This window comes from Zonotrichia leucophrys, chromosome 4A, assembly GCF_028769735.1.
Source record: "Zonotrichia leucophrys gambelii isolate GWCS_2022_RI chromosome 4A, RI_Zleu_2.0, whole genome shotgun sequence".
NCBI classification, from domain to species: domain Eukaryota; kingdom Metazoa; phylum Chordata; class Aves; order Passeriformes; family Passerellidae; genus Zonotrichia; species Zonotrichia leucophrys.
Window position 1 is genome coordinate 4,822,289 of NC_088174.1, and position 278,186 is coordinate 5,100,474.

Genomic DNA, 278,186 nt, shown 5'->3' on the forward strand with positions numbered 1-278,186 from the left:
GATGAATGAGCCTTTCAAATGTTAATAACCTAATAAATGAATATAGGAAAAAATCAAGTTTTTGGGTTTGTTTGTGTGGGTTTTTTTTTCTTAATCTTAAGACAGTTTTCAACTTATTAATATCAAGACAGAAAATCTGTCAGAGGCATTTTTTAAGAAGAGATCTAAGAACACTTAAATTAGTTCAAGGTATGTTAATATATTCCTGTTCACAGCAGAGTATCATTGAGAATGAAGGCTTGTTGTGCTCATCATTTTCCAGAACTACATGTGGATTTTATGAAAAAAAAAGATTCAATATGATGTACCTGCCTTGGGAGGTAGGAATGGCTTAGAATTTGAACAGAACCTTGAAAAATGTGTTCTTAAAACCTGTCCTCTGGTGCCCTTCCCACCTGCCAATCTTAGCTGTAGAGAGAAGAGAATCCTTTAAAAATATTTCATTTCTCAGACTGTGAAGCGTCCTGTGTATATAATAAAAAAATTCCTTAAGGGCTGAACTGCACTTCCAGATTGTGTCTCTGCTGATGAAGCTGGGATGTTTTTTAAAGCATGACAGCAGTTCACTGCATAAAGTAGCAATTTCTCCTTGTAGCCTTTTCATTGGGGTGTTTGATATCTCTCCTGAAAGCCAGAATTAAAGAACACTGACTGGTGGAGATAGGCAGTGCTTTTTCTGCACCTTGAGTTCCTTTTACTCTGGGAACAGCCCAAGAATTCCTCTAGACTTTGTCTTGTTCATTTGTATTTAGGTGTACACTACTAGAGCTAGAGAAATTCTGATTTTATGCACCTTAGGTAGTGCTGTATTCACACAGCAAATGCATTCAGCTGGATGTGACACCACTGCTGATCCTGGAGAGGAGCCTCAGGGTGCCTAACCTGAACTGGAGTAAAAGGTTCACATAAATTGCTCTTCTCCTTATTGAATCCAGAATAATTATATGGCAAATCCTCTCTCTGGCCAGTGACACATCCTTTAAAGGCAGCTGAATGTTTGTCTTGAACACCACTCTGCTTTCCTGGGACCTGGCTAGTTTCTGAAAATGAAATTCTCCAGAATTTCTTACTCCCTTTCATTATGAAAACCAGAGATGACTACAGGGAATGGGGTTCTAAAAAGCTCTTACAGTATCATCTACAGCTGTATCAACAAAAACTCACAATGTACAAATCACATGAGCTGCAGTGGAATCTATTTATCACTCTTGGCTGTTCTGCTTCCCCTCAGCTAGCACCCTTCATAATGAGCTGCTGAGATTTCCATGGTGATTTGCATCCTGACTGTCTATAAGCAGTGAGGTCACATCTTCCTCTTAGCTTTATCTTTTAACTGGATATATTATTGTTTCCTGTAAATGCAAAACCACACAGGTGTGTGTCTGGAGGGCCAGTTCAGAACTGAAGGACAGATGTAGGGCAGTGCTTGGCTTTTGTCATCACTACTGGACATGGAAGGTTTTCAAATGTGTTCTTTTTAATGCAGTTTAGGATGGAAAAGCTCATTTCCTAGCTGGTGTCTGAAGAGGTAAGAATTTGTGGACCACCTGACATATTGAGAGGCAGAGATGGAAAGTTGTTCTGCAGCTGCCTGACAGTTCATTTTCAGGCATGGAGAGTCAACTCACTGTGTGAACGGTGCATGGGAACCCACTTGGTGTGAAACTACTCTCTGAGCATCCCCTTGGTGACATAGAGGAGCACAGAACACCTTGAGCATTCATTAGGGCTAAGACCAACCCTTTATAATTTTTTTTTTTTTTGCAAGCCTGTTGTTGGAAAGTCTCAAGAAGCATCACTATGTTTAGATTGGCAAATTCATCTTCTGGCTTTTCTTCATGCTGGCCTGCTGAGTAAATGTTGCTGACAGGAGCAGGGTGAGTGCCTTTACTGCAGACAAACGTGGGATGACATCCCACAGCAGCTCCTTGGCTCTTGCTCTGCCCCAGAGACAGCAAGTGGGTCTGACACCAGCTGAGCTCATGCTTGGCAAGTGGGTCCACACCTAAACTGGGGGATATTTACTTTTGTGGAGTTAAAACTCCCAAAATCAGAACTGCAGAGGGTTTGCCCACAGTTATTTTCAAGCTGATGCTTGCAGGGAGGGTTGAAATTGTGGTGTGACTTACTGTGCATGACAAACAGCATTGCTTTATAGCCACAATGAGCTTTGTGGGAATCCAAGCAACCTGGGGGTCTTTGGGAGATGAGATTTGGAATGGCTTTAGTGCAAAATTATTCTGATTGCTTAGTGTTTCTAAAACAAACTAACTATTAATCACTAGTAAGCAGTGTTTTCACCTGCTCAGAAAGACCACTGGCTTACAGGAAGACTGAAAGCATTTGTCCATTTCTTGCACACCTCTGGGTGTGGGAGGTTTGGTGGTTCTGTGTTTCTGTGTTTTGGTGGTTCTGTGTTTCTGGCTGAGGATGCTGCAGTTCCCTGGTTCTCTGGTGCTTTGACCTTCTCTCAGCCCCTCCCTGAGCTCTCAGACCTCCCAGTGCCATTTCTCCTTGGTGGGCTCTTCAGCAGCACTTTCCACCCTGTGTCCTCAGCTGGAGGCTCGTGGTGCTCATTGCAGCCCTCTTGGGAGGGTGGCTGTGCTGCTCCTGGAGAGGCAGGGATGCAGTGAGGTGGGGAAAAGCCTGTCAGGGAAAACCTTCTCTTCATTTCAGACACACCTGTTTAAGAGGAGAATATCTCAGAACCAATAAGCAGTGCACAGCTTAGGTGCCCAGGCTGCCGTTCTTACCATCACTGAGAATGGACAAATTTAATGTTTTTGCTCTAGGTCTGCTTTGGAACTTGGTTTTTCATTTCTCAGCTCAGACACCTTCCCAAGAGAGAATCACCTTCCCAAGTCCTGTTATTATCTCAGCCCCTTGAATCAAGTCAGACTCAAAGCTATCCCCCTTGAAGCAGAGAAGGGCACAAATGCCAGTTTTGCTCCTTTGCTTTCTGTCAGTGTATGGGATTGATGTCACTTCTCAGTGGCATTAATTACCAGAGAGTAAGGAACACAGGCAACTGTGCTCCAACTGTGATAGACAAGACCTTTCAAAAGTGAATTCAGCAATTCTTAATTCTTTCATACCTAAGAAGAGATTTGCCATGCTGGAAGTCCCTTGGCATTTTTAGCCAGCAGGTATATTAATGAATGACAGGAATACATATACTTACTGGAATTCTTCTAGGGTTTTTAAAATTAATTTTTCAAAGTCCAACCACCACTGCATCATGAATATGATTGTGTTGGAGCCCAGTTTTGTACAGATTTGTAGTTTCCAGGTTGCTGTGTCCTAAAGTTGTAAGGAGTGCTCTATACAGCCCTCCCTGCAGCACTCATGTAAGACTTATGCCTGGATCTCCTGCCAATAAAAGCACCTCAGCAAGCTCTCTTGGCAGCTGCAGGGCTGTCCTTCCTCCATCACTCCTCACAAAGGCAAAGGCAGTACTTATCCCCTTGGCAATAGCCGGAGTTAAGTAATGAGGTGATAAAAGTGTGGCAGGAACTCGACTCCAGAGGCACGGCCAGGTCAGGAGGGTTAATTGTGGACACTAATGCTTCAGGACAGGACAGCACATAACACCTCCTAAGCAGTTTTTAAAATATGTACAGAAAGTTCTGTTGGCAAAATACTTTTCTGAAAGTTCTGGTAGCTCTGGAGGAAGATGACCCAGATGTGCAGCTCAGGACTCCTGTGGCTTTCGCTCCTGGCTCATGTCCTGGCTTCCAGCTGCTGCTTGGGCTGGCTGCAGGTTTTTGGGAGGTCTTGTTTCCTGCAAACCCTCTGCAGAGGTCTTGAATATTGTAGGAAGTGTTCTGCAGTGCTGGACAAGAGCTGATGTTTGTGCATTGCCCACAGTTTGACCCAAGCATGAGGATCATGTTGCTGGGGCTGCTGGGCTCTCTGCCTTCCCTTTGGAAGCTGTGAGTGGCACAGCTTAGCTGGTATCAGCATTGTCACCTGCTGAAAGGGCCTGGATTCAGATTGTTACTAATACACTTGGGTTCAATCCTGTGTCTAGATGACACTGCCAGGGTCTGAAATCTGCTCCCAAGCTGGACACATTCTGCCTCTGTCGCAACAAATCTCCCTTCTGCTCATCTCCAGTTCTTCTTTCACTGCACTGTGGCTCTTAAGATTTATTTGTGCTGCCTTTTTTGTTCTAAGTGTGGGTATTTTAGAACAGAGCAAGTAGTCATTAAGTAGAAATGTCTTTTTTTATATTAGCACTTTCCTGTCCAGAATCTTGCAGAGCACCTGGCTGCAAGGGGAGCAGGGTCAGGGGGTTTGGGTGGCACCTGCCCAGCTGCAAGTGGGCAACCTTGACTCTCCTCCATCACCCCAAACAAGTTCACTGTTCACAGCATTCCTGGCATCACCTCAGGAGGAAAGTAGGATTGAAAATTTGGGAAGATCAGCGTTCAAGATAATACACGTTCCTCTGCAAAGGTGAAAATTTATGTGAAACACAAATATAAACAAACCTGGAAATTGATTACCGTAGAAATAACTGAAAGGAAAATAGCAAGTTGGTTCATTTGCTCGTTAGGCTTTGTCAGATCATTTTCAGTAAGAAAGTTGAGGAGGATCTCCAAGAAGCTTTAGGAAGATATTTCAAATTTTGGCAACTTTCTAGAAAGTTAGAAGATCAGGACTGTTATTTGAACTGCATTTACAGTGATATATTTGTGATATGGAAAATCTTTCAGTCTTATACATGTGTCTGGAATCCCACTATCAATGTTCAAGATGAAAAATCCTTGAAATTCATATGTGTCAGAAAGATTAGATTTTTAGTTCTGACTGCTTCCTCACATCATTCTTTCTGTCAATATTTGTCTCTACATTAGGTGCTGTAGCTCCTGTTGCCTTCAAATGTGAAGGATTATCAGATTGGATGCCCAGTGATTCTGTGCTGCACTACAAAAGTTCATGTACAAAATCTTTACACACCATAATTCTGATTAGGAAAGTTACATATCCTTGTTATCTAATCCTTCAAACTAAATAGCTTCAGCTAAAACCTCTTCTTTAATACCAGGCAACAGGATGGTCTGAGCATAAATGAAATTAGAAAGTCGCCTACTGCACCAGTGTAAATTTCCCTACTATTCATCATGGATCAAGTGCTCAGAAATATCATCCCTGAGAATGAATGAGCTGAAGTCACTGAGCCAAATTCATTCTGGGTACAGTGGCACATTAGGCTCTTCTCATTCCTAATGTAGCTGTGAATTTGGCCCAAACCAAAATCCCTATAAATCAGGAGGAACAGAAAGGACAGATGCTGTATCCTGAGAGATGCACTCCTCTGGAAACTGTAGCTCCCTCTCTTGCCTTTTCATCCCAAGGAAGCAGATGGTTCCTCACTCACCCAGCTCTGATGAAAGCACAACGGGTAAAAATAAAAGCAGAGGGCTGGATTCCTTCCTTGGCTGAGCTGTGTGGTGCCACGAACCCTGCTGGGAAGGCAGAAAATGGAAATGAGAGTGAAGCACAACCCAGAGATCTACAGGAGAATTTGTGTAACTCTTGCTGCTGGAAGAGTGAGGGAATGTGCATGTGCCCAAAAAGAGATGAATGCACCCCACTCTCACATCTGCTGGCCCTGGGAGATTGCTGGCCACGATGAACAATCCTCAGGAAACTGTGATGCTCCCAGTGCTGTTCTTACTCCTCCTCATGAGTAAGCAGGAAGCTCACTAGCTCAGATTTTAATTAACATTGGATTTAATTACCTTTTTTGGCTCTTTGAATTAAAAATATGCTGGTATCTGTGTACATCCAGTTTGTAGAACAATAGGGAGGAAAAGTCTGCTTAGTCAAAAACCAAGCAGCAAAGAAGATCTTCCTCATGTCCTTAATTTCTGAAAAGAAAGATGAAAAGCATGTGGTAACTGATAGTTCAATGCCAACCCATGCTGAATTGACCCATTTAATTTTTGGAAATAATTGGAAATAAAGATCTATGGAAGCTTTCCCAAATGCTTTTTGTGAGGAAATAATTTTCTTCTTAACTTGGGCTTTTTTTGCTGCACATCAGTGAGAGGGGAAGTAAACATAAACATCATCATAATAGTAGTAACAGTAATAATAATAATTGTGCTACAGTGATTCAAGTAAACTTCTGCTCAGTACATTTGTGTTTTCCTGTTCTTCTCCAAAGCCAAACTAATGGATTTGTTCAGATCAAAGGGGGCCACATTATTCATGTCCTCCTATGTCACATCCTGTGTGTAATCAGCTGTGACAACTCAAGGTAAAGCATCCATTAGGACAAGGCAGGAGCAGAGATATGTTGATGAAAGAGGGAACATACATCCAGCTTTGGGCATGGCTGTTTGGTATCTGGGGATGACAGGAAGGTTATTTTGAAACTTCAGAGCTGAAATTGGAGATCATGTGCTGTAATTTAGATTGTCTTTCAAAACCTTCTGTTTGTAAGTATGCTAATTGCCACAGCCTAGCACTCAGACACTCATAGATGTGTGACTCAAAGCCTTTTAGTTATGCTATCTGCCATTAGTCCTGCTCTGAGTGCTCTTGGTCACATGCAGGTGATGGCAGTGGGATGGGGCTCAGAGCTGATGAGGGGATGTGATTTGAGCCTGTGCTTCATGCTTCTGTTGATCCAAAAAGGACCCAATTTGTTCTGAGCTGCTGCTGACAATGTGTGATATAGTGCCTTGCTTCCATCCTGTTATTAGTTGGTAGCAGTGAGCAAAATGTTAAATCAATAGGGTTATTGCTTCCAGCAGGATAAAGGTTTTTGTATGGCTTTTGTGAGTTGTTAATATATGGAACCTTGCATTTGGAGTGAAGCATGGAGCCTTTGTTTGGAAGATTAGGGATCAAGACAAAACCCATCAATCAGTGGGAATGAGGGGTTTCTAGGAAGAGAAGCTAAATTCTGGCTGAGACCTGGAGGAGCAAGAGCAGGGTAAGGAGTGGGGAGCAAGTCCTCAAATGATGTGGAAGCACAAGGGCTCTGCATCTGCAGAGATGGTTCAGTGCTCCCTGGGAACAGCACCCCGCTCTTCACTGTCCACCCTCTTGGGAACTGATTCCCCTTTCAGAGGCAGCTGGGGGTCCTTTAGGGCAGGAAAGCCAGGACTCCTGCTCCTCCCCAAGCTCCCTGAAGCTCTGTTGGTGCTTGCAGTGTTTGCTGTCACAGCTGGGTACAGCACCCTGCCACCAGCAGGTGCCAGAGGAATGTGAGAATGGAGAAATACTCCTGGTTTTCACATCCTCTCAGGTGAGTGCAAAAGGCTTTCAGCAGGTCAGCACTTGAGCAGGGTCACCTGTAATTATGTTCTTTCAGACAGAAGTTTTGCTAGCCTAAGAACCTCCAGGGGGAGTTTCCAGGGGTGCCTGATAGTACTTAAATATTCCTTGTGACAAGGAAGACAGAGTTTAGGTGCTGGGTGAAGCAAAGGAAAGGTAGTGAAGCATCAGAATTTACTGCCCCGGGAAATTTAGAGCCTTCACTGGTGAAGGTCAACTTCAACACCTCTGGAAAGGCAAAGGATTACTGGGGAAGGGAGCAGCCCTTGACCCTCCGAGCTGTGCCTTCCAGCCAGAATATTTTGTGCTCTCTGCATCAAGCAAGGCCATTTTAGCACCTCCTCTTCCCAGTTGTCTTCTCTCCCAGTGCAGCAGCTCACTGTTTTCATTCTTCCTAGTAAGGTAAATATTTTATGCTTCTGGCTGTTTCCTCTGAATTATTTTCTTGTTTCTGGTTCTTTCCTGAGCAGAGCAGAATGAAAGGATTTCTCTACACACCTGGTTTCTCTGTACATCTTGAAAAGCTTGTCTGGGTTTTTTTAAGCAGTATTGTAACACCACTTTGTGATGATCTTGTACATTGTGATCTTGTGGTCTACACATGCACAGTGTAAAGTACAAATTGCAGAAATAGTAAGCTGTGTACAAAAAGAATCTGATTCAGCTTTTGTATTTGTGGTTTTTTTTTTTTTTTTTTTTTTTTTTTTTAATGCAGCAGATGTTTTCTATGCAGGATTAAGTCTAGATAGCAAAGCAATTATACTGTATATGTCAAATTTCCTCCTGGGTGTATTTATAGAGGTATTTCTGAAGCAGAATGTCTCCAGTCAGATTATTTAAAACAAATGAAACATCTTCATGGAGAACTAGCAGTAGGATTTGTAGACTCATGTGTGCAAGAAAATACACACAGGGTGTTCTGAGAATGGTTCATGTCTCATTTAGCTGTATTAGCTTTGATGGAATATCCTCTTGTTTGGCAGTAGTCAGATAAGCAAGAAATTAAATAAAACTGCACTGTATGAAATATTCCAGTACTGATATTGAGGGTTTTATTAGATTCATAGTGAATTTAAAGATCAGTAGAAAACCTCAGGTACTTGCCAATCAAATAAACTTGTGAGAGTGGCACTGCTCTGCTTTTCTCCTTGGAAAATGATGGGGACAAGCAGAGGCAGGTGAGACCTAAATTCATATTGCGATTCAGAGTTTGGTGCCTGGGGAGAGAAGGTATAAAATTGCTTTCTTCAGCTGTTGGCTGGAGGAAGACAGATACAGAAGAGCAGTGAAAGATGTGCCCCCAAATTTTCAGGAGACTTGGTATTTGAGAGTACTGTGAATACATTGATTGGTAGACTTTAATACCAGATTCAGTAATTTTTACTATATGGTACTGGGGTTTTTTCCCCCTTTTTCTTTCTCTACTGAGTTCCAGAAGCTGTCTGTGTCACTAGTTAGGCACATGCATATTGTCCAAGACACTTTTTTACATGTCGCTGCTTGGTATTCATTTTTCTGTACATTTTTCTTTGGATGTCTTGCTGTGCAGCACAGTGTCTACCTCCCAAATGCTTTTTGGCTGCTTCCATGTTGTTTTTTTTTTTTTTTCCTGTTCCATCTTTCTTTTAGAATTGTGAACTTCTGATACGTGCTCAGCATTCCAAAAGTAGTTCCACTAGCGTGATGTAGGAGCTGAATGTGCTCATGGGCTTCCTTTAAAGTTGTCTTTTTTTCCTTGAGGAAGGAACTGGAGGCAGCCCATGAGTTTGGAGCTGTGGGGGCTCTGCCAGGCTCCTGCCTGGTGTGCAGACCCAGCCTCCAGCTGTCTGTCTTGGAGAGAGGCAATGTGCAGTGACAGCAGATCTGCCTGGTGGGCGGTGCTAATGATTTCAGTGCAGTCTCAGATTTGCTCATGATTTGGAAAGAAAGTAAGATGGCAAAGAGAAAACTTCCAGCATTGGTGATGGAAGTTATTGCAGGAAATTCTCTGGTAGTTGAGGTGCCCTCAAGATTCTGCTATGGCTTTAGCAAAGGTTTGTGCTTCTTTCAAATATTAAAAAGGAAAAGAATAGCTTCAACATACTACAAGCTGCTTGGTTGTTATTGCAAAAGAAAAGCACATTTTCCCCAAAAGCCATTGTAATTTTCAATTAATTGCATGTGGTACTGTCTGAGTAATAAAGTTATTTAATATTGACTGATTCCCCACTCTCCCGCTGCTCTCAGTATATCTATGAAGGGTTTCCCAGAGGAACTTTTGACAGGCTTTAAACAATCAACCATGACAGCGTGGAGGAAAAAGTATTGTTTAGCTTGCTAATCTCCTAGCTCTTGTGTTTTCAAGGCGATTTTAGTGCTTTTATCAGTGTGTCCTAGTTCCTGTTTCCCTTTTATGATCATTGTGCTAGCTTTGGATGTTGACAGGCTGTGGTACCTCAAGGCTGGATGGTTTGACTTAAAAGCCCTGAGACATCTTTTTCCCCAGACACAACTCCTGCAGAGAGGTCCCTGCCAGTTTCCCAGGGCCATCCATATGTATGTATGTTTTTGGTTTTTTCCATTATTTTGGTTGGTTGATATTTTTCATGTTCTCATTCTCCTCCTACCAAGAAGAATCTGCCCACATTTCCTTGGAGGTTTGTCTGCCTTCTGTGGGAGGATTTGAATATTAGTTCTTCATCTTTTCTGTGTCCCTCTATTTTTGTTGCTCTCTCCTTTTGCTGATTTATGGCATATATAGAAGCCAAAATGCAGTAAAGGACATAAGTCATATAAAAAGAATGCACAAAGTTAATCAAGTTATTTTTACCTGTCCCCTAATATCTTGATATAAATGCAGGTATTGCATTGGGTGATTGAAAGTGGAAGTATCTGTCTCATCTTTGCAAAAGGTTGCCACATCTTAGCGGAAATAATTATCTTCTGCACAGCTGGGGTGATAATTATGGTGTTACAATGAGTGCAGTTTTCTTGAAGTTATTGTGCTTAGCAACAGACCTGTTTTCTCTGTTTTCCTAGATTCAGCTGATTCACATTGATCTATTTTTGGCACAGGGATTAACTTTGGGTGGGGAAAAAAATCCAACTTGAGATGTTCTACAAATCATGCAGTCAAACTTCCGTGTGTGTGGGAAAGCTGCAAGGTCAGAACAGCTAGAGTGTAAGGGTTTGTTCTCACCCTGGGAAAAACAACTTTCTGGGCATGATGTCTGCCCTGCCAGACTGCTGCTTGAGTCAAAAAAGCAGCCATGAAAAGATGTAATTCCAGCACTGCTTGTATGCAGGATGAATGCCTTATTTTCAGTGCCTTCAATTCTTTCTGTCTGCCTTTAACAGATAAAAGCCAAAGACAAACAAATGGCACTTTTCTGTTCTTTGTTAGTTATGGCAAAATACAGGAACTTTTTCTGTAGTAAACTTTTGAAGTAGAATGTATTTCACAGTTATTTGCTAGCAAAATGTGCTGTCATCTTTACAATAGCAAGCCTTAGAAGAAGGAGCAAGCCTAGGGAAAAAAGAACTTCTGAAATATGAACTGAGAGGGTATTAAATAAATCACTGTATGAATGACTGAACAGTCATGTGCTGTTCATGGTCAGCTGATGTCTGTTCCATCCATGCTTTTATGAAATGCCTTTTACTTTCTGCTTCATTTGACAGTAGATGTCTGTAGATGGGATTAGGTAATTGACTGGATGCTGTGTAAACCCAGCAGTTTAAAGCAAGTGCTGTAGAAGGTCTCCAAAGCCTATTCTACCATTTCCATTAGCCTCTGTAAAGTGTTCCGATAAGATCAAGATGCATAAGATATTATATGTTAAATTATGCAGCCAGCTGGCCGACTGTGCTGCTGGAGCCTGGGGAATGACAAAAGCTATTGTTAGGGCCAGCCAGAGGTGCTCCTTCCAAAAACCTCTTTTCTCTTGTTGCTTTTTGAACTTTGCATATTAAAAGTTTTTCTATTCAGTCTCTCCCCAAAGACTGGAATGTATTTTTTTTTCCACAGGATGATTTCATTGATGGCACAAAACCAATTTGAAATAAAAGAAGCAAAGGACTGCATTTCCAGGGAATTTTTTCTTTTCTTGGGATTTATGCTTTTGTGGCATCAAACAAGCTGAGTTTTGAAACTCAGTCAGAAGACAATATTAAGTGGGGCACTATTTGATAGAATCTTGAAGGAAAAGAAAAGAGGGCTTATTTGAAATCCGGATGTTTTAGTAATTTAAGAATAATTGAGAATCTGTAATGAAAACACCCCTTATCACAGCAGCTCCAAGTGGGTATTTAAAAAGAAACTGGCAGTGGAGGAAGAGTACATTAACATGAATGCAGCAAGAAGCAAGGAAATGAGGTGCACAGTGAGGGCACCCTAACACAGATTTGTTCCAAGCTTTATTTTGTCCACTGCAAACTGAATCCTGACTGCCCTGACATACAAAGTAGACTGACCAGCTACAGCTCTTGTTTGGTGCAAGGGTTCTTTGCAGACACAGCCCAAGTCTGTAGATTATTTTTGACATTGCCTCTGGAGAGGAAAGCTTTATTGTCTGGAAGCCATAGTTCCCTTTCTACTTCAATACTGTGTACAGTATCCCACTTGAATGAACCAGTCTAGGAAAAATAAGATTCATTTAGTAAAGAATGAGTTTCTAAAGCAGACTGAGCAGAGGGAATATTCAAGAATGTGATGTAGAAAAGGAAGAGGTAAAATTCTTTGAATGAATCTTTGAATGAAGTCTGGTCTCTGTGCTAGACCCAGCTCCCTTTGAAACTCTACTGGGTTTATGTTTTCTGCTCTGCAGGAAGCAATGAAGTCCATTGCTCTGCGTCCTACAGCTTCAGACTGGTGCTTCTTTTCCTTGAGGAGTGGTGCTGTTGTTGGATGCAAATTCCTTTGTGTCCTGCCTAACTGTGTAACCTTGCAGCACAGCTTTTCCTTTGTTTACTGGCACCTGGAAAACAATTATCTGTGCCTACGAGGCCCATGCTTCCCTGCCTCCCATGGCTGACTGCTTTTAAAAAGGGACTGCTGTACCCATCAACAGGTGCTAGCAGCATCTGCTATCAACGTGGCATCACCCCAGCAGCTCTGCCAAGGACCTGGCACTCATTTCGTGACACACCTTGTTGTCATGATATTTTCTGAAAAATCCTTTTGCTAGGATTTTTCTCCTGAGAAGCTGAGAGGCCTCAGAAATGAAATGTAAACAATGATTATCTGCTGCTGTGGAATGCAACAGGTGCATCTGTGATTGGTCTCATGTGGTTGTTTCTAATTAACGGCCAATCACAGTCCAGCTGTCTCGGACTCTTTGGTCAGTCACAGGATTTTATTGTCATTCTTTTCTATTCCTTTCAAGCCTTCCGATGAAATCCTTTGTTCTATTCTTTTAGTATAGTTTTAATAATCATTTTCTTTTAATATAATATATATAATAAAATAATAAATCAGCCTTCTGAAACATGGAGTCAAGGTTCTCATCTCTTCCCTCATCCTGGGACCCCTGTGAACACCAGCACAGACCCTCCCCATGTGCAGGCAGAGCCACTCCCCATCTCCTGCCCTGGTGGCACTGGCACATGGTGTGGGCCCAAAGCCCCCCAGGCAGATAGATGGGCTCAGGCTGCTCCACGTGTGTGCAGCAGGGATGTGTATTTGTGCATTTATAAAACAGGGGCAGGGTTCCCACACAGGAGAGATAGAGCAGCTCTCAGGCATGGACTCGCCTTTTGGGTCCCCATGGGTGGAGTGTGCTCTGATCTGTGTTTCCCTGACTCTTTTTGCTGTTATTCAGTGCTGTGACTGTGGTCTATATCAGCTCTTTTTCTTATCTCTGCAGAAGGCCTAATCTTCAAAATGTTTTCTCTATGTTGTTAGTTTTCTTTGAAAATGAAAGTATTGAAAGTCTGATTGCTAGTATATGTACAGAGGAGCCTGCTTCCTATGGGTAATGCCCTACACTGAGGATGTGTGATGGCTTTTGTTGTGTTTCTGCCATGTCTTTGTTGCTGTGCTGTCTCCCTGTGGCTGTGTAATTGTAAAAGGCAATCTGCTTTAGGTCCTCTTTTTCACAAATCCAAGTAACTCGTGCCCATCATTCTCCCTTTGTCTGCAGCTTTCTCAGCACATTCTGTGTTCCTAGAACCTGGGAATGGCTGCTAGCCAGGAGTGTTTGAGCTCAGAGCTGGCCAGGCTGGGTTTGCAGAGGGTTCTGGGAATGCCCTGTCTCCTGTAAAGGGCCATTCCAGCCCCACCTGAAGTGCCACAGCTGTGGCTGTGTTTGTCATTCTGTGCAGAAAAAGTGCAATGATCCTCCTGATGAGAAAGCCCACGGACTTGAGCTACAAATCACTTGAATGACAGAGTCCTGAGTCTATTGGAGGGCTGTGCAAACCTTAAACTTCACGTGACCCCCTCAAACCTCCCCAGCGTTTTCTGACTTCAGGGAAGCCAAAAAAGAATTTGCCCCAGACAGCTCAGTCTGGCCCATGGGACCAGCTATTTGAATGGCAGCAAAGCTTCTCATTAAACTGGTGAACAGAACACTGGGAAATGTCCTCTCAATGATTTATATTTTGGTTGCTCACATTGTTCAGAAGGGAAGTTGTCCCATTGGATAGCACAGTAATCCCTCATGGATTTCTGCAGGGAAGTGCATGTCTTCCTTTAAGGATTGCTCCCTCTCTAAAACTTTCCTATTTCTGTCTATTGTCAAAATATTGTTTGCTGATTGCCAATTTCTTTTGTTAAATTTAGTGGCGAGCCAATCACAAAAAATTAGGTGGGATGCAGTAGGATCATTATGTTTGATTGTCTTCCTTTGGAATTAATATTCCAGAAATCCTGTTTTAGTGGTTGTACTGCTTACTGACTGAGCAGAAGCTTTTAATGAGATGACACTGCTCCAGTTGGGACCAGCAGGGCTTGGAAGGTGTGAGTTGTTAGGCAGTATTTGCAGGGGGTGGCCTGAACACTTTTATTGTCCAAGAAATTTTGCATCAGTCATTTAGGTTTCTGCATCGACCTACAAAATTTTTCTTGTATTAAATACCCATCTCAGTTCTGGTAGCATGATAAATCCAGAGGACTCTAATGGACTTTTAAAATATATGTGATGTACAGCAAAGTGTTGCCTTCCCCCTCATTTATTTGTAAAATCTTTTGCATTCTTAGTAAATGTACCCTTGAGAGGTTAGCTAAAGCCCATATTTTTCCTGTGGGAGATGGTGAAAGGAATTAAATAGAAGCATTAGTCTGAATTGTAAAAAATAACCAGTTGATCAAACTGAACAGAAGTGGCCATACTTAATCCTGAATAATTCCCCAGTGCTAGTACAAGCATTCCATGTGCTAGGTGGAGCTAGCATGACATTTTTAAGGCAGCAATAGAGAAACCCAGTCCTGCTATAAAAGGACAATGTGTTTATATATTTTAGATCATTCACTACTAAAATTAATGATAGGTTTCACCCTTCTGCCAAAGCTTCTTTGTAATTTTCTTTTTAGCCCTGGTTCAGATCAACCTTTGCAGTGTTCCTGGGTTAATGTGCTCAGGCTGAGCAATCACAGCTCCCTAGTGAGTGTCCTGCCAAGGGGTTACAATGCAGGGAGCTCAAAGACCTTGGCACAGAGTCAAAACCACCTGTGCCTTCCATTTTAACCTGTGAAAACAATTACCAATTTTGTGCGAAGAATTACAAGCTGCAAAAGTTTAAATAAAATAATAGTGAATTTATCCCAAAGTAAAAAAGTAAAATTTTAGAGATTTTAAAATAAGAGTTCAAAAAACAAAATAGAAAAATCTAAGCATATCCTGTCTTTCTCCTTCTTCTTCTTGTCCTCCGTCTTCTGCTGTAATAGTAGCACTTCTATATTAAAGTAGAAACAACCTGTCTAACATAAGTGATAAGTATTAAAAAATTATTGTCAATAAAATACACATAGTTTTTAGTATAAAAAAATAACACCTTCCTGAGGGCAGTCAGTGTATCTCAGCCTGACCTACTAGACAGACCTCTGCAAGTCCAAAAAAAAAAAGTATTAAATAAGAGAAAATAAACAACCTTAAAAACCAAAGCTAAAAGAACCTCAACTTCTTCCTCAAGTGTGGGGCTAGAAAAAAAAACTTTTTAATACCTTGAAAGCCATTTCAGCAACAATTCAAAACCCAAAAAGAGGGAGCACAAGGGCCTCACAACATGCCATGGGTGCAGAAGGGGATGGTGTCATCTCCCTGTGCTCCAGCAATATCCTTTGGGGCACAGGAGCTCTTGGAGTTCCTGGGGAAACTGAAACGGAGCTGTCCCCAGGTGTCCAGGCTAGGACAAGGCTGAGGTGGAGCTTGCTGAGCCATTTCAGAACAAGGTTTTGACAGCTGCTCTATGAGAAACCCCCTCTTCAGCCCAGCATGAGCAGCTCTCCCTCTCTGCTGTGTTGTCAGCTGTGATATCTCACTCCTCTCTCACTTTCTCAGCTGGGGTTTGTGGACCTTGCAGGTTTAAATAACTGACTCTTTAGTGCTCTGACTCCATCAGGTGCTGCCCAAAGCATGGATCAGCTCATGCTGCAGCTGAGAGACAGAGGGACACCCCAGCATGCAGGTTCCTGGTGCAGTTCTGTGTGAAGGGAGGGCTCACTGCTCCCACAGTCTGCTCACTGCTTTTTGGTGCTGAAATTGGTTCCCTTTTCACGAGGTTGTCAGTGCTAACATGCTATAACCTGCACATGGAGATGCCTTTTAACTGGTGTTTGGGACAGCAAGGCAAAGGAAAGGTGGGGATTGTCCTCTGGCTGCAAATCAGAGATATGGTCTCCAGAAGTGGAACAGGAAGTTGGAGGTGTGAATCTGCTGGTCCCAGCATGGGCTTGACAGGCTTGTTCTGTGTTGCTTCCCATGAACTTCTGAAGAGAAAAAATATTTATCAAATTCTGGCAAAGGTCTGGGGTAGCATCCTTTTAGAATTTTTCCAAAACTATATGAAAGTAAAACAGATGTAAATAGAAAATTGAACTTGGCCATGAAATCATGTGAAATTTTTGATGAAAGGAAAAATTTCATCACAAAGAAAATCCCCAGAAGGAAGATGAGGCGGGGAGGGTGCCAGAAGGTGTCCAATGGCTTCCATGTGTCCCCCTGTGCCCCTGGGTGCTGGGGTGCTCCCCTGGCTCTCTGGGGCCCAAGCCTGTGCAGCTGTGGTCTCAAGCTGAGGGAACATGAGCTCCTCATTTGGCATTAACTAGTACAGTGTTTCTCCAAGACCTCTCCTCACATATTTCCCTGGTATTTGTGTAGCCGAGTTGAACACAGAGCTTGTTCATCACATTTGCCTGGACAGATCTTCCTGGTTTTGGAGCCTTTGTTGGTGCATGCAGGAGATGATGGGGACTAAGCTGCACTGGCATTTTTCAAAGCACCTCCCAAATATGAATGGGATCTTGGGGTCATTTTGAAGAATGGGTTATGAACTTGGTTAGCCCAAAATAACTCATCAGCCAGCACCAGAGGAGAGGGAGAGCCCATGTTTCCCAGTTTCCAGTTGCAGTAGCATTGGTTCCCTGTTTGCTCAGCAGAGAGACAAGGACCCTGGCACAGGAAAGTCAAGAGATCTAAAAGTAGCATGTTCTTCCTACGGCTTATCAGCTGTTCACAGCACATATGGGCAGAAAGGAAGCTTAAATAATTCAGTCTCACTCCTTTTTATCCCAGCTCAATTTAACCTAGTTGTCCTACAGTAAAGCTATTACCAGTGCGCACCTTCCTAAAATACTTCTAAGCTTCATTTTGCCTGCATCAAGAAACAGAGGATCTACTTCCTGTAGTTTGGGCTCAGTGTCCATGTTTAATCATTCTTGCTGCATTTGAACCTCAGGAGAGTTTGTCTTTCAATACCCAGGCGGTCACTTTGCTACAGCCTGTTTTCTCTTTGGCACCTTTTGGGGTTTTAATTCCTAGCTGCTACCTTTCTTTCATTATTGAATCAGAAAGGAGCACCACCAGCCAGAGCCATGGCCCCCCATCTCTGAATGATGATTTGTCTTTGAGAGCTTCATTCTGAATACATTGATTTGTACTTGTAGATACCAGAGCTGATTTTGGCTCTAGGGTTTGGCCCAGATGTCTCTGACTACAAAGGATATTCAGTAAGTATAAGATTATTGTCTGATGAACTATTCCTCTGGTCCTATTTTAATGTTTAATTTCTCAAATCCATTTGAAAATTTCAGAGAAATAAAGGCTGACTTCTCAAAAGTAGTTCAAGTAGAAACTCTTGATAAAGGTAAACCAGCTAGCTTGTAAAAGGCAGCTGGGGGGACCTTATAATCCCCAGGCTGTCCAAACATGCTCTTTTGACTCTTTGCCAACACATTCATTGAGTTCTGCAAACCTTACTCACAGTGCAAATACTTCCATTTCTAAATCACAGGTACAAGGAGGTCTGTGGGATTCTAATATCTAAGTACAATGTAATAATTTCAAGCACAACATAAATACTGATTCAAAACAAACCTCACAAAAAAACCCAATATGATGCTGATATCTTCAAGATTCATAATCAGGAATATCTGCTTCTAAATAGGCCAAGTCAAAAGAGTGGTTTTTTGTCTTGCAAATAGGGTGTTTGAAAGGATATTTGGGTCTCTGATGTCCCCAGCTTTTCCCTGCAGTGAACTCCCACTCTAGTCATCGTGCATCTCCTTGGGTAAACACTGCACACTGTACCTGTGATGTGTCCCAGTGAGGTGCTGCAGCCTGGCAGTGTGGCTTGCTTGGATGCTGATGCCTTTTTTGAACTTCTGAAGTTTTTCCAATATAAATAAACCTCGGGACTGATGGCTCACCAGGCTAACGTTCAAAACTGTAAATGCTTTGGTTGCTCCTTTTGTTAGTTTGGCTGGAGGCAATTTCTGAGCAAGCTGGGTATTAAAACTCAGTGCTGTTGCTTCTCAGGCTCCATGCGCTGATATCTGCTATTGCACCTCTCTTCTGGCTGGAGCCTCCTCACTCTCAATCCAGTGGTTCTGAACTCCAGACATCCATGGGGTCATGGTAGGTGCTCAGTAGCTGGTTGTTGGTGGGGAAAAACTGCAGAGTGGTGGGTGATACAAAAATGTTGGGAGCTGCTGTGTTGGGCAGCCTGGAGACCAAGTTCAGAGAAGCCTGGGGTGGAAGGTTTGGCATCTGCCAGAGACTGTAGCAAATTTATTTGTAGCCAAGAGTTTGTAGGGAGTACAGAATCAGGCATTACCTGTAGGCACACAGTTTGTGGTGATTGGGATGGCACTGTAGCAGAACCTGTGAGCAGCAGGTGAGCAGCATTTACACAATGAGCCATGGAGTGCTGACCAATCACCAAAGGGAGCAGAGGGCACACAGGTGCAATGCATCAACATGAGGGTATAAAAGATTGGGCTGAAGAAGAAGAAGGGCAGTTGCATGCAGCCTTCTGAGGGGAGATTATGGTACTCTGTGTGGGCAGATGCCTGAAGCCTTCTGACGTGGTAAGGTGTTATTTTGTATGGGGATACTTAAAGCTTTTTGAAATTGCATTTTGATACTCTGTATTGTAGCCATCTCAACTGTGGCATGTGCTGTGGCACTTACCCTTTACAGATTTTGGACATGTGTATGAAATTTCCTTCTTAGAGAAGCTTTCGCCACTTTCCAAATTTTTAACTTGTTCAAAATTTTCAGTTTATGGTCTGTAGAGGAGCTGTTCGCTGTACTGAGTATGGTTCCTACTGTGTGTAAGAAAAGTGTTTGCAAGGCCCAGGAGGGATTATCTCCCTGCCTGTTGTTTACCCAGGGTGTTCTGGCTTCTTCCAGTGCTGCTCTTGCCATTGCTCCCTGCAGGAGTCCAGGTGCTTGCCTTAGGGGTTGGCCAGTGCAGAGCTTCAGTGCGTGAAGTGCGCAAGGGAATCTCCATCCACCTCCATCGCTCTCCAGAAGGCTGAAATAATTGTGCTGACATTGCTTTTCACACTGTACAGAACAGAGCCCTTTCCTCCCACTTGTAAGAGTTTTTACATGTGACTTGCAGGATGAGCTGACAATAGACATATGAATTGTTTACATGATGTATGAATTGTTTACTTACCTGCCACAAACCAACCATGATCTTTTTGCAGCTTGGTAACAGCAGCGCACAAGCCATTTATTGGAAGATGAATTAGTCTTCAGGCACTATATGAGTGCAGTAAAAGAATAATTATAAAGAGATGTCAGATGTTGAGTGTCAGCAGTAGAGCATGAGAATTTTCTAACATGAAGGCTGAGGTCAGTATTCTGGGATTTCTGAGCAGAGATAGCCACAATATTTACAGGACCCCTGCAAGTGGGTACAGTTTCATCCTGCCAGGCCTCCATCTCTTTTTCGTCTGCTTGGTTTTATTTTTTTTTTCCAAAGTAGCCATTTAAACTCGTGCTGTTATTTTTATAAGTCCCAGTAGGGTCAGCCTGCTGGAAGCTCTTGACTGTGCCTGCTGTCTCTTGGGTTGTTGCTTGCTTTGTGTGCATGGACACGTCCACCACCTGGGAGCTCTGAGTTTCAGAAGGTTTTAGAGTTGTTGTTCCTCAGGTATCACATTGCAATACACTTGGAAACATGTTTCTGAAAGTTGGGAATAGTTATAGTCAGGTTTCTGACTTCCAAAGTTCTTTTTATTTATTTTTTTCTTTTTTTAAACCCCCCACTCTAATGATGTCTGTGTTTCTTACAGTTTACGTTTATTTGTTATGCATTTAAAGTCTTTGAGAAAGGTTGATTTGCAGTGCAGTCTAATTAGAATACATACGTTTGGTGGAATATGCAGTTTAATACAATTGTGGTGTGGATTTTGGGTCTTGCAGTTTTTTGCAGACATCTTGAATAATTCGTCTTTCTGTGGTGTGACACTTCCCAATATGATGGCTTCCTTACGTGCAAGTATTTTTTAGAATGAAGTCTCATATTACAATAAATAAATAAAAAAAACTACCCATGATAGCATGTGCATAATTTTTAGTGGCAGACCTGGTATCTGCCACTAAAAGGTATGACCCTGCTGACCTGAGTTTCTCACACCAAAGCACTCTGTTGTACAAGATGGAATAACTCAAATGACCATTTGATCTTATGAATTTAATAGGCAGTCATTTCCCCTGAATTTAAACTTGGTTGGCCCATCAGGTCTTGTAGTTTTAAGAAGTAATAGTGCCTGTACACAGAATATTTCAATTGAGTGTGCTGCAGAGGGCTGCCTTCTTTCAGGACAGATCCTTGTACTGATGTGCTGGTAGTCACTGTGCTGTGTTTGCATGCTAATCAATGAGCTCAGGAAGCATTAAACTCGAGAAATCCTCAGCTATCTTCTGGAGAACAAATTTGATCTTTGATACTCAGGGGAGAAACTTCGGGAGCATAAAGCCTTAAGTGTCTCTGCCTAGCATTTTGATTGCTACTTAGACGTGTTTTGTAGGTCTGGTGTTAAAAGCCTTTCTTTAAGATATGCAATGCTTAATAAAGAGAATTTTGAATTAACTCACTGTAGTATTTTTGCACAAAGCTGCATGGCCTGGAAGCAGTGAAACATGCATTGCCCTTGTTTCATCAGGGGATAATGTTTTAATAGCCCCTCTGTACTAGCACTACAGGAAAGAATTTGCTTTGCTGTGATGTGTTCTTGCATTAGTGATGAGTATTTGCTGGTTTTGTGTTAAGGGTATCTTCCCTTTCAGACTATTTTTCAGGAATGAAGTTACAGGATGCTTAACTTTTCATCATAGTAATTTATTTTGGCTTTGTGTGTTCAGGCTAAAATATCCCCACTGCTAACAGTGATGGAGGCAGGTATTGATCAGGTTAATTTTGGAGTCTCCATGGCCTTGGAGAATCAAAGGTGCTAACAGGTTGCTGTGTGACGCAGAGGCTTAACAAGGTTCAGGGCCTCACACCAGTTTGTCCTGCTCAGAAAAGCATCTTATCTATGGCAACAACTGCTACTGAGAAAAAACTGGGGATTTTTAATAGGGTAAATCTCCCTGTTAAATCTCTCTCTGTTGTGCAGATTTCTGAGTTTCAAATGCCAGCTGTTAGGGAGGCAAAAGCTTGATGTGGGCTGGACTTATTGGCATTGTTATTGTTGTATCTGTGCTGTGACATGGTGAAGGACAAACCAGAGTATCCCAAGGCACTCAGGAGAGGAGATGAGGAGAAGCAAAGAGACAATATGTGGCATTCAGCCAGTGTCCAGCCTGCTGGCCCCAGCCCTCGGTCCGTGGCCCCAGATGCTACAGCCAGTCTAAGACCTGCAGAACTCACCACAGCTTTGGGCTGTGTGACTCATTGGATTTCAGTGCCTCAGCTTCTGGCTGTGCAGAAGGGATATCCTTGCTGTGTAAACCAAGGTGCAACATGGCACCTGCTGCTGGGGCCAGTGGGAACAGTGCCACTAACCTGACTCTCCTGCTGAGACCAGAGAGGGACACCATGCTCCTGGGGGGTACCAGACCCTCCTCGCCTGCTGGAGACAGTGGCTGGTGCTGTATGGGATTTGGGGGGCAGTGTCCAGTGTGCCCCACGTCTGGCTGGGATCCCGATGGGGGTGCCAGTGACAGGGGTGAGCATTCAGGCTGGGATGCTCGTGGAGGTGCCAGTGCCAGGGGTGAGCAGTCGGGCTGAGTGTCAGGGGCTTGCTTGGATGCCCAGCACAGCAGTGAAGGTGTGTCAGGCCGCACTCCCAGTCCCTGATGGAGGTATTCCTGCTAGCTGCCCCTTCACTTTCTGACTCCTGGGCTGCTCTCCCTCCCCAGCCCCGGACAGGGCTCCTGCCTGGGTTTCTTGGCCACCTGCAGAAGGGTGAGAGCCGGGAGCGAAGCTGCGGGCGCTCGCATCCTCAACAGGCACATGCGAGCAATGTGCCTTTAAGACTAGCAGGAGAGCAATAGTATCTCCCTCCCTCCTGTTAATTGTAGCATGTTTTCAGCCATGCTTCCCAGTCACATTCGCAGGCTGTGAGCGGGAGCAGCGCTGCCGCTCTCCAGCCGGTGCCAGCGGGCAGCGCCGTGCCCGGAGCCGGGCGGGTGATGGGGCAGCGCCCGGGGCCGCAGAGCGCCGAGCCACGAGCAGCAGCCTGACCCTGCTGGGCTCGCACATCCCTCCTGCTCCTCTCGTGTCCTGCACCTGCCCGGCCGTGGCCTCCAGCCGCAGGGTCGCACACCCCTGAGCACCCACCCTGCGGGGCTCCTGCGGGAGCTCCGAGCGGTGCTCGGCTGGAGCTGGGGATCTGCAGCGGGTGATGCAGTGTGGTGCCTGCCTGGGGATGCTGGGGGCTGCTCTGGGAATGCCTGGCTCCCCGAGCGCAAAGTGACTGCAACTAACACGAGCTTGGGACTACTTCTGGGAAGATGCCCTGCGTGCCTCCGGTCATTCCTCTCCGGCCTCAGCGCAGAATATTTGGAGTAGCTAGCCTTCTTCTGTCGAGGGGGGACAAAGGCAGAGGCCTCCAGAGGGTTAAGAGCATCTGCTTTTACGCCAAGTGTTTGAGCAGGAAATAATCTGCAGAGATACATGTGCAGCAATTCAACTGCTGCTGCTCTGCCAGGCTGCCGCCGCTGCAGTTGGGGCTGGGAGAGGAGCCGTGCTGCTCACAGAAGATGCTTTCTTGGTGTGTCCGGAGCTCCAGGCATGGCAGCAGAGCCCCGGCTGTCTGAGCTGGGGTAAATGTCTCCAGCCAAGAGGAATTATGTTGGCTTGCTTTCTCTGTCGGCTCACGGAGGTAGGTGCTGCTGCCTGTGCAATATGCCGTGATCTGTTCTAGGGGATACAGTGTTCTCCTTGGTCTGGGGTATACAATTTTTAAAAATTGTCCATGGGAACAGGGCTTAATTTGTAATCTATAATGCCAGACAGAAAATACGTGTGTGATTTCTTTGTGTGCAGCAGGGAGGAGAGGGCACAGTATGCCTGAGTGATACCTTTTCTGACTGGCAATAAAGTTGTTGCACTTAATTGGAACAAACTACCCTGTGTCTCAGTAAAATACACCTGGGAGCTTTTACTTCTTCCTGCTATATGACCTTTCCATGAGGTTGGCTGCAGTATGCTGGGTTATGCTCTGGTTCAGAAAGTGGGACACAGTGCACTCTACAGGTCCCTTCATTCTGCTCCTGTGGACGTGGGGAGGACAGAGGGCACCCACGCAGGGAGGGAAAATGCTGCTGATAGGGAGCTGGTGTTTTTTTGAGGAGTGAAATTACACTAAGAGGAAGAAAAAGGGTGATGATCTTCCCTGAGGAAGAGGGAATGTTGAGGTCCTTAAGGGTTGATCTTGATGTTCGGAAGTAGAGAAGGAAATTTGTTTTAGAAGCAGCTGTGTATGAGTCTGGGATTTGTATTTTGCTTTCCCAGCCCTGTGGAGAGGAGTTTTGTTCAACTCTAACTACTTTACCACCCTGAACCTTTGCTTGAGGATTTTTGTACCAGTACCTGGGAGAAAAAAATCAGTCAGTGCCATCAAATTTACTTAGGCTTGTTTTGAAAGTTGCCTTCTTGAGAAATCCCTAACAAAATCAGCAGCAGCTAATACTGTTACCTTCTCACCATCAGGGCATGCTCTTTCTGGTTTGTCTTGAGACCTCCAGTGGGAGTTTTATTCTGTAAAGATTCAGCTGAAGGAAATTTTCCAGTTTTCTGGAAAAGCAGAGTGTTGGGTATTGGATACCTCTGATTTTGTTGGCCTGGTTGACCCACATATGTAGGTTTGCTTGTTGGCTCCTGAGTGCAGACCTGAGCAGAAAAGGAAGGGGCTGCCTGGATTACACACCTGCATCACATGGAGAGTGGTTTGTGTTTGCTCCTGGCCTTGCAGAGCTATTGATACAGCACAGCCAACGGTGCCATTGCTGTGGAACAGTTTCAGAAGTGTTTCTGTGGCACCCTGGCAGAACAAATGTGTCATTTATGATTGCACTCATCAGGAGAAAGAGCAGCACTGTCATCTGCACTGTGAATCTCTTTAGTCACTTTTCTTTTCTTTGCTCAGGTAGCAACACATTCCTAACTGGAACGTGTGGCTACCTGAGCATTTTTGTCAGAGCGTTTGTAATTGCCTCCTCAGTTTCCCCAGGGCTGCTGTGCTGTTTGACTCAGCACTGACATATCTCATAGTGGAGTCTGGAGTAGAATCCCCCTGCCTTTTTTTCTTCCTTTTTTTTTTTTTTTTTCTCCTGTAATTTGGGCCCAAATGCAGTCAAGAACACATTTCCTTCTCTTTTTGCTAGAACAGGACACTTGTGTGTCCCCCTCTGGGATCCTGTTGAGAAAACCTCTCTGCTCTGCAAGCCCTCTGTGATGGAGGAGTAGAAGTGGGTCTGGTGGATTTGTTGTTGTGCATGAATGGAGATTCATGCAGGGATGGAGGCTGTGATGATACCTGGGAAGCAGCTGCTCTCTCTGTCCCGAGAAAGAGGATCCGTTCTTACCCACACACCAGGTGATATCCAGTGCTCCGTAGCAACTCTTATTTCTCCCACAAAGAGGAGGAAAATCTCCTGGCTTCACTTGGAGTGGTGAAAACACAAATGTACGAACATTCAGTGGAGTCTCACCAGTGTGGAATTGGTATAAGGTCATCTGAATGACTTCTGTCTAAAACAGTGCTTATAAAAGGTGGTGGGCATTAAGTAACACCATTGTCTGTGCAGGAAACATTAGAAAAGAATATGTATTAGTCATCCCATTTACTGCTGTTTGCACACAGACAGAATGGTGATTAGAACTGCCTGAATCAAAGCAAAATGGTTCTTAAACAAGATTTCAAAATTGGATTGGGCACTTGCTGGCCAGCAATTATTTCGGTCATCATTGTGCCTCTATTCCAGCAAGTGTCTTTTGTAAAAGGTCCTTCTACAAGAACAGCAAAATGTTGGGGCATATTTCCATTTGTGTTCTGAAGAAGTGGATGGGAATATCTTCCTTACTACCTTACTTGTATCTGCTTAGGAAATCAAACCAGTGGTATTTGAACCACTGATTATTTCTGATCAGCCTTTCTGGTCAGCACTAAAGTTCTGCATTAAACTCTAACTATGTGGAAGTTGAGAGTTATTTGTTAGGGTTAATAATGGTAACTTAAAAGATTATAATTTATTAAATGGGAACTGGACAGTGTTTTGTGTCACACATGCTGTTCTGATCACCTTCCCCTGACAGTGACATTCTGCCCACCCTGGAGACTGAGGGCAGGGACTCCCTCTGTGCCCCTCTGCAACAAGGGGCTAAATTTGATGTTCTTATGGGCCCAGTGCTGACCTGGCAGCAGAGATGCTGGGATCTCTGCAGGTTTGCCCTTTGGGAGGCAATGCCTGCCCTTATCCATGAGGTGCTGTGGCTGCCCGGCCATGCTGGAATAGCTGGTGAGTCATGAGCTGCTCATCAGTCACAGGTGGCCAGGAGATGGGTAACAGACAGGCCAAAGAAATAACTGTTTGCCAGGGAGTGATTCCCTGGTTTCTGCAGGGATTTAAACAAGGGCCTGTCTTTAGGTACCTGCACTATTTCAGCAACCATTGCATTTTTATGGTTTGTGTGCTGCTTGTAAACCAGCTACAGGTGAGTAAAGCCTGTGGTCCAGAAACTGTTGAGTTGGAGATAAAACTGTTCCTTTCTGAGGGTGCCTGGAGTGTCTTTAAGAGACTGCATTTGAAATCTATCTGGCTTTGTACCACTTATAAAATGCATTCACGGTAGGTGGTGGCATCAGTCTCCTCTTAGTGAATGCAGATATTTATATTATGCAAAAGGTTTTCTCACTTTGCTAGATTCAGATGATGACTGGAGATCATTCTTGTTAGATAAAAAACTGAGTCTGACTTTAGAGGTGAATTCAAAGAGCAATTTCTATTTAATATATATAGCAACAAATAGGAACAAAGCTGCTTAAGGAGTACTTTAATGATGAATCATTATATTGCTCTCACCAGTCTGAAAGGCAATAAAAGTAAAAATGGAGTGCTAGGATGTAGTTGCTTAGAAAATGTACAGAAAGGGATCTCTATTGTTGAGTGGGTTTTACAACACATCAAAGAAATGTTTTGAGGTCCAAAATTATCAAGTGTCTTTCCACTTCAAAGATGAGGCAGCTGCTATCTATTGTTTATTGTTCCAGAAGGTCATTTTCTTTAGTTGTGACTAACCAAATTTAATAATTTATTGCTTTTTAAAAAATCCTGATTCCCCCACCCCCAGATCAGGACAGATGCTGTCATAATGCTCCTTCAATGCTGTAATTTTTATTACCAATCCTAATTAAATGCTGTAACTTCTGAAAATCAGATTAATTTGAACCATCAGCCCAGTGTAAATGCTGCTATCATCAGAGATCATAAAATGTTCAAGGCACCATAATTCTACTACATAGCTGTAGTGGCAAGTGTCCAAGGATCTGGCTACCTTTGTTCAGCTGACATGGGCTGAGATGTGAGCACTCCTGAGCAGTGCAGCATGAATAGGAATGATACATTCCTCAGCTGGTGAATTGCACATTCTAGCCATAAGTCAACAAACATTAGAGAAATGGCATCACCCCCCCATCACTGTGATGCTCCTCCTGTGCTATAAATATTGTATGAATTCTGCACAATCAATAAAGGGGAAAATAGAGGTGGGAGGTGGCTGCACAGCAAAGCTGCACTTTAGTGGTGAGCCAGGACATGATACAGAGCAGCCCCACTGCCAGCCAAGGTTTTTCCATCCTTGGGCCACAGTCCATGAATTCAAGTTGCACAGTGACTACTTCAGCTAATTTGCTCTACAGCCAGGACACGCTCTGATCACCACTTTGGTCTTCTGGACAGCAGGACACGTTCTGGTTCCTTTATGACCAATTGGTTCCTTTATTACTAATTTCTGTATTTTGTTTTTTTTTTTCCTCCACCAATATTAGGTAAGAAGTAATATATTTTGATTCCAGCTCAAGCAGTGGCAAAGTTGTTCTCTTTACTCTGTCCCAGCTTTATTTGTTAGGTGTGACAGTGTGGAAGATCTCCGTGGTCACTACAGATATAATTACCTGGCTCTGACAGAGACAAGAGCATTAATCTGACACTGCAAGCATTGGCGTTGGAGCTTTGTGTTTAGATTTTCTCTGCAGCAGAGAAAAAAGCCCTATGAGGGAACCACTACCCTGTCTACAGCAAGATGAGATGAATTGCAGGCTGGAAATGCCCAGTCCTTTCCAGTCCCATGGATGGAGCCTGCATGGCTGGCTCAGGGCTGGGTGAGATGAACCCCCCACAACAGCAGCTGCTCTCAGGCCACATTCAGCAAACCACCAGCCCTACCTGGGGTGCTCCAGGCTCCTTTGGTGGAGGATCTGGCCCTGCAGGTTGAGCTCTGCCTTGCTGAGTTGAGTGTGTTTGTCAGTGCCTGTGATGGAGTGGGGCTGTGGAGTGTGTGCTGCTCTTTGCTCCTGAGCATCCCAAGAGCTGGTGTTGTTCTGTTTCTGCTCACTGGAACCCAATACTGCCGCTTGATTCCATATCTTTGATTGGCACTGCTGGTCATGCTTCCTGTTCAATAGCAGTTTTAGCTACCAGACTTGTATGTTCCAGGCTTTATGGTGAAACCAAAGAGGCAAATCTGTGTCAGTTACAGACTGACAATTCATGTTTGTGTCAGTGGGTGTTGTGGATCTTCTGCTCCTGCCCACTTCCCAAGACCTTGACTGTGTGCAGGCAGTTACTGCTGCAGAGAGAAGACCAGCAGAGTGGGATTTGTGCCATAAAGAATTTTATGTTTGAGATTTACCCAGCAGGCTTGTTTCAGCTGAAATGTGGAATTCTGAGTGTGCTTTCATGCCAAGAATTGCAGCATTTGACCACAATTTTTCTTTTTGTGACATTCAGGAAGCTCTGGGCAGACACATGATTTTAGAACAGCTATTGCTTACAAAGGGACACATAATAAAATGCAGAAGCATATTAATTATCTGGACTTTAATATATATAGTGGTTTTCACACAGTTATTGTGGACATTATTTGGAAGACTGTAATATTAATGTTTCTGATGGGGGCTATCTTTGTGCTTCTATTGAACCTCTTACAGTTATGGATTAAATTTAATACATGCTCCCTTTGAAAAAGCCTGATTTTTTTTTTTTAATATATTTTATGGTACCCAGTGCTATGTACTCAGCTTACAACAATGAAATAGCTGAATGCTGGAATAAATGTACCAAACAGCTCTCTTGTCTTGATAACTTAACTGCTTTTAAATGTTAATCATCTCATTCTCTGTTTTCTAAACCTGTGTGCAAATAGAAAACCTAATGTAAGTAAGTAGGTCTGAGCACTGTAGTGTGAATATGGCAAATATTCTGTGGCATTCCTCAGTTCTGCAATTATTGCACAATCCTTGGGATCATCCTGGTGACACAGGCTGTAGGACATTTCACCCAGCAACTTCTCCTTGCCTTTCAGAAGAATATTCAGGCTTATTTAAAGAGTACAGATAACTGATTCTCAAAGGTATCCTCAGGGTGGTTGTGTTGGTGAGTAATTATTTCTGGAGATTTATAAAATAATAAATCCAATCTGTTTATTTTCTTGTTCCATAAGTTGAATCATCTTCATCCTTTGTTTGCTTAATTAAGGAGCCTGCTGGTAATGCAAATCATTTCCCATGATGTGGACAAATCATTCCTCAGCCTTCTTTTTGCTGAAGAGATCATTTAATTAAAACCCTTTCCATGCAATCTGTTTTCAGGCACTTAAATTCTGTGCATTTCTCTGTGTTTTTCAGCATCTTTTTGAGCTGTGGGCATTAGAGGTGGCTTCTCTGGGACAGCAGAATCCCAGATTTTACTAATATTCTCACTAGCACCATACACAGAAACATGACATTTCTAACCTTTCCTCTCTTCAAACATCCAAAAGTGTCAGTAGATCCTGTAGCTCCAGTTTGGCCCTGGGACCTTGTGTTCCATTTTTCTGCTCTGACTGCCATGTATATTTTCAATTCTCCAAATTTCAATGTAACAGTTCCCCCTTCTGTAAGTGGGGTAGATTCTTCCCCACTGCATTCTTTGATCCTAGACAAGTAGACTTGTGGTTTTCTCTGTTACAGTGTCTGATCTCTGATAAGGCTGGGCACAAGGAGAGGACTGAGTTGTTTGACTGTGCTTGTCTAAGTTTGGCAATATTTATCACTTAAAACCAGTTCTGAGTTGCGTTGGGCTGTCAGAGTTGTCTCTGTAGGCCCAGTTAAAAGCACTTCCATTCACTGATGGTGCCTCATTAAAATTACATCTTGTCAATTATCAGTGATCTTTAAAATGTGCTGTAGTAATTTCAGGTAATGATATTCTTACAGTCAGTGTGTGATGTGTCACTGAGCTGTTTGCAAAAAACAAGTTTGCAGTGCTGGCACAGCTGCTAGTCCCTCCACCCCATCCCCCTTTATTAAATAGATGAACAAGTGTCAGGATTATTCCAAAGGCTGCTGGAGGCTCCCATCACATGCAGGCTCAGGAGGCCCTGCAGTCACAATGATTTCTGCTGCTTTCAGGTTCAGCTTCCTGCTGGCCACTGGGTGATGGTTTCCCGGAGAGACTGATCAGGTTGCTGTTGAGGTATTCATAAAATCCATGACAGAGATAAAGCAAATTACAAAATTGGTTTTTGAGCACTCTTGTTTTGCCATACTTTTCATTGGTTCGGAGGCTTCTGCTGGTGTTTAAATACATTTTGTTTGTTTGCTCCTTAGGAGTTCAGTCCTCTAGCAATTGCTCTGTGATGCTGCTTTGGGTCTCATGTCCAGGTGACCACTTACAAACGCTGCACTAATATTTGGGGCCCATCCAAAATGCTCCTGTCCAGCTCCTTGCCTCATCTGTGTCTTTTCCTTGGCCTGATCATCTTTTTCCCTTGTTCTGCCCTTGACGTTCTTCCCTTCTAGCAGGGATACAGAGTAAAATCTTCCTCTTCCAATCACTGGGCTGTTTTCTATTTCCTATCCCCTCAGTGCTCACCCTGGTATTTATTATTTATTTAGCACCCCTTGACCTCATCTCTGAGGCTCTATGATTCCACCTTGATTACTTCCTCTCTTTTTTTGCCACCTTCATTTTTTTCACAGTTTTTTCTTGAGCAGTCCATTTGTTTCCTTGACACTAACAATTACTGACAGCCTGGTATCCTGTCTCCAACAGTGGCAAATAGCAGATGCTTAGAGAATAATGTAAAAAGCAGGGTGAGGATATAATAATCCTAATATATCCTGGCAGCAGTGATCAACGTCACGTCTGCCTGGCTGTTGGGAATGTGTTTAAGCACAGCCCAGTGGGGGCTGTGCCTAACACCATGTGGGTGAGGAAAGGACAATTTTACAAGATGGCAAATTTTCTTGAGTAACTGCCTCCTTCCAAAAGTGCTGGCCTTTCCTCGTGCTGCTGCTTTGCTTAGCTTAGCACAAACAGCCACACTCTTGTTTCTGAGCCAGTGCTGAGGTTTATTCACAGGACTCCTTGTACCTGATGGAGTAGGAGCTTGTGTTCTCTCCCTTCTGCCTCCTTGAGATGGTTGCAGTGTGGCAAGATGAAGGGAAAAGTCCTTGTGTTTGGTTATGAGCCCTCATGTGATTGTGCTGCTTGACAGATTCCTGTGGTGTTCAAGCTGATTGCAATAAAATCTGATAAGTGTGATGCTGAAAATCTGTGAAAATCATGGCCACACAGGGAAGAGAGAGACATAAAGGAGTAGGAGAAGTTATGTGGAATGTTTGTGGGGGTTTTCTCTCTGTATCTTCATGGTTGCTTTGGGGTTCATTCTTTATTTACAGATTTTCTCCAGTATTCCTTCAAATCTGAAACAAGGTCTGAACTGTGTGAAGAAGGTAGAAAAATGCACTTCAATTTTACAAATGCTGGGTTTGAAGTTGCATCTAAAAATACCTCTTAGTATATAGAATATATTATCCAGGATACTGAGCAGCTGAGTGATGCTGCAGGAGTTACAACTTTAGCTCCTAGTCCTTCTGATGCTTCCTCTGTTACTATCACTGCTCCACAACACCACTTAAACTTATGAAGAAGGTAAAGAAGAAGGACCAGCCTCTGCTTTACAACCCCCATCTTGATTTAGATATATTACTATAGTCTAAAACCTTAAACTCCAAGTTTTTTACCATGTGATATTATACAATTCTCTTCAAATTGCATGCCTGAAATCTTAGCTTCCAAAATTGAATGATAGAACTTTCTCCATGGCCTCAGGTCAAATGCAGTGTTCTCTTGGGGGTCAGTGTCTGTCAGCACAGAAAGTCTAAATGCTCAGCAACCAGGGTTCCAGCACTGCAGCATCCAGCACCATAGTTTGATTTATCCTCACCTGATAGAATTAGTTTCCGGATCTTATTTTCTTCACGTATTTTATTTTTTGTTATTACTTTGCTCGTTATCCACAAAATTTGAGTCCTTGGAACTTCTTTAGGATCACATGTGAAGAACCAAAGGGAAGTTGACATGACTGATCATCAGCACCCAGCTCTTTGTTTGACCTCGTCAGTAAGGAAAAGGGTTCTTCTGGCCATTGAGGTGAGGCCACAAGTCCCCACAGCTCTAAGTGCTCCAGTGCTTGGTTTGTGACTGTTGAATAAGACTGGGCACCGTTCTTCCTGTCTGATTTCTCCCCTCTCCTTGCAGAAGCAGAGGAGTCCTCTGGTGTGCCAAGTGATGCCTGCAGTGGCTGCAGAGGATGTTCAGAACAGGGTGAGGCACACAGTGTGCCTTTCCCAGATGGAGCTTTCCAACTTTGTGCAAAGTTGTGCGTGCCAGAGCTCAGGAGTGTGCACATATGCAAATGATCTCGTTAGGAATTCAGGGCAGAAAGGCACAGAGCTCCTTTGCTGCCACAGGGAGCTGTATCCAGAGATTCAGGGTGGAAATATGCCTCCTGATACATGTTTTAGTTCTGTATAAATCATCTGTAAGTGTGGCTCACTCTATTCATTTAGCTGGTGACACTGTTATTTAGGAGTGATACGAAACAGTCACAAAGTAATAAGGACTGCCTGAGAAGAAAATATGTGCTAAAGCTCTTAGGTGTAATGCTAATTTAAATAAAACATGGGCTGTGTTGGGGCTGAAGAATATTTCTTCTAGAAATCCTAATAATATTTAAGCCATGGATGCTTAAAAGTTGGTTGGTGGGTTTTTTTCCCAAAATGAAGATGCCATGATTATTTAAGAATGTTTTAGACTCCTTTTTAGGTTGAGTGGATTCATTTTGTTCTTAAAATAATATTTTATTGGTATCTTAGCAGTAGGGACACCTGTGCTTATCTAATGTATGCAAATGCAGCCCAGCAGCCTTTACCCCTAAACAGGATGGAAAGCACAGAGAAGCACTGCTCATCATACTGCCAAGTCAGACCATGCTTCAAGTTAGGCTGATATCACTTTAATGATTGGTAATGCAGATAGGGTGCAGAGAAAAAGAATGTGAGTCTTTGTAGAAGCTGAATAAAAAGAAACGTTGCAAAAATAAATCTCCAAATTCTACATTAAGCCGAATTATAAATATGCTAAGGGTAATAGACATTTTACCTAGGAGGTGTTTATTGCCCCCACTCTCTCTTTCTCTGGAATTTATTCACTGTGGGGGCAGGCTGTAAAATCCTTTGCTGAATTGATAACCTTGTGCTACTTGCAAACAAAATTTGGTTAAATCGGAGTTATTGCTGCTATCTCACAGTGCAGATGCTTTCTAGTTGTGGTGTAAAAATTAGAACAAACAAGTCTTACTGTCTTGAAGTATCCATTTATAAATATTAAAAGATAGGTCTGCATTTTTTAATGTGAGATTCTTGGAATTTGGGTTGGAGCATGGATATGATAAGAGGATGTTATGCTGACAGTAGAGGAACACTCCTGGTGCAGGAAGCTCCCTGAGCAGCTGCAGTGAGAGCTGCAGGTTGTGCCCTGGGTGGGGAGATGGCCAGAGCCCCAGACAAGGGGCTGGAACCAGCACTGACCCTTCACCTGACAAAGGACACCTCTGCTGCTGGCTGGGGGTGGCCAGGCACCCTGAGACCCTGCTGGTGAGCAGCAGCAAGACCCCAGATTGAATGTCACCTTGGGATGGGTGCTTGGTGTGAGGGCAGAAAAGCAGAGGGATTCCTCTGCTGGGGTCCCTCCTTGGATGCACCAGTTCCAGCTGTTATCATATCCTGCATCACGATTGATTTAAATTATCCCAGGTATTTGGGGCTCTTTTATGGACACCTGGGGTCGAGCCAGTGAGGGAAACCTGTCTGTGTGTGTGGGGTGTGCAGGGAGAGAAGCAGGGACCTGGTGGGTGTCTGGAGGGCTTTTGGTCCCAGCAGGGACAGTCTGGGTTCGTTCCACTGTGACCCCAGCAGTGGCACCTGAAGGGTCAGACAGACCCTGACTCCATCAGGTCATGGGAGTTCTTGGTAAAGTCCTCAGCCTGAGGAACAGCATTTTTTTTTCAAAGTAAGATGAAATGATTTAGTCTGTGGTGAGCCCTGAAAGTAATAGGTGCCATTAACTGGAGATTTAAACTTTGTCCCTGTCTGCTGCTGGCTGCAGATTTTATGATAGTTCTCTTTTTATTTCTCCAATTTGTGTTGTATGGTTTGGGTTGCTTTAGCCTGTCAAAGTAGGCTGGAGACACTTGGACTTCCAAGTAATTTTCTGAAGAGTTGCAATGGATAAGGTAGGGCTTCCCCCTGGCTCCTTCATTGGTGTCAGGGCAAATATTATGTCTGCCTGCAGAACTTGAGTGAAGTCTCCTGTGGGCTGGGAAACAGAAGGTGCGAATACTTTGTTAATGATGCTAATTTGGGAGGAGAGATAGCCAGCAGGGCACGGTTCTCCCTGCTGAAGCAGTAAGCACCGTGTGCTGCAGGAATCTCTTCTGTTGTGGTTTGGGCTGCCTGGGCTCAGGTGTCTCTATCTGTCCTCACAGCTCAGAAATCATGGTTTTAAAAATTCATAGTTTTTTAAAATGTTTATCTGAGTAGGAGAAGATGACTTACAGTGATTGTTTTATTGTTTTGCTATGTAAGCTCTTCAGTAAATGCATATGATCATGGAACCACAGAATTAGTTAGGTCAGAAAAGACCTCCAAGATCATCAAGTCAAATATTTAATGATCACCACCTTGTCAGCTAGACCATGGAACTAAGTGCCAAGTCCAGTCATTTCCTGAACATCTTCAGGGATGGTGGCTCCACCTCCTCCCTGGGCAGCCCCTTCCAACAACCCCTTCTATGAAGGAATTCTTCCTGATGTTCAACCTGAACATGCCCTGATGTATCTTGAGGCCACTTCCTCTTGTCCTGTTGCTGATTGCCTGGGAGAAGAGGCCAACCTTCACCTGCTTGCAACTTCCACAGAGTAGTAGAGAGTGAGAAGGTCACTCTGAGCCTCCTTTGTCCAGGCCAACCCAGCTCCCTCAGCTGCTCCCCATCACAATTGTGTTCCAGACCCTTCCCCAGCTCCATTCCCTTCTCTGGACACGCTCCAGCCCCTCAATGTGTTTCTTGTCATGAGGAGCCCAGAGCTGGACCCAGGATTTGAGGAGTGGCCTCAGCAGTGCCCAGGCAGGGGACAGTCACTGTCCTGGTCCTGCTGCCCCACCATGGCTGGGACAGGCCAGGTGCCCTTGGCCTCTTGCCCACCTGGGCACACCTGGCTCCTGTTGAGCTGCTGGTGAGCAGCACCCCCAGGGCCTTTCCCACCAGGCCCTTTCCAGCCCCTCTGCCCAGCCTGGAGCTGCAGGGCTTGGTGTGACCCAGGGCAGGGCCTGGCTGGGCCTCAGCCCATGGAGCCAGCCTGGCCAGATCCCTGTGCAGAGCCTTCCTGCCCTGCAGCACAGCACTCCCACCAAACTGGGGTCACCTGGCTGAGGTGCCCTCAAAGGCCTCGTTCAGGGCACCCATGGAGTTGTACCCAATGCTAGGCCAAGAGTGACCCAGCTGAAGGATGGGTGTGTGCAGCAGGGACAGAGGCAATTTTGCTCTTGTCCTAGGCAATGAAAAGGTGCCAGGACACAGATAAGCAGACTGAGGGAATTCCTATTTTTGTTCATAAGTGGAATCATACATTTTGGATTTATTTTCTAACCAGATATTTTTAAACCTATCCAAACTTTAGGGTGTTGTTTCTACAGTAAGCTGCTTAACATTGCCACTCTTCCTGAGGGTACAAGGTGTTTAACTCCCTAGGTTTTAATAAATTTCCAAATACAAATCTCTATAGGTATTTTCACATTTTTAAAATATCTCTATTTTTACAAAATATTAGGAAAGCTCATATTTCACTAATCAATACAAATTTCAGCATTGACATCTAACTCATGTAGTGGCTTGCAGAGCGATGTAAAATGACTGCATTAATCTCACAGGGTGTTTACTGCTTCCACAGTACTGACATTTTTTAGGGAAAAAGTGACCTGTGTCTCATGCTCTGCAGCCAAGCTCATTATTCTGGTGGCAGGTCTTGGGGAGTCTCTGCATTTCCTTCAGGTCTGCTGCCTGTTGGATGGTACTTGGGTACAGGCTTTTCTGAATGAAATTTCCTGACCAGGGAGGTCCATCACAAGCATCCTTTGGCTGTAGCAGGGGCACACATAAACTGGCATGATGGAAAACTGAACCTATTTCATGTTTCTGTGTTTCACTTTCCTGAGCTTCCCCTGACAGGGATGAAGCCAAAAGAAATGCAATCACCTGCCTGTAAGAGAAACAAATACTTAAATTTTTGTGGAATGCTTTCCAATGGATCTCTTTTTAAAACTTTACAAGCTTGTGGCTTTAATTCTCTGTCATCTGACTATCAGCTGTGGTTGAAGGAAGAGCTAACTCCAGATCCTAAATGAAGGACGCTCAGTATATCTGTCATAAACAAGCAAAGAAACAACCCCCAATCTCTTCTTAGTCTCTAAGAAGTGTTGCTCTACAGCTGCATCAGTATTTTATTGTATATTCTATGTTCTGGGCTATTCCAACAGATAATTTTGTTCAGGAAATGACTACCAGCCATATCACTGCCCCAAGCAATGATGAATTCACAACCCTTTATAGAGTTTGTAAGTGAGTTTGCCATGTCGTCTGACATTGATGCAGAACACTGCATCTCCCAGAGACGAGGCAAAAGCTCACTGGAAACACTTTGTGAATAATAATTATAGAGCTATATTCACCTCTGATTTCTTTTTGAGATTTCTGTGAGAAAAGTGGATACTGAGATAGAATTTTCTCTTTTGCTCTGTGTCGCTCAGGGACTTTTTTTGCTTCTGGCTGATTGAGGAAAAATGAGAAAATGCTGAAATTGAACACTAGACTTCCTAATAGTATGAAAAGCATCCTAAGGGGCTTGGATATATGTCATAATGGCAGTAGTTTCTTGGGTGATTGTTAGCTAAGAGGTCAAGCTTGAAAATCTTGATATCATTTTCTACGATAGTTCAGTTTTGTCAGGATGACAGATTTTGGAGTGGAGATGAAATATAAGAAATGAGGGGTTTATTTTGTAAAGATGATAGAAACAGGTAGCTCTTTTTGTACAACAGACTCTGTAATCCTTTTCTTGTTTTGCTCAAATGTGGATGCTGACTCTGGAAAAGATGAAGATCCAAGGACAAAATATTGCCTGGAGCAGTCAATGTCATCTTTTATAATAGCTGTGCTGCCCTGCTATATAAAAATGCTTTGCAATGGCAGTGTTGGGGCACGTGTAATTCTGGAAATGCATTCAGCTTTTAGTGTCTTCTAAGGCAAAATTGCCTGTTAACAATTGCTTCACTATCAGGAAAGCTTCTGAGAGTACCCTGTGTTTACAGATTCAGTAATCTGTTTTCTGGAGTTTGGGGCAGTTGCTGCTCAGGGTAGAGTTCTGCGGAGACAGAGGGTTGAATTTGGGATGGTGTGGTTCATTTCTGTGTAATCTCTGAGGCCTGACATAGAATATAACAACTCTAGATTAAACATTTTCCCAAGTTAGTGACTTTTATGTGCATGGTGATTGTAAGCAAACAGGGAAGGATATTAAAAAGAGAAGTTTTATAAGCATATTGCAAATAAAAATGACATAATATTTACATAGCTACATCCTGTTAAATGCCTTTGGAATATCATGTAACAACATCTCTCCAAATACCAATTACTGTTTCACTGTAACTGCAGCGGTTGAGGTGGGCTCTGAGTCTCAAACTGCTGGAAAGTTCCTTATGTCAAGACACTGGGTCTTTCAGAATAAATATTTCACTGCTCAGGTTTACCCTGAGTGATTGTCAACAGCACTGAATAAATGTGTGAAATCCCAGGAGCTGTGTGCAGTATCATACCCAGGAAAGGTCCCTGGCAGCTGTGAGAACCCTGCTGGCAATCAGCAAGGGGTTGCATCCTCAGGAGCCACAGTCTCCCACGCTGTATGTGAGGAGGAGGAAGGAAAGAGAGGTGCTGACCCTCAGTGCAGGAACTTCTCCAGCTTGCTGCTGAATATCTGCCAGAACTGAGTGGAGGAAAGTCTCCTTTGTCTCAAATTTGCTGAAAATGTCCCTCAAAGCAGCTTTAGCCCACACTGCCCCTCATTCAAAAGAAAGATGATAACTTTGTTTTCTGTCTTCTCGTTGCACTCCGGGAAACACACAAATGCTGCCAGAATGTGAGTGGGTATCATTTTCTGAATGTGCAATAGTCTTTTTTTCCTGAGAGGCTTTATTTTATGATTTAATTATTGTATGACAAGGGTTTGTTTGAAAAAGAAGAAGGCAATTTAATTGGATTTTCTATTTTACAGGCAGGATCTAAAGAACTACTGGAAGGTGTTTTTCATAATGTTTACAACTCTCTTTTTATAACACATATTGACACGTATTTCATGGCTAACACAGATGTATGTAGGGAAATAGTACATATTTATAGGCTAAGCCTATAGTTTAAGGCAAATAAGCAGGCCTTGCCTTTAGTAGAATATTTTCCTGCATTTCTGATTTTAAATAGTGTGGATAATGGTGTCTTTGCTATCCAAAGAGTGTATGGTTATGACTCATGGTGTCATAAATACTACGGCTATTACAGTGAGCATCCAAGTGAAATTACACAAAATTATATATTTGCCAGGGTTCTTTTCTCTAACGGCCAAACTTCAAAATAGAAAGCTTTATTATTCATTTTGATGCGTCTGAACTACTGAATGTTCTTGCTGGCCCACTAGACAGTTTAATAGGGCTCCTGAACATCATCAATAATTCATGCATCTCTTAAACAGGGATGTGGTACTTGTTGTTCAACCATAATCTGAGTGTATTAAATTGTGGGCTGCTATAGGATGGTCAGGGACATGATCAGTGCTGGGCCTAGGCCTTACAGGTGTGCAGAGTTCTTTGGATCTTGTGGATTTAAACTCCCTTTGTGGTGCTCCTAAACAGGGAGTTCTCCTCTTTGCCCTCCCCACAAGTGTTGCTTTTCCTGAAAGGGAGGCAGCTTTAGCTGTGGTTAATGTCCTTCAGTGCAGTTTGGATATGTAAATAATGTAAATAATCCCCTGAGTATGACTCTCAGTGCTGGCTGGACCAAAGAGAGGGAAATGAGGTCCAGGTGGAGGGGTGGGGAGGAAGCCCAGGCTGGGGTCCATGAAGGTTCAGGTGGCATTAGCAAAAGGGAAAGTTAAACTGGAATGGATTGTTTCAGTTCAAGACAGAACTGAAAATCCAATGATTATGGTAGGATGTGTTAGTTGGTATTTATGAACAAATCTAATGGGATGTGATTTTTTTTTTTGAAGGATGTCTTTGACTTCAGTGTTTTTTTCTTACATGTCACACACATCACACACACTGTGACATCCCTTGTTGTGCTAAATACCATACCCAGAGAGAAGCTTTTACAATCAAAGAGAATGAGAAGGCCAAGGGTGAGTACAAGCAAGGCTATCCCAGGGGCCTGTCATCTTGCCATGCCTCAGGGAGGTCTGCTGGTAACATGGGCTGGCTTTGATCTCCTTTTGCCACTGCAGAACTGAGACACACACACAACATGCCTGGGATGAGCACCTTGGTAGAGCTGAGAAATCCCCCAGTTCTCTGCGTAGCAATCCAGGCTTTTTCTGTGAGAACCTTCCTTCTGCAGACCTGTCACCCTTGAGCCATGCTCATGTCTCAACAGGAGTTGAGTAAGAAGTTACAAAGAGCTCAGAAATTAAAGGTGTATTGTCTTGTGCAGATATTTCTTAGAAACTGTTGGCAGTGTTATTTTCGAATAAGAATTTGTTGCACAAGGAGGAGTAACTTGTCAGACAAGTGCAAGAAAACAGTACATATAACCATTCAAGTGAAAGTATTACTGTAGGTGGAATGAGTCTAAAGCCAAGACCTTCTTCTTCTTCCCTTTTTGAACTTTTTGTCCTTTATCATGCTTCTAAGAAAAATCTCACACTGACTTGTTGAGTTCTGCATTGCTCTCTGAATAAGGGTCAAAGTGTGCCTCTCTTTGTTTAGGATGCAGAAGACTGTGAAGAACTCCATGGCCATGCAGCTTTCATGAGTGAAGCTACAAAACCCAGGCAAAAATGAGCTGCGCTGGTTTGAAAATAGCTTTTTTGCAGCTGACTTAGGGGCTGGTAATGCAGCACAGGGTTGTGTGATGTCTGTGTTGAGCCGGGGAGCAGGAGGAGGCTGCTCAGCTCTGTCCCAGCCTGACATTGCTTAAAGCTGGGGGAATGCAATTCACTGCGTTCTGGCTCAGTGTGCCTGATGCCTTATACAGAGAGTTTCTAAGAAAAATGGGCTAGAGCTCCCATTTTTCTATCCAGACTGCAATGAGGTTAATCCTAACAACGTGCAGCTCTTCCTGGAAATAGGTTTTGGGTGGTGGAGGTGTTTGAAAAGAAAGATAATTCTTCTTCACTTGCTTTTGGCCATAATGGAAGCATTTAGATCTCAACACTTCTCTTTAACTGCTGCCTTTCAGTGAACCTTTTCCTCTGTCAGGGTGAAGTGTTTGGGTCAAATGAAAATTCTGGCTCTGTGGTGAACTAGCAGATGATGGCAGTGGTGATTATCAGTCATCTTGTACCTCTGCCTTGCAGTGATGGCTGCTGGAAAAGGGCTGGTGGCTCCACACAAGGGTTACTGTGCTTGTTCATCTGGGACACACAGCCTGAGCAAACCCAGTTTCTCAACAGGCTGCCAGCAGGGCATCTGAGATCACAGCTCCTGAGCCACGCTGGAGAGGGGAAGCTGGAACTGTCTGAGCATTTGAACACGTTTTAAGGTGTTTGATTCTGACCTGGGAGGGCTGAGTCTCGCTGATTATGGCTGAGCTCTGAGCACTGCTGCCTCCTTTGCCCATTGCCTGCCTGGAGCTGCTGCTTATGCAGTGTTACAGGTTGTCCTGCTTCTGCCCAAACTGCTCATCACCAATAAAACAGCTCTGAAACGTGACAGGATGAAACCATTTCATAAGGAATTCTTCTATTCCTATTTTCCTCCTCTCATTGCTATGACAAGTGCTGGAGTTCCTCCAGACTGTCAGTGGGCTACAGCCTGGGACCCTCTTTCAAAATCTGTTTTCTGCTTTATTTCTTAGTGTCATGTTTTGTTTCCATGGAAACTCCCCAGCCTAACTCAAGTTATAATGCTGTCAGGTGCATGAACAATGCTGTCATTAAAGAGCATCCTCAGCTCTGGATGTTTGCTCATCATGTGTCCTGCCAGACACTCAGTATGGTGTCAGGAGAGGCCACATGGTCACCAACACTTGATGGGAGCCTGAAGGCTTTGGAAGAGCTGCTGAAGCCAGTTGTTGCACCCCTGGAGAGGAGTTTCCTTTGGCTGGTGTTCCTTAAAGCTGTTGTGCCCACAGCAATTCTGCTCATAGGAAAGGAGGGATATTTTGCCATTTTCAAAAGAACACAGCTTGGGCTGTGTGTAAAATCCTGTCTGCAAAATTCATATTGAAGAGAATAGATTTACAACAGCAGCAAAAGAAGTTAAACAGAAAAGATGTTGTTTCCAGGAAAATCAGGTTAACTAAAAACTGCACCTTGGAGGGAAGGGCTGACTTCTATCACTGAGCATGGAAGTGTGTGAGGCAATTTTTGTTTGCTGTGATGAAGAAGAGTGGCTGATTAGATCAATATTTCTCATTCTGTTTGCACCCTGGAATCTGCTCATGGCAATATCTTCCTTCTTTCAGCCCCAATCCTACTGTTTTCTTTGAAGAACATCAGTGTAAGAAAAAAAGCTTACTTTTGTGGAGGCAAAAGTACCCAAATAACAGTTTTCCCTTTCCCCTGAGAAATTTTACAGATGCAGTTATATTGGGAACCCCATTTTCTAAGTGCCACATTAGCAGGACAAAACACAGTGCACAAGAAAATTTGCAACCCTTTAAGGAAGAGTCATTAGACTGTGAGATAAAATGTGGCTCTGCATCTCTAAAAATAATATATTTGCATCTCTATAAGAACTTCAATTTTGGTAGCCAGGAATAGTCTAGGCATCTTCATTGTAATTATTAAGAATTACTAGCTTGCACAATTACTGCTTTGAGAGAGATGTGAATGTACATGGTATTTTAGAGGACAGGGAGAAGTGAAGAATTTATTGCTATTTAAAAAGCTGAAGTTTACTTGTTTGCTGGCAAACAGTACAGGAATTCAGGAGCTGTCAAGGTGGAGAAGGCTGCAGGGTCATCTCGTTTGGTGTCTCTAATGGATGATAAGATGTTCAGAGGAAGGGGAAAACCTTGTCTCAGCAGAGGGGAGAGAATTTCTCCATCAAGTGAAGAGGGAGGAGAGCAGAGATGCAGAACACTTTTTTTTAATGGCTGTTACTTTACATTTGAAAAACCCTAAAAGAAAATCATCAGTTTGGAAAGAGATCAGTGTCAGGAAGTTCTTTCACATAAATCTGCAGCTACTCTGCTTTAGGAACACAACATTTTGGTCTCAGAAACTCCTTTTTATGTTGTCAGTCACACAGCCGTAGCCTGAGGACTGCCACAGAGCCCCCTGGACTCAAGGAAAGGGACTCATCATTCATTGTGGCTTGTATCATGTTCAAATAGCAGAATTAGGCCCCCATGGCCTGCATTCTGGAAGGTGGGAGCAGCAGGAGTTTCTGCAGTGTGGAGTGGGGTGATCAGACCATGGATTTGCTGATTTTCTGCTTGTATGATGCAAGAACAGTAGTCTTTTCTGGAACTGTTGAAAATGCCCACAACTCTGCATCTCAGAATGGGCTTCACATCCCAAGTAAAAGTGGTTTCCATTTTCTAGTTTGTAAATCTGTATCTGTGCACTGTCCTTCCACAGCAGGATGGAACCTCTCCATTCAGCGCTGCAGATCAGCTCTGCTGGCTTTTTGTTTCTCGTTAGCTTATTGCAATGATTAAAATAGATGAGATAGGATGTACTTTGTGCATGAACACTGCCAGAAACTGGCAGCCCTCCACAGGGCTGTACTAACAGGTGCAGATACTCCTTGTCAGCACAAAGGTGGCAGCTCACCGTTCCTCTCTGCTTCTCGCATGGTTGGGGTGGGAATGCTCCTGCTGGCTCCTGGTGCACACCAGCGTTTTGACCTCCATAAGCACCTCCTGCTGCAGGATGCTGCTGGAATAAGCTCTTAGCATGCCTGTCTTCTGCTCCTCGAAAAGGCCCATTTTTCACAGCACATTTTCTTTTGAAGTCTGATTCAAAGCCCATTGTAATTGGTGTAGTATCCTATGCATTCTAATGCAGCCAAATCAATGGTCATGCATTTAGGAACGAAGAAAATTGCTTGCATCTGCAGGGTGGGAGGATTCAGTCTTAGAGTGCCATGATGTTTGAAAGGGTCTGGGATGTCAGGCTGAAACCCAGGCACGTGTGAGCTCCAGCTTTGTGAGACTGGATGTGGCCCTTGGCTGTACCTGTGGGGGAGGCATTGCTGCTCACGTGCACCCTGCTGATGGCACCTGCTCAGACATTCGGCCCCTCTCTGATGGCAACACGCTTCAAAAAAGGATTATAGAAATTCGTGAAGGGCTTAGCAAAGTTCTGCAAAAATGACTGGGTGTCTGTAAAACATTCATTTTTAACGAGAGGCTCAGTCTAGTTAAAATAAGGTTAAGAGGATACTTATTGGAACTGTATAAACACTGCAGCAGGAGATTTATGGCTGCAGGAGGCTTTTTAAACTAATAGGCAAAAGTGGAACTATATAAATCAGTGGTTGGAAACTAAAATTAAGCCAGTACATGTTGGAAGAAGTGTAACCCTGAAAAAAATCCTACATAAGGACAGAGTGGGTCTTTATCACTAGAAGTCCTTAGGAATATATCCATTTTGAAGGTCAGCGCATTACTGACTTCCAGGGTAGCTGCAGGAGACTCTGATTAAAGATTTCTGGGTTATACTATGTGTAAGACCTCATTAAATATTTAGACTCTCTACTCTTGGCCTTAAAATCGAAGCGCTTGGCAGTCACTGATGTGAGGGAGCTTTGGAGAAAATCCTTCCAAAGTTTTAGATTGAATATTGGGAAAAAGATCTCTTCACAGAAGGAGCTGTCAAGCACTTGAAAAGGCTGTCTGGGGAAGTGGTAGAGTGTCCCTGGAATCCTTAGATATGGCACCTGGGTGTGTGGTTCCATGGTGGGCTTGGCAGTGCTGGATTTATGTTGGACTTGATGGTTGCAGAGGGCTCATCACACTGTTAGGTGATAATTTCCATAAGGATCCAGACTCTACCAGCCAGGATTGCTCCAGAATCCAATGATTTTTTAAAAATTATTTTTCTTTGCTGTTCTGATTTATTATTTTTGTTAATAATGTTAAACTGATATTTCTTAGCATATATCTTTGCTGGAGAAGTTTTAGATGTAATGTTTTTAACTATGTATAAAATTATCTCACTGATGCTTATGAATGTTTTATCCCAAGTGCAAAATCTGTAGCTAAATATTCTGGGCAAGTAATGAAACTGTCTTTAAAGAAACCCTTTGAAATGTACATATTAAGTAAGTGAAGAAAGGAAGAATCAATGAATTTTTTTTTCATTCACAACTTTCAGCTGCAGGGATCTTAGATGTTGCTCATGGATTTAATAGGCTTAAAGTTACAAAGAAGGTTTCTTTTTCTCAGATTTTACTTTCCTTTAAACAACTGTCATCAGATTTACAAGTCACTGTGTGTGTTGCAAACAGGATTTTAGATTAAGATCAGAGTTTTGAGATTACAACTAATTTGTTTGTTTTTAATACAGCATTTATTAAGGTAAAACTGAATAAGTGCATCAATGCCCTTTGAGAAGCACTCTCCAAGTCAGAGTTCTGTCAATACCATGCTCAGCTAAAGCATCACCCCTGTAAGAGCCTCCTCCCAGCTCCTCACAGACAGATTTCTGCCCAGGACCATGTGGCATCAGTTTGTGTCGTGCATCTTCCTTAATTGCTTGTAAATTACATGCTTTGGAAAGCAGAAAGTGATTTTGATTTTTGAAATACAATACTCACGAGGCAGACTTGCCTTGAGAAGGAGTAGGCTGAATTCTTGCCTTGGAGATTTTTAAATTCACTAAAAAACTTAAGCTTCAGCAGAAGCAAAGGGTGTGGGTCAGTTCAGCAGTGTCACAAAATACAAACTGATGATATTTTAATGCCAAACAGAATTATACTTCAGGAAAATAATAATAACAGTATTCTACCTGCTTGATTTGCTTTAAAATGTTTCATTTGCCTTAACAAAGCCTTGGGAAGACCTGGTGTGGCTGATGCTATTAATATTGAAGACCAGTGCTTTTAACAACAGTAATGGCTCTTGAAGTGCAGCACATGGGTATTATAGGAGTAAGAATAATATAAATTTAACTAAACTGGCTTAATGTGCCCCCTCCTGCTGGGGAAAAAGAGCCTAACAGGCCAGAAATGAGAAGGAATGAAGAGGCAAAGCAGCTCATCAGATAACAAAAGCACAATGTGCAATCAGCCACACCGGTCCTTTCAGAGAAACTGCCCCAGAGGTGCTTCCAGGGAATGAAGCAGATGCAGGAAATAAAAGCAAGTGGGAATAAAGGAGACTGTGTATTTAAAAGAATGTGACAAGCAGAATTGAATGTTAGCAGGTGATGGTGCTGGTGAAGCTGCTCCCCACCCAGGGTAAATCTGAAACAGAGCCGTGGGTTCCGTGGGGTGTCCTGAGCAGCAGAGGGGTCCCTGAGAGCACCCAAACTGGGAATGAACCAGTTTGCAGAACTTTCTGCACTTCTGGTAAAGGTGTTTGGCTATTTCCCTTCCCAGTTTCCATCCCTGAACTTTTTGCTGTGTTTGGGTAAAACCTGCTCTTTCCTTGACCAAGGTTTGTTCCTTGTGTTTGTTTCGTTGTGGTTGTCACTCAAGCTGTTCTTTTCCAAGTATTTGTTGCAGGTGCACTTCAGGGGTTGTGTTGTTTGGGAATTCTTTTGATGCTGAAGAGCTCCTTCTAAAGCTTGTCTGCACTTTATGTGCTAAAATCTTGGGAGCTCTTTTTCTCCTCAGATTTTGGGAGGTAATGGTAGCTTCTGCAAATATCAGCTGCCATTTATCAGGTTGTGTTTGAAATCTGGCTTTTTCAAGATTTCAATAACTTAACATTTGGAGCATTTAAAATACAGAATTTTGGTGGCTTTTTCCTTCACGAAATTCTATCTTTTTCTACTTTGCAAAGCTGGCACAGCCTTCTGGGAAGGTAATGATTGTATACCTACAATTGATAATATGTGATTCCTAGCAAATTTCAGCTCCGCTTCAAACAGAAATCCGTTTGATTTGGGGTGCCTCTGTAGGGCTGTATGGTGCTTAATCTCTAGGGTTACCTGTTTGCAGACACTAATCAAACATTTATGTAGTTTAGTGCTAATGTGTATATTGTTCTTTTGCTGAAATTTTTGTGCACAAAGCACCTGTGTGAAGTGTTTGCCGCAGGAGAGAGCACTGTGAGGGTTTGTGCAGCATCCTTCCTCTGTATGTTCTGTTCTTACTGAGTCCACAGCTTTTATTTGTCCTTCATGTTTTGTTTTTACCAGAGCACAGGGCATTTCTTAGCCTGCAGACTTTGTGCAGCTGCTGTTCTTTGCCTGCTGTTTTGTCCAAGGGACTGGAAGACAAAGTGAATTTCTACTGTTAGAAAATAAGGTCTTCCTGCCCTCAGTCACTGATGTAGTTTGCCTTGTTCCTGGAAGTAGAGAACGCAGCAGTTGGAGTTGTCACTTTGGGGTGAAATTTGCTGTGCTAGTGTGCTTTGACTCCAGGCACTGTGTTTTGCAAATGAGAGAGGAAAAGTTTCTTGATTATGAATGTTAATAATTAAAGATACAGGACACCACTATTTTGAAAGCCTTTTCCTTAGAAGTTTTTCAGGTGACAAATTTGTGTGTGGCATTATTATCATCACACTGGATGCTTGTCATCACTACTGTTGACTTGTGGGTTTCTAATTTTTTGGAAGGGTATGAGAGCCAATGTTCAAATGGCCATTTCCTATAAATAAAAATAAAATACATCTGAAGAGGGCTGTCCTAGGCAGTACAGTCTGGGCCTTAACCTCAAGTCCTTGCAAAGTGAAGAAAAATGTGATTTCCCAAAGCATTACTGTCTTGCTGGCACTCTGTTTTATTCTTATTGAGATTTTCTTTAACTGATAATCTCTCAAATGATTCCTTATATTGATTTGAGCAAATCGCCTGCTGTTGTGGGACTTAATTGCTGGATAATCAATGTGTGATACTGCTGCTTGTTTTTTGTTTTTGTCTTTAAACAACATGAACCCCAGCTCCTGGTGAACAGCTGAATTTCTGGCTATCCCTGCCAGCTTGGCTGGGGCACAGGGGCTGTGGTGGCCACCCTGGACCTGGGCACTGGCCCCTGCTGCTGCTGCACTCACTGGGCCAAGGCTCTGGCCAAAACTTGCCAAGGATGTGGAATAACAGAAATAATTTCCGAGGTTTTGAGTCTATTTATAACTTGGGGGAAAAAAAAAATGCTTTTTAAAGGCAAAAATTGCATGAAATGTGTCCTGTCAAACTCTCACTCATCAATGTCAAATTCTCATGACATTGACAAAATAGCTATTTCTGCATGGAAAATGTGACAAAACTGAGTTTTGAATTTGCTGCTGACTTTTGTGTTTGCTGCTTTCCTTGGAATTAGCTGGTTTCTTTGGGAAGGTGTTAATTTTAAGCTAGCAACTCTAAAAATGGGCGAATCTTCTGCTCAAAGTAGTCTTGATGTTGAGTTTTTATTAAAATTATAGTTTATTTTTTATGAAATACATGTCTGGGGAGCTGGGAGAATGGTGCATGGCAGATTGTGAGGCAGACACTGGAGCACTGCATTTATGGGCTGGCCCGTGGCTCTGGGCTGGGTTCCCTAAAGATGTTCTCACCCCACATTGCAGCAGGAGGGCAAAGCTGCTGCCAAATGCTCTTCTGAGGGGTAAGGCTGTCAGTTTGTCATCATAATGTTGCCAAACATGTGACATGCTTGCACTTAATTGACTTTTTAATTGTTAGGCTTTTTGGACTTGCTATGTACTTAGAAGTCTTATGAAAATTGTCATTAGTCTTGCTCAGTGGTAGGTAAGAATAAGTGTGAAGGACAGTGAAAACCAAGTATATATGAATGTTCTGTGGATGTGGCCTCACTCTTGAGTTTTTATTGACAAAAGAATAAAAAGGTAGCTGATAATCCTGACAGACAGTAAATTACAGGCAGGCATTTGTTTCTGAGCCCAACTGCTTTTGCATTTCTTTTTGTATCCTAAGGGAACATCTCTACGGCAGATAGAAACTGTTTAGGAGTTAATGGTCCCTCTGTAAGATCATTTCCCTTTTAACCAGGCACTGAAAGCTGCCCCTTTAGAATGTGACTTCCTCAGCTTCTGTTTCAGAAGTCACTAAGTTGAAGCATCTGGGTCCAGTTTCTTGGAAAAAAAGAAAAATCTCACAGCCCACACAATTTTCCTCTCCTCTTCCCTCCCAGGTTTCTGGCTAGCATTCCTCCCAGGAGAGGCAGGACCTGCCAGGAAGCTGTTTGGAGGCTTTCCCATGCTCTCCCTGAGGCTGACTTTTATCCTTCCTTTGCAGATGCCTGTCCTGCTTGCTTGTCTCCCAGGCCCTATTCACAAGCCTGATTTATTTGCCTTTATCTTTGGAGTTTTTTCAATGCAGTCACCGCAGCCTGTATTAGTGGTATTCTGGGTTTCTGTTTTGTGGTCTCCATCTCTTGGCAGCAAGCCTCTCCTTTTGGAGGAAAGAGAGCTTCATCAATATTTGTCACGAGGATTGAGCAGGCTGGGAGGTGACAAAGGTGGCCAAACATCCCCATCCCCTCTTCTCCCCAGGAGCTGTGCTGGTGTGGTGCCACAGACATCTTTTATGAAAAATCCTTTCCTTAGGATTTTTCCTCCTGAGAAGCTGAGAGGCCTCAGGAATAAAATGTAAACAATTATTATCTGCTGCTGTGGAATGCAACAGGTGCATCTGGGATTGGCCCATGTTGGATGTTTGTAATTAATGGCAGATCACAGTCAGCTGGCTTGGACAGAGAGCTGAGCCACAAACCTTTGTTATTCATTCTTTCTGATTCTATTCTTAGCTAGCCTTCTGATGAAACCTTTTCTTCTACTCTTTTAGTATAGTTTTAATGTAATATATATCATAAAATAATAAATCAGCCTTGTGAAGTCAGATCCTCATCTCTTCCCCAATCCAAGAACCCTTGTGAACACAGCCTGGTGTGGGCTTTGCAGATTCAGTGGTGTGGGCTGAGGTACAGCTCAGCTGGGGCTGTAGATGTGGCCCTGGACCACCAAAACCCACCAGAGATCACACTCTTAGTAGAGCTGTCATAATTTTAAAATCTGTGACCCTGAACATATTGTCAGGGTGTGGTGAAAGCCAAGGGAAGTTGAGTTTTGGTGCCAGCGTTGCTAAGGTGGCTTCTCTTGTCCTCCAGTCTGTGAGCAGAGTAGGATGAAGTGGGAAGGTGGTGGAGGATCATTGAAAAGACTGCTGCTAGCTTGGCATTAGCTGGTTCCAGAAGGAGATAGATGGAAATGAATTCCTGGAGAGTAGGCTTGATGAGCATCTTGAATTCTCCTGGGCTTGACTGGGAGCGGGTGATATTGAAATACACAACTGAGAGGTTCAAATGCAGGTTTGTCCCTTCCACAGCCTTGCTGTTACTCAGAGATCTGTGGTTTTTGGCTGTCAGTGGGAAGAAGCAAAGCAAGCAGATGATGCTGAATTATACAGGCAGTAATGCATTATCATATTTTTCATTCATGGCGGAGGTGGATGAAATGTCTGTAGAGATATATTTGAAGTTCTCCTTAAATATTTTTAATAAAATCATGATTTGCTGGTTTCAAAGCAATTGGTTCCTCAAGCTGTTTGGTTACTTGTGGAAACCAGGACATTTTCAATGTAAAAGACTGCATGCAAGTTTTGCATCTCCAAGGTTTGTTGTAAATGGCATAAAACCCCAAAGGAATCTTAGTATGGGAATTAAGATACAATCCTTCTTTGTGTGTATTATCCACTACTTAATTTCATTTAGATAAGGAAATGCAATCTGCTGCAGAACACTGAATCCCAGTAGTAATAATTCTGGTACACATCTGTACATCCAGCATCAGCTGCAGACCAACCTATAGATTTTTTTGTTCTGTAATAAAGGCAACTTAAAAAAAAAAGCCAAATCCTGTAATCCTTTGTTCATCTTGAAGTGAAATTCTTCTGTGCTCTGTGTGTCAGAGAGACAGCTGCTCCTCAACACAGTAAAGCTTTGTTTGCTTCTAAGGAAGAAGCACAGAGTAAATATTTGTAGCTGTCAGTGGGGTCCTGTTGTTGGGGTGCAAACATTTGATCCTGGGCCTTCCCTGCTCATTTTGAAACTTTTGGGCTGTGTGGTTCTCATGTGTGTGACTTAAATATTCCCTGAGAAGAATATAAGCTCACCTCTCATTTTTGAGGTCCATGGTATTTATTATCAATGGAATACTTTGTGTTTGTAACTGTTTTAAAGCTATTGTCATCTCCAAGATAACTGTTCTTTTTGTGCTATCACTTTTGATAGCTTTGTCATGTAACGTTGTCCCCTAAATAGGGGTAATACAGCTGCCACAAAAAAGTTATACTGATTTTTGAAATATGCTTCACCCCTCAGTCCCCAGACTAATTTGGTACAACCAGGGCTCCAAAAGAATCTCTGAATGCTGGACATAAACCTGTATAAACCAATCTTTTATAACTGCTCAAGCAATAAAAACCACAGCTAAACCCCATAATAGAAGTAATCTTCATGACAGAGTGGTAAAACTTGCTAGGACTTCTCCCACTGATGACTAAATTTATCTGGTGTGCCAGTGCTGGGCACTGTGTGCTGCCAGGGCTGGGTATGGAGGAGTTGAGCTCTAAGTATGAAGCTTTATCCACTCTGGTATTCACTTATCCATTAAAAATCACATTATAATTAATCTACATTGGAACTGATTTTTAGTTGGAGCTGTGTTTTTAAGAAGGGAAATAATGACATCCAATATGTATCAGTGCAGTTCATCTGTTGCTGTTTCCATTTAAGCCCTAATCTTTTCAGCACAAAAATGTTTATATGCCTAAGAATATGTCCATGCCTCTGGCACCAAAATCCTTTCTTTTCCCATGCTTACAGAAGATAAACATTTATAGATCCTCCTGCAAGATATTTCCATGTTGCAGAATGCTTTGATAATCTCTGTGAAAATGTGTGTTTGGATTCTTTGTGATGACCAGTTTAAAAATGAAATTACACATCTCTTTAGGGAGGAAGCCTTGATAAATTATTTAAGCCTTTTAAAAATTAGTGTGTAATAAATACTGGCATATTCTTGTATGAAGTTCATTCTCTTATCTAAGGTTAAACTATAAAAGGATATAAGCCTTGAACCTGAGTAGAACTGATGCAATCATAATATCCGCTTCAAGTGCTAGCTTAAATTTGTTCAAGATACTGTGCAAAATATATTCATTTCCCGTGGAAGTTGCTCTGAATTGGTGGCAGCAGCATTACAAAAGCTGGCAGACCCATAGGATTAATACTACCAGGGTAAAATGAACATTTAGCGACCAGCCTATAAGGCTAAAAAGGGTCCACTCTCTCTATTTGTATGATTTCTTAGAGTATTGGAGGTGTTCTGTCTTTGAGGGCTGTATTTGAAAATGTCAGCATTAGGAGAATTTGGAGCCTGTTTGGGAGTTGGTTTCAGTGACTGGTGATCAGATTTGTGTGGGAGGGAATGGCACCAGGCTGGAGGTGATGTTTGAATCCACGTGCTTGTCAATGCTCGGGTGCTGAGCCAGGCTCAGGCTGCCCCACAACGATGGAATGAGATGGGTTTGGGCAAAAAATGGAAATGATGGAATGAACACATTGAAAAATGAGGCAGGGTTCTTCCTTCTACAGCATGTGTGGGACACCAGGTCAGTGTCAAATCTACATTTCCAATGTTGGATAACCAATAAATGTGCAGAGCTGCAGGACCAGCTGGGCGTGAGAAAGATGAGCCTGAGGCACTCAGGAGTCAGGGAAAGGAGCACAGCCCTGCCTCCAACCAGCAGTTTCAGACTGAACATCATCCAAACATGGTCAGCTCAGGACTGAGGAGCAAGAGACTGCTGATTCCAGCTCTTTTATGTAGCTCAAAGGTTTCATTCTCAGCATATCATGGTAAATGTTTTCCTTCCTTAAATGTCAGTGGAATAACTGTGTGCCGTTCTTTGTGTACTCTTCTACCAGGATTTGTTTTGTTCAGATAGTCCTTGCACTTTTGCTCCATGATTAAAATCTGTGTGTGGAAAATCGAAAAAACCAGATTCCAATATGCAGGATGTATAAGAAAAATTCTTTCCAATGGTTATGGGACCTGACTGTTATTGGTATCCCCTTTCCACAGTTTATTTTTCTTTGTTCAGATCCTGTGTTAGTGGCCTGCCAGTCTTTGGGGAAAACTTGTTCTCCACTCACAGTAAAAGGAGCTGCCAATGGTTTAGAGCATGAACTTCAGTTTTCCTGCAGCCACAGGCAGGGTCCTGCCTTCCTCACGCTGGGAACACATTTTGCTTTTCCTTTAGTCAGCCACACTGCTGGCTCCTTCTGCTTCATGTGGCTGTTTTGGCACTTATGGCCCATCTGTGATGGATCTGACTGAAATAATGAAAATCCCTGATAAGCTGGGGTTGCAGCATTTTCAATGGTTTTTGCTCCATGACTGGTGGCACCCTAACTATCCGAAAGTGCAGTACAGAATCTGTACGTATTTCAGTCTATTATTTCTCAGTTCATTACTTTCTTATTAAATTCCTTGGTGAGGAGTTTCCTCCTCTTGATATTAATATAAATTAGCACACTAATAAAAGGAAAAACCCCTAGCTTGGAATGTCTACTGTCTATTTTAAATTGTATTTCATTCCTCCTTTCTTTCCCAAGGTTCTCTTTCTCTCCCAACATTGCAATACATTGAAAAATCCAATGAATATAGACAGCTGCATCCAGCACTGCACTGAATCCATACTGATCACAGGAATGCTATTTTTTAGGTGAAAAATAAGAGTAAGCCACCTTCTGTGAGGTCATAAATTCTTGAAATGCTTTATCTTTTCTCTGTTTAAAATGTGTCACTTTCTGTGGTATGCTGAGGAATCTCTTTCCATCTCATTCTGCAGAAAGAGCTTGGGGAATAAAGTTAACCGTTTATCAAATACTGATTTTCAGTTGCTTATGTCTTTCTTTCTAGGCTGCTACAAAAGTGCTTGGCTTTGCTTGTAAGAAATCTACATTTTGGGGAAGTTCTGTCAAGTTAAAGTGATGCTGAGGTGTATAGCTATGCACAGCAAAAAATGTTAGCTGAGGAGCTGATGCCATCTTTGAAGTGGTGCAATAACTATTAAATACCTATTAAGTTTGAGGGGTTTTTTTGATTGCTAATGAGGGATATATTGACATGACCTATAACTTATTAGCATTTTGTTTTGTTGTTGTGTATCTTGTTTACTAGACAAATTATTTTCATTTCAGATTGCTCAGCAGTAACTGTTTCATATTTAATTAAACTGATTTTTTCTTGTCTTTGCTTATTGTTCAACTGGAAAATAGAACAGCTGAAATGTGCTAATCAGAAATTCTTTGAGAGCCGGAAAAGTCTTTATTTTGGCTGAAAACAAGTTTTATAAAATCACTTAGGACTTCCTCAGAGGAAGATAGATAGAAAGTGCTCACTTTCAGTTTGTCCTCTTTACTCCATTTTTGGGGAATAATGTTAGCACCAAAGGAGTTTGTGTTTTTTTGTTTTCCCTTAAACCTTCTGGCATTTCCACTTCCATCTGAACCTCAAAGCTCTGAGGTTAGGGCTCATTGGATATCCTCAATATCTCTTGTTCCTTTATTTGCTGCTAAGTTTCCTTTTGGTGTTTCTGTGCAAAATTAAGGTGCTGACTGTGCAAAATTAAACTTCAGACCCCAGGTAGGAGCAGCCTGAGGTGCTGCCAGTGGATGTGGGAACTCCAGTTTACAAGGAGCAACGTGGGACACAGCAATTCTGCATTTTCTCACTGCAACTTGAGATTATTTACTGAATTATGCTATTGATGCTATGCATAGATGTGGTAGCATCAGTAACTTCATCTTAACAGGTTGTAGCAACCCAGTCTGCCTGTAGCATCTCCGTGTAAAATCCATTTGCTCATCTTCACAGTCACAGTAGCTCTAGAGCAGCCTTGCAGCTCCGTGGAGAAAGAAACAAGGCAATGTGTCAGTGTCTGCACAAGTGGGAGTGTTCCTGTAGTTTATTTGGAGCTGGATCATTAGGAATCAGTTTATCCAGTGGAATAAATAGCCCCAGTGCTTCCTGGAGTATGCCCAAGGCTCCTCTCCACAGGTTATTAAAAATAAAATGAAAGGTGGGAAAATCTATTAATGCAGCATCTTGTTTGTGAAGGCAAAGAAATTCTTTAGAGGGACCTAAATCCTGTATTGATGTGGCAGCCTTGTGGAAGACCTGGTTAAATGCAAATAAAAGGGGCAATTTCCAAGAGAATAAACAAGTATTGAGAGGCTGATGTTATGAGCTTGGGCATGTACTGCTTTGTGTTGATATACATGTATATTACATTGATATACATGTTGATATATTACCATAAAACCTGTTTTCCTCCTTTCTTACCAGCAAAGATCTGATACCATCATGGTTTTTTTATTGGTACCGGGGTGATTTGGCTCTTTGGTGGGCCAGCCAAATCTCTGGTCTCCTCCAGCCTGGCCACACAAACCCAAAACATCCCACCCTTCCTAGTTTAGTGCTAGTTTATGTGAATAATGCACATTTTCTGACACAAAACCCTTGCTTATTCTTTAAATAATATCCCCTACAGACACCTGGTCCAAGTTCTACTGTAGTTCTTGAATACAGTCATGCCTTGAGTGCTGGCAGAAGCATTCCCCTGGCATTGCTTGCGTTTGGTAGGATTGCTCACCTCTGAGTGCTTTATCAAGGGCAATTGCCTTTCCTGAGTTTAGGGAGGTGACTGAGCTGTGCCTGATCCTGAGGTTTCTATTGGAACAAAGGAGTGGTGCAAATGTGTTCCTTTGCACTCTGTGCATGTACAAATGAGAATGCACAGCCAGCATTCCCAGGGGAGGCAAATAATCCAGCTCTGATTCATCATCTGCAACCAGGAGAATTCCCAGTTTGGTTTGTTCTAAGGAAGATACATGAAAATAGCCCAGATATCCCCCCAGGTATGTTGTTACTGCCTCATCACAAGATCATTGCCTGTTTATGGAACTTCTGGAGAAAATATTAACACAAAATAGAAATTTCCGATATGAGCTTCTATGTCCCTGCAAAAATATGTAACTGTAATATATTGTACCACTTGTTACTTCCCCTAGAAAAGAGAAACATGTAGAGTAGATCAGTTCCTGTGCAGTACAGATTTGCTTTCCTTTTCACTGAACCTGTTATTTATTAGCAATTTACCAGTTTTTCATAACAATGAACACATTCTATAGTATGGATAATTTTACTGTCATTGTATTAAGTTTTAATAATACTTTAAAATGAACACTTTTTATGACATATGTAATTTCAATGTCCCATAAAAACAGTCAGGAGAATAGAACCAATTAATAGTGCTTACCAATAATGGATCTTGTCAAAATTAATTTTAAAATAACAATGATCATAGTAATTAGTTACAATGCCTTTCTTGAGTCAACCCCTTTCTGTGCAATTTTCATTTGATAAGAATGATGATTGTTCATCAGAACCTGTCTTGTGATCCTGACTAAACTTCAGCTTTATTTACCCAGATAAACATGAATGCAAGTCCACAAAACCAATGGATAAGCCTTGTAAAATGCAATAGCTGCAATGCTTGTATAACAATTAAACACTCCTATTAACAGAAATATTAGAAAAAGTCAAGTGAACATCATCCTAGGAGCGAAAGGCTGAGATTTACACTTTATTGATCACTGAGCTCAGCTGAGATTTTTATATGGATTCTCAGACTTGCTTGCTTTGCCAAAATCCTGAGTGATGGGAGCAGTCTGTGGAAGCCCAGAGGATCCCTGCTCCTGCTGGGATTGCTGCAGCCACTGTGGTGGGCTGTGCCAGCAGGGTGCAGGGGATGCAGGATGTGCAGGGAATGCAGGATGTGCAGGGTGGCTGCTGCCCCTGGTACCTCCTGGAATTCTGACTCTCAGGGCTCAGCACTGACACGGACATATTTTATGAAAAATCCTTTTGTTAGGATCTTTTCTCCTGAGAAGCTGGGAGGCCTCAGAAACGAAATGTAAACAATGATTATCTGCTGCTGTGGAATGCAACAGGTGCATCTTTGGTCTCATGTGGCTGTTTTTAATTAATGGCCAATCACAGCTGGCTTGGACTCTCTGGTCAGTCACAAGATTTTATTGCCATTTTTTTCTATTCCTTTCAAGCCTTCTGATGAAATCCTTTCTTCTATTATTTTAGTATACTTTTAATATGTAATTTTCTTTTAATATAATATATATCATAAAATAATAAATCATCCTTCTGAAACATGGAGTCAAGATTCTCATCTCTTCCCTTGTTCTGGGACCCCTGTGAGCACCAGCAAACAGCACAGCTCTGCAAGGAGCAGCTGATGTGGTGTAAATCTGCAGTTGCTTTATGTTGCACCCATTTACCATGTGCTTGCTGGTTTATGCTCTGGGCACAGAAGAAATGCAGATTGTGTTGACCCAGGCTGCCAGGCAAGCTCTGAATGTTGTGTCCTCCCCATTGCTGGTCTCTTGTTCATTGTGTGTCATTTGGCAGGGTGTTTTTGAAGGGCTTCCCACTTGAAACAGGGATTTATAAATCAGATTTCTGGATGTCTTCTCTAAGTTCTGTAGCATTTTTTTTTTTTAATTAGTTGCCTCTAATAAGCAAATGCTAGAATCAAACTTTCCCTGAATCATACAATTCACACATGCTCTGTATCAAGGACCCTTCACTTTTTTGAGGGAAGAGTGGTGAATATCCAGCCCACAACAGGGGCAGCTGTGCCCCATGGCACTGGAGGTCTGATTCTGTCATTTAAGGGGGCTTGTTTACATTTCCTCCTCCTGGTTACAGCGCTGGAAACTCAAGGGAAATTCCTCCTTCCCAGGAAATTCCTTTTAGGCCAGTCAATGCTCTGATCTTCCTGCTTGACATAGAAGAAGAAGGTGTTTAAATCTGTACTTCATAGTAGCCAATAAACTCACAGCATTTTGCATGTGGCATGTGTTTTGCTGTAAATAGTAAGGAAAAGCCTCTTGGATTAGGAAATACAGGGTAGTTCTGAGGGGAAGGAGCTTGAGTGCTGCTCCACAGCATCTCACAGGACTGCTGGTCATGTCTCCAGAGTCTGAATAGGAAACTCAGAGGACATCAAGCATGAGTGTGTTATTGAATGTTGGGTGTTTTTCACACAGAGTTACCTGGATTGTGATTTTTGGTGTGCAGCTTTGGAAATGTGATTTGGATGTGTGGAGCAGGTGCTGTTGCACCCAGCATGCAGTGACTGCCCAGGGCTCTGCTCCTCCTGGGCTCTGGGGGCTGCTGTGGGTAAAAGGATGTGATGGGAGGTTGGAGCCAAGCACTGAGCAAGGCTTGCACCTGCTGAGACTTTCATTGCTGCTAATTAGTTGCAATCATTTTTTGCTGTGAATTAAAAAGTACAATTTTGAGTAATAGTAAACAAAATTCTTAGTGTGTTTGAGCCAGTGAGAACAAGCCAACTGTATCACCTTCCAAAAATGCAGATATTTGTCCACATGTCACACTTGAAGACATTTTAAACTGAATGCATTAAGTGTTATAACTTCTGGAGAACTAATCTAACCACATCATCTATTTCATAAGGCTGGTGTTTAAACTTTAAATCACTGTTTTCAGGAGTTGTTTGTTTGGCCTTATAAATTCAAATACATCTGTAACTTGTCATGCAAAATTCAAGTCAGAAAGCAATTCTCTGCATTGAAGTCTCAAAAAAAAGAGGTAAGTAATTTTCCTGTAAGATGTTTACTATGAAGAGAACAGCTTGTTGCTATAGAATCAAAAATAAGTTCTTCAGATTTGATTTTTGAATGTCTTTAGCTGTTGCCCTTAAAAATGTGGAATGAATTATATTTGAGATGGGAATATGAGATGGGCACCTCTCTCAGAAATGAAGAGGTGCTGTATTAATACATATATTAGGTCAATCTCTCGTTGTCTGTCACAGTAATTGATGCCCATCACCTCTCCCTGAATGACACAGTTGTCTCAGTGGGCTGTGTGACACCCAGCAGGAAATGAGTCTTGCAGAGACCTGGCACATCCCGGCTGCAGGTTTGGAGTGAAAAATGAGGCTTTGAGGAAGGCTGGGGGGAATGGAGCTCCTGGCTCAGCCTGGAGGAGCTGGGACCCTCAGTGACCCCCAGATTTGGTGGCAGCAGCAGCAAAGCCCCCCTGGCACTGTGGTGTCACACAGGGCTGGTTCCTCTGGAAGCACCAAAACCTGAGAGCCCAGCACTGGGGAGGCATCACAGCTTTTGTGACATTCCCTGATGGTATTAACCAATCTGTGATTTAAACCCTGATAGCAACGTGCTACTATGAGTACTCTTGTTAAATTCTAGCCTGCTTAATTATATTCTTCTTAGCTACCTTCCCACTGATGTAGCTTTATTCTGCATTTCTTGCCCTGTTTTGTTGTCTTGCATGAGATCTTGTAGCAGATGCTGAGTATTCAACCTCTCTTGAGAAATATCACTTGAATGGCATGTGAGATGAATAGGGATTCTTCTCCTCTAAGGAGATGCTGGACAGAAACATAAGGTTTTGCTGCAAGAAAATTCACGGAAATTTATGACAAAGCAACATTTTACCTCCTCTGATGCTCTGAAAATTCATTGCAGCAGATGGCCTCATGCTCAGTGATTTGTACTGTTAGCTTTGATGCTGTTTACCTCTATAATTACACCATGCTCAGTGACTTCTACTCCTAGCTTTGTTGCTGTTCACATATATAATCTTTAAAACCTAAAGAAAGCAAAAGTCCCCAGCTTTCTGTGCTAAGATGCAGAAGAATGAGAGAAATATACTTATAAATGAGTTATTGATGTGCCTGCTGACCCTAAAAGCATCATCACTTACATCCTCAAAATAAAAATTGCAGTAGGAAAAGAGGTGAATACTCGAAGAAATACTAAAAAAGAGCTAGTGATCAATGAATGCCGCCAGAGCTCTTCAGAAGGTTAATAATTTATCAAAAACATCATAAACAAAATTATTTTCCAAGGAAGACTCTTTTATATTTGCTTCGTAACAAATGAACAAGTGGTTCATGAAACAAATAAGTCTAAAATAGACTAGTTTGTCTAGCTCTGTGTTTTTTGAAAAGGTGTGAATTGTCTGGCATAGGGCTCAGACATAAGGAACCCCTTTAGCCCTGTTTTTAGAAATGCAGGTGCTTTTTCTGTGACGGTGTTCACAGGGGTTTTCAGGTGAGGGAAGAGACGAGAATGTTGACTCCATGTTCAGAAGGCTTGATTTATTATTTTATGATATACATTACATTACATTAAAACTATACTAAAAAGAATAGAAGGAGAAGTTTCATCTCAGAAGGCTAGCTAAGCTAAGAATAGAAAAGTAAGAATGATAATGAAGGCAGCTGTCCCAGACTCTGTCCAAGCCAGCTCTGCTGTGATTGGCCATTAATTATGAAATCCGACATGGGCCAATCACAGATCCACCTGTTGCATTCCACAGCAGCAGATAACCATTGTTTACATTTTGTTCCTGAAGCCTCTCAGCTTCTCAGGAAGGAAAAATCTTAAGGAAAGGATTTTTAATGAAGAGATGTCTGCAACATTTTCCCACTAGCTTTGCTAGGAGAGTGTGGGGTTTATAATATTTGTATGGTTCTGCAATATTTTGTTTTTTCACCAGTTCTCCCCACCAGCATTTAGTTCCTCACAGCAGTGAGCCCCTGGCGCAGTTTTCCTTCTGTGAGAGGTGGGGCAGGTGCCAAGGGCTCTGCTTGGAGCCTTGGCCAGCTCTGATGGCCTCAGGTTGCCCCCCGGTCTGGCACTGATGGGAGGAACCCCGTGCCCAGAGATGATGGGAACAGGCTGGGTCACCACTCTGCTGGGAAAGCCTCAGACAGGAAGGTCCCATGCTGGCTGCACTGCAGTTTTCTTGCACAAGTGTTTATTAGGGGAGAAATGAAATAAAATAGCACTCTCTAGGTGGATCTTGATATTAGGGATTCCTGTTAGTGTTTCCAGCTGTAAGTGTTGCTTTCCTGTAAGTGTAATTATCTCATACTGGTAAAGCTGCAAACAAGGCAAATAACCCAGTGTAATTAAAGCCCTGATGAGATGTGGATTTTTGGCTCTGTTTGCAGGATCATGTCCTTCTTAGACTGAAACTTTGAGACTGATTGTCTGAAATTCAGGAGGGGTTTAGCATTCCTGTGCAAGGTGTCAGGGACACAGTGACCCTTCCAAGGGCAAAGGGAGCTTCCCAGCTGGGCAGCTGCAGCTCTGGGTAAAGCAGCTGTGAGCAGATGTGCTGTGAGAGAGTCCAGAGCAGCCCAGGAAGCTGCTCAGGGGGGCTGGAGCCCCTCTGCTGTGAGGACAGGCTGAGAGAGCTGGGACTGCTCAGCCTGGAGAAGGGAAGGATCCAGGGAGACCTGAGAACCCCTTCCAGTGCCTGGTGGGGTTCTGAGAGAACTGGAGAGGGGATTTTGGCAAGAATATCCAGCGATAGGACAAGGGGGAATGGATTTAAACTGAAAGAGAGCAGGTTTAGATCAGACATAAGGAAAAAATTCCTCACTATGAGGGTGATGAGCATAGGATGAGGCTGACAAAAGAAAATGTGGATGCCCCACCTCTGGAATTGTTCAAAGACAGGTTGGATGGGCTTGAAGCAATCTGGTCTACTAGAAGGCATCCCTGCCCACAGCAGGGAGGTGGGAACAAAATTTTTAAGGTCCCTGCCAACCCAAACCATGCTGTGACTCTGTGGTTCTGAGGGCTTCTACTTTTAGGTATTTATTTATTTTAACAGCAGGCAGGAACTTGAATTATGAAGTAGCAAGCTGGATTTTGAGAGGCATGGGAAGACATTTGCACTTTGGGCCTTTGTGGGTTCTGGACCCACTGAATTTTTCATGTAGCACATCCTCAGCTCAAAGAGTCCAGGATGTCTCTGCAGGGAGCAGGATTTGTTGTTTAAAGGGGTGGATATGAGGCACTGTAAAGAAGTTGGGTTGTCCCATGCTCATTGCATGGTGAGGCTCATTTGGAGGTGAAATCTGTCTGCGCAGGCAGAGGCTGCACTGATGCCCTGCTGCTGCCTCAGGAATTCACAGACTCCTGGAATCCTTAAGGCTGGAAAGGACCTCCATGGTCATCAAGTCCCACTGTTGGTGTAGCACACCCATGTCCACCAGTAAACCATGTCTTCATCCACGTATTTTGGAATATTCCAGAGATGATGATTGCATCCCTTGAGGAGATTGCCTTGAAAATGGAAGTCCTGTATGCACAGAGAATGTAGAACTGACAGGTATTTCTTTCCCTTCCTGTTTGGTTCCTTGTTTTGGCCCTAACTTGTGTGTAGACATGAGCAGGTATTTAATTTCTTTCTCTGTCTGCCTCTGGCCTCCTTCTCTGGCTGGTGTAGGGAGAGTTGGAATGTGCCTTTTCCCTTGAGTTGTGAGTCTAAAGTGACCTCTGTCTCTGGAACCATGGAAGGTAATGGGATGAGCCACCACTTCCACCTCTGGTTGGTGAAACCTGGAGTAAAATGCTGTCTGATCATCACTGCCTTGCAGAAAGACAATGAGATCATGCAGTGCTGACACTCTGGGATGGGATTTTTAAATGGAATGATGACTAGTAACTGTGGGCTATGCAGGTTTCTATTGAATTTATTAAATTTCTTAAGGTATGAATCCTCTAGGCAAGATTATGCATTACCACAGCAAATTATCCAAATGTACAAGAGTTATTGAAGAGTTGAATGCATCTGAGTTTTGAAGTGCCAAATATCCTGGGAACAGACAATTCTGATTGTCCTTTATTGTATTAGAGCCATTTTATGGGTAATATGTCTGAATACATCTGAAAATGTCAAACCTATACATTAGCAAGAGATTTGTCTTGATGGTCCCCACCACTGAACAGTGCACGGCACAAAAACTGGGTCTGGAAGTGTGAAGGGCTGGGAATGAAAATGAGAGCTCATTTGAAGGGACAAAACTTCTCTGCATCCATTATATTGCATATAATATTCTGCTGAAATATAATATCATAACTCTGCTGAAAACTGCTCCAAACCACATCTGTGTGGTGTGGCTGGGGGTGACTGTTGTGATCCCACTGTTTTCTGGGGGATGTTCTAGAAATGTTCCTGTTAGTCTGGCAAAATGTGGTAATGTGGTCAGTTGAAATTCCACTCTGCACTGCCTTTAAATTCCAGCTACACCTCTCATGGGCTCCTGTCTTATTCTGGTGCATCAGAATATCATGGAAAACAAAGCAAATGCTTCTATCTCAGTGCAGATACCTTGACAAGTGAATGTACCAGGTGGTTCCTCTTCATCTCTTATTTAAATAGAAGTGGTCACTCCAAATAGTGGCACAAATGAAAAATAAAAAAATCTAATTAAAGCAAGTGATCATATTTTATTTTGGTGGCTGTTCAGTATTTTGGAATTCTTTGGTGCTGTTTTTGGTTTTGGATTTTTGTCTTTTTGCTGTTTTTTTTTTCCTTGCTTTACTTTAATTTCAGTACAACTATGCCTGAAGGAAAAATTAACCAGCTGGACTGCCAGCAGCTCCCTGCACCAGCAGTGAGATGGCATTGTGAGGGGGAAGCTGCTCCTTGCCTGTGGGTGAGATCTGAGGAGCTTCCTTCTCTGTGGGAGCACCCCACCACAAAAATTACCCTTCTGCAAGGACTGCTGTGTGTGTGCCTGTCTGAATCATGACAGCAGAAATACTGAGCAAACACCTGTGGGAATAGCGCAACTCCTGTGTCTGTGCTGTTGGGGAACAGGCAGCTGGGAGAAAAGCTGAATGGCCTTTCCCAGAGATGCAGGGTGGCTGGAGAGTGAGGCTGTAACCTCAGGTGAGGTCTGTGCCCTGTGCAGGGCAGCTCTGGGCACTCCTGGGGTGTTAAGGAACTTTGCAGCACAGAGCTTCTGTGATATTGTAAATTAACCTGACCTTAGTAATTATGTGAATAGCTCCTCATGAGCCAGAGCCTGCCCCCAAATCATAGAACAGCTTCCCACAGGTGTGGGTGTGCAGAAAGGATAATGGCAAGAAGGAGGCACAGGAAAACATCTCAGCAGAGCTGAGAGAAGGTGTGCTGTGGATTTGTTGTCTCCTCTGTTATGGTGGAGAACTTTTTGGAAGGAGGAGTTATGTCTTAGGCCATCACATAAATGGCACTGCAAATCTTACCCTACTGCACTGTGCTGTAGCATCAAAGGCTTTTATTGAAGTCATTTGCCATATGGGGCCCATATTTTTCCAGCATTCTAATTAGATAAACTAAGAAAATAAGTGTAAATACTTTACTGAGTGAGACTAATACAGATAGGAACAGCTACTTTTGCTGTAAATAAATGGCAGATCAAATCATCAAATTCAGCTGAGCTCGATTTCTTCTGTCTACCAGCACATATTTCCTTTACTTCTCATTTGTATAAGGCAGCCAAATGCTAAAATGTGCACCATACACAATCTAAATATGAAACAGGCACCTAAGAAATTATTTAGAGGGTGGTCAGCAATGAATGGCTTTACAGACTTGCTTTTTAGGGCTTGAGTAATTTGGCATCTTCTGATAACATAACTCTGGTTCCTGGGTACAGAAAAACCCAAGAAGAAGCCAGAAATTCAATTGTGGGTTTCATCTGAGGTTCTGAGGCTTTACTGGTTCCAGTAATAGAAAAATGATACAAATTGCAGAATTTTTGCGTAATTCAAGTCCTTTTTTCAGTGCTGTTAAAATATTTAATTTCCTACATGTAAATTTTGCCTCTGGATAATTTTTGTTTGTTTAAATACTTGTATTAAAAAGGGGGGGGAGCTTCTTGAAATGTATCTCCCATAGAAATAAATGCAGAAATTATGACAAGTAGCTCTGTGAAGGAAGGCTGTGCTGGCAGTGCCCTCAAGCACAGTCACAACTGCAGAGCAACCCTTTTGCAGTGCAAAGGGTGAGCAACTTGCCCAGTGAACTTCCAAGTCACCTCCTGCACAGGTTGCAGAATTCCCTCTTACTCCAAGGTGAGGTGGATGGTGAGGATGAGAATCTGAAAAAGTGATGGCACCTTTTTCTGGGGTCAGAAATGCCTGGCTTGAGGAGCTGTGCCAGGGAGATAAATCTTGCAGGAGAAGGAGCTTGTGATGAGTGAATTATAAATTGGGAACAAGGAGAATCATTGTGGTTTGTGTTTGTGAAGTGCTCAGAGCTGCAGCCCCGGTGTGTGCTGGTGACTTGGGGGGGCTGTGGTAGTAGAGAAACACACTGAGAAACATGATGAATGTGGGAGTTCATGATTATGACTAATTATGGCAATATAACAGCATTTCCTATGACACTTTAAATGTTCTTGGATGAGTGTTTGGTTATGTATTTTAGTTTCTCCTTGGTTAAAGGGAGTCCTTGAATAAGTAGTGATATTTAAAGCATAATTTACAAGAAGGAAAGAAACCACCATCACTCTAGGGACTTTTACCCATTTAGCCCATTTATGATTCAATTGTGCAGCAAAATAAGTGCCCTAAGCTTAAAGATGCTGAAATGTGTGAGGAAGCTTTGCCACTCCAGCTTGTGGAGTGACAATGTGCAGGGCTGTGATCTCTCACCTGCAGGACACCTGGGGCATACACAATTCCTGGGGAGTGGGAGCAACTTTTCCCCTTCTGAGTGAAGCTGTTGTTGGTGTTGTAATCCTTGGTGGTTCTGTTTTTCAGACTAATACTATTCAGTTGTTTATTGTCTTTTGGGGAACAGAAAAGTTATCTTCAGTTAGAAGCCTATTTCTGATCATCAGTCAGGACTGTTGCAGAATTCAGAAAATGGTGGAGTATATAGATGGTTTTTTCCTCTTGTTCCTTTTCAAAGCCTTTCTTTCCTGCTTGTCTCCTTTCATTTAAACAGGCTGATGGCATGGGGGCAACAGCCAGTCTTCTCTGAATGACTGAGGGGCTCTGCTGAGCTCCTCTCATGGAACCTCCCATGGCTCCAGCTGCTACTGTGTCCAAAGCTTCCAGAGAAATACTGCATTTTTTTTCTGAATACTGACAAAATTATTTCATTTTTGCTTTTATCCCTTAATGGAAAAACATGAACTGCCTCAGTGAGACTTCAGTGCTTTTCATTTTAAAAACATTTTTTCAGTATGTTTCCTGTATGGGAATAAACAACAGACAAAAAAGCCATGGAAGTACCTCAGCAATTGCTCATGATGTGCAAATGTATTTGCATGCTCTTTTTTTAACCTTGTTTTTAAGCCTATTCTTAAAACATCTAATTTCCAACAGGAATGAAAGAAAAGTTTAAAAATATTGAAAGAGGAGGTAGAAATGCAGTTGCTTTTCTTTTTTGCCAAGGCAAGATTTCATTTCTCTGAAGACAGAGAGTAGGCGATGGTGAGGACAGCTGTGAATCATTCATCGTGTAGACCTTCAGTAGCTGGAGGAGATGCACATCTCAGCTCATGGCTGATCTTGTGCCCCAAATCTCCACACTCTGGAGCAGCCTGTACCTTGGGAGGATGAACAAGGAGTAGGATCTTGAGGGAGAAAAACAGCAAAAAAAAAGGGCATCTACTTCAGGTTATCTCTGTCTGACCTATGCCACCAAGCTCTCTGAGAGAAAGGTAGAATCTAGCAGATTTATTGTCTTAAAAAATGGAAAAATTAGGCCCAAAAAAAATCCTTTTGGTTTTTTTATTTTTGAAAGAGTAATTATATGAGTAGGCAGAAACCTGGAGTGTCTGCCAGTTTGCACATAGCACAGAGAGTTTGGCATTTGCCAAGAGGTTTTTTTTTTTGGCAGTTTTCTGACACTGGATGATTTGTATCTGAGTCTGATCTCCCTTAGTGTCTGAAATGGCAAAAATGCATCTGACTAATCCATGGCATTGGGATGACCTTCTTGTGCTCCTAAGGACACCAAGGAACTTCTTCTTCCTGGCCTTGAGATCTGCCTGTTCTCCCCGTGCTGGGAGCCTCATTGTTTCACCATATTGTGCAGTTATTTCAGTGCTCACAGGAAGCATCAGAACTGTAAATTCTTCAGCTTGAAAGGTATCTTAGAAAATGCCACAAACCAAAAAGCCAACCAACTCACGAGTGTAATGATGTGGGTTTTTTCCATCAGGACAGAAGAAATCAAAACTCTTCTCAGACTCTGAATCAGACTCTCTGACCCATTTCTTTTGCTGTTTGTGTTCACCCCTACCACTGTAATTATCCCAACAGTATGGGTTTATCCCAGCAGTATGGATTTATCCAAACAGTATGGGTTTATCCCATACTATACTGCTTGTTTCATTTTATTAGGCAGGAGAGGTTAGTATTGGATTAGTGGGGTGGTGATGAAGGGAGGAATGATGAATCTGACTCCATGTTCTCAGAAGGCTAATTAATTATTTTAATACTATATTATATTAAAGAATACAGAAAGGATACTTACACAATGCTAAAAAGATAATAATGAAAACTTGTGACTCTCTCCAGAGCATTGACACAGCTTGGCACTGATTGGCCAGTGAGTCAAAACAATTCACAGAAAACCAATTCAACAATCCCCTGTGGCTAAACAATCTCCAAACACGTCCCACATGGGCACAACACAGGAGAAGCAAATGAGATAAGAGTTGTTTCCCTTTTCTATGAGGCTTCTCAGCTTTCCAGGAGAAAAATCCTGGGTGGAGGGATTTTTCAGAGAATGTGAATGCCACAGGTTAGTCCTGTGCATCTTCCCAGGCAGAGGGATGGGAACTGTGCATCATTTGCTGCTCAGAAAAAGTTTCCTGGGTATGCCCAGGAAATGGAGCATGCTGCATCCCAGGAAATGTCCATGTGCATCCTCCAGCTCATCCTGTGGCCAGTTCTGAGTGTCCACACGCTGCTCTGCCTCTCCCTCTGCTCTCCAAAGGGCCCCTCCATGTGCAGCTGCAGAGGTTTTGTGCTGCCTTCTCACTCACTGGGCTGCCACAACGTTTTGGATGGTGCTGTGCAGATCAGGGCATCCCCATGGATCACCCCAGGCACCAAGGAGTGGGATTTCTGAAATGGGATGGCAGCATCTCTGCCTGGATGGCTCCTGCTCCTGCAGCTGCCTGGGGCACTCCTTGGTGCAAGTTCTCAGCACCTCCAGAGCCCACAATCCCACCTTAAAGCCTGACCACCTTTGTGGGAAACCCACCAAAGGCAGCAACCAGTCAGTGGGGTGGGGCTGGCAGTGATTTTAATCCAGCACAGGGCTCCCATTGCTCACCCTTCACAGCCTGTCTGCAATGGCAGCAAGCTGTCAGCTTTGCTCCTGAGAAATTCCCAGGAAATATTTCCTCTTGGAGGCAGGAGGAGCCATGCAGGCTCGCACGATCTGCAGCATATTTTGGGCAGACAGATAAAAATTCCCAAGGGGCTCATTCATCCAATGTTAACGTTTTTCCTGAGGTTTGACTAACTGAAGTTACTGTGACCATAAAGGAGGAAAACATTGCAGTGCCCGAGAAATGTGACCCTGAACATGTATGAGATTGCTGTGTTTTTGGTTTCTTTTACATCTGAAAAGTCCTTTCTGTGCCAAATATGGGTGCTGCAGTGTTGAGATGAAGCTCAAATCTGGCTTGGTGACAGCTGTAGTTAGCTTTAAAGTTTTAACCATCTGTATTTTAAAAGAAAATTATTGCAGTTGTGTTTCTGTGTATGTGGTCAGAGGCAGATTGTGGTCAGAGGCAGATTATGCTCAGGTGATGATGATTATGTGGTTCCACTATGTCCTGGTTCAGGGCAAATTTGGACACACCCAGGACACACTGATAGGTACAGAGTTACTGTTGCTGTAAATTCAAATATTCCAATGAGAGCAGGGCTGGGCTCTGATTGTTCAAGTGAGTGCATGAAAACAAATAAGTTTTGTGTGCCTGAAGTGGCAGGGAGTGATCTTTAATTAATTGAATGGCTGTCTCTTGTAGGCTGTGTCACCTACTATTGTAATGTGGGATAAAGCACAGCTGCAAAGGTGTGAAAAGCCATAAATCCAAATTTGTACCTGTGCGGTTACAGGCCATAGCAGGTAAGTTATAATATCAGATATCACTGAGTGGAATATCTGCAAGTCTATGAAGGGATTGCAGTCTTCACCAGGCAGCAGTGATATTATATGGAGGAGGATGTGCAGACAGGGAGATAAATATAATGTTAAAAGATACATAGCATGAACCAAACTCATAGCACTGCTTACAATTTGAATTTTTGTGCATAGCTACCATATGGATTAAACAGTCTTTCAAATAAGTGTATGATAGATACTTTATAAATCATGAAAAGGAGTCCATGGTATCATGTACAAACAGAACATTTAAATGTTATTGAGAGAAAGGCTTCTTTGGGTCACAATCTCAGTGGGTTTGCCTTTTTGTCAATGGCAGCCCAGTTTGATGTTGCCCTAGCAAGGAAAGCTGAAATCTGCAATGAAGGCAGCTATATATGGTGATTCTGGAATCAGGATTTTATAGAATTTAGATGAGCCACTTAAAATGAAATACCAGCAGCCACTTTGCTTCCCATCAGGTGAAGCACTGCAGTCTGCTGCACATCACCTTTCCACAGACCTGGGTGGGAGAGGGAGGTGCCAGCTGGGGCAGAAAATCCTGGGAGTGCTGGCTGGCACAAATCAGGGCTGCACTGGGGATACCCCATGGTTTTGTTGGTGTAGGTCATCACAAATTAATCAATTAGTATTTGCTCTTCCCTCCTTCCCCTTTTAAAGTCTGCCCTAATGCACAATTTAAGCAGTTATGGATGACTGGAGTGTGCTCTGTAAAGTGTTTGTGTATCTGAATTACTTCAGCATTCAGGTCTAGTTTCTTTTATCCTGCACAGATCTCCAGTAGTTCCTCCCTGAATGTTGTTGGTAGGTTTTTCTCTCAAGCTGACACTGAAGAGAAAAAGCAGTTCTGGATCTCACTTGTAGCCCAACAGATTCTTGTCTGCTGTAACCACAAATGCAAATCAGATGGTTTGTCAGTAGCTCACTTGCCATTCTTAATGTCATTGTGCAGATGGCTTCAGGAAAAGGGGGTTTGTATACAAGTGGTGCCTACATCTTGATTAATTCTAGATGAGCTCAAACAAAAGCTGCTCACCCTTTGATAATGCCACATCTTTGAGCTCACTCAGCAGCACATGCATGGCTGGGGACCATGTGTGTGCCAGATCTGAGTGCAGCAAGGGGAGGAAATGTTTCCCTTCATGGTGGGAGCATTCCTGTGCCCTGTAGGACTGTGTTCAGTGCTGGGAGACAGTGCTGAATGATGAGGAAGATGGAGAGGATGTGGCACAACTTCTGTGGTGGGGCAGAAATCCCTGGGATACCTCCTCAGGAGGGGAAAAGGGCAAGACAAATCCTGATCCTGACCTTCACTTTGTGTCTCCCAACCACCCATGGGCTGATGTCCCACCCTGGCCTGAGCTCATCCCTGCTCCCTCAGAGCTGATAGATTTGAAGAAGGAAGAGATAAAAACATCCCACAGTTATGTGAAGAAAAAAAATGCCATAAAGAAGTTAGATTATGGCCAAGGCAATATTATACACTGCATCTCTTGCAAACCAGAGGAGGGGCTTGAATGCCAGAAGCAACCTGCAGTTATGTTTGAGACATTTCTGCAAAACCATAAGGAAAATATAAAGAGGTGAACTCAAAACAATGTCAACCATGTCTGTAAAAACAGGCTCAAAAGAGTGAAAACATTCAAAGGAAAACAAAAACAAGTCAAAGTTCTAACCAGTCTGGTATGTAGTGATTGACAAGAGCAGGACAGAAAACCCTACAAACAGTTTTTATTTGGGAATGTGCTTCATGTGTCCTAGCTGTTGCAAAGAAGAATTATTACTGTTGTTTGACAGACTTGCCATCTAGCAAAATACTTCCCAGCATATGAATAATAGCTTAGCAATGTTTGTGAATGAACAAATCAAGGTTGATGTGGTGGTAGTTTTCCAGTGAAAGTAAAAGGAATATTTCTGGAAAACCTATTGAGTTGAAAAAAACATCCTTCTATGTTTTAATCTCTAAAGCAAGCTACCTTAGCAACATGGCTCCCTCTTCCTAAACAGGAAAAATGAAAATAAAAATGTGATGGCTTAAAAGGAGGAGGCAGGTTTGCTCTCAAGCAGAGGATACAAGAGGGAGGGCCGTGGCTTTGTGTGCAGGGACACCTGGCCAGTTCCACTTGTTTCTCTCCCAGGATTTCAGTTTATCTGTTGGGATTGTGCTCATGCTTCTTATAGCACAAGTGCTCAGGTGCTAAATAATTTATGTAATTTGTATTTGTTGTTAGAACTGGAGATGAGAAAAGACCTTTTAGTCTTTCTCCTGCTGCATAAAAGGCAAATCTGTATGTCAGTGTGTTTTTTCCTTTTCTGGTTAGGGAGATGATTTAATCATTTCCACTGAGTGGCTTTTCCAGGAATGGGAAGAGATAAACCCCCATAGCTTGCCTGACATTCATCCTTCTATTCTTCTTTGATTAATTTTCTCCATTTCTTCCATCTCCTATATATTCTAATTTCTTTCTGCAATCCCCTTAAAACATTTAGCATCCCCTCCAAGACTGCTGTGTCCACACGTGTGTGTTCTGCTCTCTTTGCACAGTAATCTCCACAGCCCTGTAATCTCTATGGATGCCTAAACTAAACAACTAATTGTGTTTATCTGCAAACTGCTCTGCTGACTTGGTCCACTGAAAAAGAGCATTAAGAGCAGGTGGTGAGCTGTGATTGCTGTTTCTGATTGGAGAAGAATTATGCATGTCTTTATTTTTATATCTCTTTCCTCTGTCTTCCCACCTGCTGTTGGCTCTGCTTTTAACCCTGGAGCAGGGCCTGCCTTTTTTCCTTTCCCTGCACTCAGACACGGAGTTAATGCTACAGGGAGGCCCTGGTTCCCAGCTGCTGTGCTAATAGCACAATTGACATTGAGGTACCAGGGCAAAACATTTATTGGGAACCAGGGGAAGACATAATTGAATGAATTAATGATGGAGGGAAGGATTAAGATTATGCTCCTATCTTACAGACATGCCAGATATTTTTAAAGCCGTAATTTAACAAGGAGAATGGCGAAAATGCTAAACAACTGAGATATTTGGAGGGCTTGGGGGCTGTCTCAAGCCTGGGCATGCTCATGCCCTACAGGGAAACTCAGTTTATTTTGGCTGGATTTCTAATCTTGGGTGCTCCAATGATGCCTTGCGAAGGCTGACCTAGAACAGAGACTAGAGGGAGTTAAAGAATAAAGTAGGGATTTATTCAAAGGCCTCAATGGATACACCTGGGGCAGCACAAGAGCCCAGCCAGGGCTGCACCCAAGATGAACCAAAATGGTTACAAAATGCATGACTGGTCATGGGGTCTCTCACTTTTATAAGTTCTGCTCCATTTCCATATTGGAGTTAATTGTTCAATTACAGCTTCAGGTTATGAAGTCCTATCCTTCTTGTTTTTCTCGATTCATTCCACTGTTGTTTGTGCTCATGGGCCTGAAATTTGGATCATTTGTCCTTGGTGCCCAGCTGGAGCAGGAATTGTTTTGTCTCTCTGCCCTGTGCACAGAGCTCACCATCCCCTCATATGAAGCCCAGACCCACACACTAAAGCAGCACAGAATCTGAGAAATATAAAAGCCAAACCCTGAGGCATCATCAGGACTTTAGCAGAGAGTGCTCACTGGTTCAGAGATTCCCTGCTGGGTACTGTCAGCCCACAGCAGAGTGCAAGGCCAGTGTTCTCATGCTGCTGAGCTCTGGCTCAGAGGAACGTGCTGCACAGAGCTTTGACCTGGCTGTGTGTGCAGCTCAGGGAACTCACAGTTATCTGTGCACCACCTACAAAGAGCAAGTGGGAATCCTCCAGAGCTGTTCAAAGCCAGGAGTTCCTACTGTGAACACAATAGCTAATTGTTATTACATTTCCTTTCCTATGGAAGTACTGCCTTGTGATCTGGCTCAGCTGGTGGGAGGAAGAGGTCAGGGCTCAATTTCTGTTGGGTTCCTTATGTGCAGAAAGCCCAAAATGTAAAACCTGTGAAGGGCTTTCTAGCATCTAGTGCCTTTAGACCTTGGTAATGCTCATGCCACTTTGCTAAAGAGTCTCACCTTGCTAAATCAACTCCTCTGAGTACGTTACACTGTGTAACTGCTTGGTGTTCTTGCTAAGTCCCTGGTAAGCTATGAGCCACAAAACAAAATGACACTTAAGGGTTGAAATCTGTCTGACTTTCTTTAGGGTTGAATATATGACCTCATGCTACAGTTTTAGCTAGACTTGGGTGACCAAAATTCAGGAAGGCCTGAACAGGCTGCCCTGATGTGCTCTGTGCATCCAAGTGAGCTCATGATGGCTGTCTGACATTGTTATCCTTAAGGTTTGTCTTTGCAAACAATCCCTGCCTCTGTTCACAGTCTGAATGCCAAGGACCTAATTCTGGGTTAGTTTCAAATTTTCTCTCTTGTCTGATTTGGATGTAAGTGGAACAGTTTGGTTTTGGACAATGAAGCCAAAAATACAGGTGACTTGACTTCATTTTCTCTGCATTCTTTTTCTGAAGTACATTTTTATCTCCAGAAAGAGACACATTGCTTTAACAGCAATGCAGAATTTGGAATCATAGAATAGTTTAGGTTGAAAGGGACCTTTAAAGATCCTCCTGTCCAGCTGCCCTGCATGGGCCATCAGTCCTGCTACAGAACAGAACAAGCACAACAGAACAGATAGCAGGCACTTCAGAGCTGTTTCTTTACTCTTTTTTTCACGTGGAAAAGGGGTAGTGAGGAGGATAATACTTTTTTAAAGTACAGAAAAGCATTCCTCTACTGTTTTAAGCTGAGTATTTAAACTATTCAGTGAGCCCTGGGGAGAGGAAGAGCTTTCCGTTTACAACCCCCTGCAGCCACCTTTGAGCTTTTTTCATGAACTCAGGCAGCTGACAAAAATGCTTCAATCCTTTCAAAGGCTGAGCCAGGATCCACTACATTTTGTTGCAGTCTCAGCTGATTTTTGGCTTTCTTTTTTTTCCTTTTTTTTATAAAGACAAATCTATTCTAAATGAACATGCACTGTAGTAATGATGTTCTTTTGATGAGGAAACAATCAGAAAATTGAAGATTAAAGTAATAAAAGAAAGTGTAAAAGTGTCCCTTACACACTTTGGAAATCTAATGAGATTAATTTTACTGGTTTCAGTTTTAAGAGGCAGTCAAAGAATAGCTGCAGCAAGGCTTTGCCATGCATCAGAAGGAGAGGTGGTTATAAATCTGAGCTTCAGATGGGATCTGCATGTGGAAAAGCATTGGCTTGAATGGACCAGATATTTTTTAAATAGCTCTTTGTGCCTTGTACAGCCACGGTGGGTAGTGATGCTGGGGGTTGTGCCACTGCAGTGGGCCAAGAAATGTCAGCTGGAGTCTTTTGGGAACAACCCAGGTAAAGGTGAGCAGGGGCAGAAGGAACTGGCAGATAAAGTGGGCACCGACTGGGAGATGAGATGCAGAACAGCTTCTGCAGAAGGTGGGAGAAATCAAAATTCCTGGAGGTCCCGCTGGACAAAATGACCAAGTAAAAAGTTCCTGAACATGGCAGCTTTTGCTGCTGTGATTTGGTTTGCTTTGGAAGGCCCGGTCTTGCTACTGCATGCAGTTACTGCACAGAGATGGGACTCAGAGAAACGGAGGGTCTCTTGTCTGAGGTGATTGTTTCAGTGGTTTTTCCCCACTTGCTGCCCTTGTTTCCCTCCTGTTTGCAGCCGGAGCGTGCAGAGGAGGATGGGTGGGTGCAGAGGAGGATGGGTGGGTGCAGAGCAGGGGCTCTGTGAGCAGGGACACTGCAGGTGCCCTGGGGGCAGCCTGGGACCATCCCGCAGAGCCCGAGGGGAAGCCAAGGGAATCTGCAGGAGGCGTTCCCCGAATGCAGGAACAGCAGCAGTGGAGGGGTTTGCTGAGTCAGAGGATGATGTGTAACCCCAGTTTGGGACCAAGGGTTGGCATGAGTGCTCTGGGACAGAGGGCTGCACTCCTGGGGCATGGGGGCTGCTCAGATCTCTGCTCAGGCTGAGCCTGGTGCTGCTTGGTCTCAGGGATCTTTGCTTCAAGGGGAGCAGCAAGAACCTTCCTGCAGGGGAGGATGGAGCAGACCTGAGCTAATGGTCTTCTGCAGGGAAATCAGGGGCTTGCAGTCACTGGACAGTCTTGTTCATTGTACAGAATCCTAAATGTTCTTGTCAGGTGGTATCAGTGCTCCATCCTCTTTTAACTCCTGCTTCAGCCTTAACCTCTTGTGTTTGGCACAAAGTTCCAGTGGTTTAGCTGATGTTTTATGTTTTAAATTGCTGTCTCTTCATCCCTGAGTCTGTTCTCTCCTTTCACAGCACAACAAGAAGGACAAGCCTAGACGTTTATGGCTTAGTGTCTGTAGGTTCCTTGCTGCCTTTGTGTTTTTATTGCTATAATTTGTGACATAAAAGTGTCAAAAGTGAGATGAACAGCCTGTGCAGATGGGAACAAGCTGAGCATGAAGCTGGGCTGAGCAGCAGAATGGAAACCCAGCCCTAGAGCTGCCCCAGGAAACCTTCCCAGACCTCTGCACGGTGTGAGCCTGCCCAGCCTCTGGTGTTTGCAATATTTTCTGTCTAGAATTGACATGAGCAGGGAAGATCAGGATTCAAATGCTTGTGGTATCACCTCTGTTTCCAGAAGGATTTTAAAGAAAAGGCCAGTGATGCTGGCTGTCCCATAAGCCTTTTATTAGTGACTCATTTAACACTGGGAATAAACAGGGAATTGAATCAAGCTGGGCCTGTCTTGGACTTTTCCCTTGAATCCTATTTTTATCTGCAGAAATGCAAATCAGAAGTACTTTGCTGAAATTAGGGAGGTACTTTATAATTTATTTGTCAAATTGGTGGGAAGTCTCTGAAACACATGGTTCCAGAAGTATCTGTTGCTGCTAAATATCCCCTCCCTCTGGACACAGAAGGCTATTCAGATGTGCCTGAGGATGAGAGGAGCTGCTGGGAAGGGAACGTCCATCAGTGAGGCAGGCATGAATGGTCTGGGCTTTCCATGAAATGTGAGGGGTGCAAATATTTAGTATCATTAAGAGAACAAAGTTGACATATTAAATAATCAGCTTAGTAAAATCCATTTTGTAAAGGATCTGTTTCTGGAAATTAGGTGTTAGCATTTGGTAAAAAAAGGCTAAATCATAAAACACTGCTGTGAATTAAATTAATAAATTTAATTATGAATGTAAAGCAAGGAGTGTCTGTAAAGTCAGCTACAGGCTTTAAGTCTGCCCTGATTCTGAAATAAATTCTTGATATTCTTAAGTTTTCACTTTTGTCCATGCTCCACTCCATCCTGTGTGCTCACACAAGCAGCAAACTGAATTGGCAAGCTCTTTGAAACCAAAAGTAAGTTTTTTCGCATGGGGGGCTTGGTTGGTTTTAGCTTGCTCCTAAGGCTCAGAATGAATCTCACACACTTGGTGCACAATGCTGAGAGTTTTGAGGATGCTGTTGGCTTTACCCTTTTCTGTACAGGTGTACATCATTGCTCTCAGGTGTTTGGCACTTGCCAGCAGTGTTTGTACCCAGTGCCCTCCCAGCTGTGATTCAGGGGCTTTCTCTGAATCTCTGACAGCTTCTCCTCCAGTAGTGAAACACAGCTTGCTCTGGAAAGCAAATTATTCCATGAAATAATACTTCATAGCAGCCCTCAGTACTAAGCCTTTTATGAGCTGTCAATATTTAGGATTTGTCTCTGTGTAGTGGCTCAGTTTTATCGGTGAGTGAGGCTAGATAAGAGGAGAATTTGTGAGCACAAGGAATGAGTGGGCTGGCTCCTGTGCTCAGAAAGCTCCTCTGTGTCTGTCCCTGCTCCCAGCACATCACCAGGTGAGGGATGAGGTTTTCCCTCTGTCCAAGGAGGTTGGAAAGATGTTTTGAGGTGGGAGTTGGCTGAAAGAGGAGGCAGAGCCCAGGTTAGTGTAGTGCAGAGTGCAGCAATCACCTGCTCAGGTGTAAAGCAGGCTGGGTTAGCTCTCTCCTGTGCCTGGGGAATAATTGCTTTTTGGCCTCCTGACTCATCTGGGACTTTTGTGGTACAAGGTTTGGATTAGGAATGAAGAAAAGAAGACTAAACTGATACATCTCTGTATTTTCTTCTCTGCAACTGCTTTTGTGTCTGTTGCTCTGGTCTTTGGGGTCTTCCCATTGATGTGTGACCCAGCACAGGGATTACTGGGGTGAAGAGATGTGTGTAGGAATTGCACCATCCTGAGTTCTGCTCCATGCAGAAAAACAGTTTCTCTGTATTCATCCCCTGCTACTGCAGGCTGTGGTTTTACAGCCTTATAGTGCTGTGAGGAGCCTGAGTGTCACTGGGCTCATGGGGTGGCACATTGCAGCCAGGGTGTACACAGCAGCATCATTCTGCTTCCTTAAATAAAATAGAACAAGCCTGTGAAACAAATTCCCTGTGAAAGACTGTGCTGTTAATGTAACTACTTGAGGGCTAACACCTCTCCTTCAAAAGATCCATTTCCTTACTGTGGGTTGAGCTTTCTGATCTCTTTAAGGTCAGTCATTGTTTACTGAAGTGTATTTTCACTTCATAAACTTTTATCAGTTGTTCTGTATCATTTCATTCACATGCATTTCTTATGGTTATTGTGCTCAGCTGATGCCCTTGAAGTTATTAATTTGACTCTGTACCTTCCAACATTTTCCTGTTTGCTGAAATGCTGATGATTCCCACAGCCTGTCTTGCCCTCTCCTTGCTGTACACTCAATATTCCTTCTACCTTTTATAATATGTATGCCAGTGGCCTTTTGCCAGGCACTGGTGCTGTTGCCTGGTGAAACAGGAGAATATAATTACAGTTCTTTGAAATAATAATAATAATAACTCTTTTATAGTTCTGAATGTAAAACACGCTTATAGGCAAACATATTAGCACTGTGCCCACTTATTATTGATAGCTATATCAATTTTGGCTGGTTTTCATGTGATGGGGAGAGATTAATTTCCTGTTTAGTTCTGGAGACAGTGGGAGTTACTGGGCTTAAGGGCAAAGCCCAAACAGGATTAAGTCATAGAAGGTGAAAAATTTCCTGAGGCTCTATCAAGGGGAGTAAATGTGGAGGTGGGAGGGGTGGGGAAGAGTGGAAAGATGCATGAAAAGTTTCTCATGGATTGGTGGCATCTGCACATATCCTGCCTCCCTTTTTGGGTTGCCGCTGAGGTGTGGGCTAAAGGAAGGTGGTGCTGTGGCGAAGAGCTTTGGGGCTGCATCTGTAAAACTCAGGGTGGAGAGAAATCCACTTAAAAGTGCAAAGGCATGGCTGTGTGCTGCACCTTGGGGAAGGGCTGTCAGTTTTGAGGTAAAGTATCTGTCAGAAGAAAAGCTGAAGCAAAACTAGAAAACTGTCCAAGGTGTCTGGATGCAGCCCTACAGAAAAAACAAAATAAGTGTGTGCTGTTGTTAACAAACCCTTTTGTGACAGGAAGGGGTTGATTAACAGCACAACATGTAGACAAGGACCAAGGCAGCAGTGCTGCTTCCCATAGTTTGCAGAGGCCTGAAAATGCTTACAGAGGTCTGGAATATGCAATGTGCTTGGCGTAGTGGAGATCTAAAAATCGACTAATTAATTTTCACAGTAATAAGCCCTGCTTTATTAAAAAATGTCTGAAATTTTGTTAATTGTAAAGTTATGTGTTATGGGACGTGCCAGTGCTGCATCAGGGGCACAGTTTCTGCATTGACAGCTTTGACAGGTGACAAGGCTGCTCTCATCTCCTGTCTGAGCAGCTTGTGTTGGAATGGGGAGAGAAGCACTAAGGGAGCTCAGTTACTGAAAAGGAAGTTATCAGAGCTGAGCAGGCTCATTTTTGCTGGGACAGTTTAAAGTCTATTCATATAAACACCTCAGATGCATGGGGATGAATATAATCCCTGGTGGGGACAAGCTGTTGAGGCAGGGCTGGCCCACAGCTGCAGGTGGGAGAGAAGAGCCCTGCACCACCAGAAATCTGGAATATTGGCTGCCCTTCCTGTGTCCACCCTGCTCACAGCAGTCCTGCTGCTGTTGGGATTCCTGCTTATCACACTGGGGACAGTCAGCCCTGGATGCAACTCTGGAGCTCCAACAGGGATTTGAGTCTTTTTCTTGCATTGCGCTTTAAGGCAGAAGCCCCTTGTAAGTCATACACCCTCGTGACATTAATTTCATTGCTTTGTTAATGCTCCTTGAGACTATTCGCTTTAACTTTGCATGATATGTTGTAGCTGGAGTATAACTATCTACATCAGTCTATGTGGTTGCAGGAAAAATTGAGCTGTGGTACCTCTGGGGGAACACAACTCCATGGGGACTCAGAGTAAATATTTCTTGAAGCCCATTGAAATTATTATTTCACTGATTTTATTCTGACTTGTGGAAGGAGCTGGTGCTGCTGCATGCTGGTTCTTCCTTTTGTACAAGCGAACCCACTTTTATTTCTGTGTTGAATGAGAAGACTCTGCTGCATGTGCATGGCTGAGGGTGGATAGAGTAAAACAATTGTAGTTAAACCTGCAGGTGTAAAGCTGGGGCAGGCAATGGGTGCAGCCACTCTTTCCAGAGCTGCCACTGAAACAGATGATGGTTTCCTCCTTGGATTTCAGCTGGATTTTCATGGCTGCCTGCAAGTGTGTCATGTTTGAACTGTGTGGGCAATGACCACAAAACTTCACCATGCAGCTCTGTATGGTGGCTGAATTTGCATGCTTAGGATTGGCTTAACTTTATGTAGGAGTGTTTCAGCAGTGTCCATGGGGTTACTACAGAGCACTGTTTGCTGGGGGAGCCATCTTCAGGGTGAAGTGCAGTGATTGTCTGAGATCTCTGATGTTGTTCTGGAATAGAAAGACTCATGCTTTCCTGATAGTACTGCATAAAGCACAAGGGGAAAGAAATAGAACAGCATGTAGGGAGCTGCAGCAGATAGTGAGAGAATCACATACTTGAGTAATTCATTAGGTGATTCATCCTGTGATAGTTCTTTGGATCTGTTATAAGAATTAGTACTTCTCCTTATGCAGTGGAGGAAGAAATTAATTCAAACTTTCTAGAACAGCATAAGAAGTGACTTTGAAGCCCTGTCAGATGCTCCTGTGATTTAGGAATCCAGTACATGGGGGCAGTTTATCAGTCTGGACCAGCTGAGGGACTGCTTTTGAATGAAATCATCTTGATCAGCACTGAACCTGCTGATGGAAAGCTGTGAGCAAAGCCAAAAATGTGCCTGTCTGTAGTTTCCTCTTTGATACTGGCTTCAGTAAGATGCTCAAAAAACACAAAATACATTGGTCTTGTTTGAATTAAAGCAGTCCAAGAATGCAGGTTGACTTCAGATGGTGACCTCTTTATCTGCTGGCAAAAGATGTTGCATTTCTTTAGCAGAACAGGCAGCAAGGCAGATCAATTGGAGCAGGACTCTCTACTTCTCCTAAAAAAGCCAAAACTCTTTTCTGCATGAGAGAAAATCTTTCCATTTCATGAGCAAAGAAAGGGTGAACCTCTTGGTCAGACTGCTGGATCCCTCCAGCTCATATTGACTCTCTCAGTGGTACAGGCTTGGGCATGCTGTGCTTTCCTCCCTCTAACATCAGAGCTGTACCTTCCTCTTCCATCTGGAGCCATGGTTCTAATTTCTCTCACTTTCAGGAGGTCCCAGAATAATCCTTACCATCATTGCAGATACTGTTCTGACTGCACTTCCTAAACTGTCCCTCTCCACTGAATACATGGGCCTTTACTGCTGAGGCCATCAGTGGCTTAATTTCACAGTTTGGGACTAAAAGGTTTGTAGCTTCTGGAAAACTGCAAAGTGAAGTCATTGAAGTAATTGTGTGCTCAAACAGTCATTTGAAAATATAAGTTGTCCTCAGTCAGTAGCTGTGTGCAACTTCTTGTAATATATTTGCAAACCAACTTTAAATAATGTAGCTTCAGCAGTCTCAGAATTTTGAGTACAATGATCCCCAGTGAGTTTTGGCAGTGGCTTTATAATTTTATAGACTAGTTTTCAGCCTTTTAATTTGGTTGGGTTTTATTTGTGTGGTTTTTTGTTTCATGTTGTTCCTTTGTCTTATTGTTTTCCTTGTTTGTTTGGTTTTTTTGAGAGGCTGTCCATTTTGGTGGTCCACCTTCCACTATTATTCCTAGAGAGCATTATTCCCATCTGCAGCTTCTCTTTCTGCTCTGTGTCTCCTGTCCAAGTGCCTCCATCCCCTGTCCTGCTCCCTGCCCACACCTCTGCCTCCAGCAGGTCTGAGCCAGTCCTCAGAAAAGAGGAATTCCCTGGATCCTCCTGCTTCTTCAGACAAACCCAGGCCTCTGCTTGTCCTGTGTTAGAATTGGTGCTCCTGTAACCTGATTTACTGACAGCTGCCCTGCTCTTCACCTCTCCTGTCTCTGTCATTGTTCCTTGATGCCCTTTCTGCCTCTGTGCTCACCTCTCACGCTAAGTTCCTCCCTCTCTTATGAATCTTGCTCAAGGATGACAGTGAGCTAGGCTCCTCAAATATGAATGCTGTGATTTTCATTTATTTTTTACCAGATTTTCACACCTCATCCTCTTTTACTCTTCACCTTCAGCATTTCTGCTCCTCTGTCCACACCTGGCCCAGGCTCAGATGTGTGTCTGAGGTATCCCAGTCCTCTCTCAGCCTCCTTGCCTGGATCCCAGCATATCCATTGCATTTATTCCCTCCCCCAAAGCTGGGTTTGCTCAGACAGAGCTGAGGTGCTGTCCTGTGATATCTCTCCTTGTGCCTTTGCACTCACGCTTTCCCTGGAGAGGTGCTGTCTCCCTGTTGGATGATGGTTTACAGTGCATTATGTGCACCCTTATGGTTTTATAATGAAGATTTTGAGATATTAAGCACATTAACACTTGAAATGTGTTGTACCTGTTTAGATTTTGACCTCAGGGATATTTTCTGAAGATGTTAGTTGTTTGCATAATAAACTTATGATGATAACAATATTTTACCAAGGAAGGAACAGATCTAATATTCGCTGTCTGAGGTTGTAACTCTGAGTGTGACTTGCATTAGAGTTTTGTGCAATTTGACAAGTTTTATGCTAATTCACTTTGCATATGGGAGAGCTGAAAGCAATTCTTGTCGACCTGAGTGTGCAGGATGTGAGTCATTGCCCAATGGTCAATGCCTGGTGTGGCCAAGAAGAATATTTTCCATGAAATGAGTCTGTGAATCTTTGAAAATTACCTTTTTACATATTCATGAAAATTTGCTTAAATTCATAGCAGCCTTGCACAGAAAGTGAATTGTGTTCTAGGAAGTCCCATATGGTCTGTGCTTTTGTATTTGAACAATTACTGCATCAGAAATGTAAAACCCCAAAACATGTTCTCAGGCCATTGGAAGGAGAGTCATTTACCTGCCATGATGGCCATATAAGAGTGGGGTGTGATCCCCTCCAGGTTTCCTACACCTCTGTTCAGAGCACATCCACACAGAGCCCATCTGCTGTCCTTTCATGGTTTTGGAACCCACCTCTGATGACCCTCCCTAAACCCTGGTCTGGGTGTAAGGAACAGAGTGGGTCAGCCTGGGGGGTGTGGGAGCCCAAAGTGAGCTGTGTGTGATATTTAATGATGAGCCAAGGCTTGGGATGACCCACTCTGTGGTGCTGGAGCTGGTGATTGCCCTGGGAACAGCTCCTAAATCTGTCCCTTCTGCTTGCTCCACACAGTTCTGCTCTGCTGCCAGGCAAAGATCAATTTTAGCACGGCCAGGCCATGGGCAAGAGCCTCCCAAAGCTCTCCTGGCTGTTTGGAGGAGTTGTGGACAGATCTTTGTGGGGACACGGCTGTATGAGCCCTCAGAGAATCTTCTGTTGTGGGGAGATAGAATGTAAGAAAATAAAGATGGTGCAGAAGGCAATCTCACCCCTGAGGAGTTGCAGCTGGGCTAATCCCCCAAGATTAGGAACAGGCCTGCCCTTAACAGGCCACAGCTGTGTCCAATGAGGAGGAGTGCTATAAAAGAGTGGGTGAGCTGGGGGAGGCGAGAGCTGGAGTTTGTTGGCTGTGCTGTGAGGAGTTGCCCATGAGAAATCGCCAAGAAGGTACGGAACTTCTGCAATAAGATGACAACATTCTGTCTCAGGGATGGAGCTGGTCTCCTGATAGACAAGCACCAACATTTTATGGCATTGTGACTATAAAACACATCAGTGCTTGGCTGCAAAATCACTGTGATAGATGGGTGCTGTGTATCCAATTGTGCTTGAATTTAATCTAGGCCTTGTGGGGAAATAAGCATCATCACCCCTAATGAGACGCTAGGCTGGGAAACCAGTTCCTTTGGATGGTTTTAAGGGAGCTAATCCCTTGTGGAATGTCTGTCCCTTTGCGGGGCTGGCAGTGGTTGGCCATGGTGCCCTGGTTTTCAGGGAATACTGGTTTCATAGGAAGCGTGGAGCTGGAGCAGACCTGCAGCAGCATCAGGTTCTAAAGTAGCACTCCTGTTCTCTGGTAAAGAAGTGAATGTTCTGTAATTGCAGATCAGCATGAGATGGTGCACTTTTTGGGGTTTTTTAACATTAAGGAAAAAAGAATCACACGCCTTTGTGTAAAGAGGATTAATCAGTCACTGGATGCAAGCCATGTGTATAAAATGCTAAATATTGTTCTTCTGGAGAGTGTATCAGCTAGAACTGGCCAAGTATTGAAGTGTATGTTTGCCTTTTCTCCCATGGACTAATTCACTAGAGTAATTATGATTAGAAATCTCCTACAGAGATGTACATGGAGGAGGAGAAGAGGGCTTTGGCTAAAAATTAGATTTATGGAAATCTTCTTTCCAGCTGGCTCTATTTCCAGTTCTTCCTTCCACTCAGACTTGCTTCTTCCCTTCCACTACTGATACTGGTAAATTGTTCAGTAAAAGCACTAATGTTCTGTCACAGCACAGACAGAAGGTGACAAAAAGGATGTTTCTACCTCTCCCTGCTTATTTCTGCAGTTAGTTACTGCCTTGGAGGCATGCAGGAAGGGGAACCACCATGGCATTCCCACTGTGCCCACTCAGCACAGGGTGGGTGGTTTGCAGCTCTTGGTGGTTTCTGTTTTCTCCTCTTCAGGCTGGGATGAGTCACGGTCACCTCTTGTATGGCTCTCCCACCCTCCTGAGAAGATCCTTTCTCCCCTTGAATTTTGGTAGTGGTGTCCCTTTCTCTCCTGTCCCTCTCAGCTGTTGGAGATGTCTTCCCAGCAGCCCACCAGGCTGGGATGGAGTCCTTCCATCTGCTTTGAACTGCAGCTCAAAAGATGGAATGACCTTACCACATCCTTTAAAAAAGACACAGGAAAACTTTGAGTAATTTTTAGATTCAAGAACCTTGCCACAGAACGAGGCTGGATGTGACAGTTGCAGCTCTCCAGAGGGTGGAGGGATGAAGAGTTGTTGTGACACTGTGATCTCTGCCAGGGAGAGCTGCTGCTGTTTTCTCCCAGGAGCTGCTCTCCCTGTGTGCCACTCAAAGTGGTGCAGGGGCCATACCTGTGGCACAGGCTGTGCTTATTTATATTTCATGGAATCTCAGGCACCAGTTTTTCATCTGTGCTCAGCTTTTTCACCATTCCTTCTCACACTACTGCTTCCACCACCCTCCCCTTGCCTGCAGCCAAGGCAGAGCAGGGTCTCTGGTCCCCCCCCTTTCCCTGTCCTGATTTCCAATCATGGTGAGGGCTGACTTCTGTACTGCAGCTTTGCTCTGTGTATGTCTGAACAGCTTTGTGCCTCTCACTTGTCTGCCTCCCTCATCATGCAGGCACACAGGAGGCTCTCAGCAGGAAGAATGCTAAAAGACTATTGTTTCAGCTTAAAAAAAAACCCCAACAATTATTTCCTTCCTGCTTTCATCAGACTGCATCTTCTGTGGGATGCTTAAGCTGCTGCCTGGAATGCAGCTGGTGTCTGGCTGCCCTCCCATCCCACAGCAGCCTGTCCTTTTGGCAGGTCAGTTTGCAGCTTCTTACCAAGGTGCTCAGGTGGAAATGCCCTGGGAGGTGATTTTGGGCAGGTAACTGGTACTGGCTGTGAGTTTTGGTCCACTCAAACCAGCTGCAGTCCTGCTGGAAATGGCACCGTGTGAGAGAGGGGTAGGAGCCTGAGGCTGAAAAGCTGACAAGGAAACCCTCTGGTCCAGAGTGCTTTGGGCATGAGGAACTGATAACAACAGGAAATTCAGGAAGGAGAGACTTGCAGTGACATACTCAGCAGCCGAGATAATGCAGCACTGAAATGGCATTTTGAGTTGTGCATTTTATTTTATTGCATGTGTGCATCTTAAATATCTCAGAGTTTAATGTTGAGGGCTGGGGGAGGGAGAGGTTTTGGGTGTCTATGGTGGGTTAGTCATGTTAACTGCCGTTTCTGCTGCTGCTCTAGCATTGGGGGCACACCTTATGAACAGCTCTGGAATATCTCTGTTCTGGGAGAGTCCAGCTCTGCACTTGTGTAAATGGTTTTCTGTTGCAAAACTATCTTTTGTTTGTTTGATTTTTGGTTTTTTTTTTTTTAGTCTGTGTGACTGTTACTTTTTGAGACCATGCACCCTAAATGAGCTAACTCTGTCCCACAGTGAATTCAGAAAGTTCAGGGCTTAATGAGTTGGAATAGTGCTAAGATTAGAAAAGCTTTTTATTGGAGAGGCTTGACATGAATAGTAGTTAAAAGTTTCAGCCCCTTCTCAGGTGAGGAATTTGCAGGAGTATTAAGGTGGCAGCACAGCAGGGGAACAGCAAAATACATAAAAATAAATTGGCATCTTTGCAGGAAGCCCTGGGTAAGAAGTTTTGGTGGTGTGAGGTGCTGCTCCTGCACAGCAGGGAGCAGAAATGGGGCATCCCCTGACCTGCCATGAGGGTTTAGTGATGCCCCTTCCTTGCCCCAGACTCCTGTGCCTGTAGATCCCACAGTGTTAAAAAAACTTTAATCATGCAGCTATTTTGTACCCTGATCAACTTTTCCTTGCTGCTTGGAGAACAGCAGCTGTGGGGGTTACTCACTGAATGAATCATAGCAGAAATTAGTGGTTGTCTTTATGAATTATCCCCTCACCCGCTTACCAGATTTCTGATTGGGGTTTTTGTGTTTGATGGGATTTTTTCTTTATTTTTTAATTGTGTTTAACATTAGATTTTAGCTTAATGTGAATGTCTGGGGAAGTCCTGGTGATTTAGATACTTGTATAAATTGGCCCTCCTCTGTGGAACTTCAGCCTTTTGAGCTATTGCACAGTGTTTAAATGAAATGTGTTTAGGGGTTTTAAATGTATTACAATTTGTTCTGTTGAAAGAAACAAGAGCACTGCAGACCATTTTTCATTGTAACACCTCTAATTTTTTTGCCAAACTGGCTGCATTTCTCTTTTCCTCCCTGGCAGAGCTGCATTTAGACCTGGAGCAGGGGCAGGCACCCTGCTCACCCTCTGAGAAGCATCTCCAGGTGCTTCTGGTGCTTCTTCATCATTGCAGGTGATGAAGGTGTCAAGAATGGACATGCCTGACACTTGGTCTGTGTCACAGACATCTTTTATGGAAAATCCTTTCCTTGGGAATTTTCCTCCTGAGAAGCTGAGAGGCCTCAGGAACAAAATGTAAACAATGATTATCTGCTGCTGTGGAATGCAACAGGTGCATCTGTGATTGGTCTCATGTGGTTGTTTTTAATTAATGGCCAATCACAGTCAGCTGGCTTGGATTCTGTCTGAGACAGAAGCTTTTTTTATCATTCTTTCTTATTCTATTCTTAGCTAGCCTTCTGATGAAATCCTTTCTTTTATTCTTTTATTATAGTTTTAATATCATAAAATAATAAATCAAGCCTTCTAAAACATGGAGTCAGATCCTCGACTGTTCCCTCAATCAAAAACCCCTGTGAACACAGTCACAGGTGTGACCTTTCAAAGGAAGCACTGCTGTAAGAGCAGGTTCATGTGCTCAGAGAACTTCTCAAATCAACCTGTTACCAACCATGTGCCAGCTGAAAACTTTCAGTGCCTTGCTCTTGGCCAGCTGCATCTTCAAAGAGCCACCAGCCTGTAGCTGATGGTTTCCAGACTTGAGGTCTAGTGCTTGAAATAAGTAGATTTAAAAGAAAATCGAACACCAGTCATGAGCTTACATGTGCTGCATGAAAGTTAAAAGCAAAAAAAAAAAAACCCAAAAAAACCAAACCCCAAACCAAAACAACAACCTCCTTTTATTTAATTACAAAGAACTTTGAATTGCTACTGGGTTACTTTTCTTATTTTTCTTGCTTCACGTTCTTTATAAAACGCTTCTTTTTTCATTTATTTAATTTTTAAAGTACTTTTCCAAGTCTTGCCCTTTCCTGAGGGTTGCTGCCCTGCCTGCCTGGATCCCTTAGAGCATCAGTGGCATTTCTGGGTTGAGCTGAGCTGCTGCCCTGCCTGTCCTGCCTCCCTGTGAGGAGCTGACCTGAGCAGACAGCATACACCCCTGGGATTTCCTGCTCACTGCCTGCACTCTCCCTGCTCTTGCTGGCTGTGCTTTTATCTGCTGCTGAAACGCTTTAATTTTCCAACTGATGTGAGATTCAGCAGCAGGAGGAAAGATGCCTCCTGGAGGCAGCTGGAGTGTGTGATGCCAAGCACTGGCCTGGCTGTGCTCAAGGATCAGTTTTGGTTGACCACAATCTCTCTCAGAGCAAAAGGGATTAACAAAAATGAAATTTTTTCCCTTCCAGGATTTGAGCCACATAAATAAACAGTTAATGTAGCTTTTCTGAGAAGTGTGAAGGGATGTATTTGCCTTCCCTTGCAGTTTTTAAATGTGTAGGATGTGGGGCAGCTCTTTTCACTGAACCCTGAAGCAACACAAGTGCTTCAGGAAATGTTAAAACACAGCAGTTGTGGTGAGCTTTATGTTGCAATTATCCACTCAGAGCTTTAAGAAGTGACTGTCAGAAGTGCTTGCCTTTATTGCCAGCTGGAAAGATAAATGTAACCTCTTAAATGTTTCTTTTTGGTTGATGGATTTTATTTTTTTTTTTCATTTGCTTGTTCCATCATTATTTATTTATTTTTAGCAAGAGAAAAATGATGGTGCTAAACAAACTGGTGGTAAAAGAATTAGCTTTTCAGGAAGAACCTCCACTGCTTTGAGCTCATAATCTTGCAGCAGGACACGGGAGTTTTGTAGATTCTGTTGTACATTACACAGTATGAGACAACTGGAAGGAAAAATATCCAACTGGGACTTAAAACAACACAATAACAAAGAGGGCTCCTGCAAACCTCAGTGACAGCAATTCAGATTTCCTTTCCATTCTTATACACAGGCCTGCAAGCTGGAGGAGCAGAACTGTGGTCTGGGACAGTTTCCAGAGTAATTTGCAAGCAAATGAGGGATGCAGCCCTGTCCCCTGGGAGGCTCTGCCTTTGTCCTGCTCCAGGGATGGGCCAGGGATGGCTCTGGGCTGCCTTGGCTGCCAGTGAAGCACAGGGCCCTTGGCAGACCTGCTGTCTTCCTTTGGGAAGATGCTTTCCCCATTTGTCCACATATTGAATACATTCTTATAGACAATGCTGCTATATTAGGGCTTATTTTTAAAAATAATTGAGATAAAACACTGAAAGGGGATTTGTTGTTTCCCAGTGTCCCAGCAGATAGGTGGAGGACAGCACTGCCACAATGTTTTCCTGGTCTTGGAAATTGTCCTGGCACTGCTGTGGGTGCCAGTGTGATGCACAAACCACAGACACTTGAGATAATATTTATCTTTTCACCTCTTGTCCTGGGCTTTAGTTGAACTAAGTACATGTGTGAAATCACTGGAAAGGGATAGCTGTTGAATCTTAATTTTCAGGTTAAATTTCCAGGCTATGAAGGTGAACAGCTAGGATTTTCTGGTTACAACATTTTCTTTCTTTTTTTTTTTTTGAGTGCCTGCAGGCAGAAAGGAAGTGTTCACTGCCCTATAAAATCCTTCTTAAGTGTGAATCAGAGTTATGATTTATTTTTAAATGCACTGATATACAGGTTAAGACAGAAAGGGTCTGCTGCTTTTGTCTTTTATACAATTACTTCTAGACTTTCTACAATTCACAGTGAATTCCAGAGTAACTGCAGATCTTTGAATATGGAATGAAATCCCATTGAGGCTTTAACAGAAAAAATTGTTTGATCACTCAAGTTTCAATAAAACTCAGATATTCTAGAAGTTTACACATTAAAAATAAAAGGCAGCAGAATGGCAGTTTTTAACACAGGATTTTCTACATTTGGTCCCACTTAACTTACTGAATTCACAAGCAGCACAGGACACATCTGCAAATCCTCCCTTCCCATGTGTCAGAGGATGTCCATTCATTTGGGAGTTGGCCCTTCCCTTGGAGGGACCAGATGCAGAGAGGTCTGGATGCCTGGGCAGCCTCTCTTTTTTGGTGAAACCCTTTGTGCATGACCTTGAACAAGAGGCTGAGTCACCTGGTAGCTCATTCCCCATCTGCACAGGGGCGATGATAAAAGCTCTGGCCACCAAACCAGGACAGATTGCAGAAGGATGAAAGCTGTTGCAGGAGGCAGGACATCAGTGTGTTCCATCAGTTTGTGTCTTTGGGAAAATGTTACTGAACACTTTTTCAAACCCAGCTCAACAGAGCTGTTGCCTTGGGTGGAACAAGAAAGGCAGAGAACAGCAAGGGGGAGTGGAGGTGTGAACTGCCTGAGGGGTTCAGCTGAAGGAGCAAGCAGGAGATGCTCTGGCTTCCATCCCAACCCCAGGAGATGCCCTGGCTTCCTCCCCAAAGCTCTGGAGATCTCAAACCTAGGACATGCCCTGTCTTCCTCCCCAAAGCTCTGGTGATCCTAAACCCAGGTGATGCCTTCCCAAAGGAAGCTCTGGAGATCCCAAACTCTGTTGGCTTTGCAGACTCATGGGGAGGTCAGGGCTGTGCCCCAAGTGCTCTTATTCAAACTGTGCCAGGGACCAGGGGCTGTTCCTGCACATCCTGAGCCAATTTGGGTTTTCTTTGACTTCTATTGTACTTTTTACCCATCCTCTGTTTTTGTAATGTAGCACAAGCGTAACCACTCAAAATCCATCCAGACAGATTTTGCAGCAATATTGGTCTTTTCTAGTGAAAAGACTGGAAATCATTATTCTTTTTGACAGCCAAACTTCTCCAGAGAGTGAAAAGGAAGCATTATTCTTAAGTAATGAAGGGATTAAATGAAATTTCTCAAAGCAGTAATATATTCAGCTTCAGATTTGAAATGTTCAAAACATTACTCTGTGACTGCAAAAAATTACTTTGGCCAATGTAAAATGGCAGGGAAATTCTACCCAGGATGGTTTGTTATCTGGGGGAAAGAACATCTCATCTTATGTGGATGGTGCTCTCTCATATTTCTATGTCTTTATTTTTATTTATTTACAAAAGTCAAATGCAATTGCTTTCAGTAACTAGGAGAGAACTGCCTTGTGATCACTCTTTTTTTCTGCAAGTAGCAGAAAAAGCCAACACCAGAGGTTGGAGTTAAAATAGTTCCTTGCACCTCTCTTTAAGGATATCACTCTTTTATACTATTCAAAAGGGAGGCAGAACAAAAACATTGTGGGCAATATTTTATAATAGAACAATGAGCCTGAATAGCTAGATTTAAAATGCCCTGCTTCATAAATATTTCAAAGAACCTGCACACATTTAAACTTTGTTTTTTTTATCATTGCTTTACTTATTATATATCAGCTTTTAAGTTCCACTGTGAGAGAAAACTTCAGAGTGAAGGATGTTGTTATCAGTATGCAGTGGCACTTTTATATACTGATTATAATGAATCCTCTCTACATCGCTTTCCTTCATGACTTTCATTTCTACACCTAAAATTAAATGAATAAATGCACCTTTTGCTCAGCAAATATTTTTCTAAGGTCAGCAATTGATTGCTGAGTGTCAGAGTGCTTCAGGGCTTTTCTGGATGTGACCAGTGGAGAGCCACATCCCTCTGGTTTTAACTGTCTCTGTTCTCAGAGGGGCTGCTTCTGATCAGAGGCACTTGCTGCAATGCATGGTTTTCTGTGTCACAATTTTCCTCATCCTTTCCCATTTGCCTTTTTGCACCAGCATTTGTTTCAATTCAGTGCAGCTACAAACTCTGCTGATGGTCTGAGGCTGCAGTGATCTTGGGAGTTCTTGAGTGGCAACAGCCTCTGGGGTTTGTTTGGATAATGGTGAGCAATGTTTAAAAAAAAACCAAATGGCAAGAGAAGAAGAATATACTGATGTATATTATATAAATATATATTATTTAATATATATTTTATATATATAAAATTATAAATACTGTTAATTATTTTCAAAACACAGTGATCTGCCACTGAGTCTTTTATGCACATCTTCACAGAGGCAATAGAGGAATTGAGTGGCAGGGGAAGACTCTGCTGTAGAGAGCTTTCCCAGGTACTCCAGGGTGTGAATAATCCCTTTTGGGGACAAGCTGGTAATGCATGGTCTAACTTTGTCTGCCTGCACTTGCAATCTAGTTATTTTCTGTTATTTATGATGTTTTGTTAATTGAATTTTCTTATTAGTAATAAATAATAGCCATATGCTGGCTTTCCCAGCTTTATTGTGCAATAAGTATTAATGCAGTGTAGCTGGTCAGTGCTTTCATACCCCTGACATGGAGTGTGAAACTGAGAGAGTTCAACAGTGATACTTCAGCTCCTTGTACAGTATTCCATGTTACAGAAAGATCTCTTTAAAACTAAAGTGGGGTATTTCTGCAGTTTAAAACACACCAGGTATTTCCAGGCATCCGTTTTTGGTTTATTGCTAAGAAACAAACTTAATAAATATAAATGAAGTTGAGCTTCATGCTTTTAGCAGATCCAAAGTGCTCCCTCTCTGACTATAAAGCTGGTGTTGCCATCCCATATACCCTCATTAGATGGACCAGAAAGGCTGCAGAGTCATCTAGCTTTCAGATTATGACATATCATGCTTCCCTTTGGCAGGCTGGAAATGATAGCAAGATTTGTTATTTACAGTTTGTTGGTTTTTTTCTTGGGGCAGAGCGGTCCACTTGCCACCAGAACAACCATGGGCAGTCAGTGTACACTGATTTACCTTACTTTTTCCCCCTCTGTATAATATTTTAATACTAGGATTGTTGGGCTGGTGTGTGATATTTTTTAATCTATTTTTAATTCTCCTGGCCTGTTTTCTGAGTGGAAAGGGCAGTCTGTCAGGCTGGCATGGAGCATGCCCACATCACCAGGTCCTGCACTAAAGCATCCCATCTCTGAGAAGTGGGGGAGCAGGGTTATCACCTCAATCCACCTCAGCTGTGCTGCTTTCTCACAGCCACTATAAATACTGCTTTGATTGGCACGGTAGAGGATTGTATTTTTGGTACTGCAGGTACACACAGGGCTGCAGTTTAACATAATCACGTGCTGCTGTTTCCAAGTGAGATCCTCACCTTGACATTTCAGTGCCTGCAGCCTGGTGGGTGCTGGGCAGGTGACACTGGCACAATATCCCCACCTGCCTGGGCATGGGGGAAACTGAGGGTGGGTGGGCTCCAGGGGGCTGTGAGCATCAGAGGGGATGAAAACCTGGTGGGATATGGAGTGGATGAGAACCTGGCTGGGTGTGAGGTGGGTGAAGTCCTGGCTGTATGTTTTGGTGTGAGGTGGATGAAAACCTGTCTGTTTTCAAGGCCTGGATGAAACCCTGGATGTTTTGGTGTGAGGTGGATGAGAACCTGACTGTTTCCATGACCTGGATGAAGCCCTGGATGTTTTGGTGTGAGGTGGATGAGAAGCTGGCTGTTTTCAAGGCCTGGATGAAACCCTGGATGTTTTGGTGTGATGTGGATGAGAACCTGACTGTTTCCATGACCTGGATGAAGCCCTGGATGTTTTGGTGTGAGGTGGATGAGAAGCTGGCTGTTTCCATGACCTGGATGAAGTCCTGGATGTTTTGGTGTGAGGTGGATGAAGCCCTGGCTGTGTGTTTTGCTGTGAGGAGGATGAGGCCCTGGATGTTTTGCTGTGAGGAGGATGAGGCCCAGGATGTTTTGGTGTGAGGTGGATGAAGCCCAGGTTGTTTTGCTGTGAGGTGGGTGCTGCTCCCATTGCCGCTTTCCCCACACCTCCCAGCCGATGAGCTCTGGGAACAGGTTCAGAAATGCTCCTTGCTCAGCTTCATCTCTGCCTCGCTCCGTGCCTCCATCTCCTCTCCTCTTTGGCTTGCTAATCTGATTTATCAGTCATCTCCCTGTAAAGTGCAGGGTTAGCTTTTATGTGGTGTTTTGAGCACTGTATTAATATTGAGGGTACTTTATAAGGTAAATAAGGCATACTCCAATATCAGGGATATATTGTTAGCCCCTGGTGCCTTCACCTGACATCATCTTCTGTAAAAAATGCTTGCCACTGCAGATTCAAAAAGACCCTTTATTTTGTACAGCTTTTTAGTGTGGTGACTTTCCAGACCATCTCCATGTAGTTCTGGGTTTTATTTGTGATCAGTAAACAAGTAAGTCTTTGATAAGTTTCTTTTGCTTACAGTGGGAATGTATTGCTCCACAGACTGAGTTGACTGAAACTGTTTTGTGTTTCCAGTAGTGTAGACATGTAACAGTCTGCAGATTGCTTGATAAGTCTCTGGTGGGTAAAATCAGAAAAGAAAAAAATCGTGAAATTAAACCATCATTTAAATTATAGCCCTTTGTTCTACCTTGTTAGTTAACATTCCAAACAATGATGTACAAACTGCATAATTTGTTGTGTGAAAATGTACCCAGTGTGGCACCATCTGTGTACCAGTTGACACTATTTATATCCAAAGGGACATTGCAATAGCTGGAAGAGCCCCTATTCCCAACCAACCATTTCCAGTGTGACTCTAAGTTATTGATTTACATTCATTCTCTATTAACCTATTATGAGTTCATCTGCTGCTTCCAGCTCTTGTATCATGTTGATGTACTCCTAATTTTCCAAACTGAATGGTGATTTACTTCAAAGATGTTGGGATGAATTGCTCTCCAGTGAATATCTGAAAGCCTCTTATGTCCCAGATAACCTCTTTGATTTGAAATCTGCATTGTGAGTTCTGGTACATAACAAGCCCAGCAACAATTCCTTGGTAATCTGGAAATGTCCCTTTCCGTCTTCCCAATAGCTGAGTAAATAAATGCTTGTATTTCCAAAAAGAGCATTTTTGAGGTAATGTGTTCCATGTCTGTGGATGGAATGACCATCTCTGTTTAGTAGGGATATCCCATCCGCAAAGTACTCTGAATTTACTGGGTAATGTATGTGATGTAATTACACTTGGTGGCTCTTTTAGGCTTACTCTGCTTGAGTGCATTTTGTTTTGTCCTAAAATACATGTTTGCATATTGTGCAACCACTGGGGAAACCACAGAACCATACAGGAATGAAATTATTTCTAAAAGTGCATTTTTCCAGTTAACTTGCACGGTAAAATAAATTTGGAGAATGTTTGAATTGGAAGCTGTGACTTAGAAATAATTTTTGAGGAAATTATAATGCAGTAGTAGAGTGAAAGGCAAAGAGTTATATGAATACTATAATGGAGAGAAATTCTATGTTCTTAGATTTGAGTGGTTTTGAAGACATCATTTGATCAGCACTGAGTGGGATACCGTATTTCACCTTTTCTCTGGAATTATAGAAGTATCACTCTAACACTTTGTGTTGTTGGCTCAGTAAAGATGGTTTTACCAGCACCCATAAAGAATGCAGTTAGTAGCTCACTGTTGTTGTTTTGAACAACTCCATGTTTCTTTTTCCCATGACTGTGTAAGCCAGTGAGCCAAGTAATTCCTCCCTAATGTGGGTGATACCCTCAGTGTCCCTGCAGAGATCCCGTGGGTGGTGTGGGAGGGTTCTGGTGACATTAGTGGTGCCAGCTGCCTCTCAGTGCCCCACGGAGGTGGCAGCTGTGCATGGGGACAGGGCACAGTTGTGCAGCTTCAGAGCAGGGAGAGCCTGCCCTGGGAGCCCTGCTGGGAGCCTGGGGTTGACTGGTCCTGCTGAGTCCCTCCAAGGGTGACACAAGGTGGCCAAAGCTGTGGCTCTGAGGGAGCCAGGGCTTTGGGGCTGTGCAGGGAGAGCTCAGCAGGAGCAGGGACCCTGCAGTCACCAGGCAGTGGCTCCTGCTGGCACAGGGAGGCTCTCGGTGTTCAGCCAAGAGCTGCTGGGCTCGCTGGGGCATCTGCTCATGGGGCAGGGCTCCTGATGGACCTAGCCTTGCAATCCCAGGTCCCTCTTCATTTCTTGTCTCAGGGGACACATCTTCCCTCTTGTGTGCAGCCACCAAGGGTTCCTCAGTGATGCTACACTGCAGTGGCAGTGCCACTCTGTGTGAAATCCCACCTGGATGCTGCCCCTGCTGAGCTGGACTCCAGGCTGATTTAACTTGCCAGTGTGGGGAGACTGATTCAGATTCTACTGTGCAACTGAAGCAGAACAGAAAGTGTTCAAAATAATAAAATGTGTTCCAAATAAAATGTGCTCATCCTTTCCTTCCCTTCTCCCCAGTCCTCACCCTGATCTCCAGGAGCACCACGTGATGTCCAGATGGTTGTGAGTAGTTTAATTGTGAGGAAAGGATCTCTTCCAAGTACTGTAATACCATGTAACCTAACTCCAATATGTATTGTAGCTCAGAGGCAACATCTCAGTTTATTCTATTAAAGTATAATTAATTACCATTTCAATAGGGCTACTAGGTATATGTGTTCACCCAGTGCATTGAAAAATAATAACAAAGCTTTTTATTATCCAATAGATGATGTTATACATTGTGGATGCAGCCTATTAATATGGAAATACTGGCACATTCATCCAGGATAATTTGTATGGTGTGTTCCCTGACCTAATAATGAAAAAAGTAGGTTAGCTTCCAAGTTTTCTGAGATGGGAATTAAAGCTTTACAGCAAGCAAGTCTTTGATAGTTTTACACAAATGGCTGAAACCTGCAAACCTTGCATATTTAAAATGGTTTATTTCACAATGATGACTTGGAGATATTTCTAATTAATTGGAGTAGTACATCACTGCTGAATTTCCTTGGCTTTCCCATTATCTCACTGTTGTTTGCAATTTAATGGAATTAAAAAGCATCGAAAGGTACAGCATACCAAACATGGTGTAATCTGAGAAAATATGGGCTTATAAGGAGATTTTATAAAATGTAGTTTACAGAAGATTATGCAAAGCAGTTTTCTCCTTTGGGAAGCATTAAATCAAGCATTGAGCATTTCAGGTGCTTTATTGTTGCTAGAGAGTGTATAGTGTGGGGTGGCTATAAATACTGAACTGTTAGGTCTGAGCCTGGCCAGCATTTTGCCAAAGGTGTACTTGTGAAGCAGCTGTTGTATTTATGACCACCTCTAAGATGGTTTCAGTGTTTAATCAATATCTGCTCCAGCCATCAAAATGATGATATTCCTTTTGGGGCTTTACTTCTGTGCCAGCACAAATGTGAGGTGCTGAGCTGTGTTTCAGCAATACAGATTGCCATGTTGCACTGGAGCTGATGCCCATCAAGTGTCAGGCTCTCAAGGAGCACCTGTGCTGCAGGCCAAGGTGTGACTGCATCGTGTGTGACCCTATTCACATCAGCCAAAGGCCCTGCCCATCCCTTCTTCCCTTCCACCTCTTCCTCCTCCAGCTGGGTGTCCCAGTTCCGCATTGCTTTGCCTGTAGTGTGGAGGCAGATAGGAGGCAGAATGAGAAGCCCAAACTTACCCAGAGCTGCAGGAGTTTTTTGACTCTCACCCCAGCCCTTGTGATGTCTGGGGAAGGGCACTGAGTATTCGAGCCTTCGTCTCTAGGTGAATGCTTTGTGCTTGTGCTAAGTTCATTTTTGATGCGATTCTGTTCATTGCTTACTGTCATTTTGTATTGTTCACTGAAAACACATCCTTGAGCTCTCCTGCTGTGCAGGAATAAATTCTTTTAAGGATTGTGCACTTCTCCAATGCTTTCAGTATCTCTCCAGCTAAATCTCGCAGCCGTGGTCTCTCACCCAGCAGACATCTTGCCCCCAGATGCTCAGAGAGTAACTTTTAAAATGCAGCACACCTTGGTAGTAGCTGGTTGTCAGAACAGCTATATTCTCTAAAGTGGTTTCTGAAAGAATGGTAATTGTGCATATGAAGCTTTCTTTTAGGTTTTCTGCGGTTTTGCTTTGCCTATTTAATATTTGACTGTCCTCCATCTGATGGCACATAGGTGTTCTGCTTAAAGAGGAGAAACTTTGCTTTTTCTGCTTCTGATCTGTTAAAGCTTTGTCTTCTGTGCTAAAAATGGAGAGTGTTGTATATGCTGGACTTTTTTGTTTGCCTCATGAGCACCTGTGGTGAACAAGCTGGGCTGAAACTGTCACATTTATATTTTCTGAGAGGAGCAACGTCTGACAGAGTCACAAGACAAATTCAGAGAGGGGCTGAGCATGCTCTGGTTCTGTCCTTGTGCATGGTTGTGAAGATGGGAGAAATGCTTTATTGTGGGCCTGTTTGTAGGCACGTTTTGCAAGAAGTTCTTGGTTTTATTTTAGAATCAGAAATGCAGTTGAAGAAAAGGAAATTGGGGTATAAAGAACATTCTGTTATTGGAAGGAGTGCCAGCTTGTATTTGCTTGATGATTTTGTGAGGCTTTACAAAGGTAATGGAAATGTTGGGGATTGTATGGGCCTAGCATTTGAGTGTTTTAAATACTCATTTATTTTTAAAAGATTACTCAAACAAATGCTTTGTAGTATGATAAATTATTTATCCAAATAAATAAATTTGGTCTGATTAAATCCCAGTAAGAAGACAAAAACTATTAGGGACTTGGCCTCTGTAAAATTTCTAACAAGGCTTGATAACACAGGAGTTTAGGGGGGAAAAAAAAGTTATGTGAAATCCTGTTTACTCATAGTAGTCAGTTCAAATTCCATTGCAGAAATGAGAATTGTTTTAGCATTCCCAGTCCTTGTTTTTTTAATGTTTGTTTGCAGAAATAAAATTAGGTTGATCTCAAAATAATCAGTTTTCTTTCTTTTTAATGTGATGTTATTTTCTGTGTGAAATGGCATGCTTTCATAAAAGTTGATGTTGGACTACTCTGAACTTCTCCATCTCCTGGAGAGCAGGGAAACCTGGTAGGGGTATGGACAGGTAAGAGAGCTGCAGAAGGTGGAAGGAGAAGAGAGTGCAGGTGTGTCCTCATCCCCACTCCCAGGTGAGGGATGCAGCCCTGGGGATGGAAGGCCACAGTGCAGCTTCAGGAGATGCTAAAACCCCTCTTTTAGGAGCACAGCTGGCTTGCACTCTGTCCCAAAGCAGATGCCATCCAAAGATGCCCTCCAAGTAAGTCCTGCACTGTTTCAAAGAGGAAAAAGATGCTTCCCCAAGCTTTGGAGATGAAGTGTGTTCATTGGAGTGAGTGACAGGCTGGGCATGACCTCCTCCTCAGAGCTTTGGATTTGGGGATTTCTGTTGCCAGCACGCTTTAAAGGGTAAGGAGCATTGCTGCTCATTAATTAGTAAAATTTGAGCTGACTTCAAGTGGTGCTTGGAAACATTAACTATCAGAGTTTGGATTCATGCCCTTGAAGAAAAACCAGTTCTGTGTTAGTTTTCCAGTTTTCATTAATAATTCTCCTTCTAAAATAATGGATCAGCTCAGAAGTTGTGAACAGCTCTGGGCAGATGGAGCACCCTGGAGGCCAGTGCTGTAAACCAGGAGCCTTTTGGGGACACAGGACCAGCTCTGGTGGAGGGGCTGGCTCTGGCATGGCCAGCAGGGCTGGAGGGCCCTGAGGAGCCCCTGTCACTGTCCTGGCTGCAGTGGGCAGAGGATCAGAGTGACCAGCCCTTGTTGGATTTCTAAGCACTTTGCTCCAGCATCTGCCTCACAGGGGCCATCACCAGCTGTGTTGCAGCTCCCTTCATCATCTTCCTCCCCACATCTCCTCTCTGACCACAGTGGGAGTTCAGCCTTTTCCTGGCTTTCTGAACCTTCACATTAGCACCTTTTTAGGGCTGCTAGGACTTGGATTTTCAGCTCAGTGTTGAGTTGTGGATCTGAGGTAGCACTTTGGACCTGTTTGCAGCTGAGGACCCCTCTCCAGCTGCCCTGGTGCAATCACTCCCTGCCATTTGGAGTCTGAACACAGCACCCTGGCAGCGTGCCCACCTCCAGTTGTGGGCTGGGAAGTCTCTGGGCATATAACAGGTCTGCATGGGCATGTGTTGACAAGCAGAGGGCTGGAAAGCTTCCAGGATTTCCCCTTTTCTATTGGAAAACTTGTCAGTGTCCCTGGACCATTGCTGAAGCTGTCCAGAGAAACAACTTGTGTCAGTGCCAAATGCTGTTGTCAGTCTGATCCTGTGTCATTGATGAACAGGTCTGAGAGTAACCAAATGGTTAATCTGCCCTGTAGATAGATTTGCTTTCAGATATAATAAGACCTGCCTCTTTTATAAAATTAGAACATGAATGTGCACAGGCATTATATAACTGAGAAGTGAATACTGTATATGGGAACATGGTGGTTTAATATATATTGAAGGCTTTGATTGTTCTCCTTTCTGTCCTTCTGGTAGTTTATGGAAACTTGAAAAGTTTTCAATCAACCTTTGAAATTAGCTTGTAACCTATGTAGTTGATCATCATTTTCTGTTCCCTGAGCCAGCTGTGTTTAAGGATTCATAATTCAGTATTTCAAAAATTGTCAGTGGTTTCACTATATGAAATTTTAAATATTCTGAATGTACTTCTGGCATTCAGTGGTTGTATTTGTTCATTCAAATGTAATGGATATTCAATAGCACCTATTATCAGCTTGATACAGAAAATATACTTGGGTAATTACATATGCCTACACTTGATATAAATTTAAATCTTTTTCTGCCAAGAGGTCTGGTAAAAAACAACACATTTCATGAAGATTCAGTTCAGAATTTTTGAATTCATGAAAGAGAGGTTTGTGGGCGAAAGAAGGATCCACCTCCCCTGGTGCACAAAGCAGGGTGTCAGTTCTCTACTTCCAGCAATCCTTTCTGTGCTCTTTGAATCATCCTCTGTGTTTTACTGCCTTGCAGAGATTGCAGCCTCTGTGCATCAGAAGCATCTGAGTGTTTTTCTGAAGTGGACACAGACATGGATGATATTGATAGTAATGTGTTCTTTACTGTTTTTTTAAATGTAAGGAGTATATATTTCACCTGCTTAGCTGACCCAATATAAAAAATGTCATTTTATTTCCTGCAGGCTGGCACACCTGTGTGGGACTGGGGCACTGTGAGGGACAGCTCTCCCTGGTGTAAAAGCTGTGCAGTGCTGAGTGTGTCTGCAGGGAGCTGCTGCTCTCCCAGTGCTGACCAGGCAGGAGGATCAGGAGCTGCTGAAAAAACCCCTCTGTTTGGGTTTTGTGATTTCTGCACCCCAGGCTCTGAGCCAGGAAGGAGCACGGTTCACTGAGCTGGTGAAGGATACCAGGGAAAGGAGCAGTTTTGCTGAGCTCACACTATGGCTGAGATTGGCTGAAACTCCAGTGAACTTTATTTGACAGTGGCCAAGCAGTTCCTTTAGGTCAAGAATAGGAAACTGTGTTTGGTGTGAAGGGAAGAATTTTAATCAGACTTTATTTATTATTCTATGAATTAATACCTGGAAAGAAGAATTGCATTTTGGAAACTGTCTGCATTCATAGGAACTGCTATAATATATCTTAGGCTGCCATAGCAACATAGGAGTGCAATGAGTTAGAAATCTCCCAGTTATTAGAAAGCCTGAATTAAGCCAAATATTGAACAAATGGTGTTTGCATAACATCCAAGGTTTTGCTTTCTCTCATGAGGTTTTGACCTTGTTTCAGGTAAAGGGAATCAAATCCTTGATTCTCAAGAATCAGACTTGCCTGAGTTTATTTTATGCTGAAGAGTATGAGAATAGCTGTTCTGTGCTGTGGTACTGTATGGCAAGTCAGATTTGTGAACATATATTTAGGCTGCTGACTGTGCTCAAAGCTGTCTTGAAGAATATTTTAAAAGGTTGTGAAGAATGGCAAGAAAAACTAAATTCTTTACCTTACATTCCCTTTTTGTGAAATAAAGATGCTTTTCTTTGTTTATTTCTGCATAATGGAAGGTGAAACAAAAATACTGTGAAAAAAGAGTTTTCTGAAAGGTGAGAAAATAGCAAGAGTGTAATATTAGCAAAGGCTTTAATGAATTTTTTGGTTTCCACCTAATATTTGAGGAGAGTACTGAGGCTGGTTTTGAAAATATTGTGAGGTCAAGAATTCTATATTACTTTCTGTATGAAATAACTCTCCACTAGGATAAAAAAGTATAACACTTCCTATGGTGTGTCAATGGGAAGAAATTTCTGGAAAATATTTATTGGGACAATTTCATTTGGAAAACACCCTTCCCTTACCCTAATGCCAGGAAGAATAATTCTGTGAGCCCTCAGGGCATGTGGAAATCCGCATTTTTCTTGTGTTGTCAGTGACAACACAAGATCATGTGAAAGAAGGAAATGTGTTGTGATATTGCTTTATTTTAATCTTATTTTTGCTGATCTTTCTTATTTTGAACTTTATTAATGTATCTATTGTAGCCTGATCTTTTGTCAGAGATTGTTAATATGTCTCCAGACCATCTTTTCTGCTGTGATTTTATAAATACCTTGTTGCAATATCCATACAAAACATCTGTGGGCTTTTAATAAAGTTTTATTTGTTATGAACTTATTTGCCAGAAGTGCAGAGTTCTGAGAGTATACTTTTAGTGCTGCTTTTCAAAAGCTTTCAAAATACTCATGGTTGAGGGGATGAGGAATCTTTTTTCCTATTTTGCAGTGCTCCTAGCGGTTGTCAATAATGTTTTCTTTAAAAATCCAGGTAATAGTACAAGTGCTGAAAGAAAAAGTGCAAGTGCAGCTGTTTCTGAAAGTTCTGCTAAAGCTCTGATAAATCTGTTGGCTTCCAGTAACACTGCAGGGCCATTAGACTGAAGTATTGGTAATTGCAATTAAACTTAGATTATTTCCCGTACGCTTTCTTCTTTTGATGTGCTCCCTTTTCTTTTACTCACTAGCTCTGAAGCAGTTTCTTCCTTTCTCCAGTTGACTCTTGGGCATTCCAGTTGGCTGCATCACCTCTTTTTCCAGCAGAGAACTTTCCCCAGTGCTGCTGCAGGGCTTGGGCCAGCAGAGGCTGATTCTCCTCTCTGGAGCATTGTCACAGACATATTTTATGAAAAATCCTTTAATTAGGAACTTTTCTCCTGAGAAGCTGGGAAGTTTCAGCTTCTCCATGTTTTGCTGCTTTGGAATGTGATTTGGAGAATTCCTCACTGAGCATGTGAAATTGTTTTTACTTGATGACAAATGACAGCCACCTGTGTTGAAGCTGTGAGCAGACACAAGATTTTATTATTCCATTCTTTTTTTATTATTCTATTATTTTATTATTCCATTACTTTTCCTTCCTAGCCTTCTGATAAAATCTTTTCTTCTATTCTTTTGGTATAGTTTTGGTGTGTCATTTCCTTTAATATAATATGTATCATAAAATAATAAATAATCCTTCTAAAAGATGGAGTCAGGATTGATTGTTCTCATCTCTTCCCTCGTCCTGGGACCCTGTGAGCAGCACCACAGAGCATCTTTGTGACCCCTCCACGGTGGCTCTATGGTGTCCTCATTGTACATGCTGTGTGTATCTGGCACATACACAGCGCATGCAATGTGGACATAATGGAGCCCAATGGCCACCTGAGAACAGAAAAAAACACCTGCAAGAGATCTTGTGGGCCTATGGTTTGGATATTTTATTGCTGTTGTTGTTGTGGTGTTTTAAAGCTTCCTTGGTGTGCATGTATGCTGCTCTTGTCCAAAAATTGCGTTGCAGATAAAGCAAAATAAGGCATTGGACCTCACAGGGTCATTGCAGTTTTCCAGATCCCCACAAAAGAATTTTTTTGCAGGACTTAAATAATAGCAGGAATCTAATTTTGGCTCCTAACAGCGAGGTGAATCACTTTGGGTACATGTATTCTATCAGTGTTACTTTGTGGTGTTTAATTTTTTTGCACATTCTGTGCTTTGTACTATCATTGAGAGTTTGGGGAAAAAAACTGTGTTTCTCATGTAACAAGAAAATGTTGTTTAAATCTTGTATCAATATTTGAGTTTGGGGTTTGTTGTTTCTTGTTTTGTTTTTATTTTTGTTTGGTTGTTTTATTTTAAAAACCAAAAGAGCAAAGCAAAACTAAATCTTCTGGTTTGTTTTAAATAAAACCCTGAACCCTATCATTTGTATTCCAGCTTTTTACAATGTTATTCCATGAGAAGTTTTTAAATGTTCTTTTTTTCAGGCACTTCTACTCACTTATCTACAGTAGCAAACACAGAACCATGTTCCATGTTTTCTCTGCCATGAATTAACTTTTAAATGATGGCTTTTTTCACTAGGTGATTTTGACAAACTGAGCATTTGTGTGAATAGCAGTTACCCCTTGTAAGTGTTAAAATAGAAGGAATTAGATATTTAATGGTGAAAATTATTGCAGGGCAAAATATTGCACCTGAGGTTGCACATGTGGAGGCTGCAGTAATGAAAGTCCATTCTCAGCTGGATATAGCCTCAATCTGTAGTGGGCCAAAATCTGCTTTCAGGAGCTGAAACCCTGCTCAAGAACAGGAATTGCGCTCTTTTTTCTGTGCTGAAATTTAAAAAGGAGGGATGTGTGGTGGCATGGGACACATTTCCAGAGTGAGTGAGGAGCTCCTGGGGGAGCTGCGCTGTGGGAGTATCATCTCAGCATCCTCATCTCATTGCCCGTCCTGAGCCTACTTGAATACAAGTAAAGAGCTGCCATGAGATGATGAAAATTATTTTCTGATGTTTAAAGAAAAAAGTGCACCCAGTGCAGAGAGTTGCTTTGCTTCCAGGTGTTTCCCCAGAGGAGCTGGGATGTGACCCCTCAAAGCTCAGCCCTGCAGGTGTTTGTGGCTGGTGGGAGCTGATGGAGCTCCCCTGACCTTGCTCTGTGTCCCACTGTACTGAAGGACTCCTTGAGGGCTGCCAGGGTAGTTTTGCTCTCACTGGATTATTTTTTATTCCTCCCTATAAATCACTATTTTCATTAATCCAATTGCTGGAAAAGGATTATAGCCTCAGAATAAAATCCGGCCGTAATTAAAAATGTAAAAGCCGCTTATGTTTTTAGGCCAAAGTTATTAGAGGAAGGTATCAACCTACCAATATTAATACCCCAGTCTCAGCTGGGAGGCTGTTATCATGATGAAAGTGCCGGATAATGGCCCAGTTACTGAATATTTTATTGCAGATAACTTCTGCTTGTGTTTGCCTCTCATCTATGTGCACACCAGAAGCTGTCCACAGCAGCCTGCCTCTCACATGCTCTGTGGGCATCCTGGGTTTTTCACATTTCAGGAAAACTCTTTGTTTTTTGAGAGCTAATCTAGCAATACTGTAAAAGCAAGAAGAGTTTGTGACAGACTGTTCAGGGCACAAGGGCTGTGGGAATCACCTCTGTAAGAGGATTGAGGCATATTCTAGTCTTCAACATCTGCATCTTAAGCCATCTTTTCATAATGAATACTCCCTTATCAAATATCCTCTCTGTGTTTGTAGTTTCCATCAAACCCCTGTGTGGATAAAGAAAAATGGCAAACTGGAACAGCTCTCAGCCATCCCATTTTTCATGCCATGTGCCAGCTTAGGGGCATGCAGTTGTCTGTGTATTCAGTTTGCAAGCCTGCTTTGTCACTCTTTGAGTAGAGCACTTTTTAATTACCTCTTTGTAATTAAATCAATTGAGGGGCTAGAGTCACCTATTATTGTTTTTACTCCAAAGATTGAAACTTTCTTTGACCTTTGATTTCTTCAAATGGGAGGTGTTTCATTTTGTCTCTGGTGTTTTGAATGAAATGAGCTTTCTGTGAAGGAAAGGATGCTGAAATACTTATTCCCTGATGGAGGATTTAGATGAAAAATTATGGACCTGCATGTCCTCAAACTGCATTATTCAGAATCTCCTCCACCTAGACCGTGCTCAGCTTTGCAGACTCAAACATCCTTCACCTGACAGTCTGTGGCATTTGGTCCTCTGATGGTAAATGAGCTTTGCATCTGAAGCAGTGAATGAAATCATTTAGAGCATCAGTGCTAAACTGCAAAAGGGATGAAAACAAATTACCTCCCAAATGTCCATTTACTACAGCGAGTTTTCAATGAAGAAAAAGCTCTTTCTGATGTTCCTTTCTGGTTTAGGTATGTTTTTTGATGGTTTTTCTTTTTTCTCCTTCCTTGGTTTGCTTTCCCAGTCCCTTTTCATGGAGATATTTTGATCTTTCCTTTCAGTAATGGCATATTTGTGATCTTTGTTTTCCTCCAAATGGCCCCAGGTAATTTAGGCTTCACTTTTCTGGGGTGTCAGAAGCAGTGCTGAATTTCTGATTTGGGGCAGCTTTCCGTTCTCCATCCAGTGTTTCTGGTGTCCCAGGCAGGTGCTGAGGTGCTGATTTGTGTTTCCCTTGGCTCCTTTTCCTCTTGCTCTGTGCTGGGGTTCGGCTGCTCGTGCTCAGCCTGGCAGTGATGTTACATTCTGGGGTGCCTGATGGCAGCACCAGCTGCTAGTCCAAGTTATTTCAAAATGTTTATTTACATAAAATAAATTTAGTCTCTAGGTTGCGCTGAGGAATTCTCTGTATCTCTAGTCTGTTCTAGCAAGAAAGATGCTGTGCCAGAAAAAAGAGATTTCATAAGAGGCAGCATTAAAGAACTACATGTTTTTACTGCTGTGCACAGCTGAGGAATTCCAAATTTAGTATTGTCTGCATGTGGTGGAAAAATACAAACTCGGGGAAAAAAGGGCTAAAAAAAGAGAAATGCAAAGATTCAGCAGAGTGTTCCTTCATGTGTTTCCACTGTAGAAGTCTTGAACCTCAGTGAAGTGCTGATTTTTCCACTGCTAACACGCTTGCAGCTCTGCTGGGTGCAGTATGAAATTTGTTTCTTGCTGTCAACAGCCTTGCTCAACTCTTGTTTTTGGGAGCAGGAGCCTTTCACATGTGCAGGGCTGGTGGAGGGGAATGAGTGATGGGGACTGAAGCCTGGAATACAGAGAGAACGTGAAACTTTGCCTGCAGCCCTAAATAACCCGTAAAGAACAGCACTGCAAACCTCTGCCTTCCACGTGTTTGGGTCCCCTTCCCTAAAGCTGGATGTGCAGCAGGAATCTGAGCCACCAAGCTCTATTATCAGCATAAATCCCTTCTGCCAGGGAGCGAGAGGGGCTGCCTGTGCCCTGCAGCTGCTGGGGCAGGCTCAGCTCAGGGGCAGCAGCAGGGTCTCACTGTCTGCTGTGCCCTGGCTGCTCTGCTGCTGCCTCTGCAGAGAGGGGGCTGCTTCACCTGCCCAGGTTTGCCATGCCCAGAGGTTTGTGAGTGTGCCTGCTGTTGGGAGCCCTTCATTCTGCACCCTTCTAATTGTTTTCTCTTGCTGGAGAGCAGCTGGATGGGGAGCGCTGAGCAGAGGAAGGTGGGTGTGTGTAAGGAGTGTTTGATGTGTGTGGTGCTGGTTCCTGCCCTGCTGGTCTTTGAGAAGCAGTGGAGTGGTGTGGTGGTGTGCTGGGAGGAGGGGATGTGTTTCACCTTTATAATGCTGGACATCTCTTTTGACAAAGCCAAGCTCTGGAGTAGATATAGAATCATAGAAGCATTTAGGGTGGAAAGCTGCTTTAAGATCATCGAGTCCACTAAACCTTCATTCTGCAGCACTTGCTGAGCAGTAACTCCTACCTCAGGTACTGCAAAGCCCCTCTCTGCTGCTGAGTCCTGTCTGCAGCTAAAGGAACATCTGCAGGTGCAGGCTGTGCCCAGGGGAACGTTCCTGGCTTTTGTTCCACCTCCCTGTCCTGCAGGCTGGAGGGTGTAAAGAACTGAGCTGTCTCTGGGCAGCTGCTGAGGCTGACCTGGTCTAGAAATTCTCATCTCCCCAGGAGTGTCTCTGGGCAACGTGGGCCCCTTTACTTTAGGAAAAGGAGATTTAGGATTAGAAGAGACTGGGGATGCTTTCGAAGGCTGAGGGACGGGGTCTGGGGAGAAGGCGGCTTCCAGGGCACATTCCTGCAGCTCTGCATTTGTTTCATTCTTGTTGATAAATTGTTTTCAGATAGTTTGTAATTATTTTCTGTATTTTCCTTACAGAACATTTTCTTCCCTCTCTTTTCCCCTTGTTCTATCATTTCCTTCTCACTCTTATTGGATTATGCTTTGCATGGGAAATGTTGTGGTAGAGCTACAAGATATTTTTGTTTTGAGCTTTTTCCTATCCATCAATTAGAAAAGCTGTAGGGCTTTTTAATTACTCTGTCAATGAGGAACAAAGTTCCTTTTGTGTTTTTTTGTCATGCTTCCTTGAACAACTTTAAAATTGTAATAGTCCAACTTTGACTGTGGGCTTTTTTGCATTAAGCTGATAATGTGGATTTGAAGTTGCATAGGTATAGCCCCAAAGGCTGTGCACAAATGACTTCACTGCTATTGATGAGCATTCAAACTGACAAAAACACTGACACTGAGATTTACGTGTTGAAAAAGGACAGAACACAAATAATTTAAATATTTTTCTCATGTTTGAGTAAATTTGTGGTGTCTGATTGAGCTGGTTAGCAAAATAAAGACAGATGGCAATGAATTCATTCCAACACGTTTTCATTCCAGTGCAGCTATTCCGACTTCTCACAGCCCCTGTGAAAATTATTTTCTTGTTTAAATTTCCCTTGCTGCTGCTGTCCACACCCTGTCCAGGGAATTCAGAGGTAGTGTGACAGAATATGCATGGAGAGTGATTTTTATTTGCAAAGTAAAAATTAAAGTAACTGAATGAGGAGCTGCCTTTAACCAGATACTCAGTGGTACAGTAAGAATTTTACTACTTCTCCTTTAAAGTTCATATAAAAAGTTTAGCAGGATTAGAACAGAGTTCATAATTGAATTTTAGTCAAGCACTTTTCAAATTTTGAAGATGACACAGTAATTTTGAGTCCTGTCTTCATTAGGAGAGTGAGAACATTGCTGTTAACATAAGACATGGGCAGCAAGAGCAGGCACTGCACCTGGCCTGTGCATCCCCAGCAGCCCAGCTGCTTGTCTGGGCGCTGCAGGGTGATGGGACCATTGTTTCTGTGGGTGGAATGCTCAGAAAATATCTTCTGATGGAAAGTTTAAACAGTTTATAGGCCCCAGCAGAAAAAGGGGAGGAGAGAAAATGCCCTGCAAGGACTGTAACCACCTGTAATTGATGCTCCAATGACTGTAGTGTCTTCTTGAAGCTTCTGTCTTAAATAAATATAATCTTTAATGTTTTTATCTTAATGCAATAGTTGTTTTATCTAGTAATTTCATCTATGGCTTTAAAAGAATGCTTGAATTTTCAAGGTTGCACTGACCAGTCAGCATCTTGCCTCATTCCTTTGGCATATTTCAAAAGTGCCCATTGTCTTGGTACTTTCTACATGCAGAAGATACTGAAATCAAAATATATTGCTGGATATTGCACTCAAGGTCTGTGTGAAAAAATGTGCAAAAAACCACAAGAGTAAAGCAGTATTCACTATAGTATGAATTGTTGGGGGGGTTATGAGACATCTGCACAATATTTGCAGAACTGCTCAATTGGTTTGGTTCTTCTATGTCATATTTGCTACGGAATTCATAGATATGAAGAAACATGTGTCTTGAATATAAATTATTATTGTTTTCCTTTGCTGTTAAGCCTGCCAACAGTGTGAAGTGTGGATGTGCTCTGCCATTTTCCCTCCCAGGCCACTTCTCTACCCTCCTGCCTGCTGTGGATGTGTGCACGGTCAGAGTGAGGAGGGGACAGGTCGAGCTCAGCACTGCTCACCTTTCCCTCCCTCCTGTGCTCCTGGGGATGCTGTCCTGTCTCCTGCTGACAGCAACTGCCAGCCCCTGCCAGGGCAGAATCCCCACAAGGTATAGGAACACTGTCTTTGTACGGCTGCTCAGGGTAGTGCCCTGTGCCCATCATAAAGCCTTGGGGCTGGGAGTGAGGAGGTGTTAAAGGAGAAGGATTTTATCTGTCTGTGCTAGCAGCCTCCTGCAGCTCAGGGAGGCTGAAATCCTGGCAGCCTCTCTTCTGTTAGTGCTCGTTCCTCCCTGGCAGAGCTCTGGGAGTGCCTGGGATTGCTGGCCTGGCCTGCCACAGTCACAAAGCAGGGCTCAGACTGCTCTTGAGTGAAGCTGGCTGTGGGATCCTGGTCAGAAGGCTCCAAGTGAGGCAGCTGCAAAATCTAACATGTTCTGTCTCTGAATTGACACCATGTCCATTAATGGAAATGTTTTCTCCATAGATGTAATAGACCAAACAAAAAGAAAGGCACAAATAGTGACGTTAAATGCTGCCTGCTAAAAATGTAGTGCTGCTCTGTGCTGGAGGTGGTGAGAGGACCAGAAGTACTTTGATAGAAGGAAAGAGGTGGAAATTTGAGGGAGGAAAAAAAAAAAGCAAGGGCTTGTGCATATGCATCATTCTGTGGAGAAGAGGGTAGGAGGGAATATATTGACATCTGTAGATACAAGCTCGGATTACAAAGAGCCAAGAGAATCATGCTTAGGCTCCAGCAAGTATTTTGGGAGAGAGGAACAAAGTAATGGCAGTTCAGGGTGAGTCCATGCAGCAGCCCTGTCTATGTGGATTTCCCCATGGATAGTGCAGGAAAAGCCCCTGGATACCTCCTTGGGGATGGGGACAGCCAGAAGTTCCAGCCCCACCTCTGTCTCGTTCTGCTAATCTGGAAATCAGCCTGGTTCTCCAAATGAAGCCGTCAGGGTGGCCAGGAATTAGAAACCACCAATAAACCCTAATCTAAGGCACTGCCAAGCCTTGCAGGGGTGGTGAGTTTGTCACCTCTAAACCTATTTTAGATGGAAGAGCTGTTTTTGTGTGGGAATTTGAGGGACTGTTGCTGCCCTGAAGGCTCTGTTGCAGGGCTGGTTTGTTGGCTGTGCGTGGGGTCTGTCCTGAGGGCAGTCTGTCCAGCTGTGTGGCTCCTGACCAGGCATCCCTCCTCACACTGACACCAAGCACAGCCTGCTCAGGGTGCAGCTGTGCCCAGGGCTGTGAGCTGCCATGGGAGAGCAGCCTGGTGATGGCAGGCTGGAAATGTGCTCCCTGCTTCTGTGGAGAGCACTGCTGGGGCTCAGCAGTGCCAACGCTCTTAGCTCTGACAAACCTAAGGACCTGGCTCTTATTACAAGCCTATGGATTAAGTGAGTTTTTCATTTTTATTCCTTTTTTTTTTTTTTGACTGCCACCAAAATGCCATGCAGTTAAGGGGAGTGTGCTGTATCCTTCGTGTCTGTCACATATTTTGGTATTTTCTGTGGAGCTGTAGCACGCTCAGCATGTGGTGTAGGCTCATTCAGCCCCATCTCTACTGCATTTCCTACAGTGAAATAGTGAGATGCTATCGTTCCCTATTTCTCTCTCTCTTCTATCCCTTCCTGTGTTCCTGAATTGCTTTCCATTCCAGATACCCATTCTTGGGAACTTTTGAGAAAAGCCTTTCACAGAGGCATGTGTCCTGTATTTTGGTTGGAATTTATTTAGCTCATCACAGCCTGCCTTGTTCATGGGAAGAATTTGTGTTGCCAGGTCCCAAGCACTGACAGCATGAGAGAACATTTTCACAGGATAGAGATAGAAGTGTGTCTGTGGCAAATAAAGCCTGCATTAGACTTGTTCATGTCCTGAACAGGGTAAGAGAGTCACATTTCATCATGTGAAGGTAACCAAACCACGTGCTCAGGCAATAGCACCAACCAGGGGATCAAGCAGCTCCCGCTGCACTCTGTCACTGCCATGCTGCTCTTACCTGACATTTGTCCTCTCAAAGCTCATCTGGGGCTGCCAAAAGGTGCCACACTCATGATTCTCTTGCTGCAGGTGGTTCTGATTCCTGTGTCTCTTTGCTAATTGTCATTTTTGTAAATGGAGTGAAGGCTCTCGAGTCGTTTAAGCGTGGCCTTTGAAATGTCATTGCAAATTTATTCTCCCACAATCACTGACTGTGGAGAGACTTGGCCGTGTGTTCTTTTAACCCACTTATTATGTAAGTTCACAGATCATGACATTTCTAGCTTTCTTTGAATACCATCTGCTTTTAGGGCAGTTTAGTGTTAATGTAAAGCTCCAGAGCTGCTATTGCCCTGGTTTGTGTGACTGTGTTCTGACATTGAGTTAGTCCAAGAAATCTTCTTACTGTTTCTTCTGGGGAGAAACATCAGATATTTCAAAGTATCTCACCTGTGCTGCATTATTTCCCTCACAAAGGCTGTGTTAGCTCAGTGGAGTGCCTGAGTGTTTACCTGGAACATGGGGAAGGTTTCAGAGAAGCACGGACTTGCTGTGGGCACATTTCTCAGTGGAAGTGCTTTCACACTGAACAGCAAAGAGAGACAAGAACTTTGTCCGAGGGCCAAATGTGTGATTCATACCTTTAAGGTGAAGCTGGGGGCTTCATGCCATCATCTCATGTCTGAGAATGAGCTTATGCTTCTGCTCTGGACACATGATTTAGGGTTTTTCCTGGCCTGTTCTTTGACCTGCTGGCCAAAGGTTCCTGATGCTGCTGAGGGTTGATGGGTGTGCACAGAGAAGAAGCCCCAGAGCTGCTGTGTCACCCTTGGGTGGCTGTGGCCTTTGAGGATGGTAAGAACTAAAGCCAGAATTTGTGCCTGAGAAGGTTTGCTTTTGGCTTCATTTCTTCCTCTCCCAATCTTTCTATTTTGGATTGTTTGAGGGGGCGGGCTGGAGCACGAGGGGAATTGGGAAATGTCTGATTAGAAGTGTGATTTCAGAATATTACATGTGATAAAAGTAAAGGTTGGGGGATACAAATGTAAAGGGTGCAAAAGTATATCCTGCTGAGCTGCTTGTATAGGAGAGAGCCTGTAAAGGGTTGTGCTCAAGATCTTGGGTCTAGAGCCACTTTTGAAGACATGAAATCTTCTTGGTACCTTAAGAAATCAAAGCAAATATTCCTTTTAGTACCCAATTATTGGAGCTGAGGGAAGCTGTACAAAATTTGCCATCACAGGCATGTTTTCAATGGAATTTCACATTTTCATAGGTGGATGTCTCTTGAGAAATCTTATTTTTCTTCATACTAATACTGCTTGTATAGAAGAGAGCCTGTAAAAGGTTGTGCTCAAGATCTTGGGTCTTGAGCCACTTTTGAAGACATGAAATTTTCTTGGTACCTTAAGAAAGCAAAGCAAATATTCTTTTTAGTACCCAATTATTGGAGCTGAGGGAAGCTGTACAAAATTTGCCATCACAGGCATGTTTTCAATGAAATTTCACATTTTCATAGGTGGATGTCTCTGAGAAATCTTATTTTTCTTCATATTAATGCAATTCTGAACTGGAACAGACAAAAGAGTATTTTTGTAGAAATGCTTTCAAAAATACTGCTCAGTGTCTGGGCCAGATCTATGTAACAGTTGCTAGGAGCAAAAAATGAGTGTGGCACTTCAGAATCTGACTTGATGTGTGGGAACTAATTTTTATTTAGCAAAAATAAGATCACATGGATGCACAGATATTTTCTTTGCTTTTTTCCCCCCAGTTCACCTTGCCAACTTGGGCTGAAATTAGAACCATGTAAGTCGCTAAATAGCTTCAAGAAACCCTGGTTTTTAATAGCTCTGACTTAGCAACCTAGAATTAAAGTTCATGGGTATCAGATGGCATCTCAATTATTGAGGATACTTATTTTTGTTTTTCTTCAGCAAAACTAAACTTCCATTTTTTCAGGGCAGCCTGTTGCTCCCACTTGAGTGTGTTATTTTTGCTGGCTGGTGCTTGCCTGGCTAGCAGCCTTTTCAGCAGTTTGCTTTTCTGTTTTCCCTGTGAGGTAACCACTTACCTTTGCCCCAAAGTGTGTTCATTGACTGCTCTGAACTCCATGATTAATATCACAGAACGTGCAAACTGTTTATTCTTTATGACCAGATGTGGTATTGAGCACTCACACTTTCCTTGTGCATGTCAGAACATGTAATTTTCTTATTATGGATTGTTTAATTAACCATGGTAATTGTTTCTCTGAGTTTGTAACAGGCATTGTGTTTCAAATTCTTCTGGAGAAGAGATGTTGCTTGCTTGGAGGATCATATTTTTTTGTGGGGGTTTGTAATGAGTGTGACTGCATGGGGGAGGCCCTGCTTTCCTCTTGATTCTGTGAGGGGTTTTGCTTCCAGGCTTGCCAGAGGGTGGGTGGAGATGGTGCTGGGCACAGCACCACTGAGGAATAATGTGCTGGCAAAGTCCTTGGGTCTGCTCTCTCTGCAGGTAGGGGCTGCAGACCCACGTGGCAGCAAAGGTGCAAAGTTATTGCTGTCTTAAATCCCACAAATCCACCTGAGAATGGTCACAAAGGAATTATAAGGTGGCTGGAGCCCAACTGGAGAGCTCCTGCACCAGTGCACACAGCAAGGGCAACAAACAGGAGGATGAGGGAGCCACTGTGGGGCAGCAAAATGTGGAACTCTGGATAAAAATAAAGTTTATGGTTTCTGGAGGAAGAGGTGTGCAAATCAGGGGACTGCAAAGATGTCATGTTCATGCAGGGAGAAAATTAGAAGGGCCAAAACCAACCAGAACCGAATCTGGTGCTATTGCTGTAAAAAACCTTAAAATATTTCTGTAATTACATCAGTGACAAAAGGAGGGCTATGGACAATCTCCACTTTTACTGGAGGCAAGAGGAAAAGTGACAAAGGCTGAGGAAAAGGCTGAGGTGCTTCATGCCCTCTTTGCCTCAGTCTTTAATGGTTCTGTGGGTGCCCAGCCCCAGAAGAGGAGTGGGAAGAGAGAGAGGGGAGCAGAATGAGCCCCTCAGTCTGAGGTCAGTGACTGCTCCACTCAGCCATGCACCAGTGTCTGGGGCTGGGGGGGGATCCCAGGGCTCTGGAGGAGCTCCCTGAGCCCCTGTCCATCCCTCCATCCCTGCCAGCTGTGCTGCCAGCTGGGAGTTGCCCCTTGGCTGGAAGGGAGCAGCTCTATGCCCACCTACAGGGAGGGCTGTTTGTAAGGAGCACCTTTATAAGAGGGGTTTTCTGTGAGATGGTGAAGATTTTCTGTGTGATCCCAGTTCTGGTTTTCCCTCAGTAGTGATTCCTAGCTGCTGATCTTTGTTGTTTAGCTCCACTGCTGTGCCTCAGGGGTTTATATGAGTGGGCTCCTCACATCTGTGCACTAAAGCTCAGAGCAGCAGAGGTGATTTCCAGAGCTGCAGCAGTGCAGCGGGATCCCAGAGAGGAAATTCTGGCCCTTTAGGATTACACTGGGACTGTTTATCCCAAGCCCACTACAGGAGTGAGGGCTGCATATGTTGAACTGTGCCCAAATTACAACTTTTTGGCAGAGGATCCCCTCTAGCTGGCAGTGTTGCAAGTGCAGTAAGTTCATATCCCTTCAGGATTCATTGTCACTATAGGACACGAAAGAACACAAGCGCACATCGCTGTTCTCAAGGTGAAGAAAAAAAGGAAGTTTATTTTCTGACTCCAACATTTATAGTTTTCCAAAAGTGACAGTGGATTGGAGGGTGACAGTGACACCTCTCCAATGACACTGGACAACCAACAGTCTATCAACTTTCTCCACAAAGGAATGCAAAACAATGAGTTATTTACAGAAAGTGTGTGAGAAAGTTCACTACAAGAATGTCAACATCAGAAGGCTTAGAAAGTCTTAAAAAAACAGGGTGACAATTCATTCTTCCTTCTGGACCAAGCAAACCAAGTGCCCACAGCCTCTTGTTACACTCAGAGTAGCACCCTTCACTACTTAGTTCAGACTGTCCAGGAGCTCCAGAATCTGCATCATTAAAAAGATGCTTTGCAAGCTAAAGATTTGTTAGAAATAGAAATCTTCCTTCTAACATATTCACAGGGTTAAAGAATTAGATTTTACTTTTACAAATCAAAGATGAAAATTCAGTTTTCAGAATTTTGAGATGAATGCAGTGAGCCTTTGTGCAGAAGTAAAGTGTTTGGGTTCTCCTGAGTAAGATGAGAAGCCTGGCTAGGGCACCAGTGGTAATTGATAAAGTGATTCAGCACTGCTTTAGCATTTATTTCCATAATGCTTTTTGTGTACAAAGATCTGGGTTCTGTTTTGCCCAAGTGGGGTGTGGAAAAACCGTTTTGTGCATTTCATTTCACTGCATCACTGAACCCACTCAGAGCAAGAGTGAGGGCACAAAATGAGGTTTCAGGCGCGTGCTGCAGATGCAATGACAGCTTTTAAATTCCTTGTTCCCACAAGTCTTTGTTTTTCCTCATGTTGAACTGTCTGGTGGTGTCTCCTGCTATGATGCCTCAATAAAATAACTTGCTTCTGTGTATTTCAGGCATGTTCAAATATTGTGGGTTTGCATTGAAATCCTTTATAAAGCTTTCAGTTCCACAGGGACTTACACTGGTGAGACCTGTATAAGCTCACAGCTTTTGTAGCTCTAATCTTGTTAGTTAAAAGGTGGCATGCTGATAGTTTCATTTCACAGTTGAATTTTTTTAATTATCTCTGAAGCTGGATTTTGGCTTCTCAATTTTGGCCATGAGGTAGCATAACCTACAACACAGTATGGAGAAAGAAACCTCAAATTGAATGTGCTTCAGGTCGTTTTTTAGCTCTGAATCTATATTTGTCCGCCCAAGAAAGTTTTAACTTGACCCAAGGAAAAAAAAACAAATCAATAAATCCAATGGGGGTTTGCAATGTAGCACTGATGTAGAATATGATTTATTAAGTCTGTAATCACAAAAATCTGTTATATGCTGCTGCCACTGGGGCAATAAAAGAGCTGAATAGTTAAACACCACTTGGTTAAAATGTTTTGTGTTCTCGTTCCACTGTAGGTAAAGGATGATATTGAAATTGATATTGAACTAAAATATCCAACCAAAAATTTTTGTGGGTTCTTAAAATACACATCCATCCATCAACATGTGTATATATTTTTATTTAAATATATGAGATATATATAAGTATGTATTTATTGTGCCAGTATGAATGCAGTGTTCCCTTTATATCTATCCCTGGGGAATTCCTCAAGGACAAACCTGATCTCCTGGAAATTCAGGACTCCACTCACTCTATTTGAGGTACTCTTACCTTCAGCCAAATGCTTAATGCTTCCATTCACAGGTTAGCCCTCAGCAGGACTAAAAGGCTTTTAATTTGACTAATTAGTTTTGACATCTAAGAACTAGATCATCTTGCAACATTGGAAAATTTCTGTTCTCATTTGTGTCTTCCTTAGATAGAAAGAAAATGTTATTTTTCAATCCCGTCTCCTTAGCCAGGTTGGTCATTCTCCAGAAATTCCTTCTTGACTTGGAATGACCCTGGAATTCAATGCTCCTCATGATTGAGAATGACTTCTTGTGTTTCTGGGCACATTAAATATGGTGTGTGAGTGTTCTGCCTGGGAATGATCTGCTGCCAGGCACATTGGGTTATCACAAATCACAGAGGGGAGCACGCTTTTGGATGGCAAGCTGTGTAGGAATTTTCCACCATGTCTGTATGCTTTGAACCAAGTTTTCAAAAAGTTCAATAAATGGCTTTCCATGGCATATGTTGCTTTAGAAGACCAGAGATTTTCCAGAGTGTGCCGTGTGTTCCCTTTAGTGTTTAATGCCTGTGCACTGTTTGGGGTTGAGTGCAGAGTTCAAGCTATTGAATAAATGAGGAGTTGAAAGCTCAGAAGCAGCTTCGATTTGCTTTTCTGGCTGATCTGAAATGCAGAATATGTCATCTTGTGGCTTTACATGCACTTTGTCTGATTTTCAGCTCCAGGACTGAAGCCCTTGCAGCTCTCCAAGCTGCTTCCACCACTTTGCCATCACTGGGCAGGTGCTCAATTCCTCAGCTGCCAAAGGCTGTGCCTGGGTGCTCCTGTGCAGATTCACCCCTTCCTCTCTGCACTACACTTCAGAAAGAGCACATTTAGTTAAAGTCCCAGCCCTGGGTTTCAAAAACCCCACCTTTTACCCAGCCAAGGGTTTCAAAAAAAAGCCCCTTTTTTTGCTAAAATTACATGAAGAAACACTGCCATTGTTTTTCCTTCAGGATGCAAGGAAGTCTTATTCTAGGTGCTATATATATTTACATATATATTTATTATATCATTCAGCTATATATATAACAGAGCTGTTCATGGATGTGGTATATGCCATTCCAGAAAAGATGGATCAGACTGTGATCTCTGGAAATGGCTGGTACCCATGATTTATTATCACACCATCTAATTCTGAATGTTATGAATTTTTTGAAGATATAGATCATATGGTTAGGTTAAGACATAGATCATTAGGTTGAATGTGTGGGTGAGAGAACATTGTTGAACATACAATGAGAGCAAGGCCATATTTCCAAACTGTTGGTGAGGATGTTGTTGTTTTTTTTGGGTTTTATTTTGTGTTGTTTTTGCCAAATTCTGGGACACTGCTGCTGGCTTTTAGGAGTATCTTCACAGAACAGCAATGTGACTTTACAGAGATAAATGTTACTTTTAGATTTCCTTGGAAGAAAAGCTGAAATAAAAAAACAAATCTGCAGTGAAATAACAACTTGTTCTCTTTGCTGTTCTTCTGCCTGCTCTTTGTCATGTCTCTCCTTTTTTCCCCCTGACTTAATGTCCCACTTACATAGTGTGCTGCAGGGGAAGTACTTGAGCAGCAAATGAACTGGGTAGGCAGAAGTTTGATTTTTTTTCTAGATGTTTATTGCCTTACACCCTACTGGCACTTGACAGCTCGGACTCTCCAAACTCATGAAAGCCATGGCAGTTGCATTTTCAAATCTATTTTTACTGAAATGCTGTTTTGCTCTTTATTGTCAGTGTCAAGCAGGCTTAGGCAAAGTGGGCTGAGAACTGAGTCTGCTCTGGTTCACAGACTGCCAAGCTGGGTACAAGGAGTCAGTAAATAACAATTTCACCTATTAGTTAAACCAGCTTTTGAAGAATTGTGACTCTGCTCTGATTGGTGGGGAGATAATGGGCTGCATAAATAATACTGGGGAAAGGGTAATGATTTTAAGATGGCCAGTAATGAGGAGAAATGAAGTAAACATCAGCACTATGTAGTGCCTGTCATTTGGGATTATGATTAAAGGGGCAGTTTAATATTCAATAGAACTGAAATCCAAAATGTTTTGTAGAAAATCTGGGGAAAATGGCTTTTTGGCAGTTCTTGTAAAAGCTGGAAGGTGAACCATGCCCTCTGCTATTCCTGATACCTTGTCTGCTGACAGAGGTGTTTAGCTCTTGCCTTCCTTGTCACCAGTTGTGAGATTTTGTTTTTAGTCTCTTCTCCAGTTTCGAGGAGAGAACATAAAAATTCTTTCATATTTAGTTTGCACAAATCTGGTGGTTTCTGGAGTAGTCTGGGGGATCTGACCTTGCAGCTTGGCAACATTTGGATGCAGTTTTGTAATCTGTTAATCACCATTCTGACCAGGTGAACAATGAACATTTTTAAAATATTTCTGAGTCACTGTCAATTATCCTGATTATTTTAAGATTTTTGTGTGTGTTTGCTCCTGCCTCGGTCTATCACTGAAAATAATTTATTATCTTGTCATTCTAATATTCAGAAAGAAGTGTTCTGTTCTGTCAGTTATCTTGGAAGGTTTTTTGGCTCTGGTTTTAATTTATATATTGTTTAGAGTTGCAAGATATTTTCATCTTGGAATTTTTTCAGTTATCTCTGAAAACACGTGGCTTTTCCCATCTCCTGGAGAGCCATTTCAAAATGCACAGCACGCAAGAACTCCTGCACACTGAACATAGTCTTGTAGGGTGTGTTTCTCACTGCAGTCACTCATAACTGGTTAAATGGCAAGCCCTGGAGAATTCCTCAATTATTCCTAAGGAGTTCTAAACATCATTGATATGTACAGAGTTAATGACTTATTTCTGCTTCTGAATATTTAAGAAAATGCCATCTTGTGGCTTACAGGACCTTGCTTTGACAACTGAAATTGAAATGTATTCAATACAGAGTTCTTGTGTTCAATCCCAAGCTTAAATTTTTTTAAATCTGTTTTTCTGTTACTCATCTTCTGGATCAGGGCAATTAAATGCAAACTCATATGTGGAATTCTCTGGGAGGATTTCTGGACAACTGGTGTGGAGTCTGTGAGCATACCTGTAGCTAGCACTGGCTGTGGCCTCCTCTGGATTAATGTCCATAAAATGCTTCAGCAACTTGAGCTGTGTGGAAAAGAGGATGTTCTGTTCACTTGTAAGGTGATTTGAAGGGAGTTCCAATAACATCGTTTTTTATTTTTTTTACCTGATGCTGATATGTCCCTTGATCTAAAAGAGTGAACGAACAGTGCTGTATCAAAAGTGACAGATTATAGTAAATTAGATGACTCTCTAAATGCCAAGGGAAAAAAAAAAATCAAAGGTATCTAGAGACCTTCCAAGTGCAGCCAAAAAAACTCCTTTGAGATTCAATCCATGAAAGGACAAGCTAATGAATTTAGGGCTTGTAATCCAGGATAAATAAATCAGAGCTGAGAGGGGGAAGGCTAGTAAAGCTCTGGGAGATGTAAGGGTAATAAAGGACTGACAAATAGGCATGACTGTGTGACATGATGAAGCAGCAGAAATGACAACTATAATAATGTGTCAGTGCTGAGTCCTGGAAGAATGAAGCAGAAACCACTGCTGGCTGTGATAGCAAGGATCTGGAATAGCAATTTCATTCAACATTAGAAAAGCACTAGGGGAGATATGGGGGTTAAGAGCAGCTGTGATTACTCTGGGACAGAGGCATTTCTGGTGTGGGTGTGTGCACAGATAAAGGCAGAGCCAAGGGAAATACCTGCAACAGAGAGGAGAGCTCAGGTTAGAGGAGGTAAAACTATGTCGAAAAAAAAGTCAATAAAAAATGAGTTACTTTCCAGAAGGCATTCTAACATTTGGAAATCCTTTCAGAAAGGTGTAAGGGCAGGTGTTCCCTGCCTCAGTGCTGAGCTCTGGAAAACATGCTGCATGATGGGATGCTCCATTTTGATTGTCATTTGGGAGAGGTATTGACTGGATGCTCTCGTGGGACTCTTCAGTCCCAGCCAATGTATCACATAAAAGGCAAGGACGGAACAAGTGTGATGAGTGCTGTGGCAATGGCAGAGAATTTGCTGTTACCATAGATACCTGGGACTGTACATAAGCACTAAACTGTTGTGGCTCTGCTCTGTGTGAAAAGCTGCTGTGGCTTGATTTTCTCCTCATGCAAACCGCTTGGAATATTTGGAAATTGCTATGATAACTTCTTATCCATGTATACCTCTACAATTATCTCATGAAATTAAGGATTGCAGCTGAAAGCAAAATCCCAGAAGAGACAGAGGGCATTCGAGCACTAAAACTAAAAATCAGATTTGCCAGGCACACACAAGTAAAAAATTACTAAAGTAGGCAGCCCTGTACTCTTGAAATTCCCCATGTTTCACATCCTCGTGACAGACAAGTCCCTCCTTTCTCTTAGCCATCCTGTTGATGTGGAACTTTTTTTGTAAATAGCTTTGAAATTAGCTAATGAAGAACAGCAGACAAGAGATGATGAGTTCTGTCAAAAAATGCATGTTGTAGCTCTCCTGTTACTCCTCTTCAGAGCAGCCCAAAATTGCTGATTTTCCTGGTGCAGGGTGAGCTGGAGAAAGGTGTCTGATTTAGACACTGAAAACCATTTTTAAAATCTAAACCTTTGTATTTCTGTATTGCCTGTAATCATGGTAGCTTGTCCCCTTGTTCGAGTACGCTTTTGAGGAAAGCGAGCTCTTCCCTTTTCATAGCCATAGCAACGAGCCATTTTTATGGGCGCTCAGACTCAGCTGTCATCTCTTCTGGTCCTAAAGGTGGACCTGAACTTGCACTGGAAGTCACCTTGCTGTCAGTCAGCCCATTTGGTGACAATATCTCTCTCTCCTCTCCACAGGTCATCGCTTTTTATCCCTTTTATGTCCTCAGAGACAGCTGCTAATGAGTGGTGATCCTGTATGATTATCCTCCTTTTCAAGGTGCATGCTTTGAAAACTCTGCTGTTAGAAGATAATAGAGCAGAGTAGAATGCAATATCATATCCTGAGCTGGAAGGAATCCATAGGGATCATCAAAATCCAGCTGCTTGCCCTTCACGGGGCAGCCCCAGGAGTGCCACCATGTGTCCCAGAGCATTGTCCAGGTTATTCAGCTCTGCCAGAGCTGCTGTGAGCGCTGCCCTGGGAGCTGTTCCCGTGTTCCCACCCTCTGGGGGAAGAACCTGTCCCTAATGCACCGCTAAACCACCCCTGACACAACTTCAGCCATTCCCTTGGGTATTTCAGCAGCAGGATGTGGGTGCTCATGAGCACAACCTGGAGCTTCATTCTGAGCTGGCTGAGCACAGGGCAGGTGCAAAACTTTCCTTTTCCTGTCCTTTATTTCACTTGCCTGGTTCCTGGAGAAGTGATAATCTGTTATAGTACACTAACTCTTGTTCCAATGAAGAAATTAAAAAAAAAAAATACTGGATTTACTATAAGACAAGGCTTTGCTTCTCAGAACACGAATTTTATACTCCTACTCTTCACAGGTTACACAAACAGTACATATTCCCTGACTTTTTCATTATATTCTATTTTCTCCTCAGTCTCCTGGGGCTCCCCTTCAGGAATTCAGAGAGATGCTGAGCTTCTGTCTGTGCTGCTCTGGTGTGAGATGGAGCTCAGCACCAAATTTTCCTTTGGAAAGGCAAGCCTGGTTTGATTTTTTCCTAAACCGCTCCTTGAAGTTTTACTCAACAGTTAATGAACACTGATGCCTTTAACTCAGAGCATGTGGAAGAGAAAAGGGTCTGTGACCTTGTGGTTCCAAGGCATCTATTAGAATGATGAATCTAATTTATGTTTGTATGTAATAAACGTTGGAATATTCACTCATACTCTATTAAGAAGTTTTGCTATGCACACTATTTTTAGGCTTTTCAAAAGTTTTTGTTAATATTTCTAATGTCTTGTAAAAACAAGTCTTAAGAGGAGAAGGATGGTTATGATGCCTAATCTAATACCTACTCTTAAATAAAGAGCACCAAAGAACAAAACAAAACCCAGTAGTACACAAACTGTGAAGTACAATCTGCTTAAAATTATCACCATTTTGACAAGCTGAAGGGAAACTCATTTGAAAGAAATGCCATCTTCATGGCTGCATTTTGATTAGCTCCCACCTCATGTGAAATACTGAAAGTTTCTTTCTCCTCCTTCTCTTGATTCAGTATTAGCCCTTCTTTAACAAAAGAACGCGTGACTCTATTCTCCATGACATTTTTGATGACACCTTTGTAATTAATTTTGCCAGGTTTGTGTCAGTTCTTCAACCATTTCATTTTTGCATCTCAGCACCACTTGATTTGCTCTTTTCTACTTCTCAGTCCCATTGGGAAATAGCTGACACATCAAGGAATTTTGCAGAAATTCAGGCGCAAATGGTAATTCAAAGCACGACAGTGAAACAAGAAATTGATATTTTCATTGCCAGGGAATACATGATGTCCAGGGTTCCTCAGCCACCATAAATGGGCCTCACTAGGCTGGTTTTTTTGCATGTGCTGGGGCTCAGGTACAGTAATTATCCTTTGCTCATTTGTTCAATTTGGGAGGTGAAACTCCTTTCAGGCTCCCTGAGACAGTTTTCTTTACAGCTATGGATGAAAGGTGATTTATCTCTCCCTGCTCACAACCTGTGGATGGGTGTCTTGGTTTGAAAAGACAGGTGTCTGCTAAGGAAGGCAGGAGCATCCCCTGAAATGTAAAATATAAATCCCCTCCCTCCAAATTACTATCATTTTTAAATTAAGGAGCTCTCAGGCAAAGATATGGGAATAGGAATAACATTTCTTTACTAGGAAAATTAAAAAATACAAATGCAATAGTACAAAAAACCCTATACTGATAGAGTCAGTGCTGAAGATGGGCCTGGGCTCCCTCTGGCCATGCAGGGCAGCAGAAAGCTGCTCCTCTGGCAATGCAGGGGGCAAAGGCTGCTGTGCTGTGCCAGGCTCAGATTGGATCCAGGTAGGAATGCTTGGCTCCTCCCCTGGGCGGAGCATCTCTCCATGGGATGCGGGGATTGGATCAGCCCTGCAGGGACACTCAGTGGCCATGGACAGCAGAGATCTCCTGGAGGGAGGGTTGGCTGGGGGAGAGATAAAACTGCCCAAAGAACAGCGGATAACTGCCTCAGCTCTGACAGATGCAAATAGAAGACACACTCCATTTCCAACCTAAGCCAATGAGGCTGAGGGAGATGAGCTGCCCTTGGTCAGTGTGTAACTGAGTTTACTGTCATGTCACTGCTGACTCAGTGCTGCAGTGAAGGAAGAGCATTTCCATCCAGTCATCTCCCAAAATTGTTCATCACATGCTTCAGTTGAAGGAAAAATAGGTCCAACAGAGATGCAGAACTTGTGTCAGAACACTCCTCTTGATGGGCTCCCTGTATTTTATGTTGTTAGGATTTTCAAGAAGACCCTCTAGACCCTTTTGGAACTTTAAGAAGGGTAGAAAAGAATGAGGTGAGATTTAAGAACTAGCTAGCTAGCAGAGCAGCTACCTTCCATTTACTTCCTGCTCCACAGGCCTCAGAACTGTCAGCTAAACTTAAGAGCTTATAATTTATTTCAGCTGGAAGGTAAGTAATTATATTTTTCGCTGTGCCACCTTTTACTTTGCCTTGTTCTAAGAGACAGAGTTGGCAGATTAAGGGCCTTTTCTTTAATATATGTTCATCAACAAGTCTCTCATCAGTTTCTCTATAATTTTCTCTCTTGCACTGATAGCTCTGAGCATGCATTGCACTCTTGGTGAGCAATGAGGGGACCTAAATCTCTGCAGCATGAGCAGTGCTGAGTCCCTGAGAAGCTCCAAAACTGCTCTGCAGAAATTTGGCCTTTCTAAACCCAGGGGTTGGAGGAGAGCTGGCTGAAAACTGAGCTGACTTGGAGAACAGTCCAATTTCCACTGAAATGTCAGTGTTTTTTCTGAAGGTGTCAAAACATGTACCATGTTTTAAGTATAGGTTTAAGAGGGAGAAGATGATTAGAAATAGAAATTATCTTAGTGTCGACCAAGGACAGGTAGCCCTGATTACGAGTATGTTCAACTTGATTATTTTTCCAATCCTTGTTGGCTGCCTCCCTCCTTTGCCTTGTCCTCTGCTCCTGCTTTGTCCCTGGCATGTTTTCAGGTGTGATTTTGCTGTACATGTATGGGTGGTGTGATCTGTGTATATTTTTTAACTGCCAAATATAACCTGAGAAATGCTCAAGTGTGTTGTGTTTAATTCCAGATTGTGGAATTCCTGGTGTGAAAGCCAGGTCATCCTGCCTAATTTTTATGTCTAAAAAAATATTATCTTTCCATAAATAACAGCTTCTCAAAACTCACTTGTTGAAACCTCAGATAAAAAGAGATCTTCCCAAGTGTGCAAACTGCTGCCATTGATTTGTTTAGCATGTCAGATTTTAATTTTTTCCCCCTGAAGTTGCTTGGTTTTGTAGCTGAATAATAACTCCAACTGGTTTTAAACTGACACAGGATCATCTTTCTCCATCCTAGGAATGTCTGCTTCTTAACAGTGCTTCCCATTCCTTTGGATACTATGGCAACTGTGTGTGTAATTTTGTGTGTAAACCAGCAAATGAAGCTTAATATTATGTGAAATATTATGAAAGTTTATATTATGTGAAAAGGGAACAGTTTTTTCACCTGGATCTCTGTGTATTTGGTGCTAGGATTTTATACCATGAAAACACCCTTTTCCTGGGAAGCAAATAAAGGTGTTTGTCTTCTTCATCTACTGTATTTAAGAAATGTAAAATTTGGAACACCTTTTTATTTTGGCCCAAAATTCCTTGATTTCATTCAGTTGAGGAATGTGTGTCTGTCTTTGGGAACAGTTGTGGCAAATGGGCACTTGGGGCTAATGTGGGCAAGTTAAAGAGGAAGACTGCTTTTAACAGAGATCTGGAATATATATATAAAAATACGAATTTCTTTTGTGGTACTGTAGATGGTCTTACAAGTCTGTATCTTAAAATTTATTGAGGAAGAAGGTGCAGTGATGTAATTGGATTCACTGCACCTCAGGGGGACATCTATAAAGATCTCCATTGTAGCACGGGAGGCTTGGAGTGCCATGAAAATTTTGTGTGCATTAAAAGGAGCTGTAAATGCAGCAGGAACTCACAGTGGGGAATCTGCCAAAGGCAGAAGCATCGACTGCCCAGCATGGGGCTGCCCTAAGCAGAGGCTTTACTGATTAGAGTGAAAACCCTTCTTTTTTTAGGTGCTTTGACATTGTAAATGGTATGCAGATATAAATAAACTGCCTCGTGTGCTGCTAAAACAGCTTGGAGTGGTGATGGCAAAGGTTTGGGTGTTATGCTAAAGAGATACATTACATGCTGCATCTTTTGGGAATCTGCAGACAAATGGAAATGTTCAAAGGGTGGAAAGAGAGAGAGACAGAATATGTAACTGCTGAGAACAGGCTGAGGGAGCTGTGGGTTTTTTTAGACTAAAAAGGGCTCCTGTGACTTTGCAATATATAAAGGTTTGTTGTGAAGAAAATTTTCATGAATTATTATCTGGCTGTTGCAGAAAATAAGAGAAGTGAATAATGAATTTTGACTTAGGAAATACTCTCAGGCTACAGAGACTGTGAAACATTAGAGCTGGTTGCTTGTGGAAGTCGTGAAATGTGCTTCACTGATTAATTCACTGTGGGTTAAAGCCCAGTTGGATGATTTATAGTAAAGGCAGATAATATATGCTTTTTATCCTGCCTCAGAACAGGGGAAAGGGAAACAGCCACTTGAAGTCACTGTCAGCTCTTTTAACTCATCTCCATCTGCACGTTAAGATGAGGAACAGATATTTACAGAGCTGCTCTAGGCTTAATTAACACTACAGAGGGTATCATTTTCTTGCCCATCTGTGTGAGAGCACCCAAATATGACACCACTGCTGCTCCAGAAAAGCAAGCCAGTGTTAAACTTGGTAGTGAACACAGGACTAAATGCCATTCTGCCAACAGGACAGCTCTAGTCTTATCTGTGATGTCCTACAAAAATAAATCTACCTTTTGTCAATGAATGTTTGAAATAGGTTTCAAGTATGAAGAACCTTACAAGTATATATCAAATTTCTTATCTGAATCAAGGAAGAGGTAAATTGGGCAGAAACATACTTTGGTGTTATTCAGCATTTGGAGACCAAGGCACAGGGTCTCACTGGAAATGTAAATGAGCAGGTCAAGGTGGGAGTGGAACAAAGATTCCAGATGCAGCCTAGAATTAAACTCCAGATATCCTGAGACTCGATGTGTTTCCATACTTGCTGAAGGAGCTAGGTGCTAAAAAGAGATGAACATTTCACTGTGTTAAATTGCATGGAAATTTTGGAATCCCAGAGGAATTTACTCATTTTATCCAGTCCAGATACTGTGATGTTGGTCCATCTTTTCAGAAACTGAGCTGTGCCCCAACGGGAAATGTTTTCTGAACTGAATAAAAGTCCTGAAAAATAAAAGTTATGTATTGAACTTGTTTACAATTTTAAAACTTCCAAACAGAAAAAGCAATTTATATCACTCAGCACTTTAAAGATAATTATATCAACATGAAGAGAGGCTTTACTGTAGGACTTCTTGTTAGGAAAACAAACCAAAACCAACCCCCAAAAAGATTTTTGTTCTACAGATGTAAAATTATTTGTGTATTGCAGCACCAAGTAAAATTCAACAGCTGCATTTAAAAATACTCAGTTATTTGTGCATTATGTAAGATTAATACAACCCTAGTGACAGGCCTCCAACTATCCCAGCAGTAAAACACTGATGGGAGAGTAACGTAGTTCTGGCAAGCTGCAGAGGGATAGAAATTTATGGAAATGTAACTCTGCAGCTTAAAGGTCTGATATTGACACTTCCATTTTCATAAAATAGTTATTCATTGCAGCAATTAATAACTAAGAGCTTATTTTCTTATTTTCTTTGTACTTTGCTTTTCCTGGTGCCTGTTTGGAGAAAAAAGCTAATATCAGGGATGGTGGCAGTGTGTTTCTCTTTTATAACACACAGGTTATAAAATGTTCTTCAAAATCTTCCTCAGTGTTAAGGCATGTAGCATGTACTGCCCCAAATTTGGGGTAATTTCAACAGAGCTCTGACAGGCATAAACCTGGTCTTCCAAATGTTGTCCCTGGGACATCTTTTCCAAACCTGGAAAAAATGAATTAAATAATAAGCAAGGTCTCTTTTTAAAAAAGGACATGTAAGGTTTTATTTCATCTGGAATATCCCTTTCAATCTCACTTTTTCCTGCTAGGTTTGTTTTATATTTGATTAGTTCTAGGAGATGGATTTTGACATTTAAAGTATGTGTAATAGAAAGAGAATAATGACATAGCTGGGATTACAGAAAAATATTTGCCCTTGAAAATGGTAATGCATTGTTAAATACCGGTTGCATCATATCTGAGTATAATAAAATCAAAGTGGAAATTGAATGATTGTGTGGGGAATGAATAGTCTCAGTATGTGACAGAAGAAGGGACCTTGGCAATTCTAGCAGTGCAGCACAGCTGAAAATGGATTTTGTAGCATGGGCTTATTGAGTTTCCAAACCTATATTTAAAAAAAAGTTTAAAAAATTGTATTTAAAAAACTCAAATAAAATAATATTTGAATTAGAATTGAAAGTATTTGAATACAAATAACAAAAAATCTTCCAGTCAGTTAAGACCTCACATAAATCCTTAGATAAGCTACCCCTAGAGCCATGGTGTGTTGATTCCTCAAATGAGGGGTGTGTTTACCCTGTTGGTGCTGCTGAGGGGTTCAAGTTTAAGTTTTTCTAGGGTAGGAAATGGGAGTTATTTGCAGGGTGGGCCATACCTGATTAGCAGGGTGGCCCTTGTGAGAGCTGGGTTGAGCTGAGGGCAGGAACAGGAGCCAAGAAATTAAATCACACATCAACTGAGGTCAGAGGAAAGCCTGAACACTGGAATTAAGTGACTCTGGTCTGTGAGCTGGTTCTCTCAACAGACACAATGGAAAACAAGAGTTAAAGAACATGTTCAGCATCAGGGAGGACAAGAAGACAAAGTGATAATAGTAACAGCTATATTGGCTAAATATGGGCAAAAAATATTGTGCAGTAAAATATGGATTGCTAGACTAATAAATGAATACATGGTGTAGGGGGACACCTAGAATGGGTTGAATGTGTGAATATGAATAAGCAAAACAGTGTTGGCTCTGGTTTTGTAGATGTTCCAGCTCCTCTGGACTACTTATTTTTGTGTAAGGACTCACACTGGGATGCTAATCAGCATATCCAGCCATTAATCTATTTTATAGGTACAACATCACTGTTGTTGGTGTCTAAAAGAACATCTCTAGAAGTGGTAGTGAGTCATAGCTGGGACTGCACAGTTACCAGTGGATACTTTTCCATGAGTTCAGCAGACCTGCACAAAATCAGATGTACTGCAGAAGTTGCTGATGATGCTGATACTGGTTTGGAATATGGTGTGGTCAAAGTGATAAAATTGACAAACTGCAGGGAGAATGCAGGCAGCTTATTCCTTCATTTCCCTCCAGCATACATTCTGTGTTCTTCCAAAAATTTATGCAAATGTCAGTAATATAGAAAATAATCTGTCCAAAGTAGTTCTAGATTTTTTTAGTGAGGTTGGTTACTTTTTGCCCCTTATGGATTCATTTCTGCTTGAAAATTCAGGGAAATGAACCACATGCAAGACAACTATAATGAATTTTCTAGATTTGTGCTTTCTCAATGGGTCACAGAGGAGCTGTTCTGCAGAAATCTTGATCCTAGGAAGCGACTGTTTTTATAAGTGTCTTCAAACAGAAGCTGTGCTTCACAGAAAATATTTCCATTTCATAATTCTCCTACCCCTGTCCCTTTTCATCAGTTAATTAAACTTTTATTAAATGTTTACAAAACCAAAACCATTTGATTGTTTGGAAACTATTTGCTCAAACTGTAAAGGGAAACTTGCTCAGTACTTAGCCATCAGGCACAGAGAACCCTTGCCCTGGACAGTTCAGGTTTGTGAGCAGGCTCTCTGGTTCACTTAGGTGATGATTTAATCCGGTTCCTTGTAGTAAAAACCATTCCTGATATAAAAAATTAATAAAATAATCCTCCACCATACCACAGGAACAGTGGGAAAGAGACTGAACTAAGAGGCAAGGCTTTGAAGCCAGCACTTAATTATATTGTGGCTTTTGTATGCAGTGCACTAAAGTGGGAAAGGGAAGACTGTTTCCCTCTTAGTTTTCAATAATAAAGGAATAAAACGTCTCTTGTGGCAGTGAGTGTGCTCATATGGGAATCCTAGAGGCATTGCTGGAGTCCTGCCTGGTGAGGAGAGCCCTGTGGAGCAGCACTGATGTGCACTGAGAGAGATAATGGAAGAGTGGAAAGTACCATCATTTAAAGGACACGTCATGGAGCAGTGTCAGGAGGTGTTTCTGCAGATGAAGATAAATTGCCATATGCAGTCATCCCATCAGCCAAAAGGAAAAATAAATGTTACTTATGAAAAATAATAGACCTGCCTTTGTAGGAATGGTGCAGTGCAGAGTGCAAAGTGGTCCTGATGGACTTCCCCCAAACCAAACCATCACGGAGAGTTGTGGGTTTATAAAGGCAGCAGGAAGATGCTGTATAATCTCAGTTTCTGGTTTGCAGTTGTTTCTCTTTACTGTACACAGTCTGAATTCAGACTTGCCATAAGTTTTCACAAAGGGTTGGCCTTCATTGCTCTTTTTTTTCACCAACTGATTGAGGGGCATTTTGGGTTTGCACCACTAAGGTTATTTTAACTGTTGAATTATTTCAGCCCTGCCCTCAGCTGAACATCTTTGGGCTCCTGTGCCAGTGCACCTCAGTGGGGCTGGAAAATGATTTTGGTAAATGGTTTGGTAGATTTTGGTAGTTCTGCGTTGCAGGTCTCACTCATTGTTTTCCCTTGGTTTTGCTCTGTCATTTCTGCACCTTGGCAGGCACTGCACTTTCTGCTACATTCTGTCACAGACATCTTTTAGGAAAAATCCTTTCCTTAGGATTTTTCCTCCTGAGAAGCTGAGAGGCCTCAGGAACAAAATGTAAACAATGATTATCTGCTGCTGTGGAATGCAACAGGTGCATCTGGGATTGGTCTCATGTTGGTTGTTTGTAATTAATGGCCAATCACAGTCAGCTGGCTCAGACAGAGAGTCTGAGACACAAGCCTTTGTTATCTTTCTTTTTTTTTCCTATTCTTAGCCAGCCTTCTGATGAAATCCTTTCTTCTATTCTTTTAGTATAGTTTTAATACAATATATATAATAAAATAATAAATCAAGCTTTCTGAAACATGGAGTCAGATCCTCATCTGTTCCCTCATCCTCAGACGCCTGTGAACACCGTCACAACATTCCACTTCTTTTACTGGCTGTGCACTCTTGTTCAGGCCTATGGAGAAGGATTTTCAGAAATATGAAGAAAGCTCAACATGAATTTTTACTGGGTCTTAACTCAAATGTTTTTATTATATCAATGAATGGAAATCTGGGAGCTATTAGAAAAGCAGTGGCACTGAAATGGCCTTAAATTCACCCTTGATCCTGTAATTATGCTTTCCAAGATACCATCTCATTATCTAAAACTCAACTGTGTCATTAGTTATATCTCATTTTTGTAATTACAAGCTCTACATTTGTCATATCTGTGGAAGCAGAAAACATTGCCATTATAAATCTATGGTTTATGCAGCTTCAGCAGGAATTGCTAATGAGCAAATCTTCCTTTCTGTCTCTTTCTAATTTTTTTTCCAAAAAGCTTTTCCAAACAAGCTCCTGCAAATGGAAACTGAGCCTGAAAATTCAAATGGTGAAGTGCCTCCCTTAGGCCTTCTTCTTGCTTTGCTCTTGAGATATGTTAATAGACCATGATAATAAATTCCCTGAATTTGTTTTGTTTTTTCTCTTCTTAAAGATGTCATTCTTCTTTCTTCCACAAATAATAATGTGAATGCAAATCTGAGAGAAAATTAGTACAGCTACAAAAACAATAATCTTAGCAAGCATCTGTTGTCCTAGGAAAACTTTGCATTCTGGAGGAAAGCAAAGCTCAAGTTCAGAATCTCTCCCCTTGTCTTACAATGTCTGCGCATTTGTAGTCACCAAACTGAGCTGTCCTGGCTCAGTGGTGAGAGCAGAACATTTAGGATATGCTTTTTCCAGATCAACACCTTGAGTTTGGTGATTTGTTTTGGTTTTTTTTTGTTTTTTTTTTTTCAGCTGTGTTCTTCTTTTCCATCTGAATTGTACATTATAAAATCACTATATATGTCTCCACGGAACCATAACCAAACTTCAGTGCCTGGGGAGTCTTTGCATGGCCTTCCTTACCCCAAGAAGGGTTTCTCTGTGCTTCTTGCACCCTCCCCTCCTAAATCCTTTTTTCCCAGTCTTTCCTCTTATCCTGTGTGCTCTCTGTGGATTGTTTTCTTGTTTGGTATTCCCCCCCCCCCCATTGACCCATTGATTTTGATTTCTCTGCTGCTATTTCCAGTTCAATTCAATTCTCACTGCTTGCCTGGATCTCCATGCCCACAATATGATCCCAGCTCCCCACTGGACAGCCATGTATGAATAATCTTTGCTTTCTAACAGGTCAAAAATCTTGCTTAAGATCACTTTTCCCTCTGAAATGCACAGTAGGACATTTCTTGTTTATTTGCACATTTTTTTCCTCACTCTGGTTGTTGCTGAAAAACCAACCAACCAAATTAATATTTACAGTGGGGCAACTGTGAGAAAGGTACAGTCTGAGCTCAGGGTACAGTAATGAGCTGTAATACAGCATTTCTTTTGCAATGGTGTAAAAACATTCAGCAAATGTGGCGAATACTTTTAAACTATTGCTAAGTATCAGTAGCATAAACATTGAAATTCATAATCCTTTTCTCAAGTTCATGCTGTCTGTGAAGATTAATACTTAGATCACTTTTTATATAAATACAGCACTGACTTTCAAGACTTAGTAGGTTTGTTTTTTATGGAGGTGATGATGTGTTTCATTTTTGCTTGGCAAAACAGTGATGGCAATTTACTGGATTTGTTGCTTTTATGACCTGTAGATGCAGAGTGTGTGCGTGCCAGCATGCATAATCCCAATTTTATTCCTTTATGCAGTTAGAGTAAGAAAAAAGATTTAGTGCTGTGATGTCATTCACACTGTGAAGCCTTGCAGTGAATGGTAGGAAAACAGCTGTAGGCACCTTAATGGAAAAAAGAAACTTCAGTGCAGCAGCAATTGCATGTGACTGTTGCATTGTGCTGCTGCAGAGGAGCCCTTGGGGAGGTGCCAATGGATGCCACAGGTCCTGAGGCACAATTTGAACAGATCTCTGTTGATTTACTAAGGTGCCATGAAAATATGTTACATTTTTTGGTGTGTTTCCATTTTGAGTCTTGCCACAGTTAGTTGGTTATTTCCCTTCCAGTCAATCTTTTCTTCTGGCTGACTGAATGATGTCTTTCCATGTCTTCATAATAAACAGTGCCGAAGTCATTGATTTCATTTTGAGGTAGTATTTTGTTGTTTTCACAGCCTACCTTGCAATCTTATTCTGCAGTATGCTTTATGTATGGTGGGAAAACCAATATTATTCCAAGAGAATAATGAAATGACAAAACATTTCAGCATTTCTGTTTGCCCGAGGCAGAGAGATTTTCTATATCCAGCGCACTGGACTTAAGTTTGTATCTGTAGAATTGAACTTGAGTTTGTGTTTATCTAGAACTAAAATCCTATTTAAATAATATATTAAATTGTTCCAGATGCACAGTGTTGTTTTGTTGACAACAGATGTCTCTTCTAGAAACAGCAATATTGGTGTCTAATTAGAGCTTTCATTGACAAAATTGTGTCTAGACTTTGTAGAAGATATTGTGATTTCTTCAGAAATAGAAAAAAGACCTGGAGGATATTGGCACTGCTCCACAGGGCTTCAGAAACCCAGGCATTGTTTCAATTTATAGTTGTTAAGTAAAGAACTACAAAAATCATGTATTTTTGTGGTCTACAGGCCTCCACTGGGCTGTGGGTTGTTTCTAGAGTCCTGCCATGTCCACAGTCTGTCCATGGCCCTGGGAAAAGCAGAGTGTGAAGAGGAAGATTTACTTTGCCAGGCTCATTCACTTCTCTCTCACCCATCTCATGTCTTTTAAGAAAGAAATCTGCTAAAATGACTGTGTATATCTGTAGGGAAAACAAGGTCAGTTTATGAAAATGCTTTTGTATATTTTAATTCAAATTAAATTCATATTTAAACTGTTCTGTTTAGTAAAATGTAAATTGAGATGCTAAACTGAACCAATCTGTCTGCTGCATATGCTTTATCATTGAACTATCTTGACAACCCTTGTTAACATTTGCATAAACTGTACAGGCTAATAATAATGATGATGATGGAATTAGCCTGTTAGTATCTTATTTTTGTTGTAGAATTTTAATCTCTGTAGGAAGGAAAACCACTATATCTTTTGAATTAGTCAATGACTCTGCTTTACTATTATTAGCTATTTTTATGCATTTTTCTCCCTAGATAGCACAGCAAAGCCTGCTGGTTTCTTTGTGGGGAGTCTTGAAAGCTTGTCTGTTTTGCTTGTCATCTCAATTATTATATCATTTAATAGTAATATTTTAGCATGTTTAGCTGACCTTCCTGTGAGATGTATTTGGTGCTGAATCTGGTTGGCAGTAATTTGCAAAGTAATTGTGGACAACACAACCATGCATCTCATCTCTTGTGTATAAATCCTTTGGAAGTCCTGTAATGGAGTTGTGCAGAGAGGTTGGTGCTGATCTGCTGAGCAGCCAGCAGGGCAGGGGAACAGGGATGAGAGTCATCCTACAGACTTTGAGGTCCTGGGTGTTTCCATTCCACCGCTCTCTGTCCTTTTTTAAGATATCTAAGATGGTTAACTCTCGGAATCTCTGCTGGTCACAGCGACCCCAGGATGTGTTAGAAAGTCTCTTTTCCCAGCTCAGCAGTCAAAGAAGGAGTCAGAGCTCTTCAGTTCTCATCCTCAAGGTTGTTTATTGTTTCTTATCTATAAAATTCTGTCTCTGGCCTGCCAAGGTCTGTTCAGCAGGTCAGACAGAGGCACTCTGCCTGCTCCCCGGGGCGGTGTTATCTTTTTATGCTAAAAACTATGTGTACATTATTTACCATAACTTCCCAACACCTATCACCTGTGTTACACAGTGAGCTTCTACTCTAAACCAATCCAAAAGTGTCACCATCACAGCAGGAGATTGAGGCCAAGAAGAATAAGAAGAAAAGCTGGACACACCCAGATCCCTCCATCTTGCCCCCTGAACCCCCATTCTAAAAACCCCAAAAAATCTATTTTTCCACCCTGTGATAACTTCACTATTATTCTACTTAAACTTTCGTGGCTTGTAATTCTTCATACAAGGTTGGTCATTGTTTTTTGCAAGGGCTGAATCAAAGGCACAGGGGTCTTGGGCTCTGTGCCAAGGTCTCTGAGCCCCCTGGGCAGGGGCTGGAGCCATCCAGGGCAGCCAGAGGGATTTCCTGGGTTCTGACAGTTAACATATTTCTGTATTTTTCTATACTGGTATACACGTCCCCCACCCCTTTTCTTGTATCAGTAATGCATCAGGACAAATACAGGTAATTTTAATATTTTGTCGTTTGTGTATGAACTGTTTAAGAGCTCCAGAATGCAACTGATGAGAATTTCTAAAAAGAGATGTAATTGTGTTTGTTAATCAATGTACCAGAAAGGAAAAAGAAATTTTAAGTGGTTGTATGAATTCAACATGTACTCAAGAACAGTTTCATAATGTAAAATGGTTTGTTAAGCTAGTTTTAACTTCCTATTAAGATTTTCACATGAGGAAATAGCAGCATATAGTTTTGCCAAAACCCCTCATTTGACTGGTTTAATTTCACTTTGCATTTCTCTTCTAAACTGATCCTTTTTTAGATAATGTGAGGGAGCAAGACATGTGACTGACTGAAGTTGAAAATATCTGCTTTATAATTATAGCTTTTTAAATGATAGGAAAAAGGAGAGATTCCCTTTAATTTTAAACTTTGTTTTTATGTGTAGGGAGCAAAAGTTGGTGGTTCCAAAGCACTGAAGTATAGCAATATATTACTAATACCATGGTATTTAAAAATGGAGGAAAAGAAAAGATTGAAAAATTCCACTGGCTATTTGAAATGAAGGGAAAGAGACTTTCATGCTGTAAATATTTGGCTGGCTGGTTTTGATCTGCACTCTCAAGGTTGTGCTGGCCATGCTCATTCTTTTCATCCTCGTTCTGTTGGGGCTCTCCAGCAGCCCCCAAGCTGGGAGCCTCCCACCCTGCCCCAGGAGCTGTCCCAGGCTCCAGCTGGCTCCTTTCTGCTCCAGCCTGCTCCAATTCCACCCGCTCTGGCACCAGCCTGGGCGCCCAACACAGAGCCATTGCATAAGGAGTGTGACTTGTACGGTGCACAAGTGGTGTGTGGGTGCAGGCACATCTTGGGGAGAGTGGAGCCATGGGCTCAGTAAAAATAGGCTCGGCAGTCTGTGCCAAAATGAGTAAGTTATTGTCAGCTGAACAACCAAACCCAATCCCCTGCTGCTGCCCACTTCCCTCCCTCCTCCAGCTCCTAATAACTGTAATCCAATAAAACAAACCACACCAGCTGAAAGGAAGTAGAAGCTGGCTTATTTTCTGTCACTTGTCAAATAGTCAAGCATTTCACCTGATGTGAAGTTTTCAAGTTTGCAAAACCAGACAGAAAGCATTGGTCAGCTCCCCGTGTGCATGTATACATACACACACACTAAAAACAAATAAGAATCTACATGAAGGACTATGATTCACTGACTTGTTTAAAGATCATGCAACTGCTTTTAAATATATGTTAAATAGCCAACAGGGTGGAAGTTGTGTATAGACTTTTTTATCTGTGATGAACTAGTGTCAGAATGTGAATTTGATGAGTCGTTTTGTATTAGTTGTAATTATGGAACATCAGTGCAAATAAATCATGTACGCTGGGTTATACCAAAAAGTAATGTTATTGATTGCACCTGACATTTTGATAATAAGCTCCTGTTGAAATCATACAAAAGGTAATTTTAAATCTTATATCTTTGTCAGAGTTATGGCTTTATGGTCAAAACATTAATTAGTTTTATCCTACAGCACTGATGCAGTTTAATTTTGCAGTGTTGGAAAGACAGCTCTGTGCCTGAGAGGGTAAATTCAAAATATTTCTCATGGGGCACTGATGTGGACAGTTGCCAAGTCAGGCCTTCAGATCCTTGCAGGGCTTTCAGCTGCAAATATCTGCCTCTTAATATTGCATTGATTGGGAAATGCCTTTAAAAATCCAGTCTGTAGGGACTTCCATCTTGCACCAATCCATAAACCACTGGTCTGTGCTTCAGCTTTAGGATTTGTGTCACATTTTCTGTTTGCATTAGACTTGGAGCCAAAGGAGAGCTGGAACTTTGCAAACCAGCTTTCATGTCACCAGCCAGCTCAGCCTGGGAGTTTGCACACAGAAAGAGGCTCCTGAGTGTCAGAAGTTGCCAGAGTGAGTCTGGGCTGACTGGGAGAAGCTCACAGTGTTAAGAAGGGGGCAAGGAGCTTGATTTTCTCCTTTAAAGTGGTTATTTGCTCTGATGGGTAACACCATCCCAATGCACTGGAGGCAGCTGGGCAACGCGCCTTGATTTACAGCTCTGCTTTGCTATTGCAGGGAAAGGCCAGGAAGGAAAACAAGGGAATGAGGGGTCTGAGCTCTCAGCAGCTTGTGAGATGTCCCCACCTGAGGAGCAGCTTTGGGGCAGGTGATACAGGGTGTGTGATGTGTCCACTCTGCTCTTTCAGGTCTGTGCAGTGCTCTTGTGCTGCCTATTTTCCCTTGTGCTTCCAACCTGCAGGGTTGTTGCTGTGACAGGTGAGCTTTGTTTCTCTAGCAATTAGAGAAATCTGCCATTTACTAATTAGAAGTGCAATAGTGAAAGGTTTGGTGGGTTTTTGTTGTTGTTTTTGGTTTTTTTTTTCTGAGAGATTTAGCACTGGAGGTTAATTGTGCTCAATAGACCTGTGCCTGATTATATAAATTATAAATTATTTAAAGTGATGCTTGTGATTCTATGAGCTTGACTACTGAGCATCTTGTGGGAGGGAGGAAAACTTTTAATGGCTTGTTTGGCACAAAAAAGCTTAACTTGAATGCTTTGCTGTTGATGTTTGTAATGCCTTTGCCTTGGTCTCTGTTTGCAAAATCAGTCAGTGGGCCAACTCTTCAAATCTTTGAGATGCAGGCAAGCTGTTTTGACTTTCTGAAATCTTTGCCTGGGAGGGATAAAAGGCTGCATGTAAACAAATTCAGGAGTTATTTACTGGAGTTTACAGATGGATGGGCAGCCTGGCCAGAGCCCAGCACGTACCTTAAAGGCATTAGAGAAAGCATCTCATACCAACCTGAGCTTGCCAGCAGAGGGGAAAACTCACATTGGTATTAACTCACATGTGACTTCTCATTGTAAATATTGTGGTCATACTGGGATATTTTTTCTTGACTGCTCTCAGTGCTGTCTCAGTTAGAAGCACACGACTGACTCATTCCTGCATCTGGGTATTGACGTCATTGTGATGCACTTTTCATTTTAGCATGAGTGTTCCAGTCTCTCCAGTATGGAATTTAAATGAAAACATGATGCCCTTTATTATTACTGAGAAGTAAATGAACTAGAAAAATTACATTCATGGGCCTTCCAACTCATTCTCTATTGCACTGAACATATTGGACATCAGAGCCTGTCAACACAGTCATCTGAAACTGTCTCCTTCAGTGTTTCACTCCTAAGAGCCTGAATTATTCATCAGAGATTTTACTATGTTAACATATTCTTATGATCACGTTGACTTTAATTCCTGTGCATGAAAAAGGAAGTTTGCTATTTCTCTTTGCGTAAAAACAGATAAATGTATTAATGCTTTATCAGACACCTTTCTAAATCCTTTGTAGCAAGTCAGAGCAGAACAAAGCACAAAGTAACGTCAGATCACATCAAATTAAAGTGTTTACAACAGCCAAGGTGTGATGGGAAAGCTAGCTGGAATAGTGAAGAAGTTTCTAGAGGTCTGGGTGGAGAAAGTTGAAGTGTTTTATTCTTCAGGATGGGCAGTCTGCAGCAGGATGCCTTCCATGATCAGTTCCACATGTGCCATCCATGTCACAGCACTGGGGCATGGGCAGTCAGAAAAGCCCTGGGCAAATTAGAATACTTTGAAAGTCAGAAGTTCTGATTCAGTTACTGCTTGGGAAAAGGGTGAGAGGTTTATTTGTTTTTCTTTTTTTTTTTTTACCTCCTTTGGTGACAAAATAAATGTATTCTACAGAGTTTCTCTGAGCTGCTGCTCAGGAATTTCTTTATGACCAGCACTATGACGAGGGATAAAGCAAAAGCAAATTGATGTTTTAGGAGGAGAAACTGCGTTCCATGGTGTCAGAGGACAAAAAGGCTCTGATGAGTTTTTCTGAAACCTTATCTAAAGGATGATAGTTATAGGGCTATTTGGAATCTTGAAAAATAAGTCAACGTTTACACATGTACATCACATACAAAGTGATGTCATGGTTTTAGTTTGGCCAGTGTAAGTGGAACTTTGTCACCATGATATTTTCTGAAAAATCCCTTTGCAGGATTTTTCTCCTGAGAAGCTGAGAAGGCTCAGAAAAGAAATGTAAACAATAATTGCTTGGAGTGTGGTCTGGAGGCTGCTTACCAACAGTTGCATCTTTGGTTCCATGTGAATTGTTTTTAATTAATGACCAATCCCAGTCCAACTGTGTCAGGACTCTGGTCAGTCACAGGTTATTATTATTCCTTATTTTCTAGCCTTCTGATGTATCCTTTCTCTTACTTTAGTACAGTTTAAGTATATAATTTTCTTTTAATATAATATCATCGTATAATAAATCAGCCTTCTGAGAACTTGGAGTGAGATTCTCATCTCTCACCTTGTCCTGGGGACCCTCACAACACCACAGCAGAGGTCAGCATGCTGGAGCAGAGCTCTGAGCCAGAATCCATGCAGTTCTTCTGCTCTGAGTGCTCCCTTGGAGAGAATTGTGGGTTTATGAGTTCAGAATGTTTGTTTGCATGTAGCCATAAAGCAGCATGAGGGTCATTTCCAGGTCAGCTCAGAATGACAGATCTTGTCAAGGGGACGTGTGCTGCTGCAGTGGGAGCTCTCAGGGTGCTGACAGAGAACAGGAGCTGTGTTCTGCCTGCTCACATGCTCTGACATTTGGGGAGAGGCCCAGTGCACCAAGCTAAATAAACTTACTATGAACAGAACCCAGCAAATGCATTTTGAGCTCCAAGAGCCTTCCAAACAACTGAACATTGCTGCTTATGCAATGAAAATCTCATCAAAATACTGGTGTCATTTTAATGTGGGTCGAGTATGAATTTCTTAGACACTAAATTTAAGCATAAGCATGAAGTAGGCCAAATAGCAGGATTGTGGGTTGTGAGGTTTTTATTTGGGTTTTGGTTTTGAGGGGTTTCACTTGTTCCCCTGTCTGATTTCTTTCTTTTCCTTGGGTTTTGGTCTGAATCAGATTGAATTCTATATTTTTAAAATCTTCCATGGTTTGGAATTGCTTAGAAAACTTGTTTAAGGAATCCCAGTTCACAGACCATGAGAGTTTTATTCACTGACTGTTAGTTTAGAGGATGTCAGCAGAGGGAAGATGGGATGTGTTGAGCCCAAGCTGACTGAGGCCATGAGGAGCTCGTGCCCACCTCTCTTTCCTGGTCATTTTTCAGGGCAGTGATTGTCTGAATCCCACCACAGACACCTGGCCTGGGTCAGTTTGGGCTTTCCAGTTCACACCCAGCAGGATTTCCTTGGCTGTGCCTGTCCAGGAGCCTTGGGAAAGGGTGTCTGGGTTTCCCCCTCTGAAGGCAAGGCCTCCAGAAGCTGAACAAAACTGAATGTCCACATTCTCCAGGGGGAAACCCTGGAAGCAGAACAGTGTCTTTCCCCACTGTCTTTTCCCACTGACTTTTGCTAGATGAAGCAAATCAGCAGTCTGGTAATTATAATCTGTCTGTTGTGAAAACTATTGCTCTCAAGCACTCAGCAAGCACAGGCTTTTGATATGTATATTGACAATACGTGTCTAAAATACTGCCATTTCTTTTGGAATATTAAAGGAAAACCTATTTTAAAATTCACTGCCTAGAGATATGTATTTTTTGTAGCAGGCACATTTATGTAAAATCAACTTTATTTCCAATATTAATGTTTTGTGAATGTGAATTCAACATATATATTTAATTATAGTTGGGAAGGAGTCCTGTATTGTGTTGATTGGTATTGCATTTGATTGGTAACAAAATCATGACAGGAATGTATGCCTAAAAGTTTGTATGCTGCATATTTTCACCTGAGGTTTGAAAATACCATTGTATCAAATATTTTGCATAGAAATTAGTAAGTAATGCTGACTATGACACCTTTTTACTCTACTCCTACATATTTTGCAAGCAGGAGAAAAAAAAAAGCTAAATTCAGTAACAAAATATTCATTGCTAATTGCTACTTAAACCTTTGTGACCTTAGATTTTCTCTGGTGTTTAAAAAATAATTTATTTAAAGCTAAAGCCCTCAATGCATGCCTTAAGTTGCTGTTTTTAGCGTATTTCCATGAAGTTTTGAGAAGCCTGCACAGGCCATGAATTAAGTGGTGTAAAAGGGGTGGAGGAGAGGTGCCAGCAGGTTTCATGGGGCTGTTCTGCGGGGAGGGAGGGCAGCAGGCAGTGCTGAAGCCTTTGTGGCAAACAGAAGCATCAAAGCTCTGGGCCCTGTGTGGTGTGACCGCTGCCAGGAGAAGGATGACAATTCTCCAAACAAAGCCACCCCCCTGCCACCCCCACATGCTCTGGATGTGAATATCACCTCCCTGGAGCATGCTGATTTGTGAAGCTCACTGAGAAACACTCTCTTTCTCCTTTCATTGAGTGTTTTTTGAGTTTGTGTTTTCTGGTTTTGCATTTGGAAATTCAGCTCTGCCCTGTTCACTCCTGACTCGTGGTTTGCTCACAGACCTTCATGGCTTGAGCTGCCCTGCCTCTCCAGCCTTGCTGACAGCTTTCCAAGTGGGGTTTAAAGGGGTTTTTAAGGTTCAGATTTGACTTCTGCATGAGGACTTGCTCCTTGCATCTAGAATTTCTTGTAGTATGTTCCTGGAATAGAAGGAGAACCAGTAATACCTCCCTGTGAAATCTGCTCATGTTTGCTGGGTGAAGAACTAGAGAAACCAGCACCCATCCCCTTCCCAAGGGCCAAAATTTGCCTCAGGATGGGAAGAGCATTTAGAACAATCTACATGTGAGGGGGACTCAAAGGATGCAAAAGCAAAAAAGATCAAACATAGTTTCAAAGTAAATTAGCAAAATGTCCCCTGTTCTTATCAGCATTTTGCTTTCTAGGAACTTCATCTTCTGCATTTTGCTTTGTACAAGAGTAACTAAGGCCTGCAATAATTTTCCTTTATATATTGATTTAAACTGCAAGTTTAATCTATAACTAGGAGATAAAATATTCTAGGAATATGGTGTTCAGCTAAAATAAGATTGAGAACTTTAGTTTGATGCATAACATCTATTTAAAGTAGTCACGTAATTTATTGGAGCAGAGCATCTACTGAAATAGTTCTGCAGTTTCATTATCACTTTTGTAGGCAGACCTCTGATCCAGATAACCAGGGGAATGCTATTTTGGAGGAAAATATTCTAAATGCCTTCCTCTTTCTGAATTACAAGGGGATAAAAGGAGAATACTTTCCTTGTGAATCAAAGGATGATATTTATGAATTCCAGAGCTTGCTTTTCTTGAAACTTAAAATAGAACATTGAGAGTTCTTCACCTTAACAAAATGCTAGGTTTCTAAAAACTGAAAGATTTCTGATCCATATATTCTGGCAGTTTTTAAAATAGAGTTATTTTTGTCCAAACTATGAGCCAGGTTTAGCAGTTCTGAACAAAGTACGTGTCTGTAGGCATTTTGGTAGTCCTTCAAATCGTCCTGATACCTTAAAAGCTGAGATCCATCCTCAAATACGAAATTGTTGGACTTTTTTATAGAGACTTTTAGAATTGATTCAAAGCTATAAATTAAAGCTGCAGCTCTGTGTTTTCCTCTCAGAGGTGGCTTTGGAAAGCACTTGCTTGTGACCCTGACCTGTCAGGCTCCTGAATCTGCAGCAAATTATTGAGAGTGGAGAATGGCTGTGAACACCTTGTGTCTGCATGGTGGCAGCAGGCAGTGGTGCATGCAATGCAGGTGGGTTCTGCATTGGGCTCGGGCAGTTCTTGGCTCTCTCTGCTCTGTCCCTGTGTCTGCAGAGCTCTGAGTGCTCAGGGAAGGGGAGCAGAGAGATCTGCTGGAAATCTCTGTGAAACTCCCTGTGCTGAATGAGAGAAGTCAGATCAGATCCTGAGGCACACTCAGCCAAGTCTCTGTGTTTCACAGAACTGCTGAAACTTCTGAAAATAGTATTGTTCACGTGTTTGGGTTGTTTGCTTTGTTTTGTTTGTTGTTTTTTTTCTCAGCAGTTCATATGCTGCCAGCAGCAGGAGCCAGGAAGCTGCTGAGATCTGCAGCGTGATTTTGGCAGCTTTTCTTGATAGAGGTTGAAAAAGCGTGAACCCTACCAGGCCTCTCCTTCCCTTGGTAGCAGAAGGGCAGCTAACCTCTCTAATCTGTAAATGCTTCAGTAAGAAGTCATTGGGGGATTTGCCTAAAGCTCTGAGCCATCAGAAAACTTCACTGGGCCAAGTCATCCAGTGTGTGCAGGGATGGAAAAAGCCCAGACTGTGACCAAGGACAGCTGCAAGTCCACTCCTGGTTCTGACTAAAGACAAAGCTTTCATGGCATGATTGTATTTTCCTCCAGAAAGAAAAGCCTGAAATAAAAGCTAATCTCTCTGGCATGTTTCATAAATATCCACTGCATTTATCTGATCTGCTGATTTTGGGGACACATATTATTGAACACTTTTTTTTTTTGCTAACAAACTTTATGACAAAAACTCTTCTACAGAAGCATGCTTCCTGGTAGTTTTTGTATTGGGGAAGAAGAAGGGAATAACCACTGTATATGGTCTTTAAATAAACTGAAAGGGGACAACAAGATCACTGAAAATTTTCACCAAGAGTTTAAGACTCTCACCATGTCATTGCAAGGACCATGGGGCATTGACCATGAAGGTTTCATGATCATCAGACCAAACCATTATACCTGTGAATTAAACTAAATATAGGTAGGTAGTGCTAGAATTTCCTACCTTGTTTTTTTTTTTAGGCTATTTCTTCTTGGTACCATGGGAACACTTAGTCCCCCATATTCTTGTGAGACTCTCCAAACAATGGATGACAATTTATCTATACTACTCTGTTCAATAAACTAAATGTTCATTTTGGCTAACTGCTCCAGTGCTGCTAGCTTTCTAGTCTGAAAGAAATTGAAAAGCTGGAGAAGGCTATTCATAACAACCCAGTAGAGCTCTAAATATTTTTATTTCAGTAGTAAGATGGGACCTTTTTGGATAGTTCTTAGGAAATAAATCCTGTAGTTCATAGCTGGTTAAAAAGGATCTGGAAAGGAGAGGGCAGGGAGCTGCAAGGCCATTTGATTGTGCTATAGGGCTTTAATATCTCCCTGGTCTTATTTCAGATGCTCAGCATCACTCTTTGCTTGCTCAGCTAATAGTACACAAAGTGATCATTAATCAAAGTAAATAATGTGGCTGTAGCAGGAAACATGAGGCACTGAATGCAGAGAGAGTTTGCATTGATTCCAGGGGATTTTGGACAGATGAGTATCATCACTGCAATGTAAATAGATAAGGTTTCAGGTTCATGATTAGTTTTACAGATCACCTGAGCTGTGGTAATGCTATATGAGCCCTTAGCCTCTGGTTGCTGTTTTTTAAATGTAACTTTAGCTATTTTTCACTTCCCTGCAGGCCAAACTCAGGCATTGACACAGTGCCAATGCTCAGCCCTGGGGGGCTGCAGGATGTTGGGCTGCTGTGGCTTCAGTGCATTTGGGAAGGGTTCCCAGGAGGAATCTGTGAGCCAAGGCTGGGAAAGGGAGGTGCTGCCACACAGAGCCTTCACTTGTCAGCTTCACCAGATCATCATCCAGTTCTGTGTCACACTCCTGCCAAATTATCAATGAAGAATCTAATGAGATGATCATACATTTGATATTTTGTATGTGATACATAAGTTCTACCTGTTGTCTTTGGGAGGCTGCAGCAGGAGCAGGTGATTTGCAGGATGGATTGTGGTAATCAGGCAGCAGTATGTAAATATATGTGCAGGAGGGCAGGCAGGCTGTTGTGTGCTGGACCAGGGCACTGCAGTGCCAGCCCCAGGGGAGGAGGATGCCCTGCTAAGCCTGTTCCAGCCTTGAGCTGAGAGCACTGGCACCTGCACAAAGAAATCCTGTTTACCTCAGTACCAGCAGTTTTCACTTACCCACAGAGAGGGAGGGATATGAGCTAGTTGCTTTAGCTCTGGAGGAGGAATTTTTTGTTGTTGTTCTGTGTCAATGATGTTTTGTCATCTCCTTCCTTTACAACTTTGGAAAAAATAAAAATTGAAGTGACGTAATTTTATTTTATTTTTTTTGGTTTTTTGTCTGGTGAGGGAGTTGGTGGGAAATTGCAGCTGCCAGGCATTTCTCACTCAGGGCTCTGATGATTCATAAATTTGGGATAGGTGGTCATCTTAACTTTGCAGCTTGTGAGGAAGCAGGCAGTGCAGTCAGACTGGGTGGGCTGGCACAGGAGCTGCCTTTGCACTGAGGGGAGGAAAGCTCTCTGTGTGGATTATAGGAAAGTTCTGCTCTGCTACCTGGAGTGGGAAGCTATCCCAAGCAAGTTTAGAGCGTAGTTGGATTTAAACCCAGAATCAGTCAAGTCCAAGCTCTTGGAGCCATAAACACTGATGGAGCAGCTCAGACCAGAGACGAGCCCTGGAGATCTCTGCTGCAAGCAGGGCATGACCAGCTGAGCTCTCTCAAGGCCCAGTCAGTGGGATTTTGGATTATGACCAAGCCTAGATGATCTCATCCTTCATGCTTTCATTTTTATATTGTCTAATTAAAGAATTGTCCTTTCCCCAATTGTGGAAGTCACAGAAAGTGATTTTACAGAAACATCAAAACAATGTGGGTGGGATTTGATTATTAAGTAGCATATTAATATGAGAATCTGTCCAATAAGAGTCATTTTACTGCCTGAGGGGTGTGCACCTGGTGAACTGAGCTGCTGACCTGGCCAAGGCTGTGTAGGACACAAAGTGTTCCTTGGATTGCATGGCTGGAAGATGATACACTGAGGGCTTCCCTGCCATGGGGACAAAACCAAGACTAGTAATAGCTTATAGACTTATAGCCCAGAGAGAAAAACTTCTATTTCCCCTTTCTAGTCCTGGCACTGGCCTATTTAATTTTCCTTCCAGGCAAAAGATAATTCTTAAATCAAGATTTTTCACCTGAAGAGTGAAGCTGGCACTCAAGGACTGGTAGATGTGAAGGAGAAGAACAGGTTTTAGATGACACATTTGGACACCAAAAAGGCCATTCACAAGCTCAAGTAAGAGGAAAACCTGGGCCTTCTTTTGTCCTCTTTTTCTGATCATCAAAACAAAATTTATTTTTAATACTTTCCTTAGAGTAGACATGTATTTTTATAAACAAACATTTAAAAACAAGAATTTGGGATATTTTCCTAACAGAAAAACATCTTTAATATTACCCTCATAAGGCTGCATCATTAGTTTGTAAAGATTTTAAAGGGCTTGGAGAATATTCCCTTTTTAACTTGCACTGCATTTTGTCCAAAGAGTTATAAGTTTCTGGAACTGTGTGTCCTAGCAAGTGTTATTAAATAAAATTTCTGTGGGCTTTTTGCTTTATGGAAGCATTGCAGATCTGACCTTATAATATTTCTTGCAATACCCTACAACATAAATTCTTGTAGACCTGATAATCAAGAGTCACCTGGTAATGTGGCACCAATTGATGGGGGTTAGTGAACCTCTAACAGTTGGACTGGTGGAAGATTTTCAGTTAGGTGGATCACTGTGGCAATTTCAATACTTGCAGACCCTGTGTTTGTTATGTTGTATGGCACCATGGTTCAGCTGAAGCTGCATCTCCTTTGCAGTTTGTCCCTGTGCTCTGGTTTGTCTCCCTTTCTCTGAGGCTGCCATAGTGCAACACTGAGCTGAATATTCAATTTTTTTCTGTGCTGTTGTTTCCTTCTTTGTGACTCTGAAGTAAATTTCCATTTCTTGCAGAGGATTTTGAGAATGCAGATATGTTCATGTGGGCTGGTTCAGATCCCTTTGCAGGAGAACCCTTGGAAGGATTATTCAGAAGTTTTACAAGACTGAAGCTCGTAGGTCTGTTTTGGATCTGTTTTGTATCCCAAAGGTCTTGTGAATGAGGAGGAAGAGCCTGTACAGTAGGAAATGGAAGCTGATCTTCTCCCTGGGCAGTGCTGATGAGGCATTGAAACACCCTTGCCCTTCTCTCATGTGAATCCACAGCTGATGCCCTCCTTCCTGAGCCTCAGATGCATTGAACATTGGATAGGCTGGGTGGACAGCTGAAAAATCACTGGGTTTGGGTCCAGGATAATGTGCTTGTTTGATGCTCTTAAAGCAGCATTACTGACAAGAACAGCTTCAGACCTCAGTGCAGGAGCTGTAGGAGCCTGTGCTCTCCAGGGCAGGGCAGGATGAGCAGGATGCTCTGGGAGCACAGCACTGCTCACATGAAATGCTCTTGGTCTCACCACACCAGTGCACTGGAACCCAGCCCTGAAACAGGTGGAGCAAAACATTTTGATATTACACCAATAGAAATTAAACATGCCTTATGTTACACCAGTAGAAATTAAAAACCTGCCTGTTTGTGTAGACGTTAGGGTACTATCAACCAGTGTGAATTCAGAATATGATAAATGCACTGAGGAGGAATAGCTAATGACTGATTTCTACATACCAGGCCTGAGAAAATGTAAATATTAATTCATTCATAACACAGACTTCCTACTGACAACGTACCTGTGTTAAAACACAGCCCTTAATTTTGAAGAGTATGAATAAATAGAGAACAGCAATGACTGCTGTCATCTCTCCAAGAACAGAAAGATCTCAGCACCAGTGAGATCTCTGATCTCTGGCTGTTTGCTTTGGTGCCACAGAAATCAACAGAATAACTTGCAGAGACTTCAGAGAGAGACTCTGATTGCAGAAGGACATTTTCCCTCCTCACCTGTAACTCAGAATCCCTTTGTTTTGGAGTTGTTGAGTGTAGGTGTGCAGTTGGCAGCGTGCTGGTGAGTTAAACTGTAGTAGTGGGACAAATAGCAGTAAGGAGGTAGGAATACAACAAAATCTGAGAGCAAGGGGGACATTCATGTGCCAGCCTACCAAATTCACAGCAGAGACAAAAGGTAATGCCCAGCACTAAAGAGCAGGTTTTATTAAGGCATATGAACTGCCCTGGTTTACATGTAGTGCCATGCAAAGTGACTTTGGAAATTATTAAATTTTTCACTGTGCACACAGGGGGTCCTGAAAACAGCACAAATACTGGAGTAGATATGCTTAAAACCACTGATATTTTCCCTTCTGTGAGAGCTCTTTTGGTTATTGTGGTTTAAAATAAATCACACTTCCCTGCATTTTGACTTCCTTGAGCATTCTGGGAGATAATAAACAGCTTCATTTGCAGGGTGGTATTTCATGTGTGGGTGTATGGGACCTTCACATCCATTTTGCAGCTATTTGCTTTATCAGTTACTTCATCTGTGCCCGACCCATCTCCATCAGTGGAGCTTGACATGTTCTGCAGAGCCCTCCTGGCTCTGGTTTGCATAAAAGATCTATTTCTTCCTTCAACTATAAATATGTGGGTGCTATTGCTCAGCTTCTCTGCAGTGGCTGTTTGTGCTATAAACAGTTTTTGGGGCTCTTTGAGCCCAAACTGCTCGGTGATTCTGGCATGGCTGCAGTTTGAACCAACCCTCAGACCAAGGAGGATGGATGGGATTCCCTCAGAGGTCACAGGGCATTATCATGAGCCCTGTGGTAGCATCCAAGAGGATTTTGGGGCCAGAGCTGGTTTATGGCTCTGGGATAGCTGAGGTTTTCATGAGACAGGCAAACACTGAGCTCAAACATTTTGGGGTGCCTTTGTGGCATTGTAGGATGCATCTAGGAGGGTGTCTGATTCATCTTGCTGGGTGAGGCTGGGAAAAGAGAAAAATGACAAAGGAGTAAAGTGGAAAGGCTGAAAGAGAAAAATGAGAGTTTTCTCCCATGAGACCAGGCTCCAGAGCTGTGCAGCAGGAGATGGCCCTGCTTGTGAAGAAATACCAAATACTCCCAGCTGTGGCCCTGGCAGTGCCTGGCAGCTGGGAGAAATGTCATTATCAGAAGTTTTGTGTGTTTAAGGGAATGCTGAGCCCCTGCAGATGATGCTGGCTCCAGAATGGCCCCATGTGCAGCTGGTTGTTTGCAAATAAACCTGTCTGATTTAAATCTGTCAGTCATGGAGGAATACCTGGAAGCTGGTGAAATGCCACAGGCACTGTGACCCAGAGCCAGGACACCATCCAAATCTGGATCCATCACCAACCAGGATCCATCTCAGATCCGTGCTCTGTTGGCCTTGTCCCTCCCTGGGGTGGGGACAATCAGTCCAGAACACACAAGGGATCACAGCCATTACCCTGTCACAGAGCCTGTCCCCAAAGGCAATATTCAATATATCTATTGACATAATTCCCGCTTCAGAGAAAGGCAATTGGTGACATTCCTGTGTCTTTTCTCAAGCAGTTTTACTCACCTGCTATTTCTCACCTATGGCAGTATGGTGTAATTTTAAACAAATAATTGTCTTACTGCTATCTGGGGCTTCTTACTAAGAAGTTTTTTTCCTCAGGGTACTGTAAGAGAGATTTCTTTGATATTGTTAACCTCAATGAAACTCTGCCAACTAGTAACTGAAAAGCTTTCTGGTACATCTAGGGAAAGATATAATTTTAAAATAAAAATTGAAATACTTTACAGTAACTATTACTGTAAAAAATACAGTAAATACAGGTGAAAGCAATGAGTGGTAGCTGCATGCATACAGATGGGTCCTGTTTTCTTATTTGAAGAAGTTATTTATTTAGTCATGCACTCAAAACCAGCTCAATTATATAAACAAGCCCTAGCATAACTTTTTATTCCTCTGAGTGCTTTAAACTGGGGAACTGCCTGGGTAATTTTCTTGTGAGTACAAGTAATTACTCAGGTTTGCACTCGGTGACTTTCCTTTTATTAAGCTTTAGAAACAATACTGTATTTTGAATCCCATTATCCTTTTTATTCCTAGCTTTAAGTAGAACATTAGTGAGCCAGCTAAGGGGCATAGGGTGAACACAAAAATATTTTCTTTGTTTGGGGAGGAAAACTGTGATTGACATTTATCAGTGGTTAATAAATTCTTCGGCTGAAGTCAGTTTGTAGCAGCAGCAAAGATTATTTCATAATGCTATTCCCTCAGTAAATGACATTTTAAAATTTCCTTGATTATTCATCTTTCTGGCTTTGAAAATTTCTAATATATTTTGAAAGCTGGGTTATAATGAGCTTGCAGGCAGCTTATCACATAATTTCCAAGAGGCATCAACACTGGTCTGTGCTTCTGATAGTGTGTGTTTGCTTTATGCTTTGCTAAGCATTAAGATAAAAAATACACTCTGAGGTAATTGGGAGCCCTGCCCGTGCTCCTCTGCAAGGAAGATGATGTCAGGGGTGTTTTATCTATCAATATGCCCCTGCAAACAGGTGTGGGTGTCTCTGTGAAACCTTGTAGGGAGATGGCAGTGGGGAGGTGACTGTGCAGGACTCTCTGATGATGAATTCCCATTGGTGGCAAAGGAATTGTCTTCGTCCTGCACAACATTTAATTATAAAAAGGGAGCACCACATTCTCTGATCCTCATGAGGGTGAGGCTCCAGAACTTGAAGAAGTGGATTTGGCCCGTGAAAATTTATCTTTTGGGGTGCAAGGACTTTCCTTGCTGGGGCCACAGGCTGGCAATTCCAGCAAGGAATCTGTGGTGGTGACCCTGATCCTGCCCAGCAGGAAACGTGGCCAGGGCTCCCTGGGCTCCAGGAGGTTTCCTGCCTGGCTCTGGGGGTTTGCAGGCTCCTTTGCTGGCAGGATCCATTGTCCTTTCATTGTCCTTTCGTGGTCCTTTCGTGGTCTGCCCATGGCCATCCCCTGCTGTACCAATGAGCACTCCCAGGTGCATCTCCAGCAGTTCCCAGCTGGAGTGTGTATTGTATTTGTGGGGTGCCCTGTGGCAGGGAGGAATGAAGAACCTGACTCCATGTCCTCAGAAGGCTAATTTATTATTTTATGATACTATATTATATTAAAGAATACTATACTATGCTATACTATACTAAACTATACTAAAGAATACAGAAAGGATATTTACAGAAGGTTTAAAAGATAATAATGAAAACTCGTGACTCCTTCCAGAGTCCTGACACAGCTTGGCAATGATTGCCAAAGAGTCAAAACAATTCACATGAAACCAATGAAACAACCACCTGCGGGTAAACAAACTCCAAACATATTCCAAAGCAGCAAAACACAGGAGAAGCAAATCAGATAATTATTGTTTTCCTTTTTCTCTTCCCAGAAGAAAAATCCTGGGCAAAGGGATTTTTCCAGAAGCTCTGAATATGACAGAGTGTGCTCAATGAAATGCATTGCTTTGTTGGCTAAGATTTATCCTACAAGTAGGGCTTTCAAACAATCATGCATCAAACCCCTTCACATTTTGGGAAGTTTTACACTCAATAAAACAGGCAACTGAAACATCATCTTCCAGGAGTGTCACAGCAAGTACACTTAAAATTCAGGTTGTGTTGGGGGACAACACTGCAATGAATACAAAGAGGCAGGATTGAGAATAGATTTTTTCCAAGTCAGAAGGATTAATTCCAACTCTCACAGAAGATCTAGCTCTTTCCGTGTGGGATGCAAACCTTGTGGCTCTGAAATAATTAGCAGGCAGACTGCAAGCCTAGTGTGTGTTACACAAGATAAAAATGGACTTTCTTTAAAAATCATGATGTGTACAAAAAATATTATTTGAAAAGTTAAGACAGATACTTTAACAGCTTATACCCATTTATTTATGAGCTCATAGAGGAGATACAAAGATGACTACACAGTTCTGCAGTTTTAGAGTTGGCATCAGTTGTTAACTTGGCTTCCTTCTAACAAAAAATCCTTTACTATCAACAGCAGACAGCCAATAAATGGACTTTTTCATACACCTGCCTTTTCTGGGGATGAGAGGTGCACATACAGAGTTGTATCATGCTGAACACCAGACCAGGTGCTTTTTTCCCCCAAATTAAAGTCTCAAGCCTGAAGATGCTGCACCATGAGGGTGCTGTGGGTTTCCTTGAGCCTTAGGGTATAGACAAAGAAAAGTTTGATTTATTTGTTCTGGATCTTTGTAGAGATTTATTTACATAAATTGCATTTAATTACCCACAGTAAATGGACTATTTTTCCCCCATCTCTGGCCCAGGGATTGCACCAGGGCTGTGGCACCTTCCAGCAGCTGTGCAGGAATGGATGCAATATTTTCTCCTCTATTTCCCAACGTGACAAATAACATCGAAATAACAGCAAAGAGATCTTTCAGTTATAAAGAGATTAAGAAAGGGGGGAATGGGTCTTTATAGAAAGATGCATCTCTATGTAATAAAATATTGAATGTGATGAAGTGAATTCAGGCTCATAAAATGAATTCAGCCTCATTTTTAGTGCTCTAAAATGATAATGTAGAGGAAAACCTATTCCAGACATTTCTTCAGGCATTGCAGTTACTTCATTAGCCTTTATTTCTTCTCACTTCTGCTCTCTTGACAGCTTTTCAAGTCTTAGGTTCTTCCTTTTTGAAATGCTTTGATGTGCTCATCTGTTTGACAAACTGTTTAAGGTCTTGATCTTAATTTAACATTTGTAGATACCCACAGAGGGTTTTGTTAATGAAGTCTTTAAAATACCAAGTGAAGTTCTAGTTTTCTTCAGGAACAAAGTTTTATCCTTGACATTATTTTTCCTTTGGAATGATATTCCTATTTAACTTCTAGGAAATTTTTAGTCTTACAAAGCAGCAGTTGGCTTGTAAGGGTAGGGATGTAATTAAATGAGGATTTTCTATTTCTTTGGGGTGCCTTTTTTTAAAAAGAATAGGAATACATCATAATTGAAAATATCTTTTGAATGACAGAAGCCTTTGATACCACAAAGGCATGAGAGTAAGTGGTTGCCCAGCCTCACATTAGGAGAGCTCTTACACTTTGATGGATAATACTCTGTTTTCTGGATTGAAGCCATGGTTTTTGCTAGTTGGTTTGGTGTAAGGTAATTAAATTGAACTAAGGGTTACTCATAAACCATGTTCATGAATTTCAGCAGTACTGACAGTGACAGCAATCTGAGCTCCTGAGTCTGTGATGTGGACTGACAGGAATAACTCATTACCCTGCTGTAGCTGGATCTGGCATTTCACATCTCCAGTACCAGATGCAGTGGCTATAAAATCCTCCTTGAAAAGCTGTGTATAAGAGGAGAAGGTTGACATGAAGAGAAAGAAAATGTTTCCAAGAGGTGTGTGAGATTAGGAACTCATGTGTGTTTTATTGTTGAAAATCTGGTATATTTTGGGGCCCCTCTGTGGTGCTTTGGGACCTGCTGCAGCCCAGAGGGATCCAGAGGAGCACAGCCACTCTGTCTGCTGGAATTCACTTTCTCTGGAACTGTTTTCTACTTGAATCACACAAGTTTCTTTGCTATAGTAATGTTTGCATAAAAAAAATTTACAAACTTGGGTAACAGTTTCCTGGCAGTGTGAGCAGCACAAATGTATTGTTGGTACTCAGGCATTGGCAGTGACCTTGGTCATAGCAAAGTGGTCAAATTGGGATCTCTTTTTGAAAAGACAGAAAAATTTTCTTGTTTTCAAGGGGAAATTTGGGGAAAACTTCTGAAATGTAGATTTTGCTGTTGCTTTTAATCTGCCAACAACTAGCAGAGTTTTGGCTGGTTGTTTTTTTTTGGTTTGTTTTTTTTTTAATTAAATCTTTTTCCTTAGTGTTTTCCCTCATAAATGAAATCATGTAAATAAATTACATAAATTATCTAAAGTAATGTAAAATAATTCCATTAGCTAATTCTGTTTGGCTAATTTTTAAAAGAAAAATATTTTGCCTGAGGTTAAAGCTAAGGCTCCACATGCACAGCCCTGCTGCCTTTAAAAGCTAATGCAGGCTCACTCTTTAGATAAGGACCAAGTGATCCTCAGAAGTGAGAAAGCTGCATCAAGAGATTTGACAAGGCTCATTAAAGTTCAATTAGAAAATTCGTTTTAACACTAGGCATCCTGCCCCTTTTATTTCCCAAGCACAAACAATAAAATTTTCATCACATACAAGTACATACTTAAAATGTGCTATGGAAATAAATAATCTTCATGTTTAATTCATCTTATATAATAATTGATGTCCATTAGGGATTTGGATCAGCATTAGGTATAGAGCTGCACAGCATGGCATTCGATGTGTGATTCCCAACTGTCCCTACTGGGAAGTTTGTCAAGTAAATTGAAATAAAAATTATTTTCAGAAGAGTTATGATAGATCTTTTGTAAAGAGTTCATCTGTTTTCTGAGCAATGCTGTCTTGGCACACACTCAAAAAAACTTGACTCAGCACCTTTACATTGAGTGATTTCATGATTCTTTTGACTACTTCTGTAAGTTTTATTTATTTAGCATCACACTATTTTCAGTTATTGGGGAATAATCCCCTCCTCCTGCCCCCAATATTACAAAAATTTAAATTTTCACTTGGCTGTTTGATGACAGGGTGTGAGTTTTGTGGGACTCGTGACGTGGACATTTACAACATCAGTAAATCCAGGTGTGGAGTTGGAGCTTTAGGCAGCTCCCGTGTGCTGTGGCTCTTCAGGCTGCTCTTAATTCCTTTTTTGCAGCGATAAAGCTGCCAAGAATGCAGAGCTTGTTATGCCATGATGGATGTCCTGTGGAGTCAGTCCTTGTCCCCTGTGCCTGCCCTTTCCCTGCCTTTGTTTCCTCTGCAGTACTGCTTATCTGGGAGACATTGTGCAGCCTTCTGAAATGATGCAAACCTTTAAATAAATGTGATATTTTTGGCTGAATGCAGGCGTAGGGACTGCTGTGATCACTTTCTAAAGTGCTGGGTTGTGGCTGTTCAAACCCTGCCTTTGAGTGGACACTGTCTGCATGTGAAATTATTCATTAGAAGGTGATTGGGAAATGTAAATGAGCCCTGTGATATTTTTTTTTAAATTACATTTATCCCTTACTTGCATTAATGCAGTTAATGCATTAATGCAGTTAATGCAGTTAATGCAAAAGTGTTTGGGTGATCTTAAAAAATAGAAAACACATCATATAAAAGTTAATGATTCCTGTCAGGGAAAGAGGTGCCCTTTGTGCTGTCCCTGCAGATCTTGGCTGTAATCAGTTTAGAAGGGTTTCTAGTTCCCATATTGGTGACCAAAACTTTGCTGGCAGTTGCAGCTGCTTGATTCTTATTCCTGTGGCACAGGTCATTAGGGACTGCAGCATTTTGGCTGCTCCACCAGACATGTATTTCCATGAGTTTTAAATACTATTCAGTGGTACTGACCTTGCAGGAACAGTATGTGCCAGAGGAAACTCAGATATTAAGACTTCATAATTTTCCCGGTAAATCACTTTGTAACCCTGCATTAAAAGGAAAAAACTCTCTTAAAATATTTATTTCCCAACTGCAGTTATAAAAATAATGTTCTAATCTAAAAAAATTTAAAATACTAATAAATGGGAAAATCCACAGAGAACCCGTTAATGTCTAAAATCAAGCCAGCCCAGTGACTCAGATATTATTAATTGGTGTTGCTCAGTGTTCTCCTTCCCTGAGCCTTTTTTGAAAGATAAATAACTAATTTAAATAAGCTGCACTTTTCCCATCCTGGGTAGGGTGGTCTCAAAGCTGACAGTGCAAAGTGTAATCATTAAATAGGCATTTTGTGAAGGCAGTGGCTGTAACAGAGGCCCTGGTGTGTGTTTCTTCCCCTCCTTGTGAGCACTAAGCAGATTATTTTGGTGAGTGCCCCCTGAAGGGGCAGACCATTGCTTCCTTTTGGTAGGAATGGTCCATTAAATTTTAGGTGACAAAATTCACTTGCTATGACCCCTTGGGTAAGCACACTTGGTCATTCCTGAACAGTTGTCCTAACTTGGACCCAAATGTTTCCTGCTGATAGAAATGCCGCTTCCTCCATTTGCCACACATTCAGAGCCAGCAGCTCATGGGATGTCTGCAGCTTGGGCAGGGTGTGTCATCCCACGGGGACAGAGAGGTGACACACAACTCATCCTTTCTGCAGGACCAGCTCTCTTTTTGCTGCTGTCACCCAGGATGAAAGGCTGCAGATACCCCAGGGCTGCAGCTGAGCTTTCAGTGAGATGAGAACTGCACAGATGCACCAGAGCAGCCCAGGCAGCCACTTCTGGGAAGATCATGAAAAAGTAAAGTCTGCCTAATGGATCCCAGTTCCTCCTCCTTCCCTTTTGGCAGCCCTTCATGGTGACACAGAGTGAGTACAAAGCCTGGCACCAAGACAAAATGCGGTGATTTGTGCTCTAAGTGTTCCTAAAGGCAAAAGGGATCTTTGAGGGCTTCCCTGAATTGATTCCTGTTTGAAGTAAAGCCAGAGCTTGAGCCAGGCTTTGCAGAGCTGCAGCTGCCTGCCCCATGGCTGTGGTACTGGGAATGAAGTCCCAGCCCAGATTTGGGGCAGGGGCTGGGCTGGACACAGGGGGAGCCCAGTGGGAGTTTGGGGAGCTCAACCCTGTGCCAGGGGGTGTTTGGGGAGCTCAGCCCTGTGCCAGGGGGTGTTGGGTGTTCAGCAGCTCAGCCCTGTGCCAGGGGGTGTTGGGGGAGCTCAGCCCTGTGCTGTGCTGAGGTAAAAGACAGCCTGGTGTGGGGATGGATCCTGCTGAGCATCTGGGCTCTCCTGGGACCGGCAGGGCTTCTGTCTGTGATGTAAAAGTGACATGATGAATTCTCCATCGCAAACAGCACACAGAGACATTTCCCACTCAGTGGGGCCAGTGGGATCCAGTGAGAAGCAGAGACTGAAGGGGTGGGTGTTTGGAGCTTGTGATGAGCTGAGATGATGCTGACATCCTGCTCAGCCCAGGCACTGTCTCCTATTTTGGATAAGACCCCTTTGCTCCTGTGAACTGCTTATGTGGGGGTGCTGGGCTACATTTCCTGTCCCATCTGCTTTGCTTCTGATGAGAATTAAGTTTTGAAGCTGACCTTCCTTGTTGATGGCATCCTTCAAATCAGTTCCATCTCTGGGAATGTGAAGTCTTGGGGGAGAGGGGGGGGCTTGTTGGTGGTTTTGTTTAGGTTGGTTTTGTCTTTTTAACTTAAACCTTGTATAAAAATGTTTGAAATATACCCCTTCAGAATTAAAGTGGCATTGCATAATTTCTATATTAAGATTTAAATCCATTACAGTATTTCAAGTTCAGATAAACCAAATATTTAAGCCTAAGATGTTTCCTATTACCATGTAAAGAAAGCTACAACCCAGGGAATTCTCTGGCTAAACACACAAATAATGTACTTAATTGCAAACCACTGTAGTTCATGAAAACAGCAGCTATCATCAATCCTTTCTTAGGTAAAGATGAGGTGAGGCCTTTTCTAATCTTTTGATCATAATAGGATTAGCCACAATTGCCTCAAGTCACTAATTATGTAGATAATTTTCTTCATGTGCTCTTTTTAAAATGTAAACTCAGTGGTTTCTTTTGTAGCCACTGCACCTATTAAAATACTTTTTTCTGCATTGTGAATTGAATTCCAACTTTGATTCAAAAGCAGCTTGACATAAGTTGGAGCTAAAAATTTAATTATCTAAACAACAAGAAATGTAAAAAATAAGAAAAAGTATAGTTGCTGACATGGTGTGCTATTAGCATAAAATATTTGAAGTTACTGTAATGCCACAACCAGTGACAACTTTTGACAGGCAATCAGAATAATTTTTTTTCTTTGGGGAAAGATTAACAAGTAACAGGAATAATACAATAGGATTAACAACAGTTACTTAAATGGAAATATTTTGGCTGCAGTCAGTGGCTCCTAAGTCAAACTCCTATTCAGATCGTCCCTCCTGTGTGCACTGTGTTCCCTCCAATGTTTTCTGTGTTTGAGTACATGAGTTGGGCTCCCCATGCATTGTTTGGGGGTGCAGCAGGGACCTGGCACTGCTGTCAGCTTTCCTGGCCCCAGAGCAGCAGGAGCCCAGGGCTGTGTGGGGATCTGAGCTGTGCCTGCTCCAGCAGGGAATGAGACACTCCCAGGGTGCTTGGGCTCCGTTTTCAAGGCAGGTTTTGCTCTGTTTCAAACAAGGATCTGACCTTAGGACACTTGGGTCCCTTCTCTGCTTGCTCAGGGTATGTGGCCGTGTTCACAGGGGTCTGAGGATGAGGGAAGAGATGAGGATCTGACTCCATGTTTCAGAAGGCTGATTTATTATTTTATGATATATATTATATTAAAACTATACTAAAAGAACAGAAGAAAGGATTTCATCAGAAGGCTGGCTAAGGGTAGAAAAAGAAAGAATGACAACAAAAGCTTCTGTCTCGGACAGAGAGTCCAAGCCAGCTGATTGTGATTGGCCGTTAATTAGAAACAATCATATGAGACCAATCACAGATGCACCTGTTGCATTCCACAGCAGCAGATAATCATTGTTTACATTTTGTTCCTGAGGCTTCTCAGATTCTCAGGAGGAAAAATCCTAAGGAAAGGATTGTTCATAAAAGATGTCTGTGACAAGGGTACAAGAGTGCCAGGACAGAAATAAAAGCCCCTCCTGGTTTGTCAGACGTGGGCAGAGCAGCTGAAGGTCAGTGATGAAGAAGGGACATTCCAGGAGAGGCTTCTCCTGTTATTTAAAATCCTCTCCCTCTCTTATGCAAAGCATACAGTGACAGCCACAGGAAGTGTCATTAACCTTCCTCTCATTTGGGGAGGAACTGTTTGACTGCACTAAAATTATTATGAGTGATATACTGGGTATAAAACAGGAATGCTAATTGGGAATTAAGCCAGAAGAGAGGTGTCTGAGGGACAGAGTGAAGGGTGGTGCTGGCATTTGTCTCATTCTCTGTGTAAAGGACTACAGGAAAAGGGAGAATGGCAGAGGGCAAAGCTGCAGCCATGAGGAATTGCTGTGGGTTTAATGTGTTTGCTGTACCCACCTTTGCTGGCTGAGAGCTTGCTTCTGTGCACCCAGTGCCAAACATCCATGGAATGAAAATTCTGCTGTGGTGGAAAATATTATTGCTGGCTTTTCCTGGCTCTGCTTAATTTTCTTTCCTAAGAGTGTTCTAAAATACTTAAACATCCTATATTGTCTGTGCTGGCTCTTTAGCAGGGAAGGAGCAGTGTGCTCATGCCTTGGGGCTTTGGATGTCACCAGCTGAATTGGTAGAGCAGATTAAAGTCAGATGGATGGCAGTTTTGAAAATCCTCTCTTGGACAGTGCTGAGTTCTTTGGTGTCCACTGGAGAAAATGCAGTTTTGTGTCAAAACTGCTCTTTCTCACCAAAAGATCAGAAAGAGAGTTAATCCTCTGCCCTCTTGTGATTGTGTGTGTGTGGTGCTCTGCTGTGGGGTGCTGAGTTGGGGTTTTGTGCTGGGCTGTTTATTTCTAGATCAGAAAGTGGCTGTTGGTTGTGAATTAGAGATTTTTTTAAATCAGGCCTCCAGAGGTGCAGAGCTATCTTCTTATTATTTTTTACATGCCACAAAGCTGCTCAAAGGAAAACTGAAAGCCATACTCTGCAAAATAATTTTCTTTTGCTTTAGTTAGTAATATTCAGAATTACAAAAACTGGATTTAAATATTTATTTTCTTATTTCGTTTATGTTTTGGGATTTTTTTTGTTTGGTTTTTATGGTGGGTTTTTTGATTTGGTTGGTTGGTTGTTTTTTGGTTTTTAGGGTTCTATTTGTTGGTTCTCAGTTCTGGGGTAAAGGGCAGACACAGCCTGTCCTGCCATATCAGACTCTTTCCCTTAAACCAAAGAAAAATTCACCCAATACAGTGTCCATGTTGTGTTAAAAATGCAACTACAGTCCATGCAGGCATACTTCCAGAGTCTAGAACAAATAGAAGAAATATTTTTACTTGTTTCTGGGCTACAAGAGAAAAACTTTGCAGCTGACTAACCCTCGTGCAAGGAACAAGTTATTGTCTTAAACAGGATTGTAACATTCTTGTTTGAGAAGAATGGTGTGAAGCCAGCACAGGTGACTTTTCTTCCTAAAGCCATAAAAATCTCCATGAGACTCCTTTGTCATACCCAGAGGGCTCAGGGAGGGAATCCTGAAGGAACTGAACTCAAAATAGAAATAGAAATGGGGGTAAAAATTGAGTAAAACACTCTTCTGTGCCTCAGTCAAAGAAGTTCAAAATTTAGTTAAGTATTCAAGTTTTTTGTAATTTTTTTTGAAAGATAAGTCTGAGTAATTGTGTAGCAGCATCGACTACAGTGCTAAACTCAGCTTGCAATATACTGAAAAATATATTTATAATGGTAGAGAGTCTTAAATGCTCTAGCATTATTCTCCTATTGCATTGGCTTTAAACTTACACTTTTCAAGTGAACAGCAACTTAATTCTTAATTAAAATCACTAAGCAAGTGCAGATTATATTTAATTTAAATATTTATTGACTTTGTTTAAGTGTTCAAAATAGATTAGACTTTGAACAGCAAAACTGTTAATATCTGAATGATAATTTTACTTCTGAGCCAAATAAAGAAGCTGGTCAGGAATAGAGCTAAGAAGTTGCTGTGATTAAGGAAATACTTTAATAACGTATTTACAGAGGGCCTTTAAAAATGAGGCCCTCTTTTATTTACTGGCTCTCCAGTAAAGAAAAATTTTGTTGCATCTGATAGTATTTTAAATTCTGATCATGTTTTAAAGTCTTGTATTTTCTCTTAGCTTTCTAGGAATTGCAGTTCTTCCTGTTGCACCAAGTACAACTGCAAAAAATATTCAGTGAACCAATAAAAAGATAAAAACACACCAACCTGCTAATCCCCTTGCATTTTATGATGCTAAACATGTTAAATTGAAGCCCATGGTCATCCCAGTTGATTTCACTAGTCAACACATATAAAGTTAAGCATGTATGTAAATGTTTTCAGAGTAGAAATAAAAACTTTGCACAAAGAACATTTTCACAGTGTTAAGGGTATCCCTATCTGTAAAAAGGTTATTTGCATTTGGATGTTCCCCCAGCAGTATTTGCTAACCCAGAACATCCTTTGGCACAGCATTTTCTGCACTTTGGCTCAGCCCCACTGCCAGACCACCAAAGCTTTTTCAAGGACCAGTTCAAACTCTTGGCTTTTCTTTCCTGTTCTCCTCTAGGCCAGTTTTATTCCCTTTTCATTTTGAGAAACAGCTTCTCTATTGCATTTATCTGTCACATGCCTAACGGCCTCCAGGTCCTGCAAGCTTTAGGGTGATTTAATGTAACTTGTAGGTTTAATTTTGCAGAAATGCTCATGTTGCCTAAATAACACAATATGTATGAAATCTTTGAGGACTGAGTTTGAACCTTCTGGAAGGCTGTTTGGCAGTGTCTCACATTTTTCAGTGTGGCAGAAAGTGCTCCTGAGACTGACAGGCTCTTTGTGCATTCCATACAGATGCTTCAACACTCTTCCCTTGGTTTGTTCTCTGTGTTGTGAAGCCTGAAGAGCTGCAAGACCTTTTCTGCTTTGTCTTTATACTGCTATGAAGCATTGTGTGAATTGTTTCAGATTCTGTTTCCTGTCTAATTGTACTCTGCTGTTTAGGCTGGAATAGAGCATGTGTTTAATTTTTCTTGGCCTCGTTACATTTCATTCCCTGCTTCACACATGGCCTGTCCTGTTAGTCCATAAATCTGATCTAATCTAATCACTGTAAATCCTCTCTTTCACCTAGCTGTGTGTCACCAGCAACAGCAGTCACTTTGGAAATTGCTTTCCTGAGAGGTTGTTTTACAAAAGATCAAGGAGGAGGCCCTGTGCACTGTGTAGGGCTGGGGTTTCTCACTCCTGCAAGGCTCAGAGCAGCTGCTGCACTCTGTGCTCTGCTCTTGGGCTCATCTCAGCAGCTGGCGCTGCTGCAGGGCCACCAGCATGAGGGAGGGCCTTGGGACTGTAGCACAGCAGAGTCTGCACTGGGGTTTGTCACTTGTGTGCAGGATAAATTACATCATATTGGGTGGCCTGGCAAAGCAGAGTTACCAGCTCAGAGCCACTTTTGTTGCAAAAAGGACTTTTTAAAGACAGACATTTTGTGGTACTTGAAAGCAGACAGTGATGCAGAGGGAGGAACCTGCATTGGATGGTCCATCACAGGACCCCCTTATACACAAACACACTGTGCACATCTTCTGTGCCTCCTGCCTGGCTTCCTTCCCTTTGGAGAGCACTGATGGGCTGATATTTGGTATATTGGTATTACAGTAGGTCTGTGGGTTAGCTGGCATCAGTTACATCAGTAATTTTCCCATTTTCCTTGCTTACAGATGTCATTGCCCTCCCCAAGCTCTTGCTCCCCTGCTGACCCTGCTTTGGGGCTGGTTTGGGGCAGACACTGCTGCAGCTAACACAAATCTGCTCCTGGCCTTCCCTGTGCTGCTGCTTTTGCTGCTCCTTCCCCCTCTCATTTAGCCCTGGGAAGAGATTTTGACTTTTTTGGGTTCCTGCCCAGCCTCTGCATGGAGGCTTCCCTGGAGCTGCTCCAGCTCTGGGCTCTGTGTGAGCTGTGGGGTGCGTGGGGGCAGTTTTGCCATTTTGTTTTCTTGGCCTGTGCAGTAGGGATGTTTTGGAGCAAGATCTGTTCAGTTCAGAGTGTCAGGTGTGACAGTGGTCACAAGGGTTTCAGGATGAGAGAGAGACAAGGATGTTGACTTCATGTTCAGAAGGCTTGATTTATTATTTTATTATATATATACTACATTATAACTATACTAAAAAGAAATAGAAGGGAAAGTTCTTAGAAGGCTAGCTAAGCTAAGAATAGAATAAGAATGAATAACAAAGGTCTGTGTCCCAGCAGAGAGCAAGAGCAGCTCTGCTGTTAGTGGTCAGTAAATCCAAACATCCACAGGAGACCAATCTCAGATGCACCTGTTGCATTCCTCAGCAGCAGGCAACCATTCTTTTCATTTTGTTGCTGAGGCCTCACAGCTTCTCAGAAGGGGAAAAATCCTAAAGAAAGGATCTTTATGAAAAGATGTCTGTGACAGTGGCCTGGGCTCCTGTGCTGAATGATTCCCCTTGCCTCTGATTCTGTGTTCCATGATACCTGTAGTGGTTCATGGACACAACTCACTCTTACAGAAGGATGCCATCCACTGTCTTGGATAAATGAGTTTAAGATTCATAAGTAAGAAAAACATGACAAAATTGAAATACTAGTATTTTTTTTTTCCTGAATCCCTCCACCTTGTTTTTTATTTCCTTCTGATATTTGACTAATCAGGGAGAGTAAGCAGGGATGGGAACATGCCAGTTTTTGATTGGATTACTGAAGGGCAGTTTCCAAAGCCATGTGACACCACTACAGCAAAATTCAATTAGGATGCTTCATAGAGGTTTTAATTGATTAATGTATTTATTTGATTTTGTGAGGTTTAGTAGCTTTTTAATGATCTTTTGAATGTTTCTGGTTTTTAAATGACTCATATTACTTGTCTTTCTAGCCCAGGGGTGCTGCAGCATCATGTGGCATGCTCTACTGGCTTTTTTCAGTCCACTAGTGACTGCTGAAGATATAAATTCTCCCTGTTGCACAGAAATATGCCAGAGTATTCCCTTCTGCTAATTTTTCAGATGTGCTACTTTAATTAACAAAGCTAATGCTTATGGATCTGATTGCTGAAAAGCTCTGGTGACAGATTAAACCTTCCTGTATGGAGCTGGTTTGCTGTGTTTGCAGAGGAACCCTTCAAACCAGTGCAAGCTTGCTTCAGTGGAACCCAGAGAAGAAATTCAGTGATAAACTAGATTAAATAAACAAGTGAAGCAGAGTGGGGGAGAGGGGTGTGAGCTCTTGTTGTGTTTGTGTGATGAAAGCTGCTTACACTTGGATATGTTAATTATGGGCAATTTCTCCTTGGTGTTGTGAGGTTTGAATCACTCAGAACTATGTTTAATGATAAAATACTAAAACCAGAACAAATTCTGAGTAAGCCACAGCTGACCAAGCTGTCCAATTATTGGGATTTTGTCTAATGGACTGATTTAATTGGGATGTTTCAAACATACTCTAGAAAAGCCACAGATTTAAACTTCAAGGATAAACATTGTTTTCCATTCACCTCTCTCTCTCCATCTCTCTCCCCAGAGATCTCCCTGGCACGTGTGAGTCTCCTCCCTGGTGAGCAGCTCAGCCCAGTGCCACCCCAGGCTCTGAGTGCTTTGGGAAGAGCCCTCTGAGTTCCTGCTAGGGCAGCCCTGAGCCACCAACCTGCCCAGCTCATCACCCAACCTGCTCTGGAGCAGCTCCGAGGGGCTGAATCCCCCGTTCCTGCTGTGCTGCCACATCTGCTCCACGCGGAGGAGAGCTGGGGCTCCGTGTCTCCGTGGGATCCTCGCCCTGCTCACCCACGGCCTCTGCTGCTCCTGCCCCTGCCAGCTGCTCCTCCACCCACCAGATGTGCAAGAGGCTGCAGAGGGCTCCCCTCCCTGAGCACAGGTGCTCTCCTTCCAGAAAAAAGTAAGTGCTGCTTACTCAGCAAGGGCTGGGGCAATGTGTAACTGTGTGTCCAGGTGAGGAAACTGCTGCTCCTTGGGAACAGGGCACGCCAGAATTCTGGCAGGGCTGGGCTGGGAATGTGCCAGCTCCAGCAAACTGCTCCTAATTTTCCTGGCAGGGCAGCTCTCCCAGATGAAGTGAGATGTGGTGAAGCCAAAATTCTCTTCAGGAAGGTTTATTTGGTTAGAAATGCTTTGTTACCAAATACTGCTTCTGACTAATTCTAACTTTCAACTCGGCTCAGTTCACCTCTGTCTTTGTTTTAAATTCAGTGGTACTTTACACCAAGTGTTCTCATCAGCCAAGCCACTGCTGCATTTGTACACAGGGTAGTTTAGTGCTCATCTGTCTCATTTCTTTACTGTCCAAGATGAATCTCAGGGGACTGAAGCTCTGAACCAAGTGGCTTCAGGCTATTCATCTGGAAAGCAGAGCCACTTAGACCTTTGTAAAGAAAATAATTTAGTAATCAGTGCAAGAGGCCAGTCTCTAAGCTAACCCATTTGGAAAAATTGCCAGTGCAGTAACTAGAGACATTTTATGACAATAATACTGATTATGTCCTTCCATTATTGCAAGAATTTCTTCTCCTCTACAACTTCAGGACTGAGTTGGTTTTGCACCAACTTCTATGATCCTGTGCATTAGAAATGGTTTTTAATTTGAGATTGGTGCTGCAGGGCTGGACATTGAGCTGCTGCAATACAGTGGAGGCACTGGGAGGTGAGGAAGACGCTGCTGCCCTCCCAGCCCTGTCCATCCTCCCTCAGGACCCCGATCTCTGCTCTCCTGTACAAAGGGGGAGAAGGGGCAGTTTGGGGGTGTTTGCCTGCAGCCCCTGCCTGCCAGCCCACACAATGCCCAGCCCAGGCTCCAGGGGTCTCTGGTGTCCTACCCTGCTCTCCAGCTGTGCCAGTTCAGGGCATTCTCACCCAAACACACAAGGTTAGAACTCTCTTAGGCTGTACACTGTGTTCTGCTAATTAAATATATGTGGTGAGTCTTAGAACTTTAATCTAATCTCAGACTTCAGGCCCTTATCTTAGAGGTTTTCCTTATTCTCTGTGCAAATGAGAAGATGCTTGTGGTCCTGAGCACATTTAGCAGAGTTGTTTCTGTACCTTCCAGTCAGGAAGGATGTCCTGCAGTGCTGGAGTTCAGCCAAACACAAAAAATACTGATTCCATTTTGAAAAATCTTTCTGGCAAGCATAAATTTTGGGGTGAAACACAGCATAAAATAAAGTGAAGGGGAGACTGGTCTGTAGATATAAGGTTAATGCAAGGTTTTGGATGTATAGTTTATAGTTTTGCTTTTATTTGGATTGCCCATGGTTTGCAAAATTTTGAAATCTTAAGGATTAGGGTAAAGGATCAGGTTCCTCTGTCTGTGCTAGTGAGATATTCACTGCTCCCTATCAACAGTTACATGTCATTTAGGGAAAATTCCTGCAGAGGTTTGCTATCCTGGCTTTTTTGCTGTTGGCTGCTACATGGAAAAGATGTGGGGCTAAATTTCCCACCAAGTGGGAGCAGGGGGACAGGTTATTATATGTCTCCATTTCAAACCCAGGCATCTCCAGGCACCACTTCCCCCAGCAGCTCACAGCAAGGCAGTCCAGACTCAGCACACAGATCAAATCCACTGTTTTGCCATCTTGGTTTCATGTGGTAAAGGTTACTGCCAAGTTCAATTAAATACATGGAAAAATAAAAGGAGGAGCAGAAGTGATGTGCCTTGAGGCACAGAAGCCTTTATGGTGCCTCTCACAGGCTCAATTACATTGCTGGCAACTATTTTCAGCACTGTTTTTTGAGCAATGTTAGTGAGGAGAGAGCAGAAAGAAAATAATTCGAAATTGATGTGCCCTAAGGGCTCATCTAGAAGATTTTCACTAGCTTCATAAACACTCTGTACATTTAACCTAAAAAAAATATAGCAGAATTGTTTATCTCCTTTGCATGGTCTTGTCTTTCATCTTCTTGATTTTTCTTGTACTATCCTTGTCCCTTAAAATTGAGAGAAATGTATTGAAGTTTACATACTATAAAATCAGTAGCTATTTGAAGGATGTTTTGAGCAGCACTTGAGCAGAAAGACAAGGTCTGCAGACAAGGTCAAGGCTCCAGGGATGTCTCACTGGTGATTAGAGCCTTGTGAAGTCTCAGACTGCTGCAGCACATCCTCCTCTGATGGGTGGGAATGATTTGTTGGGCTTTGACCAAAAATTAACAATAAAATAACTTCCTGGTGGGGAGACAGAAAGCTTTAACATCACCAAACTCGTGGATTTTAACAGTGAAGAATTGTACTTCTGGAGAGGGAAACTATTTCCACAAAAACCCATGGTTGCTGTCCAGCAGTGAAAACACTGTGAAGAACAACACAAGCAGTGTCTGGGGGAAGCATTTCTCAGTGACAGCTGCAGAGGAATGGCTTTGTGCTTTTCTCAGGAGAGAAAACACCCGTGTGCTCCATGTGATGGTGTCCAGGACTCACTGCCTGCCCTGCTGAGCACCTGGTGGGGATGTCCTGCTGGCCCTGCTGTCTCTGGACCAGGAGCAGGAGAAGCCAGCTCCAGCTGGATTTTATACAGAGCCATTTGTTCCCAAAAGTGCCAGCAGATTTCAATGACTGCTGCAGTTGTCAACAAGTTCCCCCTGCATATTCTGTAATGATTAAGGTCCTTAGAGGTTTTGGACTGCTTATGTTTCTCGGCGTAGCTGCAGATTGTGAACATAAGGGTTGCATCCAGTGATTTAAATAATTAATTGAAAGGCAGAGGTTCCTTTCCTTCTGTGCACTTTGGGTAGGGACATTCCTGCTGATTCCACATTTGAAACACAGAATATTCTGAGTTGGAAGGGACCCCAGGGATCACTGAGTGAATGGGTGCACAGGGGTCAAACCCAGGCTCTGACCAAGTGAGCTGTGCCTCTGTCCTCTTGTGCAGAAAAGGACAGGTAGCTGGATGTGAACTGAAAACTTGTCACTTCTTGCCCTTGACACACACAGTTGCTCTCAGAAGCAGCTGGTGCCTTGCTGCTCCCAGCACCAGAGTGCTTTGTTTGATGACTTAATCAGCATGTTATTCCATTAGGTACCGTTTGTGGGTTCGAATGCAGATTTAGGATGATCGTTTTTGTAATTTAAAATAAAAAGGTAATTTCTTCAAATTCCAAACATGCCCATGGTGAGAGGGGCCATGTCCTGTTCCAGATTTGCTCTGAGGCCAGGTCCAAGCAGGCTGTGTGCTTGTCTGAGCAGTGCAGGGCAGTGGCTTTGCTGGTATTGCACCAAGGCATTCATGAAGGTACAGACTGATAGGAGGCCCAGTGTTTACAGAGCTTTATTTCTGAAAAAGAGAGAAAAGTGTGAGTCCTTCTGCTCCATTACAAAGACTGTTGCTTTTTATGCTGAACAGAGATGTGCTTGTTTTTTTTTGTTTCCCCTCTGGAATTAATTGAAACTCTTTAATGATGATTGAATTAAAAGCTTCTTCTCCATATATTTTATGATATTGCAAGAAGCCTGATCTGGTACATTCCAGAAGAGACTTTTCATCCAAATTTACCTTCTGCTGTTCTTGGTTCTAGCTGATACTAGACACTTCAACAGATCCAGTATATTCAGGTTTTTTGGAAAATATAGAAAGGTACATTTCACATTATTGACCTTTGATTTGGCAGTGGATGTGGGTTAGGTTACATCTTACATTTTCTTTTGAAAGGGATTACAACTTTTTCTTTTTTGCAAAAATTCAGTTGCAGCAAAGTGAAGGCCAGCTTTTCATGGGACCTGACCTTTTATTGCTTGGGCTTCCTTCTCACCTTGTTCTCAGGGGTTTTTATGGCCACAATTTCACTGTGTTTAGAGTGCATGGGACCAAACCCAGACTATTATGCTTATGCTGAAGACGTTGAGAGCAAGCTTGCTTTGCAGGAGACTCAGGAGTGTTAACAGTTGGCTTCCAATCCTGCATGTACAGTTTAAGTATTAATTTAGCTGGTGCACTGCCCTAAAGCTGCAGCATTAATCAGGAGTTAATCAGTAATCCTGTCTTTCACAAACTTTTGTAAGTTTACAGAATTAGAGCTTTCTCTGGCAAAGAAATTTCTTGATCTTGTTAACAAGGAAAACCAGAAGCTTAAAGCTGACAAAAACACAGTGCTGTTGCTTGGATTTTGATTTTATTTTGAATTTCTGTTGTCTGATCATAGCATGCTTCCTCAGTTTGCAGGCAAGGACATGAATGAATTTCATCCACAGCCCCAGGTTTGCCCCAGGCTCTGCTGGGGACAATGGATGTTCTCAGACAGTCATGTTCCTTATCTCCTTCCTTTTCTCCCTAGTGTCTTCCTAACTAGGAGTGCCCAATTGCCTCTTAATTGGCTTCTTTCTTTTAATTGACCATCTCTCCTTCTGGATGGCAGCAGTGCTGACCTGCTTTCTCTGCTGGAGATGCACGTTGTTGTAGCTTGAGACAAGCTGTTAAAAAGAAAAAAAGAGAAGAAGAAATTCGAATTTATCTGGCTTGTGGGTAAGCAGGATCTTAAATGCTGCAATTTGCTTCACAACTCCCTTTAATGAGCGGGAGGGGGCACCTAGCTGTTTTCTTTAGCTTAGGACATCGAATCTATCCCATATGGACAGGAATGTAAGTATTTTTTCCTAATGTCTATTTTTTGTGCTGATTTTTACACATCCTGGGCAGGTCAATCAGTAATTTTGAGTGCAGTGTGTGATTATCACATATCAGAGGTCACCTGAGGCTGTGTTTTGAGCTGAAGACAGGGTGTGCTCGCTGTACCTTGAGAGATATTCCTTTCAGCTCACTGCTCAGCAGACCTTTCCAGAGGCTTTTCCTGGTTTATTTTATTCTTGGCTTCTCCTGACACCCACAATGGCTGCAGGAAGATGGGTGATCTGCATTGCATAAGAGCTGTCAGCAAGCAGGGCTCCCTCCCCTCCCTGTGCCCACCCTGCAGGACCCTCACCAGATCCATTCCAGGGATGGGAATGACTCAGTGCTCTGAAAACTTGTGGGGGATTCTTCCCTGAGAGCAGCAATGGATTAATGTCAGCCAAAAAACAAAAAGCTTCTGCTCCTGAGAGTTATTTCTGTCCATTAGGCAGTGTGCTCTCTCCCTCAGTTAAACACCACAGAGCCCTGGGGTTCCAGCAGAGCTGGTGCTGCTCAGACCAGGTATGGAATAAAAGCTGCTGGGTTAAAGAGGATGTGTGACCACACACAGGACTTAGGTGCTTAGGGAGATGACTGCTGCAGTCTATTCTTAAATACACTGATTTTATAACTGGTACTTGGAGCAGCCTGGAGAGGCTGGGAGCATTATTGTCCCTGTCTAACCTCTGGCTGGGTTTAAGATACACTGAATTCACACCTTGCCGTTCTGCGTGGCAGCAGGAGACATCAGGAGATCCTGCTTGATGCCAAAGCAGCTGATAGCTTCAAGAGAAATGCCATTAGAAAGCAGCTTGCTATTATAATGGGAAAGTAGTAAAGGCCCTATCTTCAGACCTTGTACAATGTCCTTGGGTTGGCATTGTGGAGGTGTGAGGTGACATCTGCAGGGATTTCACACAGTGATTTTGGCTTTGGATTGCTGATGGCCCCAGACCAGGTCAAGCATATTGTCACTGTGGCCTGGGCAGTGGCTCAGGGGCCATCCAGAGCAGAGATTTGGCTGAAATTGTGCAGATAAAATAGCACTATTTATGTAACTATCCATCACCCAGCACAATTCTTTGCCTCGCTATCACGCCAGTGAGGTTTTCTTATCACAATCCTTGTTGCCATTGTTGTGTTGTGTAGGAATTAAGATAGGACTCCTGAACTAGGGATAGACAACTTCCTACAACATTTGCCATGGCAACACCTGTACTGGAATAAAGAGTGCTCAGTACTTAAGATTGTGTTTAATATCCTGCTCAGTGACCTTTTTAAGAGAGCTGAAAGTGCTAATGGCAGGGTAGTCTGTGAAAGGATATGTGCTTCTAATCAGCTTCCCAATGGTAAGATAATAAAAGCAATAATCCTTTCAGGATTCTGCTTCTGTGATCTCTATCTCTATTTTCCAAGGTCGCTGAAGGAGTAAGTAGAAGGGAAGATAAGGGAAGATAAGCTTCCAAGGAGAGGAGCTGTAGAGAAGTGAAAAACATCACACCCACCAGATTGTTCTGCCTCCAGCTCACAGTGAGGCAGTCACACCATGCAGGGAACAGACCCAGTGGTTTCACAGGGCACAGCAAATTTCCAGTGCAGAATGAACTTCAGCTCGTGGTCCCAAACACTATCTGATACTTTTAGACTAAGAATTTGGACTTTTAAACAAACTATTTGGCTTGATAGAAGGGAGGAAATTATTTTTACAGTTGATGCCTCTGCTTTGGTTTGGCTTCAGTGATTTTTTTAAGTTTCTTTAAAACTTCTACAGAAAACATGCCACTTACCCCAAAAAATATCATCTGCTGCAGGTAAAAAACCCTATCAACCATTCTTGGTGAATTTTTTTAACATAATAGGTTGGATACAATAGCAAAAAAGGTGTCATTTAAATATCCAAAGTTGTTTCTGTTCTCATCTGTGGTGAGCTCTACCCCTCAGTGGCAGCCATCCATTTTCCCTTGACTTCTTTAGGCTCTGTGTACAAGAACCCACTCAGGCTCCTTCCAGTGGTGCCCAGTGACAGGACAAGGGCACTGGGCACAAACTGACACAGGGAGATCCATCAGAACAGCAGGAAAAGTTCTGTGAGGGTGACAAAGCCTGGAGCAGGCTGCCCAGAGAGATGGTGGAGTCTCCTTCTGAGAGACCCAAACCTGCCAGGATGCATTCCTGTGACACCTGCTCTGTGTGAACCAGCCTGAGCAGGGAGCTTGGACTGGATAAACTCCAGAGGTCCCTTCCAGCAGCAGCCACTCTGTCATTTGGTGAGCAAGCAGCAAATTTCATTCTCCTGCATAAAAAACATGCTGCATTTTTGTCCAGGCCTTGATTTTTCTTTCTTTAATGTTGGTATAAGTAGAACAAGCAAGGAACACTAAATAATTATTTACTGTAGGTGTTTTGGTTGGTGAAAAAATGCAGCAAAGTCTCAGTTTGTAGTACTGGGTTTATTTTGGTTGCCAGAGCCCAGCACTGCCTTTCCAGCAGAATTTTTGTCCACAATGTTCTGTTCCTCACCCAGGTGATGTGGGCTCTGCAGCAGCAATGCCTGGCTGGGGGAAGGGCTGCCTGTGATGGGCAGGGTGTGCAGGAGGCAGCCTTGCTCCCCACGTGCTGGGTGGGTGCAGAGGAGACGCAGACATGGGGATTGTGGGCACCAGGATCAAACTCTGCTTTCACATGCCAGAAGGAGCCTTGGCATCTAATTGGAACTTGTCGCACCAAATCAACCACAAAATTTAATCCCTTATGATTCCAATCTTTTTCTTTGATTTGCTGGCCATGTATTTTTTCTAGAGCATTGCTGTCTGTGTTGAAGCCTGTTTTTATTGCATACTGGGGCACAGTAATGATTTTTTTTTTTTGTGTACCATGCTGTGAACATCCAAGCCAAATTGTTGACAGTCTTAATGTGTTTTGGAGCAAATGCATTTCCTGAGGAACAATGTGTTCCACCTTATCCTTCAGTTAATACATCAACTCTTCTGCCTCAGGCAGAGATAGTTAGGCTCATGTCTCTTGGTTGTTGCTTTTAATTTGAATTCAGTTATGGACATTGAAGAAACTGCCTCAGACATTACAATTGCTTTAAATTCACAACAGAAATGGTCCATGAGCCATCAGACTGTTTTCAGACATTCACACTGAGTGCTGAGATTCAGGCATCTAGCTTAGGCTGTGCCAGGCAGCTGCAGAGTGATCACAGACAGTGATATTCAGGTTGCATTGTAGTTGAATAAGATGGGTTGAGCTCCTCTGCTCAATTAACTGCTGAGCATTTAGCTGCTCTTAAAAGGAAGGGTCCTCAGGTTCCCCCACCCTGCCTTAACTCATGGCTCTATGATCCCACCACTCCTCTTGCATTAATTTTTGCCTTCACTGAATCCATTAGTGACTATTTCAACTCATTAATTAGCTGGGATATTTCCCAGCTGAGAAAAAACCATAAAATAAAGACAGGAAAAAGCAAAAAGGCTAGTGAGCTGATACAGCTCATTCCAAAGTGCTGAATTTCAGGCATGATGAATTTCCAGTCCAAAACATGCCCAAAATCGTGTTTTCCCTAGGGTGTCTGATGGCACAGCACCAAAGCATGAAAGTTCTGTGAAATAGTCATGACTGTCTTAATTTCACCATCTCCTCTGTCTTTCTGTTACTGCTTCTAGTCTGAGCAGCAGAGTGATTCCCAAAGAGTTCCAGTTTGATGGAAAGGTGTGCTTTGCTCTCGTGGCTGAGCTAAAAGAGTGAAAACCTTGAATGTATTCAGTCCAGGCTTTCTGGAGAGAGAATCCAGGATGAACCCAGCTGGGGCATTGTATCTGCTCTATTGCTTCTCCCAGGTTTTATTTCCAAGATATCAGGCCTTGATTTATCTGCTTTTAAAGTGAACATAAGTGTGTTTACATGTTGTACAGATACTGTGTGTCTGAAAAGCTGCTTGAGAGCCTGAGATAATAGAGAAGCTGGGTAATGAAGGAGCCATGCTAAATTAGCTGTTAGGCTTTCTGTAAGAGCTTTCCTTTGAATATACCCATATATTGGTGTTATAAAGACACTTTGAGATATAGTCAGGTAGATTAGTTCACCTGAAGAAAGAACATATCTAAAATGTATTCCCATTTCTCTCTGTATCTAACACAAGCTGATTTCTAAGATGCAAAGCCAGGTTGTGGTGTTCTCCATTTTGCTCTTTCTTTCCCATCCAATTTGACAGCTTGCATGGCTCCTGCCACTGCCCAGGTATGGATGGGGGAAGTTGGCTGTGTTGGTCACAGGACACCTTCAAGCCTGGCTTAAAGCAAGACTTGCTGAGGATTTTGTGGGGAGGTTTCTCCACCACGACCCGGCACTTGCTGTGCAGCTCACCAGAGCTGCCCTGGCCCTGTTGGATGGGTCCTGGGGCTGCTGAAAATCCATCAGTGTCATCAGGATGTGAAGCTGAGCTGATTAGTCATGCTGATTTACAGCAGTGACTAATGGTTGGTGAACTTCTGGGTGCAATCTGAATTTTGGGCAAAGCTGCTTGCTCTGTGGCACTTCCCTGGTTTTGCATATGATTGAAAGAGAGTGGCCTTTCATCTGTAGGTGAAGCAATTTTGGCTGCCCTCTGACAGCTTCTCACAAGGATACTGGGACTTGAGACAAACATGAATCAATTGGCTTCTGAGAAAAATTCTGAGAACTGGCTCTCTGCCACTCTGCCTGGAAATGGGACAAAAGTAATATCATTGCTCCATTCTCTTTCACTTTGCTGAAAATTTTTCTGGCCAAAATCCTCAGGCTAGAAAAACAGTCCACAAAACCAAAGGGAAAAAAACCCTCAGCAATATGGTTTTGTTGTCAAAAGTGACAGGATTCAGGGTGACTGAAAAAAACCCTGAGTACTTGGCTTCCCTTGGAGAGCTGAAGCAGAGGAATATGGAGTGAACAGTCAAGTGCTAATCTGTGAGGAGCAAGTGGTGTGAATTTTGCCTCGGGAGGAGCTGGTGGTGGGCTGGGGATCTGGAGCTGCACACACCCAGCAGCTTCACTCCCCAGCACTCCCCCAGAACCTCCCAACCTGAAACCTGGGCTGCAGGGAAGGTGCTGCTTCAAAGATGTGGTTTCAGGTTATTTAATCTGTGAAAATTTAGTGTGTGAAAGAGAGGGAAGGGCCAGGACAGGAGAGGAATGGAGCAGGAGTTTGGGGAAATTCTCCAAATTGAGTGGATGAGGGCTGGGACTGCACCTATGGGGAGCAGAGGGGATTGTTTGACAAAGTGGAAAATAATTTATTTTAATGATATGAACACACTTTTTAAAAGTTTTAACAAGTTCTCAGAATCAAATTAAAGGAGTTTGTGCAGTCAGCAGTGGGGCAGAGCCCCTCCTGGAGCTGGTGTGACACATGGAGCACTGTCACCTGCTGTGACATTCCCCTCTGGAGTTAACCTCTGGCTGCTGAAAGTCTGTGCTTCTTTCAGCACCTTAAATTTTATCTAATATATTGAATATTATGGACTAATATGTTCATATTTAATAACATTTTTGAGGACACAGAACCAGGCTTGTTTCAGTGTTATCACTAGAATGTAAAAATGCATTTTTCAGGGTCTTTTATACTCAATAGCACATTTTTATTTTTCCATTCGTGTTTAATTAATTTTGGATTAAAAGGATACCTCTAGAATTAAGTATGCTCATGCCAGTTTAAAATAGCTTATTAATATTAATAATATATTTGGACCTTGAACAGAGATTAAATGTTATTGTATTATTTACTTTAAGGCAGCTTAAAAAATGTTAATTGTGAGAAAATCCTGCCTCAAGTAACTAAGGCTATAATTCTAAATGAAACTGATTTAGCTGATCTCATAAATAATTAGTGAAATTGTAAATCAGAGAGATGCTGATTTATTAGCATCTGGTTTTAGATTGTGAATGTAAGAAAATATGAATGGGAAGAGGATGCTGGAAGTGTATCTGTTGGAAAGTAATTATTAGAGAGAGTAAAAGTAATTTATTCAAGATTTAAGATGTCCTTAGCTGACATTATTCAATTTTTTCCCACAGTGAAACACAGCTAGGGAAAGATTTCCATTGTTATAAAATGAAAGTGGGGGTCATCAAAACTGCTTTGAGGGCCATGAATTTATTGAATGAACTTAGATGAATCAGTAACTTGTATTAAATAAGAAAAAATGAATTTATTGATTATTCTCTGGATAATCTCTCTGTACAGTTTTTTCATCTGGGGTTTTGGGGATTGCATCATAGAATTGGTGAGAGCAAGATGAGGTAAATTAATTGAAAGACAGCAAAAACTGAAGGAAAAGCTTGTCCCACCCACTGCAGGGAAGAAACTTCACACCAGTACTAATTTCTCTTAGGTTGGTATCTCAAATACAGCACACACTGTGGTTTGCAGCTGCTTGGTGTGAGCTGTTGGATGCTGTCACTCTTCTTCCACATGCAGGGTTTTCTCCATGGTTTTTGTGGGCAGCTGGGTATTGTATTTGCTGGGAATGTCCCAACAAAGGAGGGAATGATGAATCTGACTCCATGTTCTCAGAAGGCTAATTTATTACTTTATTATACTATATTATATTAAAGAATTGTTTACTATACTAAAGAATACAGAAAATACTTACTGAATACTAAAAAGATAATGATGAAAACTTGTGGCTCTTTTCAGAGTCCCAACACAGCTTGGCACTGATTGGCCAAAGAGTGAAAACAACTCACAGCGGAATCCAATGGAACAATCACCTGTGGGTAAACAATCTCCAAACACATTCCACATGAGCACAACACAGTTGAAGCAAATGAGATAAGAATTGTTTTCCTTTTCTCTGAGGCTTCTTGGCCTCCCAGGAGAAAAATCCTGGGCAAAGAGATTTTATCAGAGAATGTGAATGCCACAGATGGTGATGTGGCTTCTGATGCTCACTTTTAATCTTGAAAATGCATGAGGTGCTTCCTTCATCTCCCTCTTCTGTGTGCCAGAGTTACCTCAAGGCCAAGAGCTCTCTCTGTCCTTGGCTCCTGGACCCTTTGTTGTGTTTTCTCTCCCCTGTCCAGCTGCAGAGGGAGAGATGGAGAAGCTCTGGAGGATATCTGGCATCCAGCCAGGGCCAAACCACTGCAGCTTGATCTGTGAAGGGCAGGAATGACAGGATCCATGGCATTGTGTGCCTGGCAGGGGTCACTTTGTGCTACAGAAATGTCTGGGAATCGGACACGAAACACCAGAAGAAATCCCATTGCTATAATAATTTTTTTTAAGTGTTGGATCTGCAAGAGACTCCCTGCAAACCAGCACCTCTCCTGTTTTCACAGTGCTTCTTTCTCACACATTGCTGTGCCCTAGAGAGCAGAGAAGGATGTTGCTCTCATCTGTTTGCAAACTTCATTCTCATTCCTAGCAGTGGGGTGGATCCCCAGGTATTTCATGGGGTTCTCCCTACCCTCTTGCACCCCTAAAAGGTTTTCTCCCCACAGTGATTGTTCTGTTCTCTGAGCTGCCTTTTGGTGAGAAAGCAGAGGCTGTGTGCATGTGGAAGAACTGAGGTTTAGGTGCCAAAAGAGACTTTGGGCAGGCTGAGTCTCTGAGCCCAAGCTGGAGGTGAGGGATTGCAGGGTGCTGAGCTGAGAGCTCAGTAATGCATCCTGAAAGTCCTTGGAAAAAAGTGTCAGAGACACCATTGACTTAAGATCTGTGGGAAGCTGTTTTTAGCTCTTGCTCATGATGTTGGCATAAGCTACAGATGGCTGAGTTTTTTGTCCTCTGCTTTGTATCTGGTATGCAATGAATACTTTGCTCAGCCTGTAGTGAGACAGTGCTGTCACTGCAATGATTCATCACCTCACTATTGTTCTCTACATGATTTGTCAACCCAAACCCAACTTTAAGAAAATGCCCAGTAGGTTTACAGGATGGGAAAAACACTCAGTAAAGAAGTGAGCTCAGCAGATAATTAGAGACTGTGCTCGTGGCTAATACATTATGGAAATGGCCAGTTCAGTAAATATATGGGGCTAAAATTCAGAAGTACTGAAAGGTAAATTAACAAATAGCAATGGTCTAACCATTCAATTTGCCCCAGTGTAGCCCCTGAATCTCTGTGAGCAAATGTTTATGAGCAGAATTAGCCCGTTTGGCTATGCAGTCTATGCACTGTGTACTTGTTTCCATTTGCAGTAAATTTGCACAAACCCTCTGTATTACAGCATTATACACACAAATAAATCCACGCCCTGGGTCTGCAGGGTGTTTGGCGTGCAGAGGCCAAACTTCAGACTAGTTCTTGATGAGGTGAGCCAACAAGGGAACTGCAAAGCTGTGCTCAAGTTCTACAGTTGTGGTTTTGAAGAGCAAAGTCCCAGCTCTCTCCTTCTCTATTTACTTTTTCAGTACCCTCATTGAAAAACTAGGAATATTTGGAAAAATTAAGACTGAGCTTTCTTCCTTCTTTAAGGGTTCTCTTTATTTCATTGGCCCTTTTAAGTGTAACTAAATGCATCATAATATACTTTCAATAGCCCTCTGACAGAAATCTTTCTTTTGCCCTTCTTGCAATGTAGGTGGCCTTTATCATGTGTTTCAACACACTCAAGGAAGAAAATATTCACAAAGTTTCAAAAATTGGAAGCAATGTGGGTTTTTATTTTGCTGCTTCCTTCCTGCTCCCATCCCATCTATCTGAAAATCAAGAGATGAAAAAAACCCACACTTTCCAATTTCAGACATTTATTTTGTAGCTACCAGAAAAGGGACCCTGCCAGGTCATGATTTTCTTCATGTGATTCACACAAGTCAGTTTCCCTGGCTGAGTGTTGTCGAGGATGATCTCTCTGTAGCAGAGAAACCTCAATTATTGCTTTCAGCAGAGGTTAACCGAGTTGCCATCTCGAGCAGCTTGGAGGCAGAAAACTGTGGTGAGCGGAGCCGAGCATCCCACGCGGGGCTCTGGCCCTGGGCGCGCACACGCTGCGAGCTGTGCTCTCCATGCTCCAGGGAATACTCGCTTAAGAAACACTTCTCTTTGTACAAAAACTTTGTGGGTGATACGTGCCAGAATGACACACGGATTGTCACATTTTGGGGGCTCTGGTGTGTTCTGTGTGCCAGGGAAAGCATCGCTTACAGGCGCAGTGACAGCCTGTGCACCTTGGGAAGCAGCCTGTGTAATCCCGGTGCCACCACAGAATCTGTGCGAGTTAAATAAACTTCTGGGAAGTTCAGAGGACTCTCAGTTGAACCATAACTAACGGCAACACACTGAAAAAATAAATTATCAGGTAATTATTAGAGAACAATAACATTGTTAGGCTGATTGGGCTATGCACCAAAGGGCTGTCAATCATGGTTGTTATGAAAAGCAGAGCATTTAGAGGCTGTCAATCACACCTGTTTGTAAAAGCCAGAGGACTTCAGAAATTGTTAAGCCTGAATTTACCAACTGCAGGAATAACAAAAGCAGCCGAGTCTCACGCAAGCCGATATTACAGTTTGTGTAGAAGCTCTTGCGTAACTTTGTGCCTTTATTCATCTGAAAATATCTCATAGCACTGGCAATTTGGAATAGTTTCTTTTTTCTGCTAGCTCCTTTATAGCACTGATTTTAAATTTTTTTAAAGGCTGCTTAAGTGTGTCAAATCTCATAACAAAAATTGACTTTTGCTACATTCCTTTGCTGTGAAGCAAAAATGTCTGAGTTAATATCCAAATAGCAGGGAGCTGGTGCTGGAGCCTTTCAGCTTTTTGAGGTTCACACATTACTGCATATCCAAAACACTGTAGCAAATACCAGCTGGAGATTTTAAAAGGATTCTGGAAATCCTTAACATGGAGGTACTCACCCATAAATGTTGTGGGAAATTACCTGACAAAGACCTGTAGAACATTTACTTTTGAAAAAAGTGTGGAATGTACATACTCATCTGATTTAAACCAAATGTAGAAATCAGTTGTGTATGTGTGTGTGCATATTGTCCTTCCCTTCCCTTCCCTTCCCTTCCCTTCCCTTCCCTTCCCTTCCCTTCCCTTCCCTTCCCTTCCCTTCCCTTCCCTTCCCTTCCCTTCCCTTCCCTTCCCTTCCCTTCCCTTCCCTTCCCTTCCCTTCCCTTCCCTTCCCTTCCCTTCCCTTCCCTTCCCTTCCCTTCCCTTCCCTTCCCTTCCCTTCCCTTTTTAGACTCAAATTGTGGAGTTTTTGGGAGGAAATATCTTTCTGAAGATACGTTTCTGCATTTGAAAGGCTGTACTGTGCCTCACCCCACTGTGCCCTGGATTTGTAACTCATCTCATTTCATAACCAAGGCCAGGTGCAAGCATGTCTGTGTGTTCAGTGTTTACAACACTGCTTGAAAACCTGTTTCTTACTGAATAAATCATGGGTTGCTATTGCCATGAAAGGTTTCCATCAAGGAATCAGTGTAGTTTGGGTTTATCTCAGAACCCCCAGGGCTTTCAGCAGGTTTCTTGCTGCTCTGGGCCCTGCGGGAGCCCCAGCATGAATAATTGTGGCATTAAGCGCTACCTAGGCATGAAGGTTTTTATTTATTTTTTCTCATATTGGGAGCTTCATGTTACCAGACCCAGCATCGGGAGCTGGGTGCTAATACCCTTCACTCTTGCCAGGAGTTATTATGGCAATTTTTACGTTGGTTTCCTGTATTGGGCACTTTATTAATCCTGGAGGGAGGGAAGGAGGAGAAGTCCCTGCTCATGGGTTTGCTGTCTTAAACAGATGTAGAAAGGAAAGGAAGAGAGGAAAATCTGCCCAAAGCCATCTGGTGAGCTGATGGCAGCCCCAGAGGCAGGAACTCCAATTCTGCAACACTCAGAGGAGTTCCTGAGGTGGACATGGCCTCACCACCTTCCCAGAGCAATGGAAGCTCCTCAGAGCATCATCCTGCCAAGGCAGGAGCTGCACTCACACAATGGGTAGTTAATTCAGTGAGTTATTAATGCAAATGTTAATAATTGAGCTCAAGTGGTTAATGAGTTTCTAGAGAAAAGATCAAATTATACTCTTCAGATGCGGAGTTAGAATTTTGCCTAATTAGAAGAAATATGTTTTTCCCGTGAGGGGCAGTTGCTGAAGTGACAGTTTGGAGTCTGTTGTGACAGCATTTGCAGAGATGGGTTCCAGCCAAAGAACAGAGCTTTTTTAGTATCTCTGATAGCATAGTAGTTTCTTTTGGAGGCATAATTATGTTGCATTCTTTGCAGAGTTCATTAGGGAAAGAAAAACAAAGAACTTGTGTTCCATGTGGTTGATGTTCACACATTTTTATCTTGGTGTGATAGAAGGAGCTGTTGGATCCTGAGAGTAACATGGTGTCTCTCTCTTTCCCTGCTAGCCTAATAACTCAACCAGTGCTAGATGCAAACAGCTCTTCTAGCCCACAGCTGTTTTTTCAGGAGTCCATCTTTTTTTTTTTTTTTCTGAGTGAAATCTCAGAATGTGTAAAAATGTTTGAAGGCTTATGTAAACTAGAAAGAAGTTTGTGGAACTATTCCCAAGCAGCTACAGTAATAATTATTTCCTTCCTTCCATCTTAGCATTTGCAAGAAAATGTGGTGAGCAAATCTGTGAGTGAGATGCTGGAGGGTGCTGGCACCCCTAAAACACAGCCTGTGCCAGGGGAAAGTGATGTGCAAGAGCTGCTCCTTTTCTGACTCCTGTTTTATGAAATCTTCTGAACCTGGGACATTTACTGCAGGGATTTTATGAGGTAATTTCTTAGAAAGCCCAGCCAAACCTTCCTGCAGCTCTCTGTTGGTTTATTCACACTTGCAGAAGCCTTTTCCTCTGCCTAGGGCAAAAAGAAACTCTTCCTGCTGCAGAGGCTGGAGAACTCACCAAAACTAGGTACAGCCCTCCAAATTTTGTGGAGAAACATAATGTGGGTTTAGTCACTTGAAGGGCTGCTCCAACCCTTTCAGGCAATTTGCAGCATCCTCCCTGCCACTGAGGAAACTTCTGCAGCATGTGGGAACACACAGTGGAAATATTCCCTTGTTAAGTGTATTTTCTGTCTGTAACTCTAAGCTATGAGCTGTGAAGATAAATTATAGCAGCTGTGCCACATTTGTTTTGGAAAGAACCTGGTGTTACCCCAGGATACAGCTGTCACTGGGAAAAGGAAGTGTGGAAGTTACTTTTTAAAAGTCATGTAGGAAAATGGTGCTCAGCCTTGAATTCTTCCCAGACCTTTTCCAGTGGAAAGGTCCTTACACAAATAACAGGAATTTGAGGCAGACATTGTGATAAGAAAAATGACCCAAACCCAGAAGCCTGCTGTTATTCCTTTTTTTTCTTTTTTTGCCCTTAAATTTTTTAAGAATAGTAAATTATTACTGACTTATTTATTAATGACAAGTAAATTTAGATCAAAATCATGCATGGATTTTATATATATATATTGGTGCAAATATATTTACATACATGTACAGAAAACTTATTACCTTTCAGCCTGAGCCTGGATGGTGATAAATTGGGAAGAAATCTTAGTTTGACATGGCAAAGTGTTCTGGTAGGGCAGGCAGGCTCTGTTCTTAGATCACAAAGCACAGTGCAGAGCTTGGTACTCTGTGAAAAACCTCAAAAGCACCAAAGGGAAAAAAAAACAACTGCCAACAAACCAACTCATAAAATGATGCATAAAATGATGGATATCCTGGCAGGAGGAATGGAAGGATTCAGGAGTTCCCTGGTGGTTTGTTGCTGTCCCTGGATCGGCTCTGCATGTGAAGCACCTTGAAGCATGGCAGAAGAGAGGAAGGTGATGAAGTGCACAGAGGTTGTTACTCAAAAATCAGACTAAAGCTCATAAAAATCAGCACATTAGGCACACAGGGGTGGGTATGGCTTTGCTTTCGATGGTTCTGTGTGAGGTATACCACAGCAAAGGTGCTTCTATTTACCTGTATTGATAAAGAAATTTTCTAAATAATATTTGTCTAAGAAAATATTTGTTGAATTCTTTCTAGTTGTTGTCTTGTCCAGAATTGTTTAGGATTATAGTTTTGCTCATGTATTCTGTTTTTCTATATTTTGTGTCATTGAGGACCTCCTATTTTCTGACTTCACAAAGAATGTCAGGAAAATAATAATGCAATCAGGAGTTCACCTCTGGTGTAGCGTGATCAGGAGGTGCTGTTGGGGTGAAATAGTGCAGTGCTGTTATTTGTCAGTGCAGATTTGGTGGTCCCAAAGCACAGGTTAGGACTAGGCCTTGCCTGTTTTTCTCTAATTTTTATTTTGGCTTCTTTAATTTCTGTTTTGATGCTGACAGCAGAGATGAATTTATTCTCCAAAATGGTTTTAATCTGAGGTGATCTCACTAGCAAGGAAATGTTCAGCTGACTGCTGACACAACATCTGTCGGCAAAAGGCTCAGAAAAATCAAACACATTCCTCTTTTAGGGGGTATAACCTGTGGTTTTACTCAGGCTCTGTGGACTTTGGTTCATATAAGGTTTCTGTTATGTTTTTTCAAATATTAAAAAAAAAGAAAGAAAAGTGGAGCTTTAAAAAAATCTCTCATTGAAGTTGTTGAGTGCAAAGTCACTGGCCTTAAGATAACTTTAAGAAACATGAGTCAAGTGCCCAAGATCAGAAAATCCAGAAGATAACACACCCTGCTTTTATATATATTTTTGCTTTCTGTTTCTGAAGCCTTTAGGAGGTGTATTTTTCCTGTTTTGTCTGCAGCCCTGAGACCTTCTGTCTGTAAGGACTGGAATTTAAAAACCCAAGACACAAGACACTAAAAGACTTGCAAAGAAAACCTATGGCAGTTTGCAGTACTGGACCAGTTTCATTTTTCCCAAAGCAATATGAAAGCAGGGATGGAATAATTTACACTGCCATCACTTCTCATAGCTGGTCTGGGCTTTTGCAGCTTAAAAGAAAGGAAGTAAAAAAAATAATTTGGTATTAAATAGTAGCAAGTGAAAGCAAGAAGTATTTTAAGTTGTTTGCAAGAATTCCTTATAATCTTTGAAAAATGTTATTATTGAAGTTCAGCCTTGTCCTGTATTTCAGTAATTTCAGTAAAACCAGCTTATTCTGTGTTTTCCTCTTATGTGTAAGACTCAGAAGTGTGAGGGGCTATCTCTGTGTCCCTCCTGGGGAAAAGCAGGATGGAGCATTTGGCTTTGATGTAAGCTCTTGCTTTTCCTTGCTCTTTATTCTTACCTTTTTAAAGAAGTGCATTACTTTAACAAGCAGGCCACCAAAATAGCTCTTGTTCTCAAGGAATGGCCTTGTTTTGCCAGCTTTGCCCAGCCTGCCCTCCGTGCTGCACCGGCGGCTGTGGCTGGGCAGGGTGAGGAGCGAGCCTGTCCCTGAGCTCTCGGGGTGATGGTTTTGTCCCACCCTGCTCAGCAGCAAATTTCTGCTGGCTCTGGGTGGGCAGTGCAGCCCCTGGGCTCTCAGTGAGCCCTGGGCTCCCATTCAGAGCTGAGCTCGTGTTTCTCAGGGCTCTGCTCTGCACCACAGGATGATGTTGTTGGCAGAGCAAAGCCCTTCTGCATCCAAATCACTACAATGGTGCTTTTATCTGCAAAGCACAAAGTATAATCTGCTTCAGTTTTCTAAATGAGTTTAATGCTATGGAAGCATCAAAGAGAAAAACTTTTGTTTGGTATTGTTATGCCTTATGAATCCTCAATGAAGTTACAAGCTCTAGGTTTTGGTGGTGGGTTTTTTTTGGCTTTCATCCTTGGTTCTGTGCTTGAACAATGTCCTCCCACACAGCTTTGCTGGAGAAGGAAAAGCAGGATTAAGTTAATGTTTCTTTACTTTCAGAGCTCTTCTCTGCCCAGGACAGAGCTGTCTGTGGGTTTTGTGGGGCTCAAATCCCTACATTTGGTGAAGTTTCTGTGCCTTACATCAGTGTATGCTCTGGTAACAATACCTGCATCACCCCTTGGTCTTCAGCCAATGTAAAGTCTCACAACTTTAGAAATGAAAGAGATTTAAGGTAACGTGTCTTAATTTGTTCTTGCCATAAGCTCAAACAGGATCCTCTCATGTCCCATGCTTATTTTTGATTGATACAAACTGCTGCAAGAGGATTTCTTGGTTTGCTTCAGCTGTGCATAGGTGACTTTCTCCAGTGTTTCAGAGATGTTTGGTTTCTATCTTCCATCTCAGCTACTCTCACAGCCACAGATGAACACTGAGACTGCATCTAGGTTTGAAATGCTCAGTTTTGCTTACAAGCTGTAAACTGATTATTTCTACCCACCGTGTTTAATGACTGTGATGCCTTGTGAAGGCTGACCTAGAACAGATGCTGGACAGAACTAAAGAATAAAGTAGGGATTTATTCAAAGGCCTCAGTGGATCCACCTTGGGCAGCACAAGAGCCCAGCCAGGGCTGCACCCAAGATGAACCAAAATGGTCACAAAATGGACGACTGGTCATGAGGTCTCTCCCTTTGATCAGTTCTGCTCCATTTGCATCTTGCAGTTCATTGTCCAATTCCAGCTTTAGCCCAGGCAGTCCCATCCTGCTTGTTTTTCTCTCTCCAGCCCATGGTGTTTGTGCTCTGGGCCTGAGATTTGGATCATTTGCCCTTGATCCCCAGCTAGAGCAGGAATTTTGTCTCCCTACTCTGTGCATAGAGCTCAGCATCCCCTCATAGGAAGCTCAGAAGTACACACTAAAGCAGCACAAAATCTGAAAAATAGAAAAGCTAAACCCTGAGGCATTAACTGCTGGTTGCCTGATCCATTCCTGAGGTTTTACACAGCTTATATGGTGCTCCCCACTTTGGTGAACATGTGTGCCTTCACCCAGTCCTCTTTCTGGTGCAATGATGGCTGTTCCCAGGTTTTGGAAGTGCTCTGGAATAATGTTCCCATGTCTGTTTTGCCAGATCTTGCTTTCTTTGAAGCTCTTGTGAAGTGCTGTGCAGTAGCACATCACCACCAGCAGTTTTTGCTATCCACCATGGATGATGTTCTTGCCCAGAGGGGTTTTCCATCACAGAGCATCCTCCTGTTCTGTGTCAGTGTCTGTACTGAGCTCCTTGGCTTTCTAACAGCTCAGACTTGCAGAACAAAGTGCTTAAGTAAGATACTGTTTTTAAGGACATTGAGAGGTCTGTTATAATTTGGAGCAGAGAATTCTGCCTGGGGCAAACTCTGTAACTGGAATCCTGGCTTGTGGCACACAATTCTCCTGCAGTAGAGTTCAGGCTTCTGCATCCCACCTTCTCCAGCCTTAAGGAAGGGGCACATACCGAAGGAGGGAATTTGTTTTTACTTCTGGGATTTCCTGAGATGGTTCACTAAAGGCCTGCAAGCTGTAGGTTCAAACCATGCATCTCACACATCAGCCACAGCATGGTCCAGAGATTCTTGCTCTCAGGTTTTAGGGAGACAGCAGGGAGTGGTGGCAGCAGGTGTTGTGCCATGTGCCCTGGACTGAAGGGCACAATTTCAGCCCCACAAACTTATTCCAGATAAATTCTGCATTGTGATGCTGCTAATTCTAACATCAACAGGCTGGGACAGGCTCCTGTTGACCTGTGTGGATGAGGCTGATTTCAGCCTCACTGAGTGGTTACTACTTCTAATTTATATTTGGGCTTTCTAATTTCTATTTTTAGCTTGATAAAACTGGGATCTGAAAAAGTGTTGGCTACTTTTTTGCCCTTTATACCCAAATCTTCTCTGAGGGTCAGATGTGTGTGGGAGAAAAACATTGCCAGTGTAATTTTTAAATTACATGATGATATTTGTTAGGTCACCTGAACAGGGAAGTATTTTATTGCCTGCTAATTAATGGGAGTAACATAATTGTTTCCATTTTAGAGTAGTACTATTTATCAAAGTGTGTTTGTAAAGGTTACACTGCCTGGTGTAAAACTGCTTAAAATATTGTTACTTTAGATATTTCCATGATCATTTGTTTGTAGTGGTTTTGGAAAATGAAAATGTGGGATGCAATTTATTGAGACAGAACTCAAGAGGTGTTTGTATTATTGCACAAATATACCCAGGCCTCATTTCTGCAACTGTTCCAAGCTGGCTGATACAGGGGACAATACCTCCTTTTGTCTGTAATGTGCAGGAAATAGGTAAAAATTGGTAGCAATACAGGAATCAGGGCTGTGGGCTTTTGCTTCCTGGCTTTTTTAGATCAGCAGTCAGTGTAATTAGTTAACCCAGCCTGCAGAGCAGTTGTATGTGTTTGTCAGAAAGTGTGTGCATCAGGAATCCCAAACTGCCCTGGGTGCAGCTCAGCCCGGCTGGGTGGTGTGAGCCTCACCCCCACTCTGACCATTAAAGGGCTCGGTGCCCAGAGAGGTTTCTGTGCTGCTCATTCCCTGGCCCCAGCCTCATTTGATGTCTCTCTGTGCCCTGCTTGCTGTGTGCTGTAGGTGTGCTTCTGAACTAAAGCAATTTCTGTCTCAAACTGTTCCAGTGTTTGAACTCTGGCAAGAAAGGGACATGCTCCTTGCTCAAAGACTTCAGATGTTGCCTCCAAACACGGTTTTGCTGCACTCACTGGGCAGAGAAAAACTCTTATTCACTTACAATCAATAGTGCCAGCACCCAAATTATTTTGGTTTGTGGTGATAGTGAATTTGCTGGAGGTCAGAAGCCAGGAATGATGGAGCTGCCCTGTTGTTTCTGATGGAGTATTTCCCTTGTGTGAAAGGCTTGCTGTTTCCAGAGGAACAAAAGTGTTTCTCTTTCAAACCTACTTTCAGTGGATGTGGATGTGTGTTTTTCTCCACTTGACAACTGGTGGTTTGTCACTTCCTTAACTCTGAGCTGTTCACAGAGATATTACGTTGCTGACAAAGTGGAAGCAATTTAGTAATCACTTACAAGAGAAAATCGACACCATTAGAGTTCAGCTGTCTTTGTTTCAGCCATTAAAACACAGACACTGCCTGATTCATGTATAAATTGCTATGATAGTTTCATTGTCTTTCCTCTCCGGGGTTGAATAAAAGTGCATTTGGTGCCCTCCCTTTGAAGGAGAGCCTGGTCCCTGGCACATTGCTCACATGGGCACTGCTCCCTTGGTCTGTGACCTCACACTGCAGCACCCACAGCCTGTCTGGGAATGCACCTCAGAGATTTCACCCACAGTTTAGGGAAATGTAGGAAGAATACTCCTTTTGAAAAGGAAGTGGCTGCTTTGGACCCTGTTTGAATTTCTAAATGCAAGTTTTCCTTCTTAGACTGTCACTGAGACTAGAGGTTGTCTTTTACATTTCTTTGTTAGCCTTAAACTTTCATACTTTCTCTGTTGTTTTGTTGCTGAATTCTGGTGGTGTTCACAAGGGTCCCAGGACAAGGGAAGAGATGAAAATCTTGACTCTGTGTTTCAGAAGGCTGATTTATTATTTTATGATATATATTATATTAAAAGAAAATGATATATTAAAACTAAAGAATAGAAGAAAGGATTTCATCAGAAGGCTTGAAAGGAATGGGAAAGAATGAATGAATAACAAAAGCTCGTGACTCTCAGAGAGTCTGGGCCAGCTGACTGTGATTTGCCATTAATTAGAAACATCCAACATGGACCAACCAAAGATGCACCTGTTGCATTCCACAGCAGCAGATAATCGTTGTTTTTCTTTTGTTTTTCTTTTCCTCTGAAGCTTCTCAGCTTCTCAGGAGAAAAGTCCTGGCAAAGGGATTTTTCAGAAAATATCATGGCAACACTGAATTTGTCTGCAGCTTGTCTCCTATTTCAGTGTTCTTCTCAGTGGTCCTAACCATCTTGTTAAATGCAGCCAAGCACCTGCCTGCTCTTTTCAGCACCTCAGGACTGCTCCCTCTGCTGCAGCTTCAGCACACCTCGGCTGGGACAGAATCTGAATGGTACAAAATCTTTCCATGTGTTTGCTCACACGGAGAAGAAGGTTAATCCAAATTACACCAGCTTTTACAGCCCTCCCTTGCCTTTCATGTCGTGCTAGAAAATGAAGTATTTTCAATTATGTTTTGTCTCCTTCACTTCATTTTCCCTGAGTCATGTGTTGATGTCAGAGATGCCAGTTTGTGTCAGTGCAATTTGCTCCCATGGAAATGCCTCCTGCACACAGGCTCCTCTCTCCTGTGCTTACAGAATGTGGGAGCTGTCACAGCCCTGCCCCAGCATTGCCCATCTGTCTATTCTCTCAAAGCTAATGAGCCTTTTCCTTCCTGCTCCAGGCATATTACACACCCTGACTTATTCATAGATGATGTCTATTAAAATTGTCAAATGCTTTGAAAATTTAATTATTTCCCTAAATAAAGAGTCTGCTTCTAATCACATTGAGGATGTTTCAACACAATTGGCCTGTTTTCTAGTGCAAATCAAGAGTGACTATGCTGAGCTCTGTCTGGCCCCCTGGGCATTGTCATTTAATTGAAAATACTTGTGATTTACTATAGTGTAAGAGCTCAGAGGTGTCCCCTACCTGGGTCTGTGAGCAGCATCACAATGCAGAATTTATCTGGAATAAGGCATCCAGATTAAAGTGGCCTCTTATGGCATCAAACAGTCAGTGTGTGACAGGGTAGGAGGCAGGTATTTGTTTGCTTTTGGAGTGATGGAGCATAGAGAAATCCCTTGCTTGCTGTATCTATAGCTTGGATTATATTTGTCTCTTTCACTTGTGCCTGCATATAGCTGAGATGCTGAACTAATTATCTTTGTTTCGAACTGATAAACTCATAGTTTACAGCCAAATTGTTTTAGTTATTCATTGTGCTATCACATTCATTGTGTTATCATATTTCACTATTATTTGATTTGTTCAGCCCTCAGTCCTTCTGATTTTCCTCTATTACATACCAACCTTTACTGATGTGAGTGCTGAATCTTGGTTTTGAATTATCAATGTATTTAGTTCTCAAAGTAAATGTTTTGGTTAGGGAACATCAAAAAAACAAACAAACAAAAACCCCAATTTACTACCAAGATCAAAGCTTACCAACCTCAACAGACACCTTCCTTCCAGACCAGGGTTGTTTTTCCAGTCTAATCCATTTTCATCTCCTTTGCAGCCAATTCCGTGGCACCTTCACAATTGCTCTGTTCATCTTGTTCTCTGGAGTTTTCATAATAACTTCCCTGGTGACACCATATCAAATGGTTTAATGAAGTGTGAGCTACAGACACTGCCTTTTTTATTATTTTTTTTTATTTTATTTTCCTAAAGAATGGAGTGTTACAGAACAGATGAACAAAATCCCAAGACACCAAGCCAAGACTTACAATGTACATCTGGGAAACTCATGTTGCTTTTCACAGCACTTTCCACACATTTTTGTGTCTCAAATTTTCCTTTTAAATCTGTTCTGAATTTTTGACTGGTTAAGGTCAAATTAAGAATTTTATAAGTGTGTGGATAATTTTCTATCTTGAAATGAAGACCAGTTGTTGTAACTGTTTCAGTCTTATTTTCTTTGTCCTTTTCCTGTTTTTTTTTAAGACCAGTTTTTAAGAGTTTTATTTTCTATCTATTTTATTAGTTTCCCTTACTACAGATTTATCAGGATATCCAGTTATGTGTATAATATACTTAGAGCAGAAAAGTGTTGTTTTTTTGAATTTATCCTGTCAGCCACTCCATTTTGGGTTTTTATGGGTCAGTTTCCCAAGAGAAAAAAAAAGGAAAAGGAAATTAAAAGGGAAAACCCCCAATGAGTAGCTGCATTTTCTATGTAATTATTGTATCAACTGTTGCTGTGCATGAGATAAAGATAAGTCAATTAGCTTATGAATGTTTCAATAATCCTTTCTCTGACACTGCACTGGTATGTGAAAACACATATTTAATTAAGCTATTACAGTAAAGGACCTGAGCCATTTGTCAGTTCATTAGGCACACTTTTTATTATGCTTTGAGCTTTGTTTTCCTCTTCCTTGGCTTATTTGATGCTGTAATTTATTCTTTTTAAAGACATTTGGACAGCAATGACAACAGGGGAGGCACTCTGTAACCTATGTTAAGAGTGCACCACCATTTTTTAATAGAGGAGACATCTATGAAAAAATCACTCCTGAGCCTTGAATTGGAGAGTTCTGCAGGCTGAGGTGCTCACTGGTGTGACCGTGTTCTCAGGGGTCTGAGGATGAGGGAAGAGATGAGGATCTGACTCCATGTTTCAGAAGGCTGATTTATTATTTTATTATATATATTATATTAAAACTATACTAAAAGAATAGAAGAAAGGATTTCATCAGAAGGCTGGCTAAGAATAGAAAAAGAAAGAATGTACAACAAAGGCTTGTTGGCTTGGAGAGAGAGTCTGAGCCAGCTGACTGTGATTGGCCATTAATTAGAAACAATCACATGAGACCAATCACAGATGCACCTGTTGCATTCCACAGCAGCAGATAATCATTGTTTACATTTTGTTCGTGAGGCCTGTTAGCTTCTCAAGAGAAAAAAATCCTAAAGAAGGGATTTTTCAGAAAATATCATGACTACCCACTGGGAAAACAGACCTGGGGGAGAAGCTTTTTCAGCTGTGGGACCCCCATGTGAGCAGCCCTGTGCTGGTGATGTACCAGGGCTCAGAGGGGAGATTTTCCCCTGGATTTCATGTGGCATGAGGTGCAGGGTGAGCACCATGTCACAGCATCAGAAATTTGTGTGTTCACTGGAAGATGAGCGGTCCTGAGCTGTGATTTCAGAGGGCACGGAGAACTGGAATGAAGAGAAAGCTCAGAGAGAAACATCAAGGGATTTCTTGCTTGATTAAGAAATGTGACTTAGTAAGTAAAGAGTGAGTCAGCAGCAGTCCCCAGGCAGGGTGGGTGTGCTCAGTGTGTGCCAGGCTGTGACTCAGCCTGCTCTGTGCTCACCTGCTCCTGGCCACGCTCTGGCACGGCTGCAAACCATGCACAGTCATTACAGAATCCCAGTGATACTGGGTGTGATATTTCCCCTAAAACATGAATTATATGTAAATCACTTGATGAGTATTTTTCATTTAGAGGCATGTACGTATTTACATGTGTTTTGTTGTGGTTGCACTTAGAGCTATGAAGTTATTCAAGCACACATGGGAATAGAGCACTGTACATCAGAAACTGCTGAAAATTGTGGAGTCTTCTGGTTTTTAAGTAAGCCTGGCTTTAAAACGTGCAAAAAAAAAAGTTAGCTAAACAAACCTAAGCAAGTGTTTTTGTTGCTTTGGTTTATTATGTTTCATTTTGGATAAGTGCTCACTTCCAGACTTTAATGATGTAAACAAAGAGCTGCCATGCAAAACATTTGAGAGAAGAAGAAAAATTGGTTTACTAGAGAGAAAGAAAGTTTAGAAAGAGTAAGAAAAGAGTTTAGAAAGAGTAAGTAGTTTGCTACAAGAAGCCTGAAAAGCTGAGTGTAAAAAAGCTGTCACACAGGATTTTCCCAGCAATGTCACACGTGATGTTTGCCACACTGTGCAGCTGAATTAAAAGGGACAGAGGGAAGGAATGTCACTGCAGTGAAGGCAGAAGCCAGGTCCTTACAACCACAGGAGCTGCTTTGGGAATCCTGGGGACTCTCAAAACTCCATGGACGTGTTGCATTAAGGGTATAAAAGTTTGGCAGAAGATAAATGCCCCTTGTGTTCCAGCTGGTTCTCAGAAATTCGAGGCAGGGCTCAAATTCAGGTTATAGCCAATTCAGACTGTGGGGCTGGTCAAGCTCAGTAAGAACTTCCAGGAGCACAGCTGTACAAATAGTGCAGGAATGTGGGTTTGATTGCATTCAATAGGACTTTGCATGATCCAGATTCATGAATGAAGTGATTTATTGAAGCAACAGGAAAGCAGGGTCAGGACTGCCATGATAAATGCACTAACTGCAGAGAGTTAATATGTGCTTCGAATTTCAGCCACTAGGGACATATGGATTTAAAAAAAAAAAAAAAAAAAAAGGCCAGAGAGGCAGGTTGGAATTATATCTACCCATAGAAAATATGAACAACTAGGGTATAATCATTCCAAGAAGTTAGAGCAGTGTGTGATGAGATTCAGATTTATTCTGTTGTGGTGTTTCTGCATGTCTGAGCCAAGAGAGAAAGTTTCTCATTGCAGGGAGTGGCAGAGTATCTACATCTTCTTGTGAGGTTCCCAGGTGCTCTTCCACAAAGGGAAAATAAAAAAGGATGCTGGTCTTAGAGCCAGAAGGTGGATTAAGATCTCTCTGTGTGTTTGTATTGCCTTGAAATGTCTGGAAAAGAAATTAATGCCTTTCTGACTCAGTATGAGGGAAGATACAGAGAGGGAAATTGATGCTATTTGCTTTTGGACAGAATGGTAGTGATTCATTGTTATGACCCTACAAAATATCACTGCTTGAGCTCATATCTGAGAAAATCCATTTTCCCCTTGCTGTGAAAAAATTAAATACTCTCTTTTTTTAAATTTACAAGTAATTAAATAGTTATTTTCTGTGTCAGAATTAAAAAAGACTGGTAGAAAGCTGTATTTGGGGAGGTTTCCCTAAGGTTTTATTAAGTGGTTTTTACGCTGATTTATCTCCAACTCCTATTGGGAAAAATTCCAGAATTTCTTGCAAAACAGAAGAGGACGTATCAAATTCTCCTTTGGAAAGAAAATCTCTAAGCAAAGAGCTAATAGAGTAGCTCAGGAAAAGTCAAATTAGGCATAACCACTTCTCTGGGTTACAACTTCAGTTAATTTGCAGTGGGTATCTAAAGAATAATCACTGGGGTTTGACTTTTCCTTCCCCCTGCAGGGACTGTGAAAATGCTGCCTCTGTGCTGGCACTGGAGGCATTGCTTCCAACAGAAAGGAGATTTCCTGATGCTGCCAAGTGCCTAGAATGAGTTTGAGCTTTCCAAAACTGCCACATTTCAGAGGATGTTGAGCTGTGGATCCTCAGACCCAGGTGGGGAAGGTGAGGGGCTGGCTCTGGTGTGAGCTGGGGCAGCTCTGGGGCCCTGGATCCCAAACCAGCCACACTGGATTGGTTTTCCCTTTGTGGATTTGTTTTCCCTTTGTTTCACAGCTCTGTTTGCCCACCTGGCCACACACTCTTATTTCTGGCCATTGGGAAACTGAAGGGGAGAGGATGTGCTGGTGTGATCCTGAGCCTGAGCAGCAGGGACAAGCACAGGGCAGGTATCCAAGGGTGGGAGCTCAAAAACATCCCCATGCTGGACAGCTTTGCTCAGAAACACAATTCTGATCCAATTATAGGATAATTTAACCTGAAAGGGACTTTTTGAAGGTCTCTAGTCCTCAAGGTGCTCAAGGAAGAGCTGACTCCCAGGTTAGATGGGGGTCTGGGAGGAGATCCCAGCTGTGTTCTGAGCTTCTGCAAGGATGGACATCCCACAGTCTCTGTCTGACCACCAGCACTGAGATTTATCTCTTTTTTTTCCTACTTCATACACTATTTCCTTACATCTGTCACAATTTCTTCTTGTTTTGCTGCCCAGCTTTTGGAATTCTCCTGTTTGGAATTCTCCTTTTTGGAATTCTCCTGTTTCCTCTGGAAGTACCAGCAGGTAGATGTAGGCAGCAAATGCATCCCTGTTCAGAGCTTTTTCTCTGAGCTGAACCAAACCCAACATTTATTGTGCTTCCTCCCACATCACCCTGGTCATCTCCATTGGACTTGCGGCATTCTCACACACTGCTTAAAAATAGAACTGCACAGAAATAGGGATGTTTCCTAGTGCTGCTGTAAAAAAGGAGAAAGATGAGTTCCAACTGCCCAAAATATAGAAGTCTCTTAATATAAAAATATGAGTTTATTGAATCACTAAAAGGAAAGTGGCCCTTTGCAAGTTTGCCATGAAAATTTGTATTTTAAAGCAACCTTCTGTTCCAAAAAAAGGGAAAATTAAATTGGCAATGGATTAAAAAAAAATATGCAAATAGCAAGAAATGCAGGGCTTAGAGTGAAGAATGAAGCCTTAATTCTGCCTTCCTGAACATAAATTGTGTATTCTATTATATAATTTTAAATTATTTGCCATTCTGAAAAGGGCTTCATGGAGCTATAAAAATTTATGTCATCTGACTATCTGGCTCAGATAGTTGTGAACTATCTGCAACTGTTTTCCTGTCAAAAATTGCAGTGCTTACAGTTCAGTTTAGTTGACTTCAGATTTATTTTCTTCCCTGATGTAGGTCTACCATCGAAGTCAAGGCTGAAGGAAAAATTTTTTTATTTAAAAATGTTTGTTCTTTATCAGCTTGTTTGCTTTCATCTGGTAATTGGGGAGATGTGAATGTGACTTGGAGAACTGGAGACTGACAATATTTTGGGAGGGGAAAATCTCTCTTGCATATGGCCTTTGTACTTGTGATGCCATTGGATGTTTTGGGGTTTTTTTGGGGTGGGAATTGGTGAAAGCATCACTTTTGATCATTAAGTGCTTCTGGGGTATTTTTTACAGCAAGACTCACCGTGAATTAATATATTACCTCAGCCTGCCTGAAACTCAGGTTGGTGTTTTGGGCTAAGCTGACAATCCTTGATTTCTCACCCAATTTCAGATGCACGTTGGTAACATCCAGAGGTTCCCCCAGTGACCCAGGAGGGCTCAGGAGCTCTGCAGAGGGTCAGGGAAAGGCAGGATCCTGCCTGGGGCTGGGGAACAGCTCCAGCCTCAGCAGGCGGCTGCCTCTCCCCAGGAACGTGTGCTCTGGGCTTTGAAGGGTAAAACAGCTAAAGATGAATGCATTTAATTCAAAGGAAAAAATAATTGTGTTTATTCCAAGAGAAGTTTGGGTTTTTTTCCTTTTAGCAAGTGTAATGGTGGTAAATAGTCCCAAAGGCATGTGAGACCCCCAGTGCCCCACCAGTACAGGCTTATTAACCATTGCAGCTTCTGTTTCACTCCAACTTAACCGTCTGGAATATCCAAAACCTCCAGCATATCAACCTCTGCTTTAAATAATTCATGTGTTTCTTGATAGACAAAAGTGGTTTTCCTTCAGTTTATTTCAGTAATTTTATTTTTCCTTCAGTATATTTTACCTTCAGTTTATTTCAAACTGGACTTAAAGAGTGAAAGGAAAGAATGTGCCAAAAGAAATCATTGTTTTACTTTATCAAAAAGCAAGAGTGGCATAGAAAACAATTTGGCTTTGCTGAATGTTTAAATTATAATTCTAAGAACTGTCAGTAGTAGATTGAACTGGAATTGATGATTGACCACAAAATTCAGTATGTGTATTTTGATGTTAGCTATTGGAAAAAAATCTGTGATAGGCCCATGTTTCAATTTAAAATTATGGAGATGATTCTTAAATAAATGCAGAATCCATGAATAAATTGTGAATTATTTTTCTGGTACAGTGGCGTGCTTAGAAGACTGTAGCTGAAGGAATTAGTCACAAAGTTTTACCTTGAGGAGACTGAGGGATGCATTGAAAAGGAAAACTGATGACTTCAAGCCAGGATCTGTGTAAAATAATAACAAGAGTATTAGCAAAGCAGTAGAACAGTTAATTCTGAAGGTGGAGCCCAGGCTTGAGCATTCCTGTAATCAAATTCCCACATGATTTTTCAAACTGAGTATGTAAAATGCAAGAGAGAATTATTCTACTCACCATTTCAGTATGCAGACATGAACAGTGATAAAAATAGGCACTTTTAATTCAGAAGCCTTATCTTGGAGTTGTTCTTTGTGGTGTGGTTTTGTTTGGGGGTTGTTGGTTTGTTTTCATGATCCAGAGTTAAGTCATGTCCTGTCTGTGATCCTTTGGCTGCCCAGTGTCTCCTTCAATGTGGAAAGGTGATCTGGAAAAATTGTCATCACAGCTTTGAATTAAAAGCTGTGTTTTGGAAAATAAAAAATAAACTTTCTAGAGACTTTTTTTTGTTTGTTTTTGAGACCAACTAAGTTGGAAAGAATAAATGGTCCAGTGACCACTTGTTCATTCATCTGCATGTGCAGCTGCAAAATTATTTTCTGTGCTGTGCAAAACTCCTTCCTAAATATGAGGTTTAGAGACCCTCTGGGAGTAATTAACTACAATGCAGAAGCAAATCTGGGTTCATTGTATGAACTGCTCATTTAAGAAATATTTTTGTGCACAAAGCCCATTAACAAAGTTCCAAAACCTTCATGAATGTTAAACATTTTATTATAGGATTCTGAGCACTTCCTATTTAAATGAAATCTAGGGTAATCTCATGAACTACATCTAGCTTTTGATACCTGGATTGCTGTGTCAGATGTGTGCCACAGTGCATTCAACAGCTAAAATCTGGCTTTTATTTTGTTATTTATTTAACAGTGATAGAACAGCTCTTTTCCTGTGCCCTGCACAAAAAGTTGAGGATGTGTGTCACAGACATCTTTAATGAAAATCCTTTCCTTAGGACTTTTCCTCCTGAGAAGCTGAGAAGCCTCAGGAACAAAATGTAAACAATGATTATCTGCTGCTGTGGAATGCAACAGGTGCATCTGTGATTGGTCTCATGTGGTTGTTTCTAATTAATGGCCAATCACAGTCAGCTGGCTCACACTCTGTGTCCGCGACACAAGATTTTGTTATCATTCTTTTCTATTTTTGGCTAGCCTTCTGATGAAACCTTTTCTCTATTCTTTTAGTATAGTTTTAATGTAAAGGATCATACAATGTTGCCTAATAAAATTGCATCTTATCCACCATTCATTTCCCAATAGAAATTGAACTATATAACAGTATACTGTTATATACAGTATACTATATAACAGTATTTGTTATAGGAGAGTTAATCATTAAGATCTGAGGGTTTTTACAACACCTTCATTTTACCTCAGAATATGTAAAATATATCCAAACCCTTCCATTTAAGGTGATGGATTACCCCGTGCTTGGCTGCACTATCTGGATTGGCTGGAATTTTGTGCAATTGCTGTTTTACACAGCAGCAGAGCATCTGTGAAGTGGATATCAATTGAAACATATTTTGCTCTTCAGACTTGCTTTTGCAGGTTTCACAAAACATTTAATTAGTGATAATCAGCTTTTAACCAGCCAGAGCACACTGATGTGATTCCCTGCCTCTCTCCCCCATGATTGTAGGCATAGTCTGTACCCTTCAGATAAATTGCTGGCAGTCTGGAGAATGTCCCAGCCAGCAGGAAGGGGAAGAATAAGGATGTCAGTTGCATGGGGAATAAAGAAAGTGTTGTGTTTACTGTGGTTTCAGTGAAGAATATCCTTTTCCTTTACTTTTCAGAATGGTGAACTTGGGAACCAGCTGGAGATTGCAAAGTCTCCTTTCCCTTGAGGCTGGTGGACAATGGTCATCCTCTACCACACCCAAGGAAAGCAGAGGAGCTCCACGCTAACTTCTGTAAGCTCTGCTTCACTATGGAAGATCAAATGATTTTCTGGCTCAGGTTTTGTGATCTGCCTTGGACCTGGAGTTTGGAAAAGGGATCGTCTCTGAGGCACGGTTAAGAGACAGAGCAACCAGCCCCAGACAATGAGCACTTTAAGTAGCACTGGAATATTGCTCAGCTTAACAACAGTGTCTGTTACACTGGATTTCAGTTTGCATGGTGGTCTGATGGCTTGGTCCTTGAGCAGCAATTTGACTCTGAACCAGAGTTTGCCTACATCTGATCCTCTCAACACCTCTGAGAAGGGCGAAGTCTCTCGGATGTCCGTCAGGGAGAAGAATTGGCCGGCCCTCCTGATCTTGGTTGTCATCCTGCTGACCATTGGGGGGAACATATTGGTAATTATGGCTGTGTCCTTGGAGAAGAAGTTGCAGAATGCCACAAACTTCTTCCTGATGTCTCTGGCAGTGGCAGACATGCTGGTGGGTATCCTGGTCATGCCCGTGTCGCTCATTGCAGTCCTGTACGGTAAGTGCCTTCCCTCCTCCTTTGAATTTTTGTTTTAGCAGGGAGTCCCCCAAGGCTGCAGTGGCCTGATTGTCCCTGTGCTGGTGGCCTGGGGAGTGTCAGTGTGTCCTTGGTCGTGGCTCTGTGCTGAGGTTCATTCTCTGGGGTTCAGTGCCAGGAGTGACCTGTGAATAATGTCACACTGAGGGGATCTTACTGCTGGGGCCACACGAGTGTCTGAGACAGAGAGCCAGCTTTTCACCTTGGGTTGGGCTGTCCCTAAACCGAGCTAGGTCACAAAAGCTCACAGAAAAGTAATTAACTTTTAGTTATTGTAAAAGTAATGAAATTTTAGTTCATTGTTCATGAGCTACCCGGCTCTAAGCCGGGTCAGGATCTGTCCTTGAGCTGTCACTGCTGGGATCAGCGGGATTTGAGTAAAATCATGGATCAGAAAGGAGGTTTGCATGAGTAGATTTGGCATTCAGATAAAGCCTTCACTCCTGGCATTTGTAGCTCAGCTTGCCTTGTGCCTTTCAGGGGTCATTGTGCCTCTCCGTGCCTCAGTTTCCCTGTCTCTAACCTGAGAGAATGCTCTGTTCTAAAGCAGAGGCCTGCCTGTAGAGTGTAAACATTTATTTCTCCCCATGTCAGGGTCAGAGTGCTTGCAATGGAGTGGGGCATCACTCCTGCACTCAGGTGTGGAATCACTGTTAGCACTTCAAAGAAGTAAAATATCAAACACATCTGACTTTCATCTGGCTGAGACTCCAGATCCCTTTGTTCAGGGTGGTGCTAGGAGTCCCCATCCCTGGCTATTTCAAAGGAGCATTTTGTTCTCCTCTGTATCTCTGATCATCATGTTTGTATACTCTTGTATCAATTTTATAATCTGTGAATTTCATAGATAAAACTTTAAATTGTTTTCAGATTTTCTTAGAAAGGTATTTTAATATTGATATTTCTTGGAAACAAATAATGCTGTTTACTTACAAATTTGATTAGAAATTGGTTTACTGTCATATAAAGTAAAATGTAGGGATATTTATCTGCCTTCTTCACTTACTTAAATGAGCAAGTCTGGCAGAGATTAATTTCTAAAAGACATTGATCAAGCATACATCATTCCAAAGCTTATATAGCTTGTCTACGGTGAGTTAAATCAATATGTGATTTAAGTACAGGCCTAGCTATGGAGACCTTATGCACAAAGATCTTTTATTTTGAACTGTCAGAATAGTTCCATCTCTAAATCTTGTGTGTATTATAACATGTGTATTTTATTTTTAGCATTTTACTCCAGCTCCCTGGAGCTTGAAAGGGAGAATATAAATACTGAGTTATGTGACAGACCTGCACTTGCATAAATTCTGTGTTAGCCAGTGACTCTAAAAAGGTGGATTTATGGAAGTGGTCTTCCTACATCCATACTTTCAAGGTCTTTGGAAACTAATAGAAATGGATTTTCTGTTCTGCCTAGAAAATGATTACTTAAGGTAGTTTAAAGGTGTAAAGCATGCCACCCTTTTAGCAGCAAGGAAATATCACTGATTTCAAGAGGCATTGTAATGATCCTCCTCTTTTGCCAGAGAACCAGCACTGGCTGTTGATAGCCCAAACATTTCTCCACAGACAAACAGTACTACATAGATTTTTTGGCAAAAATCGTAATTTCATGGAAGACTTGTGGAAATACTTTGAGGAATGAGGAGGCTGCTGGGGCAGTGCTGGGTGCTAGACCAAAGCTTGTTGCCTCCAGGCTTTGTGAGGGGAGGAGGAGGAGGAAAAGTTCAATTTGGGGAAAAATGACCCTCAGAGGGAACTTGTGGATTGATCTCAGTAGGACCCCAGTGAAATAGTGTTTTAAATACTATTTAAGCTACAAATAGTGGAAGTAAGGAGGGGGGAAATGTTCTTACATCAGCAGAATTCTTGTGAGAATACAGGGGTGCATGGCCATGGACTGAGCAGGGAGAGGGTTATTGCTTGGAAACATCACTGTGAACGTTCAGTCACTTTTACTCTGCAACTTTTACCTTTTACATTCCAAAAAATCCACATAATTGTACACTGGGCTGTTTCAAAGGCTGCCATATGCTGTACTGAGAAGTGCATGCAGCACATCTCTTCCAGATTTTGTAGAAGTCACTTTTAATTTATGTAATCAGAAAGAAACCTTAAAAAATACACATAACAAACAGAAGAGTGAAGAAATTGCTTTCAAGTTTCCACATCAGCTCTCTCAGCCCCAAAGATAAATTCTAGTTGACAGAGTAACTAATTTCAGAGTAGGCTCATTTCCTTACTTTTGGCTAATAAGGTAAATGAAGTAGATTTCACTTCAAGCATAACCAGAAAATTGAATAGACACCCTCCACAAATACTTCGGATTTTTGGTGGTTTTCTTAATTAAAAGAAGGGAAAATCAAGTTTCAAATTAATTCAAGAGTCTTATTATAAAGGAAAGGACAGCAGGATGCAGCATGATGGATTTTTCAGCAATTAATCAGGGCTTGGATATATTTATCAATTAGTCTTAAGTGTCTTACAGTAATCGATGAGTTGCATTTGACAGCTGAGAACATTTTCCCTGGCATGCAGTTCCTAAAGAAGTGAGTGAATTAGTCTGCTAATTAATAAGCATGTATTGGGGAGAGTAAATGAGAAATGTACACAGTGTTTCATCTCAGTGAAGAAATGCCTGATTAATTAAAAATACTGGTATTTTTATTAAAATATCGATAGGGCATCAGGTATCTCACACTTGATGGAGTTTCAGAGAGCAGGTGGAGGTTGTCTCCTCACCCCTGCGCACTTAGGGACAAGCAGCAGTGGGTTTATGTGGTGTCATGGGTTTGAGAGCAGGAAAGAGAGGGCTGGTGGAGGAATGCAAGGGAATCCCCTCAGCTGATCTGAGTTGCAGAGGATGTTGAGCTCTCTGGTTCTTGCAGAAGTTGCCAGAGTGTGCCCAAGGAGTGGCCAGCAGCCCCTCTGCACTCCCAGGGCCGGCTCTGCTCTGCTCTCCCTCCCTTGGTGCTGCCCGGGGCTGCTCTTGGATGCAGAATCCACCAGCCCCAGCTGCCAGAGCACATTTACACCCACAGTGTTGTTATTGTTGATAATTGCCATCATTATGGTGTGTGGCAGAGATGTGCTGAGCATTGGGGCACACTTTGGTGCTGGTTTCCCTGCAGAGGGGGAGCAGGGCAGCTCAGCTCTTTGATGTGACACTCAGGTATCTGGAAATGATCAGGCATTTTAAAGATCAGATCAAGGCATGGGCTTAAATGCATCTTGACTACACCAAGTTCCAGCTGACAGTTGCATTACTTTCAGAATTTAATATTTATTCCTGTTAGTTTTAAATATGTAATGTTTCTGTTTGTGCTAAGTAACCACTACATTTTATTCTTCTGCTAGGGTGTGAGTGAATGGAAACCCCTACACTGCTTGCACTATCTGTGTCATAAATTCAGAGAGGAGATTATTTTTTTTCTCTCCAATGACACCTTGTACCTGGGGTGTGTGCTCTGAAATTTATATCCAACAGGAAGGGTGAGTTTATCTTTTGCTATCAGTAGGATCCTTAGGCTGCTGCACTCTGTGCTCTCCCAGCAACATTTATTCTCTTTCCAAGTCCCTAAGCTTTCTTGTCCCTCAGCTAACCTAAATAATTGAAATCTGAAAATCCTACTACATCATTATTTACCCTCTTTCCAGATTATTAGATTCATAGGAAACTTTAGTTGAGATATTGAGTGTCCTGCTACTGAATTTTCTCCACATGAACTACTGCCTGTTTACCTGATGTGACAAATGGGATTAAGTTGTGGTGTATCTGTGTTGCTGTTGGGAAAGAAAGCTCTGTATGATGTGCCCTGAATCCATAGAACACTTTCTTTTCTGCTACCCAAGGTTTAAATTGTGCTTGGAGTGAGAGGAGGGGGGAATACTAAATGGAAGCTCTCCGTACCTCATTGAATATGGGTACCTGGTTGTAAAATACCTTGAGGCAGCTAAATGTTAACTTGCAGGGTTTTTCAGAGCCTCTGAAATTGTGGCATGCTATGATGATTCCCTGCTGGAAACTGCATTAGGAACCTGCACAGCTTTGGCTTGCACTGGGGGAAAACTGATGGTTTCAGGTCAAGTGAGAGTCCAAGGCTGAAGGGCTGAAATCAGCACAAGAGCTCAGTGCTGGAGAGGATGATGATACCTGTCAAGAGGAGGGAGTGCTGCTCCACACCCTTTCTCAGCAGTGATTAAATCTATTAAACCTATATTTGCATCACCCTCTTCAAAAACATTTGACTCAGAGCTTTTAATTGTCGTATTCAGAGCTGGATTTGCTCCACACACATAAATTTCCTCTTAATGTATTTTTTTATTTTATCTGAGATTATCTGTACTTTATGTCTGGCTTTTTTATCTAGTTTACTTAATTTTTTTTTGCTCTGTTATACTTTTAATGTTGGACAATAAAGACTGGAAGCCAGATGAGTGAGGAAAGTGTCATTATCTGAGGAGAGCAAAGCCCTTTGAAGGAAAGACCACAGTGCCCTATGGTACTTGAAAGTCATCTTCTCTCTAGTCTTATTAAAGCAGAATTGCTTTCAAAAATTGTCAGAGCAATTTAACTTGTTGTAGCCTTTTGTTATTCTTTCTCATTATTTTGATGTGTGTGTTTTAGTGATGTCTTGTCTGAAAATCTCCTCAAGATTTTTATTTGCTTCTGTTATGAAAGATGAGAAGCAAAATTTGATATTTGCAGAATGACACCAATATGAGATGGATGCAGTCATTTGGATGTGATATACATATATTTTTTTTGTCCTAACTGATAAAATTTCACTTATTCATCCATGGAGCAACCCCATCCCCAGGACTTTTTTGACAGCCAGGCTGTGTGTATGGCTCTAGTGCAGCATTCTCCATTGAGATAAATACTTTATATGATATTAGCAAATTAACATGAATGTTTTCTACTCCCTTCCATTTCTTTCCTTTTATCTCAATTAGTTTCATAGAAAAATCTGCTCGACATTCTTTTATAGGCATGTTACAGTTTTATAGTAGTTATGCTAAAAGCCCCAAACCAGCTTGTTAGCCCTGATGGTGTATTGAGGGCTGACCAGGAATGAAGAGGAGGCAGAAAGGTGTAAAACCATGGGTGCAGTTCAGCTGTTTATGGGGGCACAGGTACCCCATGATGCAGACATGGTGCTTAAAGCAGTTTTTATTTTGTTTATATATATTTGTGTTTATTTTCAATGAAGTAAAATGTAAAAAACACTCATGCTGATTGTTCCTCTTGTCTGGGAATGTTGGTTTAACTGAAGTGGCTTCCTCATACACACCTTTCTAATCCCTGTTGAAGCTTTGGTCTTCACCAGGCTGAGAAAGATGCAAAAGTGAGGAGCCCATAGAACTGGAGAAGGGTCATCATCCATGGGGAGCTGCAGCTGTGCTGGGTGAAACAAACACAGCACTGATAGGGAGGTTCTGCTCTGGGAGGGGCACTGGGGAAAATTCCCTGGTCAGGCTTATATCTTGGCTTGTTTTCTGCTGAATTCCTTCTTTTGGGAATGGATTTTGGTTACAAGACCTGCAAACAATGGAGCAGTCCATAAATAAATCATATAAATTCAGGAAAGCAAGTCAGGGAAGTCTCTGCTGTCTGCAAACAGGCTGTTGTCCATTTGGAATTTATTTTAGTTATGTTAAAGTATTAGATGGATTTGTATTTGTCTTTTGAACAGTGTCTACATTTGGGTAGAGCAAGAAGGGCTACAGAGTGTACTTGGATCTTGTGGAAAGCAGTTTTTCTTCATTTCTAACACCTGCAGGTGTTAGATCTGTCTGTCTGCTGGTAGATTAAATTATAGCAGTGTTCAGCACTTGACCTGCCATCACTTCTTTGGGCAGATGGTCATGTACTTATTGGTAGCTGAGCTGTTTTTTCTCCTTATGCTGCACCTGTACTGACAGATTCAGAAAGCTTGTCACTTTTAATGTAATAAGAACCAGCCCCATAAAAATTCAGATTTTAGTAAAACCTCGGCTTGAATTGCAAATTCCTCCCAAAAAATTCCATGGAGACCTGGCATAAGTCTTCTGTATGGATGGTATGGATGCTCTTTTCTCTCCCTCAGGGCAATCTGTCCTTCCCTTAGCAGCCCTCTGTGCTGTGGTAAATGTGCAGTGTTATGGTGAGCAGGATGTGAGCACATCTGAGAGGAGCAGGCAGTGCCCCAGGTGTCACCTGAGCTGCATCCTCAGCGCCCTGTGCCCCAGCAGGAGGGACAGCAGGCAGCCCCTGGTGTCAGCAATTCCCCAGCTTTGTCTGGCAGTAGGGTTTGAGTGTTTCCCACACCCCCTGTGAGAGTGCAGCCACCCCAAACCCTGGCCCAGGCTCTTTGCTGTGTGCAGGGGCCGAAGTCAGAGCAAGTGTTTGGGGCTACAACTCCTGTAGTTGGTAAAGCCAGCTGCAGTTATCCCCTGGCCTCTGGGATATTGTGGCATCTTTCCTGCTGTGTGTATGCTGAGATAGTGTGAGTGACCTGGAGTTAATAACTAATATGGAATGGAATGGAATGGAATGGAATGGAATGGAATGGAATGGAATGGAATGGAATGGAATGGAATGGAATGGAATGGAATGGAATGGAATGGAATGGAATGGAATGGAATGGAATAGAATAGAATAGAATAGAATAGAATAGAATAGAAATGCACATGTCCCTCCTGGCCCGTCAACAAAGCTTTGTTGTGTCCTGCCCTGCCCAGCTCTGGGCAGGAAGGTCACGTTCCTCAAGGTGTTCTGCTCTGCACCTTCCTTCTGGAAATGGATGCTGTTACTCTTCCTTGGATGCTCTGGAAGCCACTGGTCTCCCCAGGGCAGCCCCTCTCCCCTGCAGCTCCTGGAGCCTGGGCTCTGTTTTGCCATGGGTGTCTTGTGAAAAAGTGGAAAATTAGGGGCTCTCTCTGGCTTCTGCTCTGGAGGCATCCTGAGGAGCATGTCATGGCAAATAAAGCTGTTGAGAGTGCTTTTGTCTAATTGCACTTCTGGTTGAGGCTGTGGAAGTGTATCCCTGTCTGCAGCCCTTCTCCTGGGAAGCTGGAAAAGGGATGGGTTATTCTCATTGCTGGTGAAGTACTTTGCAGCATGTGGAGCCCAAGTCCTCATTCTGCCAGCTTTATAGTGATCTGTTGCAAAAAATTAAAACTTTAGCCAGTAGCACAATAATCACCAGGGTGTATCAGACTATATTTTAAGCCATAAACTAGAATTTCTCTCTTGAAAGTATGTACTTTTTAATATAACTCCCTTCTTGCAAAAATCTGGTAACTTTCACATTTATTCTAATGCTGAAAATGAATTTCCAACCCTGTAACAGTTCTGGGAAGCTCAAATTCTACCCAGCATGTCCAAGCAGCAGGAGCCACTCCAGGGCCATGGAGCTGCAGTTTGCTGGTGTGAGCCATGAGCTGGGCAGCTCTGAGGAGCCTGTGGGGAAGAGGAGCTGCTTTCTGTGGTCAGCAAGCACCTTCCTCCAAGGAAAGTGTGCCCACCTGGCAGGGCTGCCAGCAGCTCTGCCTGAGCTCCCAGGTGTCCTGTGGCATTCACATTCTCTGAACTTCACCCAGGGCTTTTTTCCTGGGAAGCTGAAAGACAGTGAGAGGCCTCAGAGAAAAGGAAAACAATTCTTGTCTCATTTGCTTCTCCTGTGTTGTGCTCATGTGGAATGTGTTTGGAGATTGTTTTACTCAAGGTGATTTTTTGATTGAACTCCAGTGTGAGTTGTTTTCACTCTTCGGCCAATCAGGGCCAAGCTGTGTCAGGACTCTGGAGAGAGTCACGAGTTTGCATTATTATCTTTTTAGCATTTTGTAAGCATCCTTTCTGTATTCTTTAGTATAGTATAGTATTCTCTAATATAATATAGTATCATAAAGTAATAAATTAGCCTTCTGATAAGATGCTGTCCTCATCAGTCTTCCCATCATCGAGGTTACCTAAATTTACAATAGTGCCCATCTCACACAGGAGCTGCTCCCTACACCTTCTTGCCCATTGCTCAGGGCCATTTGCACGTGGCAAATCTTTTCTTATTTCCAGGAGGAAAGCAGCAGACCCCTTGCCTTAGGTCTCTGATCTTGCTTCCTCTTCTGCTGAGCTCTGGATGATGCAGCAGAGGGTTTGTGGTGCAAAGATAATTTTTGGAATAAATCAATGCCAGCTTCAGAGAGAATTTCAATGGCACCTTGCTTACTGCTGTGGGTAGGGCCTGGCAGTTCTGTGCCTGGTCCTTGTGACTCATTTGAGCTCAGCCATTATCCACATTTTGGAGCATTAGTTTATAGGATTCTGAAGACCAAATTCTGCTGTCAGATAAAAAGGCAGAGCTGTTGTTATTTAATTTTTTTACCACCTGCCTCTTTCTTGTTATTTCTTCACCCTGTGCCACCTGTATATCATCCAGCTCTGACTTTGGCTGGCTTCTTGGAACAGGCAGAGATTTTCTTTACTGTCCCCTCTGTGTTTGTTCCTGTTGACAAGAGGATCTTGTCAATCCGCCAGCATTAGGAGAAAACATCAGAGAACAATAAACATTCCACATTTGTAAACATGCTTTTTTTGCTCCTCCAAACCCCTTGCTGTTAAGTAGCCAGCTCCTTTGCCTGCTGTGGGTTAATGGGACTTTTAGCCTGTGATCTGCCAGGGACGAGGCTGCTGCCCATGGAGCTCAGGCTGCTCAGTCCAGCACAGATGAGCAGAGCACAAACACTTCCAGCAGCCTCTGTTTCTGGTAGCTTCCATTGTGAGAGAAGCTTGGAGAAGATTGTCATGGATAAGATTGTATGGCTGCAATAGAATGTACAGGTTGCACACCCTTTGAGTCAGATTGTGTTGGATTTGGATAAATATCCCCTCTAGAGAGGGGCAGAGATCCCAAAGGCCCTGGGTGTGCCCTCCATCACATCATCCATTGTAGGGGGATAGAATATAAGTAAATAAAGGTAGTATAGAGAGTAATCTTACCCCCTAAAGAGTTGCAGCTGAGCCAATTATTAAGGATTAGGAGCAGGCCTGATGTTAACAGGCCACAGCTGTAGCCAATACAAGAAGAGTGTTATAGAAGAGTGGATTGGTGGGAACTGGAGTCACTTGGCTGCTGTGAGGATGAGGAAGAGTCAGTGCCCAGAGGAGCTGCCTACAAGAAACATCAAGGAGGTATGAAACTCTAACAATATGGAACCCTTGCAATGTAATTACAATAAACTCTTGTAATATAATGACAACACTCCACCACATTCCACATCAGGGAATGAGGGGCTGTGCCAGCATCCCAGCCTGGCCCTGGGCAGGCCAGGTGTGTGTGACCATAGCCTTGGCACATGGCAGCACTGCCAGGCTGGGAGCTCAGCCTGGCCTTTCCAGGAAAATCTGCAGCCCAGATTTTCACAGCTTGCCAAGGGATTCTGCAGAGACTCAGTGTTTGCCCTGGGGTCTGACTGGTTTTCTCACAGACAGAGGTTCTTGCAGAAGGGCCTGAGCAAAAGCAGTTATTCTGACCCGCATGGGAGAATGAGACCTGATTTCTGGGATTTAAAAGGACACATCCAGTGCTTTCTTTTTTTCCACCTAAATATGGGAAAATGAAAACCAGGAGTGCTACAGAGCACCTTAGATTTTATTTTCTAAATGGATTGCTCCTCTGTTTTGCTCAGTGGCAGCAGGCTGCGGGTAAATAACTGTAAGCATAAGGGACCTGGGGAATGGTTTCCTAAAACATCCATGAGGGGAGATTCTGACTGTGCTAAAGCCAGTGGGAACATTGACAGGACATGCAGAGAGCCTAGGATTTCTGCCAGGGCAATTCTGTGTCTCCTCCAACCTCTTTACTCTCCTCCTGCCTGGCCATGGCTGCAGCTCTTGGCATGACTGCAGCAGCATCTCTCAGCCTGAAGGGTCTGAGATGTTTTGCTGCTCTCCTCTGAGCCTGAGGAAATCTCTTCTGTCACTGCAGTGCAGCTCCTTTCATGGCATTGCTGTTCCTTGGGTTCAGCACCACCATCCAGAGCAGGAGGCACTCTCCTGTGGGAGCTTTGTGGAACATACAGGTGAGAGAAATGAGCTGGCACTTGTCCAGCTGAGGTCACCCAGAGCTGCACAGTGTGGAACACTCAGCTCAGTGCTGAAATGTGCTCCTGGTCTGTGCTCTGAAGTGTGTTTTTGTGGGCATCCATTTGCTTAATGTGGTTTGGCATGAAACACTTCTTTATGTTGGCTTGGTGAGGCTGGCTCTCCCTGAGACGCTTGTGTTTTGCTTTTCCTGCTGTGAAAGGAGTGAACTCCTCTCTTCTGGGTAGGCTGAGACTGTTGAGGGGTTTTTGCTAAGTTCATTTGTTTTGATTAGAAGCCAAAAATATTTAAAAGATAAAGGAAGCAAACTCACCTTAGAAAAATATTGTGCTGAGTTACATAATTCAAATAAGAGCAGTCACAAAGATCACAAGGGGAGTTTCCTGATCCCACAGGAATGCAGGATTGAAAAGAACTTTCTGACTTCTTGTGTCCTTGTTTGCTAGCAAGCATCATTAAGTCACTGAGCTGCTGCAGTCATATCTTCTGTTTTCCAGAGCCTCTTTCCTTCCAGATGCCTTCTTTTGGGAAGCTGAGGATAAAAATGTGTGTTTTAGTATGTAGCAACAGAAAGCCAGGACAAATCTCTGAGCAGTTTATTATGAAATCAAACCCCCCTTACCTTTCTTGCAAGAAGCAGTTTTTAAATAGAAAATCCTAACACTGCAGTGTGAAAAAACAGAGCCTCCATTCACCTTGGTACTTCCTGACAGGCAAAACCATCACCCAGGCATCTCAGGGTGTTTCCTTGGATGCTGCCTCTAAAAACGTGGAGAAGAAACTGGCAGAGTCCACTCTTGCCCTGCCTGTTCCTGAGAGGTGAAGGGAAATCTTAAAATGCTTCAGATTATTTCAGTTGTTGAACATAAGGCCATATCTTTTTCTAGTTTTCCCACAGCTCGTGTGCTGCATCCAATCAGGGAGCTATTTTTCATATGTTAGACATCAAATTGGATGGGTCTGTCTTGTTTGCTTGGTAAAATTGAGAATTGCCCAACCAAAATAAATCTTTTATGTGCAAGAATGACTCATTAGAATAATTTTGAATTGCACTCATTTAAATGTTTTTATTTAATGCAAATAAAGTTTTAGATCCAATTGTAGTGTTTATTTCCTCCTTTTGCTCAAAATTTTTGGAAGATACAACAGGTTTTAAAACTCACAGGAGTGTAAAGTCCCCAAAATCTGCAGTGTGTATAGTTACATTTCTGTTTTATAGGTCTGTTTTACTGATATCAATTTAAATACAGCAGCAGTTTTAATGCTGTCAGTGCAATCTTCTTATGCCCAATTTGCTTCTAGATCAGTGAAGCTAAATGTGCTTTAAAATGCATGAATCTTTATTTACTTTTTATTACAATGGCCTGTTAGATCCAGTAGTAGTTTTGTAAGTGCATTGCCTCATTGTAATTAACTTTTATGAGTTTAGTTGAAAAGAAATATAAACTCCCATGCTTTGTAGCAACCCAGAAATTGATACAAGATAATGAGAAAACCGGAATTGTCATGTATAAAAAGACTCTTTGATGATAAATGGTTCCAGCAATAAATTTGGTGCTTCATAAAGGCACCAGGCAGATCATGGAGATACCAAATAAAATGAAGACAGGTAATGTGTTTCCCACAGACAGATTTAGCTCATCTGAGAGGATGAACAGCACCAGCTCCAGGCACAGGAGCCATGTGAGACAGACCCAGAGTCCTCCTTGGGTGTGTTTCATCCCCATCCTTAAAAATCTAAAATCAAGAGAAAGGATTTAAGTAGAACTGCAAACATTTTACCAAGATTGAGTTAATTTTAGTCTGTGTCATTGTCTGTTCCTCATCTGGAGAAGGTCCCAGTTAAATGTTCACTCCTGGTGTCCCAGCAGCCCAGGGAGCTGCCTGCACCTGACTGAGAGAGCAGCAACTCCTCCTAATATTTACCCTTAGTTAAATGAGAAATAAAATATTCCCCACTTAGAAGCAATCACATTTGTGACCCAGATTTTAAGACGCAGCTGTGATCACGGGTGAACTCTGACAGAGGAGTGCATCTCATTGGCTTCAGCCACTCTGCCCATCCTGAACACCCCACACCAGTTTTTGCTTTTATTTCTGCTTTCTCTTACCCACAAGCTCCTTGTTTTCCTTCCTAGAAGGTGTCTGCAGCTAAATCTAGCAACACTTCCATGCACCAAATATCTGGGACATATTATCTCATGCTGGGAACTTGCTCTCAGCAGAGTGAAATTGGGCTGAGGAAACAGTCAGTAGGATGTGTTTCTCCACACTTGTCAAGGAGCAGCCACACTTTCCAGGAATGGTCCTATTGCAGTCTGCTGTAAAGATGAACAAATGGCTTCATTTCCCTGGCTGCACCTGCAGATAGCAGGAACTTGAGGGAAAGCCCAGAACCCCAAGGCTGGTCAGTTGTGTTTGTGTTCTCTGTCTGGACTTCACCTTGAACAGCTCTTTCATCCCTGTTGAGTCTCTATTCTGTGTTCACAGAATCATCCATGTTGGAAAAGATTTCTGGGATCATCAAATCAAACCATAAACCTGCCACAACCAGGGGCATCAGCAAACCCTGTCCCTGAGCACCACATCCTCCTAGCTCTGAGCTCTGACAGGGACAGTGACTCCATCACTTCCCCGGGCAGCCTTTTGCAATGCTCAGCCACCCTTTCAATGAAGAATTTTTGTTGTAATATCCAATCCAAACCTCCCATGGCACAACTCGAGGCTGTTTCACCACTCAGGACATTTGTTGTTGGATATAAATGGATGCCTCATCTGCATTTTGCTGTTTGGTGTATTTGGGTACATCCTAACACATCTGGTGCTTTTGCTTATATTATGGGAAGCACTGTGTGAAAATAAGTAAGATTTATTTTTAGTGCATGCTAACTTTATGTGATCAATACAATAATATCATAATTTCTTGCCTTAAGGGCTCAATCTGAGTGCTGGTGAAATGCCAAGACCTGATCAATATTTTGCTGCATTTTTAGAAGAGATGGATGTGATGGGCCAGCTCAGCCTTTGTGCTCAAAAATATGGGGAAAATCACTGCCATTAGGCAGGCCAGTACAGCTATAGACAGCTGCTTTACACAACATGCAAAGAAATACAGAGAACTGAGTTGAAATCTCTACCATTCCCCTGAGTATGTTGTAAGACAAATATTCCAGAGTAAAACATTAGTTTAAATTATTCATGTTTCCAGGATTGGGGTAATTAACTCAGAATTAACTCAGCTTTTTCATTCTACTTCTTTCTCATCCGTCAGTTGAATTGATATCGTTAAATTTTACTCAGCAAATTATGATTTTGCTGTCTCTATCCAATTGACATAACATATTCCTTGAAATTCTGGTTCTAGAGTTGTCTATTATTCATTAAAATACTCTCATAAGTTACTTCACTTCCCTGACACATAACAGTAAAAGTAGCAGTAAGTTCCTACTTTGTGTTTTATCAGCACATGCTGGGAAACAGGCTCTTTGTAATTCATCTGCTTGCATGGAAATGAAATGAAAATTACATAGATGGAAGATGGCCACGTGACAATTGTTCAGCCTTGCACTATTTTGCACACTGCCTCATTGACAAAATCCAGTCTTTTCCTGAATGGACAATTTACAAGAGGAACCAAATGGATCCTTACTGGCTATTCTGCCAAAATTCTCATTAAAGATGCTAATGGCATGAGGGGAATTTGTGCATGAACCTGTCATGGAGCCTAGGCTGTGATTAAAAATATGCGCTGTGTCAAAATTTGGATTTCATGCATTCGTTTCAAAGATACATTCCATTTTTCCACTCCGCGTTTTCTGCTCGTAACAAGTTTTCTTGTTGGAAAAGTTTACTCTTCCTGCAGGCAGTCTGATAAGCACAGGGAGAGCCGTGGGTTCACTGAGTGAATCTCTCACCCAAGATGCTGTCTGCCTTCCTAGATGAAAAAGGTTCAGGACTAGAAAGTTCAATCAGTAATATACAAACATGAAGTGTTCCTCTATCAGCTCTTAGGTGTGGGATTTGATGGGCAAGGCAGGGTGGCTGATAAGGCTCTGTTGACTCATGGTTGTTTTTTTGGGTGGCTTGATTTCCATTCCTGTTGACACATTGGTGGGAGCCTCAGTTCTCCTGCAGTGCTGGAGTTATCAGGACAGACCAGTTGTTATTCAGACCAACACCTCTCCATCCTCTGATGTATAATTTGTTTTGCAACGTGTTTATTTTTGGTAAGATTGGGGTGTTTTGCTTGTTTTTATAAACGTCTATTTCCATCCTCAATCAGAGGCAGCAGCTGCATGGAAAGGTCTTGGTGTTGCTGAGATATGGAATTGCATGACAGGCTTTCAGTGGACCTGTTTGGGATGCAGGAGCCTGTAAATGTGTCTGTGGCATTCACATTCTCTGAAAAAAATCCTTCACCCAGGATTTTTCTCCTGGGAAGCCAAGAAGCCTCAGAGAAAAGGAAAACAATTCTTATCTCATTTGCTTCAACTGTGTTGTTCTCATGTGGAATGTGTTTGGAGATTGTTTACCCACAAGTGATTGTTTCATTGGATTCTGGTGTGAGTTGTTTGGACTCTTTGGCCAATCAGGGCCAAGCTGTGTTGGGCCTCTGGAGAGAGTAATGAGTTTTCATTATTATCTTTATAGCATTCTGTAAGTGCCCTTTCTGTATTCTTTAGTATAGTTACTATAGTATTCTTTAATACAATATAGCATTATAAAGTCATAAATTAGCCTTCTGAGAACATGGAGTCAGATTCATCATTCCTGCCTTTAAGGACGTTCCCAGCAAATACAATATCTGACACCTGTGAATATTGATGGCTGGGGCTGGGAGGCAGCTGAGCTCTGCCCTTCTGCCTTTGCACTTGTTCTGAATGGGAATTACTTCTCTCTCCACTATCTAATTGTTGGATTTGTTGGGTAAAATTTTGAATTTGCTGGTTGGACTTTTGTTGGTTTCTTCTGATCAGTCAATTTGAAATTAACAGAAAGGGAGATTTACATTTTAACTCAGGAGAAGCCAAGAGCAGTGAGTCACTTTCTCATTCAAATCCAACTGTCTGTGTCCATCCAGGATGCACAGCAGCAGAACAAGATTAATTGATTGATAGAACACAGTAAGTTGATGTTGACAAGCATGAATACAGGAAAAACAACTTTCAGGGTGAAGTCCTTGAAATATAACTTTTACACCATACTTTATCTACTTTCCATAATGATTTTTCCAGGATTTTCTACTCTATATTGATACGTGCCTCTTGTACTTTGGGAATAGCTAATTGTTCTATAGCACTAATATTATTCATTTGTGTTTGTGAAATTTTAGACAACAATTAGAATTTTAGAATCATGGAATATCCTATGAGTTGGAAAGGACCCTCAAGGATGATTGAGTCCACCTCCTGGCCTTGCATGGGAAGCCCCAAAAATCCCACCATGTGCCTGAGAGCATTGTTCCCAACGAGATCTCTCAGGCTTGGGGCTGTGTTCACTTCCCTGGGCAGCCCCTTCCAGTGCCCAACAACCCTCTGGGTGAAGAATCTTGTCCTAATTTCCATCCTAACCCTGCCCTGATGGCTTCAGGCCATTCCTTGGGTCCTGTCTCTGGTCACCAGAGAAGGGATCAGTGTCTGCTTCTCCTCCTCCCTTTATGAGGAACTGCAGACCCCAGCGAGGTCTGTCCTCAGTCTCCTCTTCTTGTGGCACCCAGAGCTGTCCCCAGCACTCAAGGTGAGAGCAGAGTGGGACAGTCCCCTCCCTTGACTGTGCCTGATGAACAGCACCTATTTTATTATGTTTAGCTAGATTATTATGTTAACACATTATTTTATTATTGTAGTTATCACTGGGTTTGATTTGTAATCAAGTGCAAGATTACACAGTAATAATAGTATAACCATGATAATAAAATAATGTTGCACTTGATTACAAAGCAAAAACAAGACTATCAAAACCCCCAATGGTATAACTTAACTAAATATAATTTCTTTAATTTCCTTTACCACCTCATGAGACCACTATAATTTTCTGGGTAATAGTATTCTTTCTAATATATCAGTACTCCCACGCTTCATTTATCCATGTTAAATTAAACTTCTACTTCATGTGAATGGACCTCACAATAGGCCCACAATTTCTGCAAAACTCAGAGGAGTAGAGCTGCACCCAGAGGGTGGTCACAGGTTAACTTGCACTTTCTCTGATGTTACCCATGGGGAATAGGGTCCACATGCCAAAACATTGCTATGGGAAATGGGATCACTTGTCCTGAACTGCAGTTTACAGCAGATTTCTTTTGAATCCTTCTCAGGATTCAAAACTGGGTATTTGCATCATTTGTGAGAGAGAGACAGAAAGGCAGGCAGGACTGTTGCTGGCTGTTTGTTTTCTTTTTGGCTGAGGATTGCCGCCTGAATTTCAGGTTGTGAGGATGGAGATACGCGTGATAGCTTAGTCTGAAGTGTTTCTAAACCTTTGGATCTGTGAGAAAAGCTGTGCTGAGTTGACTCTTATGTGTCCTCATCCAACAGTTTGACAACAAGTGGGCATATTATGGGTTGTAAGCACTGCAGTGGGAAAATACCATAACCTCAGGTTAAATCACATTCCAACTTCATCTTTTATAACAGACTGAGAGAAATGAGCAGTTTCAGCTAGTAACAAGGTGTGCACAAAAAGCTTACAATCATGGAAATCCTCAGTGTCAAATTACGTGGTTTTACCAGTTGGATTGTGACAGTAAATGACAAATCTGCTGCTGGGAGTAAAGGGATGATTTAAAATGATGTTTCATCAGGCTGGTTGGGGTGTAACAGCTCTTCTGGGAAGGCTTGGGGTGAGCAGGGCTGCAGGAGCCTTGTTCCTCATTCCCAGACAACCTTCCCAGACCCCAGGGCTGCTTTGGATGCTTGGGTGCTTGTGACAGGGTGAGCTGCCCTGTTCACAGCAAGGGCCTTGGGACAAGCCAGCCTCCTCTGAACATCGTATCGTATCATAATGGAGGCTGATTCCCAGCTAGTCTGAATGGAGACTCCTACAGGAGGGCCAGCAGCTGAGCCCCCTCTCACCTGTGGCTCTGGTGCTCCTGGGCTGAACATGGAATTATCCTGCAGGCCTTGGCAGGTGCAAAGGGAGGCACTGCCACATGCCAAGTGAGGGCTGCAGGCCTTCTTCCCTCCAAGGCTTGATGCAGAGACATCCCCAGGCCATGATTCTGCCCACACTCTGCATCATGAGCCTTTAATGTTGGTAATTTTTGCTACCACAGAGGTGAGGGTTTGCAGCAGGAGCTTTCTGCTGTCTCTGCCCATGTCCTCTGGGTGTCTGTCCAGGAAAGCCTCCTGTGCTGCTGAGAGGAATGAGCTCCCTGGCAGGATTACCAGCCAATAAAGCTTTCAGACCCAGTCTCCTTGTGGAAAATTATTTTCCAGGCCTGTGAAAGAAGCCTCCAGGGTTTCCATAGTGTGGCAAAATGAGAAAACATCTAAGAATTATGGGAAAATGGGGAAGAAGTGGAGAAGGACTGCTAGGTAACTGATGTTAACTACAGACTTTGAAACATTGTGCTAGAAGATAAGGGCTACTGAAATAATATTTTTCAGGTATTGTTCAAGATTTGAAAAGAGATCAAGTAGTTAAATTATGGTGGCACTTGTTTGCTTCCTCTCATTTCTACATCTTATTCTTCAGTTAGAAGACAGTTATCAGTAAAATTCTCTAAGTTTTCATCTGGGCCACACCACACATCAGGAATCCTCATGGATAACTGTGCATTTCTGGGTGCAGACTGGGCATATTTTGTATACATGCATGGTTCAGCAGGTTATTGCTATAGAGTACAGAACTGATAGCAATACAGGCATTTTCTAGATTGCTGTTAGAGTTCTTTAGTTAAATGTCTGTCTCTTGCTTACACACAGGAAGAATTGTCCTCCACTCCTGTTTCAGGGAATGCCCATGATCCTTCCTTGTGCTGCATTTTAATTGGGGCAGGTTGCACCTGCACAGATTTCTCTGCTGGGCTGGTGCATGGTGATCAACAGACTCCTAGAGAAGTGACACTTGCTCATATGCTCACACACTTCCTTGGGATTAGTGCACATGGAACAGTGTTCATTAGCAAATGACCTATCATTATTATTATTATTCCCTAGAGAGAGCCCCCGAAGGTGCTGTTCCCAGTGTGCTGAGCTCCAGCCTGACATTTCTGCTGTAATGAAAATTGTACTCTTGGTTAGGGGGGTCTGGGAACAGGGGCAGGAAGGCTTTGCAAGTGGGAGATGATGCCTCAGGTTTCAGCTTTTATATTTTTCAGATTCCGTACTGTTTTAGTGTGTACTTCTGAGCTTCATATTAGGGGATAGTAAGCTCTCTTTGCAGAGCTGGGAGACAAAACAATTCCTGCTCTAGCTGGGGACCAAGGACAAATTATCAAAATTTCAGACCCAAGAGCATAAACAATGTGGACTGAAGAGAGAAAAACAAGAAGGATGGGACTTTATAACCTAAAGCTGGAATTGGACAATTAACTCCAATATGCAAATGGCCCAGAACTTATAAAAATGAGAGACCCCATGACTTTGGTTGTCCGTTTTGTGACCATTTTGGTTCATCTTGGGTGTAGGCCTGGCTGGGCTCTTGTGCTGCCCCAGGTGTATCCATTGAGGCCTTTTAATAAATCTCTACTTTATTTAACTCCCTCTAGCCTCTGTTCTAGGTCAGCCTTCACAAGGTATCAGAGGTGTGCACCCAAGGGATGCAGTGACAGCAGGACAGTAGATGGCACTAAGGGTGAGGACCAGAATTTCTTGGCTTCTTAGCAACCCCCAAATAATTGCTTTTGGCAGTGGCTGCTGTGGAACACACTCACACTGGCATTCTTAGCTGTATAATCACTTAGAATCAGAGATGGAGGAATCAGCTTCCTTGGAGGAAGCTAAATGTGGCATGTGTTCTGCAAATCCTGAGAAATACCAAGAATGAAAATTATTATCTCTAAGCACGACCAAAATATGGCTTCTTTCCTTTGGCTGAAGTGGTTTCTTGCCAGCATCAGTCTCACCAACTGCTTGTACTGGCTTTTGACCTCATCAGACAGCAAACTGTGCCTCCCACTGGCACGAAGTGCAGCAGAGCATTAACCCACTGTCCCGAGTGGGAAAGCTGATTCACTGAACTCCTTCAATATCCCCAAATTCCCCAAAGCTCTTGAGTGTGGGTTACACTCTGCTTTGGCACAGGGCTGAGCAGGTGCAGGGCTGCACTGAATGGGGGCAGAACAAGGATCACATCCTGGGCACATCAAGCAGCCTGAAGCAAGAGGGAGGCAAAATCACTGACACTTTTCAAACAGCAGATCTCACATCATGCTCTATATCCCAAGACACAGGGGAAAAATACTGAGTGGGCATGGCAGGTAGAGCAGACCAAACATCTGCATCCTATGCTCAAAGCCAGCACTGCTGGTTTGCAGTACAAAGTTTGCAGTGAGTATGCAAATCCTTATCAAATTTGTCATCTTCCTGGAAGATTTAATAAAAATGTTGGCTAGTGAAAGATGGCAGATCTGTGTTCTCTGAATAAGGAACTCTTCATATCCAAGGAATATTTTATCTGTTACTGATATCAGGTATTTTACCATGATTTGGAGGCCAATTTGTCCAGCTGCATTGTCAGGAGGGAGCCAGAGCTGAGAAAGAGGATTAATCCCATGTAGGCTCCCAGGCAGCTGTCAGCATAGCACAGACATCTGAATTGCCACTGGGTTATGCTGAAATAAAACCAAATGCCTAAAAAATTTCCTCTTTATGGTTTTATGTCCTTTCCCTAGCCCTAGAGGCAGTCCTAGGATTGAGGCAGAGTTTAAAAACTTGATTTGGTATTAGGAACTCTGAGTTCAAGCAGATGGCTTCTGCTCAGCAGACAGCTGTAATTGAATAATGCCACATCATTTTCAGTTCTGAATTTTAGTTTCCTCAGATGATCTGTAAGCTTTGGCAGCTACTTCTTATGATAATGGATCTTTCTCATTTTCATCAGAACCGAGGAAAACCACCTGTTACTGACACATGTTTGTGCACTTTGTAATGAGACAGATTATTTGAAAATATTTATATTCTCATGTTTAGAAGGTATGTGTGAGGTCTGTATGAGGTTTGTGTTTGCTTGTGGGCTTACTTACAGTGTGGTGTTCATCCAACTGTTGCTTTATTACGTGTATAAATAACAGGTGAAGGCTGATCTATGAGCTGCATGAAGGAAATTGAAGGAGAGGATGCTCTCCTGATGCTGTGCTGACATACAGAACAGCAGTGGATAGAAAATGTTTACTGTTATGGATATTTTATTAGGCAGTGGTTTCATTGAGATCAATTACTATGAAGAACATGTAGCTCAGAAATGTGTGAAGAGATCACTGCTCTTTTGGAGTTAAAAGGCTGGAAGGAACTCTTTACATGAACTTGCTGAAACAATTCAATTAATTGTGCCATTGCTCTGTTAACTGTCCATATCACTCAATGCAAAAATTCCAGATGCAGCTACAGATGCTTCAACTGTGAGCAGAGAACAGCGCTGAGCCTAGAAATTTATCCTCTGGCTTCAAACATAATTTTAGTCTCTGCCAATAAATGAAAAAGTTAATATAACTCATGGAGTTTTGGAATGACAAATTTCACCAGAATAATTTTATATTTCCATTAGAGAAGAGATGCTGACATTGGGATGAAAACAACATTCACTAGGTTTGCTTCTTAGCAAACATCCCATTTTATTAACAGGGTTGTTCAAAGTATAGTATATGGAAAGTTGGCTCCTTGCATTTACAATAGTACTTAAATGGTATTCAAGCAACCTTTCCCTAGCTCAGATAATTATATCTGTTCTAGCTTTAATTTTCCTTCTTTCTTACACGTTCTGGCAGGACTGCAAGTCATTGCAATACTGGATAGAAAGAAAAATCTAACACCTAAAATTCTTATAACAGCATGTGAGTGCAATTGTTTAATTTGCAATAAAATACAGTCCCATCAATTAATCACTGTAACTTGTGAGACAAGAACCAAAATATCTTTGGAGGCGCATTCATCTGCTCTGGAGTTTCCCTTGGTGGTGAGGGGTTTCCAAAGGAGTCCACACTGCTCCATGCCCATTTCCATGCTGACAGCTCCAGGAGCTGTAAAACAAACAGCTCAGGGGAAAAGCAAAGCTCAGGAAGAGTGTCACAGCCCAGCTGGATGTGAGCAGTGGCACAGATCCAAATAAATCCCTAGTTGGTGTGGTGTTGCGCTATGGCAAAGCAGCATCCTCTACTCCCACATGTTCAAGCCAAGCGTGGGGTGCCAGCAGTGTCTCCCTGGACACTGATCCCATCACCTGCTTTTCTTGCTCGGTGGTCTCCTCCATTCCCTTGGCCATCCCATCACCTGAGAGCCCATCCTCTGCTCAGCACCTGTGACAGTGGTCACAGGGGTTCTTGGATGAGGGAAGAGACGAGAATGTTGACTCCATGTTTCAGAAGGCTTGGTTTATTATTTTTTGATATATATATTACATTATAACTATACTAAAAGAATAGAAGGAAAAGCTTCATCTCAGAAGGCTAGCTAACCTAAGACTAGAACAGAAAAGAATAATAACAAAGGCAGCTGGCTCGGACAGAGAGAGAGAGACAGCTCTGCTGTGACTGGTCACTAAATCCAAGCATCCACTCAAGACCAATCCCAGATGCACCTGTTGCATTCCACAGCAACAGATAATCATTGTTTACATTTTGTTCCTGAGGCCTCACAGCTTCTCAGGAAGAAAAAATCCTAAGAAAGGATTTTCATAAATAAATGTCTGCGACAAGCACCCCTTGGGATATTCAAGCCTTTTTGAACCTGCAGCAGAACAGTCTTTCTGCTAAAAGTCACCATCATTCTTTGTGTGTAGGTTATGTCCCTGTGCTTGACTGTGCTGGAACATGTGATATTTAAGGGATCCAGATAGCCTTAGGACAGCCTTCTTTTGCTCTAGGAAAATGCAGACTAGAAACTTAAAGGTAAACATAATTTCTCATGTAACTTGATGCCCAGGAGTTCACTATATTGGAAAAACTTTAAATTCCACTCTATTGGTGATGAAATCAAAAGGACTGGCAGTGCTGCCCCTGAGATCAGCTGTTGCTTTAGCCAGGAGGCTGCATGTCCCTGAGCCCCTCTCTGGACAGTGTAAACACTGATGGCTGTGGGGGACCAAGCAAAATGTTCTGTAATTCTTGGGCACAATGGAGATTTTCAGCACCCTTGGGTGTGTGACTCTCAGAGGGATATGGATGTCTCTGAGTCATTTGTCTATGTAAATTTGAGGAAAACAAACTAGCAGAGAAGAGATAACGTAGCTTTACACTTCCTGGTGTGGTGTTTCAGACTTAGAAATGCTTTACTTCCTAGATAAGAGAGAGAGAAGAGAATAATTTAAATTCTTTCATTCCCTTGGGAGTAATGCAATGCAATAATGTTAAAACTGGATGTAATTGCTTTCTATTTTTGTAAAGCCTGTGGCAGCTATGAACCTTTAAAGTGAGCACTGGAAAGTCTGGTTTGTACAAATTTCTTCAGTTGCATCAATGGTGCAGTGGGGGTAAAAAACAGTGAGAAAGTGTGAACTTTATTCTACAAACCATAACAGTGGCTTTCCCTGGGATGTGTGAAAGAATCTTCAAAAGCAGCAAAACCCCTCAGAAAGTGGCAGGGCTCTGTCCTGGGCTGCTGTTTGCATTGTCTGCTGCTGCAAGGAAACCCAGGTGAGGGCTGTCGTTGCTTGGGGCACTCTGCTCCTTTTGGAATTCCCAGGGAATTATCTGAGGCATCTCCTGGATCTTTCTGCTGACCTTCCCAAGGGTCAGAGCACTCTGCAGAGCAGTGGGTCAGTGAATGGCCTGAGCCAGACCTGTGGCAGCTGCAGGATGATAAAGGTGCTTCAAGCACAGGGTGTTGCCTTTTTAACTGCTGAGAGGTTCTGCTTTGTACTGGGATTTATTTACTCAACTGCTGCATTTACTTTACTGCTGCCTTTCTTCATTCAATTCATCAAAGCAGTTAAAAGTTAATTGTAAACACAGTAAATATCAGAAGCCTAAAATGAGAAGTGTTACGCATATTTTATTTTTTAGCCAACCCAATGAACAATGTTAAAAAAGGCTTTTGAATACACATAAGCATCTTTAGTACTTATTTTGCACATGTTAGCTCTGTTTCTTTTACATAAATAGTATATATAGTGTGCATATATGTCAAATATCATACTGCGACAAAATATATAGTTTTTCTTCCAGTGTCATTTTGAAGGATGTTTTTTATCCTTTTATCCATCCCAATACATACAAGGCTAAACACAGCAAATGTGTGCTGAAACCTTTTCCAAATTCCTGTTTGTGGCTGGAAAAAGAATGATTCATGCAGATTGCTGTGAGTTTCTCATGAAAAACTCTTGAAGATACAGAGATAAATTTTACGGAGTTCTTCACTTTATTGTTATGTAAGCAGGTATTTTGTTGCTGTTATTCCAGATTTGTCCTAGGTGTTATACTAGATTTTCCCAGGAGATATCCTGGAGCAGATTGTAGAAGTACTGAACATGTACAAGAAACAGACATTTTTTATTTTTCTGTACAACCATTCTCCTACAATCTGGAGTAATTCTGTTTTACGATTTGACTTAATTAATTTTGCTTCAATTTGCTGTGTTTTGTTCAGTCACCTCCTTCTACAGTAGCTGGTAATCCTGACTCTCATGCACACTGAACAATGCCAATAACAGTGCTAAGCAACTCTTTTTACCCATATGCATAAAGCTCTGACAAAAGTGACTCAGTTTCATAGCTGCCATCTTTCTTGATGAAAAACACAAAAAATGTAAGGAACTCTTATCTGACAGCAAATTAACTCCACACAGATATAGTCTGTGGCTATGCCAAAATGCCTTTGAGTTTCTTTGTTTTTCTGCCAGCAGTTTGTGCTCATCTCAGCTCTTCAGTGACACACAGGAACTGTGGTTTGCTATTTCCTCCTGGGGCAGGAGATGAAATCCCACCTGGGGACCATGACTTAAATATGAGTGTTTGTCCCATGTGTCCTGTGAGGAACCACATCAACCACAGATGCCATGAGATGCTATTCAGTCCTAGAGGCTGAGGCAATATTCTGCAGAAGTTTCCTTCTTGCAAGGATTTTTGCATGCTGATTTTATTCTGATCAGAACCAGAAGCTAGCACTGACCTCAAAGTAATATCACTGCAATAGTTTTCTGTACACTTTTCTCTGTTAATTTGGCCAGTGTAAATTTCTACACTCACAAAATATTTGGAGGCAAAATTCTGTGGTTTGATTACATGCTGTGTAAAGAAATACCAACTTGTTTTGATCTGCTACATTCATCTAATTCCCTTCAGCACTCTCCTATCTACCTATCTACACTTGTCTACCTGCCAGTGCATTAAATATAGGATTTTAAGGGCTCAGATTAGTTCAAGGTACAAAAATCTGTGTTAGTTACAAAGAACTTGGTTTTTTGCTTATGCAAGTGTTTAGAACTGTTTCTTTCTTGGAGCCAAATTTGGACTGAGATGAATATTTTTCACTGGAAATGCAATTACTATATCTTAGAGGTGCTGGGGTCCAAGAATTCATTTCACTCAGTCATCTGCTCTTCTAAATATAGGGTAATTGCTATTCTTTGTAAATGAAATAAGAGAAAAAAGAACAAATTAGAGAAATGTTACCCTCTGTAATTAGAGTGCTTCTGAGGATAAAATTGTTTTAAAGGTATAACATCGTTAACAGACTTTTTTTTTAATCCTTGTTTGCATCTTGGCACAGTCACAGGGCACATTTCCTATGTTTTGTACATTTATTCAAAACAGAATTAGAATAAAGCTGTTTTTCTTTTTTTACAAATTACTGGCTTTGTAGGCTGTGTAGGTGTTTTTCAAAGGCACGCACCATGCTTACTTAAAAATAATTACATTTTGAGCTAGAATATATATTATGCCCTTCCAATCGAGCTACTGTGATGTGTTACAAGCTGCCATTCTACAAATTTCCGGAGTGACATTTTGTTATTGCAGATCATTTTAGGAAACTTCCTGAGAAAGTAAAATGTCTACTGGTGGCTGTTTAGTTGGAAATGTAAGGGAGTGCCCTGGGAGAGGGAGGACTAACAGGATTTAGGAGAACTCCCATTTCACTTTTATCCTCAAAAGCATGCTGCCAGTTTGCCTGGGCAGTATTGAGGGCAGCATGGCTTGGGTGTGTTGGTGTCTGTCGTTTCTGTGCCAGGGCTGGCAGGAGGTGATGTCTGCTGTCCCCACACTGGGATGAGTGCTAGTGCACTTCAGCAGCAGAGGTTGTTCAGGGGGGAATCAGCCACTGGAAGTGTTTGGAAAGCTTGAAGGAAGAGGCAAGGGAGGCTGTTCATCATTCAATAATGCTGGAAAGGTGGTTGCTGTAGAAACCTCTTGCAGGTCTAGCAAATGTCAGCCATCAGACTGTGCCCGCTGCAGCAGCGCGGCTCAGCCCGAGAGGCTCCCACGCACAGGAAGCCTGGAGGCTGGATGGCTTTTTCTGGAGACACTGGGGGTTTCCTGGCCATCTGCCTGGTGTGGGGAGTAGCCATCAGTGTCACTGTTCCCTCTGCAGAGGCTGCTGCACAGCCATGATCACGCTGCCCAAGCTCCCAGGGACCGCTCTCTCCATCAGGGAGCACTCGGGGCTTTGTACTCCTGGTTCATCCCAGCTGAGCACAAAGCTGGCTCTGGCAGCTCAGAGGAGTACTGAGGGGTAAAGTGTGCTTTGGTGTGGGTTGGCAGTGAGAGCCTGGGGCTGTGCAGGGAGCACAGCTCCCACTTGAAGGATTTCTGACTTCTTCCCCAGAGCATTCACTGAGGCATCACCCAGAAAATCCAAAGTGTGCTTGGCTGCAGCTCTGAGCTCAATTGCAGGCTGATGGCAATGATGTCCTCAGCTATAACAAAGTGTGAAGTGAGCAAGAGGCAGGGAATTTGATCCTAGTGTTATAAAGGGGCTGAGTCATATTTAATCAAGCTCTATTCATTTGTACAGCAGAGGTGCCTTTTAAAGCAAAGATGCTCCAGCCACAAAGTGCTTTACTTAGTTCCCTTTGACAGGGACCTCTCAAATGCTTGCTGCTGTGGATTTCAGTCCACTCACAGGCCATTTAATAGACATGGTGCACACTCCCTGAAATGAGTGGCTTATCTCCCCAGAGGTGAGGTCTGGCTGTGTGGGTTTGGTGAGTACTTAGCACTTCATCTGCTTGTTTCCCACTGGTGAAATGAGCTAATGTGTCCATCTCATTCTGCTGTGCTCTTTGTGAAAGGTTCCTCGGCTTCTCTGGGACATTTCATAATAATTTACTCTGGTTCAGTTAATCTCAGGTTTCTGCATGAAGGTATTTTGGGTCTCTCTTGGCTGGGTAATTTGTTTCAAACTATGATTTCTGACACTAATATTTCATCCTTACCATTTGAGATCAGTAGGATGGAGCTGCACCATTCTTAATATAACATTGATTCTACTGAGTGATGATTCTGATCCTTGGGGTAAACTTGCTTTAGACATTCATGTTCTGAATGAAGACACAAGAATATCTCATTATTCAATTATTATAAAGTCTCTCATGTTTTCAGCTGCTATAGATACTCTTGATTTGTTTTGGTAAGAAGCCCAGAGCTTGGCAGAACATGTTATTGATCTCACACAATCCATTCTGGACACTGACATGGGGATATCATTCACAAATCAATTTTCTCTGAGCTTTGATTTAAGTATCAGTGGCCTTTGAGGATCTTTCTGGGTCACTTCTGCACTGAGTAAACTGTTTAATAAGTGCAGGCATCCAAATGAGCTGTGTGCCAGCTGCAGTCAGATGTGACTATTGAGTTTGTTCTTTTTTCTAATATAGTTTCTGTAAAGAATAACACCCCACTCTCCCTTCAGAGCAGTTTTTGAACTCCAGCCACTCAGTCCCAGCTGCTCTTTAAGGAGGCAAGTATTCCTTTGATATCAAGGCACACTGCCTGGGGAGAAAAGGTGAAGTAGTGTCATTTAGCTATGTGTTAGACTGTGCACAAAAACTGTCTGCTACCTTTCTCCTCAGCAGACAGAAACTGAGACTGATATGTCAAGGAAGTTTTAGAAAGGATCTGAGTCAAGTTAATGCCAAAAAGTTCTTTGCAATCCATGAAAACAATGTGATGAGTGAGTTATAAAGGAATGTAATATTTGATTTTGTAAAGATATGGAAGAAAGGTTAAGAGTGGGAAACAGCGCAAAAATGGTCATTTGCAGGCACTGCCTTTTAGTTACTGGTCACAGAAACCACATGTGTGGGAACTGGCTATGGGTTTATGGAGTGTCCAGAGCCAGGAACTTCCCATAGAGAAGTCCCATGAGAGGTTTCCCGTCCATCCCTCATGCACGTGCCCCTTACTGGTGTCACAGACCTAAAATATCCCAACAGTTCCTCAGAAATGATGGCCTAGCTTCCCAAATCACTTCCTTTCCTTTTTTTCCTTTCATTTCTTTTCTCTCTATGTTTCAGATTATGCTTGGCCTTTGCCTAAACAGTTGTGCCCTATATGGATTTCCCTAGATGTGCTCTTTTCAACTGCATCTATTATGCATCTCTGTGCCATCTCTCTTGATCGGTACGTAGCAATTCGCAATCCCATTGAGCACAGCCGCTTCAATTCCCGCACCAAGGCCATTATGAAAATTGCTGCAGTTTGGACCATATCCATAGGTAAGCAACGTGGCTCTTGACTGTGTCTGAATGAATAATAGTGTTACTCCAATTTTCATTTAGGATTTTTTTTTTTAAAGAGGATACTCAAATTAATTTACCTGGCCTGCATGCCTGAGTACAATAACTGGAAATGGAAGCCTTTCCTTGCAGCTGGTGAGAGCAGTCATTTTTCAGAGCACCACTGCTGCTTGTGTCCCTGTCAAATGTGCTGATAACAGCAATACCAGGACAAGTGGTGCTGTAAAACTGCAGTGTAAACAGAGCAGCAAACAGCATTAGCACAGCCCGGCACGGGGAGCACGGCCAGCTCCGAGCGCACGGCTGCGCTGCGGTGGCTGCAGTGGAACTCTCTCAAGGCCTGGTAATGGTCTGAGTGGAGCTGCACGGGGTTGGAGGCAGGCTGCCAGCCAGGTATTTACTGCTCCTGCTCAGCCTTTATAGCCTGGGCTGCTGCTGGTACTGAGCTAGCAAGTTTGAAGGTAAATGAGGAGTAGGCAGAAGACACAAGCGTATTAATTTGATAAAGCACAATAAATAAAGCAGCAGTAAAATAGGGAAGAAAACACAAAATTATGGCAAAATGACACTGTAATACTGAGAATTCTGTGAAGAAATTTTGTTTTGTAGAACTCTTTAAATGTGCTTTAAAAGACATTTGAGGGCAGGGGCAGAATTGTATGACCACTTCCATTTGCTGTGTTGCCTTTTGTGCTTGTTTAAAATGCAGTCTTACAGAGATTTAACATTTCATTTCTATTTTATGAATGGGAATTATGAATCTTATGAAGTGGTTTTTGCTTTCAGTGCTGTATACAAGAAAAAGCATGTTCCAGGTGTTTGAATTTCTCCTGAGTTTTTGCCTGCTTTAGAAGTGGAATATGATTCTGGATGTCTGGGTGCTACAGGGACTGATTTTGAAGAATCTTGACTTGGGAAAAGGCAATGAGAAAAACCCAAAAAATTATAAAATAGGGAAAATATATTTTCTCTCCTCATGAACATAACAAGAATATCTATTAGAAACAAATTTTCATGTGTCACAGGCCTGCTCCATTTCCCCTGGTAATATAATCCACAGTGAAATTTGATTTGGTTTAATCAATTAACTTAGGATTTTTTTTAAATTATTATTACTATTATTTTAAACTCTCTGTGCTCTCTACTTGACATGGGAAAGAAAGCTGCTGAATTCAATACATAAGCAGTCACATGAGGACAAGTTCACATGGGCTTGGTTTGCACAGGCTCAGAGTCAGCACAGAATTCGTGCTCCACGTTGCGCTGGAATGCAGAGGGAGAGCTGACAGACACCCCCCAGGCTGAGATGTATAAATCACATTGCAAAATCTGGGCAATAAAACTGTTCTGCTTGCATTTTTGGAGCTAACTTGCAGATTTCTGCCTGTGCTGCCTTAGATGTTGCTGACGTATCCTTAGAAATTTTGGCTAGTGCTGAAGTGGCTGCCTGCACCAGTGCCTTGAGGAGCAAGTTGTGGTTTGGACTTGGGTCCAAGGGATAAAGTTGCTACTTCATGCATGGTTCACTGATTCAGCAGACTGGTAAGGAAATCTGGTGCCTGGCCAAGCAGTAAAGACACAGGCCACTCTCTTCATGGCACTGTTTGGAAAGGATTGGGCTCATGATGATGGAAAATAGGAAGACTGTGACCTCTGCTGCACCCCAAGGGAGGTGGCTGTGCTGCTGTACAGTGCAAACACTTCACCCCTACCCAGCTTCCTCAGGAGATCTTTAACTCTGCATTGGATAGGATCTCAAACAGCTGAAAGGATGAAGCTTACAAGGCACAGCTTGGAAAGGAGATGAAACAGCACTTTTCCACAAGGCACATGGTTTGTCAGCCCTCCATAAGGCAATGGCTGTTGCAGCTGTTCCCCAGCACCCCAAAGTCTTTAGGAAGAAGCTGTGAGCAGCTGCTCTGTGGGATTTTTGTGGAGCACAGAGCTTTGGGGGGCTGCCATGGGCAGCACTTCCCTCCCAGGTGCAGCTGTGCCTGTGTGCCCTCCTGAGTTGGGATCACAGCTGGGAGCACGTGCAGCACATCTGGGCTTTATGTTCAGTTTGTTCTCTTTGATGAAGCTACTGCTGGCTCAGGAGAGCCTTTGCTTGCATCCATTTTTTTTTTGAAGATAGAGGCAGAATCCCTTCTCCCCAGACAGTCTGTTCAGGGCACTGAAATGCTGTTAGATTTCCTCCCCAGTGCATATGATGCCCTTTTACTTGGGCTTTCTGCAGTAGGGTGCATTAAATGGAGAAAGAGAAGTACTCTTGGTATGCATCTAGTTCATTTTTAGCATAACTATTTGTACTTCATAAATGAATTTAGAAATGTGGCAGACAAGGGAAAAAACTGAGCATGGAATGAAACAGAACTCACTCAAAGTGTATTGCTGCTGTTTTCTGGTTCTTAACTGCCTTACCAGTCACTTGGAAATGCCTGGTGAAATCCTGTGCTCATTTCAGGAGGATGAAATAGGTTAAATGAATTCATCCTCACTTTGGTGTTAAGTGTCACAAAAGAATTTGGGCATTTCTGTTTGTGATTAAGCTTCAAATTCAAAGCAGGGCTCAAGTGCAGGCTGGTCAGTTTGCAATTCCTAAATCCTGCTTCAGATGAAGAAACTTTTAAATGCATTCCAGTCAAAGAATCCTGAATTCAGTTTCTGAATCAGAATTCAAAAGAAGAAGTAAAAAGCATGTAATTTATCTTAATTCAGTAGCTTTGCATTCCATTTTTCTGAAGTATTAATGCTGACAGCAAAATATAAAAGAGGTTCTTTTGCTCATTGAGCTACAAATTTGTCAAGGTGCACAAGCCTAAACTTATGATTAGGTTTTAAAGTAGGGGAACATAACAGAGTCCTCCTGTCTCTTGACAATTTCTTTGTGAATAGGTCTTTTCCAAAGTTCTCTTTGTTCGAGATAAAAGTACATCACAGACAATTGTCCTGTGCTTTAGCAAACATAACTTAGCAAGATTTTTGTAGTCAGTTAGAGGAAAAGTGGCTGTGAAGGGCTGGGCTTGTAAAAATTAGTTTTGTGGTAGATAGCACTGTGCTGAGGCTGGAAATTAAAACACAGGCAACAGAAATATCCTCACAATTGAAAATGAAAATCAATTTTAGGTGTGAGCCTGCTGGCAGTCTTGGTATTGTTTCAAGATTTCAGACTTTGTGTAGTTTCAAAGTTTTCACCAGTTACTTGGGTACTTGGCCATCTCACAGCCTCCTCTGCCCTGCTGTGAGGAGGTGAGTGGAGTCCCCATGCAGGGCTCAGCAGTGGTGAGGAGCAGCCAAACCCTGGGAGCACACTGGGTCATACAGGAGAAAGTGGTAATTGGGTAACATTAAAATAAACAAAATATCCCTCTGAAAATCTGAATGAAAGCACTTCATTGATGTGGAGGTACACACACATTGCTTCTGATATGAAAATAACTGAAACATTTTAATTCTGCAGTTCCTTGTGACCCAATATATGTTGAAAGGCTTTTTCCTCTGCTTCCTGGGGTGTTCAAGGTTTGGTCATTTGCTATAGAGAGCTGAAATTACACATGCTGCCAATTTTCCAGCTGACAGTTTCACATCCTCACAAGCAGTGTAAATTCAATTTAGTTCATAAGTGACCAAGATAGGGCTATCCCTTAAATTTTTCTCTGTGTGTCAGTGCCATAGGCAGATGCCACAAACTGTGTGTGTGTGTCTGTATGTGTGTGTGCATGTTTGAAATCTTTTTCATTCTTTTTGTGACTCATTAATGAGATCATCATTTTGATTTCAGGGAGGTACCTGAGGTTTGTGTGTATGATAAACCATTCAGGTTTAAAAATGAAATTTAAATCCCCATTCAACTTTCATAGTGCTTCATTGTTTTATTTAGGAGATCTATTTATAGAAATATGGAAGAATATGAAAAGTATAAATGTGTGCTGTGAGGATCAGTACACTCATCTCAGACTAAGTGAACTTACATCTAACAGCTTTTTGTTTCTGCCCTGAGTGTTTGTGTCTCTCAGGGGCTGAGCAGCCTCATGCTTGCAAGCTGCTCTAATGATGTCCTTCAAGAGCCTCCAGATACCAGCTGAGCCTTCTCCTCTCTCACTGGAGACAATCCTGGAGTGGCAGCACTGATCCAAAAGGAATTGTGCTCCCCTAGGGCAGGGGGATGTGCTGAGGGCAGGTGGTGCAGGGAGACAAAGGGGGCCTGGAACAGCTCTCGGAGCTCCCTGAGGTCACAGCCCCAGAGCACATGCAGGGTTCTGGTTTGCATTTCTGCCCATCAGTGCCTCTCGGGTCAGGGGCAGCCCAGCAAGGCATTTCCATGGCTCCTGTGCTGGTGGGGTGTGTTTGCTCCTGGCACCCTTTGCTCTGTGCTGGAGCTGCTCCTGGGAGATCATGCTTTGGGACAAGAACAAAACCCCAGGAATTTCTTTGCAGGCTTCAGGTTAGCACAAACCTCTAGACAGATTTCATGGGAAAAGGGCAAAACCACTGCTGATAAAGAAGACAGCCCATGGAAGGTCAAAAATATGTTCATTTGGGATTTTGCTCAAACCTTTCCCACTAAGCAGGCAGGCTCTGTGGCTCATCACTTGGATGCAAGGAAGCAGTGCTGAAACCACTGTTACTGGCAAAGCAGAGGTTAGACAATCACCCTCCATTTCCTGGAAAAACATACACATTCCTGACTATGAGCACTGCCTGAACAGAAGGCCAGCAACGACATATATTGCTGGGAAAATGGTTGGATGCTAGTAAAGCCTAAGGGAGCTTAATATCTTTCCAGGTCTGGGAGATTTAAAATACACTGTATTAATGTACTTTAATTTTTTTTTTTTTGCCTTTTTCTATTTGACACTGAATGGCTGACAGGGTATGTTTGACTAAAATTCTTTTCTTGAGAGCATGGGGATTGTAGTTCGGCCTGTAGGCAGAGGTGCTGCAGTGATGCTGATCTGATAATTTTTGTTTGCCTCACCAGAGGTGGCATTAGCATTGCAAGCTGGGCTGCAGGTTGCCTTTTGTGGAGCAGTAGAGGTGGCTTCTGCTCATAAAACTTTTTCAGACCTGCCTTCTGGTCATGGGTGAGACTGAAATATTTGCTTTATGACACTAAGGTGTCATCTGCCTGTTTCCCACTTGTTTGAGATGTCTACAAAGTTATTTTATCTATAGACATTTTTTTGATTGAATGCTTGTTCCATGATTCCCAAGGGGGTCATTGATCTCCCCAGCACAGTATCAAGAGTTATCAAGGTGAGGAAGAACATATTGGCTGGTAACAAGCTGAATTCAGAGTTAGGGAAGTACCTTGTGATTCCAGGTGATTTCAGGGTGCTTGGATTGGTTTGACCTTGTCACTGGATGTCAGTGAAAGGTTTTGCCTGGGACAGCAGCAGATGGTGACAGTATGTGAAGAATTTGGACAGAAATTAGACTGAGCATCCCACCAGGTCTGTTCCCATGAGCAAGGGGGATGCTGATGTTTGTGTCTGAGGTTCTGCTCCTGAGCATCAGTCCAGGACTGCCTGGGGCAGCCCAGCCCTGGCAGGGCTCTGGTGTGAGCAGGATCCCCATGACCCTCCTTCAAATGCACAGTTCAGAAACTGTGCAAACCAACAGAAGTCATTGAGCAAAATAGAAGGGCAAGTGGGAAAGTAATTTATTTCTTCTGTCTTATACTGTTGTTTGCTGGTTTTCCATCTGGCTCAGGTTGCTCAGTGCTCTCCCAAGGTTTGAGAAAAGGTCAGCAGCTTATCCAGGCACAGTCACTAATGGCTTTCATCTGTTTGCAGTTGTGCTTGCTGCGGGCAGGGAGATCCTTCAAAGTTCATCCCCCCTTTTATCTTTGGCTTTAAACCAATACAAGGCTGGCACAATTGTTTTATTGGAATGGTCAGATAAAACTAGAGCTAATCCGGCCCTGAAGGGGCATTGTTGCAATATTAGTACATGAAAGGCACTGCAGTTAGTCTGCTGAAATATGAAGACAATATGGAATTCTAGTGATTTTGAACACTTCAGAAGCCAACATTCTTCAATTTTCCTCTGAAAAGCTTTGGTTTCTAAACCCACTGTCTCTTCCTGCACACTGCAGGAGGCTGCTGGCTGGTGGGGTTTGCTTCTTGCTGTCTGAATGAGAGAAATGTGCAGGAACTTTGTGAGGCAGCTATGAAACCAAACAGATTTGTTTTAGTTTAAATATGAGGTTTATTTTCATTTATGTTTGTTTAAATATGAGGTTAAAGATGTAGATTTGAACATGTAGTGTTCAGCAGTGTTCTTGTTTTTACACTGGTGTATTTGTGGCAGCCACAGACTTGTTTGGCACACAGCTTTCTCTTTGCTATTTCCTTTTCAATTGTCTGTAGATGTCAGGAGAGTGGCAGTGAGGTCCAAAGAGCTTTTCCCATGGACACAGCAGACTTTGAATTCAGTGCTGACCCCAGGAGAGGTGGTCCCTGGCCTTCCCAAGCTCCTGTAGCTGCAGCAAAATGTGACCACTCTTGTATTCAGCCTGAGAATTCCACACATGGAAAGTCAGAGTAAACCCATATGCCTCTGTTTTCTTTAGTTAGGTAGTTGTCCTTGGAGAAAATGTGTTCATGTAGAAGAGTGGAAATTCTTGCCTTTTTTAGTGGAAATAACCATCAAAGACACAGTTATTCAGTAATCTCTGTAATCTCTGTCAGGCTCCTGGGCTTTCACCAAAGAAAACAAGGTATTAAACACAAAAAATATATTGTTTTTCATTTAAGTCAAAGTATCTGTGAATATAAATTTGGGCTTTTTAGCCAACTTTTTCTCTAGTAAATATTTAATAAATCTGTATTTGTAGTCATTTGGGTTTTGTTTTATTAATTTAAAATCTGTGAAGAGCATCTGTTACTCTGTGCCCACAGTATCATCTCAGCCCCATTTGGTGAACATTTCTGCTGGCTTAAGGACATCTTTAAAGCTGACAGGCAGCAGTTAGGACAACATTTGTAATTGGATTTGTAATCCAGAGGATCCCTCTCTCTGTAGCTTCCTGCTGCTCTGTCAAACAAGTTAAAGGAGGAAAAATATCCCATTCACCTTCTCTGCTGTGGTGTAAAGGGATGTCCTGCTCAAGCTGCTGCCTGGCAGAAGGGTGCCCAGAGCAGGGACCTGGTTCTTGGCTTACTGGCTGGTAGTGGCTGGTTGTGTCTTCTTGCTGGGGCAAATCAGCTGTGCCAGGCACTGCTCAGGCTTCAAACAACAGGGCCAAGTTTGCTCTGAGGAGCCCTGTGATATGCAGCACTTTAACCTTGCAAGTTTTAGGAGCAGCACTGCCTGTTTTGGGGAATTTGCTGCCACCTTAGTTAGAAAGGGTTATTTGACACAACTGGAAAATGCCTCTGAGGCTGGAGACTTGAGCTCACTACATCAGCCTGATGTTTGTTGATGAAGAGTGTGTCAGGGAGAAGCTCAGGAAATGCTCTGCACTGGGGCCCAGAGAGCTGCACTGACAATGGGCTGTGGACAGCAGGCAGTTTCAGAGCCTCTGGCCTGATTGGACACTCACCCTCCTGCACTGCTGTGGGGTTTGGTATTCTCTGACCACCTCAGTTCCTAAATTATGGACAGGTAAATCTGCATTGTTAGTGCTGTGGATTGCTTGAGTCAGGTGGAGCTGGATGCTTTCTCTGCACTTGTTCAAAGGGCAGAACTCAAGTCAGGCAGGCATCTGTGTTCATCCACGTCCAGGAGCCCTGGGAATGCTCAGGGTTGATCAAGGCACCCCTGCTGAAACAGGGCCAGGCTGTGAGCTGTGTGTGCAAGCAGGTTTTAGTGCATTTTGGATGGTGGTAGCAGTGATTTGCAGGTTTCCCCATGAAGGAACCTCCTCTGAAGTGTCTGAGACCTTTCACACTTCTCACTGTGGGTCAGTCCCTGTTGCCCAAGGTGGGTACAGAATTGGCTCCCTTTCAGACTCAATTGTGCAGTGGATTGGTGATAAATCATATATTAAAGACAAGTTTCAAAGGAGAGGTGTGAAGTGAAGGAAGGCATTAGAGATGAGGGTAGTGCTGAATCCAGCTCACAGCTGAATCAAAGCATGTGGCCAGCTCATCTGAGGGCATCTTTCTTCCTACTGCTCTTAATGATGGGATTTTCCCAGACTGGAAGAAAGTGCAAATAAAGACTTAGTGCTCTCTTTCTTCTGTGCGTTCTCAGTTTGAAATCTCACATTCTCATGTGAGAGGTAAGAGACACTTTTCCATTTATCCACTTTTCCAGCAGCTGCCCCCTCATTCCCTGTCATTAAGGCTGAGCTATCTCATGCTCATGCAGAGTTTTAGGCTGCCATCAGTGCTCTTGATTTGTTTATCCATCATATCCCAGAACTAGGTTATTCTTCCCAAATGTACCTTATGTGTGTCACATAAATGTCAGTTTATGTGTGAACATATCCCAAAACCTCATCTCCTTTCCCTTGGCTAAAGCAATAACACCAACTTAAATGATGACTACTTCATGAATGAACTTTCATTCATTTTGGAGTTTCATTTCAAAGGTTAGGTGTTACAGAGGGCACTAAAGCATAAAATTATACATGCAAATATAACTCCAGTGTAATGCCATGGACCTAATTTAGATTTCTTCTTTGTGTAGAGAGTGCTCAGTCTAACTTCCACCATCTCCCAGATGTCTGTGGTTTGATGGAGCCAAGGCATTAGGATGAGGTCTTTAATGATGGGTTTCTGAGGTGAAGGTTATTGCAGTGGCAGGGAATTGGCACAAGGAAGATAGCAGGTAACATATCAGAAAGGAGGCAGCTGCCTTGCCAAAGGTGAACTCATGAGCATTGGCATGGAGAGGGAAGGAAGAGCAAATCCTGGAACTAGTACTAAGCTAAGAAAACACATGCTACAGTCACAGAAGACATTTATCATCCTTAATTTTCAGAAGAAATTCCATCACTTGATTACTGCCAAATGGTAATTTTCTGGTAATGACAAATAGCAGATGAATTCCCCAGAATCCTGAAAAACACTTAGCTGGAGTAGTAAAAATGCCCTGGTTAATCTCTTAAGCATGTAATTCTTCCTGTTAAGAAATTTAGAGTCCCACAGGATTAGCTTTTTGAACCTGTGATGTTCACAGCAACTCCAAAAAATCAATTCAGACACAACAGTGGCCTCAGTGTTGTTATTTCTTGGGTGGAGGAGCTCAAGGAGGGCATGGCCAGTCACAGACACACAGACCACTGAGGAGTGAACAGCCAGGTGCCCAGAGGGGAGCACAGAATTCACTCTGTTGCTCTCTAACTGCTCAGGTGTGCAGGGCTTTTTTGTTTCTTTAAAAGAGAAAAAAACAACTTAAAGAGAAATAAAGAGAGATAATCAAAAACATAGAATGAGTTTGGCATGAGGAGAGAGACTGAATAGAATAGCATCCTTCAGCTCCAAAAGAGAAGTCAGACAGGAGAGATGATAACAGGTCTCTAAAATCATTTAGAAGGTGGAAAAGGTGACCAGATAGTGATTATTCACTGTTTCTCACAGTACACGTACAGAGGGGAGTCAAAGGAAATTATCAGGCAGCAAATTTAAATGAGCAAGAAGCACTTGGTTCAGATGAAAAACAGAGAGATTGTGGAACTGAATGCCAGTGAGTATTGTGGAGTTAGAAATGAGATGAAGGATTCATAAGATTTATCATGAAGATAAATCTCTCAAAGGTTGTTTTAAAAATGAGATCTGGATGCAAATTCTTGCTTTGGAATTTTCTAAGGTATAATGCTTACAGCTGCCCCGTTTTGTACCCATTTTGTACCATGGCCCTAAACTTCTGGTACTTGCCAAAGATACGAGACAGGACTAGATGAACCCATGATACTTTAACTAGATCTGGCCCATCACGTGTTTTCTGTGCACACAGGTTGTGGCATTCCAAAATATGTTGTTGCCTCTGGAAGGTTTTGGGTCTGTCCTGATGTGGGACTGAGCTTCACAGATCAAGGGATGAAGTTTGGATCTCAGTACATGTGAAAAATATTTAAGTGATGTCTTGCAAATACCACTTTCTGTTTGCACTGAGATTGTGTACAACTCTCCTGAGATCCAGAACTTTGCTTCCATGTGTCTGTGATGCCATGCAAAAGTGGCTATTTTTCTGTCAGGGTTATTTTAATTACTGTAAAGATCTTGCTCTTGAATCTTCATAGCTGTAGTGCTTTCGTATTTTGAAAATTTTTCTCTTTAAAATTTGCTCCTTTCTACCCTGTGACAGTGATTTCAAGCTACCACCCTCAAACTGGTGGGTATGGAGTGGTCAGCTGGAACACAGCAGAGTGGTGACTGCCTTTCCTACACCCACAAATTCCAATTAATGCTAGAAAAGTAGGAGTTAGGCTGCATTCACTGAGTCAGCTGTGGAGCACAGCAAAGCTGCTGCTGTTCCTGGAGGAGGGTGTCCTACCCTGGAGCTGTGTTCCCAAGAGTGTTGTTAGATGTTTTCCCTTTCACCTGGAAGCAGTAACTGTGACCGTGTTCACAGGGGCCGGAGGATGAGGGAAGAGATGAGGATCTGACTCCATGTTTCAGAAGGCTTGATTTATTATTTCATTATATATATTATATTAAGACTATACTAAAAGAATAGAAGAAAGGATTTCATCAGAAGGCTAGCTAAGAATAGAAAAAGAAAGAATTATAACAAAGGCTTCGGTCTCGGACAGAGAGTCTGAGCCAGCTGACTGTGATTGGCCATTAATTAGAAACAACCACATGAGACCAATCACAGATGCACCTGTTGTATTCCACAGCAGCAGATAATCATTGTTTACATTTTGTTCCTGAGGCTTCTCAGCTTCTCAGGAGGAAAAATCCTAAGGAAAGGATTTTTCATAAAAGATATCTGTGACACAGTAACTTCTCTTCCAAGCAGCTTTAGGCAGTGGGCTGAATGTGTGCAGGACCTGCATTGTCTCTGCTGCCTCTTTGGAGCCTTGTCTCCAAGGGTAACCGTCTCCTTTTTGGTTTCATTTTCCTAGGGATATCCATGCCTATTCCGGTCATTGGTTTGCAGGATGACTCCCGGGTGTTTGTAAACGGGACCTGCGTCCTGAATGATGAGAACTTCGTCCTCATTGGATCCTTCATGGCTTTCTTCATCCCCCTCATCATCATGGTGATCACGTATTGCCTGACTGTCCAGGTGCTGCAGAGACAGGCCACGGTGTTCATGTGTGGAGAGGTGCCCAAGCAGAGGAGGAGCAGTGTGAACTGCCTCAAGAAGGAAAACAACACAGAGAACATTTCAATGCTTCACAATCACGAGGGGGCCTCCCACTTGAACTCCCCTGTCAATAAGGAGGCGGTGCTGTTTCGGAAAGGAACGATGCAGTCTATCAACAATGAGCGAAGAGCCTCCAAGGTCCTGGGCATCGTCTTCTTTCTGTTCCTCATCATGTGGTGCCCGTTTTTCATCACTAATGTCATGTCTGTGCTTTGCAAGGAAGCCTGTGACAAAGACCTGTTGAGTGAGCTGCTGGACGTGTTTGTTTGGGTGGGGTACGTGTGCTCCGGGGTCAATCCCCTGGTGTACACCCTCTTCAACAAAACCTACCGCAGGGCTTTCTCCAACTACATCCGCTGCCAGTACAGGCCTGGCAAAAAATCAGCCCTGAGGCAGAACCAGTGTCTGAACGTGACCTCAACAGCTTTGTATGGGAAGGACCTGACTTTAACCAGTTATAGAAATGGCAATGAGTTCAATAGCATGGAACTGGATGAAGCTGAGGAGGGCCTTGAGATGCAACCGGGGACTTCAGAGCTCTCCATAAACAGCTGTAATGTTGTAAGTGAAAGAGTGAGCTGTGTGTAAAAGTGACTCTCACAGACCTTTGCTACGGGGTAACTGTAGCCAAAATATATTGTGTAAAAATGTAAGTGTCGGTCAAAGGACTATGTAAATATTGCATTCTGAACAAAGCTTTTGGTTTTTTTTAAAGAGAAAAAAGAATTGTCTTTCCAGTCCAGTACTTAAAATAATATATATTAATATACTGCAGTGAAGTTTAAGGTTCTATATTTACTGTTAATACTAGATCAGAACTATTAGTTACTTTGCATATGTCATGGACAAAATGTTTGAATTCTTCTTCCAGTGCATGAACAAAAATGCTGAATATTTATCTCAGGTGGAATTTGCTGGAGTCCAGAATGGCACGTTAATAGTTATATATCAAATACATGCTATTAGACTTGGTCAGTAGAACTTTCTTTTTCAAGTTGACAGTAAATATATACTTTAAATCCTCACCCCTATTTGTGCCGTGTAAAGACTTTACAGAAACCTGGCAGAGAGACATCACAACAGCGTAGTGGCCGTGCAGGCACCTGGCCAGACATGTCCTGTTAAGTGTAGTGGCTTCTGCCATGCTGGGTCAACCTTGCACTTCAAGGGACCTTTGTTAGATTCTGGCTCCCTCTCCAATCCTGCTGTTTTCTTTCTGTCCCTCAGGAGGCTCTGGCTCCCCTAAGAGAGGCAGGGAATGTGGTTTTGCAGTCCTGGCTGGGATCATTTGGGCTGGAGAAGAAGTGTGAGAAGCAGAGTGATCCCCAGTTACCTAGTTCAAGCATCCAGTAAATGGAAGGCCTAGGATTCATTAAAAGCCCTCCTCTGGTCTTGCAGGTAACCATCAGCTGTGGGGTGGAGCAGGCTGTGTGGCCAGCTCTGCCTTCACAGATTGCTGGAGGACCAGGGGCTTTGGCCTGTCTGAAGAAAAGCACTCTGGCTTTGGAAGAGCCCAAATCTCTGCTCTTCTCACTCCTCACATCTAGATATTCTTTAGCTGGTTTGCCATTTGCTTTTATTTTCCATCCCAGTGCTGGTGACAGGACAGTGCTTTGGGCACAGAGCAGAAGGTTCTCTGTGTGTGGTGCTGGCCAGGCTCAGGCTGTGAGCAGCAGGATGTGCCTGCCTGGGGAGTGCTGGAGACAGGAGTGAGAGAGGGTCCCTGCTCCTGTCTCAGGAGGGGCTGGGCAGAGCTGAACACAGCATGTGACTGGAATCATTTGCTGGTGACACTGTTCTAAAGCAAATGGTGACCAGGGACAGCAGGGAAGCAGACCTGGAGCTGGTCTGCATGGAGTATGAATCTGGAGTAACTTTAAAATTTGATTTATTCCATTTTACTCCCAAACTAAATTAGAATATATCATATTAACACCACTTACATCTTTAATGAAAGCATCCACATTGGGATTGAATGTATTTTAAGTAATCTGCTTTTAATACACACCATGTATAATTTGAATTAATTTTCCTCTGCATTCCTGTGTACACAAACCCTCCAAGGCACTGTGTCTTTCTGGCACTGTGCCTCTGGGGTGATGCCTCTCATGCAGATTTCCTTATGTGGAGTATTGTCTAATGGCAGATATCACCCATAAGGTTTTTATATCTTCATTAACTACTACACAGATGCTGCAGTGCCCATCTAACATGGATGCATTTAGCATCACTGACAGCCTCTGGCTAAGATAATTGTCAGAACACAGAAGCTTACACTAGGCATGGATAAATCACATTTATTTACATGAATTGCTTGTACTCTCAGCTTCCTGTATTCATTCCATTAAAACTAACTTGTAGAAGAACTGGAAAATTCGGCCAGTGCTTGAGGTGCTGTTGCATGGCTGTGTGCAGCTACAACCTTGTCGAGGCCACTACTGAAACACAACATTTGGGCTGTATCTGCTGCTGGGTTGATCCCAGAATGATGCACTGAAGTTGATCATCCTCTCTCCCTCATCCCCTCCTGGGATAAATCCATAGTACTTCCCTGCAGGCAGATGAGGTATCCCAGTGCAGAGTGCAGAGCTGCTCCATGTGCCAGCCTGCAGATAACACTGTGGGCTTGAATACTTGGGAATCCACTTGCCTCTCCAAAAAGGTCAAGTAATCAGCAGGAAAAACACTGGCCAGAGACACAGTTGCGCCTTCAGCAACTGCCCTTTACCCTGAGTCAGATTTTATTATCTCAAAAAGTACAGAAAAATCAGAAAAATCACAGTGCATTTTAATTTTTTCCCCTTTCAGTGAATTTATAGCACATCTCTTCCAAACATGTATGTGTGTGTGTATATATATATATACACACACACACTTGTGAGTTTGTACTTATATATATACACACATATATATATCTATCTTTCAGAACCAACCACAGACTTTGAAAGCATTTAGCAATAAGTTGAATTACAGTAGCTTCTAGCACATGTGTAAGTTGTGTGAATAGCTCATTTTCCAGCTGGAGCTCAGTGTAAGTGTTCACACAGGCATTGTCTTTGCATGGGAGCCTTCATGTCTCACCCTTGCCAGTTCTGTTGTATGGGCAAAAAGGGAACCTGCTATATTTGGATGTAAATAATGAGAATTGAACAGAGAATTTTCAGAATTTTTATAAGTGTTTTTAAAAAAAATTCAGCGCCAGAACTGTAAATATGCCAACCTCAGCTGGACCTGTTCTGATGTCCATCTCATGTCTGGATGAAGAGCCAAGGGGACTGACTGCCTTACAGCGCCTGCGTTCCTCCCAGCCAGCAGGGGAGAACATTTCTCTGAATGGTTAAAAACTGTCACCTACCCAACTTTCTTTGGGTCATTCACATCAGGGTTTTGTGATGCTGCTATTAATTTATTAAAGAAAGTTTGTTGGTTTAATCATTCTTCATTATTTATTTTTTTCATGATCTATCAGAAAATAAATGAGTGAACATGCCCTCTCTTTCTTTCATCTGTCCCCAGTTAAAATATGTCCTGACCAAAAAACCAAACCAACCGCAAAAAAGGAAGATAAGGGTCTATACTTGATGTATGGCCCACAGCTGCTTAATCACAGGAATTAGTGTCAGCAGATGTCCCAACACTCCCAACCCCAAAATTTGTTAAATGTGAAAGCAGTGATAGACTATTCTCCCTCTTCAAATTGTTCCCTTTCAGGAACAACTGTTAAAATTTACAATTTTTTAAACTATATGAATTTGAAGAACTGATCAAATTTTCTGAAACTTAACCAAAGTCAGGTTGTTCCCACAGCTCCTTTGCTTCTCCTGAGATGTAACCATTAACTGTGATGGTGCCTCCAGAAGCGCCGCCTGGGGCTGCCTTGTGGGAACACCTGCTGGAAGCTTTGTGTGAGTCCTCCAATCCCAGCTCAGGTATGGCTTTTTCTTACAAATAGTGTCTGTGGCAGTGTTTTGCTTTGATTTGGACTGAAGAAGTGAAGATAGTTCCTTGGAAATGGTTGGAGGCTGAGATGTGCTGGCTGCTTTGTTTCCCAAACCAGCTGTGCAGGCAGGCTGCCCAAGGGACAGCACACACGCAGGGGCTGTGCCCCAGCAAACACACCACCCCCTTGCAACTGGGAAATCTGCTCTGGGGACAGCCCAGGTCAGAGCTGGCATTTTCCTGAGCTCTAGGGACTTGCTGTTTTCCCTGCCCAGGGTCAGAAGCAAGGCTGGCTGTGGTGTTCAGGCACAAACCCTGTGGCTGGGCAGCCTGGCTTCCAGACCTGAGCTGCTCATCTGCATCTGTTCCATGCTGCCCCACACAGCCAGGTCTGGGGTCCATGGGATCAGCTGTGGTGGATTTAGGGACCTGTGTGTGCCTCACAGTGCTTTGAGGAGAAGGACAGCTCCTCCCATCCTGTGCTTGCTGAAGATAAGAGCAACTACCCAGAGGCTGTGGCATTTGGGAGGTGACAAGGTTCAGAGCCAGTGCTGAGGAGTCCTAAGGCATCCCACCGCAGCACAGCTCTTTATTGTCTGAAGAACTGTGAGTCCTCAATGGTTTTCATCTGAGTGATAATTCAGAGATGTAAATGTGAGGTGATGTGTGAGTAAGCACTGTGAACAGTGTGGTTCTTGCTGTTTTCTCTGCAGAGACACTCATGTCAATGTTTTGAGCCTTTCTTCAGGATAGCTCTGTGAAGAGTTTCATCACTGGTGTGGAGGGTGCCTGGTGCTCTTCCCAGTCACCATCCAAGGTATTGGAGCCAAGAGGGCCCTGAAGAGACACAAATTCCAAAGAAGAAACATCTTTTAAGGAAGAAAAACAAACTGCAATCAGCCCCTCAGAAACACCATTTCACTTTGAGCTGCTGAAGGGTGTGTGATACTGTGGCAGACAAATTGTGCATTCCAAAAGCAGAGCCCATCATGTGATAAAGGAGCAGATGTCTCTTGGATGGCTTTCCTCCCTGTGTCACAGCATCATTAGGACAGCTACATGCCAGCAACTGCACTTGGCTTTGTCTCCATTTCAGGGGCGGAGAAGGCATCAGAGGCTTTTTCCTAGGAAAAGGCACACAAAAGAGCACCAAGCCTTGAGCAGGTGAAGCAGGACAGAGCTAGACAGATGTGTGCACACATCCCAGAGACCCCAGAGAGCCACAGATGTCACCACACTTTATTCTTCCCTCGAAAAAATGGGAGTATCTGAAAAGCTGGGGAGGAAACCTGTGATGGGGAGATCAAATATTCCTGCTTGTGTGATTGTCACATGGGGGCTGTTCCAGTGATAATGCAGCTTGTATCCTAAAAAAATGCTTTTTTTTTCATTTTTAACAATGAAGTTGTTATTATCTCTTTTGTCTCTCCCCTTGTTTTTCTCTCCTCTCTGTTTTTATGTAAGTCTCAGGTCTTCTGCTTCTTTGCTTTTGCACACACTGAAACCTGTGCTCTGAAGCTGTCAGAAAACATCCATGGCATGTGCCATTCCCTCTCAGCTGTGCAGGGATGCTGCAACTCCACAACAGCATGGAGATGGAGAGGCTTCAGGTGAGGGATTTTAGATCTGTACACTACAGGCAATCAATGCAACAAGGCACGCTTGTGATTAAAGAACCACACCAGAACGTCTTTAATGAAGTCAAATGCATGAGCTACACACTGAAAAAAATTGTTTAAGACTGTCCTAAATGCCAGGTTGTGCTGACAGCAGGAGGGTGTGTGGGTACAGTGCAGGGAGTGTGGCAGCAGCAGGGTTTCTGCTCTGGGCAGATCTCCCACATGGGCCCTCCAGGAGGGTTCTTGTCTCAGGAGCAGCACAGTGTGTCCCAAGCCACCCAGGATTCACTCCATCCTTCCCAACCACACAAAAGGTTGCACGAGCCCATGGGGGCCACAGCTCTCAGGGTCTGTGAGGGGCCTGGCAAGTGGGGAAGTGTCTACTGGTGACAAAGACCAAATAACTCTGGCGGCTCTGGGGTGGTGACAACAAGAGAATTGTACAGACTGCTCACAGCAGGCAGTGGGTGACAAATTATTGTGGAAAATTGAGACTCTGGAGCAATCCTTCCTCTGTATTACATCTCATTAATGTTGTCTTATGTTCTGCTTCCCCAAAACCCAAAGATCTCCTAGCAGATGAATGCAATTTCTCCAGCAGCTTCCTGGGACAATGGTAGCTGTTTTGTGACTAGTTGGTACCAACACTTAGGTGACTTGAAAAATGAATCATGCATCACCACACAGGCGCATGTTAAATCCACTGTTCTGAATTTTCCTGTGCTTGAATTGTATAAATTGGATAAATTAATGTTTAATTAAAATATAGCCAGATTATTTAACATATTTTTAATAGAATCTAATTATGAAATTTTGAGTGGTTTAAATTTTGGATACACACAAAAAAAATCTGAAAACTAGTGCCTGTAAGACCACTGCCTGGTTACATTTGTTAAAATTTAAAACAGCTTTACATCTGTATGTGCTGCCGATGTTGGTGTCTCCTCCTGCAGAAGGACAAGTGGGAGCCAGTGACGGATGTTCATCAAAGACACTGAAGATTTTAATCAGGGTCCTTTTCCCTGACTGACAGCTAGAACAGCTCTTCTGTGACATTTGGGGAGGAGGATTTCAGTGCTTCTCCGTGGACCTTTCCCAAAGATCATGACACTGCCCAAAGCAACAGGTAAGAGCAATTGCCCAGCATAGATCTCAGGGGTGTTGGGGGTTCCTGCGCCGCAGGCTCCAGTGGTTCATGTCCCTCCGTGTCTCCACAGGTCTCTGTGAAGCCATGGCAAGGTCTGGCCCCCTCAGGTAAGTGCTCCCCACCTTTTCTTTTGGCAGCACAGCGGATGCCTTGTGAAGTCTGACCTAGAAAAGAGACTAGACACAGTAAGAATAAAGTAGGGATTTATTAAAAGGCCTCAGTGGATCCACCTTGGGCAGTGCAAGAGGCTAGGCCTACACCCAAGATGGACCCAAAATGGTCACAAAATGGACAACCAGTCACGGGGTCTCTCACTTTTATAAGTTTTGGTCCATTTGCACATTGGAGTTAATTGTCCAATTCCAGCTTTAGGTTATGAAGTCCCATCCTTCTTGTTTTTCTCTCTTCAGCCCACGTTGTTTGTACTCTTGGGCCTGAGATTTGGATAATTTGTCCTTGGTCCCCAGCTAGAGAAGGAATTGTTTTGTCTCCCAGCTCTGTGCACAGAGCTCACCATCCCCTCATATGAAGCCCAGACCCACACACTAAAACAGTACAGAATCTGAAAAATATAAAACTCAACCCTGAGGCATCACAGCCACAAGGCTGGAGCACGGGTGGGACAACCCTCAAGTGAGCATTTGCTCTCTCTTGTACCTTCTCTGGGTGTTCTGTGGAGAAAGCTGCCCTGATCCTGCCCAGGCTGTGCCATGCTGGCCTTCAGCAAAGTGCAGGGATGAGCTCTGACTGTGCAGCACACCAGGGACAGGAGTTGTTGATTTCCTTTACCCCTTGAGGGTAAATGAACGTGGTTCCATGTTGGTCTGTAGGCAGTTGTCGTGTTTGTTTAGAGAATAGGTGGGACTGTGTGTTGGGCCTGAGCCGCAGCCCTGGTGGTAGGCCCAGTGTGGGGACACAAGGCCAGGCAGGGCTTCTTATGAGAGGAGAGCAGAAACCTTGGCTTTTTCCTCCTAGCAGCCAAAGATGGGTGAAAAAAAGCTCTCCATCAGTAGATAAGAGGAGAGAGAGGAGCTATTCAGGCTAGAGGAGGGCATTGGTATATGAAAAGGGTGGAAATAAAGTAGGAATTAGAAGCAGGCTTCCAACAAGTGTCATATTCCCATTGGGACTGCATTTCCTGGTAAGGCACAGTAACAGGAACTGAAATGCTTGTTGAGGGCTCAGCTCTTGTATTCACACAGGGATTTATCCCACAGGCACAGCAGGAGGGCCCAGGCCAGCCCATTTGTCCTCATCCTCTGGTTTGGCAGAGCTCAGGCACCAAGCCAGCCATCTGCGCAGCAGCACCGCCCCAGAAACACCTCCCAGAGTGTGGGAGGAACAAACATCCCAAAGGGAGAACACTATTTTTGGGCTATGGCCCTTCCAAGTCCTAGCAAAGCCACGAAAAATGCTCCAATTTTGGTGGAAGGCAGGAGAGGCCGTGCCAAGTCAGTGCAACTCCCACACACATGAAGTCAAGGACAGCATGAAGTCAAGGCATGGCAGAGGCTGAATGTTCCCAGCCATGGGCCAGCCCCAAGTTCTATGAAGCAATATTTCATTTGCCTTCTCAGAAGCATCCAGAATCAACCAGCTTGGCTAGCCCAAGCCTGGCTGCATGCAGTCACAGAAGTGTGGTTTGGTTTATACAACAGCATTTCCATGGACATCCGGTGCTGCTGGAGTCTGCTTAGGAGAGCAACAGCATTGAAGTAATGTCCTTTTGGGCTGCCTTCAGCTGCTGTGGTTGAGCAAACACTGCTGAGAAACTCTCAGGGCTGAGCCTGTTTTGTGCCTGCACTGCCTGGCTTTTTAAAAACACTTTTCTTTGTTGCTGTAGCCAGGAACTCCATGGTTTTTCTTCAGTGAAGTAAATTGTGTTGTTGGCCTTTAAAGCTCTCTGTTGTTAAAAGTGAACTTTGCTGAACCTGGCAGGCAACAAGGTTATTGTTTTCTCAGCATGAGTGTTTCTAAACAAATTGGCATCATGGGCACAAAGTTCTGGGCAGCTACCAGCCAAGATCAATTTGAGAGTCCCAAAGGTTGGGACGTATTTCCATTTCAACAGGTAAGAGCTGGAACATCATCAGATAAAAGGCAAGGACTGTTCTCTTCTGGGCTTCATGCATCAGGTGGGACCTCTTGGTGGCACCGAGACTCTCCCAGAGTCCCTGGGCAGCCCAGGCTCTGCAGTCAGACCCTGTGGGGGTACAAAGGATGTTTGGGTACCACTGCCTGGTTGCATTTGTTAACATTTAGAGCAGCTTCACATCTGTGTGTGCTGCTGCAGTTTGTGTCTCCTGCAGGGCAGCTGTTGCTCTGAGTGGTTTAACACGCTGTTGGCATCTGCTTGCTGTCACCAGCGAGCCATGGCCATGCAGAGAGGGTGCTTGGGGTGGGTGACATGGCCAAGAGCAGCCTTGGAGGGAGGCTCTAACCCCTAGGGATATCAGGCTCTGTGTGTCTGTTTGCTGTGCATGTTACTGCATCAATTCCAGTGAAGAGTGTTCTGCCACTCTTCATTTGTTTTTAATTCTCAATGATATCTAGGTAACATCAAAGGAACGTGTCCTTTGGTTTGCAAAAAACCCCTGATATTAAGTACTTCTTTTTCCCAAATGAAAATAACTCCTGCAAGTCGCTGGTGCTTGGGTGAGGTGAGACTTCCGAGCACACAAAAGGTGTCACAAGCCTTTGTCACCTCCATTCACAGCTTCCCAGGCAAGGAAACAAAACCCATCCTTTGTGAATGATCGCTGGTGGCCATGGCGCAAACCCCCTCACTGCAGCTGCAGGAACCTTTCACACCTTCCATCAAAGGCAAGGCAGTGCAACCTCATTTGACATCTCAGAGAAGTCAGAGGTGCTGTGCAGGCTGTCCTTGCTGTCCCAGAGGAGTGCAGGCACCACTGGGGACCACAGCAGCACTGCCACCATGCTCATCCCTCCTCCCAGCCTAAGGAAGCACCCACACTCAGCCCTCCCTAGGCTGAGACCCACTCAATCACTGAGCTTGTTTCCTGGGCAGACCCATAAAGAAAGGAAATATCAAAGCCACGTTTGAAATTTTTTAATTATTTCCTTTTTTTTATTGTAATTTGTCTGATGGAGTGGGACTTGCTGAAATGGCATTTTATTTCCTGGATGTAGCAGTCCTGTGTTGTGTCTGGATGCAGATCCACACAGGAGGCAAGCAGCCCAGGATGGCAGCAGGGACGTGAATCCTCAATTTGGGGCTAAGCCTTGTGGTGTGTCATTTTTCAGCTGGTTGTTTTATCTCTCTGTGCTCTGGGAAGGGTATCTTGACACAGACAGTTTGCAGAGCCATTTCAGCTGTTCAGACAGCTCAGCCACAATATGTTGCCTCAAATTGTTCTGTCAAGCACATGCATCAGCTGTATTTGCTTGCCTTGAAGCTGTGAAAACCAGAGACCCTCCTGAGAAAATTTAGCTTCTACATAGAAATAAAGAGGGTGACAATGTTCTCAAATGTACAAATGCCACACGAGGCAGTGAGCTGCAAACCTGCCATGGTCTGTGAAGCTCTTTAGATTTCAGATGAAATCATTAGCTGCTGCAGTCCCAAGGCCTTGGCATGGAGAACTGCAGCTGAAGGGCTGTGTTGCCCTTCCAAGGTGCCTGCAGTGCCTCAGGGGTGGCTGCTGAGCTCCATGGGGACTCAGGGGTGCAGCAGCTGCTGCCAGTGAGGCAGGGACGCACAGCAGGGCACAGTCAGACCAGTTTGGGCTGATGAGACCTTTCTCTGGGTGCTCAGTGGCCTGAGCATGGGGGAGGGCAGTGGCAGGGGCTGGTTTTGGCTGGCACAGGCCCTGGGGACCCAGATCTGGTCAGACGAGCAGCACTGGGCTGTGGGCATGAGGCACAAGGTGAGGTTACCCCTCGGTCACACCAGAGCTGAATGATGGAGCAAAGCTGTGACACTTCTCTGCTTCTCAGGACAGAAAGAACAAGATTCCTGTTCCTTATGGTGACAGAGACGTTATCCCTTCTGTTTCATTTTCGTGCACTAAACACCAAATTCTGGCAGCACGGTGCTGCACCTGCTTTCCATGTCCTCTGCATCCAAGCACAGAGGCTGACACCCAGTGGCCATGGGATTTCTAGCACCTGTACAAGATAGAAAATTTCAGCAGAGATGCCTCAGCCGGTGAGATCCAACACCCACCTTTTCATTCCTCAAGTGCAGGAGGAGTAAAGAGTTCCTAAGAGATCACAGAATGGGCAAGTCTGGGAGGGAACACTGGAGCTCATCTTGTTCAAACCCCTCTCAAGCAGGGTCCCCAAGTGCTCTTTAGTCAGGATTGTGTCCAGACAGCTTTTTAATACCTCCAGAGGAGACTCCACAACCTCTCTGGGCAGCCTGTTCCCGTGCTCTGTCTCCTTCACATTAAAGTTCCTCATGGTCAGGTATCAGTTCCTGTGTTCCTATGTCAGCCTTGCTTTGTGTCAAGTTAGAGTGGTTGAAACACTTGTACTGAGAGGCCACTCAGAAAAATTAAAAAATATGAGGATGGATATGAGGAAACAGAATGTAAGCAGATTTTCAAATTATTCTCTTGCTGGCAGCTTGAAAATACACCTCAGTGAGAGAAGAAGGGTGAGTTATGAATTCAAAGACCTTGGTGTTCCTCTTCCTTGTTTTGTTACTTCCCAAAAGCAGCTAGAATATGACAGACTAAAAGGATTTTGCATTTCCCTTCAGCATGCACAGGATCGTGCTTTTGTATGTGTGACAAGTATTGACATTCTCTAGGGAGAAAAAAGCTGGGTAGGAAAAGTTGGGTTTATTCTTCGACAAATGGCTCTAAGACTTTATCAGTCAAAGACAGAAAGAAGACTCTAAACTCATGGGTATGCAAAGACAAAGACATGTCTCACCAAACATGTGGAGCTTAGTTGGTAAAAATACGTGGAACCCAGACATGAGCTGGGAACAATAAGAGCAGAGCATGCCAAAGGAGGGATTTTGAAAGTGCTTTACTAAAAATATTAATTATGAACTACAGCAAATGAATTAAAACATTCTCATGAGAAAACTGTGTGAAAGAAATACTTTGGTGTAATTCTATAAACACAGGATAAAAAACCACTGCTGAAATTCTAGCGAGGTTCAGGGTGTTAGGAAGGCGAGTGCCATCTATCAGGGCTGGATTTTGCAAATGCTGCAGATGTGACTCTGTGAGAAAGCAGGAGGGAGGTGTTTTGCTGCTGCTGCAGTGAGGACCCTCTGCAGGGATGAGTCTGGGGAGCAGGGAGCCCTGCACTGGGGCCAAGCCCAGCTTTCCTCACCTAAATGCTCCTGTGAAGCTGCAGCATACAGATACCATAAGTAGATGTACTTAATTTATCACTCTGTTACTAGGCAGGTTTCTAGGCAGGCTTCAGCCCAACTTTTATATTCTGTGGTTACTGAAATAGCTCTGATCTTTTTTGGGGTGAGTTCTAGCTGTGGAGGTACAACAGCCTTTGCTCTCTCTTACTTGCACCCATGCACTTTAATTCTTCTTCCCTTCTTACTTTGTTTTTGGGTAAAACTGGACTAGAGCCTTTAGCCCAGTTTAAACCCATCCAGCAGGTTGGGGCTGCTACAGTATTTGCCCCAATCCAAATGCCTTGCCCAGCATTCCCACCTGGTAAAGTAGGTGAGATTGCACCAGATGTACCCAGGACAGCAGGCTGGGCTTGGCTGCCTGCCCTACTTCTTCCCTTGGGGACATTCACAACGCACTCACATGTTTTTAGTAGATATTTTAACAGTTTAAGAGTCTGGCAGAACATCAGAGGCTGGTGGCAATTCTGAAAATCCACACCCAGTGCATGCTCACAGGTGTTTTTCAAAGTAAAGCCGTCCTGTGGTGGCTGCCCAGGAGGCAGCAGAGGCAGATTGTGTCTCAGCAGAATTACAGCAACCATGAAACTTCATTTCTACTTCAGTTCGTGCATTGACCTTGTTTTTTTTCCTGGTTCTTTTCTCCTTAGGTTGCTCCCCAAATCTGACTGGGCTGTTTCCCATTTAGCAGTGGAAGCAGCTGATAGTGATTGAATAATTTTGCAGTTGGATGTGTAAGACATCCAACTGCTTGCATCCAACAACACTTGCTGTGTTGTTTTGTTTCTGATTGGATTAGTATGGCTCTTTACATAACTGATTGACACAAACTTGATTTTCTCTCTGGGCTTCCACTGTTCATTAGAAATTTCCAGTTTGAATAAATTTCCTTCAAGAAAATACATTTTCAGGGTTGTTCTGATGAAATGAAACCACACTAAACCCCTGTGTTTGCCTTGGTCAGTTCTTCAAGCAAAAAAAAACCTAGCATGGGCTTGGAAAAGGGTATTTCATCCAGAGATGATTTTTAAAATTTTTTTTTCTATCATCATCATCATAGAGAATGATTCCTAAAAAATCAGTCAGCAATTTCATCACCTGACTACATGAGAAACATCAGGGGTGCTTCATTGAATTCTGGTGCCAATGTCCAGTTCCTAGAGAAATTCCCATGCCACATTTGCTGCAGTGACCCTCACCTCTGCTCTGAATCATCTGTCCTTTGCAGTAGCTGTGGTCATTCCTCTTCAGAGGAAAAGTTTCTCTCAAGGCCTTTGCACCTGAGCTTTTCAGCAGATAAGGCATATCAGCTGATGAAATGGATATCTGAGGTAGCTCCTGTTCAGCATTTAGGTGCTCTCAGCAGGCTGAGTGGGAAAAGGGAAGATCAGGTGAGAGCAAGGTGGACACAGGGGCTGGAGGCAGGTGTTTGCACACGTGTAGCATTGTGTATGAGGTGCTGCCCTTCAGTGTGTGTGTCCTGCTGACAGATTTCTGGAGTCCTCACAAAAGAAAAAACCCAAACAAGCCCACAGAAGAACATGTTATCTTTATTCATGGCAGTTTCCACTGCCTCTTTTTCTCCCTTGTCCTGGTATCAGAAACACCTTTGCTTCAGAGGCAGGTCAGATCTCTTCCAGTTTTCCTGCAGTCATTTAAGCCCCTCCAGTTTTCCTGGGCCTGTTGAGGACTGGGATGGCAACAGCTGCCTCCACAAGTGGCAGCAGGCAGGGAAGACCCACGTGGGCTGCAGAAAGCTCAGGGCTCCTGGGCTGTCCTTGGGATGGTTCCATGAGCAGCCCACCAAACACCAGCAGTGCAGCAGGCACAGGCAGTTAGAATCCCACAGATGTCTGCAATGGCTTTCCTGCTGGGGATCTGAAAGGGACACAGGCTGTTATTCCCAACACTCACAGAGCTGAGGCCATGCTCCAGCGTCCCCATCGCACATCCCAGTGGCAATGCAGGAAGCATTTGCTTTCCACAGATTTCTCACTAGCATCTACAATTTGTTCAAATTTCACAAACCAAAACATTTGGAAGGCAGATGCACAGCAAAGATGAAGGGGTGTGATTCTGGGAATGCAAACAGGTGTCAGTTCATCTCTGGGGACCACACAAGGGTCTTTCTAGAGCCAGTTCTCCCTCATGAGTGATGCCTTAAAAGGCTTATTAGAGAAGCTTCCTGCTTGGTTATGCTACATAGCCATCAGGAAAAGAAAACAGTTATCAGTACTGGGGCATCAGTTCTCTCAGACATGAAGAAATTATCATCAGTAAAAGCAGACAAATTCATCCACTCATCTGCTTTCCCCTCATGCCATCACTGACATGAATGTAAACAGCTGGGATGAGAGTGCCAAAAGAATGAGGATTTAGCCCATTAAAATGGCACTGCTATAACACAGCTAGGACAAATCTCTGCTCTTGAGTGGTTTGGGGCATGATAATAGCTTTATTTATGCTGCTGTGCATGCAAGCAACTGCTGCATTTAACAGAAGCAGTCTGAGCTCTTATGAGCAGTATTTGAGTCTCTGCAGTGAGTTTATGGGTTGCTGTAGGGGCATTTCATATCAGAAACAGACACACTCAGGAGGGTTGTTTACTGAAAATGAACTCTTGTTTGCTGTCCAATCTTAGAGCATCTATTAATGTTTGGCCCTTAGACATTCAATGTGATATTTCAGTTACAGCTAGCTGTAGTTATAAATAGTTACAGACATCGACAAAAAAGCACATTGCTCGGACAGGCATCCTTGGTGCTTACCTTTTCTTGCACTGGCCAATCAACATAAATATTATGAGGCTAATTGTCAAACTCAGGATTACTGGAATGAGAATAAATAGCTGCTTGTCCTCTTTTCTGGGCACTGCAAAGATAAAGGGCAGGAAATAAGATGGTAAAATGGATTATATTACATCCTACAAAGCTTGAGTTCAGACACAAACTCACCTTTTCCATGTTGTCCTACACCTTTTTATTTATTTATTTGTTTGTTACAGGTATATATTACTGGGTTGAAGGTGGAACTAAGCCAGCAGCCCTCCTGCAGGGTTGGACACCAGCAGATCCCCAGGGCAGCACCTGCACCCAAGCAGGTTTTATAAACCATATTAAAGAAACACAATTTATTTTGAGTTCCATACCAGAGAAACAGTCCTGCGTCCATTCACTCCAGAAGCCTTGGTCTGCACAGAAAATGTTTGTTCTCCCCCTGACACGAACACATGAAACGTGGCTTTGGTTTGCTCTGGAAATTGTTACAGCAGTTTCCATTTGGGTCGAAACAAACTGAGAAACAAAACAGAAAGAAATATCAAGGAATTACGTGCCACCACCAGAATCTGCCTGGTGTGGCCTGATGTTCCTGCACATTTTCCAGGCTCTGTAAACCTTTGGATTATCTTTTGGCAGTTTTAAATTATTTCACAATAGTTTTGTACAAGCTAATGCAAATAACATGACTATGAAGACAAATCTACTGAAAATATTTTTTGGAGGTGTCATCATGTATGTTGCCATTTATGCCTGTTAATTTACAGAATCTTTCTTTTAATTACCTAAGAGGACTCATGAGTGGAATACAGCAATTAAAAAAGAGATGTCCCCTATGATTAATTAGCCCTTTTTGGTTTTGCCTCCAAACTGAACCTGGATAACATACAAGGAAAAAGCACCATGCATAAAATATATATTCTGTCCCAGGCCACTCCTTTTGAGAGATTAGAATTACAGTTTCATGGGTCCAAGTTATGCCACCCTATTCAGGGAAACAAACCGTAGCGAGCTTTAAATTTCCTCGATGGCAGATTTCTGAGATAGCAGGCTCTCTCGGAGCCTCCGGCTGGGCTCCGTTCCTGCTCCAGCCGAGCCGCAGCTGCAGGTCAGGGGGTTAAGGAGGAGCGTGTGCGGTGCAGCCGCGATCCCCGCGGGGTAACCCACACAGCCTGCCGCAGCCTGTGCCCCCGCTGCCGGCTCGGCCGGGCTCCCCGACCCCCTCCCGTCCCTGGGACACCCCGGCGCTGTCCCTACCGCCCAGGCTGCCGCGTCTTCGGCCACCTGCACCTCGTACTCCAGGCAGTGCGGCGGCACCCGCCCGCCCGGCGGGCTCCAGGCGGCCCTCAGCTCCTGGGCTGCGGACAGCGAGAGCTGCAGCTGCTCCGGGGCCGAGGGCTGGGCTGGGGGGGAGAGGGAGAGAGAGAGAGAGAGAGAGGGTCAGGTGCTGGGACAGCTCCTGTGCTGGGGACACCGACAGCTCCGGCTTCTCCGGAGCCGAGAGCTGTGCTGAGGGGAGAGAAAGACAGAGAGAGGGTCAGGAGGGGCTGGGACAGCTCATGGGTGCGGACGCCGAGAGCTGCAGGTGCTCCGGGACCGGGGCTGTGCTGGGGAGAGAGAGACAGAGAGAGAGAGGGTCAGAGGGGCTGGGACAGCTCCATCTGCTGCGGGGCCGGGGCTGTGCTGGGGAGAGAGAAACAGAGAGGGCCAGGAGGTGCTGGGACAGCTCCTGGCCGAAAGGCTGCGGCTGATCCCCTCCTGCCTCTGTCCCTGTCTCCGCTAATGGATTTCTGAGCGCTCCTGGCTCTCAGCCACCACGCTGGAGGAGCAGGGTGTCACCGAGGCTGCAGGGTGTGTTGTTTATTTTAACTTAGCACACAGCCTGGCCGGGGTCCCTGCTCTGGGCTGCGGGGCAGGGGTTTGGGGGCGCGGGGTGTGAGCGCCGTGTTCGGCACGTTCCCTGCCCGGCACATTCCCTGCCCGGCACATTCCCTGCCCGCTCTGCATCCCAGAAAAGGCTCCGATTCCTCTCCCAGACCCAGAGCCACACACGAAGCACGTGGCAGCACTAATTGAATTCAGAAATCCTGCTCCTTAGCCCAGTGGCTCAGCTGGATGACTGGCTATTTGTCCTTCTGGCATGTAGGCAAATGCACCAGCATGGTTTAATAAATATACACCGTAATAAACACGGAGTACGTGTAATGTTTGCACATCATGCTGTGCTCTGCTCCCTTTCCGTGTCTGTCACGGGTTTGAAATCCATCTCTGACAGACTCCATCACATCTGGCACTCAGCTCACCCCAGACCTTAGCTTGGTTTGAACAGCAAAGCTCAGAGTTCTCTCCTGTGCTTGCAAGGAGTGCAGCAGTGGTTTCAATCCCAGCAGGAGTAAATGAAGATATCTCTGTGACTGTGTTGCTAGAGCCAAAACCCCATAGCTGCTCTGCCACATGCCCAGCAGGCCATGTGTGTCCTGACCTGTCCACATGCAGCACTTGGAGGCACCCACTGACCTCCAGGGCTGTGCTGGGGGGTGTTGCTTCCCTGCAAACACTCCTGGAAACTGAAATCCTGCTTGGCACAGGCCACAGCCCTTCCCTGGGGGAAATGCACACATTGCAACCACCCAGCTCCAAAAGCACACATTGAATGGAGAGCCCTAACACAGGCAGTGGCCCTGGGCTGTGTGCTGGCCAGCAGGGTCCCTGCTGCTGCCCTGGCAGCCTTACCGAGGTTGTGCAGGCGCAGGGTGCTGTACAGCGGCCGGAGCTGGGTGGCTGCTGCCGAGCCATTGACGCAGATGTGGAGATCCCGGTACTCTGCCTGGCTCAGGTTGTGCAGCACACAGCCCAGGTTCAGCCCGTGCTCCTGGATGTACTGAGCACACTGCATTGTCTGCTCCAGCCCCTCGTACCTGGCACGGAAACAGAAAGAAGAACAAAGCAAATTACTGCTTAGCAAAATGGTTTTTATGAGATTGGACCTCAAGTACTGCCCACATCCCAGCCTTTGTCCTAAGCACAGTGCTGTGGGTCAGTCACCTGTACTCCTGCTATGGCACAAGTGTGGAGAAGAGAAAAAACCCAAATTAACATGCACAGACAGCTTCTCACGTTGGTTTTTAGGCTGTGTCAGGATCTCCCCAAGCCCATTCCTGGAGCATGAGAGGTGCCAGTGTGTGCCTGGAGCTGGAGAAGGATCTGGCCACTACTCATGGAGACAGTCCTGCTCCTCTAGGGCCCTTCCTGCACCATCAACCACGGACTGTGGAGTTGCAGAAACCCTCCCAAACCAAACTGAAGTGTCTTTAGGCAGGAGATGTGTGCCTGAGTGCTGCTGAGCTGCTCTGGCTGACTGCAGGTGGTTCCCATGGCTCTCCATGGGCACGTGGAAACTCAGGGTTTGCTCTTTGTTACTTGATGTGCAGCCACAGCCCTGTCCCTCCTGCCTTTGGGGGCCACTCCCCAAAGCTGAGCTGCTGGCTGCATCCTGGAAACACTGACTGGTGTCTCATAGTGCCTTTCAAGATTCCTGCTGCTTTGTGCCCTCACGACAGGGCTGAATTTGGCCCCTGTACTCCAGACCTAATGAAAGTCTCTTTGCACAGCACATTATGTTTGGGGGAAAAACTTCATGTTCTAGTACTATAAAAATTTGCTCACAGGGATCAAAGGATGCCGTGGTGTCCACCCAATCTTGTGATAAAATGGGACCCAGATCCAAATGCCTGGTTTTATTGAAGGCAATTGACTCAAGGTTGGGTTTTTTTAGTGTTTGTTTTCCTTTAAGGCATGAATCATGCATTTCCATGGTTTCCTTCAAGCAGATCTTTGCAGTTAGCAAAATGGTTTTGAATTGGTGCTTCTCCTTTGAAGACTATTTCCAAGAACTCCATGGAAGCTCTTTAAAATGCAGCTATGCTTTTGTCCACATAGCCCAGTGGCACGAAACCCAGCCTAAGTCATCCTTTCCATAATATCATAGGAGCTGAAGCACAAATACAGTATTTGCTTTGTCCCAAGCCACTAATTCTAGCTGTGTTTTTCCTGCAGAACAGAATTTAGGCACCAGTTTAAAAGAAACAGCTGAGAATTATGTATTATTATTATTATTACCTTGTGGCAGCGTGTTTGCTTGTATGGGATGTGCTGAGGCTATGGAAATATATTTGAACACTAAAGCTCTGAGTTGATGAGAAGCTCCACTCTGTGTCTAGGGTTCACTGAGCTTGGTAGCCTTGTGCTAAATCCTGTCCAATTGAGATATATGCACTGTGGTCATGGGAAATGTGCAGCCAGAACTACCCAGGTGTGTTTAGCAAAGAGAAAACACAAGTCTTTATGGTGAACAACATGCAGAAAACACCTCCTGGGGATGAATAAAAGGAAAGGAGGAAGAGAGGAGACATTTCCTGGCAAAGATCAGCGTGGGCCTGATTTAAGAAAGTAAGAAAGAATTTGGTATTTTCTTGCCAGTAGCCATGTATTGCTTGGGACATTATTTTGGCTCATTCTGGGTGAACTGGGCAATAGCACTGCCAGCTATAAAAACATATTTCCTGTGGCATTTTTGTACTCTGAGTGGCTCACTTGATTGCTGCCTGGCTGTTTTCCTGTTTGGCTGTTACATACCAATAATAGAGCCCATAGTGTGCACCACGAGGTGTGAGGAGACCTGGCTGCCAGGTGCACTTCAGGTATTCCCAGTCATGATAGATGCACTTGAAATTCTGGACCTCTGATTCAAGTTTTCCTGTCAAATGAGAAGGAAATAACCACTATTTAGCAGTGTGCAGAAAAACCACAGTTTTATGCCTTTGAACAACTGCGTGCTGCAGCTGAAAGATAAAAAATGAAAAGAAAGGAAAAAAGAAAAGGCAGCCAGTCAGAATTATTAGTTTTACTGCCAAGTGCTCTGTGTCCCATAAAAGCCAGTCCACCTTGGAGCAGAAAGATGCTAAACTGACCTTTTCACTCAGCAGTGGAGCTCTTGCAGGGCAGCTGAGCAGAGCTTGGGCATGGGCAGAGGGAAACAAGCCCCAGGTGTCCAGTGACCACAAGCACAGCCTTGGGTAGCAGAGCTGCTCTAGTGTCTTAAACAGCAGCAAGCCCTGCAATGTTATCCATCCAGGAACCCTCCAGCCAGCACTGGCTCATGCAACAGGCTCATGCAAAGCACCCAACTGCAGCAGGTGCCACAGGCTGCTCCTGACCTTGTGGTGGGATCTGAAAGGTTGCATAAATCCAGTCACTCTGCACCTCCACGTCACCTGTACACCTTCCTTTGAGCAGTGTCTGCAGCCTCACTTCAGCAGTCCTGCTGAGGTCAAATCCAACTCTGAGTTTTAGCTTCCTAGTAAAAATAACCTGGTTGAAAGACAGATTTTTTTTAAGCACCTCTTCTGTCACTAAGTGGGCTGCAGAATTAGGTACCCTTGCTCTTGCTCCAGCTGCAAATTTGTGTGCTTTATTATCTCTTTATATTTCTGTCCTGCCTCCCTTGCCCAGGGCTCCTCCAGCATTAATTCAAGGCTGTGCCCAGCCTTGCTGGCTGTGAGTCCCCTCACCCCACAGGACCCAGCCAGGACAGGGCAGAGCAGGCTGATCAATGGGACCCCAGCAGCAAGGAGCACTGCCTGAGGAGGATACCACCACAAATCCACATAAAAGGCATTTTTTTATGGTGTGAAATAATGAGAAACAGAAAGAACAATGAGTCTTGTAAGGCTAGTTCCTGTGGGAAGTGCAAGCAGCCCCTGAAAGGGTGAACCAGCAGCCAGGCAGAGCAGCACAGCCTCACCCACCACTGTGTCCCACCTGGCTTGGCCTTTGGGGGACTTTTTGAGCACCCCCTTTGAAGGTTTTTCTGGTTTTTTCCCCTCAGACTTACTCCCCTTCACTTTACGCGAGGACAACAAAGTTGATAAATGAGACAAGGTGTTGTGTTAGCTCATGTAGGACAGAGGTAATGTGCCCTAAATGCATCTGTGCCATAAAACGTGGGAACTGCAGTGGCACAGCCTGCAGTGTCCTTAGCCCTCCCCAGGTGTGAGAGCTCTGGTGAGCCAGGTATTTCTAACAGATACCAGTGATGTTGTCATTGATCATCTTCTGCTGATGTCCTATGGATTCTCTTCTGCCTGACTGTTCTTTGTGCCCTTATCTGAGGTCAACATTTTGGCAAGGTGTCAGAGGTGATTTCGCTCTAGCCTGTACATCTGCCTCATATAAGAAGCTTTTATTACTCATAACTAAAGGAATTCAGATTTTTTTTTTTTTGAAACTGCATATGGTTTTCCTTTAAATTGCAGTTAAAACCATCCTGGAGAGTTCTGCACTGCTGCACAGCTGGGAGCATGAGGCGCATTGTGACAACCATCAGGTCCTGGAGCCCCTTTCCATGCCCTTGCAATTGCAATCCATAGCTGAAAGAGGAATTTCCCCTCTGCAGGCTCCTCTGGGATGAGCCTGACCCCATTGCTGTGGGGGCTGAGCACAGCCCAGCAGCCCTGGCTTTGCTGCCCAGGCAGGTGAAGCAGTGACCTGTTCCAGCACTGCCAGCCTGAGTGCTCCTTCTCTCTCCCTGTCTCTTGAGCTGGCAAGCCCTCTAGCTCTCCTGCTTTAGGATTGTGCAAAAAAATCTCTTTTTCTTTCAGGATTTCAATCTGTGTTTTGGGTTGTTGAGGGAGATCCTCAGCATATTTTTCATGTGTTCCTCAGTACCTTGTGCCAACCAAACAGCCCCCACTGCTGGGTTTCTCCTCTCCTCGTTCCATTTGCCTTCCCAACCCTGCAGCAGCTTTCATCTTCTAAGCACTCACAAAATAAATTCCAACAGCCCTTCCTGTGCTGTGCCTGCTGCTGCCCTGCTACACATCAATGAGAGATGACTGACAATTTTATCAAAGAGCTGAGTTAGAGTCAACCACATCTAAAGGAGAGAAGTAAATTGCAATTAGAAACACAGTTCTGGATAGAGGGAATTTTAGAGCATTAGGATAATTAATGAAATTTAACTTTTATTTGTTCACTGCTCTACATCCCTAAGGATCTGTTGTTTCAGCTCAAGACCCATAAAGATGCTTTAGAAAACTGTAAATATTTTTTCCTTTTACAATGAGGAATGTTATTATTCTGGGCAGCAAACACCCAGCCTTGTGACAGAAAGAACCCTTTCCCTGGCTGCTGCTGCTGTTACATTGCAAGGCACATTCCCATTCAAACCACTGAACCAGTCCGGTTTCTCATGGAAAACTGGAACAGCTTTGGTTCCACTCCTGCTCAAAATGCAGACAGGAATTTGTGCAGGAAGGAAAGGCAGAACAGCCCTGGTTTGGGAGGATTAATCCATGCTGTGCCTTACCTTCCAGTCTCTATCCCCAGTGCTGTGATATTCAAGCTTGTATTTTATTGTGCACTCCTGCAAGGTCTGGGCGTGGGGAGGAGGCTTCCACTCCACATCCAGGGAGCCCAGGAGCCCGGGGTCAGTGATCTGCAGGTCTTGTGGGGGAGCAACTGCATTAAAAACAAAGCAGAGGGTGAAACACAGAGTCCAAGTGGAGAAAACAACCCCAAAGCAGCCATGAAACATCAGTGTGATGCTTTGCTATGAATGGTTGAAATGCAGCTGCTGGATGTGAAGTGCTGCAGCCCTGGCTGTTCAACAAACACACACGAGCTCTGCCCTGCCCACCAAAAACCAGTTTTCGCAGCTGCTCAGAGAGAGCACTCAAGGATCATGGAAAAAGCACACAGAAGGCCACTTTTTCACACCCTTTTTCAAGATGTTTTAAGCAAAACTGCTGTCCTGGGATGACCTTTCATGTGCTGTATTTGCTTGCCTTCAACCCCTGGTATTTACCAACCTTCAGGACACTTATCTCTGCAAACATTGTGTTCAGCACATCCACCAACACAGGATGGCAGATCAAAGTGTGCTGTCAGGGGGATTTGTATTCCTTTGCCTTAATAGACACAAATCACCCATATTGCTTTAAATATTCCTTTCAAGTCTTTTAAAGATTATTGGGGGGGGGGGGGAAACAGGGAAAAAAGGTAAAAAGCAGAGATTTAGAATAATTCTAATTTTGGACATCTATCAGCTATACAAAAATGTGCCTTTACAGCTGATCTGGCTTTTATAAAGGTATTTCAAGGTGCTGCTATGTGTCAATAAATAAGGAAGTGTGGATGAATTCCATCCTAAGACATGTCCTAAAGATCCAGCTCTATATGGAGCTGTCATTCACATGACAAAAACTTTTTGGCTGCCCAGTTTTATTAGCTGAAACAAAGCCCATTTTTGTCAACATCAAAGGTCATTTTTCTCCACTATCTACAGGTGAGATTATCCATTTGGTTTCTGCATAATCATTGCATGATACACTTTATTTCACAAGAATTTGGTGGTGCCAGTTCAGTATTACCACCATTCTCCCTTTGAGTCTGGCCTCCAGATCACTTCTCTAACACCTTTTTCATGTCTTCATCAGAATTTACACCATTTTTTCCTTTTATTCTTTTAATAAATCCATTGTGAAAGCAGACCATAAGGATATTTTTCTGTGGAAGATGATGACATAAATCCAGCTTTAATGTGCTCCCTGGAAAGTTTGCAGGGTATATTGCTGGAGGATTTGTTTCTTCTACAGAAATTTTCCCAAATAAAGCACACTCCAGGCAGCAGTTTGAAAATCCCATTGTTCCCAGAATGTGAAGATCCATGGGAGATTTGTTACTACATTAGGTGGTGAAGTAGGAGATGCATTTAGGATGATACTGGACCAAGGGCTTGGGAGGCTCCTCCTGAGTGTATAAATGCTGAACCTCACAAGGAAAAAAACAAGGAAGAAAAAAGCTGCTAGCCTTTGTCATGATAAGCTGTCAAGAGAGGATTAGATTGCTCAGAACTGGAATTTCTGTCTGGGTAGGAGAATGATCTGAAATTTATTTATATATTGAGCTTAAGCAAAACAGAAGCTTTTTAAAAACAATTGTAATTGTAAACAGCAATTCTTGCAAAAAACATTTACTGGATTTCAGAGGGAACAAAAAAGCTTCTCTTTGGGATGGTGCTTGCATTCTGGGATTTTATTGTTTTTAAATGTCAGCACTGCCTCCTGCAGTTTCTCATTTTCACAATAACACATTACCAGTCTCACTCACATCCCCATCACTCACACGGAACACAGGACTGGAAATGCAATATTTCATCATACAGTCTTGAAGGAGAGCTGCTCCTGGATGTTTCTTGGAGAAAACCAAACTAACAGCTTCTCCCCCTGAGAACGTTTGTGGTGGTGAGCCAGGCAATGCTGAGCTGGCTGTGGGACAGCCACAGCCCTCAGTGCCACCAGCGCCCCTGCTCTGGTGACTGCTGGGACCCAGCGCACGGGGAATGTTCCTCTGCCTGTCCTGAGAAGCCCTGACCCCCAGGTGAACACTGCTTTCAGCCTTCACCCATGGAGAAAGCTCCCAAGGCTTTGGGATGAACTGGAATCTATGGGTGTGTGAAATAGATGGTGGTGTAGTTCATCACAGGGTGAAAAACTCAGAGTTTTGGGTTTTTAGTTTGGAGGTAAATGGGAGAGAAGACGGAGGATTTTGGGCATTATCTGATCTCCTTCTTGCTCTTCATCTGCTACGTTTTCTGCAGTGTTGATGGCACAGGGTGATTGGTTAGAAAGAGCCCCAGTGCAGATGTTGTGTGAACAGACAAATAATTAGTTTTTGGTAGAAAGATAGAAATAAAACACGTTCCAAGAGTTAATTGGACTAAATAGTTTTAAAAGACCTTGAACCTGCGTGTCTTGTGACTTTTTTGGAGCCTTTCTCTTTGTGTGCTGTCTGGAATGACATGCAGAACTGTTGATAAGAGAAAAAATAAACAACAACCTGAAGACTGACAAAACCAAAAGTCCCCTTCATTTCTCAATCCTGGTACAGAACTTTTTAGGAGTCTCCCTGTCAGGGGAACTTCAGGGGGATTTTCACAGGTGACAAACCCCTGCCTGTCCCCAGCTGCCCCTCACCACCTCTGTCCACACCATGCCCTCTGAGATACAGGTAGGGTTCACAATTTCCCACCTATTTTGCCAGTGGAAAAGCAGCAGCCTGCCAGGTTTTCCCCAAATGTCCCCCTCTATGTCTGCCCTTCCCTGTGCTGCTCAGAGAGGTGGAGGTGACACTCATGTTTTCTGGAGCCCATTTCAAAGGCAGCAGGCTTTGCTCAGAGTGGCAGCAAGGGGTTTGTCATAGACAGGGAAAAGAACTATAAAAGAAAAGCCTCATAAAGTCAGGGTTGATAGCTGGCCTGTCATTTCTTCTAAGTGCAGCTAATACTTTGCAACTTCCCATGTGAAAACAATCTTGGTATGAATAGTTTGCTAACATAACAACCTATTCTTGGGTGAAAAATAAGTTCACCTGCATAAACATTAGACCTGTTTCATGAGAATCCACAAAAGAAAAATGTAAACACCTGAACCTCAGCATGCACACACAAATCACCTTCTGACCAATAAATGGAGTAGTAAGAAAACTACCAGCCAATAGATGTTGCACATGAGCTCTGTGAAAACTGTATAAAACAAATAATGTGAATAAAGATTTGGCTTTTCCCACATGAAGAAAATGGAGCCTTGCCTGATTCATTCTGCCAGGGGTTGTGGCAGCTTTCTGTGCCTGCTGGCTGGCAGGACAGGCAGCCTCTCAGTGGCCTCCTGGGCATGTTCTCAGCTCTGCACCATGCTCTGCTTCCATCAGGAAGGGCCAGACTTGCTCAGCATCTCTCTGGTGCAAAAAAGAGCCAGCAGGTGCAGTGCAGCAAAGAAAGGGTGCTTGAAGTGCCATGGCCATGAATGGCAGCTGGCAGAGCAGTGCTCTCTTAGCAGCATTACTCTCCAAGTGCAAATAAGCCTTGTGTTTCTTACACCAGCACTGTCTGTCTGGGAGCATGCTCAGGAGCGTTTATAGCAGTGTTTCTATTTGATATCTCTCTATCAAACACCAAAGGCAGTCTCTCCTTTCAAATCCACTCAGAAAATAGCCACTAAACACACAGCATGTTTACACCATGGGTTACACGTTTATGAACCAGCACTCACACAGCAATGCACACACAGAGAAGAGCAGCTCTGGCTGAAGGACAAAGCCCCAAAGTCCCAATGAACACAAGCAGTGCCACAAGAGCCTGCTGGCCTTTACCTGTGCTGGGTGAGGAGGAGGAGGAGGCCAGCAGCCAGCCCCGCAGCAGAGCCACGAGCAGGGGCAGCCTCCAGGGAGCCATCAGGGCTCAGGCTGGCGCTGGGCAGAGGAGCAGTCCTGCAGAGGCTCTCGGGGGCTGTGGAGACACAGCAGAGGTCAAAGGCTTCAGCACTACCCTGTATTCCGTCTGCAGGGCTGACAATCAGCCTGGCTTTATTTGTTTACCAAGGCTGATTAATTATTCCCCAGAGGAATTCTCTTTGCAACTTTTGGTGATGGCCAAACGTGGCTTCGTTTGAAATAGTTTCTGGCCAGCTAAGCACACTGTGCAGAAGTGTGTCAGTGCTTCATTCACCAGCCCTCTGTCTCATGCCTTCTGTGGAAAGTGATTCAACTCCCTGCCCTGGGAAGTGCCTTGGACAGTGATAGTCTCATTTAAAAAAAAATGAAAATAAAATGCCTGAGCCTTGCCTTATGTAGACACATGTTATGCAATCATCCCCACCTTTTGCCTTTGCTGTTTCAAGACATGGTAGGAATGGTAGGAATGCTTGGGAGAATTCTTCTTAGTTGTCATGGCAATATTTGAAGGGGACAAATTTCTATTCCTGTGCAAGTCTGCTGGAGGGAAGATGGGGACTGAGAGGGAAAGGAGCAGAGTTTGCAGGGAGGGGGCTACTCCTTCCTTCAGATTTCATGCTAAAGGTGGGTAGAAATTACTGCCTACAGACTGGGTGCTCAGCATGCTTCCCTGTGCCAGAAAGCACATGGGTTCTGACAGGGCTTTAATTTTTTCATATAGATACAGGTGGAGGTATAGATTAGATAGAGATGGAGGACGAGAGAGAGATCTAGATTAGATATAGATACAGATCTAGGTATATAAATGGGTTCAGATTAAGACATTTAATCTTCCTGGAACCTTGAGACCACTGCTTGAGCTCCACTTGAGTAAGAACTTGGCAGCCTCAGTGTGAGCGTGCAATTCATCACTGAGATCTGTTCAGAAAACAAACTCACTTTATATTGCCCACACAAGCCTGGCTTAAGCAGGTGAAATCCCAGGTCAGGCTCTGGCACAGCTGCTTCCTCCTCAGCAGCCACAGCTACCATGCAGCAATGGGAAACTTGGGCTCTGCTGAACAACAGAACTTCAGGTCAGAGGGATATTTGGAAATCTGAGGACTGGAGCCAACACAAACCCCCCATCATTGAAAGAAGTGGCTCAGGAGAGCCAGAGGAGGAGACAGGTTGTGCTGGCCAGGGTATCTGTAAATGTTTAAAATTAACCGGAAATTCGAGCTGGCAAAACATAACAGCAACTAAAAACACACAACAATTTTAACAGCAAATGTTCAATTTAAATTAATAGCAAATCCCCCCAGTCCGTCACATAATTGTAACTATTATATCACATAAATCCATCGCATAAATATAGTTATTACATAACTATTATTATTATTATTAGAGCAATAGCAGCAACTTTTCTGTTTCACTGTGAAGCGAGAATGTGTAGGCAGAAGAAATCATAGGAGTTACTTCTTTAACCTATGAAACACAGGATAAAACCAGTGTCAGTACAAACCTGTAGGCAGTGGCTCTGTGTTTCAGAGAGCTCTGGGGGTGCAGGGACAAAGGAGAGCTGCCCTGCAGAGCTGGGGGAAGCAGCAGCAGCATCCAAGGACTGTGTGTGCATGCTAGCACAGAAAGCTTCTCTTCACTTCCAGTATTTGAATATCTTCATATGATTTCAGAAGGCAAGTAAAAATAAACAAATGCTTTCACAGGGAAGTTTAAAATCATCAGAGTGCTCTTACCTTGACCTCTAAGTGCGTGGGAGCCCATCTATCTCTGGAGTGTGGGGCTCCTCAGCAGCTCCATGGCTCAAAGCTCTGCATTTCGCAGAAGTCCTGTGGTTTTTAAAGACTCCTCTCTGAGCTCCCCAGGGATCAGATGTTGCATTGCAATGTGATGGCTTTGGCCACACGGTCAGAGGCTTTGCTAAGCATCAGAGGGAGCATTGCTGGCTTTTATGAGGTGCTGGTGCTAATTGTTGTTCTTATGTGCTCAAGTGGGCCAAAGGTATGTTTGAAATATTGAAGTGATTCACGAAGATGAAAACCAAATGTCAGAATCAGCGCGGGCTGTCTGCTGGCGCCGGTGACACGCAGCTGTCCCCAGCAGATGGCAGCCACAGCCCCTGGCTCCCTGCAGACCCTCACATTGCCTTGACCCCTGTGGTTCCCCGGGACCACCCCAGTGTGACCCACCGCAGAGCATTCCCATCATCTCCCTGGCTCTGGAGCCAGCCCAGCCTCTCCTGGCTCCGGGGGCTCTGCAGGGAATACCGTGAATTATCTGAATCATCCCCTCCTCGCCCTCTGCTGTGGCCAGCATTCAGCCCTGACTTTGTACAATGCCTGTCTCCATTCCCTTCCCTGCAGCCCCTGGAGGGCTCTGCAGGGAGCAGGTGCTGCCCCCACACCTGCTTTAGCCCAGGTGAGACATCCATTGCCAAATACACCTTGCTGGAAAAGCATCTGATGGCTCTGCTGATCTGCCCAGGAGCATTCAAGGTCATGGCCGGTCTCACATGAGTCAGCCAGGCCGTGGTGCCTCCTGTGAGCTGCAGGGGTGGGAGTGCAGGGGGTGCCCTCCGGGAGGGACAATGGGGATGTTTTGGGAGGAGCAGAGCTGTGCCCTGCGTGCCCTGACAGGCAGTGGGCTGTGGCTCAGGCTGACTCTTCCCATGGCCGAGTTTAGGCATGTTGGGAAAGAGTTCAGGCATACAAAGAGCATGAGAGATGGCATCAGGAGCTGAAGGAATGCTTCTTGTTAGGAAGAAAAGTGTCCTCCAAGCACCTGTCCAGGACTTAGGGTATTGCTGTTTGATGAGAGGCTGAAGGATGTGCTGTCACTTCCCAGTTGCTGTCAGTGGGAATGTTTTGGAGCCGCAGGGGTAGGATCAGGCTCCTTTCCAGCTGCCAGGTGTCCTCTGCATTTCTCTGTGTGCATAGACATGCAGAAATGTCTTGTGCTAACACTGTCACCTTGAGAGCCCTGTGAATTCTGGGGGTGAGAGGATTATGGGTGACTTGTCCCTTCACTGAAATTGCGCACTGCTGGATTTCCTTCTTACTTCCTGCAAAGCATGGGGAAAAAGTCCCTTACTGCTGGTAAATGTATGGCCCTGCTGTCAGAGTTATGCAAGATTAGAATTTAGCATTCATGTATTCCTGTTGTGTAAGCTATTTAAAAAAGAAAAGGTCACACTGGACAAATTGTTTGAAACAAATAAGAAACATTTGCCAGTAGAGTGAATGCCAGTTCCCAAATGCTAGAACTGGGTCAATTCCTGAGAAAATTGGGTTGGAAAAAATGCACAGTTGGGATTTGCAACAATAGAGCTCCATCACCCATCCAGCAGCACTGGACCACCTGGGAAGGGGCAGAGGGTGCAGGTCTGTGCTGAGCAGAGCCTGCTGGGCCAGCTGCTCTGGCCATGTCCTGCCCAAAACAGCGCCTGGGTGAGCTGCAGGTGCTTCTCCCTTCCTCTCCCTGTGCCATTCTCTTCTTCCTTCCTCTCCCTGTGTCATTCTCTTTTCCCTTCCTCTCCCTGTGCCATTCTCTTCTCCTTTCCTCTCCCTGTGCCATTCTCTTCTCCCTTCCTCTCCCTGTGCTGTCCCTGCTGCCCCTGCTCTGTCCCTCCCTGGCAGGGCTGGTGCAGCCAGGCTGCTCCCGCGGGGGCTCAGCTGAGGCTCATGGAGAGGATCCGTGGCCATTCCAGCAGAGCTGGGGAGGCCCTGCCATGGCTGGGAGAGCCATCAGGGCACAGCTCAGCTCCTGGCTGGCTCCAGCCTTGCTGACAAGCTCTGAGCACTGTCCCAGCACTGAGGGACAGGCAGGGACAAATCCCTGCCTGGGCTGCACCAGAGCCTCAGGGCCCCAAGGTCAGGGCAGGGACAGGCAGAGGATTTGAGTCTTATTAACTGTTGTGTAAAAGGGATAAAGCTGCAAAAAAAATTATTAAAAAAAAAATCCATCACAAGGTGATGACAAGATCATGGAAAAAGACGTAAATGAAAGCAGAGCAGCTCTGGCTCACCAGCAAGCCCTGCCAAAGCTCTGTGCAATGAGCTGAGCCTGTGGCATCACTGCAGGCTGGGCTCAGCCCTCCCTGTGTCCCCTGTGTCCCCTGGTATCAGCAGCAAAGCCCAGGGGCTGTGTCCCCTTTGCTTGTCTGCCTCCCCTGCTGCAAGCATCTGGAAGTTGACTCGCTTGCTTTGCTCATGAATGAGTTTTTAGGATTTGTCAGCGGGGTGACAGACTCCTGGAGTCACTGTGTGCTCAGGAACACCTCAGCTTCCTCCTCTCCCACAGCCTGGCCAGCTCCCAGAGCCCCACAGCTGCTCTCGGGGGACAAGAGTAATAAAAACACTAAAGCTGAGGGAATGCAAGCTTGTAAAGGTGCCACCAGGCTGAAAAAGAGATTTCAAAGAGCCAAGAGTGCTCTAAGCTGGGCTCTTGGACTATGACAGATATGCAGCTGCATGAAGAAATTAAAAAGCCCTTCTGTAAAAATCTGCTTCTGTTTGAGGAAATAAAGGAACAGCAGCATCATTGCTGAAATACTTCATTGCAAATGGCAAAGCAGTTGGCAGAGGTCATTAATGAAGCTAAATATAAAAAATGGGCCAAATCCTTTTTGGTTGAAATATATTTGATATATTCATCCCATTTGTGCTAAATTGGTTCTGTCAAGCAATCCATTGTAAACCTAGGTTAAAATATTGGGATGCCATAGCTCAAAATAAAAGCTTTCAACTTTGCAACTTCCATGTTTAGAAGCAGCTTCCTAATCACCAAAATAAAAACCAGAAAGGCTCCAGCTATGAACAGACCATTTGGTAGAAAAGAGCAAGTTTCATTTGATCCAGAAGGATAGTTTTGAAATTGCCAGGGGCATGGAAAATGGGTGATTTATAAAAGCCTCATAACTGCCTGGTGTTTCAGGGAAATCAGTCTCTTTTACAGAACTTGCATTAAACAAGGTCTTTCCAAGGTGCCAGGATGAAGGACTCAGTAATTCCAGGCAGACCTGTGGCCTCCAGTGCAGGGTGATGGATTGCACTGCAGAGGGGATGTCACCACAAGGACAAGGGCTGGGAAAGGGAGCACGGGGCACTGAGTGTTGCAAGGAACAAAATCCCTTCTTTACATTCATAAATTAAATACTTATGGCTGTTAGAGGATTTCAGGAAATGATGGAAGGAACCCAGGCTCTCTAGCAATGTCCAGTGTCAATATTTATTTTTCTGGTGAGTGAAGACCTTGGTTTTCCATATTTCTTTGCTGATGGCTGCTATCCTGGCTTGGATGGCATCTTGGGAAGGACAGCAGCTGTTGGAATGTGCCTGTGTCATGTGAGCCAGCCAGACTGGAGCTGGCTCCACTGAAATCTCTGCTTTCTGTGATCAGTGCTGCTCCCGGAGAGACCCATCCAGCCCAAAGTCAAACATCTCACACTCCCTCTGCCTTTCAGATGAGTCTGTGGCAGCCTCTCCACTGCCTGTGAGGCAGCCCTTGCTCAAACCCACCAGCAGTTTCCTGCAGTTCCTGATGAAATGGTTTCTGTGTGCTGTCTCTGCTGCCTGGGGAGCACACCCTGACTGAAGCATCCCCAACCTGCTGGCTCCTGTCTCCACTCTGAGTCAGCTCCTGCTCCTGGAGCCGTTCCTTCCACAGCCTGCACGTACCTTTGCCCACACAAGGACTGCCTCTGCCTCTGCCTCTGCCTCTGCTGCAGCTGGGCTTGGGTTTAGCAGAATAATCGAGTTCTTCTCATGGCACAGGGCCAGGCTGGCTCAGGAACTCGGTGACTCTGCCCTGGAGCAGCAGTGCACGTAAAGCTTCTGTAAGAAAGAGCTGCAAAGCAGCTGAGGAGTTAGTGCTGACCCAAGAGCAGTGCCTGGGAGTCAGCCTGCAGGGAAAACAGGGCTCCAGGGGCTGGGGATGTTCAGGGCAGGCTGGGGAGAGGCTGGAAGGGGAAGAGGAGCACAGCCTGGAATGCCAGGGACCAAATTCTGCCACTAAATGCACCAGGGCATTACAGAAACAACTGCAGACAAAGCTGGCAGAGCAACAACTGCAACAGGCTGTGAGTACATCCAGAGGGAGATGTAAAAGGTAAAAATTCTCTCCAGAACAGAAAGACTCTGCCACAGAAGCATTAGGGGGGACAAAGAGCCACTGTACCTATTTGTGCAGGCAGCTGCTCCTGGCTGCTCCCAGCACCCTCAGCACTGGGTGCAGTGGGTCCTGCCAGGCTCTATCAGGGATATGGGGCTCACAGGGAAGATTTGTGTATCCCTGTTCTAAGAAAGGTGCATTTCCCTGTTGCTCCTGCTCCCCACTGCCTGCAGACTGGGATCTCTGCTGCCCAGAGTCATTGCCAGTTGCTGACCCCATGCAGAAGCCCAAGGCTGCTCCAGGATCACTCTCTGCTCTTCAGGCCAGAGCAGGCAGAAAGAACACCCTGTATCTAACAGACCGAGCCCTGCTGGAGCACAGAAAATTGAGACACCCAAAGATAAATGGTGTCACCCACAGCATCTCCCCTGGCTGTCCTGCAGGGTGGGCAGGAGCCTCCTGGGCCCCAGGCTCTGTGCAGGTGTTCATTCAGAGTTACACAGACATACCAACACCCTCCTCTTTCTTCCTCCCACCAAGTGCCCCAGCCTGTGAGGGGGCAGGTGAGCACAACTGTTCCTTACCTGGCCCAGAGGCTGCCTTAGGAAAGACCAAATTCTTCCCACCACATGGCTGTGAGCCTGGCTTGAAGGCAGAGTTTGTCTGCAATGTCCTAAATCTTGCTGCAATCCTGAACCCTTTCCAGAGTTGCAGGAGAGGGCAGAGCAAGCTCCCAGGCTGGCTGGATGGTTTTCTGCCACTGAACACCTGAGTGCAGCCCAGAGCCTGCTGCCTTTCCACAGAGCAGTTTTGTCCCCAGAGTGATGTGGGTGATGGCAGCCAGGGGTTCAATCCCTTCCTCAGAGCTAAATCCTGGGAGGGGCTGGCATATCCCACTGGGACCCTCCTGCTCAGCCTTTCTGCTGTGATGAGTGCCCAGGTGCCAGCCCAGCCTCCTTCCTGCTGCCAGGCCATCACCATCTCCACTGGCACCTGCCCTCCCTTGTACCAATCCTGTCCCAGCAGCATTTGCCCCCAAAAGTAATTACAACTGTGGTAAAAGTAATTCAAGGAATGATTCCCAGTGGTAAGCGCTCCCAGTCTGGTTTTCAGGTTGCTCCAGAATTAGACATCCAAAAAAACAGGTTGAGAGTTGTTATTAAGGCAGAAATATTTCACATGAGGTGCTGTCCCAGTAAGTGTGACAGCAGGACAGAGTGACAATGGGGGAGGCAAAGCAGGATCCAGGCAGGCAGGGATCAGCTGCCCCTGGTGGCTCTGGCACAGGCAGCAAAGGGAGCCAATGCTCTGTTCAGGCCATCCTAAAGTGAGAAAAACCTCCTGGTTTCTTCTTCTCTGCCTTGTCTTTTAAAGCTGATTTGTCCTCCACAAGCCTGTAAGCCCTTGGAATAAGGAAAATAAATTTCCCTTTCCTTCTCCTTTAAACTTCATGCACGAGAGAGATTATGGAGGTGTTGGCAGAGGTGTTCTGGTGCAACCACTGTACAATGGGACCAATAAGTGAAAAAACAGATATTCTGGCTTATTCATGCACTAGTTATTTATACAGCTGAACAGCCTGACCTGGGAGCTGGCAATTCCCAATCTCTTCATTTTTGCTTCCTGCCATTGTCTCCAGTGGTGCCGTGGGCAGGGCAGGATCTGCCAGGGTGGAACAGCGCCACAGTCACTGCTGGGGCCACAAGCAGGGAAAGGACCTGCACAGGGACACCAGGACAGCCAGGCTGGCTGGGAGAATGGTCAGCCAGGCAGCCACGGTCCAATCCTGCCTTTGCTGCCGAGGGCAGGGTGTGGGATCCTCCAGAGGGATGGGCACAGGGTCAGTGCCTGGGAGCTGGCACACACAGGGGAAAGGGCAAGCTCCAGGCAGCCTCACAGACTGGTCCTTGAGCCCTGAGCTCAGCCCTGGGCATGTAAAACCACATTTTCCCTGTGGGCAGGTGGTTTTCCTGGAGTCTGAGGGGGCAGCAGTGCTGGGCTGCCCTCCTGTGCCTTCCAGCAATGCAAGCAGCAGCCCGAGCCTTTATTGCTCACATCAACAGCTGCTGGTGTTGAAAGCTGCTTTGTGAAATGTTAGATGTGCAGTTTGGTCTGAGAGTGAGCAAACTGAGGAGAAATTCTTTTGAAAAGAAAAAGGAAAAGACAGTCCAAAAATGCTGAATGGGTTTGCCCTTTTCAGAGGCAGATCTTTGACACCTCCCCCAGGAGAGGAGTGCTAGCCCAGAATAACTGCTTGGCCAGACAGCCCTTGCATGATATCATGACAGCTCTTATCAGCAAGCCAGGGCTGGATTAGGACATGGCTAAAGGCTGTCACTGATATGAAAAGCTGTTAAATCTTCCCATAAAAGAAAAAATATAGGAAGATACTTAAGGAATGATCACCAGAAGGATTTCAGAATGGACAGAATGTGGCTTGAAAGGGATGAGACATTGGTGCAAAAACGGTGTAAACACACACACACATACACACATACACAACTGTCTGAAATTCTGCAATTTAAACATCACCCTGCACTCTGAGCAGATACAACCAAAGTTATTTCAAGAACACAAACATCAGTGCCACTTAAAGAGGTGCTGGAAAACTCTTTCAAATTTGTACAGAATTTTTTTTCAAATTTACATAGAAATTCTTTCAAATTTATATAGAAATTATCGTATGCATAAATCCATATACTGCACTACAACTGAGCAGCTTTGGAGAGTTTCAAACACACACAGACACACAAAACAAAATAATAATATAAAGTGACTACAACTTACCATCACACTTTGGGATTTTCCTTTAAGCCAGGTAACGTGTTACACAAAACACTTATTAGCTCTTTAAAAAAAAAGAAAGCTGGAAGAGTGAAATGGAAAAAAAAAAAAAGGTGCTGTGTATGTTCCTGTTTCTAGAGAGCGAGCTTTGATCAGCTGCATCTGACAGGGCAGCCTGGGAGTGCTCTGTGTGTAGGATGCACATGAGGAAATAGGGCAGGCAGGGAGAGCTGGCAGACGTCAGGCTCGGCATCCCCTCCCAGCTCACGGCTCCTGCACGGCTCCTGCTGGCCCCACAGCCTCCCCAGGGGGAGTGTGAGGGACTTTCCCTTCTCAGTGAGAGGAACAATGCATTTGTCTTTCCAAACAAGCTGTGGGTAGGCTGGGAGAGAAAATCAGCACTGGGAGGTAAAAGAAACAATGGGAAGGGTTCTGTCACAGACATCTTTGATGAAAAATCCTTTCCTTAGTATTTTTCCTCCTGAGAAGCTGAGAGGCCTCAGGAACAAAATGTAAACAATGGTTATCTGCTGCTGTGGAATGCAACAGGTGCATCTGTGATTGGTCTCATGTGGTTGTTTCTAATTAATGGCCAATCACAGCCCAGATGGCTCGGACTCTCTGTCTGAGCCACAAGCCTTTCTCATTCCTTCCTTTTCTATTCTTAGCCAGCCTTCTGATTAAATCCTTTCTTCTATTCTTTTACTATAGTTTTAATGTAATATATATCATAAAATAATAAATCAGCCTTCTGAAACATGGAGTCAGATCCTCGTCTCTTCCCTCATCCTCAGACCCCTGAGAACACTGTCACAGGATTCCACTGATTGATGAATGGAAAAAGATATTTGCTTTTACAAATAAGCTTTAGGTTTGCTGATAAATGAAATTAGACATTGAGAGATGAAAGAAACAATGGGGAAGAAAAATCACTAAATTCCATAAGAATTAAAAATTAAAAGGGAGAGTTATACATTATGGGGAAATCTTTGGTGTCAGGTGTATTGGGGAGTCTGTATACCTCTCAAGTACCTCAGAAATGGAGAAAGAGAGAAGGGAAATGTACCCAGGAAATTGGGATAAAAAGGAGGCTGCGTCCTCTCCAAAATCACCAGGGCCAATGCTCCATGGCCTCTCTCTTTATTGGAATAAAGTAAAAGGACTCCTCTGTCTCCTTTTTGGACATAAACCTCTGGTGTTTGTGGATTAATTTTCCTAACAACAGGATGGGGAAACCGTGATTAGTGTGACCTGAAGAGCCCTACCTGGCTGTGGGACACCATGGGGACAGTGCCACAGGCAGGGCCCAGCAGATGGGAAAGAAATCCTTGGCAATCCTGGCTCCATCACCTGTGGCTGCTGCAGCTCTGCACAGCCTGGACCAACATCAGCACCTCAGCTGGGCACAGGTGTCCACAGACTGCTGGACTTCTTCATTTATGGGGAAAACCTCCCAAAAAACAAACAAAAGTGTCAGAAAGTAAAACACTTTTTATCCAATGAGACATTTTCTTCTCAGCTTCCACTGGGTCCTTTTAAATTGGGTGAGGCTCCTTCATCAGGGAAAAATCTTGCTCCATTGTTATTTCCTGTGAGATGGGCTGTGAGCAAGGTCCTGCCCAGATGACTGCAGCTTTCAGACAGCAGCTCAGCAGCTCTGCAGCCACAAATCCTTGTGCTAAGGATGTGCTCACAGGATTCTGCTCCCCAAGGCACAGCTGGCTGCTCTTCCCAGCACTGACTCCGGTGAAATCAGGCACAGCTTTGATCTCCCCTGGCTTGTGGATGCTCTTACATAGCTTTGCTCTGCAGCAGGAAATATGATTGGGAAATATGATTAGGGGAAAAGGGTAGACCAGCTGAAATAGGGGTCTCCTCCAGCCAGGTCTCATAAATTCTTGGAGATCTGTTTAACACCCAAGATAGCTCAGCTACCTTAGAAGGCATAAAATCAGCAGGATGGCTTCTGTGGTAGTGTTGGGAAAAGAAAGGTTTTATTAAAAGGCAAAATAACAAACTCTTTACAAAGAAAAAACAGATTCAGGTGCAAGAGGCCCTACTGCCCCTGGTAAAACACCTCACAAAAGCCATTAGTTTCTTTGTTCTCTTCTTTTTCTGTTAAATTGCCCAGGCAGGACTTTTTGTCTCCTGTCCAATTTGTTATCCCTAAGTTTGAGGTGAGTCCCCCAGGTGGTATGAGATGCCTTTTCATGTAATGGAGGAGAGAAACTTCTGGGCTTGTCTCCTTTCTAAGGGGACAAAGGATCATTTTGTCACTCTGTGAGCAGGGGGCACATTCCTGTAACCAGCCCAGGAGCACTCACACACCAGGGCACAGTGGAAGGGAAGCAGAGGGGGTGCAGGAGCTGCTGTGATCTCTGGAAGGTGCTGCTGGCAGGATCCTTCGTCCTGACCCTGTGGTCAGCACAGGGAGGGAGGGGGGACACCCTGACCCTGCTGAGGGGTGTCAGGCTCATCCCACCCAGTGGGCTTGGACAGGACAGCTTTGGGTGCTGGGAGAGATAAGCTCTGGCCAGAGATGTGCCTGGGATGCTTTTGCCAGATAATTTACCAACAATTTATAGCGCTGATAAAGGCTTGGGTCAATGTGACCAGACCTGAAGTTAACACTGTTCAGACCTCTACAAAATCACAGCAGATTTCCAAAGCCAGAGCCCTGAGAGGGCCATTCCCATGTCAGTGTCCTGAGGATCCTTTTCAGTAGAGGCTGTGTTGGGTTTTCCTTTCAGAGGGGCTCACCAAGCAGCATTTGCACCACTGCACTTTATTTGGGTTAAAGGAATCTGAGGATTTACATCTCTGCTGAGAACCAACACTTACAAAACAAACCCATGCTGGGATGGTTTCACTGCAGATCTGTTGCTGGAAAGAAAGAATGAATGTTCCAGTTTCACCTTGAAGGCAGAGCTCAGACAGTTTAAAAACTGCTTTTGCAAACAAAAATATTGCCTAACACCTAATTCTGACATTAAATTCTTGAGAAATTAGAGGTCCCACGGGTACAGGCTCTTGTGGGTGTACAGGATTAAGCCCAAAGATCATCCTGTTATTTCCTAGTTGTTCCCTTTTCTGAATTTCCCTGGTGTTACGTTCTGTTCTTGGGGCTTGCCCTGCATTAGAGATGACTTCATGGATTTGAGTAACACTACTCAAAAGATTTACAACAGCAAAAACAAAGATTTTAAGTTTTAAGAAACATACCAATAAATCCTTCACCAGTGTAATTATCAACTGCCACTTGCAAGATGGATTCTAGCTGGTGGGGGAAGATTTGTATTAATAGAGAAAATAAAAATATTTATTTTAATGAAAGGATCTCAGTAGTTTGCCTGCTTTGTGAAAGACATTCCTTTACCCTGTGGGTACAGCAATCTGCACCCTTCTAAAACTGAGTTAATTCCTTAATTGAGTTAATTACCTTAATTTCCCACAAGGTGACTGAGCAGTGACCTTTTTTTAATCCCAGTATGAGCCTTGAAACTTGAAGAGTTGCCTTCTTCTGAAGCATCTCCCAGTCCTACACCACCAGTCCCTGCAGGAAGCCCCTGAGAAGATGCCATGGGGACAGAGGCACCCTGTGATGCTTCCTTTGTGAAATCCTACAGCACACTAAGACCCTGGAGGCCTGAACTGCCTTGCTCCGTGCATTGGCTCAGCCCAAAACAATTATATGGCTCATTACACACCAAAATATATTTAAATAAACCCATATAATGTCAGGTAAAGAATAAACAGGGAAAGTCTCCACATTGAGCCATTGAAGTGGTTCTGCTCCAGTGGATGCTGCAGGGCACCACCTTTAATCCAAAGCTGGGATTGCAGGGAGCAAAGGAGAGCTGGAGCTACTGCGTGTGCTGGGGCAGGAGGGAGGGCACTGGGGGTCCTGCACTGGGCACAGGGAGGGCACTGCCCACAACAAGAGGGACCCTGCTGCAGCTGGAGCTAAGGAGCCACAGCCTTGGCTCATCCTCCAGCCTACAGCATCTGCCCCTCATTGGTTTCCTCTTTCCCAGTTTGGGAGTATCAGGCATAAAGCAAATATTCCTGTGCTTGTAGGTTTTGTTTCTGTGAATGTCTGGCGCAGAAAAAAATCATCAGAGGTCAGAAGTTCATCCCCTGTGAGGACTGGCCAACAGAACACAAGTTAATCTCTGTCTTCTTCCTGCTGGGTTGGAGACAAGTAAATAAACTGTCCAGCCTTAATCAGTTCTGACAGCCTGATTTTAAATGCCTCATTTTGACTTCCAGTTTGTCTCCTACACTGTCTAAAAAAGTTCTGGTCTGCAGCAGCACTTTCATGGCACCACAGTGTGTGAACTGTCCACTCAAAACTGAGCCCAACCGAAGTGCAATGTGGGGCAGGGTAAAAACTACTTTGGATTCCTCCTTTGGTCCACCAGAATCACAGCATGCCTGACGAATTACCCAGCAACTGGGACACATTTCATGTCAATCCAGCTGTTCATTTTGACCACACCAGAGCACAGGATGCTTGTGAAGGAAGGAACATCCCACCCTCTGTTCTGCCAGCTGACAGGAGTACCTGTGTGCTCCCCAGCCATTTTCCTGAAAAACCTGTGGGATTTGTCACAAACCAGCATTTACAGCTGTTTAGAGCCTGCTGGCCAACAAGGACAGCCTGAGGCAGCATCCTGGGGGCCCAGAGCCAGCAGGACACTGCAGCTGAGCCTGGAGGGGGCTGGAGGAGATTGTCCATCCCACCCCAGCCCTGGCAGAGGCGCCTCAAACACAGCAGCAGGGGTGAAGTCTGAGCAGAATGTGCAGCACTGGGTGAAATCTGAGCAGAACGTGTTTCAGCCCTGCAGGGCAGGCAGGGGGGAGCTCACCTGACCTGGTGGGGGCTTGGAGGGATGCCAAGGCTCAGAGACACTGCTGGAAGGTAATGGAGAGCTGAGATTCCTTTGGGCAGCCCTGAGCAGCACCCAGGTGTGCGTGTTTGACTGCCACATCCTTGGCTTGGGTTTCTCATGTTTATGAGCTGGGAAGGGTAACAGCTTCAGTGGCATCAAGTGTTTATTTGTATAAACAGGGTGTAGAAGTGGCAAACAGCAGAATGCTCTGGTTCTACAGATCAGGGTGCAGGAACAGTTCTCTGGCCAAAGAAAAGGGGCTGCACTGTCTGCAGGCAGAGCACAACTGCACTCACAAGGAAACATGGGATTAATTCAAGTTGCAATGTTGTCAAGCAGATGCAACCTGTCAGAAAGTGAGAAATACCTCATGTTTTTACCATTGTTGAGTAAGCTGTCAATTTAGACATGAATTTGTTGTGGTTTTTTTAAAGACAATAATAAATTTAGTTTTAAAAATTTGTATTTACAGAAACTAAATTTACTCTTCTATGCATAAAGCTTTCTTGGTTTATGGGAAAGTCCAAGTGAGAAAAGACAGATGGTGGTGAGGTTTCTTTCCCCATCTGCACCTGTGGGAACAGAAGTGATAAGATCTGCTCTGTTTTATAGATGCCTTCAAAGCATATTATAGCAATTCTGAGTTTGTTTTTAGTCAAAACAGAACTCCTTGCAATTTGTTGATATTTGAAAGGGCAAATAATTTTGCCAAAAAAAAAAAAACCAACAAATGAACGCACCCATCTGGGGACCCATAAGTCCTGAAAGAATCAAGTATTTTTCCTAAATAAAATGTTTGTCATTTCAATTTATGCATCAAACACAATTCCTGAATTTGCAATGAAAGCTCTTTGAATAAAATGTTAATGCAAGTTATCAAAAAGAGCACACATCAGAAGCAGCCTGTGCGATAAAGCTGTTCCTAAGCCAGTAGCAAAAGTAAAAATTGGGAATGGGAGTTTCAAAGTCCCCAAATACACAAATAAGGCTCAGTGATGCCATATACAGGCAATACACAAAAACTGATAATCAGAGCAGTAACACTAATAAATCATGGCTCATTCACTGGGTGGTCTATCTGATACCTCTCTTTTGTAATCCTGTTCCATATACAGGAGGAAGAAAACTTTGGGAATTCCCCTATGATTTCATCAGAAAAAAAAAATATCACTGTCATTTAAACTAATATTCCTGGGAAATAGAAGTTTATGTTGCTTGAGCCAAAAATTACAAGATGATCACTGTCCTTACTGGAGAAAGAACAGAATGCACTTACTATTTCAGTACACAGTGAAAAGTGCAAGCTAGACACATCACCCAGTGGTTTGTGGAGAAGAGCTTTCACATAAACATTATTTGGAACTGAATCCAGTAGTACTTAGCTATTTCTAAATTATACCCCTGAGAGTTTTCAGAGATAATCCTTCTTTTGGTTCTGTTTCTTAGTGCTTGGAGAATACAGGGAGTGTGGGATGATTTATCTAATTAAGTATTCTTCAGAAGTTCATGCACTTGGAAGCTTCTGCTAGGAAAGCCTGTGTTGGCTCTTGCTTTGCCTTCTTCTCTTTCTGAGAGCTGGAGATTTTGGAAATCAAAAGGAAGAGGATGAAATGAACAACACAGCATCAGCTCATGAATTTATACCTGTCTGTCTGGAATGTCATCTTCTTATTAACACAAATTAACATTTACACTGAAGATATCAGTACTTCTCACTCAAGCTGCAAAAGGATTGCAGCCTCCACTAACTGTGGAGAGGAGAAATATCTGGAATTGCATTAGGAGAGAAAGTAACAAACATCATTGGGCTGCTGAGGAGTAGGAAACTTCATTTCATGGAAGATAAAAATGCCTTTGTATGTCATTCTCTTGGTTTCAACAGGGACAAGGTTAACTTTCATCTTAGAATGGCACAAGCACAAAGGTTGGAAAAGACTCCTGAGACTCCTGAGTTCAACCATTAGCCCAGCACCACTGAGCCCACCATCAAACCCTTTTCCCAGTGC

At 43.2% G+C, this 278,186-nt stretch overlaps 2 protein-coding genes across 10 annotated transcripts; one reads left to right on the forward strand and one right to left on the reverse strand.

Moving 5' to 3' along the window:
* Nucleotides 1–18,775: 18,775 nt before the first annotated feature.
* On the forward strand, nt 18,776–239,767 carry HTR2C (5-hydroxytryptamine receptor 2C). Of its 5 annotated transcripts, none has more exons than XM_064713220.1 (5): nt 18,776–18,796; nt 163,159–163,530; nt 196,419–197,052; nt 224,786–224,986; nt 236,028–239,767. In XM_064713220.1, exons 3-5 carry the CDS (start codon nt 196,668–196,670, stop codon nt 236,858–236,860), a joined length of 1,419 nt encoding a protein of 472 aa, XP_064569290.1. In that variant the 5' UTR covers nt 18,776–18,796; nt 163,159–163,530; nt 196,419–196,667; the 3' UTR covers nt 236,861–239,767. The 5 variants fall into 5 exon arrangements, with proteins under 5 accessions (XP_064569290.1, XP_064569288.1, XP_064569292.1 ...); XM_064713218.1 differs by lacking the exon at nt 18,776–18,796 and adding an exon at nt 22,279–23,050; XM_064713221.1 differs by lacking the exon at nt 18,776–18,796 and adding an exon at nt 105,807–105,827.
* Nucleotides 239,768–249,857: 10,090 nt separating this feature from the next.
* Nucleotides 249,858–264,450, reverse strand: IL13RA2 (interleukin 13 receptor subunit alpha 2). 5 transcript variants are annotated; one of them, XM_064712807.1, is made up of 11 exons: nt 264,133–264,450; nt 263,336–263,450; nt 262,316–262,451; nt 258,474–258,625; nt 256,324–256,477; nt 255,743–255,863; nt 253,841–254,025; nt 252,365–252,510; nt 251,479–251,623; nt 251,099–251,201; nt 249,858–250,208 (listed from the first exon to the last, which is right to left on the reverse strand). In XM_064712807.1, exons 3-11 carry the CDS (start codon nt 262,395–262,397, stop codon nt 250,166–250,168), a joined length of 1,131 nt encoding a protein of 376 aa, XP_064568877.1. In that variant the 5' UTR covers nt 262,398–262,451; nt 263,336–263,450; nt 264,133–264,450; the 3' UTR covers nt 249,858–250,165. The 5 variants fall into 5 exon arrangements, with proteins under 5 accessions (XP_064568877.1, XP_064568875.1, XP_064568876.1 ...); XM_064712805.1 differs by having other exon boundaries at nt 263,336–263,453; XM_064712808.1 differs by having other exon boundaries at nt 249,860–250,208; nt 252,398–252,510.
* Nucleotides 264,451–278,186: the final 13,736 nt, after the last annotated feature.

Coding starts and splice junctions, on each gene's coding strand:
- HTR2C (XM_064713220.1), top strand. CDS start 196,668: ATGAGCACTTTAAGTAGCACTGGAATATTGCTCAGCTTAACAACAGTG. Junction 197,053..224,785: donor GCTCATTGCAGTCCTGTACG/GTAAGTGCCTTC, acceptor TCTATGTTTCAG/ATTATGCTTGGCCTTTGCCT. Junction 224,987..236,027: donor AGTTTGGACCATATCCATAG/GTAAGCAACGTG, acceptor TCATTTTCCTAG/GGATATCCATGCCTATTCCG.
- IL13RA2 (XM_064712806.1), bottom strand. CDS start 262,397: ATGGCTCCCTGGAGGCTGCCCCTGCTCGTGGCTCTGCTGCGGGGCTGG. Junction 255,864..256,323: donor CTTTCAGATCCCACCACAAG/GTCAGGAGCAGC, acceptor CTCATTTGACAG/GAAAACTTGAATCAGAGGTC. Junction 254,026..255,742: donor CACTATGGGCTCTATTATTG/GTATGTAACAGC, acceptor TTTCCGTGCCAG/GTACGAGGGGCTGGAGCAGA.